This window comes from Cryptomeria japonica, chromosome 3 (genome assembly GCF_030272615.1).
Source record: "Cryptomeria japonica chromosome 3, Sugi_1.0, whole genome shotgun sequence".
Lineage (NCBI taxonomy): Eukaryota > Viridiplantae > Streptophyta > Pinopsida > Cupressales > Cupressaceae > Cryptomeria > Cryptomeria japonica.
The window spans coordinates 106314805-106603162 of NC_081407.1; the positions used below are offsets into that span (position 1 = coordinate 106314805).

At 38.5% G+C, this 288358-nt stretch overlaps 2 protein-coding genes and 1 non-coding gene across 4 annotated transcripts in view; 1 reads left to right on the forward strand and 2 right to left on the reverse strand.

The window, feature by feature from the left end:
• Window positions 1-30633: 30633 nt before the first annotated feature.
• Window positions 30634-217112, reverse strand: LOC131075803 (GTP-binding protein At3g49725, chloroplastic). Of its 2 annotated transcripts, XM_058012702.2 has the most exons (13): window positions 216412-217111; window positions 215777-215841; window positions 208988-209050; window positions 208752-208841; window positions 208528-208640; window positions 194273-194341; window positions 151513-151657; window positions 103568-103623; window positions 103377-103427; window positions 103143-103197; window positions 102973-103029; window positions 31767-31886; window positions 30634-31628 (listed from the first exon to the last, which is right to left on the reverse strand). In XM_058012702.2, exons 1-13 carry the CDS (start codon window positions 216887-216889, stop codon window positions 31218-31220), a joined length of 1773 nt encoding a protein of 590 aa, XP_057868685.2. In that variant the 5' UTR covers window positions 216890-217111; the 3' UTR covers window positions 30634-31217. The 2 variants fall into 2 exon arrangements, with proteins under 2 accessions (XP_057868685.2, XP_057868686.2); XM_058012703.2 differs by lacking the exon at window positions 215777-215841 and having other exon boundaries at window positions 208988-209058; window positions 216412-217112.
• TRNAA-AGC (transfer RNA alanine (anticodon AGC)) lies at window positions 143251-143322 on the reverse strand. Its single transcript has one exon. It is a non-coding gene; the product is annotated as a tRNA-Ala (tRNA).
• A 68849-nt stretch (window positions 217113-285961) lies between the features above and the next one.
• LOC131075802 (arabinosyltransferase RRA3) overlaps window positions 285962-288358 on the forward strand; it is a 3018-nt gene continuing 621 nt past the window's right edge. The window contains exons 1-2 of the mRNA XM_058012700.2: window positions 285962-286640; window positions 287571-288358. The exon at window positions 287571-288358 is cut by the window's right edge and continues 621 nt beyond it. Of these exons, the coding sequence (XP_057868683.1) occupies window positions 286452-286640; window positions 287571-288358 (977 nt within the window). The 5' untranslated portion in view covers window positions 285962-286451. The remainder of the gene's footprint in view (window positions 286641-287570) is intronic.

Sequence of the window (288358 nt, forward strand, 5' to 3'; positions counted from 1 at the left end):
CTTGAAAAGCTGGCAGGGAATTATGAGAGTCTCGATCCAGGTCGTAGAGATTCATTTATCAAAGCTCTAATAAAGATTGGTACTGGTATTGTGTTGGATCAGAATCATAAGCCTCCTTATGATTCTAAAATTTTTGTTCCATGGGTTGGGGATACTATTTCCTTGTTGTTGTTTTGTTTGGGATTGGAAAATGATAGGGAAGTGGGTGCAAGCCTTCTTGAAATGATTTATAATATCCATTGTGCAGGTCAGCCAGTAAGATATAATTTTATTGAGCACATTATAAAATCCATGCAAAAACAATTACTAATGATCAAAAAAGGTTCCTGTAAGACATTTAGGTTCTCATCCTACTTGTGCTATCTCCTTCTATCCAAGTATCGTGCAATATTTGAGACCAACAAGCTTCAAATTGTGAGCTACAAGATTGATGAGAAGACTGGGAAGAGAACGGAGTGTCCAATATATGATTGGACCCCAAAGATAAGGATGCATGATAATAGAAAGAACTACAACCATTTTGTAGACTTCTTTTTGGCACCAATGTATAATGAAATTACAAGCACTCCAATGCCTAGGTTGTCTGTGTCTTGTAGAGCTTGCATTCAACTCGGAAGTCAAATAGAATTGGCTGACTAGTTCTTCATGGACGGATTCACTGTGTTAAGGTTTTACGAATTGGCAGTAAAACCATACAGACTTCCAATACATGTGACAGAGAGGGTATTTGCATTAGAGTATGTACGGCAATTGGAGAGCACAGATAGGCACTTCCATTGTCAGCAAAAGAAGAGCATATTTCCTTCCTTTCCTTTCTCATGTGGAGGGTTCACAATTGAGAGAAAAGCATTCATTGTGGCACATGATTTCTTGACAGTTTTTAACTTTGGTGATGAGGGTCTCTGGCAGTATGATCCAATCAGTGTAGTTCAAGCAAGGCTTAAGAAAAATGAGAACTCTTCAGCGTTATGTCAACATGAAAGTAAACCATTGCTAGAAAAGCTTAGAAACAAGGACTCCTGGGATGAGGTTAAAAAAGAGATGGAGAAAATTGCAGCTGACAATAACATTTCAACAGAAGAAAATTCATCACAAATTATGGCATTGCAAATGCACACAGAGAGGACAACAGAGGAGGGTTAGGGCATGCAAAATAGGAGGTCCTACAATTTCTACCTAAAATCTACTAATCCATCTAAAAAATCTATTCCCAAATCAATTCTGAACGAATGTAAAGAGAATTATTTCACTCAAACCAAAATAAATGATTTTTGGACTATGAGGAGGAATCTCGGTGAACCAAAGACAAGTGCAGAATTTGAGAGCATCGACGAGGATGCAGAGTTTAGCAAATTGTGGGATATGGAGCATGGCGGGATTGAAGGTGATGATGATGAGCATGAGGTTGCCATTGAGCCCCCTCCAACAACTACTATAGTCCCAAAAATATCAAGTGGCGTTAGTGAGTACATGAAAGAAAAATATAGCAAAGGGGCAAACCTTGTGGAAAAAATGGGTTTTGAAGGTGGTGGTCTAGGTGTCAAAGGAGATGGCATTTGGTATCCACTTCAGGTACAACTTTCATCACAGTCAAAATCAAAAGGTCCTTATAAACCAGTCATTGGACTTGATTCTTCAGATTCATCATGGATAGGTACTACTCATTACCCTCAAAGTCCACCTTCATTTGTTTTAGGTTCAAATCCACAACCACCACCACCTCATGATATTCCCATTGGTGGAGAATCAAGTACCACTGCCACTAGTGGGGAATATGGGGATAGTATTCCTATTATTGTTCAGTCAAGTGCCGCTATGATTGGTGGGGTCGGCATGGGTACTACTACTAATACTAGTTGTCTTGGTGTTGGACAAGGGCAACAACAAAATATCTCTCGCAAGAGGCCACTAGAGGTAGATACTCAATCTCATACTATTGAGAATCCTATATCAAGTGCCACTGACACTACAAATCAATCATTTGCAGCTTCAAATCACACACCTCAAAAGACTATGAAAACTACACATGAAAGTGTCAATGGGAGTGTGACAGCATTAGGAACTGTTGTTGGTAATCCTGGTCAAGCATTAGTTAAAACCACAAGAATAAGTCGAACTGGAGCCTATGTTATTCCTATGTCACCTTTCAAACATTCAATTGCTTCAGCAAGCCCAAATTTTCAATTTCGTGATTACTATGAAAAATATGAACACACAACAAAAGCAAATAAAGAAAAAAGAAAGCATTTCATAGGAATTCTATGTCTGAAGTTGTAAACGAACAACCTGCAAGGAACAGGGTATTTCCAACATATGACCCACAGAAAGTGTAGACACCCAAAATTGTCATGTCTAATTAAATAAATATTTTATTTATTTAATTATCTAAGCCTAATTCTTCTATTAATTAAATAAATCCTTATTTATTTAATTAATTCATTTATCCTCTTCTAGCCTTATTTCTCATTTAAATAAATACATTTATTTATTTGAATTATCCTTTTCCTAAATTAAATAAATATTTTTATTTATTTAATTATCCCATTTCTTCTATTAATTAAATAAATCTTTATTTATTTAATTAATTCATTAGCTTTTTCTACACATGACACATGTCATTCATCTCTTAATTCCTACACTACCTACCCCTTTCATTATTTTACTATTTCTTCTACCTACCCTCTAATCCTAGCCGACCTCTCTTTTTACACCTCTCAACCTTAACCCTCCATTTCTTATTGTGTCTTCTATTTAAGGAGATGCTTCCTTCATTGTCAAACCCTAATGACTAATCTTGAAGACTTGGCTACATTACGATCCTACTTGCAACCACATTCCGTTCTTTGTTGAGCTCTTGTGCATATTAAAATCTGAGAGCAAATATATCAAGCAAGATCAATGGAGATAGGAAGAATGGAGATCAAAACCCTATTGGACATGTGATGGTATAATCTTTGTGATTTTGAGTTATTTGCATTGTCTTAGGTAATCCTCATATGTTATGGTGGATCTTTGTTGATTGTTAGGCTAGGGTTTAGTGGTTGGATTCATTTAGCCTTTCAATATTGTTATTATTGTTATCCATTTTCACCATATACATTTTGGCACGCCCGGTGGGACTCTTGTCCCTTTGCATTTAACCTTTTGTTGCAGATTTTGCATTTTTGAAGTTGCAGATCGGACATTTTTCGACGACATTTTAGGTATTTCCGCGTCTGCGAGCTTTCGGATCGCGTCTCTAAGTTTCAGGAGCGTCTGCGGAATCTGGAATCCCGTCTGTGATTTTGCTAAATTTTATTTTGCAGGTTTCTGAAAGTGGCGTCTGTGTTTCCGAACCACGTCTGCACTGTTTCTGCCCGCGTCTGTGTCCGAGAGAGGCATCTGTGTATTTTGGCCGTGTCTATGCATCACAGAACCGCGTCTGTGTCATACAGACGCGTCTGTGTCTGGTATAACAGCGTCTATGTTTTACTGTTTCGGAATTTTAAAATTTTCATAGTTTTGGTTTTCGGATTTCACACTTAAGGTTCCAGATCTGGATTATTTTTGGACTAACCCTTGCAGATCTAGCTAACTAAGTTTGTGCAGCTTGTTTTGGAAACAAAAACATTTTTGTTGAAGACCCCTTTTTCACAAAGTCTTTTGGGTTTTCTAAAATTTACCTAACTTGTGTGCTTGCAGGAAGGGGTGATTATTTGAAACAACCCAAACTACTAACAAATTTTGTTGCAGAGCCTTAGCTAGGGTTTTTGAAATTTTGTTGTGTGCCTTGTTTTCATAGATTAGCAAACACTTCCATTGGTGCACTAAAATTGAATCATTGTCTTTTGTGTCTTGAGCAATAGGCTCTTTTTGTTTAATTTTTAGAGGGCCTGTCTTCCCGTGTGGTCATTAGGACTACTAGTGAGAAGAGAACGACTCAAGTGGTAGCAAAAGAAAAGCCATCTTCTTCCAAGCCACTATAAACAAATGTATTCATGGTGAAAACTATGAATAACGTGTGCTGATTAGTTCATACCGACACTATGTCTCCCCATAAACCCGTTTGATCAAATTTATTTGATCATTTGTAGGGCGTAACCCCTACCGGCTGGGAGCCTTCTGTATTTACAGAGCTGAAAGTGCTGCATGTATGGCCACACGAGCGGATGCCCTTACTAGCACCTTTTTGTTTTAGAAGCCCAAATCCTTCTAGTTGTTGAGGTAGGAGGTCGGACCTCTGGTAGCGGCCCACACACATACGGTTCTTAGTAGAGATACAAAGTTCGCCATGGGGAGTTTTCATGGGGACTGATGCTTGGCTGACCCGAGAAGTGAGTGTCGAGGGTGGAGCCAGTGAGGTCAAGCATCTAAGTATCCGCTCTGAATAGCGTAGCCTCGGGGGTAAAACCCTATGTGGGATCAACAACTATTGTCTTGGCCAACCATAAGAATTGTGCTTGTCTTATGTTAAACACTCAAACATTCAAGACCAAACAACAAAACATTGTGTCTTTTGTGTCTTCAAGTGTATGCAAAACATTTTACATCAAACAACACACTTTTGGAGTCTAAACACTTGCAAACATTGAGTCATCATCAACATTGTGTCCTCTTGTCATGAAAAACAGTCAAACAGTCGGATTTGGTCACAACAAAACAACTTCACAGATTGGAAAAATTGCACGAAGTTTACAGAAACGCGTCTGTGTCTGTTTTAACCACGTCTGGGTCATCTAAGCGCGTCTGTGAAGGGCAGAATAGCGTCTGTGTTTTTATCAGCGTATGTGTCTAACAGAGAAGCGTCTGTGTCTGGAAATCGCGTCTGTGAAGTATACAGAAGCGTCTATGTCCAGAATTGAAAATTTTTACAGTCCAGCAAACAAAGGAAATCAGTTTCGGAATACTTGAGCTTCCTAGGTTGTCTCTTCAGGTTTCATCTAGCATTCAACCTATTCTAAGGTCTCATACAGTCCATCATTGCTTCACATCTCATTTTACATTCATACTTGTCTAAAAACTTGAGTCAAAAAGGTCGCTTGCTTGTCCTCACTATACTTTGTCAACATACTACATACAACTACACTTTGCTAAGTGGTCCCTCATCAAGGTTTCTTACCTTTGGGTCTCATTCGGTCTTACTCAGAGTCAAGGTCAGCTTACCTCATCAAGAGAAACAATCATCTCTTTGGAAGTCACACCTACTCTACTACTTACATACCTGGTCTTACACTTTGGACATTGCAAGTACACCTCAAGATTCATTTACACTCCATACAACTCTTGGTCTTCCATACTCTTTCCATTGTTCATCTAGTCTCTCACATCTTGGTCAAACACCTAGTTCATGGTTGAAACCTGCCTTCAAAAATCTAGGAGAATAGCTAAAGAAGCTCAAGAATCCGCAAACATGAGTTCTTATGAGTATGACAATGATTTATTTTTCAATCCTGAGCACACTACATTACCCGACATGGATGTTTATAGAAACAATCCAAATGTGGAAAACACAGACACTACAAACAACAATGCTACACACAATGACAATGTGGACAACTTTTCAATACAATCAGCAGATGTAGAAGAATCCATAATGAATCCTCATTTCAATAGATTGGTTGAAGAGATAATGAGAAGGGATAGACAGTACTTTCTACACATGATGGCACAAAGTGGAGCTAAAATACCCCATGATTTTGACATGTCTCAACTTATGGAAAATCGACCCTCACAACAAACTCACTCTAACATGGATCAAAGGAGACCAAATAGTGGAGGAAATAGAGGACCGAATATGGTACCTGAATCACCTTCAGCTTTGCTTCAAAAACCAAAAATCCCACATACACAAGCTCAAACATATGATACTTACCTTCGAAGACCATTATGGAAGCCTTATGCAGATAGATATGCTCAATCACATGCTCAAGCTATGGATCAATCAAAACAAGTGGATACTCAAAGGCATCCTCAAAATTTGGACATAAGGAAACCTCATGTCAAATTTGGGGGCAACACAATGGAAAATGAAATGCCTATTGAATATGGTATATATGCACAAAATAGATATGGGGTTCCTCAACATGAAGCTATGCCAAGTGCTCCCTATATGCCGCAGCAATATAGACCTCCATATGGACATGTCTACGATCAGTATCATCCATACATGCAACAAGCTCCTCCTCAAATTGGTGTTTCAAATACGGGGTATGTTACAAGAAATAGATCTCCTCCCAAGAGCAATTTGGAGCAACAAATTAGAGATCTACAAAAGAAAATGGAGGACATGAGTACACCAAAACCAACATATACTATGAGAGACATATGTCCTTATCCCTTTGATAAGAGCATTCCAATGCCTCCATTTCCTGTACACTTTGTGACGCCAAAATTTGACAAGTATAGAGGAAAGGGAGACCCCAAGGCACACATAAGACAATTTTTCACAGCTTGCATTGAGGTAGCGGCAGAAGAAACATATTTGATGAGGTTATTCCCGCAGAGCTTAGGCGATCAAGCCATGGAATGGTTCTCTCAATTACCTCCTGGTATTAAGTCATGGGGTGACTTAGCAGAGGCATTCATTCAGCATTTCTCCTACAATATAGAAACGGATATCTCAGTCACTACTTTATGCAATACTAAACAAAAGGAAGGAGAATCTTTTGCGTCATTTCTACAAAGATGGAGAAATTTAGATAGCAGATGCTCTTGCGAAATCCCACAGAAACAAATGGTAGAAATGTTCACTCAAAACGTTAACAAGGACATTGGATATGACCTAAGGAAAGCTTGTTTGTCTACCTTCAAGGATGTTATTGAAAAGGGGCTAGCAACAGAAAAGGTCTTAATTGAACAAGGAGTCATTAAGATATTCAAAGAAAACAAAGAGGACTTTAAAGGAAAAGACAAGCCAAGATTTTGGAATAAGAACAAGAATACAGTCAATGATGGTGTTGTTGATGCCAATACAGTAAGACCAAAATTCATCTTTTCTGGATCGAGTTCTACAAACAATCAAGTGAACACTCAAACAACTTCTAGACCACGAAGGAAGTATACCCCATTGGGAGAACCACTTGAATCAGTCTTCAAAAAGCTTGTGGCAAACAAAGTGATCACAGTTCCAGATTTTCCTCCATATGAACCAAAGGTCAAACCAAATTGGTGGAATGATGATGAGTATTGTGAATTTCATAAGAGCAAGGGTCACAAGACAGGTAATTGCCATCGACTGAAGAACATTGTGCAAGATCTCATTGATAGAGGTGATATTGAGATTGAGGGACATTCATCTAATCAAGAACATGAGATGTTTAAGGAACCATTCCCAAAGCATGACAAGGGAAAAGGTAAAGCCACAGATGATCAAGCCAACTATACTAGAGCACCTTACAACTATGACTCAACTATCAATCAAATCTCGATGGACAATCATATCTCTACTATTACCATCAAGAACAAAAATCCTGAGAATCCTCCTCAGAGACCCAAGATTGTTCTAAGAGGTGTGGGATCTTCGTCCGAGTCTACCTCTGAATGTCATGTTACAACCCGTCGAGGTAAGATTACGTTGCCAGGTGCCTCTACTAAAAATACCACTTCTTCATCAACCAAGCTTGAGTATGACCTTGTAGAACAGTTAGGGAAGACACCCGCGCTCATCTCCATCCTTGAGCTCTTACGCATATCCCCTGCTCATAAAGCTATTCTTGACAAAATCTTGAGAGATATTGCCGTTCCTACTGATCTGAACGTGGATCAGTTTCAAGCCATGGTGGGTTACCTTTCCATTCCACACTCCCTCACATTCACAGAAGCTGATGACACCTCCGTAAGTCAGCCACATAATGCACCTTTACACGTTGAAGCCTTTATACACAAACATCGAATAAAGCAAGTCCTGATAAATGGAGGAGTAGGTCTAAACATTTGTACATTGAACACCATTAAACAATTGGGATATTCTGATAAAGTTGTGAGTTCAACAAATCAAATCACCATCAAGGCCTATGATGATGAAGAGCACTCATCCAAAGGCACAGTCACCTTACCTCTAAGAATTGGGCCAGTCACAAAGGATGTGGTTTGTCAAGTCCTAAATCTGGATCTCACATGCAACATATTGCTAGGACGTCCTTGGATTCATGAAATGAGGGTAGTCCCATCAACATATCATCAATGCATTAAGTTTCCTCATAATGGAGTCGAGGTAACAGTTAACGGTAATCCTAATCCGTTCATATATTGCAATAACCTAAGATCACATACTGAGACCATCATTCCCAGTAATCGTGAGGCTACTCCTTCTTCGGCATACATTGATCCTGAGTCATTGAAACCTTCGACATCAAAACAAGGTGAACTTAAAGGCAAATTTCAAGACAAAGGCATGGGAGAATACACTTTGAATCAGACCATGTTTTTACGACAAGTCATGAGCTCTCCAAAAGAATATGGAAGGCCATATCCTAACAAACAAATATCCATCATGATACTCAAATGGGATCCTACTACCTTTCAAAGATGGGGCGAACTAGAAGAGGAAAATTTATACAAAATGCTTTACAAAGACATTGAAGAGGACACACAAGATCAGATTAATATACCCTGTGAGAACTATGGCAAAGGCTTCAAGATTCTACAAAAATTTGGGTATGATGGAAAAAGCCCTCTTGGGTTATGCAAAGAAGGCGTCATGGAGCCCTTACAACCTGAATTGACTGTAAGAAGAGAACGCTCAAAAGGACTTGGTTTTCTGACTTCCAAGATCCACACTAAAAGGATAGAAGAGGCATCACAAATCAAAATTGCCAAAATTCAACAAGAAGATTACTATTCCACAGATTCCAACGAATGGGAATGGGGTTCAGACAAATCCTCCAGTGACTATGAGCTCACCGAGACATTCAGAGAGCCAGATGAACCCACAGAAGAAGAGGAATTTTACAAAAAGTTCAGAGTTGGTCAAGAAACAACTCATAAGGATTCCCCACAGTCTTCGTTTCAAGGTCTTAGGTCGAAATCACATAGGATGAGGACACCTGTCTCGGAAAGCGCTACCAGTGACGATAATTTGGATTCGCTTGCGATCGAAACTGATGAGGAGAGTGCCATCGATGACCTCGACGATTGCCTCGATATACCCGAATATAACCACATCTTCACTCTTAGCCCTGCAAACTCTGAAAACATTAAAGGCCTTCCCCTTGTTCATCCCCAACTCATTGACTGGGATTATGAAGGACCGGCACAATTTGATACATTTCAAAATGATGAAGCTATTATCGACTATCTTGGCATACGAGATGATCTTCCCCCTGGGGACCACAAAGAAGGATACATCATAGAACTTAACAACATGGCATATTTCGGTGAGGGTGTCAGACCTTCCAGTCGCAAAAATGTGAAAATAAGAACAAATCAAGGGTCTTATGGTGAAAACCACACTGTGGCGCTATCTGACTCCAAAAAAGTAAAAAGAAAGGACGTATCTGAGGGCGAAAACCTCTTTGAGGCACCCGAAGATGGAAGGCTCGACATTCTCCCAGCATCATATGAGGAAAAATCATCCATGTTGGTAGAGGAGACTATTAGGACAAACATTGGTACAGAAGAGATGCCACACAACATATTCCTGGCTCAATCATTGACAGAATCCGAAAGGGCAAAATTCATAAGCTTCTTCAAAGAATGACAAATCAACTTTGCATGGTCATATGCTGATATGCCTGGGCTAGATCCGGATTTGGTAATGCATCATTTGACAGTCAAACCGGGGGCAAAGCCAGTGAAACAGAAATTAAGGAAAATGCATCCACAAGTGGCATTACTAGTCAAAGCAGAGCTGGAGAAATTATTGGATGTCGGATTCATACGTCCAATTGATTATCCCGAATGGATCTCCAATTTAGTACTTGTCAGTAAACCAGATCACAGCATCAGAATATGTACAGATTTCAGAGACATCAACAAAGCTTGTCCGAAAGATGACTTCCCATTACCAAATATCGACTTGATCGTTGATCTCACAGCAGGTCACGAAATGTTATCTTTAATGGATGGGTTCTCTAGTTATAATCAAATCAGGATTGCACCTGAGGATCAACATAAAACATCATTCACTTGTCCGTGGGGAACTTTCTGTTGGAATGTCATGCCCTTTGGGCTGAAAAATGCAGGTGCTACATATCAAAGAGCAATGACCACTATTTTTCATGATCTCATGCACATAACCGTGGAAGATTATGTTGATGATCTCTTGGGAAAATCAATAGACAGAGATACACATTTGGACATACTTTCAGTCGTCTTTGATCGGTTGGAAAAATACAAAGTAAGATTAAACCCCAAGAAATGTGTCTTTGGAGTAACCTCTGGGAAGCTCCTAGGATTCATTGTGTCTAAAAGAGGAATCAAAGCCGATCCAGCAAAAGTCAAGGCTATCTTGGACAGGCCGCCACCCAGAAATATCAGTCAACTTCGATCCTTACAAGGGAGACTCCAGTCCATACGAAGATTCATAGCACAACTTGCAGATAAGTGTAATCCTTTCCAGCACCTGCTACATAAAAATATCAAGTTCAAATGGGATGAGAACTGTCAACAAGCTTTCCAGACGCTCAAAGATTATCTTTTGAATCCGCCAGTTTTGATGCCACCAATTCCAGATTAGCCTTTGTTACTATACATATCAACTACTCCAACAGCACTGGGGGCACTCCTAGCACAACAAATAGCCGACGGCAAGGAAAAAGCAGTATACTATATCAGTCGCACATTGGTGGGATATGAGCTAAACTACACACCAATCGAGCGTGCATGTCTCGCTGTGGTCTTTGCTTCACAAAAATTATGACATTATATGCTCACTCATAAGACTAAGTTGATTGCAAGAATTGATCCATTAAAATATCTTCTCAACAAAGCTACACTTACTAGGCGACTGGCTAAGTGGGTAATGATCCTGAGTGAATTCGACATCGAGTATGTGGACAGAAAAGTGATAAAAGGACAAGCAATCGCGGATCAATTAGCAGATGCTCCCATGATAGATGATGCTCCTCTAAATTTAGAATTTCCAGATGAAGCCATTTTAACAATATCACATGCAAAGCCATGGCAACTATACTTTGACGGTTCATACACACAGCATGGGGCAGGCGCTGGTATTCTCTTTATAACACCTCAAGGCGATTCTTTACCAAAATCATACCGCTTATCATTTCCTTGCACCAACAATATAGCGGAATATGAGGCATTAACAACTGGATTACAAATTGCAGTTCAATGGAAGATCCAGGAACTTCGTGTTTTTGGGGATTCTCAACTTGTTATCCATCAAGCAACTGATGATTACCAAACAAAAGACGAAAAACTAATGCCTTACAAACAACTGGTAGATGATTTGAAACAGCACTTCATAAAGATAGATTTTGAGCAGATACCAAGAGAGCAAAATCGTGCTACAGATGCTATGGCTACAATTGCTTCACTAATTGACCTGCCTCAAAATGAAACCTGATATGAGTTCCTGGTAGACAACCTGTTGATTCCTTCATATGAGATCACTCTTATTGAAATGATATGCGTTGTTGGTCCCGAATCCCAGTTATATGGTTCCATATTCACATATCTTCGCGACAATATCTTACCTCCTGATCTATCGAATAACCAACGCCGCACTTTCATACGTCAATCCTCTCGATATGTCATTCTAGCTGATATCCTATACCGATGAGGTCTAGATGGCACTCTTCTTAGATGTTTAGAAAGCGACGAAGCTCAGATTGCGTTATGTGAAGTGCATGAAGGGATATGTGGTCCGCATACTAGTGGTCCTACCTTAGCCAAGAAACTCATCAGGACTGGATATTACTGGCCCAATATGGAAAAAGACTCATATCAGTTTGTCAAGAAATGTAAGCAATGTCAAATTCATGGAGACCTCATACATGCACCAGCACAAGAACTACAACCACTGGCGTCTCCTTGGCCCTTTTGTCAGTGGGGACTCGATCTCATAGGCAAGATTCACCCTCCTTCTTCCAATGGTCATAAATTCATTATCGCAGCCACAGAGTATTTCACAAAGTGGATTGAAGCCGTGCCTCTCACACAAGTCACTGGGAAACAAATTGCTACCTTCATCCTAAACTACATCATTTGCCGATATGGTATTCCTAAGTCCATTATTATTGATAACGGGCGTCCCTTCAAAAATCAGGATGTTCGTGAACTCTGTGACCGCTTCCATATTTCCCATCGTTTCTCCACACCATATTATCCCCAAGGTAATGGCCAAGCTGAGGCGTCTAATAAAACAATTCTTAAAATCCTCAAAAAGACAATCGACGACGCTGGCTGTAACTGGCATATCCAACTCAATCCTGCACTTTGGGCCTACCGCACAAGTGTCCGCACACCTATAGGAGCTACACCCTACTCACTTGTCTACGGCGCTGAAGCCATCTTGCCTATTGAGGTCGAGCTACCTTCTTTACGGGTCTCTTTACAAAACATCATCAATGATGAAGATTACAGGGTCTCTCGCTTACAAGAACTATAACTGCTGGATGAACGGAGACAAACTGCTTTTAATCATCTCAAGGCTTACCAACAAAGAATGAGTCGCAGCTACAATCACAAAGTCAAGCCTCACACATTTGAAGTAGGTGACTTGGTCCTCAGAGAAAATCCCAAGAATCAGCAAGACAGAGAGAAGAAGGGCAAGTTTGAACCAAACTGGCTTGGTCCTTACATCATCACAACAGTATATGGATCTGGGGCATATCAGCTCTCAACTACAGAAGGTGAACCTTTGGAGGATCCTATCAACAGCATGCGCCTTCGCAGGTTCTACACATAGCTCTTCGGAATATCCTAATTCAAAAATACAAAAAAATCAAAAATACAAAAAAAATTATAAAACAAAAAAAATCGTTACTTGGTGAAAACCTGGCAAACAGGCACCTTGTGACACCAAAAAAATTGAAAAATTGAAAAAAGTAAAGAGAAATAATTTCATCCAACGGTGAAAACCACTTCAGTGGCGCCCTGGGCAAGTACCATGGTGAAAACTGGGTCACCAGCGCCATGCGTAGAGACATTGCTCCTCCCTCCTTCAGGATTCCCTTTCATCCTTCACTTTGCATACACTCACAACTTATTCATTCACAATAAACTTACCCATGCCCATCATGGCTTGTTATTGATCTACCTAAGATTGGTTAGCCATTCATAATAAACCCCCCCTTTTTCACTCCCTTTCTATCCATAATAAATTAGATCCTATATGTGGCTAAGGCAATTCCTACGTCTAGTAATGGGTGTGGAACTCAGAACATCACATGTTTCGAGGAGCACAGTTTCTTCCAGCTTTCTTCAGTCTATTCGCGCACAATCTGTAATAAAGCAACATTTACATCACAGATCCGCAATAAAGTTTCGTCTTCTCCGCAATAAGGTATCAGTTTCATGGATTCAGTCAGTTTCAGATGAGACAGCAACAACAATGGGCTTCAACAAATCAAATCTTTCAATAGACTTAGACAACATTATGGTTCAGTGCTATCTATCCTTTCTGTGAAAGTACACATTGTGACCACAATCAAAAATTCGACTTATAGAAGTGACAAGAGACACTAAACTTGAGGACTACAGTGGATGTTGGTGTCGATTCTTGGTCTTCTTTTGATTTTATCTTTTGGTGACATGTCTTTTAGCTTTTCCAGGATGCCTCTGACTAGAGATTCTATCTCCAGGATGTCTTTGACTAGAAAGGCGAGGATAGGGTATCGTCACCTATTTGCATTTGCTGTCTGTGGATTGTCTCTTAGTAATGCTATGACTTGTCCAAGGATATGAGGACACTGTGAGTCTAGTATGAACTGGGGCATTCCTTGTTTGTGACTGTCTTATCTCCATGCAAACGGGTACAATGACTTTTTGGGTCGAACATATGCCTCGATTGTCATAACCTATTTTGCCATAATAAAGCTCAATGATGATAACGCACAAGAAGCTCTTTCACGTTCATATCTTCTATCTTTCATCCCCCTTCCTTGATTAACTTCCATCGTCCTTCTGGAGTCTGCATAGCCTGCTATCACATGACTGAGTATAATGACAAACCAAAAACATTGGCATTACATATAGTTACACCTGCATTACCACATATAAGCATTTCATACATACATATAGATATCACAATTGCATCAAATCCTGCATACAACACATGTTAGCACAATTTACATTTGTGTTATCATATTCATCTGCATTACATACATTCACATTTGCATCATGCATCACATATACAGCATAAAAGAACAAAAAATATATACTGCATTGCATCATATAAGCATCCATATCATAAGCATCACATCAAACATGCATCATAAGAACATCTCATCACATAGGTACACATGCATATAGCTGCCGCAAAAAATGAATCATCTCTCATATATAATCAAATGTGTCATGATACAATGATGTCAAAAGAATCATATGGCTACAAAATCACCCGCAAGTATCTACAATACAAAAAATGGTACAAATACTGATACAAGGGAGCCCTCTATGGCTATGATGAACTCCCTCCCTTGGAGCCGCTTGGCCTCGACGGAGTCTGAGCTCTAGAAGGACCTGCTCCAGGATCACCCTGCCTGTCTGGTGGTGGTGGAGGACCTATGACCCCACCACTCGATGCCTGTCTCCTCCGGCTCCCTCCCGTAGCCGTCGCTGTCCGCGATGGTCTATGGAAGCTCCTCGCCCGCTGATCTGCTGGCACGGCACCATAATACAGGTCCCTCCAGTAGGCGATCTCCTCTTCGGCTCGCAAGACATATGCGTAGCCTGCTCCTGCGTCCTTCGCCGCCTGTCTCCTTGCCCTCAGCGCTGTCTCAGGCTCAGTATAGTGCTGGATAGCCTGATCCCTCTCCCGCTCAGTATCCCTAAGCCTGGTCCTGAGTCGGTCCCTCTCCCTCTCCAACTCCTGGATCTCGTCTGCCTAGCCCTGGCAGATCTCCCTGAGCTCTAGCAGCTCATCCTCCTCTGGATCCCCACCCTCTGCCTCTGCCTATGGCTCTCCCTCTGTGGGTGCCTGCCCCTGTACCTGCCCCTGTACCTGTATCGGTGCCTGAACAGGTACCTGTCTATGTGCATGCCTGGGTACCTATACCTGTCTCTGTCCCTGTGCCTGTACTGGCACCTATCCCTGCACCTATCCCTGTCTCTGTCCCTGTGCTGCTGGTACCTGCAGGGGCAATCCACCGCGACCCCTCACCACCTGGGCCTGTCTCTCCTATCCACCCTCCCTCCGAGGTGCCACCCTCCTCTCCCCAACTACTCCCCTCCGCCTCCGTCGGCCCCTGCCTCCATCACCCCCACCATCATCATCATCATCTCCTCCTACATCTCCCTCCAGTAGCTCCCCTGGATCTATCAGTCGAGGGAATGGATGCTCTCCCGAGTAAGCTGTATACTCTGCATCCATACCTGCATCCTCAATCTCTGGCCACATATCCCAAGGTAGGGGCATCATCTCTGCCAGCTGTGTGACGGCCTGATCATATGACAATAATGGCCCGAACTGCGCCCGATCCCTGACTGTACGGGCATACATACCCGAGCCTCGTGGCATCCTCTGGATCCTGCCATATTGTCTGCATACCCTATCCACCAGCTGTCTCTCCAATATGTAGGGCATCCGCCCAATCAGATATCTGCTCCTGAAGGTATAAGGCAGCTCCACTGCGTCATCCTCCCACTCCTCGCACCCCAGATACGGCCTCCAAATGACGACGTCAATGTCATCTATCACTCACCTCCAGTGCTCTAGCCTGCCAATCTGAGGCTGCGAAGTGATCATATCATACAAGTGAACAAAGCTCCGCCCATGACCTCTGCCCCTGAAGTGTATCGGCCGTGTGATAGGCAGATGCTCGTATGCCCACACCTGCAACAGTGTCACTCCACAGCCCAATCCCACTAATCCATGGTAGACGAACTGGTGAAGCTCATAATACAGGTGTGCCAACACACATGGACCCCATGCATATCTGGTGTGATGTGTAACCAATGTCTCCAGTGCTCCTCCCCAGCCCACTGCCAACCCCTGTGTCGCTCTGTCCGGACACAGGAACCCACTGATGGCTCCTCCGATCATAGCTGGTAAAGCTAACCCTGTCGCGGTCATGGTGTCCCATGCCACATGCCCTGCTCTCATCTCTAGCCTGGGATCCTGGAACACCCGTCTCAAAGCCTCCCTGTCTCCATCTCGATCGTATGGAATCAGCTCTCCATCGATCGGTATCCTCAATATCCTGTAGACATCCTCAAGTGTCACTGTCATCTCCCCCATCGGCAAATGAAATGTACATGTCTCGGAGTGCCATCTCTCCGCCAGTGCAGTCAGCAAACCCATGTTTGCCCGAAACTCAGGCACATATAATACATGTCTAAGGCCCATCTCCTCGATAGCAGCTCTATCCTGAAAAGACAACTCCAGTCGCAATCTCTGTGTGGACGGGAATCTCTCCCGTGACTCTAGCATAGGCAAATACTCCTGCAGTCAAACAAATCAATCATGTCAGTCATTGTCGCATTCACTGTTCATCACAAAATGCTACTTGCTATCTAAATGCATATGGTTATCTATCCTAGTGACACTCACTGTTCATCACAAAGTGTTGCTATCTATCCTAGTAGTGCTCCCTGTTCATCACAAAGTACTACGTGCGTGACATTCCCAACATATGACCCACAGAAAGTGTAGACACCCAAAATTGTCATGTCTAATTAAATAAATATTTTATTTATTTAATTATCTAAGCCTAATTCTTCTATTAATTAAATAAATCCTTATTTATTTAATTAATTCATTTATCCTCTTCTAGCCTTATTTCTCATTTAAATAAATACATTTATTTATTTAAATTATCCTTTTCCTAAATTAAATAAATATTTTTATTTATTTAATTATCTCATTTCTTCTATTAATTAAATAAATCTTTATTTATTTAATTAATTCATTAGCTTTTTCTACACATGACACATGTCATTCATCTCTTAATTCCTACACTACCTACCCCTTTCATTATTTTACTATTTCTTCTACCTACCCTCTAATCCTAGCCGACCTCTCTTTTTACACCTCTCAATCTTAACCCTCCATTTCTTATTGTGTCTTCTATTTAAGGAGATGCTTCCTTCATTGTCAAACCCTAATGACTAATCTTGAAGACTTGGCTACATTACGATCCTACTTGCAACCACATTCCGTTCTTTGTTGAGCTCTTGTGCATATTAAAATCTTAGAGCAAATATATCAAGCAAGATCAATGGAGATAGGAAGAATGGAGATCAAAACCCTATTGGACATGTGATGGTATAATCTTTGTGATTTTGAGTTATTTGCATTGTCTTAGGTAATCTTCATATGTTATGGTGGATCTTTGTTGATTGTTAGGCTAGGGTTTAGTGGTTGGATTCATTTAGCCTTTCAAGATTGTTATTATTGTTATCCATTTTCACCATATACAGAAAGATATGATGGAGTTCATGGTTTTATGCCCCCGGACACATCTAAAGATAAAAATCTACCACACAGTTAGATAGATCCCCCTCAATTTCAAGTTAGCACCCTCCAAATGGATTTTTCCAAAGTACATAATGTGGACAAAATTAGTGTGTCAAAAAGGACTAACGAAGTGGTCTACACTTCACTGCTAAAGGTGGAGAGAGAAAAAAATAAACTAGAGAAACAAATAGAAAAGTTACAGGTAGACCTGGAAAACAAAAAATCAATGAGGAAAGCAACAGATAGCAAGTGCAATGATTTACAGAAAAGAATTAAAAATTCGGGCTCTGCAGTAGAAATTGCAGAGCAGGAGAAGAAGGATGCAAAATTGAAGGACCTGATTGAAAAACTGGCTAAAAGCAGTAAAAAGTTATGAGTCTGCTACCGCAGAAATGAGAAAGTTACAGGACCTATTGGATCATGGAAAGGAAAAAGAAAAACATTTGCAAGAGGAAGTAGAGGAAGAAAGAAAAAAATGTGCACAAATAAAAGAAGACCTGCACAATGCAAATAATAAAATAAAAACTTTGGAGGATAGATTGAAAGATAATATGAAAAATACAACGAAGTATATACAGAAAATATTTGGCGACAAATAATGCAGAGGAGTGAGAAGTTGTGTGAATGGTTTCAATTGACTGAAAGTATGAGATATTTTTTTATAAAAATCAAAGGGCACTATGAAAAGAGCACATATGTTTATTCAAAAGAGGAAATGGCAAAAAAGATTCTGAAAGTAGTCTACAGTTCAAGTGACAGCTACTTGGCATCCAAGGGAATTAAAAGTTGCATTGATGCCATAGTTAAGACATCATCTATCATTCAAAAATGCCAGAAGCTAAGGGAAACATCAGAAGTTATGGACAGTTGTGGAAAAAAGATAGTGAAGCTGCAAGAAATGAAAAATAATTTGATTAAACTTGGTTTGCCTAAGCCTGTTGACATATCAAATAAATTCATTGGAGAAGAAGCTTACAATAAAATCATGAAGATAAAAATGAAGTCTGATTTAGACTTGCTTCCAAACGACACAACTCCCAAAAGCTTTCTGGAATTCATCCAACCAGTTACAACTCTAAATACGGTATTGGATGAAACAGTGATGTCAAGTAAATCTTATAAATATGGAATGTTGACGAAGTTGGAGTTGACTTTCCATAGTTTACAGAATATTGACCTTCCAACAGACGAAGAGTGGAGCACCCTACAAAAACTGGCACAGAATTCTTAAGAATCATAGTATGTATTGTACAATTTTCTTCTTTTATTCTTAATTTCAAGGTTTTATGTTTTTTATGTTTGCTATTTTGCTAATCCAACCTATAAATCTATGATGCACTCGCTAATGCTATTTTGCTAATCCAGCCTATGAATCTATTTTATGAATAGGAAAAAAACAGCACTCGCTATTGCTATTTTTCTAATCCAGCCTATGAATCTATGATGCACAGTGCAAAACTTCAGCCAATAAATTTGTATTCTCAAATTCTCCCTTGCATTAACATTTATGCATTTCTCTATTTCTGATTAGTAGGTTTTAGGCATTGCTATTATCTATGTTTAATTTGTCATGGCGTAAATTAATATTTAATTTTGAACTCTATTTTTCGAACAGGAGACATCAAACATGTAGCAGATGTTAAATTGCTAATACGCCCTGTGATGGCCATATAAATATGTGCTGAGTTTGTGATTTTGATGTTCAGTGTTCACATGTTGCAAACTTGCAATTCGACCTGAAGCTGTTGTTGCTCCCTTGTTTCTATAAAAGGGAATTCAGGGTCATTTGCAATTTTGCAAAGGGTTCTACTTCTAAAACTTTGTATTCACTTTTGCATGGACATTGGAGAATCACACAGGAGTTGTTGTTGCTCTCTTGTATCATATGGCTATATTTTGAATGAATTAATGAAAATCTAAGTTCTCGACATGTGTATTACTATTGAATGAATTGTATCATATGGTTCTGAAATGTATCACATAGATTTGAGACTCAAACATGTATAAATAAACAATAAACATCTTTGTATCAATAAACACATTATGGTTTTTTTTTATTATGCTATTCTAAATCTGAAAATAGAAAGTTGAAAAATGTAATTACAAATCAATATTAAATTATAATTGCAAAAAGTAATATGCTTTTGTAATATGAATGATGAGATACAGTAATAAGATTAATAAATACCAATCTCTTACAGTTGCCATTCATCCTCATCAAATTCAGTGCTTTCTTGATTCCCATCTGTGGTTTCTTCACTCTAAGTCTAAGTCTGCATATCTTCGCCGAACTACATCTCAATGCTACTAGTAGGTCTAGTAGTCCCACTAGCACTTTGGTTTGAAGTGTTGCCCAAACCTCTTCTTTCACATTTGGACCTCTAGATTTGCAATGCCCTATCGTAAGGAAAAGTGAGGACATCATACCTAGATGTATAGAGCCTCGAACAATTTTTCAAATTTTTGTCTAGTTTGTTTCTTAGCTTTGATTTTAGGAACCCCAAAGCACTGAAAACTCTCTCATCTTCCACCGAACCCAATATCATGGTAAGACATAAATCAGCAAGCTTCACATATTCTGGCATTGAATCACGCAAGGATTTGTTCTCGGCTATATATTTCCAAAGCCTTGTTACTGATCCCTCTTCACAGCGGTTCTCCATTTTGGCATATTGTTCTTTCATAGTGTATGCAAAATGAGATGATTGCTCTCAAAGATGAGTTTCGTCTAATATTCCATTTATAGTTACTCCATTAAATTCTCTGGATATGCAAAATTGTTTTACCAAAGTCAGTAGCTTACTTCGAAAATCAGTTGCATTGTTGAGGCTCCAATAATGAGGAAACACAATAGACATGGCTTTGAGTAGGTTGTTAGGAGGGAATCTGCCTCTAATTTGTGAGGAAAGATCATATGCAATTTTCTTCACAGAAGTAGTTACAGTCTCAACAATCTTGTCGAAATCTTCCTTTGTAACTCTTGCTAGTTTCTTCCTGGGGCGCTTTCCTGGTTCCTCGGGGTCGACCATGGCATAGAAGTGCATTGGTATTTCAACTCCCCATACATTGGCACATACCTCCCTGTCTGCACCGATTTGTAAAAAGTTATCAGGATTGTTCAAATCTGTGAGTGTCCGCCACTTAACAAATTTTTCATCAAATAGTGTTGGTTGATTTCGATAGAGATTGTCGAGGGTCAGGCATGTCATCTTACGTAGCATAGCATATTCTGCAATATACAGAGCTCTTTTTTGGGCAGCCTTCATAATATTCCTCATTTCCTTTAGCATGGGCAGAAGAGCTGCTAAAGTTAAGAGTGTCTCTAAATTACTTAACCTGCCAAGAAGTTCAAGAAATTTCAGTTGATCTGATTCATCGCGAGTTGTGTGAAATAGTCCAATCAAGGATGGATATTATGAAAACACTCGATGCGCTGGACCATCCAAAGAGATCCATCTGGTATCATTATCCTTGAGAAACTTGTTCCCATCAGTTAATCCATCAGCAAAGTGTTGCAATTCCATAAATCGCTTGGGACTTTGACAGAAGTGTGAGTAGAGCTCTCTGATTAAAATTTCAATTTTTTTAACCGAAGCAAACTTGCTCACATTTCCAAAAGCTAGATTCATTCTGTGAGCCATGCAGTGAATTGCAGTAATGTACAATGCAAATGAAGTTTCAATCTTTGTACAAAGTCTGTTCCTGTGACCTTGCATTACTAAAGCTCCATCTGCTCCAACACAAACCAATTTTTTGGCTATCGCCAAGTCATCCATACCTCCATATTCAATTAAACTTCTCTTTACTAGTCGAAATAAATTTTTCGTTGTCGCACTCTCCTTCATTTTAGCAATAGATAGTAAATGAGATTGGCAGGTATGATTCTCTATAGTATAAACATGCATGCATACCCATGAAGTATTGTCTACTACGGTAACTTCGTGTAAAGAAAATGCAATGAAGTTTGACTCTCTTATTTTTTCCTGTACATCTTCTTTTTCAACCTCAGCAAGACAACTTGCCCATTCCCATCCACTATTTATTGACCAGTGTCTATTAGGATAGTTAGGAACTTTCAAAAAGTGTAATAAACCACTAATTAATGGGAAATCTATCATAGCACGCCCTCTGCTCAAAATATGGAAAACAACGCTTAACTGAACAGCTTTTCCTAGTTGTTCTATTTGCATTGCTTTTCCAAAAACAAATTCAATAGAACCTTTAACTTGAGCAGGCTTCGTCTGTAATTTCTCATGAAAATAATACTCTTCGGCATTCCTCACATGCTTACATTCATCCTTTGTTTTCCATCTTATCACTGATTTTTCAACCCCGTCTATCATTTGTTTTTCATAAACTTTACCCATATGCTTTTCTATGGTGTCAAATTTTAGCTGCAACCTAATTTCCTTGTTATGTTTCCAAGTGCAAATCTTACACCTGCATTCTATTGGAGGCTCGCCTTCAATTGGATTCTCCACTGGTTCAATGAATGGATACTTTGATGCCCAATTAATTTGAAAATTCCTCACTGACATATCCCTCTCCCGATCCTTTTTTATTGTGGTTCACCCTTTTTTGATATGGCTTTTCTTTTCCCCTTCCGTGCATTATCATCGATGGCATTATCACCCAAGTTGATTATATCATTCCGGCTAACTTGGGTATCTACTAGATAATCTTCTTCAAGATCATCCTGATCTGAGATATCAGGTTCGCCGTCGTCTTCAACATGCAGTGCAAGTGGCGAATTTTGTACTTGTACTTGTGATGATGTACCTTCCTATTTTTCACCAGTACCACAATATTTTCCAATGCCAAAGTACGAAGACAACGTTCTACTTTTTGTTGGCCTCTCTGGCCTTCCCCACATTCAGGTTTCCTACCCCTCTTCCTGTTTGACATCTCCAACGAAATAAAGGCTGCCAAAAAAATATCAATTTGTTGAAGAAGCAATAATAGACTATAATGTATAATATACCACTTCAAAAATATGATCGCTCACCTTTAGGCTTTACGTCACTAGCAGTCACCAATACAGTCAACGACTCAACAACAATGATTTTCCTTGGTCTGAAACTTCGCTATTGATCAGAATTCAGAGCCTAGAACCCACCAGATTGTGTTGAGATAGATCTGATCTTTGCATGTATTTATACCAATCCTCATATGGCGAATTCTGCAGGAATTTTATATGGTATACAAATATTAGGCGAATCCCGCGTAACTATAACACGACTTATGTAATTTATGAGGCAATTATAGGTCATCCAAATACGGCTTATGTAATTTTCGAGGCGATTATAGGTCGTCCAAATAATAGGCGAATACAATATAGTTGGCGAAAGTTGGGGTGAATGGAGACACACGTCGACAAGATGTCAGGCGAATTGGGTCCCCCTGGCTAACAAATTTTCACATGCCTATAGGCAAATTAAGGTCATCTATTAAGGCAACCTCGGAGAGTGTAGGCGAAACAATTAAATTAACCGTGTGTCCACCATATATTGTATTGGTGAAATCATCGCATAGAAACATTTAATTGCATAAAACATATGGTGATCGGGCCGTGACTTTGACGGAAATTGATAATGTTCTGGCGACATGGCCACCCCTAGTTGGTACAAAATATTCGCCACTTCCGACATGGTCGACGTGAAAAATTCGCCATTGGCAAATATTCGCCACTAAAGTAAACTCTGGTCATCAACATATAATGAAAACCCTTACAAGAGAAAATCATGGCAAATTATTAATTGCAAATGTCGATGCATTCCTTGCTATAATACCATTAGCTATTTGAGAACATTATTTTCTTTTGCAATAAGCTTTTCAAACCATTCCTTTGCTACCTTGGCACAAGATTTCATCTCCTCAAACTCGATGGTTGATTGTCTTGCAAGTATAGTAAGAGGAATGTAGGATTCTTTTGTTTATTGTAATGGTCTCAACAAGTGCTCTATATGCCTCTCAGCTTGTTCATCTCTAATGTTGTACCTTTCCTTTTCCCCCATTTCCTTCTTTAAACTCTTGAGTATGGTGTTTGAAGAATCATGCAATTCTTCTACCTTGTGTTCTTTTGTTGCCTTCCCCATGATGAATGACATGACCTTATAATCTATAGGAGTGACTTCTTCACTTGTCTTATCTACAAGTGGAACAACTATGTGCACAACCCGATTTTATCCTTCATCTTTGGTTATTCATGAATATGTTTTTGGCTTCTTCCTTTCTTTGGTCTTAGGTTGTCCTACCCTTATGAATAGGTCATCAAGACTCAAGGACATTGTCTCTTCTACTTCTTTAACTTTCATTATTGTTTGCAACCAACCAAGTGGGAGGTGTTGGTTGTCTGGTGATAACTTGACCTTCATTTTCATGTTCTCTTGAGACTACAACTGATTCTATAATTACATTTTCTTCTTTATTATTGGAAAGGAGTTCATTCATAGTATTACCATGATCCTTCCCCCAATCAAATATTCATTACCTTTGTCTACTAGCTTCTTACGTATTTTTTCTTCCTTGGTCAGATGAGGCTTCTCCACTAATAACTCTATATTTTGTTGTTATGCTTCTTTATTTATTTCTTCTTCTTTATCCTCTAATCGTGTGAGTGGGATTTCTCCTTCCTTGGTCTCACTAGCAAGGTCCTCTTGATCAACAATTCATACTTCATCCTCCTAGAGGTTTGACTCTTCTAAATTGGCCACCTCTATTGAAATTGTTTCATTTTTTTGTGTGGTGAGAGTGGGTATATGCTCAACATCTACTATAGTTTCCATAGTTGAAGAATCATCCTAGGATGCAGTTGTAGCTGAGGGTCTCGTTATCTTTAACTTCTTACAAATAGGATTATCAAATAGTGAAGCCTTCCTTTTCCTTGGTTTCTCAATGGGTTTTCTTTTCGCCACAACTTTCTTCATTTTCCTTTTCTTTGGGAGTTCTTTTTCTTCACTATCTTCCTCTTCTTCATCTTCTTGGACTACAACTTATGCCTCCTTATCACTCTCTAAGGAATGTGACTCAAGATCACCCATTAAGTCGTAGGTGAGTTTCACTCCCATAAGTCTTAATTTATCTATTTGTTGGTGTATCCATGCATCTGTATATTTCTTGGGCCTTTTTATTATTGTGTCTAGACTAGGTATCAAATCCTCTGACCAATCAATTGGGGATGGAGGCTTATCCTTGATGGGCTCGTACACATGATGTTGTATGCAATCTTCTTCATCCTCCACTTGGTCGAGTACCTGAGCAAACTCATACATCCTTATCAGATTAACATTTAGTTAAGAGCATTCTCTTCTTCTAACTTCAAACTCATCACTAAAGCAGGCCCAATAATCTTTTATATCAACCTTATTCCTATAATGCCTCTTGTATTCTCTTTTACCAATCTGGTAGGATCATAACATCTTCTACATGTGTGTGGCTGCAAACCATATGATATCATTTACTCTCCTGACTTTTCTTCTTGAAAGAAGGTTTGTACAAAAACATCTCTTTCTCCAATCATCATTGAGTAAGATATACTCATGATCTTTTTATCCCTTAATAGCTTACATGTTGCACCTACCTATCTAGTTACCTCTAAGAGGACCGACTTATCATAAGGGTACTTTGGTATCCTGTATGGAGAGCCCTCAAATCTAGAAATTTTCACATAAGAAAACATGGGGAATTTAATAAACTAGGCCCCATACTGCTTGACTAGTGCAATCACCGATTTGGACAATCTTTGTTGTAACCCCTCTTGCATAATCCTGACAATGCACATGGTAAAAGCATTGTTCACCCTTTCATACTCTCCTATAGAAAGGTTGCATTATTTCGCTCCCTTTGACCAATATTGTGAAAATGAAGTCAGGGATAACAATTGTGTTCCTTCGCTTGTCCTTCTCCATTTCCCACTTCACCCAAACGGATTAGCCCTTTATACATAAATTGTTGGGAAAATGTATGTATATCACATAAGATGACATGGTGAATGTCTTTCTATCAAATAAGATAAACAAGTTGCTTGTGAGTGTTATCACTGATAATTTGAGCCCAATTGATCATGCCTTTGCCTCTAAAGACCTCTTCTGCATAATAGAACATCCATTCCTCAAACATTTGCAATTGAGGTAGCCCCATGACCTTGTTGAGGAGTAACCATGTTCCTGAACTCCTCATTGAAATCGCTTCTATAAATCTTCTTTGGTATCTTGGTATAGTGAGGTAACCGGTCTTTATACCAATTATCATTCCTTTTTGTCTTACACTTGTTCGGATCTTGATTGAAAAGCTTATGTGACTCCTCCCTATGCATGGTCCTCATATACTCATAAACAAGAATGCCAAATGCCTCTGCAATTGGCTAAAGAAAAGGTTATTCCATTAACAAAAACTATCCTTGAGGAATGCATATAATGTTTAAAACATTCTACAATCAACTCATTATTCTAAATGGTCTGAGAAAATCTAGCATCTTATGCAATTCCATTCTGAACCATTATCTGTGCCCTCCATGTTGGGTTATAACTATACATTCTTTCCTTGAATTTTTGAATGTCTACATGCCCAAAGTCAGTATCTCCCACGTTGTCCCACAAGCTCTAGATCTTTGACTCTTAGAGAACTCCTTGGTACTCATACTTCATCTTACTTACTTTATGATGATCCTCCACTTTGGGTGCCTTTAAAGAACTTGTTGCCTTCATCCCCTTAGGAGGCATTTACCTTGCACAAATAAACACATATTACAATTGATTCCCTTAGAAGTAGGCATGAGTTAGTCATTAATGATGTACACATCTAAATAGTATAAACCACATATTGTATCTCAATGTTGATGCATTCTTCCTTGGACCTTCAATTGATTTTTCTTTGAGCGACGCTTTAGTTTACTAGACAATTATAATTAATATTCCCATTTTATTTGTCCCTTACATCTTTTGGGTGCTTGGATTGAATCAACAATGATGAAACTCTCTTGAACTTGGCATGAGGAAACTAATTTTGACCTTTTATCAACAAATGCAAACGTTGCAAGCTAAATACAAACTCATGGTGCCAAACTCAGAGTTGGGAACAAAGATTGGAAACCCTCTTTCAAACTCGGCATTGGAGTAGCATTAAGGATTTTCGGACCTAGGAAGCAATCTAGAAACTCACCCTAGACAACATTTGGGATTATTTGGTTTTGTTTCCCAAGTCCAAACTTTGCTGATTGAGCACAATCATTTGGCACAAAAGACTTGGACCTTGGAGTCCGTTTAGGAACTCAAACTATGAAAAAAAATTATGGTTTTTTTTATTTTTTTATCCGAACTCCAAATTTGGAATGATGGACCAATTTTGCTAGGCAAAACTTAGAGGTAGGATAGGTTTTAAGATTAAGGCTTGTTATTTATTTTAATGCAAAGTTTGAGTTTGGGGTATGATTGTGTAGTATTTTCTTATTTTGTAATACCCTTTCCGGACCAAGTTTGGATTTGCAGCTTGCTTCCAACTTCTAAAACTAGTTACTAAGCTTTGAAGAAAATTTTGGTTAGATCTCTACCCTAGGGTTTTGGTAAAAATAGAAAAAACTTCAACAAAGACACTTCAACTCTTGAGCAATATAATGAAATTTTTAGACCTCTTATTGACGAATTTGCAAAGGAAGCAAGGGGAAGGACCCATCCTTGTGATGGTGTGATATATTTCTACTTACACGTGAAAAAACCTTGGCTATGATCTGGGGTCTTCTTCTTACTTGTTGGTAGCTTCCTCATGAAGTCTCTTCTCTTCTTGAGATGGCTAGGAAAAAAAATGATAATGGCCTCATGAACATGCCCAATCCTCCCTTTACACCAATCGAGCCTCCTTGAAACATTTTTGAGAAATCACTTTAAATCACGGTTTTTTAAGTTGCATCATTTTTATAAAAACTCGGTTTTAGGAGATTTTTTTGGATTAGTACTAATCCAAATTAGTTTGGAGCAAAGTCACGAGTTATTCATTGAAAACTTGGTTTTTAAGACCCTTTTGAGAAACTCGGGCCAAAACTTGGAGGTGGAAGATTTTTAGGATTAAGACCTATTGCCAATTTTAATGCTACCATCGAGTTTGGAACAAAGGGGGCATGTTGAGTTTGAAAAATCAAGGATAGGAGGACTTTTGGGAATAAAGCTTATTCCTATTTGCTATGCAAAGTCTGAGTTTAGGAACAAAATGCATTTTAGTTGGTTTTCAACAAGGTTGAGTCTTCCAAATCCAAGTTTACATAAGATTTTGATACAAGCTCATCAAGTTGTGCTCAAAAACTCCTCCATGCTCTTCGTCACCACCATGGTTCTCCATTTGAAAGTTATTATCTCTTGTCCCATATCATTCACATCATATTCATTTGTAATGTTCACTAATTGTTTGACCTCTTTCTCACAACCCTTCATCGCACTACTCAATTAGACTTCTTCAAACACTTGACTCATCCTAGCTCAGCTTGAGACTAAGACTCTCATAATGTGCCCATGCTCTGAACAAACATATGATGACCTTCCAAGTGAGCTTCATCTAGGCAATGCAACTCAAGTCACCTCTTCTTTCATTTAACTAAAAACCTTGACGCGAGACTCTAACTCAAAACGAACAACAACAAAAAAGGAGGGGGTCCATGTCACAGACATGGTGTGTGTGCAAGGCACAACACACACCCACTAATGTTCATTGAGTGACTAACATATTGAATGTCTCAAGATGGTATGTAATTTGTCCACCCTCTTCCATTCTCAAAGAATAATTTCTTCATCAAGAAAATCTTATTCTTTAAAAATGTGGCATCATACATCTCGCCAAGTTTATTCCATAATTTTTTTGCAAAAGATTCTTCATGGACATTGATTAAAAAATAGTCTATCAAGCATAATCTAATTAGACCCTTGGGTTTGCAGTCCTTAACATCATATTGAACAACCAAAATAGGATTTGTAGGCCTAAAAACATTCTCATTAATAACATCTTACAAAACTTAAATCTATTAACAGATCCTCCATCTTTAGCTTCCACATCTTAAAATTATTTCCAAAAAAAAATTCACCTCTATTCTCCTTGATGAACTTAATCATCTAAAAATTCTTGCAACAAGATCACAAAGTATCTTCTACACAACCTCCCACTCAAATCTAAATTAGTTCAAAAAATTCCAACCCACAACTAAATTAGATCAAGGTCTGATACTTCTTGAAAGGACACTAAAGTACCAAAAAAACTTACACTAATCTTGAGAGGAGATTATAACAAACAGTATGTATACCACAACACACTAATTACATGGGGAAGACCCTTTTGGGAAAAACAAAACACCTCTTGAAGTCATCCAATATATTATTTAAAAATCAACAACATTTATAATATACTCTCAAAGCATGCTTCTCACATGAGAATCACCAACGAAAGATCTAGAGGCAATTCAACAATTACCAAACTCTTCGAATATATCACAATACTCAATCATGGTACAATGCCCTCATAAAATAGTGTTTCCTTCTAAAACAAGGAAAGCTGACATAATCTCTAGCATTATATCTATGACCTAATGATAAACAACCAATATTTACAATGATAAATTATACATAAAATTTGGCTTTTGAGAGCAACCCTCATCAAAGCATGCAACCCCCAAGATTATGTTGACGTTGGTTGACTATTGGATAACACGCAAGATTATGAGTGGGTTACAAAGCATTTTCACAATGAACAATAAAATTAAAGTGATTGATATTATTTTCATATCACAAAAAGTCATGAGTTGGGTTATCATTGAACTAATGTGTATGTCCATTTTTAAGCACTTGCAATTCCACACCCATAAATTTAAACCGAGATAACAAATGAATAGAAAGGAGAATCAAGAGCAATTTTATCAAGTTATTTGTCAATTTTTACTATATCATGTGTCACTTATACCTTAGTCATTACATAAAGGGCAACCCAATCAAAGTGATGCCAAAATGAAAGGGAATGGTGCAAGTTATGCTTTTTCCACTACAACTATATATATTTTTGCTTTACAGTGATTCTATATAATACATAATATAGATTAGCAATAATATTATACTAATATGTTGTGTGCATATTGAGGATAATCATGGCATTGGTTTACTTTTCTATAAAATGACATTGAACTTCATTTGAATTTAAATTACTTATCATTTTTCTCATGATCTATGATTACTCATTAATTATTACGTTTTAAAGTGTGTAAGGAGAAATTAGACTCTAAACCTACCATCCAATAACAATTGATATGAATTGTAGTTTTTATCATTTTTATTGAGAAATGAATGTGTGGCCTTTTCAACATTATCAAGAAAAAAAAAAGCCGATAAAGAACAATTATAGTTTTATCATTTTTATTGAGAAATGAATATTTGTGGCCTTTTCAACATTATAAAAAAATGCAGATAAATAATAATTGGTATTAATAGGCTGGAACGTACATTTAATAGTGGTCAGTTAAGCAAGACTAGTTGCTATAGTAGTTCTTTTTGCTTTTGCCTAGGCAAGTACTGATAAGATAGATCTCTCTCCCTCTCTGTTTTAACTTTCTCACCATACTTCCTTTTTGCCTAAGCAAGAACTGATTAGATCTTGGCATTCTTTATCCCTCTCTAATAAGCAAGCATCTAATAAGATCTCTCTCCCTCCACGTTATGAGAACAGATAATGCTAACTTTCTCACCAAATTTATATATCCAATCATATGTTAGAATGCTTATATTGTTGTCATGTTTAACTAATTTTTGTTTGGTCTTCTATTCAAATTTGAATTTGTTTCTCTGGTGGTATGATACTCTGGGTATTAGTTTAGATTCTGCTAATTCAATTGCCAGCTTAAGAAATCGTGTGTTGGAGATTGTCTCGATTAACTCACGGTAACATTCTCCAAGCTTTTTTTTGCCCCAGTTATGTGTTCTCATTACAAAATGCTGTCATAAAAAAAATTGCATCATATGTATTTTTACAAATCTTTCATCAAAACATTGAGCAAACTCATAAACATTATCGTCCTATTATCAAAGCATAACAATGAAAAGGAAATAACGGAATGTCCAATAATTTATCTTTTATTTGAAAATGTTCTTTTATGTGAACTGAGAATAATGTCCAATTCTCAGTTCACAGTTACCAGTTACAAACTACATTTTCTGCATTCAAAAGATTGTTGAAGATAGGATTGTCACTTGTTAATGTAAAATATCTGATATGAAATGTGCCATCTTGGATTTTGGGCAGTTAATCAACAGACTCAACACTATCAACAGTATGGTTTTGCAGTCAAATAGAAGCACAACTTGTCCATGCTTCAATTGAATAAATTGCAGTATATATTTTTAAGCTATCAAGTGTAATATATGTTCTCTATTTTAGACCCCAATTTCTCTAATTGTATCCCAAAATTTATAAAATCAGAGTACCCTGAACAATAAATGCAACATTGTTTGCTCAAAATATTCACTCTACCTTTATACAGGAGTCAGATAACTTCGCATTTTCAAGCAGGCAATTTCATGGTTTCCAAATTAGTGACTTTTGTCTCAAATGAATCCATTTTGCTTCAACAAAAACCATTTAACAGCATCAGCTGTATGCAGCTACTTTACCCCAACAAAACCATCAATGAGATGAGAGGCTACTCTACATTATGAGTGACTGCTTCAGGCAATGATGGTCTCCACTTGACAAAATATTTATCTTCTAAGTTAGCTGCAGGTTTTAGCTTCTCATCTAACTTCTCATCTAAAAGATGAAGCAACTCTTGTAAACCAATACCCGTGATAGCAGATGCTTTCACACATGAAAATCCTTTGGGTGACAAATTAGCATTTATATTTTCACTAAGAATGTTATTGGTTTCTGCATCTCCTACTTCTTCCATGCTTATGGTAGCCCCATTGGTAGATTCTTTTGTAGCATTTTCTTCATGCAATAAAAAATCTTCCGCAGAGCTACTCAGAGGAATTTCATCATTGCAGGCCTCTCTTTCATGATCAAGGTGTTCCACTGTCATAATATTTTCACAATCGCTCCCTAAAAGGTCCACCTAGCATCCAACCAAGTTTCAGCTAAATAAACTACTTAAAAAGTTCCAGTGCATTTTAGAAGGCAAAAACTAGTTTGGAATGTTCATCAAAAATAAATCAGTTCATCAAAAGTGAGGTCCTGACAAAAAAATGGCCACCTTATTCCAAACTTCAATCATATTTTCAAGTTTCTCCGATGAAACACCTATCTGTTGCAAGACATCCAGTACAGAATCCCGGTGTTCTTCTGCGTTGGGAGCACTGACATCTATAACATGCTGCCACAAACATTTAATAATCAGCAATCATAAACATTTAGCCAGATTTGCAACATAGAGATGATTTCAATATTAATTTCATGAAAACGTGGTTACTGAATCTGGAAAATAAAGTAGGATAGAATTGGATGCAGCTTGCACAGATAATAAAAAGATGGAGAATGGCTACTAAACTGAATACAGATAAATGAAAGGCAGAGAAAAGCAGCGACAGAACTAAAGTGTATTAGTAGTAGGTAGATGAAATGGGTATGCACACTGAACTGCTTCCAAATACAATGTAGTTCATGACTAATTTGCAAGACCATCCTGAATGGCCAGCCTATGTCTTGGAAAGAGCAAATTTGTGAACAAGAAAAATGGTATAGCAATTACAGCAACGAGACTGTCTGGAAGTGTTATACATTTCAACAAACTTTTTCAGGCATTCGGATTTGTCAGAGAGACTAAATATCACTTGGAAATATGCTAGGTCAAGCTCCAACGACAAGCTTGTTTGTAATGAAACGGAGTCATTGTTGACTTTGCTGACCGTGACTATATATGAATAGAGAAACAAATCCTTGTAATTGAAAATATATTAATGCACAAAATTTGAATTGGCAAAAACATTAGTAAAGTGTATATTATACTATCAAATCATGAATTGTTAAGATGCCTTTTGCTCCAATTTTTTCATTTATTTTTTATTCAAAACAGAAACTTGTGCATCATCTTCTTGCTACATCCCATGGAATGAACTTTGACGGTTGACCGATTAAATAAAGCTGAAATCCAATATATTTGGCAATACTAATATAGGATCATTTGCAAGTAATCATTCTCAAATCCCGATTTCGATTGACATACACCAAAACTCTGAGCATTAGTTACTATATATTTATAAGAACTCCTTGGTATCAGTATCATGATATCATCAGTAATTTGGGAGAAAAAGCTGCCTAGAAAATAAGCCCAATTGAAGTGAGTTATGCATCGTACGGTGTTATTCCTGTATTCACCTAGGCCATTAATCCATGTCTTTATTCTCCATATGCTAGGAATGATAGAAAACATATGGAGAATAAAAACAACATGCATTAATGCATGCCTTGCCCTGCTACTTGAGCCCAATGTTCTACTAAATGATATATTTAAGGTTGATGACATCATGGCAGCCCTTCTTTCATGCATTGATAAGATGGTGCCCAAAAATGAGATGAGAAACAAAATTCTTAATGAATTGGAGGTTGACAAAGGCGCAGAGGAGAGACTCTTTTCTTTAGCTCAACCAATTCAAAGGAAGGAAATCCTTTAATTTTAGCATAATACTAGAAACAAAAACTAAAAACTTGAAAGTTTGAACAATTCTTATATTCTTTTAAATGTTTTTTTGTAAATTTGTGGTCAAAGAATTATGATGCTAGCATGCAAAATCTTCAAAGGTTAGCTATCTATGTTTTGTCCCAACTCTAGTGTTTTTGGGTGTGAACGCAATTGGAGCCTATTTGAGAGCATTCACATGAAAAACAGAAGCAAGTTGACCCAATGGTGTCTCAATGACCTTGCCTTCATTTGTTACAACCTTCATCATCAACTTGGATGACCACAATAGTTTTGTTGATAGGACTAACAAAGAAAATAAAAAAGGTCCTACTTACTAATGAAGATCTTGCTAAATTGAATAGAGGAGCAACAAAAGCAATAAAGTTGGATGCAATGAAAGAAAATGAAGGCATTTTTGAGGAAAAAATTAATCATCATTTTTATATCAACATACCTTCTAGTTCAAGGCCTAAAAATTTTACACTAGAAGCAGGAAGAAAAAGATGTAGACTGTATTTGTCTGTTGACATATCATCATAGGAAAAATGTTAAATTGTTGTATACAATTATAATCTATAATTCTGTAGAATTACAATGTTTTGTTTCACATTGACACTTTCATTTTTTCAATTTTTAGCATTTGAGGGTTATATGATATGTAATGTTTGAATTATGACAAATTGATAATCAAATTAGACTTTTGTATTCTCTAAATACATTAAAAAAAATTGTGTAATTATGAGGGTTTTTTTTTGCCACATTTTGTTGAGCTTTTTGTTGAGTTTGTGTTAAATCTTCAATCTATGTAATGTCCCTTTTGGGCATATTACTATATTTTGCCCTAAAATCATAATTTCAATTAAAAATAAGAAACGTAACACATTTTTATGTGTAGTGGTGATGGCTAGGATTTAGTCCAACAAGGTATCTTTCTTTACTAAATGGGATGATCATATCCAATCAATTTGAGGACCCTTGAGAGCTCCGAAAAGGGTAGGTTTCAACAAAGATCATAAGACGAAAGAAGCTTGCTGGAATGTTTCTAAGAACGGATGGGTCAAGCTCAATTTCAATGGAGCTTCAAGAGGTAACCCTTGGGAGGGGGGGGTAGGGTGTATCATCCGTGATTGTTCTGGTAAATGTTTGTGGGCTCTATATGGATATATTGGAAAAGCTACAAACAAAAAGCAAAGATGGATGCTTTCATGTGGGGAATAAGATTATGTGTTTCTAAAGGCCTTTGGAATGTTGAGATAGAAGGGGACTCCCAGGATTGTATCAATGCAATTAACAAAGGACAAATTGGGAGCTGGAAGTTGAAGCAATGGATCCCAAAAGTCAAGTATTGGTTGGATCAAGTTGCAAATTACAGTATTTCTCATGTGTATAGAGAAGCCAATAGGGTGGCGGATTGTTTGGCTAACAAAGGGATTGAGTAGGAAGTAGTAGTGTGTGGTTCAGCCAACATTTGGCCCCAATTAGCAGAGCAGTTGGAGTTGGACGAGAATGGGATACCACACGCCAATAGGGAAGGTATAGGATAAGACCTTTTGTTTGAGGATTATGTGCAGTACCGAAGGAAGCAGTTGCAATTTTGGTTGGTACTGCCTTGAGGTTACACAATCGAGGAGAGGACAACATGTGAATGTTCATAGATTGCGCACAGACTGGGAGATCACAAGAAGGACTTAGGCTCAGGAATATAATCTGCCCAAGGATACCATGTAGAGGCTTTGAGTCCCTAAAAATATTGTCATGGGATTTTCTAGGTATACAAAATCTTGAGGATATGCTTTTTTCAATTCCCTCAGATTCTAGGGACGCAGGGGCAGGTTTTTAAATTCTCTGTATCTGTGTTTGTGCAGTGGATGTATTCAGAATTCAGGCGTCGATTGTGAGGGGATGACACGATTGGAAGGATCAGTGGCCTTTGATACATTCAGGTGCATGTGTGAGCCAAAGACTAGAGAGGAGCAGGCGCCTCTTCATGATAAGAGAAGACCAAAATCTGAAAGCTTTGGAGATGTTTTTGGAAGCAAGCCCGAGGGGGATCATCACCACAATGGAGAAGTTTCTAGTGCCTTCTTTTACCCAATTGTGCAAACCATGGGATCGGTAGATGTAGGATTCCAAGTAGGCAACGAATTTGTTGCCGAAGCTTTTTGGCCCAAAGTGGCAGATCAGATCTACGAAATCAGAATTGCTAACTGTTGTGCGTTGCACACGCTCCCTATCGCCGACAGGGTCCCCCTTCCCTTTTTTTGAGCCTTTAGTCTTTGCCCTGTTGAGTTTCGCGCAGAGTGTCTCACGTCCTTTCGAGCGAGTCCACGACCGGTCCTTGAAGTGATGTCAAAAGAAAAGAGCCGATGATTCCATTAGGCTAGTCTAGCCCTCGGGCACAATGGCAAGAGATTGTTCAAATTGTGAAATTGCCTTGGATAGGCGTAAGGTGGTAGAAGTTGGCAAAGCTCACCAAGCAAAGAGTAGCGCGTCTGAAGGTCGCACGACGACCCAAAATTGTCATTTTCGCGTAAGTGGGATGAGATAGATTGCATAAGGTTTGTCTTTACGGAGTTTACAAGGTTTGAAAGAGGAACGATTTTCGCCATCTAGGAAAGGAGGGGCGAATTTCATTGCAAAATGCCAAGGTTGACAAAACTTGCCCAAGTGCCCAAGCTCGCGCTTCTTGAGGAGAAAAGTTAAAATCGCCAAAATCACTCTAAGGGCGAATTTTGGACTTTTAGGCCAATTTGAGAGAAATTTGTAAAATCTGGCAAAATGGGCTTAAGGTCCGAAATTCTTTCAAGTTGCCAAAACCGCCTAGGGGGCCGAATTTCGGACCCTGGAGTTAAATTTCAAAAATTCAAAAGTTAACAAAAACATTAAAACTCCGAAATTTACAAAACTGGCAAAAGGTCCGAAAATGCCTTTAAATTTGCAAAAAGACCCCCAAGGTCCAAAATTTCACTTGAGTCGTCTAAATTCGGACCCTGGAGCCGAAATTTAAAAATTCATAAGTTTGCAAAATATGCCTTAGGGTCCGAAAATGCCTTAGTTTGCAAAAAACTCCCAGAAGTCCGAAGTTTTTTTTTAACAAAAGAAAAAATTGCAAAAGGCATCCCAAGGTCCGAAATTCACTTAAGTCATCTAAATTCGGACCCTGGGGCCGAAATTTGAAAATTGATTGATTTGCCAAAAGCGTTGAAGACTCCGAAATTTGTGAAAGGCATCCAAGGTCCGAAGTTTTTTTTTCGAAATTTGCGAGAGGCGTTTAAAGGTTCGGATTGCTCCAAGCCGCCGAAAGGCGTGAAAGCTCCAAAGTTTGCCAAAGGCGTTAAGCCTCCGAAATTCACCAAAACCGTGGAAAACTCTGAAATTGTGAAAGGCTTGGAATCTCTGAAATCCCAGAGAGCGATGAATGGTCCGAAGTTCTGTAGAAATTGCAAAATATTCCAAGCGTCTGAATTTGTCTAAAATTGCCAAAATCGCCTTATGGGCTGAATTTTGGACCCTAAGGGCTGAATTTGAAAATTTGTTAACTCGTAAAAAATGGGAAAGTCCCAAAAATCGCCAAGGTCCGAGGTTGGTGTGATAGCGCTTAAGTATTTCATCAAGGAAAACGCAGTTTAGATTGCAAACCCCTCCATTCCGCCAAAATTGGGAGCTGGAAGATAGCCGCGAAGAAGCAAAGGCAGGTCTGGCAAAAATCCCATATGCTCCGAAGTTTGCAAAACCCCTCCATACTGCCGAAGTTCATGTAAGAAAGGGATCGCATAAGGGTTAAAGAGAGGCAGAGCCAATTTCGCGCAATTCACATCCAAGGTAAAACACTGACATAAACCCTTACGAGCTTCCAGGCTCAAATTGCTAAATTGCCTAAAGTAAAATCACTTAGTCTAAACTCGACATTGAAAACTCTTTTCCAACCAAACCGCGAAAATTTGAATTGAAGGATAACCATTGAAATTCCAAAATTTGCAGAACTGTCCATTCGTCTTTGCACAAAGTCGGGCAATTTCTTGCCATCCATTTTCATCAGGTAAGTATGCTTTGTCTCTCTTGATCATCTGAAATGTTTTTTAAATTGGATGCATGCCTGTGCAAAATTGATTAAAGTGCTTAAGTCTTTAGAATTCACATCTTTTTCCGATTATTAGAGCGTCATTCAAAGCAGTCAAAAATTAGAATTTGCTCCTAAGATTTAACCAGAAATCGCATTTTCAAACTTAGGAGAACTTTTCGAGCTTTGTCCCTTTTGAAAATCAATCCAAAAAGTGCTTAAATATAAATTCGCGATCAAAAGCTTCATGAACAAATGTTTTGCTCAATCAAGCTCTCAACTAGAAATGTCACTCCGTTTCCAATCTAAAATTTGAATTAATCCCTGAATGCTGGCATATTCTCTATCTAGCCTGCCTTACTTCTTTTATATCGCCTCGTAATCCGCATCTCGCTATACAGGGTAAATGCCTAAATCGGCGATAGAATCATCAAAGACACCTGCTACAGCCGAGACATCACGAGCATCCAAATCAAATATCCCACGCAAAGTTGAAAGGATGAAGTACCAGTATCAAAGAGGGGGATTGAGGGCGTCAAAAGTTCAGAGCGTCTGGAACAATGTCAATGATACCGACCTAGGCCATATTGACATTCAGGACTTCAAGAATCGGGTCTTCTCCCCTAACGCATATGGCAAGCCTAGACATATGGTGGAAAGTGGCATCGCCCAAGCAGTGGGATTTCCTCCAGCAGTACAGAACTATGAGTTAGTGGTAGAGGTTGCCCGGCATTATCAGCCAAGTTCCAGATTGGTGCTCCTCGAGAATATGACTCTTGCCAACTTCACTCCTGAGGCCATTGGCGACGCATTCGACATTCCCTTCCCAAACAACCCCACGGCCACGACTATAGATGAAGCACAGGGGGCATATGATATGAATCCGGCCAGATGCAGAACACTGATCAACGAAGAGTGGTACAAGGAGAGAAGGCTTCCAAGTGCCAGAATTGGGAAAAAGACCCCAAGAAGTGACTTTCATAATAAGCATGGGGATATGGTCACATTACTCAACAAGGTTATGGGACTTCCCAAATCCAACTACTTTGAGGAGTGGATGTTTTATTTCACAGGGCAAGTCTTCTCTGGGAAGTCCAAGTTCGACTGGGCCCAAATTATAAGCAACAACATCCACACTGAGCTGATAGAGCTTGAAACAAAGAAATACTTCACTGTGACCTCTTACTTGGTCTACATGTTCGCCAAGAACCAGCCACTGCCAGGTTTGATAATGAAAGTGAAATCGGGAATGGGCCTGGTCAGGTAAAGGTCTATGACTATTACCCGCAATTGCATTACCAAGATATAGCTCAAAGAGAAAAGAGCAGCCCAGCTTATGCAGTTGGCCAATATGAGCGCGTCAATGATGCCTTCACAATGCACCTGGTCAGGCCAATGCAGGGAGGATTACACATAAGGCTCTCAGAGCAAGCTACTATTCTAGTACAGAGATACGGGACCTGGTTCATCTAGTTCCCAACGTTCTCCTATATCCGATAGCGGGCTTTGACGGTGCCCCTCTCCGACTTCCACGGTACCCAACCGACAAAGTAGTTCTTATGGAGGTCGCAAGGCAGTCACGTTCAGCTGGCATCTTACTCAGAGAAAGCAAGCAGGCTGGATTCGCATTCCCCATGATTATAGGCAACCAGGATGTCCATCTAAAGACCCCCACCCTAGCAGAGGAATCCCTTGCAGAGCTGGCCTCTTATGGCCTACAAGAGCATTTTCTGAGAAAATATTTCGATCACGATAATCTGGCAAAGAGAGCCTATGGCAGGCGGTACAGAGCAAAGGAATCAATTGAAGACTATTGGAAAAATTGCTCTGATGACTACGAGGTTTCGAAGACGTGAATATTCTAGGCTGAGTGTGCAGCAAATGCGGCTCTTTGAATATCACCGGGTCCCAGATCAACTCACAGATTCAAGGAATTGCCTCCAAGTCCGAGAATTTGAGGCAGTAAGGCATCTTTTGCCACGTGTTGATTGGTCCTAGGACCCGATCACTGATTTTGAGGCAGTCATGGTAGCCCCAGCAAGATATATAGACCAATGGTTACATCAACGAATTGAGAGGCAAATTCATGAGGGAGTCCAGTTCACTTACCACCTAATGGGCAGCCTCGATTCTCAGTCTTCCGAAGATGAAGGAACATCCAGTGCACCCAAAGAAGAAATTGAGAAACCTGAGAAGAGAAAAAAGGCTAAGGCTTGCAGAGGGACTCGGACGTCCAAGAGAACAAGAAGGGAAAAGATTCCTATAAGAAGACCAAAGGTCACTTCATCGTCAAAGGACCCCAGTTCATCCGACGATGTAGTGGAATTAGACTATATACCTGCTCCGCCTTCTCAAAGTGACATTGATGCGTTTGGAACTGATGATCCTCCTGCACCCGACATGCTAGAAGTTGAGCTAAGGGCCATTGAATCAACCCAACCGGGTAACCAAATAGAGGAAGGAGAGATTCCATCCATTCAAGGGATCGAAGTGCATGAACCCACCCAACAGAGCCGCCATGAACTGCTGCTCCATAATACAACCAAAGATGACTCTACCGTTGAAGGAGAGCAAAGGGCAGAGGAGACCCGCGAGCTCGGAAGGACTGAAGAGCAACCATCACACGAAGGCGCTAGACAACTGTTCAGTGAAATGGGAGAAACCTCAACTGCAAGTAAGGAACTTGGCACCTCCTCCACCCCTCTGGTAATAGAAAAGCTGCAAATCTGTGATGAGTCGGCTGAAAACCTCAAAGAACAGAATGCAAACTTAACCATATCATCAGCCCAGGCAGTACCTCAAGAATGGTTAATTACCAGAGCCCAGCGCATGGCCGCCACCAAACCACCTATCGACCTCGCGGACATATTCTCACGCATAGACCAAGCTAAAGCTAAGGGGAAGAAAAAGCCCAAGGCATATTCCAGAATGACTAAAGATGAGCAAAGGAACCGTACTCTCCACATTGCCACCCCGCCTGTAGATAAGCCAACAGATCAGATCAAACTGGCAGATTATAGCATCACAACTCTCCCCATTGGACGAGCCACTAAGGCACAGGAAAAGGAGGAATTCAAGGATTCAGTGCAGAACATACTCAGGCAACTTGAAGAGATAACAGCTGAGAAGGATATGTATCAGGCTCGTGCTGAGCAAGTCGAAGGGTACATCGATCAACTCCTGAGACCATTACACAATGCCTCTGAATCCCACATTCCCTCGACAGCATTGGCACAGAGGACCACAACAGAATTTGAAGGAGTACGGGACACCGCAAGGGCCGTCAAGGAATGGATACAAGGCATCAGAAGAAGGGGAGAACGAATCCTTGAGAAAGTGAAGGAAATGGCTCGCCACTGAGAAACCACTTTGGTTAAGTTATTAGAGGTAAAAAGAGGGAACCCCTCCACATCCAGGAAGTGGCTGCCACTACTCTTCCCCTCATGAACGCCCTTTTCTGGACCCATGCACAAATTCCTACATTACCCACCATCCTAGATCCTCATAACATCAGCACTCTTAAGGAATGGTACTGGACTATCAAAATGAAGAATGATGCAAAGGAAATCATCGATAGAGAACACAATGCATGCGAGGTAATTTTGAAAACCATGCAAGAACTTGGCAAGATAATCCTTCGATCAATGGTTTCGGGATGGGTAAATGACCAATCCGATGAAGTGATACCGCCAGACTGGGAGGAAAGATTGGGAACAAATAAGATCACTTATTCCACTAAGGACCTAGGCTTTGCCGGTCAATTCCACTCGGACATGTTGTGCTTTGAGCGTAATCGTTCCAGTTGGCAAGATGGTCTGAAGCAGGTAGACCAATACCTCAAGGGCATGCAATATAAAATTCGCCATCCTCCTATGCCTCCATTCAGTCTACTTTTCCAATTATGTATCAGATTCTAGGAGTATGTTCGTGAGGAACGTGCAGCAGGTCGAGATCTCTAGCGGGAATATTTGCATGAAGAAAGTCAATTTTTGATAAAAGGATTTGAAATTGGAAAAGAAAAAGTGCTTTCCTAAAAAATGCACTTTTTTCCTTTTTAAAATTTTGAAAAGTGCACTTTTGGCCAAAAGGGTCATATTTGACTTTCAAGTCAACTAAAATGTAAAACTTTATGAATGCACCTTTTTGGATAATTTTGGATGAGTTTTAATTATCTTTTTTGGGTAGTTATTGCTCATTTTGGGGTGGTTGTTGATATTTGCCTCCCATTTATGGGTATGGGCAGCCATGTTTTATGGATGAATCTAGGCCACTTGTTTAAATTTGATCTTGGCCATTCATCCATTTTTGAAGCCTATTTAAGGGACTGGTTTTCCCTCATTTTGTAAGAAGTTCTTGAATTGTTGCAAAAGCTCTGGCCAAATTTACAGGATTTAATGCAAAGTTAACACTGTTTCCAAATTTCCTTGTGAGTGCATGGTCTCCTTCATTAATTTAGGAATTTTTTTTCAGTTGTGTTTATTTCCTTTATATAGCATTTTCAAACAAACATCCGACAGAATCCTCGCAGTTCACATCATTGGGGAATGGCTGATTGCCTTTCTCTCTGCATGGTTAATCTGAACATTTCACGTGCTTAGTTCAGTTATTGAATACTCACTATGAATGTAAAAGTTCTAATGTTGTAGTTGATAACATGAAAATCCTATTTTCCTTTGAAGATTGCACTAGATTTATGCAAGTATTGTGCTAAAACAGTTGGTGATGCTTAGTCTAGTTATTTGGAGGTGTTTGTCTATTTACTGAATCTGCTATCTTAGTTAAAATTTATATTTCATGTATCTCTCTCTCTCTACCCTTCCCTCCTTTTCCCCCTTTTTTATCAAGAGAATCCACAGTCCCATTGAAAACAGTATCAACTCAATTGAAATCATTTGATAAGAAAGATCATAAAGATTCCAGCGAACTTATCTATCAATCGCCTATCTCACCGTAAGTCCCCCTTGTGTTTCCAGCATAAACACATCAAACCACTGAGAAATCCCGCAGTCAAGACCTGACAAACAAAACCTTGAGGTTGTCCCCTTTGATCAAACGTAGAAAATAGCATTAGGGACTTCCTTATCTCAAGAGAGGATAGGATACTCAGCTGGTTTATTCTATTCTACGTTGTCCATATGGAGTTTGCAGCAATGCGATTCTAGACACGTCAACACTAACTTGAGTCAGCCTCTCTCCCATTTCTTTGGCATTGTGATAAGTGGCATGCTTGATAAGAGTATGAAGATTACCTCCATCCACCAAGCCCAAGAGCACACATACGCATCAGTATATTAACAAGCTCACTTTTTACAATTGATTAGATACAATAGTGATACTTTATAAAGCATAATCAACCACACATGCAAGTTAGAACACAAAGGAACACAATGTTTACATGGAAACCCTAATGGGAAAAAACGCATAAAATTAATGCTTTTCAGATGATTCTTTTACAATGTTTGTATGCACCAGCCTAGTAGAGGCACCAAACCCTAAGTTTGTGAGCACCAATCCACTGGAAGCACCAACTCCCACTCCTGAATTTGTAGGCACCAACCTACTAGAAGCACCAACTCCCACAATTGAGCACCAACTCAGCAAGAGACACCAATCTCTTTTTTGATAGGCACCAACCTACAAATTCTTCAATGACTGATATGATATACTCCACCCAAATCTGATCCAATTACAACTTCTCTTCCTTCTCAAATCTCAACACACGCCATACAATATCCTTCATCAAAGTTCACACGATAAACTTCTCTCATTAATCTGATCACGACTTTCTTTCACAACTCTGCTCCATACACAAATCTGATCCACAATCAAATATCAATCTTCCTTCCAAATCTGGTCACTATCATGCACGCTTCTCTTTCATAAATCTGCTCCAATCCTTGTGAATATCTTCCTTCAATTTTATCACTAAGTATAACAATATTTTTCCTCACAAATCTGTGCATATTCTTTTCATCATTACACATACTTTCTTCTAGAATAAATCAGAATTACACTTCATGTTTCTCGTCCTCTATATCTGCTCAAAGCTCAGAGATAAATCATTGAACCTCCTATCCTCTTCTTTTATATGTCTTCAAATGAAGGTAAAGGACATATCCTTTTACAATGATCACCACCTTTTAGAATAGATATACCTCTTTGAAAGAAATCGCTGCTCTCTACAAGTAAATCACATCCTTTCATGCATCACTTCTTCAAAAATATTCTCTTATTCCACATACACTCACACTTCACACATACCAAATTCCTCAAACTCTATTTACTTATATACCTTATTGCACCTTTTCATGAATAGAGGTATCTCTTAGAAACTCATACCCTTTCATTAAAACTGGTCGTAGCCTTTGCACAAACAAATACATTGCCATCTTTCTTTAATTACTCCAAAACAAACCTTATGTTACATTTAATTATGGAATCGCACCTTTTTTCATTAACTACTAAAAATTTTACTTTTACTTTATCGCTGACTTGTCTTTTGAATAAGGCAAATGTAAGTTTGTCTTTTCTTTGAATAAGACAATAGATTTTGTCTTTTACGGGACATAAAACAAATCGCTTGCTGTCTTGTACACGACACCACTTTTAAGATATTCTTTTTGTTTATTGCTAATCATATGAAATCGCACCTCTTGATATATAACTAGTTCGTTGCATAATATAGTGAACCGCTGTAAATTATAAACTGCACGTTATTCTGTCTTCACCATCACTGACTTTAATATTCATATATTTCACTCCTTTTATAACTTAATCTTCCATCACAGCCTTACCTTTAGCAGTATATCTATTGTTGCGTTAAAAATCTCCAGTTGCTTGCTTGTGATTATAATTTCAAACTTCCATTCCATCCTATGCTCTATCGCATTATATCTTCATTGATGAATACTGAAGATCTGATCCAATGTGACATTAACACTGCATTTCTTACAATGTTGGACAAAACTTTGGCTTTGACTTCTGCAGTAACTGTAACCACAGCATTCTTGACTGCAATGGACTTCGATTATTACTGCTACTTTGACTTTGGGAATAGCTGTTTTCTTTTCATTCTCTATAGGAGTTGAATAAAACAAGTCAACATTTTTAATGCTGTAGTCACTCTTTAATCAGCAATGCCACTACTGAGCTTTCTTTCATGACAAGAATATATGTTTCTTTTTAAAGTATTTTCCCCATCAAATATAGTGTAACATATTCTATGAGAGCCCTGCACATCATCTCTATCTTACTGTTCAAACTTTTGAGACGGTTTGTCAATTATGTGCCTAGTCAACCTCTTTCAATAAACCCATGGATCAAGTAAATTACATCATATCATTCTCATAGGAGTTATGTTGACATCTATCAAAGAACCAAACAGTTGTATTTCTTTTTATAGCTGGCAGGATTTCATCATATCGGCCTTTATGATGCTCTCCTTCCATTCTATTTGTGATTACGTTTATATCTTAATAAATTAAAACAAATATATTAGTTCACAACCACATAGACTATATGCATGATTTAGCATTATGTGATTTTATTTTAAAACTTGTGCTATTACTCTTATCTTCTATATTACAATTTTAATCTCTGCACAATAGCGTTGCTCCTTCATTTATTATTGCCCCTCGTATGTCTCCCTTATCCATTCCTTGTTTGCACATAGTCAAACCATAATTAAGTGGTCTACTCTTGTCATAAAACATCTTTAATACACTTTCTATTAATGATAGTACTCTTTGAAGGGATAATAATCTTTCCTTTAACATCAGTGACGATATTTCCAACAGTCATAACCTTTCACAATTATCACCCTTTGAAAGAGCACAACCCTTCATATTTTGCCTTTTAAAGGAGTCACTTCCTTACTTCCATTAACTCTTTCTTGATTCACATGCTCCAATCTTTTATCCTTCCTCCCTATCCCCTTTCTAATAAAGTCTTCTCAATTTTATATCTCAACTTTGAGGGAGTCACAACTCTGCATTTCATGCCTTCTGACCATTCGTTAAAATTAATTAAATTTTAATTATATTATAATTTATTTTTATTATTTCATATTTTTATTTTGCTATTATTATTTATTTTTAAATCCTATTTCAAAAAGGGGACATTACAGTCTGCCCTGCCCAACATTGCTTGTCCTCAAGCAATGCCAGTTGAATTTTGTTAACTGAATTCTTTGCCAATATGAAGGCTGGTGCAGGAGCACCCTAGGGACCTAGGTTTGGCCAGTAGGGTTAAAATTTGGGTTTTTTTTGTTTATTTTGTGTTCTTTTATGAAAATTAGGCTATTTGAGGCCATTCTGATGTATTGGGACCTAATTGTGAAAGTTTGAGTTCCATTGGGCACAATTTGTAAAAGTTGCAAAAAGTTGTCATTGTTGTTATGACAATTTTTGCAACTTTGTAACAACTTTTTAAAAATATGGTTGGGAAGTTGGTTGTGGGCGGCTGGAGGTTGCAACTCACTTGGATGTGCATAAATAGGCCTCTGGCATGCCACCCAAGGGTTGCTTGTTGAATTTTGAAGAATTTTCTTAATGAAATTGATGTTTCCTATTCATCCTTGGACGTTGCAGTCTGATTCTTCATACTATTTTCTGTGAAATCTTCCTTGTTATTGGAAAACTGTTGGATATGAAAGAGGAGTGAATCCTCTCAATTTTGCTTTTGATTTCATTTAAATCCATCGAGTTTTGATCAAGTTACAAACATTTTTGTAAAAACTGCCAAAACTCTAGTTCAGGGTATCCAGTGGCATTTAAATAATATATTTTTGGCCATTCCCACACTAAAATCTCATAAAAATGAGTGGGATGACCCCTGTAAATATGTGTTCATGTTTTATTGCTGCAGGACTTCAAAATCATGTGTGGCACTTGCTTATATGGCTGTTATTCTGATGTTGCTGATGTATCAGACTTGTGTACCAGTGAGAAGTGGGTTTGAAGGTGTAAATGCAAAGTAAACCCCTTGGGGTTTGGAAGAGGGAAGTGAAGGAGTGTAGGGGATTGGTACAGACCTGTTACAAGGTATTGTGGGCCTTTGTGTATACCAAACATCAAACAAAGCATGACTGTCCCTAGACAGTGTATGATTGTCATATGACTAACCAGTGAAAATAGAAGAAATTTTGCTTTCCAAAGCCAAGCAAATGATTGGTCTGTGTATGGTGCCTGAGAAGGGAGTAAGGAGACCTGTTGACGTGTTTTTTAGGACAGCGTCTAACACAGAATAAAGTTCCCAACTGTCACTTCACTCTATCTTGATCAAAGTTTAACCATGTGCTAAGATTGCAACAAGTTCATACAGCGCACTCCAAGATTCCTTCGTGCAATAGACGTGACTCAGCTGGCTGATGTGATATACTGGTAATCCAAGGGGCCTTACGTACTCTCAAAGAAGATTTGACAACTCTGTAACTGAAAGGAATTTGACTCGCGAATGATTTAGCTTTGGATGGCTCGTTTTTGGGATTTTTGGGGTTAAAATATGCAGAAAATAAAGAAGGGTTGAGAAATGCTATTCTAATCTAATCTAAACCTAAGAACAAGGAGACAAGGATTGCTTAAGTGAAATCCAAACCACACTCCGCTTCACCACTAGGAGACAACTACATAGAGGCAGTGCAATCTTCGAAGGTTGTGTAATAGTTTTTCATATCACCAATGAAAGTCATCAATTTGAACAACATTCACCAGATGATCGAAGTTAAGTTCACACATAGAAAAGGTTCAGACTAACCTTGCAAAGTTAGCAACAATCAGCTGCTAACAAAAGGTATGAGCGGGGTTAAACACCATAAGCAGTCTCATCAATCCAGTTCTTCTAATAACTTGAAAGAAAAACTAATCTAAATGAAGAGAGAAAGACCATGCAAATTGCTAAAATAGAACAAGAATACACCATCAAATCGAACAATGTATTAAGTTTGCTACTTCAACAATCTTATCGCAACAATCTCAAAAAGCAATCTCTCCTCCTTTACAAATGAGGGGGGGTCACCCCTCTATATAGGCCTCATGCCTTGGCCACATGCAAAAACCCTAATTAAGATTTCTCCCTACAAGATTCCCCACAAATTATGCAACAAGGTGGGAATCGACAATAAATGCCCATTATGCCACATACAATAAATTCCTACATGCCCAAAATGGAGTCCACTTGAGCATTAAATGCACCATCTTCATCAAGTTTTCCCAACATGGAATAAAGATTATTCCATGCAAAACTGCTCGTGCTGCCATAAATGCCCATCATCTCCACATGTGACAGCTGCATGCAAAAAGAATCAGCCATAATGCCTTCAATGTGGCAGCTACATGCAAAGAGGTGCTCCATCAATTAAGCATGCGTTGACCAAGTTGCCACTTGGCGAGAAATCCTTGGAAGAGAAAATCGAGAGAGAGAGAGAAAACTTAATCCATGAAGAATTTTCTTGAAATTTCGAATTTGCCTTGTTCCAGGGAAGCTTTTTCACCAATTTTGCACATTTCCTATTTTTTAGGGAAATTTTCAAATTAGGGTTCCAGGATCCAGGAGAGAGACAATTCTCTTACGAATCTAAGTCTATCATCATTTTGAAATTCGGATGATTTTTGATGCTCGAAAAATGGATTTAAAAAAAAAATCTCGGGTGAAATTTCTTGTTCAATTCATCTTTGATTCCTTCCTTGCCTTAGAAATTTTATCTTCAATTCATCCTTGGGTGTGATTTCTTCCTTGCTTGGAATTCCGTCTTGAAGGTGTTGGTGTTGGAAATAAGCCACACCTGGACCGACAATGGACTAGTCCAAGAGGGGCCAGTAGCTCACTGGTAGAGCACTCCAACAGCGTATGGAAGGTCCTAGGTTCGAGTCCTAGCTGGTCCATGTCTCAACATGGTATCATAGCCAAGTCTAGGCTAGGAGCCTTGGGCACACAAGAGATGTGGATTAAGGGGGGGTGTTGGTGTTGGAAATAAGCCACACCCAGACCGACGATGGACTGGTCCAAGAGGGGCCAGTAGCTCAATGGTAGAGCACTCCAGCAGCGTATGGAAGGTCCTAGGTTCGAGTCCTAGTTGGTGCATGTCTCAATAGAAGGAAGGAACTTCCAACACTCAGTCAATTTTTTTACCTTTCCTAGAATTTTGTCTAGAAGGAAGGAATTTCCAACACTTGGCCAAATTTTCACCTTTTCCAAGAATTTTGTCGTGGAGGAAGGAATTTCCATCACTTGGCCAAATTTTCACCTTTCTGGAATTTTTGTCTTGAAGGAAGGAATTTCCAACACTTAGCCAAATTTTCACCTTTCGTGGAATTTTGTCCTGAAGGATGGAATTTCCAACACTTACCTTTCCTATTCTTTAGGAATTTTTTCATTTTTAGCGTCGCGATTTAGGTGAGAGTAAGCTTCTCACTTGATCAATTTTTCTTCTTGTCCTAAAATTTCTTTATTCTTTGGCGAATTTCCATGCCTGGGAGGGGAATTTTGAATTCTTCCCTTAGGCAATTTTCCTTCTCTCAATTTCTTCCTTGGGCATGATTTCTTCCTTGCTTGGAATTCCAATCTTTAATCTTGGGTGCTGGAATGACCATATGGAGGTATTTTTTCTTTTCTTGCTTTCCCTTCCTGCCTTTCATTCAATGCTCTGGCTTCGGCTTAGACATGGAAATCATATGGAGAAGGAATTTGACCGATCCATGGTGCATCAAGATTCAACTTTCTTTCCTTGACCTGGGCATGAATTTGATGTCTTGAAGGAATTTTTCACCATTTTTCTTGTTTTTTTCATGACCTCTTCATTTTAGTGCCCATCACTTGACTTGGGCAAAATTTCATGCTTGACGAGTGTTGGTTAACAAATTTGCCCTTTCTTTAATATATATATATATATACACATTACAATATTGACTCGTGCACACCCCTTATGAAAGGAAAGCAAATGAACCAACAGTTGGGTGAACCGAATTAAGGTTCATCCTCTGCATTAGAAGGCAGCTTCTCGCGATATTTACAATGAATTTTTATGCAATTATTTAGAAATGAATATACTTTTCACCAGAAAGCGTGAAAGGCTTTCGCATTCATTCATCAACACAAAAGAATGCTACAAAGATCTATTTTTAAGTGTAGAGCTCACAGACTTCTACTTCCACATATATTCATTCAATAAAATCAAAATAAAGTAAACTCAAAGTAGTGTAAATGCTGATCGATTCTCACTCATGCCTCACAGGACAAGGGGGATCAGTGCCATTTAAACAACAATGAAATTTCTTGTAAACAACAAAAATCAATGAATTCACAAACACAGAAAGAACTAGTAATAAAATGACATATTTCGCACATCAGCATACATCCCAGTAGAGATTGCTAATTCTTCAAACACACAGATTTTAAGATTGCACCAAAATAGCATTTCATTCAAGTACCAGAAACACCAGTTCTGAGAAATTCAAGGAAAATCAAATTTGTTCCTCCAAATCAAAGTTTTTCGGACCCTTCTTTAAACTTCCTTACTTACATATATAGCCCCCAGGCCAATAGTTTGTTTGAAAAATAACTCTAAATTTTTTAACTCTAACCTAGAGTCAAAAGAAACTGTCTATTTTGAACTTTTATGAAACTAAAATAAACAGAGGCCGCAAAATACGATGACAGCTCATCCATTAGCCGATCAGGACTCCATCATGGAAGAGGTGACCGCTGATTTGTCCTGCTTTGTCGTGGAACTGAGCACATTACACCACTCCAGATGTGCTGCAGAGAAATTCAAGATAACTTGAAAGTATGGGAGTTTGATGTGTAAGATGCGTTGCTTCCAAACCTCCTTATCCATAGGCACTTGCAATACTTTAGCTTTATGTGCCTCCAAGTGATCAGAGCAGACTGTGAGCATCGACTCTATCCTAGCCATTTTTGAAAAACCATCCATGGTTAAAGACTTTGTTTCCCTAACGAGCTGAACTCTCTCTTTGAAGATCTTGGCCATGTCTACGGCAGCTTCAATTGTCTGGGCATCGTCCTTCATGAGTTATATATCAATGCACTTTAGATCTTTCTGCATTGTGTCAATCAGATCTTTCAACCCTTTAAGTAACCTTGTAGATTCCTCATGGCCTTGTTTGATGATAGAATTTCTCCACTCGACATTTTTCCTTGACACATAAAGCACATTATCATCCAAATTTTCCACGGGTTTCTCAGCTAGGAACTTCATCACGCAAAACTTTTGCACATCATTCATTTGTGCTAATACCACCACCCACTTGGTTCTTTTCTTTTCCCACGCAACAGCTTCTAGCTCTAGCTCTTTACTCATGTTACAACATCTTCATACACTTTAACCAGGCTGGCAATGTAATCTAAACACTGTTGTACTATAGAATCGAGCCATTCATCAAATATCTCTGCTGCCATACGGCTCCTCTGAACTTAATCTAACAGCTTCTGGTTCACCGGCGATTTGGGGTCAAAGGACAAGGTCATCTGAGACAGTGGCTGAGGGCTTGGATGGTGTATGGCGTTGATGTATTCTGCCATTTGAGTGATGACCTGTTTCAGCTCCTTTTTATCTTTCTCATCCTTCTAAGACCTAGATATCATCCTCTTTGCGGAGGATTCCAGGTGTTTAGCATCTACCGCCCGTGAAGCAACTCCCAAATCAATTTTCTACACAATAAAGTCATCTTCGGTGGCCTTCTCTGAATCTCTACCTGAGATGGGTTTAGCTATTTCAGCCATCCAATGACCTGTTGCCTCATCCACTTCCACCATTGCCTACGTTTTGAGGTTCTTTGGTTTAGATACTTTCCCGAGGCACTTGCTCACCATATCGTCCATGGAAATTGTGATAGGGACAACATTACATTTCTTCCCAATTGAAGCTCTGTTGATGTGTTTTTCATGCACATGCGAACACAGAATAAAATACCAAGGTATCTTATCTTCTCTTGAACAAAAATTCCCCGAATGCTGAAGATTTTGCCTAAGGATCAATTGAGGCAACTCCAAGGTTCTGGTATGTAGGGTCTCTATGTGTGGATAAGCTCTTGTGGTATGATGTGATTTTGCTGGAATCACAAAGGGACTTACATTCGACTACCTAAGTGTTTAATTTGCTAGAACTTGAATCTTATCTATTGGCAAGAAGATAAAGAAATATCAAAAGATATAGGGTTTGAAGAATCTAATCTAAGACCTAGAATGCAAGAAGATGGATGAACGACTAGGTGGAGTCCTACTGGGTTGGATCTCACCATCAGGTTGAACAATCCAACACCAACTCGGTGCGATCTTCTAAGGGAATTTTGAAGATGTTCAAATCGTTACACCATCAGACACTGATCACCATTCAAGTTAATGCATGAACAATAGACACGTAACGACTCGAGATTAAGCTTGTTTTATGCCACTTGACCACGCAGGGCGCCCTTACAATCAACAAGAGGCTAGTGGTTTGGACTAGGCGGATTCCATGCGAGTGCATTCAGTAACTTCATTCAATCTAATTAACCATCATCTAAAATGAAGATTCAACAAGAGACCATGCATATTGCAAAGAAGCGACACATTTCACCATAACTTCAATGAAAATGGAGTTCATTTACAATCAAGGTAACAATTTCTTGCCTTCTCTTCCTAATCTACTCTAATTGCTACTCTATTCACTATTCTAGCTACTAACTCCTAGCTATTAACCTCTATTAACCAACTATTAACCTTTACAAATGAAGAGCCAGAGCTTTATATAGGGAGCTCTTTTCAATTCAATGGCTCAGATTGATTTAGAATCAATGGCTAGGATTACAAGATGAAAACCCTAATTAGGGTTTGTTACAACAAACTCCTTTTGCCAATAAGAAAATTACATTCAATGCTTGAGAACCAATAGGAAGCAAGGGTAGGTGCCTTGAAGTTTGTCATCACTGGTGAGTCAAGTACATTGAATCTGGACTTGCTGAGGTGGATCTATTTGACTGGAGGAACAGTGACTGGGATGCCACCTTGTCTAGTACTTGCTTGTATCTCTTGATATTCGATGAGAAGCTTAACTTTGATTAACTCTTCTGAAACTATCTGCCTCTTCAACGTACCCTTGCACTGGCCTAGGTTGATCTTCCTCTGTCCTTGATGTACTAGATGAATGATGTATCTCACCTTGGCTCACCTGTGTTTGATGAAGCCCCTTCATGGTCGAGTCACTCCTCTAGTAGCTTACTTCGCCTTGAAATGTTTATAAGATCTTTCTTCTGATATCATGCGGTTTCTCCATATGGCAAAATGAGGTCCTTGAGGATAGCCTAGTCTATTACGTGCAACTCCTTGAACACTTGAAGTCCTCCAACTTTGAAGCACCTTGGGTCCTCTCTCGCGCATTTGAAGTGTCCTTGATGATGATGGAACTTGAATAGGTCATCGTTGTCTGTTCTTCCTTCTAGCCCGGTCTTGTTGATCTGCAAAACAAACCAAAAGATGATTAAGTATACATAATATATTTATCCTAACAAGGCATTTCTTACCTTAAAGCATAGTTGAACTACTCGCAACTCGGCTCGACTCGCCAAGCCCCTGGGAAAAAAACTCGAGGAAAACTGGGCAACTTAAAAACACGCTTGAACTTAATAAAAATGCATTTTTTTTGCAAAATTTAATGAGAAGATGCATCCAATGAGTCAATAAATGATAGCACAAAAGAAACAAGCTGATTCTAGATATATTTAAATGCAAAGTGTCTACAAAATCGCATCCTCATGAGGAATGTTGATGGTTGGAAGCCTGGAAGCAAAATAGTAAATTACTAAATAGTTTTTGTAAAAACAAAAGTAAATACATCATTACAAATTACAATTACAACTTCCTCTTCCCAGCTCTAGCAAAAATTTGGGGAGAGGTAGAACTAGAGGGTCTAGACTGTCTAGTCGTATAAGTTTGTTGTGGGCATGACTGTGCCTCCTCGCTCAGTATGGCTGATTGAGACTCATCCTCCATCCTAGATGAAACTATGTCTCCACCTGCTTCTGGCACTGGCAATGAATCCTCATCCTCATCATCATCCTCCTCAATGTCATCCAGCCTGAAACCAAATCCACCCCCCTCCTCCATAGCCTGCCTCTCCAAATCAGTGATGTCAGTGTCAAAAAACAATGTAGGTTGCTCCTGTAATGTCCAATCACTATAAGGATCTACATCATCCAAGTCAATTGGACCACCTTCTAGTTCCTCTACCTTCCTTATGTGCAATCGAAGATTATATTGCACGTAGACAAGGTCATTGAGCCATTTCTACGCTAACTTGCTCCTCTTCTTCGTGTGGATTGCTTCACACAAGCTCCAATTGCGCTCACAATTGGATGAATTGCAAGGCTGACATAAGACTCTGAGGGCAAATTTTTTGAGATGTGGGGTGTTTCCAACCCAATTTTGCCACCAAGCATCTGCAAAATAAATAAAACAGAAAAGTTAGAAAGCAAAGAGAAAAGAGAAAACATAATTTATCAATCATTTTAGTCTTTCGATCCCAAAATCCAAATGGCAAATGTCATACCTGGGGTTTGAGTGGTTCTTCCTCTCCTAGCTAGCTCTGAAGAGAATAGCTTACCCCTTCCTCCCTCATAATTTTGGAGCTCACTCACAATGAGGTCTCTCTCCTCAACATCAGGTACTATCCTCTCAATGCATGTACTGAGGCCCTCCATGACTTCTCCATTCGAATCTGAGTAAGAACCCCTGAACCTAAAACGAGGGTTGAGAAAGTACCCTGCTGCATGAATGGGTTGGTGGAGTTGATTGTTCCACCTCCTATCAACAATTTCCCAAATGGGATCAAATTTGAGCCTATCCCCCTTGTAGTAATTTTTGATAGATTCCTTGGCCCTATACATGGCCCCATATAGATATCCCATTGGGATTTTATCCCCACCCACCAAGCGAAGAACTCGAACCAAGGGCTCTGACACCTACAATTGAAAAATACAAATTAGTAATGAGAGACTTGAATCAAGAATAACTAAAATTTAAAAATTAAAGTTTTGAAGTAACAACCTTCACAATCTCTGCAGCCCTTTGTGCAAATTGGCTGTCGAAGACTATGCATGCGACAGCCTCTCCTTCAGGCTTCTTTGAATAAGGTGAGTTAAGCCATTCCCCACTCACAAACATTTGTTTCAAACAAGTCAATGCAACGAAAAGGCTTTGCAACGTCATGAAAATCGTTGCAAACCTTGTGACACCAACTCTCACCAAATTTTTCCCTTGGGTGTGCTGTCTCATCAAATTTAGGACCCAAGGGTGATTGTAAATATATTTGGTGATCCTCCTTGCATCTTCCACAAATGGAGTCACCCACTCAAGTTTTCCTATGTCCTCCAAAACAAGGTCAAGGACATGTGCTGCACAAAATGTCCAAAAAAGAGTGGGGTGCCTCTCTTGGAGGATTCTTCCTGCAAAAGAAGAATGTATTCTTAAGAAATATGCAACCAAGTAAAACAAAGCCACAACAAATGAAAATATTGCTAATGCCTAAAGGTGATAATTTAAAAGGATTCTACCTGTTGACACATATGCTGCTACATTATCTGTGATGATTTGCACCACATTCTCTACCCCCACCTCCATGACGACATGCTCCAACATTCCAGCCAATGTTTCTGCATTTTTTACCTTGCTGGAGGCATCAACAGATTTCAAGAATACTACATTCTCCTTGCAAGCAACCAAAAAATTGATGATGGTGCGGTTCTTGCCATCTGTCCACCCATCAGAAAGAATGGTGCAGCCATAATTTGCCAATTCAATTTTTTGATCCTCCATCACTTCTCTTGCCCTAGCAACTGCATTTGTGAGCAACCTATAAGTGCAAAGTGAAATTAGGTCTTAGTACACAATTTTGATTTAATAAACAAAAAATCTAAAAAATAATTAAAAATGAAATCAAGTGGACTATGTAGTAATTTACTAACCTCCCACTCAAATCCCTACGAGAAGGGGCCTTGTACCCCTTTCCTGAAACTGTCATAGCAGTCACCAAATTCAGCCAATAAGCATTCTCCGCCACATTGAATTCAATGTTGTTGAAGTACCAAAAATCAGCTACTGGAATGTCAGTTTTCTCATGTACCTCCTTATTTCATCCAGTGGCCTCTAATGATGGTTGTGCTCCAAGTGTGTTCCTGGGCACAAAATAATCACCTATGGACCCTGATCGTGGTGATGGAAGTGGAACAGTTCCAGGTACTCTACTAGAGGAAGCAGAAGCAAAGGGTGAGGTGATGGTGGGTTTGCAGATACGTGGGCCACGCCGAGAGCCCACTATGCCCTCAAGTGCTTCTTGTTCCTCTTCAAGGTCAACAGAAACACCTTGAGATTCATCTATGGCTGATCTCATGGCTAGCTTTGCCCTCTCCCTTTGCAATTTCTTCTCTTCCCCAGCTGCAAGTAGGGCATTCATTTGTCTTTTTATTTCTTCATTGGTCCCAGGGCATGCTCTAGCATCATGCCTATCTATTCCTACAAGGTGGTATTTGAGGCGGTTGATGCCTCCATGAAGTATTTTCTAACACTTTATGCATATAACTGACCCAGGATTGGGTCCCTCATAGGCATACCTCCATGCCCCATCTCTAGCACCTCTAGGACGGGTGCCTATATATCCAGATGGGCATGGATCTAGTGGCCATTGCTCCCTTGCCATGATTAATGCTTACTTAACCTACACGTACAAAGTGAAAAAAAAAAATTAACATTTTAGTTAAACTGTTAAACAATTTAGCAAACTATCTACATTAGTTTAAATAAATTTAGACATCATTCGAAGTTTTTATTTTTTAAAAGTAGGGTTTGAATTTTTTTTTGAAAACTAGATTCTTCAAAAAAATTGTGAAAATTCAACAAAACTTGTCAAATCTAGTTTTAAATCTTGTGCAAATAACTTAGAAATGATTTAGACTACCTAGGAATCATTTCTAATCAATCTAAATGCAACAAAAAATAAACAAATTATTTTTAAAAAGCCTAGAAAAAAAATTAAAATAACTTACCTAGGAATCTGATTTTCCCTTCAAATCCCCTTCAAATCCACTTGGAATCACTCAAAAATCCCTCCAAATCACCTTCCAAGTCACTCCAAGTCAACTTCCCCTTACTCAGCCCAAAACCCAAGCGGAAAACAAAAAAAATGAATTAGTGTTTTGCCGTTTTCGGCTAAGGCAAACAGCGGGCGAGTTTTTTTGACGGACTCACCGAGTTTTTGCCAAAAACTCGGCGAGTTTTCTGGCGAGTAGAAGTCACATCTACTCGCCAGGCTCAAAAACTCGGCGATTTCTAGTTTTCGTCAAGTGTGTCATCTATGCCTTAAAGCATCAACAAGAAGCCATTTGAATCAATTTCCCTTGAAGCTAGGAGGAAAAGACACACTTTAGAAGAAATTTGCTTCTGTACCTTAGAGAGGGTCAAGAGCGAATTTGACATTTGTGTTCAAATTCATCAAGTTTACTCATTTCTACTAGCTCAAACCATGATTATAGGTCCTTAAGGCTTGGATGAGGTCATTCTTCCTTATGCAAAGTTCTTGAACCAAGGATTCTACCCAAACTGGAGGTGAGATGTAGATTTTGAAAGAATTTGCTCATGTACCTTTGGAAGGGTCAGGAGCGAATTTGATCATCTAAGCTCAATTCATACTCCTTTTCACTTAGCCTTGTCTTAGACTTGACCTTTCAATCCCTCTCTCCTGAAGAAATCATTGATTTGACCCCCAAAAAGGGCCTAAAAGAAGGATTTCTCTTTGGACCTTGGCCAAGGACAAGACCTATAATGAAATTCGCTCTGGACCCTTTGGAAGGGTCAGGAGCGAAATTGGCATTTTTGGATAAATTCTTCACATTTTGTGACCACAACTCACTCAAATGCATGCCTAAGGATGCTTCTAAGTTCAATCCACCTCAATCAACGCTAGGCTTGACACAAAATTGGGAGCAAAAGAGGTTTTGAGAAAATTCACTCTAGACCCTTTGGAAGGGTCAGGAGCGAAATTTGTGATTTAGCCTCAATTCTATCATTTCCTTTGCTCCAAATCACTTCTAAAGGCAAGACTTAACAATTCTCTCCCAACAATGCCTTAGGAATCAAGATACAAGGAGCAAAATATAGTTTTTAGGAGATTTCGCTCTGGACCCATTGGAAGGGTCAGGGGCATTTTTGGATAAATTCTTCACATTTTGTGACCACAACTCACTCAAATGCATGCCTAAGGATGCTTCTAAGTTCAATCCACCTCAATCAACGCTAGGCTTGACACAAAATTGGGAGCAAAAGAGGTTTTGAGAAAATTCACTCTAGACCCTTTGGAAGGGTCAGGAGCGAAATTTGTGATTTAGCCTCAATTCTATCATTTCCTTTGCTCCAAATCACTTCTCAAGGCAAGACTTAACAATTCTCTCCCAACAATGCCTTAGGAATCAAGATACAAGGAGCAAAATATAGTTTTTAGGAAATTTCGCTCTGGACCCATTGGAAGGGTCAGGGGCGAAATTTGCATTTGACACTATTCTTCTTCTTTTCAAATCTTCCTCTATCATCATCAAGTGAATTCGCCATCAATTTGGCCTAAAATAAGATCTTTTTGGGTGCATTAGATGAAATAAGGAGTCCTCCTAAGGATTTCGCTTTGGACCCTTTGGAAGGGTTAGGAACTTGGAAAAAATTTTGCTCTAGACCCTTTGGAAGGGTCAGGAGCGAATTTTGTCTTTTGATCTCAAATCCATCATTGCCTTTACTTCCATTCACTTCTTTAGGCAAGTATATATCCATCTTCTCTCAACTATGCCTTAGGAACTAAGATTTTGACCTCAAACAAGGAGAAAATAGGTGTTTAAGAAATTTCACTCTGGACCCTTTGGAAGGGTCAGGAGCAAAACTTGTCTTTAGGCTCAATTCACACTTTTTTCCCTCTCAACTCACCTCAAACTTGACTTATCAAATCTCCTCTTACCATAATCAAGTCAATTTGCCATCTATTTAGCTTAAAACAAGGTCCTTCTAGTGCATTAGGCAAAATAGAGAGTCTTGCTAGGAATTTCGCTCTGGACCGTTTGGAAGGGTCAGGAGCTTAAAAGGAATTTCGCTCTGGACCCTTTGGAAGGGTCAAGAGTGAAATTTACATTTTGTTTGATCCTTCACAAAACTCCATTTCTCATCCTTGATTCATTAGAAACAAGTCTTTTGCCTTCAAAATTGCTTGGGAATGAATTAGTTCGTAGGTTTGAGCAAGATATAATGTTTTATGAAGAAATTTGCTCTGGACCCTTTGGAAGGGTCAAGAGGGAATTTTCTCAATGAGGCTCAATTCTCATCCTTTTTCACTCATCTTTGCTTTAGACTTGATCCTTGATCCTTTTCTCTGCCATGCATGACCACCATTCAATGTCCCTAGTGAAGAAATAATCTATTAGGAGGATTTCGCTCTGGATCCTTTGGAAGGGTTAGGAGCTTAGAAAAATTTCGCTTTGGACCCTTTGGAAGGCTCAGGAGCAAAATTTGCAATTATGCTCAAATCCTTCACTTTTCATCACTTCACTTTGTTTCACACCTCAATACTCTCTCAACCACGCCATAGGGATAAGGTTTATGAGGCAAATTAGGACCAAGAAGGGTGATATAAGGAAATTCGCTCTAGACCCATTGGAAGGGTCAGGAACGAAAATTGACATGTTAGTCTCTCCGTTAGGATTCACATATGGAATATAACATTTAAGAATAAGAAAGAAGAAAGATATATTGTTAGTTTGACCGACTTTAAGTTATATTCCATATATATTGTCAGGATGTTTGAGAGTGGTTTCGGACCTCCAAGAGTTATAATGCAAAATCTACTTTTTAGAGGATTCTTCAATTTTCCAGATAGTCAAATTTCAGGATCAGGATGACATTCCAGACAGCCAAATTTCAGGACATTTGAGGATCAGGATGACATTCCGGACTCCTTAAGGCGACTTCACTCCGTCCTTGATGTAAAGGATGGGACCTAGGAGGACATTATGCATTCAACCAAGGTTTGATTTACCAACTTGAAGTGAGACCGGATAGTACACAAAAAACACCCTAGGAATGATCTAAATAACCCCTAATCACTCAATTGCCCTGACCTCTTGAGGAGATCCACCCAACTCAATCCCTTCAATGTGAAGGCTAAGACACTAAAACGACTAACAACAAAACCAAAAGGGCTAACCCCAGAAAGCAAAAAGTGGGGCTCCCCATTTGCAATGAGGCGATGTGTGAATACATCACAACAAGCTCCTAGCCATCGAGGAGTGCTAGAAGTTTCTTTAGACAGTCAGAGTGTTCATTGGATTTGGCTCTTCTTCAAGTTCTTTACCTGTATCCACATCCTGCGCTAGAGGGTTACTCAACATTTGTTGATCCATTGTCACTTTAGTTCCTTCACCTGGATCCAAATCCACAACGATTTGATTCACCACCGTGTTGACGTGTATTTTGTACACAATCATACACAGAATAAAATACCCAAAGGCATCTTATCCTCTCTTGAATAAAGTCTCTAACTGCTGAAGATATCGCAAGAAGGATCAGTTAGGGTGACTCCAATGTTCTTTTAAGTAGGGTCTCTACATGTGGATAAGCACCAGTGGTCGTTGTGATTGTTGTGTCATCAAGGGGCCTTACGTTTCCGAAGTAAGAATTTCCTAAACTAAACAAGTTCTTTAAAAAAGATCAAAAGAGTAGGGTTCACAAGAGATCTAGTCTAGTCTAACCCTAAGAACGACTCAATGTGGACGAGACTTGGCAAGATTCTACCAACTTCAATTTTGCCATAAAATAACAACTCAATTGAGATTGATGCGATCTTCTAAGGTAACAAATGATCTTTCAATTCATCAAGGATCATAGACACTGCCACAAAGGCACATATCCAAGATACAACAATGATTGAAGGTTTAAACGATTCAAGTTTCTCCAGTTGACCACGCAAGGCGTTCTTGCAATCAGCAAGAAGCTAGTGGTTTGGAAAGTGAATCTCACCGACAATCAAGTCCAACACTTCGTCCTTCAAATTAAAACACTACTTTGATTGAGAATGATTCAAGAAAGCGAACAACCATGAAGATAACCACAAGAATTGCAATAAAACACCATAACTTCAATATTTTATTGATCTCAAAGCCATCATGAACAACAATTGTTTGAAATTCCTTCCTCAAAGCTCAATCTTGCTACAAAATAACTTGCTCTCTAATCTCTAATCACTAACTTCTTCTTAATCTCTAGTTTCTCGTTACAAAATGAAAAGAAATGAGGGTATATATAGCATCCTCAATTACAATGAATGGTCCAGATCGAAAGAAAATCAATGGCCAAGATTATGACACCTAAACCCTAATTAGGGTTTATTACAAATAGCCCCCTTTTTACTGAACAATATTAAATGCATAGCCAAATATTAAATTTGGCACAAAAATCTAGGAGACATAGACCAATGACAATTAAGGAGCCATGTCATCTATAACAACTTCTCATCTAGAATCTTATTCCCTTTCCAATGCTCGCTTTTAGCATATGCAATGAATCTGGAGATGATTCCTTCGATTTCAGCAATTGGAATCTCGGGAAGATTCCTCATTCTTTCTTCCAAGTGGATGACCTGATCAAATGCCTTGAGAAGAGCAGCGTCCCATCCAGGTTCAAGTTCCTTGGTCTTCTCGATCAGGAGCATGGTAGCAAACATCTGGGCCCGTTGCTCATCTAAGATAACATTCGCATCTTTGCAAAAGATGACCTTGACCCTTTCTTCCAATTCCTGCAAATCCACATCTGTCTCAACTTCGATCCTCCTGCCAAGAATGGTACGTAGTACCTCAAACACTCTGTCCTGGATCGGGTGGATAACCTCCTCAACATGATTGCATCTAGTACTGATATCCTCGAAGAGAACTTCCTTCATCTGGAGTAAGGTAGACCACTAAAGCAAACTATGAGGTCCTCCATCCATTATCTTTTCCTGTACTAGGACCTTCCTTGATGTTTGTCTGATTACTTGCAAGACAAGAATGATAACATCTTTAGTATGAGAAAAGGCAGCTACCGTTATCATCAAGTTGTGGATGATGTCAAGAACTTGGATAGCTCGGTGAATGGTCTGCATCATCCTTGTTGCAAATTCCATAGCAACAGTATGAGATTTATCAATCTAAGAGCTCATAAGCTGGACCAAACTCCTGACCCTTTCTGCCTCACCAATTGATTGAAGGGGAAGTGCCTGCATGGGAGATACTGCCGGATCTTGACGTCCCAAAGGCTGATTGAGATGGCTGAAATATGTTCTCCATGCACCGACCTCTCTCTCAAGCTTTCTATTTTTCTCCATTTCTTCCCTAAGCTTGTCTTTCAATGCTTCAAATGAATCGGTGGCCTCATCTAGTGTCTGCTCGGCTATGAGTGGACCAAGCTCAAATGTCTCTACATCATATTCTTCTGCTAGGATCTCACCTTCATATTTGTCCACTGCCGATGTAGCTATCTGCAATTTTCTAGATCCGGTCTCATCTCTAATCATCTTGGACATCTCAGTAGCCTTCCTCTTCTCTGTCACCTCCTGAGATTTTCCAACAAGGCTCTCTAAATCAATCACATTGTCTTCGTCTTCGATCACAATCACCCTTGTTAGTCTTTCCTTTAACCAATCTGGGATGGCAAATCTTGTTTCTTTAACCTGTATCTCCTTAGGCAATGTTTCTTCTTCTCTGGGAGGAGATGTTACTTCGTTATCTTCTTTATCTTCATGCAACTCATTATCTTGGAGAGATCCACCTGGTGACCTTCGAGGTGCCTGTCCTTCTTTATCGTTCTGTACCATTGATTCCATAGACTCCTCTATCTCAAATGTCCTCTTCTCTGGTCGAGAAGATGTACCAGATGAACGATCTCGGTTGGCCTCTTGCTTCTTCTTGGAAGATTCTCTTTTCTCAGGTCTCTCTTTCCTCTTCGAGCCTCTTGGATGGAGATTGCCTTCACTTACGCTTCGAAGGTTGCCTTCGTTTGCATTTCTGGGATTAGGATTACCCTCACTTACACTTGCCCCACCTTCAGCTGGTCTTTCTTCTAAGGTAAAAGTCATAGTTATGCCTTGCTCTCTCAACTTCTGATGCTGCACATCAACCCATCTGCGAGTACAAGACAAAACTGGAGCCATCAAAGCATCTAGATCCACAACCTTGGGTTCATTCCAATCTAACCTTACTGCTTTGCTTTCTCGACCATAGGATGATTGGAGATGTCTACCACTGTCCTGAGCTTGGTCGGCCACTCTGTAAATCTTGCATTTCCTAATGAAATCCTAAGGCAATCTAGAATGCATCTTTCTTTTCACTTCAAGATCATATAAGAGATTCATCACAAAGTCTTCTATCTGAAACTCATGCTTATACTTTCTACCGACTGTCTCCTCTATATACCCATATGGATCAAAGCTCTCTCTCAAGGCAAAGAATGAAAAAGAATACAAAGCTAACTCCTTCTCTGCATCTTCCATGGCTAGAGCATTAGGACATACCTCAACTGAATTGCCTAATATGATAGGCACAGGAACTCCATTTCCATGTCTGTGTCTGAATGCCTTCGCATAAGCTGCCAACTGTCTTGTTACCTCAAGTAACACTATTCTGTCTGTCGGATATCTCGGCAACATGTATGGAGGTGAAGGACATCCATGAACTCTAATATATGTAAATTTCGGAAATTGGATAAACCAAGCACCGTACCTCTTTACAAGCTCTTGTGCATCCTGTGATAACCTATTGTGAATTCCTCCTTGCAACGTCCTTGTGATGTTCATCGTGAAGGTATCATTGACTAACTTGTAGTTACTTCCTGACGGATGATGCAAGTGAACATAGGAATCACAAACTCTGACCTCGCCGGGTCCCCTTCCAATCACCCCTCTGTGAGGTAGTCCTGCGTACTCAAAGCTCCTTATCAAGGCATATATGACGTATGAACTCATGTGGAAGGACTTGGTAGCCTTCAGTCTCCTTAACTGTACGTCCAAGCAATGGCTAATCATTCTAGCCCAATGAATTGTTCCTTTTCCCTGAACTATGACTTGGATGAAGTAGAACATCCACTTCTCAAAATAGAAGGCTTGAGGGGCTCCTGTGACTCGGTTGAGCAGTGTTATCAAATCTCAGTACTCCTCCTGGAAATCGATCCTATGTGGTGTGTTCGGGATCTTGCTCAAGCGAGGACGACTCTTGAGTAACCAGTTCTTATTGATGATGCTTAGGCAAGCGTCTGGATCATCCTCGTACATGGACCTGGCTCCTTCTATGCTTTTGTAGACCATATCTCTGTGCTCTGGAAGATGGAAAGTCTCACTTATAGCCTCCTCTGAAAGATAAGCCAAAGTGTTTCCCTCCTTGGACACGATCGTTCTGGACTGTGGATCATAATGGCGAGCACACTCAATCATCAACTCATGGCACTGGACTGCTGGAGGGAAGTCGGCCGCCTTAATGATGCCACTTTCAATTATCCTCCTGGCGACAGGTGATGGCTTGCCAATGTAAGGGACCTCTCAAAACTTCTTCATACTGAAGTTTCCCAAGTTGGTATCTCCAATGTTGCTCCACTTAGACACGATCTTGGTCTCCAATTCTTCGTTCTTTTGATCTTCCTTCATGAGAGCTGGACGACTGGTGGATGCTCCCGCCTTCGGGGTCGCCATTGTAACACCTACACAACATTTCATAATAAGTAATAGATTTTGCAATGTATAACTATAGATTAAAGATTGAATTTAGGAAACTTCATGATAAGTCTTTGAGTTATCATTTCCTAAATACGATTGAGCTACTGAAATTTCAAAATTTCAAAATTCAAAATTTCAAGATTAAGACTATGATGATCAAAATTCAAAATTAAGACAAGGGAGACTTCGCCATACCTTTCTTGAGAGCTAACTCTAAAAAGATGCAAAATTATGAAAATCGCTTAGGCAAAAACGAAGGTTGAAGTTTTCAACGTGGTCCTCCTCTAGCAAAGGCGTCTCCCTTGTCAATTCCACCACCCTTTGGGGTCTTCAACGTGATGATGGCAAATTCGCTCCACCTCAAACCAAGTTCGCACTTTCCTTGTCTTCTTGATGGAATTCGCACCTTGTAATTGTCTTCTCCAAATCGCATGCAAAGGATGACTGAATGATGTTTTAAAATGCCATATCACACCCCCTTTATATAAGCGCTTACCTCTTCAATCCCCCATAGGCCGACTTTTAAAAATAGGCAAATAATAAAATAAAAATGAAGGCCGACTTTGAAAATAATATGAAAATAAAACCCAAGCGCTCCAATTTTATTAAAATTAATAATTAATTAATTTAATGCCTTCGTATTTTAATAGTTTCGATTTTTTAAAGGCAAAATTAATTAATAAATGTTTCATGCGCTATTTTTTTAAATGCTAATTCAATTAAATATTTCAAATTTTATCATTTTTTAGCATTTAATGTATTTCAAATTTTATTAGCGCCAAACACGTGAGAGATGTAAAGGATACAAACCATATCGCTCTGGTCCCTGGGAGAGGGACAGGAGCGATTTAGCATTTTGCTCTTGAATTTCTCGCCTTTTACGTTCAAAACCACTTCCTCTACGTTGAAACTGGCATCTTCATTGGGAATCTCGAGCTTGATCGATTCAATTTTGTAGACGAAAGCCCCTTAGATCATTTTCGCTCTGGTCCCTGACTGAGGGACAGGAGCGAACTTGCATTTACTCCTTGGTCTTCGCCTCTTTAATCACTAATTTATATCACAAGGCAAGTAACAACTTTATTCTTTCATTCCACGCATACTTACTTGTCCTTTACAAGGCAAATTTGATATTTGAGTGTTTATCGCCCTGGTCCCTTGGTGAGGGACAGGAGCGAACTTTGAATTCTAGCTCAAATTTGTCATCTTTTAACCTTAACTCCTTGTTCATCACCTTTCAAATGACATTTCGGATCTTGTGTAACCTTGCTTTGATGTGATCTAGGAAGAAAAATGATTGATTTTATGAATATCGCCCTGGTCCTTGACTGAAGGACAGGAGCGAACTTGCCTCTTTGCTCAAGTTAGTCACTTTTGACGTTTAGTTCCTTGCTTATCATCTTCTCAAAAACATTTCCGACCCTGTGCGACCTCGCCTTGACGTGGTTTTTGAAAGAAATGACCAGTCTAGTGAATATCGCCCTGGTCCTTGACTGAAGGACAAGAGCGAACTTTAGTCTATGGTGCAAATCCTCCATCATATTGATATCAAATTGTCTTCAAGGCATAAAATGATGTCCTTTATTCCTTCTTGAACGTATGAAATGGGAGCGACATTCAAAATTTAAGCACACTTAGACATTTCGCTCTGGTCCCTAGGAGAGGGACAGGAGCGAACTTGGGTAATTTCATCACTTTTGCGGTCTTTGACACTTTAATTTCTCTTCGAGGCGTTCCAAACATCATTGCCCCCTTGTACCTTGGCTTGGAGTGATTTAAACTTGGAGGGAATATTAGATAGCCTTGATTTCGCCCTGGTCCCTGGCTGAGGGACAGCAGCGAACTTTCACTCGTAAGCTCATTCGTGTTTTGCCAACGTTTAAAACTATCTTCAATGGATCCGCTATGCTCCCCTTCACTCATCTTTGACATGGAATTTGCTTCATCTTGACGAGAAACTTGTCTAAGGAAGAAATCGCTCTGGTCCCTGGGAGAGGGACAGGAGCGCCTAGGCAAATATGGGCTTCACTTGGCGTCTTGCAATCTTCAAATTATCTTCAATGGATTTGTTACGCCTCCTTTGCTTGCCTCAAACTTAACACTCACTTGATCTTCGCCCAAAACTTGTCTTATAAGGAAAATCGCTCTGGTCCCTGAGAGAGGGACGGGAGCTACCATTAAAATTCACCCTGGTCCCTGACTGAGGGACAGGAGCGAACTTGCTTCTAGGGCCAATTTTTTTCATGATGGTACCTTCAAGTTATATTCAACTGATAAAATGTACCTCCCTTGTTCTTCTCAAATCGCAAAATCGTTAAAATCTTTCAAGGACAAGGCAATTTTGGATTTCAAGCTCCGGTCCTTCAGTGAGGGACAGGAACGATTTGTCTTCAAACTTCAAAAATTTGCCATTTTCGAATTTCAAAATCCTCAAAACTTTCAATTTACGTTCAACTGCATCTCCTGGCGACCCTGCACAAGACAAATGAAACAAATTAATAACTAAGATGCATAAAAATATCATTTTCGCCCTGGTCCCTGACTGAGGGACAGGAGCGATTTTGCTTCCATAGGTCAAAATATCATGATTTTAAGACTTCAATCACTTCACAAGGCAAAAATAAGTTGTTTCCAACGCTCTGGATCAATTATCAAAATTTTCAAAATTTGGTCAAAAATCACTCGGACAAAAGTTCACAATTCCATCATTAATACTTAGGCAAAATTTGGATTTGCATTCAAAATTCTGACTGAACCTAGACAAACTTTCTTGACCTCTGACGAATTCACCTTATTTCAAAATTGCATCTACGCGAGGATGCTCAATAGCTCTCAAAATGGACTGGATTCTGGCTTGAAAACATCAAAATGAAATCCCTAAGGCTTGACCCCAATCCAAATGACTGACTCACTAACCCAAAACCCTAAAAAGCAGAGAGAAAGACAAGCAAAACCGAGCAAAAAGAGGGGGTCCCCATTTTAATGGGGCGATGTGTGAAATGGTCACAACACACCGGTTCCCTATTCTTCTTTTTGCTCCTTGAGCGAGTAAATCGAACTGCTAAAGAACTCAGTGGACACTTCTTTGATCTTCTGGGTTGATTCTCTTTAATAATTCGCTTTGTGTCACCTGCAATATCAACAATCTTGTTAGAGGTGGAAATAGGAAGTTGAGTTGTAGCATGCGGACCAACTATTAGTTCATGGGAAGGCATGACTAATCCTTTTCTAAATTTTCGATCCCTTAAGCCATTTTTCTGTTCCCCTTATGACATTAAAGGTCTTGGCCTGAATGTTTTCTTCTTCCCTCCTGTCCAAGTCAATCTCAAGAATCGGCTGTCCTTGAATCTTCTCACTAAATTCGGGATCCAAAACATCCTCCCCTGTTTCTTCCTGTACACCTGACACATTAATAGACAGTCTCATGGCAATCACTTGCTGTAAAGTGAACCTTGACCATAATCTCCTTCTTACTTCCAACTCGTCACTACAATTTTCCCAGTAGTCTTCCAACTGGGTTTCATGGAAGAAATGGTCATCCACATTCAAATTTTCTACAGCATCCCCTGTTGTCAAACTTCCGCCCAGCAACGTAAGGCTGCAAATTTATTTTCTTAAATTCTAACTCTAAGTTCAAAGCATCAGATACAGATTTACAACTGTAATAACCAAGTTCAATTGGAAAAACAACTCCGCATTTACCCTTTGTTCCTAGCTTTTTGTCAATATGAGCCAATTGTCTGCTCACTTCAATGAGCACATAGTTGTCAAAGGCATATCTGGGTAATTTGAACGGTTCACCCTCAAAACCGCCCACTCAGAGATAGGTAAATCTGGGAAACTGAATGGAAAAGCTTCCATATATGCTAATCAGTTCCATGGCTTCAGCCGACATTCTTTTATTAATATCACCTTGCAATTCAAAGGCCAACCTTCCTGCGAAGACATCATTCCATCTAGTAAAATGCTCTGCATATTTTTGTTGTTGCAGTAAAGGGTAATAGTCGTAGACCTTCATGCCATCTACCCAAGGCTCATTATACAGTCCTTGCCAATCTCTGGTACAAGCTAATATGTAGAACAAATATGAAGACATGTAGAAGCTAGACATACCCACAAAATTGCTCAAACCCTCATGGAGCCTTTATGCGATCACTTGTGCCCAGTCAAGGTATTTTTCACCTGCTAATAACACCTGGATATAGAAATACATCCAATCCTCCCAATAAAAGGAGTGTGAGTTCCCCTTGAGTCTCTTCAGCAGTATAACAATATCTCGCACTGCTTTAATGAAGTGTTCTCTGGTAAGGGGCTTTGGTAATCGAAACCCACCCTTTTGAACCTTCAGAAGCCAATTCCTTGCAATAACGCTTCTATATATGCTTTTCTTCTTAGAGAAAAACGCATATGAGGTCATGTTGTGACCATTTCACACATCGCCCCATTAGAATGGGGACCCCCTCTTTTTTGCTTTGGTTTCGCTTGTTCTTCTCTCTGCTTTTAGGGTTTTGAGTGAGTGAATGGTTTGTCTGGGCTAGGGCTAGGCCTTAGGAGTTTCTTTTGCTGTTATTCAAGCTGAGTCCAGTCAAATTTTGAAAGTTGTTAAGCGTCCTCCCGAGGATTGAGATTGTTGAAATAAGGTAAGTCTTCCAGGGGAGTTAAATAGGTCTCAGGTTAGGCCTAATCAGGGTTTTTTTAGGGTAAAATCCAAATTTTTGACTAAGTGTTAGCATTTTGAAGGTGAAATTGTGTGTTCTTGCCTAGATGAGTTTTGATCAATTTTTTGAAGCAAGATGATGCCTGAAACACAAAATTCGCTCTTGACCCTTACTGAAGGTCCAGGGCGAAATTCATCCTAAGTGCAATTTCTTGTTTTTGATAGGCTTGCTAACTGGTTCCTGACCTTGAAAATGACTTGACTCTGCCTTGTGAAGTGATTGGAAACTTAAATTTTGAGTTGTTTAGCCAGAAAGGATGAATTCGCTCCTGACCCTTGCTAAGGGTCTAGGGCGAAAATGTTATTTAACGCATATTTGTCACTGACTTTTCTATTTTGTTTTGTGCAGGGTCTCCAGGAGGGATGATTGCCTGTGGTTTGATGCTTTTGAAGATTTGAAGGCATAAAAAATGATGAATTTTGAAGGTTAAGGGAAAAATCGCTCCTGTCCCTTGCTGAGGGCCCAGGGCGAAATTTTGATTTCCCTCATCTGGCAGTGAAAAAGGACCAAGTGTTGAGCATGAATAGAAAATGAATGACTTTCTCCACCCACCTAAAGGAGTTTTAACTTGAAATGATGAAGGATCTTGTTGGAATCATCAAAATCGCTCCTGACCCTCTCTGAAGGTCCAGGGCGGAAAAAACTTATTTGAGTCATTCCTGACCTTGTTTGGTCAAATTGAGACATCAAAGGCATGGTGAAGGATAGTATGAGCATAATGAGGTATCCAGATTTGATCAAAGATGATGAATTGAAGGTGTTGTGCCCAAAAGGTGAAAAATCGCTCCTGACCCTCACTGAAGGTCCAGAGTGATTTTCTTTATATGTACCATCTTGTGACCTTTTTGGACATGAGAATTTATTCATAGCATGAAACAAGATAACATCTTCCTTAGCCAAGGAATTTCGAGTTGAAAAGTGAAACAATTTGATCATGATGGCAAAGGGCGCTCCTGACCCTCACTGAAAGTCCGGAGCTTGATTTTCAAACTTGCACTGTTCTTGCAGGATCGAAGTGATTTTATGATTGGAAGAGATCAAGGAGAGCATGTTCTGTCCGTTGGATATAATTTGAGTGGTCAACAAAGGAGGAAATCAACCCAAAAAACAAAAGGCGCTCCTGACCCTTACTGAAGGCCCATGGCGATTTTTCAAGATTCTCCTCTTTGTTTGAAATTTTGAGGCAAAACCTAACTTGGATAAGAGGAAGAGATGATGTTTTATACCTTAGAAGCGATTGGGAGTCTTAAGAATAAGGAAATATACCAAGAAGCAAAAAAAAAGCGCTCCTGACCCTCACTGAAGGTCCAGAGCGATTCTCTTGAAAGACACAAAAAAATTTCACTTGTTGGGCTTAAAGATTTATTCATAGCATGAAAAAGGAAAGTTCTTCCTTATCGAGGTGATTTCAAAGGGAAAGGTGAGAGAAAATAGCTTAAATTTGCAAAAGCGCTCCTGACCCTCACTGAAGGTCCGAAGCTAGATTCTAAAAGTGCAATTTTCTTGCAAGGTCAAAACAAGTTTTGTGATTGAAATGAATGGAAGGAGGTGTGTTTTGCCCGTTGAAGATAATTTGGGGGGCTAACAAAAGGTGGATAAGCTTGAAATTGCAAAATCGCTCATGACCCTCTCTGAGAGACCAGGGCAAAAACCCTAATATCCAACCTTTTTCTTCAAAATTGGGTGAAGCTAAGCCTAGGCACAAGTTTGAAGCGATGTTTAAAATGCCTTGAAGTGGAATTGAGATGCTAGGAGTGCAAATTTTGATGACAATAGGGAAAATTGCTCCTGACCCTCTCCAAGGGTCCAGGGCGAAATTTCCAGGTATGCCTATTTACCTTACATTTCGAGATGATATTTTTGTTTCCAAGACTCAAAAGGGAGTAAAGTATGATGTTCTACGCCTTGAGGGTAATTTGAAGTTGAAGTGATTAAGAATTTGTGCAAAAAGACTCAAGATCGCTCCTGACCCTCATTGAAGGCCCAGGGCGAAATTTACAAAATCAACAACTTCCCCTTCAAGATTGTGCTAAGGCAAGGTTGTGCTAAGGTGGAAGAGTCCTCCGAAACGTGATGAACAAGGATTTGCCTCCAAAACTTGATGATCCCAGCCTAAATTGCTAAAGTCGCTCCTGACCTTCACTGGGGGCCCAGAGCGAAAATCTTTGGAGCACCTATTTTGCCTTACAAAAGCAAATTAAACGTGTATGGAATGGATGAAGGAGATCATCGCTTACCCCACAAGGAGAATTGGCAATTAAAAGATGAAGGATTAAGAGCAAAATTGAAGAAATCGCTCCTGACCCTCTCTAAGGGTCCAGGGCGAAAAAGTCCTAAAGGCACTTTCCTCCTAGAGATCAAATGAAATCAAACTCACAACTCCAATTAGAAATGCCATTTAAATGCCTAGATGAAGTTTTGGGCAAGAAAAATGATGAATGCAAGGCCTAAATTGAAAGTTCGCTCCTGACCCTTGCCAAGGGTCCAGGGCGAAGTTAGTAGCATTCTTTATTTTTACCATATTTGAGCGTTAATATCCTCCAAATTGCATTAGATGCCAAAACTGCTAACTTCGAAGTATTTGAAAAAATTAAATTAAATTGGCATTTAATAAAAGACATATTGGCATTTAATAAATTAATTTTGAGCCTTAAAAAAATCGAATTTTTCTTGTAAAGGCATTTAAAATTAATTTTTTTATTAAATTAAAATTAAATATGGAGTGCTTGAGGTCTTATTTTTATTTATTTTGCCAAGTCGGCCTCTCCTTTTTGCAATTTTATTTATTTTTAAGGCCTATTTTGACAAGTCGTCCTAGGGGGAGCAAGGTGGTGAGCACTCTATATATTGGAGGTGTTTTTTCATCATTCAAATCATTCACTCATTGCTTCAAGTGCGAACTTGGAGAGCAAGAAGGAAGTGCGAAATCTGGTCTATTTGGAGCGAATTTATTTCAAGTGTTGGAGGCTAGAAGGAGGTGGAATTGATTCTTGTGAAGGCTAAAGGAGGCGCATTTTATTCAAGGAGAGCTTTGATCTACATTTTGCCTAGCGAAATTCACCTATTTTTGCATCATTTCTTAGAGTTAGTACTCAAGAGAAGGTATGGCGAAATCACCTTAACACCATTGTTGAAGATTTGAATTTTGACCTTTGGTTTTGAAAATTTCAAGTATTGCATAGTTAATTAGGAAATGATAACTCAAGATTTATCATGAAGTTTCCTAATTAAAATCTTAAATCTTCCTTTCTACTTTATATTTCTACGCTTTAAGGTATATTACTAATTGTGAAATGTTATGTAGGTGTCAAGATGGCAACCCCAAAGGCAGGAGCATCTACTAGTCGTCCAGCTCTCATGAAAGAAGATCAGAAAAATGAAGAATTGGAGACCAGGATCGTGTCCAAATGGAGCAATATCGGAGATACCAACTTGGAAAACTTCATTATGAAGAAGTTTCGAGAGGTCCCCTACATTGGCAAGCCATCACCTGTCGCAAAGAGAATAATTGAAAGTGGCATCATCAAGGCGGCCGGTTTCCCTCTGGCAGTCCAGTGTCATGAGCTAATGATCGAGTGTGGCCGCCATTATGACTCACAATCAAGGTCGATCGTATCCAAGGAAAGAAACACTTTGGCTTACCTTTCAGAGGAGGCTATAAGTGAAGCTCTCCATCTTCCAGAGCATAAAGATATGATTTACAAAAGCCTAGAAGGAGCCAGGTCAATATATGAAGATGATCCCAACACTTGCCTGAATCTCATCAACAAGAATTGGTTGATCAAAAGTCGTTCTTGCCTATGCAAGATTCCCAACACACCACATAGGATCGACTTCCAGGAGGAGTACAGAGATTTGATAACTTTGCTCAATCGAGTTATAGGGGCTCCTCAAGCATTCTATTTCGAGAAGTGGATGTTCTACTTCATCCAAATGATAGTCCAAGGAAAAGGAATGATTCATTGGGCTAGAATTATTAGCCATTGCCTGGATGTGCAGTTAAGAAGACTAAAGCCTACCAAGTCGTTCCACATGAGCTCATACGTCATATATGCCTTGATCAGGAGTTTCGAATATGCAAGGCTACCTCATAGAGGAGTGATCGGAAGAGGACCCGGAGAAGTGAGACTTTGTGACTCTTATGTTCATTTGCATCATCCTCCTAGAGGTGACTACAAGTTAGTCAATGACACCTTCACGATGAACATCACTAGGATATTGCAAGGTGGGATTCACAATCGACTATCTCTAGATGCACAAGAACTTGTGAAGAAGTATGGTGCATGGTTCATCCAATTTCAAAGGTTTACATATATCAGAGTTCATGGGTGTCCTTCACCTCCCTACATGTTGCCGAGGTATCCGACAAACAGGATAGTGCTACTTGAGGTGACTAGACAGTTGGCAGCTTATGCAAAGGCATCCAGACACAAGCATGGACATGGAGTTCCCGTGCCCATCATATTGGGGAATTCAGTTGAGGTATGTCCTAATACTCAAGCCTTGGAGGATGCAGAGAAGGAATTGGCTTTATATTCATTCACATTCTTTGCCTCGAGGGAGAATTTTGATCCTCATGGTTATATGGAGGAGACAGTTAGTAAGAAGTACAAACACGAATTTCAGGTAGAGGACTTTTGGATGAATCTCTCAAGTGATTTAGAGGTTAAAAGAAAGATGCATTCCAGGCTACCCTTAGATCTCGTCAGGAAATGCAAAGTTTATAGGGTAGTTGATCAAGCACAAGATAGCGGTAGACATCTCCAGTCATCTTATGACAGAGAAGACAAAGCAGTGAAGGTAGATTGGAATGAACCTGAGGTTTTGGACTTGAGAGCTTTGATGGCTCCAGTTTTGTCATGTACTCGCAGATGGGTGGATGTACAACATCAGAAGCTAAGAGAGCAGAACATACCGATGACTTTTACTTCGGAAGAAAGACCAAAGGAAGGAGGAGCGAGCGTAAGTGAAGACAATTCTCATCCTAGAGGCGCAAAGAGGAAAGAAAGACCTGAGAAAAGAGAACCTTCGAAGAAGAAGCAAGAAGCCAATCGAGATCGCTCATCAGGCACCTCTTCTCGACATGGAAAAAAGACAAGTCAAGCTGAAGAACAAGAGAAGACGGTGCCTGAGGTTAATGAATCTATGGAGTCGATGGTACAGAATGATAAACCTGAAAAGGGGCAGGCACCTCAACATTCATCAAGTCAATCTCCCCAAGTTGATAAGCTACATGAAGAGAAGAATGATGATGAAGTGACATCCCCTCTCCGAGAAGACGAACCATTGCTTAAGGAAATACAAGTTCGAGAGACAAGATCCACCATTCTGGATTGGTTAAAAGAGAGATTGACAAAGGTGATCGTGATTGAGGATGAAGAGGATGTGATTGACTTAGAGAGTCTTATAGGAAATTCTCAAGAAGTAACGGAGAAGAGGAAGGCCACGAAGATGTCCAAGGTGATGAGAGATGAGACAGGATCTAGGAAGTTGCAGATAGCTACACCAGTAGTGGACAAGTATGAAGGTGAAATTCTTGCAGAAGAGTATGATGTAGAAACATTTGAGCTTGGTCCACTCCCTACTGAACAGGCAATGGATGAGGCAACCGATTCATTTAAAGCACTCAAGGGCAAACTCAAAGAAGAAATGGAAAAGAATAGGAAGCTTAAGAGAGAAGTCGGTGCTTGGAGAGGCTACTTTAGTCATCTCAATCAGCCCTTGGGATGTCAGGATCTAGCAGTGTCACCTGTGCAAGCACTTCCCCTTGAATCAGTTGGCGAGGCAGAGAGAGTCAAGAGCTTGGTTCAACTTATGAGCTCTTGGATTGACAAAACCCACACGGTAGCTGTTGAATTTACAACAAGAATGATGAAAACAATCCACCGAGCTATCCAGGTCCTTGAGATCGTCCACAACCAAATGATAACTATAGCTGCTTTCGCTCACACTAGAGATGTTATCATTCCTGTTCTGCAAGTAATCAGGCAAACACCAAGGAAGATCCTAGCACAAGAAAAGATAATGGATGGAGGAGCTCATAACCTACTTCAGTGGTCAACTCTACTTCAGATGAAAGAGGTTCTTTTTGAAGACGTCAGCACCAAATGCAATCAAATTGAGGGGGTCATCCATCCAATTCAGGACAAGGTGTTTGAAGTGTTGTGTACCATCCTTGGCAGGAGGATCGAAGTTGAGACGGATGTGGACCTCCAAGAGTTGGAAGAAAGAGTCAAGGTCATCTTTTGCAAAAATGAGAATGTCATCACAGATGAGCAACGGGATCTAATGTTCACTACTATGCTCCTAATTGAGAAAATCAAAGAACTCGAACCTGGATGGGAAACTGCTCTTCTCACTGCCTTTGATCAGGTTATCCACTTGGAGGAGCGCATGAAGAATCTTCCTGAGATTCCTATTGCTGAGATTGAAGGAATTGTGTCCAGATTCGTTGCATATGCTAAGAAAGAGCATTGGAAAGGGAACAAGGTACTAGAAGAACGGTTGTTATAGAATGATGTGGCATCTTAATTATCATTGGTCTATGTTTCCTCGACTTTTGTGCCAATTAAATATTTGGCTATGCATTTAATAATGTTCAACTAAAAGGGGACTTTTTGTAACAAACCCTAATTAGGGTTTAGGTGTCAAAATCTCAGTCGTTGATCTTCTTTTGATCTGGGCCATTCATTGTAATTGAGGATGTTATATATACCCTCACTCATTTTCATTTTGTCATTAGAAGATTAGAGATTAGATATTAAGGAGATAGATAGTTAGAGCTTTGGAGAGAAAAAAGTTATTTTGTAGCAAGATTGAGTAGTGAAGAAAGAATTTCAAACAATTGTTGTCTATTTTGGCTTTGAGATCAATAAAATATTGAAGTTATGGTGTTTTATTGCAATTCTTGTGGCTATCTTCATGGTTGTTTACTTTCTTGAATCATTCTCAGTCAAAGTAGTATTTAAGTTTGAAGGACTAAGTGTTGTGCTTGATCTTTGGTGAGATTCACATTCCAAACCACTAGCTCCTTACTGATTGTGAGGACGCCTTGCGTGGTCAACTGGAGATATCTAGATTGCTTGAACCTTCAGTCATTATTGAACTATTGATATGTATCTTTATGGTAGTATCTATAATTCTTGATGATTTGAAAATCACTAATCACCTTAGAAGATCGCATCAATTCCAGTAGAGTTGTAATTCCTTGGCAATACTGAAATTGGTAGAATCTTACCAAGTCTAGCCTACATTGAGTCACTCTTAGGATTAGATTAGAATTCATCTCTTGCAAACCCTATCTTTGATCTTTTTTGAGAACCTGTTAGCTTTAGGAAAATCCTGTTCCTGCAGATTGAAAACAAGGCCCCTTGAAGAAACAGCATTTACAACGACCACTGGTGCTTATCCACACGTAGAGATCCTACAACAAAGAACCTTGAAGTCACCCTGATTGATCCTTTTTTGCGATATCTTCAGCATTCAGAGGCTTTACTCAAGAGAGGATAAGGTACCCTTGGGTATTTTATTCTGTGTTTGATTGTGTACAAAATACACGTCAACAGGTCCCAATTGACCAGTCCTCGTAAGGCTCCTTATATGGGATCCCCATCGAAGCCATTACTCTCTCTGTTAATCTCCACCAACAACTCACCACTACAGGTTCTAATGCACCTGTTATCAGCATCATATCCTGTGTGAATTGAAATCATCATTCTTGCCTCTCTTTGACTTATGCATGCTATGTATGTTTTCTTACATTCATTATAAAGGCATGTTTCGTGGATTTCTCTCACATGTGTGATGTGTTAACTTATTTCTAAGTGTGACTTGTGGGAAACCTTCTTCCCTTTTGACATTCAGCAAATGCTAACCTCCATACATGCATTTGGTGTCATTCATGCAATTGAAGTTCGTGAATCTCCAAGGTATTTTGATTGATTCTTTGTGTCATTCTGTGGCAAGGAGAGAAACATCTCTTATCTTGGTGCATCACCTTTTTTATTTTGTGCATTTTCTTACCTCTTTTCTCCTATGAGCTATTATAGTAGGTTTAGGAGTAGAATTTAAAGTTGGGTTGGTTCAACACCTGCAACTAGATAAGGAGTCAACCTTCTCCGAAGATTCAACCCCATAGCACAAGGTCTCACACTTCGGGGTTGTTTTCATGTTTCACAAGGTTGTTGCGTTGATAGCTCAACAAGGGTGTACAAATTTGTCACAACAATTTCTAGCACGCCCGATGGGAAGTACTTCAAGATTATTTCATAAACCTGCTAATTAGATGGTGCTAGACAAAGAAATCCAACTCTCATGTTAAGGAATCACTGTTGCTCTTAGCATCTTGGTCTTGAAGAGGCCTTCATCAAGAACTTGGCGACTTTGAATTTAATTTGGTTTCTCGAACCAAACCTGTTGCTATTTTCATGCCCAAAATTCAAACAAAGGCATCTTCTAAAGGTAATTTCCAATTTTTAAAACTTCCATTTTCAAGTTCTAGAAGAAGTAGACCTTCACTGTCACCAAACAGGGGTGTCAAAGTTGTAAACACTCCATCAACCAGGTCTCATTCTCTCCCTCCATTCACAAGACCATTGCAATTTAGGGCTCCCACTACTCATTTCAATAGGCCATTGTTTCACATGGCAATCCCTAAAAATCGAGTTTTTGTCACTTTCAATGGGGGAAGCCCCCTTATCTTAGCCCAAAGATATGATATACCAATGGTTGCATTAAAGAGTATACCCTATTTTATTGGTGAGACAGCCACTCCCATAGAGCACATTCAAGGCATTGCAAACATTTGCTCCATCCATAATGTCATCGAGGATGATGTTGTTGTTAGGCTCTTAGCCACATCCTTGAAAGGTTGCCTTGCAGTGGTATAGAGGGTTGCAGCCTAACTCCATCACAATTGGGACTTGTGGGAGAAGTTGTGTGAACAATTTGAAGACAAAAGTGATCGCCTATCGCTTGTTGAACAACTAACTAAATCAAAAGAGCACCTCATGAATTCATGGGAGACTTCAACCTCAGATTCCAAAAGGTATGGGATAGAATCCTTGCTATAGTAAAGCCATCCCCTAATCATGCATTCTTGTATTACCTAAGAGCTCTCAATAGTGATGTAGCTGGCATAATACAATCAATGGGCAAAATGTCTCTACCAGATGCGTATGATATAGCCATAAGGGCAGAGAATTGCTTGATACAGGCTGGGAAATAGCTCCAAGGCCTCCAATCCCTCTATTCCCAAAAGCTCCAACCCAAGAGCCCACCTTGGCTCTATTCCAATTGCATCTACAAGTCAGCCATCCACATCCGCTTCACCCTCAAATGAGCTACATGGGGTCAAGACTCTATTGTAGAACTTTGGCAATGAGTTGGTGACACTAAAGAGGCAATAGGCTCAACATAGCAAGCCTTATCAAGCACAAAATCAAAATTACCAACAGAACAGGCCACCTTTTCAAGGGCAAAACCAAAGGAATTATGCAAGGCCCTCGAATAGTGCGAGCCCTACAACTACAAGTAATAAAGGCAATAGTTCTATTGCATAACAATCTCGCCCAAGAGCATGATTGGTGTCAACCATGCAGTTAGCCCCACAACCAATGTGCATGCCAAAATGGAGAGTTTGCCCAAGCTCTAGTAGTGCAAAATGAGCCAACCACCTCCACCCAACAATATGACCCAAATCAGCCAAGTGTTGACAGTCAAGCTCACATACAAGGAGATTCTACTTTTGTCAATTGGGAGGAAGCAGAATTTTGTGGTATAAACTAGACAAGTTGTGATACTATGGTACAACAAACAAGGTCAAAAAGAAGAGGAATAGAAAGTGTCACACCTTCAATGGAAGCATAGGCTCCAATGTACAAAGAAGTTGTCCAGAATACAAGTCAAAATACTGTTCAAGGCAGCAAGAGTCACCCAAATAACAAGGAGAAGCCTTGTTACAAAAGAGCCTTCAAAATCAGTTGGCATCCCTTTCAACATAGTTGACAAAATGAAGAAGGCCAACCTCAATGTTACTATGTGGGAAGCCCTTTCCATAAAGGGATTTGCTTAAGGAGGAATTGAAGGGCATCAACCAATCAAACAATGAGGCTGCAGTTAGCAAGAAGGCAGTTTCAACCAATTTTGTATTGTTGGTGTCTGTTTTATCATCTACCAAACATTAGAATAAAATACCCCAAGGATACTCTATCCTCTCCTAAAAAACCATCGCTTATGCTAAGATTGCGAGAAGGTCATATGGCGATTCCAAGGTCTATATGTTTGAACAAGCGACTTTAGTGGGATAGCTTCTTGGGTAGTGATCCTTTGAGTCGGCAAGGTGAGTGATTTTCAATCAAAATTTGGCTGTCATGTCACAGTCAATGACCCTCCAAATCCCCTGCCTAGCCTTAGCTGGCAATCAGTGACCCCCAAAAGTCTGAACTTTCTAAGCTAACAGTCAATGACCAAAAGTCCGAACTTTTCTAGTCAGAGACTCCTCCGAAATCTGATCTCTCCCTTGCTCAGTCAGTGACCCCTCCAAGGTCTGATCTAAGGTGAAGATGATTTTGCTCAACAAGATGAACACTCTTTGAAGGTTAACCCTTGATGTTTGACGAAATAGAGGCAACTGAGTAAGTGAAGTTATCTATTTTTGAGCTCAGTTAGTGCTCTAGTAAAAGTCTGAACTTTCACAATCAGTGCCTTGCCCAAACCACGACCTCACCTTGAAGCTTAGTCAGTGCCCGATGAAATCTCCCGCCAGAAGTGGAAGATGATGTTGAAGTTGATGATCAAGAGGATGATGAAAGAAGATCAATCCAAGGCATTTGAGCATGAAATGAAGACAAGTTTGAGCCTTAGTTAGTGACCCCTTGGAAGTCCAAATGCTTCCAATCAGTGGGGTATCAAAAGTCCGAACTTTTCTTATGCCCTAGTCAGTGACCTACTAAAAGTCCGATCTGCCTTGTCATTCCAATTGATGACCACTCAAAAACCTTAACTTTCTCAGTTAGTGCCTGTTGACGTGTATTTTGTACACAATCAAACACAGAATAAAATACCCAAGGGTACCTTATCCTCTCTTGAATAAAGCCTCTGATTGCTGAAGATGTCGCAAAAAAGGATCAATCAGGATGACTCCAAGGTTCTTTGATGTAGGGTCTCTACGTGTGGATAAGCACCAGTGGTCGTTGTGAATGTTGTTTCATCAAGGGGCCTTACGTTTCCGAATCGTAGGAACAGAATTTCCTAAAACTAACAATTCCAAGATTCATTAACTATGTTAATCGGGCTTGAACAGCATCAGTGTCTTCCATGTATTCCTGAATAAATCTCAAAGTCGGGATCCTGAGTTGCATGGGGAAAACTAGGTCTTGGCCATAAACCAGAAAGTAGGGTGAAATTCCTAATGCGTTCTTGGTCCTTATTCTGTCTGCCCAGAGGGCAAATCTCAATTGGGTATGCCATTCTCTCGAACTTCTTTCCAGCAGTTTCTTAATAACACTGAGTAGGTTCTTATTAGTTGACTCAGCTAACCCATTACCCTGAGGATAGTAATTTGATGAAAATTTGAGGGTTATTCCATATTCGAAAGCCCAATTTGAAAATCTCAATGATGTGATGTCAAGGCTGAGCCATTGTCGCAAACCAACGCATAAGGACATCCAAACCTTGTGATAATGTTTTCCTCCAGGAATTTAATTACGGCTTCGGTAGTGCATACCTTGAGAGCCTGAGCCTCCGACCATCTAGTACAATAATCAGTAGCAGTGATGATATATCTGTGTTGTGCCGAAGACGCGGGGTTGATGACACCAATAAAATCCATTCCCCATTTGGCAAATGGTCTTTCTTCGATCACTGGGTTCAATGGCATGGCAGGATTTCTTTCCCTAAAAGCTGCGACTTGGCATGTGTGGCAAGTCCTGATATGATTAAATGTGTCTTTGAAAAGCGTAGGCCAGTAATACCCTGCTCTCAGGATCTGATGAGCTGTAGCGAGGTTGGCCCCATGTCCGGTCCCAAACTTGGAATGAAAATGTTCAATTATTTGTTTGGCCTCTTCTTTGCCAACACATCTCAGATATATTCCTTCATGATTTATGCGATATAGAACGGACCCTTGGAGCATATAATGTTGACACTTTATTCTTAATGCTCTTTTCTGTGTGGGTGTCATGCGAGCAAGACACTTGTTGTTGAGCAGGTATGTCACAATTTCTTTGTACCATTCATCAGGGGTGACATCCTCTAATTCATAAATTTGCTGGATTAATCCGGGTCCATCAATTGCCAATGTCTGTGCCGAAGCTTGTCCTCGAACAAGTTTCATAGGCTGTATTTCAATATCAAACTCTTGGATAATGGCAACCCACTTGCCCCTTCTTTCTCCTAGTTCATTCTGCATGAGAAGAGTTTTGACTGCTGCATCTAGCACTATTGCATAAATTTTGGCCCTTAAGAGGTAATGTCTGAACTTTTTAACGGCTTTGACCAGTGCGTATGCCTGTTTTTCAATGTTGGGATATCTGAGTTCTGCATCTTTTAGTGGGGTGCTCATGAATGCAATTCGATTCTCATCCCTTTCTTCACTTCTCTGGGTAAGAATAGCGACACAAGTGTAGTCAGAAGCAAAGGAATATAGGTAGAAGGGTTTGAGGTAATCAGGACTGATTAATACTGGCGCTTCTGCGATTGCCGTCTTTATCTCCTCGAATGCCCTCTTGGCTTGTGGCGACCTTTCGATTTTTGCATCCTTTTTCAGCATTTCGTTCAAAGGTCTGACTATCTCAGCAAATCCAGTGATAAATTTTCTGAGAAAGTTGATCTTGCCGAAGAATGATTTGAGTTCTTTCTTACTAGCTGGCAAATTGATAGTAGATATAGCTTTTACTCTTTCAGGATCGATGGAGATTCCTCTTTCGGAAATGACATGTCCTAAAAGATTTCCTTCTGTTACCCCAAATATGCATTTCTTCGGGTTGAGAGATGCACCATATCTTTTGCACCTTTGGAAGACTCTTCTTAAGTCATCCACATGATCTTCTCTTTTCCTAGAGAAAACCGTAATGTCATCCATGTATATAATAATGCATTTTCCAATTAAATCTCTAAAGGCGATATCCATGGCTCTCTGGAATGTGGCCCTGGCATTGATAAGTGCAAACGGCATTCTTTTGTATGCAAATGTTCCCCACTTGGTAGTAAAAGCGGTCTTTAGTCGATCTTCAGGCTCGACCAAAACTTGATTATAACCTGAATATCCATCCAAAAGGACATCATTTGCGACCCATTGACAATCTGCAATACCTCATCTAGTGACGGTAGTGGATAATTGTCCTTTTCTGAAGCTCGGTTGAGATTTCTGAAATCAACACACAATCTGATCTCTCCACTCTTTTTTCTGACAGGGACCAGGTTGGCGACCCACATCGAATGCCTTACCGGGAAGATGATTTTGGCTGAGAGCAGCTTCTTAACTTCTTGATATATTAGGGGTTCCAATAAAGGATTAACCGGCCTCTGTCTCTGCCTAAATGGTTTGCTTCCTGGCCTCAAGGGGATGGTATGAGTGATAATTGCAGTGTCATAAGTCTTGAGATCTTCATAACTCCACACGATGACATCTAGGAAATCTCCCATATTTTTCAAGATTCCATTTCTTTCAGCTGCCATGCAGGACTTTCCAATGAACACATTCCTAACTTGTATATCATCACCTATGTTGATTGTGTCACACATGTTTCCTTCCATACTGTGGCTTTTCATCTCTTTCAATTTGTCGGGATCAAAGATTCTTTCTAACTCCACCATACCTTTTGGAATAGTGTTTGTCTTTAAATTCAAAACTCCTTCAGCATCCAATTCTGCTCCCTCGGCTTCTTCTTCATCAATGATCTGAGCTAGGAAGACATCTGTGTTGGTCAAGAAATCCAGTATGTGCTTGTCATCTTCGAAAACTTGAAAATTGGTGATGTTGTCCGGGACTGAAGATACTGAGGTTAGCTCTACTGTGAACCTCTTCAATCCTTCAATTGCTAATGGTATCAAAGAGCTGGCGGCGGCCTGTGCAAGGGAATTAGCCACTTGATTTTGATGCCTGTATATAGATTTGATGTTGAAGGCCTCGAAACTCTCGATGAGGTCCCAAACTCGATTTCGGTATCTGGTCAACCTTTTGTCATGGCAAACATACTGTCTCCTGATTTGCCTTATAGCTATTTCTGAATCTCCATACACTTGCAGTATTTTTGCTTTCTTTTTGATAACCATCAGTAACCCATGAATCAAGGATTCATATTCAACTACATTGTTGGTGCAAGGAAATTGTAATCTATGAGCGGCAAGATAAGTCTCCCCTATTGGGCTAATTAATTCGTAGCCTGCTCCAGATCCTTGTTTGGACTTAGATCCATCGAACCTTAGTGTCCATATTACATTCTCTTGGCCTTCCGTTCCTCGGTCCTCCTGGCTTTCGGTTGATGTGTCGGATAGAATTTCATCTTCCGAGGAGCTTTCATCTTCTGAATGTTCCAATTCTTCCACAATTAATGTCTGTGGGACTCTCTTGTATACTTGCTCTAATGCAGTCTGGCACAAAGCACAGGATAGTTCTGAATGGATGGCATTATGTATCCTACACCAGTTGGGAAGGAGCAGATCTCGAACGGATGCCAGGTTACCAAGTTGCATACTTTGTTGTATGTTCCTATGTACGAACTTTCTGAAATTTTCAAACATTCCGTCATCTTCTTGGTCGGATCCTTGGTCACTTTCCACAACAATTTCTGTAGATTCCATCACCTCTTGCTGACCATCTTTGTCTTGCAGGTTTTGTATCATCAGGACCTCTCCCACTTTAGGCTTGTATGTCCCTAGATCTAATTCTAAGAACAGGACCTCATTGTCTTCCCCATACTCAGTTATCATAAGTCTTAATCTTGGAGTACTGTCGATTTTGATTTGATTTGGGACTCCTCTCCATGGTAACCACATGTGTGCAAAGTCAGTCGACACATACCCATTCAATTTTCGTGACCAATCTCTACTCAGAAGCATTCCATATGAGTCAGGAATATCTACGACTGATATGTCTATGAAATTTTGAACCCTTCGGTCCGCAGCCAATTGCATGTGGATATTGTTCAATTCTCCCATGACTGGAACTTCTGTCTTGTCTAGCTGAGTGACTTTTCTTTTGGTAGGAGCAGGAGTTATTCCTAGTCTCTGATAGACAGCCAGGGGCATCACATTACTAGAAGCTCCTGAATCATAAAGGCAATTGTGTAGTAATTTCCCAAAAATTCTGACTGATAGCAGGAATGGGGCCGGTTCATCTTTTCCTTGGGAAAGAATTGAGGAATCCCCACTATGTTCTTGATGTTTTACTTCATTGACCTTCGGATTGTCATTCTTTGCTAGGCCCTCCTCTTTTGAGTGATCGGTCTTGTTTGGAGATTTCCCTTTCTTGACCACATCCTTCTTAACGGCAACCTCTTTCTCTAGAAGATTCTGACTAGCGGTGAGACCTTCTTTGATGGCGGGTTGAGTTTTCTTAGTCTCGCCTCTTTTGAGTAATACTTTGCCTTCCAACATATCTTCTTTTTTGGCTGGGAAGGCTATGGTCTAGACCATGCATTCGTCTTGTTCAGACTGCTCTTTGTTATCGGCTTCCTCTTGGGTCATATTGATGGTAGCTTGAGCTTTGTTGGCCGAGTTCTGAACATTCGACCTCACTATGTTTGACTCACTTAAGCTATTAATCACTGTATCTTTAATTTCCGAGACCTTGAGTAGCTCATAGAGTGGTAGGCTAACTTTGACTTTCTTGAGTTCTTCCAACACCAACGTGGCCAATCTCTTCATTTCATCGCCCATGGGAGGTGTAATATTCTTTTGCCTATATTCTCGCGTATGTTGAGGATACTCTGGATTATTACTAGCTTGTGGGTCCGGAGGAGTGGAGAAATTGTTCGGAGGAATCGATGTAGTCAAGGGTTCCTGATTTCTCTGATTTCTATGATATACCCTTTGATTCACACCTCCTGAGGACTGGTGGAATACCTCCTTTATCCCTTCAACTAGGACACTATTGTTCAAGGGTGGAAAGTAATACTCTAAGTCATCAACGGGTCCATTTGCGGATGCAGGTGGGAACTGAGAACCCGGAGGTACCATTGGTCCATTAGCAAATTCTGGTGGGAATCTCCCATTTTGAGTCTGATTATCTTCTTCTTGTGAATATTTGTAGCTTTCCACAATCATGGCTTGATCATACCGTGTAGTTGGGACCATTTCGTATCCAGTCATGGGTGGATTTTCAGGCGGATCGTTGCTACGCATCTCTTGCTGGAATATGTCAGCTGCAATTTTGAATTCAGAACACTGCAACTCAGAATGCTGGTTTGTATTGTGGAGTCTACACCAACTAGACAAGGCCGCTTCTGCTAGAAACACTTTACTAGTAGGATGACTTTCTTGATTTTGAGAACTTGATGGGTTATCCAGCGGCATCACTATGTTTCCATTATTAGGAGCAGTATTCCATGGTCTCCTCTGAAAGCCCTGGTTGTTATTTCCCTGATAATTGTTCCTGAAACCTTGATTATTATTTCCTTGGAAATTTTGATTATTTGTATGTTGGCCGTGGTTAACCCTCTGCATGTTTTGGAGTTGATTATTCTGGTTTCTTAGATGAGTTACTTCGGTTGACAGCTTCTTGACTTGTTCAATCAACTCTTTCATTTCATCCTTCTCTTCTTATGTTCTTGAGGAGTTTGTTGCGTTTTGCAGGTACACAGGTTGTGCTGGTGGAGCTTGTGAAAGTGGAACTCCGGGATGAAGCACCAACTGGTTTGTCGGCTGTACACTAGGATATGTTGCTTGTGGAATGGGATTCATAACTGGAGTCTGGTTGGCCAGTGCCATACTAACTGCTTGCATTTGATTTGGTGCTGCGACAAGTCCCATATGTAGTAGCGGCCCAGTAATATTCTGTCCCATGTGCTTACTGACTTCAATAGCTTTTGCATATGCTGCATTTAGATCATTTGGTATAGGATGTGTCCTTACGAACATGGCGATAAGATGATCTAGGGCTCCATAATAGATTTCCCTTGGGTCAGCAATGAGGTAGGGATGTCATAACATCGTGTATGCGCGGTGGAACCTATTGTTGAAAGAGGTGATTGGCTCATGCTCTCTCCTTTGGATTTCAACAAATTGTCTATACAGCTCGGCCGGCGTGGTTGGTATACCAAACTTAGCAATAAATGCATCCTTCATTGCGTCCCAGGTCCTGATTGACCCTATAGGCAAGTGAATGAACCAGAAGTATGCTTCTTCTCCCAATGAGTAGGGAAAAAGCCTACATGCTACATCTCCATATTCGATTTGTCTGTTATGAAGAAGATCCTCGAACATCTTGATATGATCCTCTGCTGTACAATTGAAATCACTAACATTGAATTTGGAACAAAAGTGCTCTGGATTTTTTGGCATATCATGATAGACTGCAAATTCCAATGGTGATGGGTTGTTGATTAGCCAAGTAGTGTCGTTAAGTGCATGAGCAGGAGGAGGAGGAGGAGGAGCATTGTGTGCCATCGTGCTTCTCGAAGTTTGAAAGCTTGACAAGAGACTTGATGAACTGGCTTGGCTTGTTGGTTGAGAAATCGCCTGGATACTTGCTTGAATTGCTACTTGTACCTGTTCTTGAAGAGAGGGAGCTTGTGATGACTCAAGAGATTCCTCTAATCTCAGTTCAAATTCCCTGGGAGTATCCTCTCTTTTGACTTGTTTCGACCTTGAAGTAAACTGAAGCTCACCCAAATTTTTGACGCCTGGTGTCGACCTCAATATCCTTTGATGTTTCTTGGGCGAGAAAGAACCAATGCGATCCAGCGTGAAATTTTGTGTTGCGGAGATTACTGTAGGTTCCTTTGATTGCGGAGCTCTCTAGCGGCGACTCTTCGGTGTTCTTCAGCCCTATCTTCTTCTTGTTCCAAGATGATTCTCACTCTGTTATAGTCAGCTTCACTTCTCCTTATGTCCCACGCTAGGTGATTCAATCCTGAAACGATATCTTCTTGAATGTTGCCTATCTCCAAATTAGGTTGCACTACTTGATTCAATCCTTCATGTGGCAATACCATCATGATTCATGATTACGCTTGAACTGTGTGTTGTCCCTCTAATTCTTCGGATTTTGGTGATTTTAAGAGCCCTCCTTCTAGCGCCAATTCTGTTGACATGTATTTTGTACACAATCAAACACACAATAAAATACCCAAGGGTACCTTATCCTCTCTTGAGTAAAGCCTCTGATTGCTGAAGATGTCGCAAAAAAGGATCAATCAGGATGACTCCAAGGTTCATGTATGTAGGGTCTCTACGTGTGGATAAGCACCAGTGGTCGTTGTAAATGTTGTTTCATCAAGGGGCCTTACGTCTCCGAATTGCAGGAACAGAATTTCCTAAAACTAACAAGTTCTCAAAAAGATCAAAAGGTAGAGTCTTATCGAGTCTAGCCTACATTGAATCATTCTTAGGATTAGATTAGAATTCATCTCTTGCAAACTCTACCTTTTGATCTTTTTGAGAACTTGTTAGTTTTAGGAAATTCTGTTCCTGCAATTCGGAAACGTAAGGCCCCTTGATGAAACAGCATTTACAGCGACCACTGGTGCTTATCCACACGTAGAGACCCTACATACAAGAACCTTGGAGTCATCCTGATTGATCCTTTTTGGCGACATCTTCAGCAATCAGAGGCTTTACTCAAGAGAGGATAAGGTACCCTTGGGTATTTTATTCTGTGTTTGATTGTGTACAAAATACACGTCAACAGTGCCTTGACAAAAGTCCAAAATTTTCCAAGATTGCTTAATTTCGCAATAAAGATGACATTTAAAGCGCTTACAGAGATAAACATTTTATTTGAAGGTAAGAGCAAGTTGGCCTTTTAAACTTCAATTGCAAAACATTTAATGAAAATACCAAGTCAGCCTAATTCATTTAAGGATCATGTCTTTGCATCTCTATAAAGGACGTGATTGATTATTTCATTTGATCAATCACCAATTCCATCCTTCATTTGCAGCAATCTAACATTGTTAAGGACGGCGATTTTGATCAAGGAGAGGGTGAATTCACCCAAGGCCAAGCGAATCCTTCATTTGTCATGCACACTACATTCCAAGGATAGCAAATTTGCCATTGCCGGCAGTGACATTGCATCCATCAAGCATCAGCAAACTGAATATCAGCAACTTTCATTTCCTATCATGGTATTCATCATTATACATCAGCAATCACTGAAAACATTAGCATTTGATCAAGACTGCATTGATACTAAAGGGCAATTTTGCCAAATAAGCGATCAATTTGAAGTCACCAATCCATTTAGAAGTAGTTTCCAGGTCTGAACTAAGTTTTGCTTGATCATTTTCATTAAAATCAGACCTTGATTTGATGCTGGTACAGCTTTACATGTGGTTCTAATCATAAGATGCTTTCATTCATTACATTTTGACCATCTAATATGTTCAAAGATGCAAATTATTTGATTAGAAGATAATTTCCAGATTATAGACAAGTCTAGGGTTTTACTTATGCCTAGGATTTTGTAATTCTTCAAGATATCAATGATCTTATATGCTCTTAAGGAGAAATTGCTAATCTAGTGTGTTTTAGATATCATAAGCATTGAAATTATATCATCGCCCTAACTTAGACACCTTTTTCAGGTAGAACATGGTAGCCCCAAAGGCAGGAATTGTCTCTGAGCAAACTCTCATCAAGGACTCAAGAGGAGTGGTGCCTAAAACCAAGATCACCTCATTTTGGAGTAGTGTAGGAGACACCAATCTTGGACAATTCAAAATGAAGAAGTTTCCAGGTCTCCTATACACAAGTAAGCCATCCGGATTCTCACAAAAGATGATCGAGAGTAGACCATCCAATGCAATGAATTGATAGTAGAATGCACCAAAGATTATGATGCCAGCAGTAGAAAGGGGGTGGCACCTGATGGTAGAGTACTTGCTTACCTATCTAAGATGGCCATCAACGAGGTTTTCCACATACCAAACCCAATGGCATGATTTACAAGAGCAAAGGAGTGCAAGCAATCTATGAGGATGATCCCGCCAGATGCCTTGGCATAATCAACAAGTATTAGTTATTGAAGACTAGACCCAGCATATCAAAGGTTCCTAGCCAGCTACATAGAATTAATTTCAAGGAAGAATTTGGTGATTTGATTACTCTACTCAACCAAGTTACAAGAATCCCTCATGCATATCGGTTTGAGAATTGGATGTTCTACTTCAAGGAGACAATATCAAATGGAAAGGAAACGATCAACTGGAAAGAATCATAAGCAATAACATTGACATACAGTTGAAGAAACTCCATCGCACTAAGACATTCTACATGAGTTCCTATCTCATATATTCACTTGTCAGAGCTCAAGGGTACGTTGGATTAATGTATAGAGGTCCAATTGGAATGGGAGCTGGAGAGATGAGAGCATGTGAATCATATACATAGCTTCACTACCTGTTGTGACCATTTCACACATCGCCCCATTTAAAATGGGGACCCCCTCTTTTTTCTCGCTTTGCCTGCTTTTCGCTTTGTTTTTTTTAGGGTTTTGGTAGTTTGTCAGTTGTCTGGATTTAGGGTCAAGCCTTTGGGTTCCTTTTTTTTCGATCTTTTCAGGCCAGAGTCCAGTCAGTCTTGAGAGCTTTTTGAGCTTCCTTTCGTAGGATGCAAATTTTGAATGAAATGAATTCGCCAGAATGGTTTATTCTCAATTGGAATTTTGAGTGCAAAGTCTTAATTTGTCTAAGTGTTGATGATGAAATTGTGAATTTTATTCAATTGAGTAATTTTAACCAAATTTTGAGTTTTTTGATATTTGATCCTGGGCATGGGGAATGATTTGTTTTTGCCTTGTGAAGTGATTAAAATTGTGAAATCTTGATATTTTGGCCTGTAGGAGCAAAATCGCTCCTGTCCCTCAGTGAAGGACCAGAGCTCGTTTTCAAAAATCTTACTGTCTCTGCAAGGTCAAGATGATTTTTCAAGTGGAAGTAGTAAAGAAAGGCGTGATCTTTCCGTTGAATATAAATTGAAGAATTTCACGAACACGGAAATGCCCCAGGAAGCAAAATCGCTCCTGTCCCTCAGTGAAGGACCGGAGCTCAAAATCAGACATTGCTTTGTCCTTGCGGGATTTTAACGACTTGACGATTTAAGAGATCAAAGGAGATGTGTTTTATCAAATGAATATAACTTGAGGTGCCGTCGTGAAAGAGAATGAACCAAAAGGAAAAAATCACTCCTGTCCCTCAGTCAGGGACCAGGGCAAAATCCATTGTAGCTCCCGTCCCTCTCCCAGGGACCAGAGCGAAATTCTTCATAAGGCATGTTTTAGGCAAAGATCAAGCAAATTTTAAGTTTGAGGCAAGCAAAGACAGTGTAACGGACTCGTTGAAGACAAATTGGAGATTGCAAAACATCAACAAGGGACCCAAATGCCCAAGTTCGCTCCTGTCCCTCAGTCAGGGACCAGAGCGATTTTTGCCTTAGACAAATTTCTTGCCAAGTAAGAGCAAATTCCAAGCCATGGATGAATGAAATGAGGTACAACAAGACCATTGAAGATAATTTTTGAGGTTAGCAAAGTGAGATGAAGCCTACAAGAGCAAGTTCGCTCCTGTCCCTCAGTCAGGGACCAGGGCGATATGATGGTTATATTGCCCTTCCACTCAAGTTTAGACCACTCCAAGTCCGGATACATGGTGGCAAGGACGTTTTGAAGCATCTCAATGAAGAACGAAGTTATGATGATCGCCAAGGATAAAGGATTTTGCACCAAATCTCCCAGTTCGCTCCTGTCCCTCAGGCAGGGACCAGAGCGAAATTTTCATAAAGGCCTAGATTTCAAAGGTTAAACAAGTATCAAGTGGTTAAGAAGGATCAAGGGACTTCATCTTACATTATGAAAACAATGGCAAGTTGATGAAAGCAAGCATGAGCCCAAGACATTGAAGTTCGCTCCTGTCCCTCAGGTAGGGACCAGAGCGATATCCACCATATTTGCCAATTCATGCACAAATCATGCCAAGTCAGGATTATACGAGGTTGCAAAGTATCAAAGGTGTCTTAAGAAGATGATATGCAAAAGTTTCAAACGTCAAATGGTCATCAATTTGAACAAGGAAGCTATATCGCTCCTGTCCCTCACCAAGGGACCAGGGCGATATTTGCTAAATCACTTGTTATCCTTCGAAGATCATGTCAAAACAAAGTTGCAAAAGGTTTAAAACGTCGTTTGAAAGGTAATGAACGAGGAGTTAAAATCAAGAACGAAGAATTTCAAGTAAGAACACAAGGATCGCTCCTGTCCCTCACCAAGGGACCAGGGCGATAATCCTCCAAAAATCGAATATGCCTTGTAGAAGTCAAGTGAAACAAGCGTGGAATGAAGAAACAACGTTATTTTTCGCCTTATGATGGAGATTAGTGATTAAAGAGGCTAAGATCAAGGAGAAAGCATGAAGTTCGCTCCTGTCCCTCTCCAAGGGACCAGGGCGATAATGGTCATAAGAGGCACTCGTTCACACAAACAAGTTAGTCAAGTTCGAAATTCCTAGCAAAAACGCCAGTTTCAACGTAAGGATGGAGACTTTGAACGTCAAAAGTGCAAGAATCAAGACCAAGTTGATAGATCGCTCCTGTCCCTCAGTCAGGGACCAGGGCGATGAGGTTTGTATTTTTCACCTTCAAATTTTGGCGCCAAAACAAACATTTTTGAATTTATTTTAAATGCTAAATTCGATAAATTAAAAAATTCAATTAAAAATAGCATTTAAAATTTGCGCAAGATATATTAATTATTTTTGCCTTGTAAAAAATCGAGTTTGTTAAATTAAAAAACAAAGGCATTTAATAATTAATTATTAATTAATTAAAAATCAAATGGAGTGCTTGGATTGAAAGGTCGGCCTTTATTATTTATTTAAAAATCGTTTTAATTACCTTATTTTTACCAAGTCGGCCTCAAGGTAATTGTGGTGTGAGCGCTTATAAAGGGAGGGTGAAAATTTCATTTTCACATCATCATTTAATCATCTACATTCAAGTGCGATTTGGAGTATCCAGAGGTGGTGCGAAATTATCATTCAAAAGGAGGTGCGAGTGGTGTTCAAGGTGCGAATTTCATCAAAGGAAGGCGTAAACATCATCTAAGGAGTGCGAACTTGAAGTTTGAATTAAGGCGAAAGACATTGAAGAATACGTCAAAGACTCCAAGGGTGGCGAAGTCGATAAGAAGGACGTTTGTTTGAAGATCACGTCAAGGCCATCTAGCATTAATTTTGCCTAGGCGAATTCCTCTATTTTGTATTCTAGAGTTAGCTCTCTAGTGAGGTATGGCGATATGGTTTTATTGTTTTAATTTTGAATTGTTGATCGTCATAGCCTAAATTTTGAATTTTGAATTTTGAATTCCAGTAGCTCAATTGTTTTTAGGAAATGATAACTCAAGGACTTATCATGAGGTTTCCTAAAAATTAATCTTTTATCTAATCTATGTTATGTATTGCAAAATCTAGTTTCTCATTATGAAATGTTGTGTAGGTATGGCGACCCCGAAGGTGGGAGCATCCACCAGTCGTCCAGCGCTCATGAAGGAAGATCAAAAGACCGAAGAAGTGGAGACGAAGATTGTGTCGAAGTGGAGCAACATTGGAGATACTAACTTGGGTAACTTCAGCACGAAGAAGTTTCGAGAGGTCCCCTACATTGGCAAGCCATCACCTGTCGCCCGGAGAATAATCGAGAGTGGCATCATTAAGGCGGCCGGCTTCCCTCCTGCAGTTCAGTGCCATGAGTTGATGATCGAGTGTGCTCGTCATTATGATCCTCAGTCCAGAACGATCGTGTCCAATGAAGGAAACACTTTGGCCTATCTTTCAGAGGAAGCTATAAGTGAAGCTTTCCATCTTCCAGAGCACAGGGACATGATATACAAGAGCATAGAAGGAGCCAGGTCAATGTACGAAGATGATCCAGATGGTTGTCTAAGCATCATTAACAAGAACTGGTTACTCAAGAGCCGTCCTCGCCTGAGCAAGATCCCGAACACACCACACAGGATTGATTTCCAGGAGGAGTACAGAGATTTGATCACAATGCTCAACCGAGTTACAGGAGCCCCTCACGCCTTCTATTTTGAGAAGTGGATGTTCTACTTCATCCAGGTGATTGTTCAGGGAAAGGGAACCATACATTGGGCTAGGATGATTAGCCATTGCTTGGACGTACAGTTGAGGAGACTCAAGGCTACCAAGTCCTTCCACATGAGTTCATACGTCATATATGCCTTGATTAGAAGTTTTGAGTATGCAGGACTACCTCACAGAGGAGTGATTGGAAGAGGACCCGGCGAGGTCAGAGTTTGTGATTCTTATGTCCACTTGCATCATCCGCCAGGAAGCAACTACAAGCTAGTTAATGATACCTTCACGATGAACATCACAAGGACGTTGCAAGGAGGGATTCACAACAGATTATCTCAGGATGCACAGGAATTGATAAAGAGGTATAGTGCTTGGTTTATTCAATTTCCAAAGTTTACTTATATTAGAGTGCATGGATGTCCTTCACCTCCATACATGTTGCCGAGATATCCGACAGACAGAATTGTGTTACTTGAAGTAACGAGACAGTTGGCAGCATATGCGAAGGCATTCAGACACAGACATGGGAATGGAGTTCCAGTACCTATCATTTTGGGCAATTCAGTTGAGGTATGTCCTAATGCTTTAGCTATGGATGACGCAGAGAAGGAGTTAGCCTTGTATTCTTTTTCATCCTTTGCTTTGAGAGAAAGCTTTGATCCACATGGATATTTAGAGGAGACAGTCGGTAGGAAGTTTAAGCATGAGTACCAAATAGAAGATTTTATGATGAATCTCTTAGATGATCTTGAAGTGAAACGAAAAATGCATTCTAGATTGCCTTTGGATTTCATCAGGAAATGCAGGATTTACAGAGTGGCCGACCAAGCACAGGACAGTGGCAGACATATCCAATCATCCTATGATCGAGAAAGCAAATCAATAAGGTTAGATTGGAATGAGCCCAAGGTCGTGGATTTAGATGCTTTGATGGCTCCAGTCTTGTCTTGTACTCGCAGATCGGTTGACGTACAGCATCAAAAGTTGAGAGAGCAAGGCATAGCTATGACTTTCACTTTGGAAGAGAAACTAGCCGAAGGTGGAGCTAGTGTGAGCGAAGGCAATCCTAATCCTAGAAATTCAGGTGAAGGTAACCTTCGATGTGCCAGTGAAGGCAATCTCCATCCAAGAGGTTCGAAGAGGAAAGAAAGACCAGAAAAGAGGGAATCTTCCAAGAAGAAGCAAGGGGCCAATCGAGATCGTTCATCCGGTACTTCTTCTAGACCAGAGAAGAGGACACTTCAAGTGGAAGAATCTATGGAGTCTATGGTACAGAACGATAGGCAGGAAGAAGGACAGGCACCGCAAGGGTCACCAGATGGATCTCTCCAAGATTATGAGCTAGATGAAGATAGAGAAGACAACGAAATAACATCTCCTCCCAGAGAAGAAGAAGTAGTGCATAAGGAAATATAGGTTCAGGAGACAAGATCGGCCATCCCAGATTGGTTGAAGGAAAGATTAACCAAGGTGATCGTGATAGAGGACGAGGATAATGTAATTGATTTAGAAAGCCTTGTTGGACGTTCTCACGAAGTAACAAAGAAGAGGAAGGCTACCAAGATGTCTAAGATGATTAGAGATGAGACTGGATCCAAAAAACTACAGATAGCTACACCGGCGGTAGACAAATATGAAGGTGAGATCCTAGCAGAGGAATATGATATACAGAAATTTGAGCTAGGACCATCCACAGCTGAGCAGACATTGGATGATGCCACCGATTCATTTGAGGCATTGAAAGACAAGCTTAGAGAAGAAATGGAGAAGAATAGAAAGCTTGAGAGAGAGAGAGGTGCATGGAGGACATACTTCAGTCATCTCAATGAACCTTTGGGACGTCAGGATCCAGCTAGATCACCAGTGCAAGCACTTCCCCTTCAATCAATTAATGAGGCAGAAAGATTCAGGAATATGGTCCAGCGTACAAGTACTTGGATGGATAAATCTCATACAGTTGCCGTAGAATTTGTAACAAGGATGATGAAGACTATTCATCAAGCTATCCAGGTTCTTGAGATAATCCACAATTTGATGATAACAGTAGCCGCATTTGCTCATACCAAAGGTGTTATCATTCCTGTCTTGAAAGTAATTAGACACACATCAAGGAAAGTCTTAGCGCAAGAAAAGATCATGGATGGAGGACCTCACAGTTTGCTTCAGTGGTCAACCTTACTCCATATGAAGAGTGTTTTCTTTGAGGACATCAGTACTAGATGTAGCCAAGTTGAGGAGGTGATCAATCCGATCCAGGACAGAGTATTTGAGGTACTACGTACCATTCTTGGCAGGAGGATCGAGGTCGAGACAGATGTGGATATGCAAGAATTAGAGGATAGAATCAAGGTCATCTTTTGCAAGGACACTAATATCACAAACGAGCAATATGATCAGATGTTTGCCACCATGCTCCTGATTGAAAGAACAAAGGAATTTGAATCTTCATGGGACGCAGCTCTTCTAGATGCATTCGATCAAGTCATCCACTTGGAGGAAAGTATGAAGAATCTTCCTGAGATTCCAATTGCTGAGATCGAAGGAATCGTATCAAGATTCATTGCATATGCTAAAAAAGAGAATTGGAAAGGGAATAAGATTCTAGATGAGAGGTTGTTATAGATGACATGGCACCTTAATTGTCATTGGTTTATGTCTCCTAGGTTTTTGTGCCAAATTTAATATTTGGCTATGCATTTAATATTGTTCAGTAAAAAGGAGGCCATTTGTAACAAACCCTAATTAGGGTTTAGGTGTCATGATCTTGACCGTTGATCTGCTTTCAATCTGGACCATTCTTTGTAATTGAGGATGCTATTTATACCCTCATTTTCATTTCGTTTTGTAATCAGAAAATTAGAGATTAGAGAGAGAGTTAGATGTATTAGAGAGATTAGAGTTAGAAGCAATTTTACTTTTGTAGCAAGATTGAGTTTGAGAAAAGGAATTCAAATAATTGTTGTACATGATGACTTTGAAATCAATGAAATATTGAAGTTATGGTGTTTTGTTGCAACTTTCTTGGTTATCTTCATGGTTGTTCAATTTACTTGAATCATGCTCAATCAAAGTAGTGTGTTAATTCGAAGGACAAAGTGTGAGACTTGATCTTTGGTAGGATTCGCTTTCCATACCACTAGCTTCTTGCTGATTGTAGGAACGCCTTGCGTGGTCGACTAGATATATTTGAATCACTTAACCTTCAATCATTATTGTATCTTGGATATGTACCTTCGTGGTAGTGTCTTTGATCTTTGATGCGTTGAAAATCATTTTGTTACCTTAGAAGATCGCATCAATTTCAATTGAGTTGTTATTTTATGGCAAAATTGAAGTTGGTAGAATCTTGCCAAGTCTTGTCTACATGAAGTCATTCTTAGGGTTAGATTAGATTAGACCTCTTGCAAAACCCTATCCTTTTGTTATTTTTTGAAAGCTTCTTTAGTTTAGCAAAAACAAGGACTTCGGAGTGTAAGGCCCCTTGAGGACACAGCAAATCACATCATACCACTGGAGCTTATCCACACGTAGAGACCCTACTAACCAGAACATTGGAGTCATCCTAACTGATCCTTCATGCGAATCTTCAGCAGTTAGAGACTTTATTCAAGAGAGGATAAGATGCCTTTAGGTATTTTATTCTGTGTATGATGGTGTACAAAATACACGTCAACACTACCCCGGCAGAGCACACTACCAAAGGGTAACTGATGCTTTCACCATGCATTTGACGAGAACATTGCAAGGTGGCATACATCAAAGGTTATCCCCGCAAGCAAAAGAGTTACTACAGAAATTTGGTGCTTGGTATATCCAATTTCCCAGGTTCACCTACATCATAATACAAGGATACTCGTGTCCACCTTACATACTACTATGATATCCAACCGACAAGATAGTACTGCTTGAGTTGGTAAGACAATTGACTACATATGATAAAGTGCAGAAGAACTAAACAAGACAGGGATTGCTTCTCCCATCTCAGTCAAGCAATCGTTGGAAGTGTGTCCATCCCTACAAGCAACAAAGAAATCAGAAGAAGAGTTGAAATCTCGCTTCCTCATTCTAGACTTCTCCAGAGACAAATTTGCTCCTCATGGCAATATTAGAAGATCTAATGGAAGGAAGCATAGGCATTAGCCGCATTTAGAGGATCATTGGATGAATGCTCAAGATGATTTTGACATTAGAAGAAGAATGTGCTCAAGATTATCAATTAACATCGTAAAGACATGCAAGGTCTTCAACATTCCAAACCATGCACAGGATAGTGGAAGAAGCCTTCAACCAACATACGAGCAAAAGAAAAATGAGGTGAAGGTCAATAAGATTGACGTGGAAATAAACAATTTGAAAGATTTGATGAAGACAGTCTTAGCATATACAAAACAATGGGTAGATATCCAAATCCAAAAGTTAAAGAGCCAGAATACACAGCTGACTTTCAAGCCGATGGGAGAGACAACATCCTCTGATGAAGATACAGAAAGTGCAAACATGAGTGGAAGTGTCGCCCAGTCAACTCACTCCAGAGGATCAAAGAGAAAAGAAAATCACAAGAGCCTTCAAACAAGAAGCAAAAATCAGGTTCAGTTCGCCCTTCCCCTAGTACTTCTGTCATACACGAAGTGGAGATGAATCAAGTAGCCAGTCAGGAAAGTCATCCACTTAGAGAGAGCATGGAGCATGGAATGAATGAATCCATGGAATCCATAGTCCAAAATTGTAGATACAAGAAAGCAGATAAAGGTAAACAACCACAGAACCGAAGTAACTCACTTCTGCATGTACAGGTTAATAACAAAGAAGGCAAAGATGTGTATGTGGATATTGAAAATAAAGATCAAGAAGTGACCTCTCCACCCTAAGAAGATCAGCAACCCAATGAGGTACAAGTAGGAGAAGAGAAATTTTCTATCCAGCATGGCTCAAGGAGAGACTAGCAAAGGAAGTCATGGTGATAGAAGAAGAACCTTTGGATGACTTAGACAGTTTCTTGAATAGAACTCAAGAGACTGCTGAAAAGAAGAAATCAACTAAGATGTCAAAGATGAAAAGAGATAGTACAGGATCATGAGTGATACAAATTGCCACTCCAAGAGTAGATAAGCTTGAAGGCGAGATCACAGCAAAAGAATATGATTTGGAGACTATTGACTTAGGTCCTCCCACTACTAAGCAAGCATTTGGAAGACATAAATGACATAGTGAAGATAGCTCATGACATGTTGAGATTGGAAGTAGAGAAGAACAAGAAGTTGGAAAGACAAGTGCATTGAGAAATTACTTACATCACTTCAAGGAACCACTAAGGCAGCATAATCCTTCAACTACACCACCACCATTACTTCCTCCCAACTTAGTTGATAATTTAGAAAAGATGAGAACTTCAGCAAACCTAATGGAGATTTGGATAAATAAGACTTTCAAGAAGGCGAATGCGTTTGTGAAAGAATTAGTGAGAATATTTGATAGAGCCGTAAGTGTCCTTAAGAGAACTCAAGTCCTCATGGCAGCCTATGACACCTTCATCTTTACCAGAGACTATACCATGTCGAGATTACAAGCAATGAAGAATCTACCCAAGCAAACTTTGGTGAATGGAGGAGTGTTAAATAGTGAACAATCGCCTGATTTCCAGCAGTGGTGTTACTTGCTTTGCATGAGGAAGGTCATTTTCGAAGATATCAAAAGTGGAAGCACCCAAGTTGATGGAGCTTGATACATGATAAGATTGTAGAGGTAGTTGAAATCATACTTGACAAGGAAATGAATGAAGGGATCCACATACATGCTGATCAGCTAGCTGAAAGAGTGAATATTATATTCTTTGGAGTAGACGGATCATCTTGTAAAAGACAACTGGATGACATACACGCATTCATGGTACTTGCTATCAAGACTAGAGATTATGGGCCAGGATGGGAGACAACCTTTGCCTCTACCTTGGACGAAGCCAACTTCATGGAAGAACAGTTAAAGAACTTGACTGCCACTCTAATAACTGAGATTGAATTCATGATGTCCAGATTCGTTGAATTTGCAACAAAACAAAAAGATAAGGGAAACAAGCTTCTAGAAGTAATTTGTTATAATCCTATGTGGCATCATTTTTCTTATTGGAGGATTTTTTTTCTCGATGTTTCTGCCAAATGGATGTCACATTCCCAATGGCTGATATTAAATAATTTACAATAAGATTAGGTTTTGACGTAACAAACCCTAATTAGTATTTAGGTGACATAATCTTGGCCCTTGATTCTGATTTAATCTGGGCCATTCATTGTATCTGGGAGCACTATATAAGCCCCACTCATTTCATTTGTAAATGATCGATTAGAAGAGTTTTGAAGAATTGTTGCTTGATGCTGCAGAATTAATAAAATCATCGAAGTGTTGATGACTTATTGCATTTTGGAGCATTTGCTTGTTTCTTCATCCTTTTATGAGAGAACTTAATATTTGAAAAGACAAAAAAAACAGAATAGAAATTTCTTTAAGTATTTTAGATGAATGAAAGATGCATGTGCATGATTGATAGTGAAGCGCTCATTGTCCATACTACTAGTACTCCATCGATGGTAAATATATTGCGTACTCGACTGAACTTACCATAGCTAAAGCTTAACTTCAATTACTATTTCATCATTGATAAGCTTCATCTTTAAGGCGTCTATGCTTGTGGCAGTAAATTGAAAATCATTAAGCTACCCTTAGAAGATTGCACTAGCGTTGTGGAGATGTTCATGATATGTCAAAGCAAAGCTTAGTTGAGCTCACTTGAAGTTGTCCATTGTCTTGCATTCCTAGCATTAGAATAGCATTCCTAAACCTTACTCCTTTTTCGCTTTTTTAATCAAGATCATTAGTAGTAGAAAAGAGCGACATTGCAACATCATTCGAAGAATAGATTCATTGAAGCTTGAACTAATAAATTACAATTGTGTGTCCCCTTGAAGGTACAAAAAACACTTCACATCATTGAAGCTATCCAACATGTCAAAACCTGACATCATAAACCTTAAAGTCGTCTCAAGTAATCCTTTGCCATCTTCAGCAGTTGAGAAGTATTTGTTCAAGAGAGGATAGAGTATTCAATACTTTATTCTGTTAACGCATGATAGCTTCGGTAAGATAAATGATTGAATGAGAGATAAAATGAAGTCTCTCATTCAATCATTTATCATATCGAAAACTATGATAAAACCTTCAAGCAATTAATTCCTCCTTGATAGCCATTCTACATTTGCATATAAACAACCTATTGATAATCATACTATGTATTTTGGTTATGTTCATCGATCTAATAAATCTTGTATTTAGATGTATATCGATTAACATAAATAATGATAAATAAATGATTAATGAAAACACCGATTAATATATATCGGGTTGCATATAATATATCAGGTTGCATATGATATATTGGGTGACAATATAACAAAGGTCACCGATAGTTATCTGTGTGTTAGCCTACACCGATAGTTATCGGTTGTTAAGGCTAACACACCAATAACTATCGGCTGTTAGCATTAAGCAAACACCGATAGACATCGGTTGTAATACTACTCCCACACCGATTGGCATTAACGTTGAGCATGCATTTGTTTAGTATAAACAAAAAGGCACGATCAAGTAATGTCTTGATCGGTCATGACCGATCAAGGCATTGCTTGACCGTGCCCTATTTGTTATATACTTATATCGAGTGGCATTCGTGAGATAGGACAGAGAAAATATTAAATGCTCCTCTCACCTGCCACAAAAAAAAAGAAAGATAGTCAAATATATACATTAAGGCAATAATAAATACAACAAAATTAGTTAATAAACTATAACTTGCATATTGAATGTAAATTGAACATGATTTACATATTCTGTGTTCGATAGTGCGTGAAAACACCATCAACAGGGACCAAATACCCTAGTGTAGTGTAGCTTCCTTTAAAATATTTGTGTTCAAATGTCACAACCAAAGACTAAATTCTATATGACCTAACAATACTAATCCAGAGCCTAAGTGGATTGATGTTGGTGATTTTGATATCACGACGGAGGCCAGCTTGGATCCTCATATTATTGACTATTGACTGAGCTACGACAGGCTCTCACCCAAGGTCTCCTACCCTCTAGCATGTCATCGGCTACATTTTATTTTTTGGAACTTTGTATTCAATTTATAGATTGACTTTGTGCAAAGTCACAAACTATATTGTAATTGACATTTTGACAACTCTCACCGTCTAGTTATTATTTACGTTGTTGTGGTATGTTTTGTGCAATGTAATCAGCAATATGAATATAAACAACAAAAATCCAATTTCTACAATCCATGTGTTGAAGTCTCTATTTTATTTGCTTACAATATCACTATGCTATGGAAATGCCCTTAAATATTAAAAAAAAAAGTAGTTTTTAACTATTTTTCTTCAGTTTTTTACATTTTTTTATAAAGCAATTTTTTTTTTTTAAACTTATACTTTTGCTTTGTCAATTCATTCCCCAAATGATTAATGCTGCTATGATGACAACTACAACAACAACAAAGGCCTACCAAGACCATAATGAAGGCAATTGTTTTAGATTTCTGCCTTGACTAGCTTCTCTATACCCTGAAAATGGAAATGCAACAACAATTTGTCATACTTGGACTCCACAACACTTGTCCCTTCCATACATTATATGGCCTTACTTTTCATGATTCAGGACATAACTGTCTTCATTCTTCAAAATGAGTATGGCATGGACTTCTATCCAACTATCCTCGTGTTCACTTAAAATTTGTTCATTGTACACTTGACTTGGCAATGTTTTCCTAGACCTATCATAGTCTTTTATCTTCATGACTATTTTAGTTTTCCTTACAATTTGTAAACCTTTCCTAGACCTATCATAGTCTTTTATCTTCATGACTATTTTAGTTTTCCTTACAATTTGTAAACCTTCCTTCCTCCATATGCTCTCCAATGTCTTTGCAGGTTTTTGAATTTGTTTCACTCATCCATTGTTAACTTAGGTTTGTAGGTCACTTTAAACACTTTCATAACTATTTAGAACATCCTTGTGGCTGTCCTTTAAATCTTGTTATATGTGTAACAATGTTTGCAACTCTACGATTAGTGAGAGATTGTCTTGCTGGGAAGAAGAGGTCCAGATTGCATCAAGAACCCCATGCAACAATAGTTTAGTAATGCCCAATATCTTCCCTATAGTAGATGCTTGTAATCAATGCATGATGCTTCATATAACATCAAATTCTCTATGGCATAAGCTTGCAAAGCTATGTATTTGAACTTAGGCCGGTAAGGATTCAATAAGATTGATTTTTGTGTATTAGCACTTTAAGAGATGTTTAAATTTTTTAATCATAAAATGATTTTATTTATATTTTATTTTGACCCCAAAAATCACTTTAATTTAAATAATAATTAATTAAATATCAGTTGCCATAAAATAATTTTAGACAACATAATAAATTACTTAATTAATTAATTAATTTTGCATGCCTACCAAAAATGCGGCATTTCTGAATTTGAGGAAGATGATAATGTTGGTTGGACCAAAGTGTTGTCCAAGAAAGCACTGCCTAAAAATCCAAAGAGAGGTCATATGATTATAAGGTTGCATTGGGAAAAACGATTTATAGTTAGATATTTAATGTCTTTCTGTGTGTCACCCTTGCATGGGTTTTGCACAGGATTTTAGCTTTTATTTTAAAATGTATGCCTTTCTTGTTGGGCTGGAGCCCATTGTAGATACCCAATATTTAAATTATTTTTTTTAAATATACATTACCATAAAATTAAAAGTGGTGGTGGAGCATAATAACTAGAGATAAGAAAACAACACATCCATTGGATCACTGAAGCCTGAAAAATGTCCAAGATACTAACTTCTTTTTCCATGTTAATCAAAACATTAACAGTTCAATAATATGTTTTTAACCTCATATCAAACACATCAAACAGAATTTGAAAATTTACTAGCATTAGTTTACCACAAGAAGGTCTGCTTCTGTCACTTCTTCTAAAGTTGCCTGGAATGCTTCCACTAACTGTTAAAAAACAAATTGAAACAACTTAATATGTAATCATCAACGATATCAAATATTACCAATCCACATAACATATGCAGTATCATTAAGCAATCATTTTACAAAGCATTTACCTGTACTGGCAAATCGGATATAAAACCAACTGTATCACTCAGAAGCATTTTCTGCCTACATAATTTCCAAAACATTTAAATATATGTAAATGTCTCTCTCCTAAGTTTATCTGGAAGACGAATTATTTCATTATTCACGAAAATTGGTCCTGTGCGACACATGAAAAGTGGGTTACAGAAAAAAACAAAGCATCTCAAAACTGACAAGGAAAAAAAATGTCTAATTGGATTTACCCAGATGGGAGAAAAATACTTCGAACACGTGGGTCCAGTGTTGCAAAAAGTCTGCATTAGCATTCTCCAGATGTTAAAAAGATTTGCAGTTCAAGGTAGAAAACTCACAGCAAATACCATTTGGTTACTATTAAATGCATAAACAAGAAACTACATAAGCGTTAAAAATTTAAATTTTCTAAACAACATACTTATCATCAATGTATAGGTCACTTTGTGAGAGGGCTGCTACAAGTGATGACTTTCCCTGAAATAATATCAAAAGGATACATCTTTTCAGTGAATCCCTCAACAGGAAAAGAACAAAACTAAAATTGTATCATGAAGAATAAGCACAGCATTTTATATAAAATAAACAAGGAATATTAGATTTGCAGTGGGCAGAAAATGCGACTGCAAATACTAAATATATCATCTACAGTACAAGGAATATGCATTTAGATTCTAGTCATGGAATATAAGAAAGAAAATATAGTTAATAATAATTTGTGAAGCAAGGGCGCTAACACAAAAAAAGCTTAATATTGCCTGATAGTTACCAATCACATGAACATACAGACATCATATCGATACCCAAAATCATAGTTGTAAAATCCTGCGATTACTCACATGACTCATAACTATTCACAAGCCATAAAGCCTGTTGAGTAACTCACAAGAAAAGTCAGCAGCAATTTTTTCATAAAACTCATGCAAGGCTGGTAAAAAACTCACCCAACACTAAAAGGAAAAAAAAAGTGATTTCATTATAATTCTGATCAAGAATTTTCACACACGTGGATTTAGGGAAAGGAAACTGGGGATGGACAAAAAGTTCAATAACTCCTAACGACTCTGCGTTAGGGTAAAACAAGATTTTGTCTTGATTCATTTTGGGTAAAACAAACCTTTGTGCTTGAACTAGAAGTTTAAACATTCATTATTCAATTTCATTTTCGTCAATTGGAAATCATCTCTTTTACTGCTAAATATGTTAACAAACAACAAAATCCTCACAAATTTTGCAAAAGAAAAGAGAGACTTTCATGAGCTTGTATCAGAATATTTACTTTTGATAATAATTATATTTGAAGGTTGAAATATCCCCCTTAATTTTTTCCATTTTTTTCCCACAATTACATTCAACACAACACTTGCTATGGTTAGGAAATGACAACCAAATGCTGCTGAAAGTAACCCTCCACTTTCTGATCACCGAGAGCCCAATCTAGGAGGGTGAGAGCATACAGTGTTGAGGGGATCGTTGGGTGCTTAAAACTGAAATTGATTACAAATTTGGGTGGCAAGCCAGTCCCTTCCACCTTTCAGCCGGATAGAAAATCAAAAGACTTGGCAGTAAACCAGCCAAGGAGAAACACCAACACACAAACAAATCAACTCTACCGCAATATTTCAGGGGGAGGACTTATTACAAACAAAATCAACTCGACCGCAGTATTTCAGCGGGAGAACTTATTACAACTAATCAACTCTACCACAGTATTTCAGCAGGAGGACTTATTACAACTAATCAACTCTACTACAGTATTTCAATGGGAGGACTGAACTCACTTCCTGATTACAAACATAGAAGGCGGTCAAGCCATCCTCTTCCACTTGTACAGTGGGAATTACAAAATAAGATACAAACAATGATAGCTAATGGTACTACCATTTAGCTTTACAATGAATCATTCTAAAAAATGGCAGCTAATATGAAATATAGCAATTACAAACATAGAACTAAAGGAGAAGCACGAGAACAAGGAAAAGCTTTGCAAGAAGTAAAAACCACAATACCGAACTGTTGTTACATAGAACAGCCTGCTGCAACTCCACTGATCTGCCACCATGAACCACAGCAAATATGGAAAGCCACACCAACGAAGCACACACAACCCTAAGATTTGCACACACCCAAAAACCAGAATCGCTGAACACAAAATCAACGAAATCTCACACACAAAGCACACCAAACACTGGAGATTCGCACACACCCAAAAACCAGAATCGCTGAACACAGAATCACCGAAATCTCCCACACAAAGCACACCAAACACGCCCAGCAACAAACACCAAAATGTATGGCCAGCAAAGGAAGGTACGGCCAGCAATGAAAGTACGGCCAGCAATGAAAGCCACGTGTAATGTCCCCACTTTGAAATAAAATTTAATAACAAATGATAATAATAAAATTAAAATATTTAAAATTAAATTAAAATATAAAATAATATAATTAAATATGATTAATTAAAAATTAATTTAGTTAATGAAAAGTCAAAAGACATGAAAGGAAAAGTTGTGACTCCCTCAACAATGAGATATAAAAGGGAGAAGAGAACCTCATTTGAGAGGGGGAATAATTTAGATATGAGAAGTGCAGATCTGTTTTAAATAACAAGTGCAGATCTGATTATTAGAGGTTGTCCCCCTTTCAAAGGGCAGAAATAATGAAGAGTTGCACTCTTTCAAAGGGTGCCAATGGTGAAAGGTCGTGTCTCTTGCCAAAGGTTATACATGATGAAGAGGTGGGATGAGCTGAGTTGTTCATTCACATTTTGGCATAAATTGGTTATATATACTTACGGATAGAAAGCCGGAAGAACACCACCACCATTGCCCAGTTGGGTGGTTCTACATGCACAGAGTCAATAAACCAGATCGCATGAATACGGAGACTGGTGTCAGGGATGACAGCATAAACATAGCATAGTGACAAAGAACTATAACACAAACCACGACAGTACAGTTGCCATTACAAAATCAGTCATAGACACAAATTGCATACTCATATCAATGAATGACACCTTCAGATCTGCTGGTATCATTAACTCTATCAGTCATAACATGTCCTCAATTGTCAAAATCCGAAAAGCTGATTAAGATAAGTTCTATTATTTGAATTAATCTCATGATTTTATAGTAAAATATCTAATTTTGATAAAATTCACTCAGTAACACTTACTAGAGAAATACTAAAGAAATACTTCATATCTCAAAGAGATATGGATTATCTGATATCCAGCACTCTGGGACAACAACTACTTGAAGTCTTATCAGATTACAACCTTGATTCTAGTGACAATTGTAACATTGTCATTATCACAGGTGAAATAATTTTAGTATTATGATATCCGGCACATTCCGGGACAGCAAATTAATGTAGTCAATCATGATATGATTGTTATCATAATTTCCGGCATATTTCGGAACAATCATTTAATGATAACAATTCAATAACTCATCATAGCAAATTTAGTATCAAGATTTCCAGCTTATTCTGGGACAGCAACTTAATGTAGTCAATCTTGATAACAGATCAGGCTATTGTGAAAGTCGTCGCCTTACAATAGTGATCTTTACACTTACATCACATGAAAGATTGTCACCTTCCATGACATAACACATACATGCAATATTGCATTCAAGATATTCATGAATATATCAATTAAATATGATTAAGATTAATATCAGAAATTTCCATTACAATTTAGTCATACCAAGTTTACCTCTAAAGTACTCCACTTTCAACTTTGCAAGAGGTTTGGTGAATATGTCGGCACTTTGCTCTTCAGTGCTGATGTAGGTCAATTTGATGACATCTCTATCTAACATATCTCTAATGTAATGGTATGGGATTTCTATATGCTTGGATCAATTATGAAAAACTAGATTTATAGAAAGTTTGATGTAGCTTTGATTATCACAGTGAATCACAGTGGGGTTTAGGGGCTTCCCAAATAGTCCAACTAGCAATTTCCTTAACCATATTGCCTCACGTGCTCCCATGGAGGCAACCATATATTCGGGTTCAGTGGAACTCTGAGCAACTGCTGAGTGTTTTCTGCTAAACCAGGATATCATAGCTGATCCGAGACAAAAGCAACACCCCGTTGTACTTTTACGATCAATGGAAATTCCTGCCCAGTCAGAATCAGAATACCCTTGGAGTTGTATCTCAACATTTTTATACTTCAGGCCAAGTCCAATAGTGCCACGCAAGTATCTCGGAATATGCTTAGCAAACATTAGGTGAATCTTCTTAGGTTCGCACATGAAATGACTTAACACATTGGTAGCGTAACAAATATCAGGGCGAGTGTTTACTAGGTACATAAAAGATCCAATAATTTGTCTATAGTATGTAGGATCTATAGGTTCTGAATCTACTACTTCACTTTTGAGCTTATGACGATTCGTTTCCATTGGAATGGATAGAGGCTTACAATCTATCATACCAAATCTGATCAAGATATCAGTGGTGTATTTTCCTTGAATTAGGAAAATATAATTCTCTTTTTGCCATACTTCTAGGCCCAGAAAATAGTGCAGTAGACCTAGATCCTTCATATCGAATTCAGCCACAAGATCTTGTTTGCATTTTGCAATGAGGTGATCTTCTCCTGTTATCAACAAGTCATCAACATAGAGAACAAGTATTAACATGTCCCCCTCCGATATTTTGAAGTATATGTTAGAGTCTGCTTCATTTTTGGAATATCCTAGTTTGGAGAGATAATGATCTATCCTTCTGTACCATGCCCTGAGAGCTTGCTTAAGGCCGTAGAGAGCATTTTTTAGTCTACACACAGAGATTTCTATCATGTGTAGCAAAGCCTTCTTCCTCAATAACACCATTCAAAAATGTGGTCTTCATGTCCATTTGGTGTATCTTCCACCCTTTGGAAACTGCAATGGCTAAGATGGTTCTTACAGAAGTATATCGAGCAACTGGAGCAAATGTCTCTTCGTAATCAATTCCAACCTTTTGAGAGAACCCCCTGGCAACGAATCTGGCTTTGTGCTTTTCAATACTACCATCTGGTGCATATTTGATTTTGAATAACCACTTTGATGAGACAACTGATTTGTCTTTTGGTCTAGGTACAATGTCCCAAACATCATTTTTTAAGATAGATTGCTATTCCTCAATCATTGCATCTTTCCAAGCTTGACATGTTAAAGCCTCTTCAACATTTGATGGTTCAGATTTTGTAAGTATGGTCATGAGTGCAACATAGCATGATTGACTTCTTGTTTTCTTATTTTCTTTGAAGATTTCATTGGGTTCCACATTATTTTCTTCAATCATCTTTCTTGCCCATAGTGGTCTTTTCTTGTTGTTAGGATTTTCAGCATTCTCGAAATTAGGTGATTGAAGTTCATGATTTTCTATGCTATTCTCCCTCTGATTTTCAATTGTAGGATTTTCATCTGATTCTGTGATTAGATCATCTTCTGTACTTAGAGATAGTTTATAAGCAGCATCTTCTTCAAATTTGACATCTCTACTGATTTCAATAGATCTTAGTCCTAGAATATAGACTCCATATCCTTTAGTGGTTTCACTGTAGCCAACAAATATGCCTTTCTTCCCAGAGGGTTCTAGTTTGGTTCTCTTTTCTTTAGGAACGTGAATATACACGTGGCAACCAAAGATTCTTAGATGGCTTAAATCTGGTTTATTTCTTGTAAAGGCTTCTTCAGGTGTTATATTCTCTAGGATTGAATGAGGGCATCTGTTTTGAATGTACACAACTGTATTTGAGGCTTCAACCCAAAGTGAGATATGTAGATTTTGATCATGCATCATAGCTTTAGCAGCTTCGATGATGGGTCTGTTTTTTCTTTCTGCAACTCCATTTTGTTGAGGATTATAAGGTACAGTACACTCCCTCTTAATCCCAACATAAATGCAGAATTCTTTAAAATTTTCCGAGATATATTCACCCCCATTATCTGATCTTAGAGTCTTTATTTTCTTCTCAGTCTGATTTTCCACTAGGGCCTTAAATTCTTTAAATTTCAATACACTTCACTTTATGAAATAGATCCAAGTTTTCCTAAAGTAATCATCAACAAATATCACGTAATACAAGAATCCCCCTAGTGATGGTAATGACATTGGACCACACAAATCAGTGTGGACAAGTTCTAGTACAACTTTTGATTTGTGTTCACTTCAGGGAAAGGACCCTTTTGAGTTTTGTTGATGTGTATTTTGTACACCACCAAACATAGAATAAAATACCCAAAAGGTACCTTATCCTCTCTTGATTAAAGTCTCTGAATGTTGAAGATGTCGCGAAAAGGATCAATCAGGATGACTTCAAGGTTCTTCGTTGTAGGATCTCTACGTGTGGATAAGCACCAGTGGTCATTGTATATACTATTTCTTCAAGGGGCCTTACGTACTTTCAGAGAAAGCTTGTCCGTGTTACTCTCTTTTCGACTGCAGGAACAAGATTTTCCTAACACTAACAGATTCTCAAAAAAATGTCAAAAGGATAAGGGTTTCAAGGAAGGAATGCTAATCTAATCCTAAGAATGACTCAATGAAGGCTAGACTTGGTAAGATTCTACCAATTTCAGTATCGCCAAGAAATTACAACTCCACTGGAATTGATGCGATCTTCTAAGGTGATTCAGTAACTTTCAAATCATCAAGGATATAGATACTATCATAGAGATACATATCAATACTTCCAAAAATGATTGAATTTTTAAGCAATCTCAATATTTCGAGTTGACCACACAAGGCGTCCTTACAATGAGTAAGAAGCTAGTGGTTTGGAATGTGAATCTCACCAAAAATCAAGCACAACACTTAGTCCTTCAAACTTAAACTTAGATACTACTTCAACTAAGAGTGATTCAAGAAAATAAACAATCATGAAGATAGCCACAAGTATTGCAATAAAACACCATAACTTCAATATTTTATTGATCTCAAAGCCAAATAGACAACAATTGTTCAAAATTCTTTCTTCACTACTCAAGCTTGCTACACAATTACTTTTTTCTCTCTAAGCTCTCTCTCCTTTTTTTCTAACTTCTATATATCAAAATGAAAATGAGTGAGGGTATATATAGCATCCTCAAATACAATGAATGGCCCAGATCAAAAGAAGATCAACGGCTGAGATTTTGACACCTAAACCCTAATTAGGGTTTGTTACAAAAAGGTCCCCATTTAGATAAACATCATCAAATGCATAGCCAATAATTAACTGGCACAAATATCGAGGAAACATAGACCAATAGGAATTAAGCTGCCACATCATCCTATAACAACTTTTCATCTAGAATTTTGTTCCCTTTCCTATGCTCTTTCTTAGCATATTCAATGAATCTGGACACAATTCCCTCAATCTCAACAATGGGAATCTCAGGAAGACTCTTCATTCATTCTTCCAAGTGAAGGACTTGATCAAAAGCAGTGAGAAGAGCTGTCTCCCATCTAGGTTCAAGTTCTTTGGTTTTCTCAATCAGGAACATAGTAGTGTACATCTGATCTCGTTGCTTATCTGTGATGATGTTCTCCTCTTGGCAAAAGATAACCTTGACTCTCTCCTCCAACTCTTGGATGTCCACATCTGTCTCAATCTCGATCCGCCTACCAAGAATGGTACACAACACCTCAAACACCTTATCTTGAATTGGATGAATGATACCTTCAACTTGACTGCATCTGGTGTTGATGTCTTCAAAAAGGACCTCTTTCATCTGGAGCAGAGCTGACCACTGTAGGAGATTATGTGTTCCTCCATCCATTATCTTTTCTTGTGCCAGAATCCATCTTGGTGTTTGTCTTATCACTTGTAGGACAGGAATGATAACATCTCTAGTGTGAGTGAATGCAGCTACAGTTATCATTAGATTATGGATAATCTTAAGGACCTGGATAGCTCGATGAACTGTCTTCATCATTCTTGTTGCAAATTCAACGGCTACCGTGTGGGATTTATCAATCCAAGAGCTCATAAGCTGAACCAAGCTCTTGACTCTTTCTGCCTCACCCACTGATTAAAGAGGGAGTGCTTGTAAAGGGGATATTGCTGGATCCTAACGTCTCAAGGGCTGATTGAGATGACTAAAATAGATTCTCCAAGCACTGACCTCCCTCTCAAGCTTCTTATTCTTTTCCATTTCTTCTTTAAGTTTGTCTTTAAGTACTTCAAATGAATCAGTTGCTTCTTCCATTGCTTGCTCGGAGGTAAGTGGACCAAGCTCAAATGTTTCTAAGTCATACTCATCTGCAAGAATCTCACCCTCATATTTGTCCACCACTGGTGTAGCTATTTGCAATTTCCTGGATCCTGTCTCATCTCTAATTACCTTGGACATCTTTGTGGCCTTCTTCTTTTCCATTACCTCTTGAGAGTTTCCTATAAGGCTTTCTAAATCAAATACATCTTCTTCCTCTTCAACCACAACTACCCTTGTCAGTCTCTCTTTTAACCAATCCGGAATGGCGGATCTTGTTTCCCTTACTTGTATTTCTTTAAGCAGTGGTCTATCCTCTCGAAAAGGAGATGTCGCTTCATCATCATTCTTCTCTTCATGTAGCTCATTAGCATCAACTTGGGGAGATTGACTCGACGACTGTTGAGGTGTCTGTCCCTTTTCTTGCTTGTCATTTTGTACCATGGATTCCATAGACTCGTCAATTTCATATACCATCTTCTCCTGATCTTCTCCTTGACTTGCCTTCTTTTCATGTCGAGAAGATGTGCTTGGTGGGTGATCAGGATTGGTTTTCTGCTTCTTCCTGGAGGGTTCCCTTTTCTCAGGTCTTTCTTTCCTCTTTGAGCCCTTGGGATGAGAAGTATTCTCACTCACACTTGCTTCTCCTTCCTCTGGTCTTGCCTCCAAAGTGAATGTCATTGATACATTCTGCTCTTTCAACTTCTGATGTTGTACATCCACCCATCTGCGAGTGCAGGATAAAACGGGGCCATCAAGGCTCTCAAGTCTAAAACCTCGGGCTCATTCCAATCTATTTTCACTTCCTTGTCCTCTTTCTCATAAGATGACTGGAGGTATCTACCATTATCTTGGGCTTGATCGGCTACTCTATAAACTTTGCATTTCCTGATGAGATCTAAGGGTAGCCGGGAATGCATCTTTCTCTTAACCTCTAAATCACCTGGGAGATTCATCCAAAAATCCTCCACCTGAAACTCATTCTTGTACTTCCTGCCGACTGTCTCCTCCATATAACCATGAGGATCAAAATTCTCCCGCGAGGCAAAGAATGAGAATGAGTATAAAGATAATTCCTTCTCTGCATCCTCCGAGGCTTGAGTGTTAGGACACACCTCAACTGAATTCCCTAATATGATGGGCACAGGAATTCCATTTCCATGCTTGTGTCTGGATGCCTTCGCATAAGCTGCCAACTGTCTGGTCACCTCAAGTTGTATTATTCTGTCTATTGGATACCTTGGCAACATGTAGGGAGGTGAAGGACACCCATGAACTCTGATGTATGTGAATTTTTGAAACTGGATGAACCATGCACCATACTTCTTCACAAGCTCCTACGCATCTAGAGATAGTCAATTGTGAATCCCACCTTGCAATATCCTGGTAATGTTCATCGTGAAGGTGTCATTGACTAACTTGTAGTCACCTCTAGATGGATGATGCAGATGAACATAAGAATCCAAAACCCTCATTTCTCCGGGTCCTCTTCCGATCACTTCTCTGTGAGGTAGCCCTGCATACTCGAAACTCCTGATTAAGGCATATATAACATATGAGCTCATGTGGAATGATTTGGTGGGTCTTAGGCTTCTCAACTGCACATCCAGACAATTGCAAATAATTTTGGCCCAATGAAGAATTTCTTTTCCTTGGACTATCATTTGAATGAAGAAGAACATCCACTTTTTAAAGAAGAAGGCTTGAGGAGCCCCTGTAACTCGATTGAGCAAAGTTATCAAATCTTTGTATTCCTCCTGGAAGTCGATCCTATGTGGTCTATTGGGAATCTTGTTCAAGCGAGGCCGACTCTTGAGCAACCAATTCTTATTGATGAGATTCAGACAAGTCTCAGGATCATCTTCATAGATCGACCTCACTCCTTCTAAGCTTTTGTAAATCATATCTTTATGGTCTGGAAGATGAAGAGCTTCGCTTATAGCTTCCTCTGAAAGGTAAGCTAAGATGTTCCCGTCTTTGGTTATGATCGTCCTTGATTGTGAGTCATAGTGGCGGGCACACTCGATCATCAACTCATGACACCTTACTGCGGGAGGGAAACCTGCTGCCTTGATGATGCCACTCTCGATTATCTTCCTTGCAATAGGTGATGGCTTGCCAATGTAGGGGGCCTCTCGAAACTTCTTCACATTGAAGTTTCCTAAATTGGTGTCTCCGATATTACTACACTTGGACACGATCCTGGTCTCCAATTCGTTGCTCCTCTGATCTTCCTTGATGAGAGCCTGTTGACTAGTAGATCCTCTGGCTTTGGGGGTCGCCATTTGATGCCTACACAAAAATTTCAAAATTAGTCTTTAAGCATCATACCTTAAAGCGTAGAAATTACGACCTTCCAAGGGAATAGCTCAAAACATTAATTTGAAAATGACATGATAACTCAAGAATTATGTATTTTCAAATTATGAATGAAAATCAGATTGTGCAAGACTTAGATTTTCAAAGGATTACTATGAGATCAAAACAAGTCTTGAATATAAACTTCAAAAATTTAATTCTTCATACCTCCTTCTTTGAAAGCTTAACTATCAACCTTGGAAAAATGAAGAAAGAAGATCAGACTTTGCTGGATAAGGATTGAATTGCTGGCTTTCTTGGATGAATTATGTCTTAATTAACCTTCAAAAGAGCTTCACCCTCCACTAACTTTTCAAAATCTGGAAATTATCCTTCAACACTTAGCAAATTCTGGAAATTTAGCCTCCAATCTGCTGGATTTCGCTCCTCAATCTGCTCCTTAAAATCGCACCTAGAAGGAATGAATGAATGATTTGAAATTTGAAGCAGCACTCCCCCCTTTTATAGGGCGCTCACCCTAATCCCTTCAAGGCCGACTTGGCAAATAAGGGGTAAAAATAAATAAAAATTCCTTGAAAAGGTGGCCGACTTGCCTATAAAGGCATAATAATGCTCATTTTGTATTTTTTAATTTTTAAAATTAATTTTAATGCCCCCAAGGTGAATTTTTTTAATTATTTCAAGGCCTAAAAATTAATTTATTAAATTGCCAATGCCTTTAATTAATGCGAATTTAATTTAATCCTCCCAAATGTTTCGAATTTAGCAAATTTGGTGATTTAGTACAAAGTGGAGAATATCAATGCTTGATCAAGGCCTAATGAAGTTTGCTAATGATTTCGCTCTAGACCCTCTGGGAGGGTCAGGACCGATTTTCTCAATTTAGTCCTGAATATCTCATACCTTGACTCCAAAATCTCCTGGAGGATGAATTCACACCTAATTAAAGTCTTGCATTTCAAATTTTGGTATTTCACAGGAGGAAATTAGGTGAAAATGTGGATTTCGCCCTGGGCCCTCTGGAAGGGTCAGGAGCGAATTTTTTATCCTAGGTCATAATCCACCTTGGCTTGATCATAAAACTCTTCCAAATCGATCTCCAGGATCCATTTCCTTGCACCACTGAGTTATCTCATCAAAATTTTGAAGGAAATAGTGCGTTTAGGGGGATTTCGCTCTGGACCCTCTGGAAGGGTCAGGAGCGAAATTCACAATTGGGCTCAAAATTTTCATTTTCAAAGTTCAAAAAACTCTTCAAGGCACTCCAAATAGGCTCTTTCATAGCATTCCAGACTTAGTTTTATTCAACTTAGGAGGAACCTGGACCCTCTGGAAGGGTCAGGAGCGATTTTTCCTCCTTAGGCTAATTCCTTCATCATCTTTCGTTGAATCCTTCACCCATCACTAGGCAATGTTCTTCCTTATTCATTCCACCCAAGTTTGTCTTGTTTCTACAAGGTAAAATAGGGGTTTTTCAAATTTTTCGCCCTGGACCCTCTGGAAGGGTCAGGAGCGATTTTTCAGGAGCGTTTTTTATTGCAAGATAATCGATATTCAAAATTTCGCTCAGGACCCTCTGGAAGGGTCAGGAGTGAATTTGCCTTCTTGGTCCAAAATTCATCATTCTGCATGCTTCCAAATCTTTAAATGCATCAAGTGACGTCCAATCTTCATTCCAAGAGACCCTGCACAAAAAAGTTAGCCAAAATTAGTGACAAATAAGCTCAAATAAGATTTTAGCTCTGGACCCTCTAGAAGGGTCAGGAGCGAAATCTTCATTCCAGGCTAGACTGCTCAATTTTTAAGTCTCAAACCATTTCACAGGGCAAGGTTAGATCATTTTCAAGGCCAGGAACCAGTTTGCAAGTCCATTCAAAACAAGAAATTGTGTTTAGAATGAAATTCGCTCTGGACCCTCTGGAAGGGTCAGGAGCGAATTTTAGGTTTTTTGGCCCTTAATCCATCTCATTCTCCATTTAACTTGGCCAACTGGACTCCTTTTCTTCACTGACCATGCTTAGCTGACTCAGACTCAGAAACAAATAGGACCTTACCCAGAAAAACCTTCCTTCAATCTAGACCTGACCTGAGACCTATCCTATCCTTGACCTAACCAATTTGACTCTCCTAAAAGGTATATTCCATTTTGACAATCTTGAACCTTCAAGTAGACTAACAATTTTCCAAAATTTGGTTTAGCCTTAGTCCAGCCAGCTCAATCAGACCACTCACTCACTCAAAATCCTAAAAGCAGAGAGAAAAACAAAACCAAAAGCAAAAGAGGGGGTCCCCATTCTAATGGGGCGATGTGTGAAATGGCCACAACAAGTTCTTCCCTAGAGCACATCCTTTACAAGTTCCAACATGATCAGATTTTAGATTGGGTAATCCTGTGGTAATTTTTCCTATAGAAGGTAGGGCACTAAATCGAAGATGTCCTAATCTTCTATGCCAAATTTCATTAGAGTTTGATACTTCATGATTTAGTGCTTGTTTTTTAGTATTACATAATTTGTATAAACTACCATCTCTAGATCCTATAGGAATAGCATTCTTTATGTTAAGAGTTTTTAGGCTAGATTAGAACTTTATCTTCATGGAAGGTGACATGATATCCTTGATCAGCTAGTCCCGAAATAGAGACCAAATTCCTTTTGATACCTGGTACAAAGAGAACATCTTTCAATTGTAATGTAACTCCTGTTCTCAAGTGAATTCAGCAAGTCCCAATTCCTTTCACTGGATAGGAAGAATTGTCTCCTATTGTAACTTCTTCAGTTGAGTGGCCTTCAAAGGTTTCGAATTGATCTCTAAAACCGGTTATGTGTCGAGATGCTCCACTGTTGATTATCCACATATGTTTGTTTGAGTTTAGTTCGCTTGATAAGGTTAAGAAAAATAGAGGATTCTCTACTTCCTTGACTTTAGCTATGGTTGCTTGAGCTTTCTTTCTTTCTGGGCAAAACCTGTGAGTGTGTCCAAATTTATCACACTTGTAGCATTGAATCTTCGAGAAGTCTTTGCTCTTCTGATTATTTCCTCTCTTCCGTTTGAAGTTCCTTTTCTTCCCTTTGTTGCTTGTGTTAGCATGTAGTGCTTGAATTTATCCCCCTTTGTTTGGACCCAATCCTCTTGTGATTAGTCGAGATTCTTCTTGAGTACAATCATTCTCGAGTTGATCGAATTTGGTAGTGTCGGACGAGCACTAATGCTTTGAATAAAGGATTCCCAACTGGATGGTAATCCCTTAAGTGCTATTAGAGATAGCTCCATATCATCTATATTATTCCCAATAGTTGACAATTGGTCTTTAATTCTGAAATCCTCATGACATAGGATGTGATTGTTTCTCCTTTGCTCATGTAGATATGCATTAATTGTTGTTTTAAAGTGAGCAATCTGCTTGCATTATTTATTTCATATGAGTTTTGAATGGTCTTGAACATATCATAAGCTGTAGTTAGTTTTGAGATGGTTGGGAGAATGTGATCTTTAACAGCATCAATTATGATTTTCTTAGCCTTGTTGTTGTGTCTTTTCCAGGTTGTTTTCTCTAGCTCGTCTTCGGGCATCTTAGTATCTTCTTCTATGTATGCATCTAGTTCGAGTTCTTGAAGAATTGTTGTTATTCGAATTCTCCATGAGACGACGTTGGATGCACCTTCGAATCCATCCTCCACTCTAACACTGTTCACCATGATTGTTTTTCCTTTGATTCTGAGTGCAAGTCTGAATTTTTTTAGAAAAGAGGTGTCACTATTTTATTATTTCTCTACCAATGTGGCTCTGATACCATGTTAAGGAATTTAGATCAGAGATAGAGAATACAATAGTCTGGTAATATGTAGTGAGGATAGACTTTAATAAGATCACTACAATGCATATGTTTTACCTCCGATGTGTATATATATATATAACTCTAACTATTAATCTTCTATGATAATATCAGCAACTTGCTGGTTCGTGAAACTGCCACGGTTATTGGTTTCGGTTCACAGCAAGTGTCGATGCCTATAAATAAAAGGATGAAGAGTCATGTCCACGTAGGGGCATGACTTCTACATGGCTTATGCCACGTATAGTCATGACCCTTCGTTCAATGTCGTTATATATTACTTGCTTCAATCCGAATGAAGCTATATCCTTAACACTAAGGACATTCTTAGTGAATGTAGGGGATACTGTTAGTGAGTGTCAAGAACCTAACAATATATGTTTCCATGTGTATACTTTGTGTTTGCATATGTATGCTCTGTGTTTTATGTGTATTCTCTATCTTTGTTTCATATCTGATGTATTTTCAGCATGTTTGCTCCATGTGTATTTTCAAAGCCATTTCATATTAAGAATCATTTTGAGCACTCTATGATCATTGCTTGAGGACAAGCAATCTTGAGTGGGGGAGACTGTAATGTCCCCACTTTGAAATAAAATTTAATAATAAATGATAATAATAAAATTAAATTAAAATATAAAATAATATGATTAAATATGATTAATTAAAAAATAATTAAGTTAATGAAAAGTCAAAAGACATGAAAGGAAAAGTTGTGACTCCCTCAACAATGAGATATAAAAGGGAGAAGAGAACCTCAATTGAGAGGGAATAATTTGGAAATGAGAAGTGCAGATCTGATTTAAATAATAAGTGCAAATCTGATTATGAGAGGTTGTGTCCCCTTCAAAGGGCAGAAATAAGGAAGAGTTGCACTCTTTCAAAGGGTGCTAATGGTGAAAGGGTGTGTCTCTTGCCAAAGGGTATACATGATGAAGAGGTGGGCCATCTCCCTCACATTGAGAGATATAAACGAAAGGAATCAAAGCATCCAATAACATCACCATAGATTGATAAGATCAGAACTGTTATTAAGTTACAAGCGGTAACATCTTTGTTCTTGGTGGTAAGCATGGGGATGACCTGAGTTGTTCATTCACATTTTGGCATAAATTGGTTATATATACTTATGGATAGAAAGTCGGAAGAACACCACCATCATTGCCCAGTTGGGTGGTTCTACATGCACAGAGTCAGTAAACCAGGTCGCATGAATACGTGGACTGGTGTCAGGGATGACAGTATATACATAGCATAGTGACAAAGAACTATAACACAAACCATGACAGTACAGTTGCCATAACAAAATCAGTCATAGACACAAATTGCATACTCATATCAATGAATGACACCTTAAAAACTGCCGGTATCATTAACTCTATCAGTTATAACATATCCTCAACTGTCAAAATCTGAAAAGCTGATTAAGATAAGTTCCATTATTCGAATTAATCTCATGATATTATAGTAAAATATATCTAATTCTGATAAAATTATATTTATTAATATATTACTATTCTAATTTGAGGTTAGAATGGATGTCTCAGGTTTAAATTAAGGGAAATCCCAAGAGGGGACATTACACCACGCTCTTCACCAAAAATCGCGCCCTCCAGAGGAAGAAGACGCCACACACTCAACTCTCCAACAAACACTACCCATAGGAATCAAACCAAGCAATCCAAAATCAAACCACAGCTAGGAGTGATGTCTCACACTCGAAAGTGCAAAAAAGCCCTAGGAGGTTTTCACCCTCAAAGAAGTCTGGAGTCAATCCGACAATATAATAGTATAAGTTTTCAAAAGATATCAAAATGAGAGCCCAAGCTCTTATTTATAACATTTGCTCACCGAAATTCAAATTCAACACCTCCAAATTCACCCACATTACATGACATTTCATTTCACCCAAATGATCACTGCATTTCATTTCATTACACCAGCATATGGCCACCCAAGATGTATTTTTTCCTCACCTAGACAAGTTCGAACTTGTCCAAGGTCCACAAATAATATTTCAAAATACTTTTCCCTCTTTCCTAAGTCGTCCAATTTTATAATTGAATATTAAACTTGGGACAAAGTATTAATATCTAATAAACCATTTTGCAAACCAAATGTCATAAAAATATTAACTTAAGTCATTTTAATGATAAATGACCAAGTCCATCAAACTGCATTATGAACTCAAATATGCCTGCCAAAAATAGAACTGAGTCATTGAGCCATCACATAACTGCCAAAAATAGTCGATGTTGCCAGACTAGACTGAAACCCTGAAAATTTCCACACTTACTAAACTCCCAACTCCGTTAGGGCACAAACTGGGATCAACTGTTACTTACTAAAAATAGTAAGTCCACTGAAGAGTAGTCAAATGAAGTTGCATGTCATGTTGTCGAGAAACTCTTGAAAAACCCAGAAAAATGTGCTACTCAAACCCTACTTACTAAAAATAGTAAGTATGCAAACCTCAATTGAACGCAATGAATGTACCATCACTGCGAAGCTCTCTGAAAACCCAAAAAAACTCCACAATAAGAAATCCTAGACTCCAACTAATTCCAACTCAAAATCCTCCCGGAAGATGGAAACCCTAATTCTGCCAAAAATATCCTACGGGCCTCCTAAATAGGCTATTCTCCACCAAGAGTGATCACTGGCTGGAAGGGGACATTACAAAGGTGTGAGTCTTGTTGTCATTGATGTCAAATATGTTCCAGGGCTTCTTGTACTAATGTTGTAAGTTAACCACTTCGCAGTTTGTGAAGTATGTTTGTATATGTCTCCAGAACTGAGTTTGTGATTTCAGATCTTCACTTTGTTTGTGGCCATGTGTTGTTCACTTTATGTTTGACTGATTGATGTCAGTAGTGGTTTGACAGTCGCATTTCAAGATAATTGGAGTTTTGGAATGTAGTGGATTTCGCAGAACAGTCCTTGAATGTCAGTTATCTTTGGGTATAGTTACAGATTTGTCCAGGCTGCATTTTCAGTTATTTATTCATGCCATTTCATATTTTCTGTTTGTGGGAGTATTTTCTGTCTCAAACCGTTTTATTTCAGAAGCAAACGTCTAACATGGTGATCAGACTGGAGGCAGATTTATCCACATGTATACAAAATTGATAAGTGGCGGTTTTGATTGTTAAAAATTATTTTTCTTGAATCGTGTCTTCAGGTGGAAGAATCGTTGCAAAAGCGTTTGTATCACGTCTTGAGATATCTTTTCTTTAACTGAAATTAGATGCTTAGTGATGGCCGGCTGCAAGTTTGTTTGTTTTTTTGGTGATGATGGCTGCATCTTCTTTTTGCGTCATGTTTTTTCCAAGCCTGCTTGATTTCCATCAGATGTGTTGATGTGGCAGTCGATATGAGAAACCCTTATCTGAATACAACAGTAGTCTTTTAGTGTTCTGATTTGAAATGATAAAAATTCAGTGCAAGACTTTGTGCAGAAGATAGACGTTTTTATGTATGTTCGATGCTTCATTTTCTTTAATGGAAGTGGCTTTGCAGAAGTAGTTTTTGGTGTTGTAAAGTAGATATTGTGAAGGATATTGAAGGAGATTGATCCAATGTGTGTGTGGCATCGTGTTTTTTTTAAAAAGTGATGATGTGAAAAATGACATAGCTGTTAAAAACGTATATACATAAGTATGCTAAAAAAAAATCGGTGAGCATATTTTCTTTGTTGGACATGTATTGGTTCTTCTCAGACGTATTTTTGAAAAGAGAAGTATGTATTTGGTATGACAAATTATGAGGAGTTATCTTGACTGCTGAGATTGTGGAGTTTTAATATACACAGCTGCGTGGAGTGATGATGTTGCTGATGAACTCAGAGATTTCTGTAGTTTATTGACAGGGACTGTGTTGAAGATATATACCGAAAGATTGATAAGATTAACAATTTATAAGAATCTGATGTAAACGTTGAAATCTGATATATGTGGTCTGAGCAAATATTTGTTAATCTTTTCCTTTTTATTAAGAGGTTGTAGCCGCTGTACATCTATTAGAGTTGGAGCTCTTTTTGAGGTTGGTGCCTCCTTTGTTCAGATTTGATGCTTGCTATGTGAGTTGCAGCTCACTGCTGTAAATGGGTTGGTGCCCACTTGTTTCATGAATGCTTTTGTTGCCGTGGTTTTTTTTACCCGAATGGGTTTTCCACAAGATAAACTGTGTCCTCTTTGTAATTTCTGGTTCAGCTCTGTTTTTTCTGGCTCAATTTGTATTGAAGATATTGATATACTGATTCACCTCCCCCTCTCAGCATATCTGTATTGTTTTTCAGAAGGCATATGCATAAATATTAAATGTCAAGTCTATGTATGGAAAGTCACCCAATATAAATTTCAAAGTGAGATTTCAGGCCTTTGAATTGTTCAAAACAAATAAAAGTCGTAACCTGTAAAGAAAATCAATGAAAGTGTAACGAAAGTGGTGAAGTCATTTTTAAATATTTTATACACAAATTTATTTTTTAAGTTTACGCTGCTAACTATAGTATTAATGATCCTTTTTATTGTCTCCTTTTTGCTTGGTTCACTTTAATTTTTCCAAACAAATTATAGCTTCTGCAAATAGGATAACTAGTGGCAAATCTAAAGACCATTCCTAGAAACAAATGAGAAAAGGACCAACAAAAAACAGTCGTTATTTGAAACCATAGTTAGAAAACTCAGTGAGATGCTGAGTACTTACCAAAAAAATCATGGCTGCCAAGTACTCACCAAAAAAATTGTGACGATTTTTTAAGAGTTAAGACAAAGTTTTCTAGCATGTTTTTTATGATTTTAGACGAGTATTTTAGTGAATGCTTGCCAAGACTCGAAAAGTATGGATCTTTGACTTGTGCCACATTTGAAAAACATGGATTAAACACTCCAAAAATGTTTTATTTTTATTTCAAAAGGCTTTATAAGTTTTTTTTTTTCCTTCTAAAAAATGATGAAAATGTGTGCACCATGAAGGTTTGTGTGGTTTTTGATACATTATTCTAGCTATTTTTTTAATTAAATTTATGATTTTTATAAAAAATTTAAGTAGTTTTAAGTTGTCAAGTTTTACTGAATCAGAAATTTCATTTGTGATTTTTATAAAAGTATTTTTAAGTTGTCAAGTTTTACTTATTTAAGTATTTTTAAGTTTGTGGTTGCAAGCTTTTAAATGTTCAAGCATTGAGAAAGCACTATTCCTACCAAAGTTTTGTTAGACTTTTTGTCATTCATGTCAAGTGGTTTTTGTCAAGCTTGTGTCATTCAAGCTAGAGGATTACTCAAAGTGATATTTGACTGAGTTTGAAGTGATTTTCAAGCTATTGTTTATTCATTAGATTTTCTCATTTTTGGTTGAGCTGCTTGACGTGATTGACATGTTTGAGCTTTGTCATGTCCCCTCTTTAGTATGACATGACACTTTACGTGGATTTGCCTATTCCAGACTCTCGTAGGCAGATGGTTGTGATGAGAGAGTCATTTTGGCGTTTATTTGGTGATTGGATGGCTCATTATGCTCTTGGAGACATTATATTTATTATTACTTTTTATTTGGGGCCAAAATGTTATTGAGGTGCACTTTTTATTTTATGAAGTAACTTTTTATCTAAAAAGTGCAATGAGGCTTCTAGAAGATTCTATTATGGGTACTTCTAGAAAGTTATGGATACTTCTAGAAAGACTAAGAGGCTTCTAGAAGATTCTATTATGTGTATAAATAGACCCCATGGGTCTCTCATTTGGATCGAAGTCTATTTTCTCTAGTGCATCTACTTGAGCATTTGTGGAGCTTGAAGGTCTGCAAATATCATTGATCTTTGGGAACGCTAACTCCCTTAGATTAGCATAACTGAGGAAGTGAAATATCTTCTGAAGGGTTGTGTTATTGGAGATGGTACTCAACCATTTCATGTTGGATTTCAATTGAAGGTTGATTTGGGGGCTTGTATTTGGTGAATAAGGGTTTTTGAATTCATCCCAGCTCAAAATTTGGTACTGCAGCCGCACAGTACGACCCAGGTACGGCCTGCAGCAGGGACAGTACGGTAGTGACAGCAGGGCATTCTTGGGACAGTCCAGTCCTCCTTAATCAGCATTTCATAATTGGAGTTCAAGGAGCGATTTCCAGGTTCCATTGCATGGTTTTTGTTGTCAATTTTTATGATAGAAGTGCACAGTTGTAACAGTCATATATGTATTCAGAGAACAGTCCATTGTAATCAGACATTGCTATCTTGTAGTTGGATTGATATAGTAGAGAAGGTGCATTGCAAGGTCATTGTTCATGTGTGATAGTTTATACATTCTCTTGTCATAAATTCAGTGCTCATGTGTAAGAGTTTGTAACAGCCATACATTTTTAGAAAATTAGTCTACTGAACAATGCAATCAGAATTTGGGAAATTCATGATATATTAGCATTGAAGTCCTTGCATGAATATTTAGAGTTTCATTATTGTTTATTGTGTTACATTTCAATATTGGTATTGTTATCTCAATTGTACTTGATGCTCAAAACAACTATCATATTGAAACACTACATCACAAACAAAACAATTCAGTGCATGCCAAGTGTTTGACAAATTGTCTCAGTTCAGATTTGGGGTTTATTAGTGGCCTTTATAGTAAGGGTCATTACAGTGGTATCAGAGCAGTGTTCTTGCCATCCTGTTGGGTAAGAAACATTTATGCATCCATCAGCATTGGGGCATCACAGGTACTACACACGCAGAAGAGCAGCACTAGAGGGTGAACAGGAGTACAGAAACATTCTTACCATGGGTGAGAGACAGTCACAGAGTCCACCTAGAGTTCCCAGGAATGAGGATGATGAGGCTAGGGACTTTTTCAGAACCATGGCTACTGGACAGCAAGAGATAGTCCAGTCATTGCGTGCTTTGACCACTATGATGGAGAGAGTGGTTCAGCCCAGAGTTCAAGAGCAGGATAGAGTTACACCTGATCATGACAATAGGAGTGTAGCAGGTTCACAGGGTGCTCCTAGGCACAGGTCTTGGACAGCGGATAGACCTACTCGTCCTACTTTCCTTAGAGAGGAGGCTCAGGAGGCAGGAGAGGGCGATGTACAAAATGAGTTTCAGGATGATATTAGAGCTGCTACTGCAGAGTGGCAGGCATTACCACCACATGTACGTGAGTTACTTAATTTTGATCGTTACCTGAATCAGAGGAGAGAGCACATGAGGAGTACTCAGCAGAACAGGAGACCTAGAGGCCATGACAGTGAGTAGTAGCGAGCTGCTAGCAAGCTCACTTTACCTTCCTTTGATGGTAGTGGACGGATGACAGCACAGGCATGGATACATAAGTTTGATACCTTCTTAGCATTGAGGCCCATGTCGGAGATAGATGCCATCAGATACGCCACCTTGCATTTGGAGGGCGCAGCTCATGACTGGTGGTCACATGGTATGGTTACTTTACACTACAACCAGGTGACTTCATACCAGGATTTTGTAGACAGATTGGTGGAGCGTTTTGATAGGAAGGATCCTAAGATATTCTTTCGTGATCTTGCACAGTTGAGACAGATAGGCAGCTTGGAGATGTATATCAGTGAGTTTCAACGGTTGTCAATTATGGTACAGGATGTATCAGAAAGACGGTTGGTCATACTATTCACTGAGGGATTGTCAGAACCCCTCAAGGGTTGGATCAAGGCATTTGAACCATCGACATTACAAGAGGCCATGAGGAAAGCTCGCAGTATGGAGCTTACAGCACCTTCTAGCAAATTCACCCCTAGAAGTTCTACTTCTTTCAGCGATAATAAGAAGTTTGATAAGGAGAAAGGGAGGAAGGTTGATACCAAGGGGAAATCCACCACACCCTTGGATACTGAGGCACTTAATGACCTACGCAGGAAGAAGCTATGCTTCTATTGCAAAGGTCCTTATGACAGGGATCATGACTGTCCGTTGAAGCCTAAGGGGAAGGCCAATAGAGTTATGTGGGCATACTATGAGGACTCAGATTCAGATAGCGCAGTACATGAGGATGAGCACAGTGACATAGAGCCGGAGGTAAAGGCAGAGGCTACAGAGCCTAAGGATGAGCTGGAGTTACATTTGCAGCAGGCACGCTTGTCTAGTATCCAGCAGGAGGGGTCCTTTAGATTGCGTGGAGTTCTAGCAGGACAGAAGGTGATTACCCTAGTTGACACAGATGCTACGCACAATTTCATTGATGCACGATTGGTTGAGCGTCGTGGCATTGAGACAGAGGAGTTTGAGGGTCTCCGAGTACAGGTTGTTGATGGTTACACTCTTAAGTGTAACAGGATGATTAGAAACATGCCTCTACGCTTGAACAATTATGAGTTCAAAGCGGATTACCATGTAGTTAACATGGGTGACCTAGACATTGTATTGGGGATGACTTGGTTACATTCATTGGGTGAGGTCACTCTCAAACTCAGAGACATGGAGATTAAGTTTGAGGTTAATGGGAGACAGCATGTATTGAGGGCTATCAGAAATAGTGATGTTAGAACTATTTCTTTCAAGCGCATGGAGAGGTTGGTTAGACACTATGGGATTGGATGGGCAACCATGTGCACTCTCATGCCTACACAGGAGGAGCATCAGAAGGCAGAGTATCACCCTGACATTCAGAGATTGAGAGAACGGTATGATAGGGTGTTCAGTGACATTCCACCTGGTGCACCACCTGACAGGGGAATAGAGCACATCATTGAGTTAGAGGAGGGTGCTAAACCCGTGATGATCACACCATACAGGCATCCTAAGAGACTTAAGGATGAGATTGAGAAAACCATCAAGGAGCTGCTTGAGATGGGGCATATTAGACCGAGCAAGTCTCCTTTTGCTTCTTCAGTAGTGTTGGTGAAGAAGAAGGATGGCTCGTTACGTATGTGCATTGACTATCGGGTGTTGAACAAGAGGACTATTAAGAATAGATACCCTATCCCACGGATTGATGAGCTGATAGATGAGCTTCATGGGGTATGCTACTTCAGCAAGATAGATTTGAGATCAGGATATCATCAGATCAAAGTTAAAAAGCAGGATGTGGAGAAGACGGCATTTAGATATCATTGTGGACACTTTGAGTTTGTGGTCATGCCATTTGGGTTGACCAATGCACCAGCTACTTTTCAGTCTACGATGAATAAGGTCTTCCATCATCAGTTGAGGAGATTTGTATTGGTTTTCTTCGATGACATTTTGGTATACAGCAGATCATGGCAGGAACATCTTGAGCATCTGGAGACAGTATTAAGCATATTGCAGAAGGAGTCCTTGTATGCCAAGGAGTCCAAGTGTGATTTGGGTATGACTGAGCTCTTGTATTTAGGACATATTATCAATGCAGAGGGAGTACGGATGGATCCTGATAAGATCCGTGCTATAGTAGAGTGGCCTATTCCTAAGAACTTGACACAGTTGAGAGGGTTCCTGGGCCTATGTGGCTTCTACCGCAGATTCGTTAGTGGATACTCACGACATGCAGCCCCTATGACAGATTTGCTGAAGAAGGGGGTCTTTGTTTGGACACCGGAGGCACAGACTTGCTTTGACAGGTTCAAGGAGATCATGACCTCATGCCCGGTGTTAGCCTTGCCTGATTTCTTGAAGCCATTTGAGCTTCAATGTGATGCATCCGGCGATGGTATAGGTGTTGTGTTGATGCAGGACAAGCACCCTATTGCATATGAGAGCAGGAAACTCCGTGGTCCAGAGAGATCTTTCAGCATCTATGACAAGGAGATGTTAGCCATCATGCACGCATTGGCTAAGTTTAGACAGTATCTAGTGGGTGGTAAGTTTTGTATTAAAACTGACCACAACAGTTTGAGGCATTTCCTTAGTCAGAGAGATCTCAACGATAGACAGCAGAAGTGGGTGAGTAAGCTACAAGCTTACAATTTTGACATATCATATGTGAGAGGGGCTCAGAATGTGGTAGCGGATGCATTGTCACGTAGACCACATCTCAGTGCATTGATTGAAATATCAGAGGATTGGAGACATATGATAGTGGCAGAGTATGCTAGAGACCCATGGGCGTCAGGGATAGTTGATGGGTCAATTATTGATACCCGGTATACACTTGTAGATGATTTGATTATCTACAAGAGCAGGATTTTTCTAGTCCGAGGATCGAAGGTGAAGCAATCTATATTGAGGGCTCTTCATGATTCACCTACAATTGGTCACCCCGAGTACTTCAAAACATATAGACAGGGTCGGGAGCGGTTCACTTGGAAAGGGCTTAAGTCAGATGTTTTGCAGTATGTCCGTGAGTGCCCTGTTTGTCAGCAGAACCAACAAGAGCACACCTTTCTAGCTGGGCTCCTACAGCCACTTCCCATTCCAGATCAAAAGTGGGAATGCATATCTATGGACTTCATTACGGGCTTGCCCAAGGCTCAAGGGCATGATTGCATCTACGTAGTAGTGGATAGACTGACGAAGTATGCACACTTCTTTCCCATCACTACTACTTACACAGCAGTACAGGTAGCTGAGGTCTTCTTCAAAGAGGTCTTCAGATTGCATGGGATACCCCACAGCATAGTGAGTGACAGGGACAGTAGATTTTTGAGTCACTTTTGGTAGGAGGTATTCAGACTTTATGGCACTGAGCTTACACCTAGCACTAGTTATCACCCACAGACGGATGGACAGACGGAGATAGTGAACAAGTGGGTGGAAGGTTATTTGAGGAATTACGTGGTTGGTCAGCAGAGGGCATGGGTGAGATGGATTCATTTGTGTGAGTATTGTTACAATACCACATTCCACATGTCGATTCAGATGACACCTTTCAGAGCTCTATATGGATATGATGCGCCTAACTTCATTGATTTGCTAATGTCTGATGTTAGAGTTCCACGTGCCGGGGATTTGCTTCAGGAGAGCAAGGACATTGTTGATGCTCTCAAGGATAATATGGCCAGGGCACAGAATCAGTACAAGCAGTACGCAGATCAGAAGCGGATTAAGAGGAGTTTTGAGGTTGGTGATATGGTTTACCTCATGCTTCAACCCTACAGACAGTCTACTCCTAAGAAGAGTGGGTCAGAAAAGCTTAAGCCGCGCTATTATGGGCCTTTCAGGATTATCAGGCGGGTAGGAGAGTTGGCTTATGAGCTTGAGCTTCCAACAGATAGCAGGGTGCACAATGTGTTCCATGTGTCGCGCCTCAAGAAGACATTAGGACAGCATGTTGTGCCTTCCACAGTGCTACCACCCTTGGATGATGCGGGGAAGTTGATATTGGTGCCAGAGTCTATTTTGGATAGTAGGGAGAAACAGCTCCGCAAGAGAGTTATCAAGGAGTATTTGGTGAAGTGGAGAGATCTTCCTATTGAGGATGCCACTTGGGAGACTGAAGCCATTCTGCAGCATCCTGCATTGAGATTGCTTGAGGCCAAGCAATTTCAGGAAGGGCGGACTGTCATGTCCCCTCTTTAGTATGACATGACACTTTACGTGGATTTGCCTATTCCAGACTCTCGTAGGCAGATGGTTGTGATGAGAGAGTCATTTTGGCGTTTATTTGGTGATTGGATGGCTCATTATGCTCTTGGAGACATTATATTTATTATTACTTTTTATTTGGGGCCAAAATGTTATTGAGGTGCACTTTTTATTTTATGAAGTAGCTTTTTATCTAAAAAGTGCAATGAGGCTTCTAGAAGATTCTATTATGGATACTTCTAGAAAGTCATGGATACTTCTAGATAGACTAAGAGGCTTCTAGAAGATTCTATTATGGGTACTTCTAGAAAGTTATGGATACTTCTAGAAAGACTAAGAGGCTTCTAGAAGATTCTATTATGTGTATAAATAGACCCCATGGGTCTCTCATTTGGATCGAAGTCTATTTTCTCTAGTGCATCTACTTGAGCATTTGTGGAGCTTGAAGGTCTGCAAATATCATTGATCTTTGAGAACGATAACTCCCTTAGATTAGCATAACTGAGGAAGTCAAATATCTTCTGAAGGGTTGCGTTATTGGAGATGGTACTCAGCCATTTCATGTTGGATTTCAATTGAAGGTTGATTTGGGGGCTTGTATTTGGTGAATAAGGGTTTTTGAATTCATCCCAGCTCAAAATTTGGTACTGCAGCCGCACAGTACGACCCAGGTACGGCCTGCAGCAGGGTCAGTACGGTAGTGACAGCAGGGCATTCTTGGGACAGTCCAGTCCTCCTTAATCAGCATTTCATAATTGGAGTTCAAGGAGCGATTTCCAGGTTCCATTGCATGGTTTTTGTTGTCAATTTTTATGATAGAAGTGCACAGTTGTAACAGTCATATATGTATTCAGAGAACAGTCCATTGTAATCAGACATTGCTATCTTGTAGTTGGATTGATATAGTAGAGAAGGTGCATTGCAAGGTCATTGTTCATGTGTGATAGTTTATACATTCTCTTGTCATAAATTCAGTGCTCATGTGTAAGAGTTTGTAACAGTCATACATTTTTAGAAAATTAGTCTACTGAACAATGCAATCAGAATTTGGGAAATTCATGATATATTAGCATTGAAGTCCTTGCATGAATATTTAGAGTTTCATTATTGTTTATTGAGTTACATTTCAATATTGGTATTGTTATCTCAATTGTACTTGATGCTCAAAACAACTATCATATTGAAACACTACATCACAAACAAAACAATTCAGTGCATGCCAAGTGTTTGACAAATTGTCTCAGTTCAGATTTGGGGTTTATTAGTGGCCTTTATAGTAAGGGTCATTACAAGCTTCTTGAGCTGCTTGACATGTTTGACATGCTTGAGCTGCTTGACATGCTTGACATGCTTGAGCTGCTTGATTAGTTGCTTCAGCTACTTGGTTGCCTACCTCAGCTGGCTCCTTGTCTACTTGTTTCTGCCAAATGTCAAATCATTTGACATGTTATCTATGTGTTGTTGAAGGAGCTATTGATACGACTTTTCAAGAGGCGATAAATTTTTATAAAGGGGAATCATTTTTAACCAAGTTGTGCTTAGTAATGGTGCAAAATACTTGGAAAGAGTAACCGTGGACTAAATTCCTTTTGATGATTTCTTCTGGTAGAGTTCGTGGAGAATCTTAAATGTTTTCTATTCAAAGACTCCGTTATATGCTGCCTTAATTTTTTTTGTTTTGGTTCAGAATCATTTTTTTTAACTGCAGTATAGAGCTTCTATTCACTACTGTGAATAATGCTTTTTGATCATGAATTGGTGCCATTGTGGGTTGTAATGAAAAGCGATATTTATTTCGTGGTGTGCGTTTCTTTTTTGTGTGGAATGTCAGCGTGAAATTTACGCTTTTCAGAGCGGAGCTTTTTGGCTTTTGCGTGGCTATACTTTACACCTGAAGATTTTTTTTTCAAACTGAAGATTACGGAAAAAGGGTGTGGTGTTTATGATATAATTTTTAACGGATATGTAGAGGTGATATGGGTGCAGGTTGAGCCAGTTTTCATTGTATGTGAAATAAGCTATCGACTGTGTGGGTCTTGGACTGTTTTTTTTTTTGCTAGGAACAATACGTATTAAAATCCTGGAAACGTGTTCGAAAATAGATATGATTAGCATGACTTGATGAAATGGATGAAAACTGTGTTTCTTCTCTAGTCTTGTTGTAAGAGCTTCCTTTCAGATTGTGCACATAAGCATGGTGATTGGGTCAAAATATCAGTAGTGGCTGACGTGAAATCTGATTATGCATATTCAGAAAAGAAGGGAGCTATTGTGCTTGACTATGTTTATGAAGTCTATGATCACAGTGTTCATGCTAAATTGATGTGACAAATCTCTATCTAGCAGTTACAAGTTTGTGAAACTGATAATCTCTATATCTTAACTCTATAAAAACAATGACTTAGCTTCCATTCGAGACTTTTTTTTAGGAATAATCATTTTTTAATCTGCTGTAAAAAAACACATATTCTGCTAAAAGATAAGTAATAAAATTTAATCATTTGGCTGTGCATACAGAGGAGTATTATTCAGCAACAGTAAGAAGTCATTTACCAGCAAAGGTATAAATGTTTCTTTGTAAATATTTGTTGTTCATTATATTTCAATCTTATGACTCCATACAAAACTAAGACATTGATTATGATATTATTATGTTCAAGTTGTGGAAGCTACATGTTGCTGGTATCTTTTAACAATAACTTTTATTTTATTTTTGTTTTTTATTTTCTCAAGACAGCATGTGTATTTTTTTTTTTTCCTTCTTAAGTTTCATTGCACATGGAAACACACTATACATACCAAAATTTGCATGATGAAGAAGCATATTTTCTTACTTTTATGTGAATGATCGATTGTGTGAAATATTTGTATAAGAGTGTATGGGAAGCTTAACTTCCGGGAAAGGGGTGCTGAATGTGGTAGAGAAGTGAATGCATTGTAAATATACTTTGGCCAAAGTTAATATATCTGCCTAGCATAAATCAATCTCTACCACACCCTAATTGCACTTAGCACAATCGAGTAGGATATGCATGTAGTTAGGCTTGCACCAGGAATTCCCCCCTGCCACTTATCTCCAGATTGCTAGGTGTTTCGAGCAGGGTCGGCAGTTCTTCGAGCTAGGAAGGACTCTGAGGAAGCTAAGGCTTCATGGATGGGCAGAAAAAGCGCCTCACCCATGATCTCGTCCAATGATCTGTTGAACGTTGAGGAGAGTCACGATGATCAGAGGACATATGCTTTCATCATGTTCCACTAGAGGACCATTGGATTGTAATGATCATATGATGTAATGTTTTATTACATATTGATATTAAAATTGCCAGAGTAGTTGTAATTTCTTTATTTCATAAACTCTAATGATATGATCAATATGTGGTTGAATTTGTTGGAAAAGCTAGTAAGGTATGCAGATCCTTACATCTTGGTATCAGAGCATAGTTTCAATAATTGGACCTACAAGCTCACTATTAGGAAGGGAGTTTATAAAAATGAAACAAAATTTAGCTAGCAGTTAGCAAAACATTTATGTTTTGTTATGACGGGATGAAGTTTAAGCAAACAGCACGAAAATCTGTACACTGGCCTTTGCCCAAGTTTCGAGCCAACGGAAGACGTCCCTCGAAGTATGACTATTCGCGATGTCCTCTTTTCGCAGATGACAAGACATTGGCCTCAGTCATCAAGCACCTTTGAAGGGACCGAAGAGAATGGCCCACCCCTATCAAGAAAACAGTTCTTTCTACCCAATCACAGGATTGTAGCAATAAGCCAGAAGCAGAAGCTTCTATTCCCTCTATTCAACCAGTGGATCATAGCAATGAACCAGTTTTTGTTTCTCCTATTGAACCGGTGATTAACAACAACAAGCTAGATGTTCCTGATATTGTAACCACCTCTAAGGGAAAGGGAAAGGAAGAGGAGAAGAAGCTTGAAAGTCCCTATGTTAAAATAATTTCATTTGATTCTAATGTAGAGCCATAGGCTTATGTGATGGTAGAAATAATAAACTTATTATTATTATGTACAAAGTTATTATGTAATATATAGATGAATAATAAAGGAATCCTATTTTCTACTAAAAGAATGTGTTATATCTTATCATACTGTGATAGAAATAAAAGTACGTTCATATAAAACTTCGTAAGTAATAACATTAGAATTGCAACATTGGTGCAGGACAATTAGGGTCATCATCATGTATTCTAGAAATGCAAATCGTGTTGGCCCAAGTAATGAGTTGAGTGAAAGAATGGAAAACCTTGAACTAGAGGTTCGAAGAATTCGTGATGGACAAAATCATAATGAAAATCACAGAAATGAAGCAACGAATGAGAGACTTGAGATTCCGGAAGACAATAATCGAGGAAGTGTCGGTGCGTGTTTTATGACACACCGAACATAGAATAAAGATGCCAAAAGACACTCTATTCTCTCTTGATAAAATTCACCACATATGCTAAGATTGCAAGAAAGATCATATGGCGATTCCAATGTTAATATTGCGAACTAGCGCCTTTAGTGTTGAATATAACTCTTTTGGTTATGTATGTTGGTAATCCCAGGGGCAATTGTGAATTTCAAAGACAATGAAAATTTTCTGCTTATTTTTTTGGATTTTCTCTATTTAGAATTCAAAAAGGGTAAAAAAGAAAGGCTTTTTTAGAAATTATAGATTACTTCTAAGAACTTGAGAGATGGCATTGATTGGATAGAACTACTAACTGTGCTTTGTTTCGTCACACTAGGGACAACTACACAAAGTAGGTGCAATCTTCAAAGGTCGCACTTATGATTTACCACGAACGATACCATCAAAATGAACAATATTTATCCAAAGCACAAGTTTAAACATCCACAAAGTAAGCTCAAACTACCTTTACACGATGAACAAAAATAATTTATCCATCAAAAGTATGAGCAATAATTCTACCAATCAACACTATCAAATCTCACATCCATCTAACGACTTTGTAAATCAAATTTTAATCTAAGTTGGAGAAAGTATGTAACCATGAAGCCATATGATAATAAATAAGGATTCAAAGCAAATGCACATGAACTTTTATTATCAAAAACAACTTTAAGAAAAAATCTCATAAATCTCTCAAATAGAATGAGAGAAGAGGAGTTTATATAGAGTTTCAAAAACAAATGAAAGGCCAAGATCAATCAAAGATCAACGGTCAAGATTAGGACACAACTACCCTAATTAGGGTTTCCCATAATAGCAACAAGAACAAATGTATGAAGGACAAGTGGCGCGAGGAGCTATCTTCTAAGAAGGTGCATCCTCATCCTCTTGAGTGGCAGCATGTTCGATGAATCTAGACATAATTGGGCTAACCTCTTCCACCATGACATGTGGCAGCATATTCACCCTAAATTCCATTTCGTCCAAGTCATCTGCATATATGGCAAAAGCATTCCCCCATTCCAACTCTTTCTTCTGGAAGGCATCCTGGATGGACAAGAAATTCGATGCCTTAGCCAAATTCTGTTTCAAGATAGGTCCAGTGATGGCAAAGAAATTCTCTTGAGTCCTAAGCTTTAGATTTTCCGCCTACATATCATTTTCTCGAATAGTTTCTTTCCCTAGCACATCAGCAGCTACAAGGAAAATCCTATTTTGAATTTCTCTAATCTGCTCCTCAACTTTGATACCGTCAGCCTTCACCTTTTCTAGGACTTCACTTCGTGCAGTCAATGCCCAGTACCATGTGTTGAAATCATATGCAGCCCTTGCTGCAATTCTCTTTCCATCAACTAAATCCTACTTCAAAATTCCTTTCAACACCTTTAGGCACAAGATTATTCTATCCTGAATATCATGAAGGTCCTCCCATGTTTCTGCCATGCTTGTAATTTTGGAGAGCAAAGAAAAAGTTTGTCCATACGTAAACATTAACTTTTCCACAAACATTACAACTTCGTTGTTGCTTGCCATCCATTCTTTGGCTTCTGTAGCTGTCACCTTCCCATCTTCAGAATCTCCAATTGTTTCCTACGAGAGATTCAAAAATGGAGTACCCACTGTAACACTTTGATCAAGAAGGTTGGTCAAGTTTTGAATATACTTTTTCAGGCACTCAATTTCCATCTTATATTGTCTTTTCTTCCCTATTTCTTTATCCAACCTTGCCTTGATGGAAGTGACCGAATTGTCCAGGTCTTCAACTTCTTGACCCTTGGTGGTTGGCCCTAAGTTGATAGTAGTGATTTCATGCTCCTGAGGAGTAATGTCTTCCTTTGCCTTATCAACTTGCGGCATAGCAATCTGCACTAAACGGCAACCTGCTTCATCCCTTTGAATGGTGGAAAACCTTTTGGTTGTCTTCTTTACTGCCACCTTTTCAATCTGGCCAAGAAATCGGTCATGTCATGTTCTTCCTAGACTTCCATAGGTAATTTAATTTTCAATCTTTCCTTTAACCAATCAGGAATTGTAGGTTGTTCAATACCTTATTCTTCCCAATTACTTTCCTCACATGGACTATCCTAAGCTCCTTGAAGAGTAGAAATCATTCCCTCCTGAAATTCCTCGTCCAGAATATCCATCTCATTCTCTGACAAGTATTTCCCTTTTTGTAGGAGATGGGGGTTCTTGATCTTCCTGCTGGATTGATTCCATATTCCCTTCATGAATTGGAGAAGGAATCTTCTTCTCATCCATTCATTCATCCTCAAAAATTAATACATCGTTCAAATTTCTTGATGTGGCGAAATGGGATGGTTCTGATCTCTATTTCTTTTTAGCAGTGTTACATCCCACTTGTGCCCTAGTTGATTTTGTTTAGTATTTATGCATATGTGAATGATGATAGTTATGCTTTCTATAATGATTTGATGTACTTTGATTTATTAAATTGATGAAATTGCAGTTAACAATATGATATCATGTTTCACTTTTGTCATGATTTATTAATTGTCAGAACTAGACAAGATTGGATCTAACCGATTTCCATGGGCCAAGTGTGTGCAAGAGACCGTCGTCCTCCACGAAAGGAGGGAAAGTATCATCAAGTCAGGAGATGAAAGGAAGGAAAGAACTCAATGCCGTTTGAAAAACCCTAACCTAAGCTAGGTAAACCTATGTTGATCTTGTAAGACCTTGTTAGCTAGTGCGCTAGATAACCTGGTAGGTCACTACAGAGAATTTAGGGTTATAACCCTAGGGTTTGTCACTTCTCCAGATAATTATTAATTATTAATATTAATTAATTATTTCATTAATTATTAATCAAGTTGGTTGGGACTAATGTTACTTTTATTATATAATTATATATATATATAGATATATATATATGTTACATATATATCCTTTATGAGTACCTGGGTACGGGAGTACGTATACATGGTCATATACGTACTACCGTAGTCAGGTATTTGTAGCGAGCATAGATTGCATATATATAAATATAAATAAATAGGTATTTTTAATTAATTTATAATTTGTATGGCAATGTTTATTTTTAATTAAAAAAATTATCATTTGCCAAACTTTAAATTGGCATCTCTATAATCAAGTGAGGGTTATGTGAAAGGGAGATATGAAGTTTGCCCCTCCTTAAGTTGCTAAGTGTTCACTTAAATATATTATGGCAAAATTGTGAGGGATATAGTTTTTAATTAGACCTTTATCCATCGCTCTATCTTGCCTTTTGGAATTATCGGGTATTGAAGATTTGAAAAAAAAGAATAGAGTAAGCAAGTAAAAAAAAAAAAAGAAATGGGTTTAACGCATTATCAATACTTCCAAATATATATCGATTTCATTTGCAAAGAAAAGGGAAAATAAAAGCATCAATTATAAATATTATTATGCATTCATTTTTTAAAGGAGGCATGGAAAGATATTTTTTCACAGGAAGCTTCTGCTGAAAGCGAAATATATTGAAGGCGTGAGAATGGAGCACGGGATTAATGTGACTCCTTGGGCGGTTTGAGAATTCCGCCTGGTATTAGGGCGAACCAAGGAAGAGTCACAGGTTGGTGAATACTTGAACCATTTTTGGAAGAAGAAAGCCTTATCGTGTTTTATTTGTTCTTCTTTTGGACGGCAAAAGAACTCCACTTTCGTGATTTGTCTGCTCAGCCATTACCAAGTTCAAGGGCTCTGAGTGAGAAGTGTGTTAGAGTGCAACCTCTGACGGGATTCTACTTCCTCTAGGTCCTGTGGTCTGGTTACCCTACTGATTCGACTATGTTCTTTTCCGTTTTTCATTCAATTTCTGGAAAATAGAGGAAAAAAACTAAATGCAGTTTATTCTTCAATATTCCATGAAAATTTCTGAGCTATTTTCCCTTCTGTAATGAGAATTCTGGAAATATACTTTAGTGGGAAAGGGAAAACCCTTATGCTGTCTTAAAGAAAATTTATACGTAGTATTTCTGTTTACTTTTGCATGATGCAAATTTTACCTTCTGTTTTTGGTAAATTTAAATGGAATGATATTACGTACGGGATTCTCATACCTGGTTAAATTTGGAATACATGTGTAAATAGATATACTCGTTAATGTATGTATATGTAAACATATATATATTAATGTGTATCTATATAACAATGTGTATGCATATATCATGAAAGGTCAGGAAAATCATTTTAGTGGTTGGAAGGCTGTATGCAGAAAACCAGTGAGGTGTATTTTATTCCTTCAGATGTTGTAAATCTAGAATTATAGTGGTAGACTCGTTTTATACCCTAAATCCTCCATAGTACTGTTCTATTATTTTCTACACAAATATCCTCATTTCCAGAGTGAACAGCAAGTTTACACTGTCTCTAGATCAGCATGTTTAAGGTCTGTCAGTATGAATAAATATATAATAATTGATGTGCAGGCCTGGAGGATATGTTTACTCACACCATTCAGCTACTAAAATCTGAAAATCATAAGAACATAACCAAGTATCAAGGTGCAGCAAGGCTCCTTTCGGTCAACTTAAACCGGAAAACCAATGAGTTAAAATCAGTCGGCGTGTGTCTTAGATATAATATACACCCTTAGGCAATTTCATATACCTCTAAGGTAGAAATATTTGTGTAATGACAACTGCAGGCCTATGTGTTAGATTTGTGTATATTCTTTAGTAGAACTTTAGACTGGAATAAAATCTTAACCATGGAATCCTTGCCCTTCATGAAATTTGGGATTATTGTGATACAAAGGTTGGAACAATTGATAGTTGTTAAATTTAATTATACTTTAAATCTAAGGCACCCTAGAATACCTATCGTACATGTGAGGGTACGGGTACGTATGCATACTTGTACACGTACTTTGACATATACCGTCAAGTAGATACCCGTGTGGTTATAATTGGTATTACTTGACGGATATGTGAAGGTATTTGTACTCGTGTGTATGTGTAAGCGTACCTAACATGTGCTGGTAAGAATATTCAGCATAGTGGTGCAAACTTATACCATTGAACTGAAGGGTGTTCATACCCAAGTCAACTTAATGAAGAAGTTGATCCCTTAATCAATAATATTCAGAATCTTCCTTAGCTGAAAGTCAGGATAGCTCAAAGGTAAATCTATCTAATTGAGATAACCCTCTCTAGAGTTAGGAATTAACCTATACCCTAGCCTAGGAAGGCAGTGGGTAGCAGAGCCCTTTCGTACAGGATGCAGTTAGCATCACTACTGGGAGGTCCCTCTCAAAGGGCTGAATAGCAGAGACATGCCCGACAAGTTTATTCCATATTCAGGAATTGTGCGTACAATTGGCGGCTCTTATGCCCTAACTTTCCCAAGCCAAGGACTCAATTGATCATCATAAACCAATGTAGTCTTGAATGTGAAAGAGAACTGTAATAATAGTTCAGAGTACTAAATTTGTGTCAAATGTACGCTACACATAAAGTTGGGTCTTATTTTCCCTTTGGAGTTCAATTGAACTTCGTGGACCTAAACTTATTGCCAAGAAGGGTGAGATCATTGACAGCGCGTTAATTTGTGCTTACAGTGTTAAACCTTGGCCAAGGTGGTGATGCGTAATGCATGCATTCGTCTGATCTTTAGTACCAGATACACCTCTAGTCAAAGCGTCATACTAGTAGGGAGTTACCCTTAGTGTATGACCGACTAAGCGTGTAGGTCCTAACACCAAGTCTCAGATGGCATTGAGTTTTATTTTTCCTCTACCTCCCTGCGAAGGGTCGGGCAAATCCAAAAGGATATGGCATGGGGGACTAGATAGTCCATGGTTGGGCGGAAAAGCGCCCTAATGATGCTTTCCCTCCTCACCAGTATCATGACAGAGTTTGAAGTTCAGAATTTTAGAATTAGATGAAAAGTACTCTCTTAACCCTATCTCCCTTTAATTTCATGTAAGTTATTTACTTCTTAAATCTTACGTGTATGCTTAAATTTTAGTTCAATGTACTTAATCTTTCATTCATATTCCTGTTTTAAATATATAAAAAAAAAAATCCTTCTTGCTATCAATTATGTTAACGGCTATATTTGCAACGATTAGATTATTTGAATTGATATCTCTTTTAAAAAATTTAGCTTGTTACAAGCAGCCCCCTCATTTACAATTTTCTTCCCTTTGGATCTTGCAGAACCTTCAGCAATTTCTTTTATTTTTCTTGACCCAATACTTTCAAGTGGCCCAACACTTTGAGATGCTCCTTCATTACAAGAATATGATTATATCACGTCCATTAAGTTATATGTGAGAGCCATATTCTTTCGCTTCAGCTCCTAAACCTTGTTGTGCGAATCGCACACCCATCCCCGTCTTGGACAGGGACCTCTCAGTTTGTGCCTTTCTGTCTTTGCGAAAGAGGAAGGGGATATGAAGGATCAAGTTGGTGAGTGATGGAGTCTGGAATGTCATCTTGATCTCCAAATGCCCTGAAATTTGGCTAAGTCTGGAATTTCCTGCCCTGAAATTTCGCTAAGTCTGGAATTTCCTAACCCTGAAATTTGGCTAAGTCTAGAATGTCCTGATCCTAAAATTTGACTAACTCTGAAAAACTGAGGAAACCTCCAAAAACTAGAATTTGCAATATAACTCCTGGAGGTCTGAAACCACTCTCAAACATCCTGAAAGTATATATGGAGTATAACTTAAAGTATAAGAAAGGAGAAGGATATAAGGAAATGTCACTTATATTCCATTAAATGGTCCTTCGGCGAGAACTTGACAAACTTGCCCAAGTGCCCAAGCTCGTGCTTCTTCAGAAAAACGACTAAAATCGCTAAAATGCCCAATTTTGGACCCAGAGGCAAAAACTGCAAAATGTTTAAAAGTTGCAAAAGGCCCCCAGAGGTTTGAAAATCACTTAAGTCCTCCAATTTCGGACCCTGGGGCTAAAATGCAAAAAAGTGAAAAAGTTGACAAAACTGGCTAGAGGTCCGAAATTCACTTAACTTGCTAGAAGTGCTTTTAGGTCCGAATTACACTTAAACGTCCATTTTTGGACCCTGGGGCGAAAAAAATAAATAAAAACGTGAAATCTTGCAAAAGACCTTCAAGGTCTAAAAAATCACTTAAGTGTCCATTTTCGGACCCTAGGACAAAATTAGAAAATGTGAAATAGTGCGAAATGTTTCGAAAAACTCCTCCAGCTCCGAAGTTCGCTTTATAACCCCGAATTTGGACCCCTACTCCGAAATTCGGAAGTGCATCGATTTTGCATAAAACGTCTTTTGGCCCGAACTTCGCATTGAATCCTTATTTTCGGACCCTAGAGCCGAAATTGAAAGGCGACGAAATTGGCGAAAACAACCCAAGTGCTCGGAAATTTGCAAACGCGTTTATAGATCCGAAGTTTTACAAAGGGCATTTAGGTCCAAAATTTCTACAGGTTACACCAAAAAAAAATAAACGCTAAATGCTCCGAAATTTGCAAAACAGGCCAGAAGGTCCGAAAATGATAAAGCGTTTAAATTCATTCAAAACACTCCGCAATTTGCAAAGGGTGAAATAGCTCCGAAATTTCAAAATATATATCAAATTTGCCAAAACGCATTTAGCTCCGAAAAAAACTCCCAGTTTGCCAAAAACGCTTCAAAGGGTCCGAAGTTTTCCTTAATTTGCAGAAGTGTTCAAGGTCTGAAAATTACCCTTAAGTTTGCATAAACTCTCCATGCTCCAAAAATATCTCCAATTCAAAAACGTCTAAGCTCTCCGAAATTCACCAGAAAAAGCATGAGTTAGAGTTTTTTAACAATTTGCAGAAGCTCTTCAAACCTCCAGAGTCGCGCTATAAGAAGTTTTCAAAATGCCCAAGACTCCAAAGGTAAAAACATGCAGAAGTAAATCACCCAAACACCATCAAGACCAAGGATCAGATTTCACGTTCGAAGAGAAAGGAGAAAAATTTTCAAAATACATCTCACAAAGAGCTTCTCAAGCCAGACGTCGTAATTAGATTTAATATTTGTTAAATTAATTAATTAATTTTTCAAATTGATTTAATGAAATGAAATTGGTTGATTGATCGTAGGACGTCATTAAAAAACCAGGAGAAGGCCTCAAACGCAAATCAAGGAAGGATCGCAATCCAAAGCCAAGCGCTGAAGATTGGAAAAGAAAAGATGCAGGAGCACAAGAACAACCGAGCATTGGGAACCGAGCATTGGGAACCGTGCCACTGAACAAAGATGAAGTCCACCACCGAGACCAAAGACCAAAGAACACTGAATGCTGCAAAGTTTATGCCTTCTCGAGAAAAAGCACACAGCTGGATTTAAGTCCAGAAATTCAGTTTTAAAACTGAAACTGCTTTATTGTAAATTGCCTATGGGTCCCGTGCAAGATATTTTTGTCGATAACTATTCCCAAAGAAGATTGGATAGACCTGAATTAAAGCCAAATAGTGGCAGGTAGTTGAGATAGTTGCTGGTTGGATAACTGAGAATTAATTTGGCACGAGTTAAAGCTGCCAGCTTCTGGAAGACAGATCAGGACCCTTGGATGCAGTCCATCCTGGCCTCTGATTCAAAATTGTAATATCTATAAAAGGCAAAGGCCTTTCTTTTGTTAGATTGTTAGATAGTTGAAGACTTTTGTCAGACAATTGGTTAGAATTTTGTAGTTAGATCTTAGAGGTTAGAATAGGTTAGATCTTAGCAGTAGCATAGAGATGTTGTAGAAATTGTTGTAATGGCAGCTGAAGCAAATATATGAACATTGAAATATGGTGTTTGTTGTCTTTGTTTTGGTCTGTTTGCATGGTTTCTTTCAGCTGGTTAATTTTAGAGTGCAGGGATTTTAATGGTGAAGTGTGGAGGGGTATTTGATGCATTTCTGGTTCATACCATTGGGGGTCTGCTGATTGTAAGTCACCGTGCATGGTTAGTTTGAACCCAAACTGTGCTTAGTTCAACTGCGGGTGTTCGTCTTAGGCTGCGCCAAAATTGGGTGCCTAAAACGGGTGTCTCCAGTCTGAAAATCCTTCATTCCTTGGAGCTTACACCATTTTTGTCCAGTTGTGAGGGTATCTCTGGCGAAACAAGAACTGGTTTATCGAAATCTGTCTACCCACTGCATCAGCTGTTATCATCCTTGTCCTTAGGCTTCCTGAACCCTTTCCTTTTGCTCTTTATTGCATAATTCGAGAATCACAGCAGACTAGCTTGTTGCAAATCGTAAGTCCCCTTGTGTTTCCAGCAAAACACATCAAACCACTGAGTAGTCCCGCAGTCAAGACCTGACAAAAGAAACCTTGAGGTTGTCTCCTCTAATCAAACGTAGAAAACAGCATTAGAGACTTCCTTATCTCAAGAGAGGGTAGGATAATCAGTTGGCTATTCTATTTTGCGTTGGCCGTATGGAGTTTGCAGCAATGCGATTTCAGACACGTCAACAAACCTGTTGATCAACCCACCATTGTGAATACTTGACAACAGGCCACACCAAGGTGGCTAAATCTGCAAGTTCTGGTTCTGACCATCTCACAGGAGGAAGAGGCCTATTCTCATCGAAGCGTGGCTGGGTGCACTCTCCATCATCCTCCAGCTGGTCAAGTACACGGAAAAGCTTGGTTGCTTTGATCAAACTCATAGGTAATCTAGACCATAGTCTTTTCCTGACATCAAATTGGTTCACAGCATTTGCCCAAAAGTCCTCGAGGTCCACTCCATGCATGTACTTCTCTCCATTCACCAATCCAATGTGATTGTGAGGGTCAAAATTAGCTCTGGATAGGTAGCGAACGAATGGATACCACTGCATCTCCAACCTTGCACTTTCAGCTGCCTATGCCTATGGGCACAATTTAAACATATTTCCCATTAAAAATGGAAAGGAAATGGTGTTGAGACATGGACCAGCTAGGACTCGAACCTAGGACCTTCCATATGCTACTGGAGTGCTCTACCACTGAGCTACTGGCCCCTCTTGGACCAGACCATCGTCGATCCGGGTGTGGCTTATTTCCAACACCAACACCCCCCCTTAAGCCACACCTCTCGTGTGCTTGGGGCTCCTAGCCTGAACCTGGCTCTGATACCATGTTGAGACATGGACTAGCTAGGACTCGAACCTAGGACCTTCCATATGCTGCTGGAGTGCTCTACCGCTGAGCTACTGGCCCCTCTTGGACCAGTCCAACGTCAGTCCGAGTGTGGCTTATTTCCAACACCAACAAATGGTAGTATTCTTTTTTGCTCTTTAGAAGCCCTCATATGTTTCCAATTGCCTTAGAATTTCCAGCAATATCATTCGATTGGTAGGATAAATCAGAAGCCTGTAAGGACATCCAGTAAATCCCTGGTCTTTCACATATGTGAAACTCGGATACTGGATAAACCAGGATCCATACTTGCTTATCAGTTCCTTGGCTTCCTGAGTGAGCCTCTGATGTGATGTGTTCCTCCCTACATTATCCTAGTGATGTACATAAAAAATGCATCATTCACTCTCTTGAAATGAGACTTTTCTTGGAGTTGCAGCTGTGGAAAACAATCAAAGTTTGAACTCATTCTCGCCACTACCTACTACACCTTTGTAAATTAGTCCTGTGTATCTGTAGTTTCTTGCCAGTAGGTAAACAATGTAGGAACTCATGTAAAAGGACCTTGTCCTTTCAATATTTCTCAGTTGTTCATCAAGGTTGTTGCTGATTATCTGAGACCAATTGAACATTTTGACTCTTGAGGTGATCTCGTCAATAAAATAGTACATCCAAGTTTCAAATGGCACACCCTGAGGACTACCCATTACTCTATTCAATAGCAAAATGATGTCCCCATAATCCTCCTTGAAGTCAGAGCGAAGCAATTTCTTAAGGGTGGGCCTTGGCTTCTCTAGCCACAACTTATTGACAATTGTCACGCAACGCTCAAGCTGGTCCTCATAAATCCTTGTGGTTTCTTCTTTGGTTTTGAATGAAGTCCGATTGTAACTTGGGATTCCAAATGCTTATTGGATGGCCAATTCTCTGAGATATGCCAACACTCTCTTGTCCGACGCAAAGATCTACCTCTCTTGGGTATTATAATGCATGGCACATTCAACCATTAACTCAACACATTCCACAGCTAGTGGAAATCCAACCGCCTAGACAAGGCCATTTCTCATCATTCGTCGAGCAATCGGTGTGGGTAAGAATCCATCCTCCCCGTACATTCTTCTTTTAAAATCCTTTAAGTCTATGTGGCCAAGGTTGGTGTCTCCAACCTTTTTCCACTTGGAATTGATTTTGGATCCAAGCTGCAACCCTTTGCTAGTGAACTTCATCTGGACTTTTCTTGAAAGTCCTCCCTGAGTGTATTACGCAAGTAATTGGTAAAAAATTGAATGTTGTATTTACGAATGATCATGAAGATCATTATAAAGAATTACAAAGAAAGACAAGAGGGCAAGTTTCTAAAAAGAAACTGCCAATAAGATCGAGCAAGATCTTATTAAGATATTTAAACTAAGTTTACAATATTGAGCATTAATAATAAAATAATAAAGTATTATTCTAATACCCTCCCTTAATGCTCAACCTATCAACTACACCAATAGACCCCTTGAATTTTACAAACTTATCTGGACTGAGGGGTTTGGTGAAAATATCTATTGACTACTCTGAGGTAGGACACACACAACGTAGTCATGAAGTGCATTTAAGATTTTAAATATTTCTTAGCACATTTAATAAGCTATGACAGTAATTTGTTTTCTATATTCATATTGGCATAAGTATTGTTTTTCTTTTCTTTTTCAATGTTGTTTATTTAGTCAAAAATAATAAGATATTATATTTGAATTGATTATCATTTTATTATTAACATTAAAAAAATTAAATTACATCTTTTATTTAGAAGATGTTTTTATATTTATTTTATGAAAATATTTATTTTGATTAAATTGTGGATTTATTAATAATATTAAAATTTGTGTATTTATTTGAGAGATATTTCATAAATACATTTTTTTTTTTTAATGTTATTTAATAGAGCCTAAAGACATTACGATCCACTACTTATAAACAACATTTCTCCCCTTGGGAAGAAACAGATCCATCGATGATTATATAAGTTGCCACCATAAACTTAATGAATAGGGAATCCCAATCCAAATGTGTTCTTTTGAATGCAACTCTAGTGTCCTCATGTTGGATAAAGATGTCTTCTCCAAAACAAGAACTTAACACCCAATCAAAGAAGTGAAACTAAAAGTGGGTGGAATTTGAACTACATTTGTAAACATTGAAGATGTGATGACATCACTATAATCAAAGAGGTAACGCAAGTCCTCTAATGCATTCACAGGATCTACAATGTGAGACTCCATAAACAAAGATCAACTTCAATTTATTAACATCTACATGGAAAGACTTTCTGCCTTGAAGTACTTGGTTTTGTGGCCTTACAATCCACCTTGGCTAACTGAGAATATGCCATGACTAGTTACGAGTCAAAACATATCACAATTTTCTGTGAACAGATATCACCTTATCATCTTTGCTCTCTCCAAGAGGTGGAGACAAAAAGCACCTTATTTGCAGATCTCCTATCCAATGTGAGATTTAAGGGAGGTTTTTTGATACCTTTTGTTATCCATCCAATATGTCTTTGGTCATTTACCTTCGAGAAACTATTACTTTCATAAATTGGGCTCTATGAGAGACTTCCAAGACCACCAAATTTATTACTTTCATCTTCCAGCCCATTTTAGAAGCTGGGATTGAGAAGTTCTTAATGATTGTAGCAATGAATGGCAAAGATATTAGAAGATATGTGAGATGATGCCCCCCCACCCCCCTTAGAAGACAACAAGGCACTTCAAACTTCTAATTCTTGCAAGCAACATATAAGGTCCGCTAGCCTCATCTGTTCAGTCTCAACTACAACAGCAGATTGATCCTTGTGGCAGAACACCAGAGAGCCAATTGGGTCATAAATCCACCACTGTAGCTTAAAACAACCCCATTCAAAACACATTGGAAAGCTTTGACTGAGAAGAACAAGACAAGAGGAAAACTCAGTTTATTTATGATACAGAATTGTTCTTCCTCTGGGGGTGCTTTTAAATTCTTGGTTCTCAGAATTCTTTTTTCCTCTTACTTCTCTTACTAGACTTAGCAGTTTGGCATATTATCCACCTTATTGCTCCTGAAATTCAAATAACAAATCTGCATTAACAATTTATCTTTTATAGTGGGACCATCCTTGACCTTTGGTTCAAGCCCACTTAGCCTAGGTAAGTCTCCTAAGGCTTTCATCACAATCTGCATTGGCCATTTTGAGTTGGTTGGTGAGGATATTGACCATTCAACTATTGACTCTAACACAGCCTACAACCTTGTTCAACATTGGCACATGGCTCTGATGACGTTTCTTTTCAACAATCAAACTTCCTTTCAAATGTTTGTCTCTTATCCTACGGCTTTGTATATACTGGCTTGTCTAGTATTACTTGTTTGGGTTTATCTTGCCCTCTTGGATTTATTACCTCCTAGTTTTAGCTTTATATGTTATATTGTTGTTAGTATTGATTTGTAATGTCCCCACTTGGGATTTCCCTTAATTTAAACCTAAGACATCCATTCTAGCCTCAAATTAGAATAGTAATATATTAATAAATACAATTTTATCAGAATTAGATATACTTTACTATAAAATTTTGAGATTAATTAGAATAATGGAACTTATCTTGATCAGCTTTCCGGATTTTGACAATTGAGGATATGTTATGACTGATAGAGTTAATGATACCAGCAGTTCTGAAGGTGTCATTCATTGATATGAGTATGCAATTTGTGTCTATGACTGATTTTGTAATAGCAACTGTGCTGTCGTGGTTTGTGTTGTAGTTCTTTGTAACTATGCTATGTATACACTGTCATCCCTGACACCAGTCCATGTATTCATGTGATCTGGTTTACTGACTCTGTGCATATAGAACCACCCAACTGGGCAATGATGGTGGTGTTCTTCCCGCTTTCTATCCATAAGTATATATAACCACTTTATGCCAAAATGTGAATGAACAACTCAGCTCATCCCCATGCATACCACTAAGAACAAAGATGTTACTGCTTGTAACATAATAACAGTTTTGATCTTATCAATCCATGGTGATGTTATTGGATGCTTTGATTCCTTTCCTTTATATCTCTCAATGTGAGAGAGAGGTCACACCACTTCATCATGTATACCCTTTGGCAAGAGACACGCCCTTTCACCATTAGCACCATTTGAAAGGGACACACCCTCTCATAATCAGATCTGCACTTCTCATTTTCAAATTATTCCCCCTCTCAAATGAGGTTCTCTTCTCCCTTTTATGTCTCATTGTTGAGGGAGTCACAACTTTTCCTTTCATGTCTTTTGACTTTTAATTAACTTAATTAATTTTTTAATTAATCATGTTTAATTATATTATTTTATATTTTAATTTTATTATTATCATTTATTATTAAATTTTATTTCAAAGTGGGGACATTACAGTCTCCCCCACTCAAGATTGCTTGTCCTCAAACAATGATCATGAAGTGTTCAAAATGATTCTTAATATGAGATGGCTTTGGAAATACACATGGAGCAAACATGCTGAAAATACATCAGATATGAAACAGACACAGAAAATACACATAAAACATGGAGCAAACATATGCAAACACAGAGTATACACATGGAAACATATATTGTTAGGTTCTTGACATTCACTAAGAGTATCCCGTGCATTCACTAAGAATGTCCTTAGCACTCACTAAGAATGCTCCTGGCACTTGCTAAGAGTGCCCCAAACATTCACTAAGAATGTTCCTAGCACTCACAAAGAGTGCCCCTGACATTCACTAAGAATGCCTTGTTTCCTTGCTGGATGTTTCTCCACCACAGTCTTCTTCTATCATATGTATGTGTCCTCTTTTGCATTGATTATAATGCATAATCGATTTATCCTTACCCTACAGGCTGGCAAGATCATGCTCTGATACGACTTGTAATGTCCCCACTTGGGATTTCCCTTAATTTAAACCTGAGACGTCCATTCTAACCTCAAATTAGAAAAGTAATATATTAATAAATACAATTTTATCAGAATTAGATATATTTTACTATAAAATTTTGAGATTAATTCGAATAATGGAGCTTATCTTGATCAGCTTTCCGGATTTTGACAATTGAGGATATGTTATGACTGATAGTGTTAATGATACCAGCAGTTCTGAAGGTGTCATTCATTGATATGAGTATGCAATTTGTGTCTATGACTGATTTTGTAATAGCAACTGTACTGTCGTGGTTTGTGTTGTAGTTCTTTGTAACTATGCTATGTATATACTGTCATCCCTGACACCAGTCCATGTATTCATGCGATCTGGTTTACTGACTTTGTGCATATAGAACCACCCAACTGGGCAATGATGGTGGTGTTCTTCCGACTTTCTATCCATAAGTATATATAACCACTTTATGCCAAAATGTGAATGAACAACTCAGCTCATCCCCATGCATACCACTAAGAACAAAGATGTTACTGCCTGTAACATAATAACAGTTTTGATCTTATCAATCCATGGTGATGTTATTGGATGCTTTGATTCCTTTCCTTTATATCTCTCCATGTGTGAGAGAGGTCACACCACTTCATGATGTATACCCTTTGGCAAGAGACACGCCCTTTCACCATTAGCACCCTTTGAAAGGGACACAACCTCTCATAATCAGATCTGCACTTATTATTTAAATCAGATCTGCACTTCTCATTTTCAAATTATTCCCCCTCTCAAATGAGGTTCTCTTCTCCCCTTTATGTCACATTGCTGAGGGAGTCACAACTAATCCTTTCATGTCTTTTGACTTTTCATTAACTTAATTAATTTTTTAATTAATCATATTTAATTATATTATTTTATATTTTAATTTTATTAATATTATTTATTATTAAATTTTATTTCAAAGTGGGGACATTACACGATTATAGAACTCCCAATTGGTTATTAAGTTTCTTTACTTTTGAAATCTTCACTTTGGTTATCGTTACTATCATCTATGTAAAGTCCTTTCTAGGGACCAGATATTCAAGTTTCATGTTCAACATAACTAGCGTGGCCTCTAGTTACTCTTTTGTATATCTAGACTTCACTTTCTGCCTATCTGGCTATGTCAAAGTGAAGATTTTCTAGCCTATTAAGCTCATTAGTGTATATTCTTATTTTTATCAAAACAAACTAGCATGGGAATTGCTAGGCCTGTGAGCATAAAGTGTTAGTATTTTTGGTGTCATTGATGTCACATTCGCACAGGTTTTCCATGGTGATGCTTCTACACAGAATTATATTATATTAGTAAGGTGAATATAAAATAAGCAAAGATAAGTTTCATGAATTGTATACCCATTCTTACAGGTTGCTGTTGATTATTATTCTACCATCGGCGATAATATTTGTGTTTGTTTTCTTCCTTTTAGTTTACATCGGTTGAACTAACCCTTTAATAAAATGGTTCGGTGTTTTTTGAAGAAAACAAATAACTTCAACTGTATCGACATCTGTCATTGTTTGAAAGAAGTTCGAACTGAATGATTAGTCTTTTCTTAAACAATAAACTGATAACTATCATCGTACTGAATATCTTCTTTATAAGATGGCATTTTTGGAGGCAGTGATTGAGGTTTTTTTTAATAATCTGGCGATAAGGGAGAAGAATGATATGTACTAAAAAGATTTCAGTGTGAAGATTGAAATATGGGAGAATGAAGCATATGAATTGAAAAGTATTGCTGACGTGAGGATTGAAGGTGTTATAGAAAATAACCATAATCGTTGTGTGACAAGGGTAATATTGTTTAAGCATCGTTTTGTTTCAAAAATCTGTATTTTTGAAGAATTAATAACAATATTTCTGTTTCAGAAGTTTGGTCTTTGAAAGAATAGTAATCATTTATACTTTCAGACTTATATCTTCATGGTGTTTTGAACTTATACTATTTTCAGACACAGTATACATGTTCATCACAGATTGCTGATAACAGTGCTGTGAGTTTTGCTAACAGTGATCAGAAATATCATTTGAAGTTAAGTGCAGATTTATTCTGATATGCAGGTGATATCAGAATACTATTCTTGAAGATATACAGAGGTTTTTGGGTTAAAACTTGTTCAGGTTGTTAACAGCCCATATTCCTTCTTATATAAGATTATCTACTTCAATTGTATATTTGATTCTCTGATTGAACATATGGACTTGTTAGTTTAAAACTCCAGATTGATAACCATTTCATTGTATTCCTTCTTAAAGAAGTTTAAGTTCTTGAAAGTTGATAGGGTTGGTGCCCTGAATATTGTATGAGTTGGTGCTCAAAGAAAAGACAGGGGTTTGGTGACTCCTTAGGATTGGAGGCCTTAAATTTTGTAAAGCATTTAAATTGTGAGGCTGGATTAGGATGGTAGATCCTAGCAGCATTTCTCACAGTGGTTTTCCTACATTGGGTTTCCACGTAAACATCTTGTGTTGAATGTTTCTTTGCATCTCTTTCAGTTTCAGTTTGCTATATCTTTTATCTTTCAGTTTACAAGTAAGAATAGTGTTTGAATTAAAAGAGATAAGTCTACTACTGATTCACCAACCCCACCCCCCCCGCACCCCCTCTCAGTAGTAGGTATGTGTTCTACATAAAGAACATAAAGAAAATCAACCGTATAACAAGGGATTGAAACATGACTTTTAAGGAAAAATATATCATACTGGAAAAATTTGCTTTGGCTTAGTAATGAGTGGATGCTGATACGAAACTTGTTGTAGTTAAGTGTTTTCACTTGGCTACAGTAATTAGCATTTCATGCCAAAAGTAGGCAGAGCCTCAACTCCAAGCATATACAATCTAAATAAAGAAATAACATGTTATCATTTTCTAGCCCTTGGGAATATCCCTCACTTTTTGACCCTTGAAGCATCTGACAAAAACTGCCATGCCAAATTTTTGGTGTTTATGATATAATAAGTTGAGATAGAACTAAAATAAGTTGATCAAACAAGAACTAGATATAGAATCAAGAATACTCTCTTACACATTGCTCATTCTCAGTAAACTAAATTAAAATAAAACTTAAAAGGATAGAACTGTATCTATGACCACAATACATACGGCATTGGTATAGCCGACAACTGCTACAACAGGCATGACACGACCAAATCCCTTTCGATGTCTCTGACGTGCTGCCCGCTGCAACGCCCGTGTCCGTCGGACTTCTTCAATTTCTGACAATAGTTGGTTCCTCCTCTCAAGAATCCTACAAAAGGTGGCACAGATTATTGAAAACAAATTTGTTGATTATCCCTAGATGCAGACAAAGCAAAAATGATCAAATGAATAAATAGCATTCCTGACCAAAGATGAACATCATTAAAAGTTATCTGGAATATGCTCTGCGTCCAAGTTATTTGAATTGGAATATTTGCTAAATATGAATTATTCCCCAACTGACAAAAAAAGGACTCTGTAAGAAGAAAAATTTTAGCAAAGGGTAGTAAATCAAGTCAAGGTAAGGCACAGCAGGTTCTTAAACATGAGCCATTGATCTCTGCATGTGGATCTTAAAAGACTATTCAGATATCAGTGTCATGCGTCAACATATTTCAGTGAAGTAACTCTATAGAATAGGAATTTCTTTGCCACAAAAATTCAACTATATTGTCTCCAATAAAAAATTACGGTAAAGAAAGAAATTATGTGGCTGTCCACAAATGACTAAAGTCACTTAATGGGACTGCAATATACACTAAGAATACAGAAAACAAGATAGTGGTTTGACTTCAAAAATGGTAAACACAAAAAACCCAAAAACTTGGAACTGAGAAATTACATCAAAATAGAGTCCAAGCAACAGAAACCACCAAGAAGGTACAAGAGAACCCTAGTCTTGAATATTTATAGTAGCATCAACAACTAAATAGTTCCTAATGCAGGACTAACAATGCCACCAAAGGGCTGGCTTGACATGACCTGGGAAGGGCACATGAAATAATCCTCAAATGAAGCTGATTACACTATTTTCTGCTCGCATCCAAGGCTGAAGATCTCCAAGAGGATGAACAGAACACGAATATACTATGGGGGGGGTGGGGGTGCAGGGGTGTATCAGTATAATAAAAAAACTATTACTTTTTCAACTTAATCATAAACATACAACTTATCTCATGAACATATTCATTGTATATTATAATTCACATGAGATCTAACTACCAAGCATTACAAATAGAACACAAAATATAAGTAGAAACCCTAATGGGAAAAACCATGGCAAATTAATGCTTTTATAATTCTTCTTTTACAATGCTTGTAGGCACCAACCCCAAACTTAGTTTGTGAGCACCAAAAACTGGAAGCACCAACTCCCATTTCTAAATTTGTGAGCACCAACCCACTGGAGACACCAATCACCACAATTTATAGGCACCAACCTACTAGAAGCGCCAAACCCCACTACTAAGCACCAACTTAGCAAAAGACACCAATCTCTCCTTTAGGAAGCACCAACTTCCGAAATATGCTTCCACCTTCAATATGTTGCTTCTTCAACGGATGATGGATAATCTTACACTTGCCACAAGAGTCTCTTCACAAGTCTGCTATAATGCTGCTCATATCTCCTTCAAATCTGTTTATGAAACTTCTAACAATCCCCTTGTATGATCTGCAGCCAATCCTTTCAATAAGAGATGCAATTTCTCATATATATATTGCACATATTTTTCATATAAATTTTCTCCAACTTTCTGAAATAATTTTCATATTTTCTTTACAAATCTGCTCTTATTCTTTTACATATATTTCTGCTTTATATTTTTCCAGATCTGCTCTACGTAGATTGATATCTCATTGTACACAACACACAATTCCACGTTCCTATCTTGTCTTCATACTTACACAACACACACATTTCATCTTTCAAACTAACTTGGTTTTATACCTTTATCTTCCAAGAGTCACACTCTTTGGAAGTTAAGAGTCGCATCTTCGCACTTAATCGCTGCTCTTGACTCTTTATGATTGTTGTTTGTTTATAGTACTTTTACTTTCTCAATTGCACCCTTTCATTTACTTGCACCAAATTATTATATAATCACACCTTTTAGGAATCGCTGTTAAGGTAATTTTCTGTAATGTCCCCATTCGAGATTTACCTTTATTTAGTCTTGAAACAACAATTCTAACTTAAAGTGAGAATTCTAATACATTTATAATTTCATTGATTCTAAAGATATTTTACTATAATATTTAAATCATAATGCTAAGAATAATTTTGGAAGATGGAACTTATCTTGATGGCTTTCTCTGATTTATATACTTGAGATATGTGCTTTTATATTGTAGACTTCTGCTCTACTAGATAGATCTGAATCTGAAAATAAATAGCTCATCCAAGTCCTCAAAATGTCCTTCTACTTCACCTTTTATATCTTCATATTTATTGAAGAGTCACATTCTTATGCATATAGACACCTCTCTTTATATGAGACATGTCCCTTTGCAACTAGTCTCTGAACTTCAATTTACTATTAATTGCTGTCATTTGTTAATCATGCTGCCACTTATGAATTTGTTGCTCTTTAAGACTTGTCAGCTTATCGTTCTGATGATTATTATGCTAAGGTCTATCCCCTTAATCGCATTACTTCATGATTTATATAGACTACTCAGTCCGTAATTGTCCTCATCTCTTTAATATTAATGATTCGTTTGACTTTGTATAGATCTTCAATAGTTCGCATCAGATAGTAATTGCAGTACTGATAAAAGGAAACCCAATAATATTACCATAGTTCGGTTTAGAAGAGTCTGAAGTTTTATTGCATCTTGATTGATGTCTCCATGTACATGCATTCTTCAGTTGCCAAGGGTGGATCAGTACCATTCTCTTTGGTTGTAATATGACTCCTTGAGCGCTGCAAATACGTAGTTATAAATGATTAAGATCATTGCTTATCCCGTTGGTCTGGCTGCTATCCCTTAGAAGATGTCCCTTGCAATCAATGCTGTCATCTCAGAAATCAAGTTAGGCACTTGCAACCTATTTAGCCAAACAGGCCAATGTTCACAAGAGCAGATCCAATCAAGAATAAGAGATAAATAAATTCCCCAAATCGATGATGCTGTTGGAATGATTGTGAATGCCTTCTTATATCATGTTTTTGGAATGATAAGCCACGATACCAAAAGACATGTCTTAATAGCATTCCCTTTCCTTAATGCTGATCACACCACTTCATTACTAATCGCTGTATTCTGATCCTTCAAGTTAACCGCCTCCTTTCATTATGTTATTGATTAGCCTTCTTGTTGATGAAATAGCTTCGGTCGATATCCTTTATGACTAACGATATAACCAATTTGCCTAATTGGCCTATTGGCCTTAGACAAATTAAATCGTTGAATATAAATCAAACATGATTTGTATATATTGAAATGCAATCATTCATTAATGTGTCGATTTTATAAATCCCACCAACCTTCAGGAGTTGTGATTAATGTAACCGTGTGTAATTAGTATAACCAATGCAAAATTATAACGTGTTCGACTTTTGGAGGAGTTGCGATGGTTGAAGACTTATTCAATCAGGTATATATGTGAAGGTTTGTATCCTTCTCAATATATACAGCAGACAGTTCGTGGATATCATATAGCAGATAGTCGGCAATTATCAGATTATTCACAGCAACAGTTCGTAAAAGATTGCATAGCAATAGTTCGTGGAAATTGTATATCACTGAATACACTCCGTGGAGATTGCATAGTAGATTGAAGACATATATATAACAGATCGTTGATAGTGTATGATTGAAGAAGACAATCTACAGCAGATTGAGGATCAACAAAGGAAAACCTATTCTTTATTGCAGATCAGATATTTCCCATATTGTATTTTCATATATAGCTTCAAGAGTGAAGCCAAATCCTTTGTAAAATCTCCTGACACATGTGAAATATTAAAGTCATATTTAATTGCTGGGTTTTTTCACCTTCATAAGGAAGGTTTTCCCAGGGTAACTTAGTGTTCATACTATTCATTTGTGGAGAATTTTTGTTCTTGTTATAATCTGATAATAAACTTAACATGGTATCAGAGCCACGGTGACAGAAGATCGTGATCAGATTCTAAACAATTTTCAAGTATTCTCTCCTCTCTGTCCCATGCAGTATCTCTAAGTCTCGAAAATGGTGAACGGTCTTAAAGTCGAAGATAGACTTGAAGGCGCATCTAACTTCACCTCATGGAAGTTTAGAGTGCTCATTGCACTTGAAGAGAATGATCTTCTTCAATTCATAGAGGAAAAGGATTTATTCAAACCAAAAGATCACAAGGAGAAAATGCAATTCAAGAAGAATGCAATCAAGGCAAAGAAGATCTTAATCGACTCCATGAGAGATCACTTGGTGCCTCTCATCTCTAAGATGACAACTGCAAGAGATATGTTCAACACCTTGGAAGGCTTATATGAGATTAATAACGTAAGTGGGGCTCTTGCCTTGAGACACCAACTCCACCAAGTTAAGATGGCAAAAGGAGATTCAGTCATCACCTACTTCATGAAAATTTCAGAATTGAGAGATCAACTATGTGCAATTGGGGATCAAGTGATAGATAAAGACCTTGTCATGCTAGCCTTGAATGGTCTACCTCATTCATGGGAGCCATTTATTCAAAGCATAAGTGGAAGGTAAAAATTACCTAAGTTTGATCGACTTCGAGCAGATTGTATTCAAGAAGAATCAAGATTGACTGCCAGAGGAATCATCAAGAGTTCTCAAAATGAAGATACACATGTTCTTGCCGTTCAATCTACCAAGAAGCAAAAGTATTGGAAGAAGGGCAACTTCAAAAGGAATAGAAAATTTCAAATCAGATTCTGCACCTGATTCTAGGAAGAGGAAGAAAGATCTCTCTCGCATCCAATGTTTTAGATGTGACAAGTTTGGTCACTTTGCAACGGATTGTTTAACAAGACCTAATCATCAAGGAGCAAACATCAATGAAGTCTCATCTCAGAAGGAGGTTGACGATAACTCCAATGGTTTTCTCTTCATATCAGCGTTATCAAGCAATGTTCCTACGGACAGTGATACATGGTTAATTGATAGTGGAGCCTCTCGACATATCACCGGTCATCGGGAGTACCTTTCTGATTTAGTAGAGAAAGAGTCACATCTCGAAGTCATCATTGGGGATGATGCACGCTATGTTGTAAGAGGAATTGGTGCTACATCTCTAAAACTTGAATCAGGAGTTTCTCTACACCTAAGTGATGTATTGTTCGTTCCAGGGATCAAGAGGAACCTAGTATCTATTTCAGCCTTGGAGGATAAGGGATATCAAATTGCATTTTCTGAAGGAAGAGTTCTTGCTTGGCCTAAGAACTCCAGCATCAAGACTGCTCGTGTGATTGGAAATCGACATGAGAGTTTATACAAACTCTCCACTCCCAGTTCAAGCACTTATTCATGATTCTGCAAGTTCCAGCGAACTTTGGCACAGAAGACTTGGACATCTTCACTTCAGGGCTCTTCCATCTTTGGAGAAGATGGTAAAACGTATTCCTAAACTCATTCATAAAAATGATGGTACGGTACTTGTAAAGGTTGTGCTATGGGTAAAAATGTTAAAAGTCCTTTCCATAGCAGTGAAAGTAGGTCTAAAGAAATACTAGATCTTGTACATTCAGATTTATGTGGTCCAATGTCAACTCCATCCTGTTGTGTGAATCGCACACCCATCCCCGTCTTGGACAGGGACCCCCCAGTTTGTGCCTTTATGTCCTTGTAGAAGAGGAAGGGGATATGAAGGGTCAAGTGCCGCTAAAACCAAATTCGGCCTCCAGGGCCATATTGCGAACTTAAAACTCCCCAATTCTCATAAAATCGCCTAAATGTGAAGAAAGAGTTAAAGCCTGCAATGACGTTGAAATGTCGATTTTCGCCAAGGGATACAAAGGAGATAAAGAATGCAAAGTGCCAAGGTTGACAAACTCGCACTTTTTAGTGAAAAGTTGGCAAAAATGCCCCAAATGCCCAAATTCGGACCTTTTAGCCAAAATGTTAAAAAGTGAAAGTTGGCAAAAGTGCCCAAAGGGCCTAATTTGGACCTTTAAGATCTGAAAAGTGAAAAGTTGGCAAAAATGCCCCAAATGCCCAAATTCGGACCTTTTAGCCAAAATGTTAAAAAGTGAAAGTTGGCAAAAGTGCCCAAAGGGCCGAATTTGGACCTTTAAGTGAAAATTTGAAAAGTGAAAAGTTGGCAAAAATGTCCCAAAAGCCCAAATTCGGACCTTTTAGCCAAAATGTTAAAAAGTGAAAGTTGGCAAAAGTGCCCAAAGGGCCGAATTTGGACCCTCAAGTGAAAATTTGAAAAGTGAAAAGTTGGCAAAAATGCCCCAGATACCCAAATTCGGACCTTTTAGCCAAAATGTTAAAAAGTGAAAGTTGGCAAAAGTGCCCAAAGGGCCAAATTTGGATCTTTAAGTGAAAATCTGAAAAGTGAAAAGTTGGCAAAAATGCCCCAAATGGCCAAATTCGGACCTTTTAGCCAAAATGTTAAAAAGGGAAAGTTGGCAAAAGTGCCCAAAGGGCCGAATTTGGACCTTTAAGTGAAAATTTCAAAGTTTTTAAAACTTTTCGAACACCCCTCTTGCCCGAAATTGCCAGGAACCACTAAACTCGCGGAAGGAGTAAAAGCATTAAAACTTGGGAAATTTTCAAATGACCCTCCAGGCATTAAATTTTAATATTTGTTAAATTAAATTAATTAATTTTTCAAATTGATTTATTGAAATGAAATTGATCGTTCGCAGGTCGCAGGACGTCATTAGAGAACTAGGAGAAAGACCTGAAACGCAAATCGAAGAAGGATCGCAATCAAGGCTAGGCGCTGAAGACTGGAAAAGAAAAAAGATGTGGGAACGCGCTGCAAGAGTGCGAGAGCAACCAAACATTGGGAACTGTGCCGCTGAACAAAGATGAAGTCCACTACCGGGACCAAATACCAAAGAACACTCTGAATGCTGCAAGTTTATGTCTTCTCCAGAAAAAGCACACAGCTAGATTTAATTCTAGGAATTCAATTTCTAAAAAGCTGAAATTGTTTTATTGTAAAACTGCTTGTAGGTCCCACTCAGATATTTTGAAAGAAAGGGGAAACAAGTCAGTTGTGGACTGTTATGTCCAACTACCAGATAGACTCAAATTGAAGCCAAATAGTGGCAAGTAGTTGAAATTGTGGTGGAATGGATGAGTGAGAATTTAATCGGGACCCTTGGATGTAGTCCATCCTGGCCTCTGATTCAAAATTGTAAAAACTATAAAAGGCAGAGGCCTTTCTTTTGTAAAGGGTTAGATAGTTAGAGATTTTTGTTAAATAGATAGACTCTGGTGAGAGAGTTGGATTTTAGAGTTAGAATAGGTTAGATTTTAAGCAGTAGCATAGAGATGCTGCAGAAATTGTTGTAATAGGCAACTGAAATCAATATATAGACATTGATTTGGTGTTTATTGTCTTGTTTTCATCCTGTTTGCATGGTTTCTCTCAGCATTTTAGATAGATCTTTCTATTTTGGGTGTGCAGGTATTTGATAGATTCAGGCTCATACCATTGAGGATATACTGATTGTGTAACCTTTTGTATGGTTAACCTGAGCCTTCGATTGTGCTTAGTTCAATTGCAGGTGCCCGTCTGAGCTGCGCCAAAATTGGGTGCTTAGCTGTGTGTCTCCAGTCTGAAAATCTTCCAAGTCCCTTTGAAGATTGCACCGTTCCTGCAAGGTTGTGAGCTATTATGGCCAAGCAGGAATTGGTTATGTTGAATCCGTCTACCCGCATACTCGTGTTGTTAGTTTTAGATCTCCTAACCTTTCCTTTTGCTCTTTATTACGTAATTCGAGGATCACAGCAGACCAACTTGTTGCAAATCGTAAGTCCCCTTGTGCTCCTAGCAAATCACATCGACCACTGAGTAATCCCGCAGTCAAGACCTGACAATCAAAACCTTGAAGTCGTCCCCTTTGATCAAACAAAAAACAGCATTAGGGATTTCCTTATCTCAAGAGAGGATACGATACTCAGCGAATTTATTCTATTCTACGTTGGCCGGATGAAATCGCAAGTTCAGCAATTTTAGACACGTCAACACATCCCTAAGTGGATGTTTGTATTATGTAACTTTAATAGATGACTACTCTAGGAAGACTTGGATTTATTTCTTAAGGTCTAAAGAGTCTGATGAAGTCCTAGGTAGGTTTAAAGAATTTAAAGCTCTTGTAGAAAATATCACTGGAAAGAAAATTAAAATTCTAAGGTCTGACAATGGAGGTGAATACACCTCGGGTAGCTTTCGTGATTTTTGTATTGAGGCAAGGATCAAGAGGGAGTTTTGTGTTCCTTACAACCCTCAACAAAATGGGGTTGCTGAAAGGAAGAACAGATCTATAGTTGAAGCTGTTAAAGCTATGATTCATGATCAAGATCTTCAAATTTTTCTATGGGCAGAAGCCTCTAGAACAACAGTCTATGTTCAAAATAGATGTCCTTATCGGATATTACAAAATATAACTCCTGAAGAAGCCTTCTCAGGTATCAAGCCTAATATCAGTCACCTGAGAATATTTGGTTGTCCTATGTATGTTCATGTTCCCAAGGACAAGAGAACCAAGTTGGAGCCTTCTGGCAAGCGAGGAATATTTGTAGGCTATAGTGAAACCTCCAAAGCCTATCGTGTTTACATTCCTGGTCAAAAGCACATAGAGGTTAGTAGGGATGTCACATTTGAGGAAGATGTTGCATTCAGAAAATCAAAGGGCTCATGCATGGAGATAGATGATGAGACTCCTCAAGACATGGATGTTGACCATACTCCTGAGGTTCAAAGGGAGTCTACAGTACTAGATATAAGCAATGATCCAATTGAACCCTTGGATCCCACTGATGGGCCTAGGGATATTGTTGTGTCTCGAAAGAGACCTCTTTGGGCACGATACACTATGTTGGAAGCAGAACAGTTTGCTGCTCCTAGAGGCACATTCAAGGAAAGCAAAAGACCACAAAGATTCTCTGGTTATGTTACATTAATGTGTAATCTTATTGAGTTTGAACCATCTAGTGTAGAAGAAGCCTCAAATCAACAAGTTTGGAAAGATGCTATGGACGAAGAGTATCAATCCATTCTCAAGAACAATGTGTGGGATATTGTGCCTAGACCAGAAGGGAAATCTGTTGTATCTTCCAAGTGCTTGTTCAAGATAAAGCATGCAGCTGATGGCAGCATTGAAAAGTACAAAGCTAGATTTGTGGCTCGTGGTTTCTCTCAACAAAAAGGAATAGACTACGAAGAAACATTTTCCACTGTTGCTCACTATACTTCCATTAGAACCATCATTGCTATTGCAGCAACTAAAGGATGGAAATTGCATCAGATGGATGTGAAGACTGCTTTTCTCAATGGCGTGATTGAAGAAGTCTACATCGAGCAACCTGAGGGGTTCATGATTCATGGGAAAGAATCTCATGTGTGTAAATTGAAGAAAGCCCTATATGGTCTTAAACAAGCTCCTCGGGCTTGGTATGAAAGAATTGATAGATACTTAGTGGGTTTGGGTTTCTGCAAAAATGATGTTGATCCAAACCTTTACTTCAAAGTATTCAATGGTGATATGTTGATCTTGGTACTTTATGTTGGTGATCTATTTATTGCCGGAGAAGATCATCTCATTAATAGATGTAAGGAGTTACTTCAGAATTTGAGATGAAGGACTCAAGACTTATGCACTTCTTTCTAGGGTTGGAGGTGTGGCAGAGGCCTAATGGGATTATCCTAAATCAAGGTAAATACACCATCGACATTTTGAAGAGATTTGGAATGATAGATTGTAAATCCATGTCCACACCCATGGAAACTAACTTGAAGAAATTAAGGGAAGCCGCAACTAGTTCAGATCTTGTGAACCCTACTATGTACAGACAATTGATTGGGTCCCTGATGTATCTAGTTAACACTAGACCAAATATTTGTTATGTAGTGAGTGCACTTAGTCAATTCATGAGTGAACCTAGACAGATACATCTAGTTGCAGTCAAGAATATCTTGAGATACTTGCGTGGCACAGTTGGATATGGCTTGAAATACTCTTCCAATATGGACCTGATTCTTGGAGGATATTCTAATTCTGATTGGACAGGGAGTGTTACTGACCGGAAGAGCACTTCCGGTTGTTGCTTCAATTTGGGATCTGCTATGATTTCCTGGTGTGGTAGGAAGCAGTCTTCAGTAGTTCTAAGCACTGCAGAGGTGCAAAGGCAGAATACATTGCAGCATGTGTAGCAACTCGCGAAGCAGTGTGGCTTCATAAGCTCCTTGCAGGATTGTTTGGTCAATCATTGGAGCCAACCATCATACATTGTGATAATCAAAGTTGTGTAAAGCTTTCAGTCAATCCAGTAGTTCATGACAGAATGAAGCATGTAGAGATTCAGTACCACTATATCAGAGATATGGTACAATGGAATGCTGTTCAGTCGAGATACATTTGTATTGAGGAGGAGACGGCCGACATTTTCACCAAGCCTCTTGCGAAAGTGAAATTTGTGCACTTTCGAGACAAGCTTGGAATTGTGGAAAATGAAGCTCTTGCTGAGAGGGAGTCTCAGCATCAGTAATTACTTGATATATATTATAATGCATTCTTCTTTGTGAGAGAAGTTTGAGGTGCAAGCCCTTGTCATGCATTCTTCTCTATGAGAGAAGTTTGAGGTGCAAGCCCTTGTCATGCATTCTTCTCTGCGAGAGAAGTTTGAGGTATCAGCCCTTGTTGAGCATTCTTCTCTGTGAGAGAAGTTTGAGGTATTAGCCCTTGTTATGCATTCTTCTATGAGAGAAGTTTGAGGTATCAGCCCTTGTTGTGCATTCTTCTCTGTGAGCGAAGTTTGAGGTTCCAGCCCTTGTTCCACCCTCTGCGAGTAGGCATGGTGGATCCACCCTCTGCGAGTAGGTATGGTGGATGTCATGATCTTGCATTTGTGCATATTTACTCCCTGGGAGTAGCCATGGTGAATGTCACTATGTGACTCAGTTATCAAGAAGGATTCCTCCCTAGCTAAGAGGGAGTGTTGATGAAATAGCTTCGGTCGATATCCTTCAGGACTAACGATATAACCAATTTGCCTAATTGGCCTACTGGCCTTAGACAAATTAAATCGTTGAATATAAATCAAACACGATTTGTATATATTTAAATGCAATCATTCGTTAATGTGTAGACAAATTAAATCGTTGAATATAAATCAAACACGATTTGTATATATTGAAATGCAATCATTCATTAATGTGTCGATTTTATAAATCCCACCAACCATCAGGAGTCGTGATTAATGTAACCGATGTGTAATTAGTATAACCAATGCAAAATTATAACGTGTTCGACTTTTGGAGGAGTTGCGATGGTTGAAGACTTATTCAATCAGGTATATATGTGAAGGTTTGTATCCTTCTCAATATATACAGCAGACAGTTCGTGGATATCATATAGCAGATAGTTGATGATTATCAGATTATTCACAGACACAGTTCATAAAAGATTGCATAGCAATAGTTCGTGGAAATTGTAAATCACTGAATACACTCCGTGGAGATTGCATAGTAGATTGAAGACATATATATAACAGATCGTTGATAGTGTATGATTGAAGAAGACAATCTACAGCAGATTGAGGATCAACAAAGGAAAACCTATTCTTTATTGCAGATCAGATATTTCTCATATTGTATTATCATATATAGCTTCAAGAGTGAAGCCAAATCCTTTGTAAAATCTCCTAACACGTGAAATATTAAAGTCATATTTAATTGTTGGGTTTTTTCACCTTCATAAGGAAGGTTTTCCCAGGGTAACTTAGTGTTCATACTATTCATTTGTGGAGAATTTTTGTTCTTGTTATAATCTGATCATAAACTTAACACTTCTTAGTTCTTACTAATCGTTATCCTCTTAAACAGATCGCTGGTATTCATATTGATAGCTTGTCAATTATTAGACATAATCGCTATTTAGTTAATACTGTGCTTCTTCATAAGATATCGATTAGTGGATGATTATCGTAATCATTAGTTAACTTGTTTTGACGATCTGTGTTTGCATTAGTTTAGATATCGATCCAATCATTATCAATATGATTTAGTATTATATTAGTCGATGACTTTAATTGATATATTTTTTTTCATGCCTTAGCCGATATTCAGATAATTGAATTCGATCTTCATCCCTTGATAGAGATCATAATTGACATCTAATTACAGCCAATATCGATTATTGTTAATGCATTAGTAGCTTTTGCAAGATAAAACTTTCCTACCCGTTAATCTCCTCTATTATGTTTTGGTTTACTCATCTATGCTATTAGATTATCTGATTTATGCTTTCTGAACTGAATATGTTTATCAGATTGTAACATTGATCATGATTATGATATTGACATTGGATAAAGATGGATTAGATCGACGACTTGCTTAACATAGTTAAGCGTCGATCTAAATGCTATCGGGCTAGTAACCCGATAGCATATTAATGTCAATTCATTTATGAATCGGCATTAATATACTATCGGGGTATTAACCCGATAGCATATGTAATGCTATTAGTTATCGGGCTTGTTTGCTTTGATACTGATTCATTATCGGATGTGTTTATATCGATCTGTTATCATTTACAATGGCACCGATTAGTTATCATAGAACCGAGTGGATCGGTTGACATTTGTAAGAGTCACGACCAAGTGACAACTTGGTTGGACATGTCTAAAAGACAAGTCCAATCAAGGTGCCACTTGATTGTGACTACCTTACTATATATGCATCATTCAAAAGAAAGGGGATGACATTGAAATCGATACATGTTCATCCTCCATACCTGCAGCAAAAGAAAGACAACAATATTATTGTCATAGTCATAATACCAAAATCTTAAATACACCATCTTGCATATAACTTGTTCATTAAATTGGAAATTGCAATAACATTTACAATTATTACTAATGTTCCTTATGCTATCTTCCCATCGATGTTTGACAATATTATTTATCTTTTGATTAGTCTTCCTTCATGTCAATTATCGATATAGATGGAGTTACTTCCTCCTTGCTTGCTATGTAAAATTCCTTAATTATCTATTAGATATTTATCCAGTTCATTAGCAACATCTTTTTCAACATAGCCAGTGAGTTATTGGCAGAACAATGAATAACTTCAAACAGTGATATTTTCTATTCACACAATCTCAGTTTCCCTTCCCACTTGCTGGCATTTCATTTATTGATAGAATAAGCATTCACTATTCAAGAAGTATATATAAGTATATATAATAATGCACCTGATAACTGTACTAAACTGTTGTTGCCATTCTCGTGTTGTTGGTTACCAGAGGGTCTTCATGGATTCACTGTGTAATAGAAAGTAGTCCTCCTTCACCGTGAAGTATAATAGAAAGAATAGAAACAGACCTCCTTCACCGTGAAGTACAATAGAAAGCAGACATCCTTATTCATATGCTTCCTGCGTTAGTTTCACGGAACCTCTGTTTTCGGGAAACCAGAACACGACTCCTTCAGGGAGAAATTCCACTGTCTGCTACAACCATGGTTATTAACACTTCTGCTACTCCCAGGTAATGATACGCTTGCTATTCTACCTGTTGTGCATTGCACACGCTCCTTGTCGCCGACAGGGTCCCCCTTCCCTTTTTTTGAGCCTTTCGTCTTCGCCCTGTTGAGTTTCGCGCAGAGCGTCTCGTGTCCTTTTGAGCAAGCCCGCGACCGGTCCGTGAAGTGATGATGTTAAAAGAAAAGAGCCGATGATTCCATTAGGCTGGTCGAGCCCTCGGGCATGAATGCCAAGAGATTGCTGAAAATTGCGAAATCGCCTTGGATAGGCGTAAGGTGATAGAAGTTGGCGAAGCCCACCAAGCAAAGAGCAACGCGTCTGAAGGTCGCGTGACAACCCAAAATTGTCATTTCCGCGTAAGAGTGATGAGATAGATTGCATGAGGTTTTGTTTTTGCGGAGTTTGCAAGATTTGAACGAATGACGATTTTCGACAACTGGGAAAGGAGGAGCGAATCTCGTTGCAAGATACCAAAGTTTGCGAAATCGCCTAGGGGGCCGAATTTCAGACCCTGGGGACAAAAGGAGAGAAATTTCAAAATTGACAAAATGTGCTTAAGGTCCGAATTTGTCTTAAAGTTGAAAAAGGGGCCTTAAGGTCCGAAGATTACCTTTCCGTTTGCAAAAACCACCCCCAAGGTCCGAAATTCACTTGAGTTATCTAATTTCAGACCCTAGGGCCAAAATTTCAAAATACTTTAAAATCGCAAAAAGGCGTTGAAATTTCAAAATACTTTAAGCCGCCGAAAGGCGTGAAAACTCCGAAGTTCGCAAAGGGCGTTTAAAGCTCCGAAATTTCAAAGTTTAAAAATCGCGAATGGTGCCTTAGGGTCTGAAATTTGTTAAGTCGCCAAAGAGCGTGAAAGCCCCGAAAATCGCAAAGGGCATGAAAGGTCCGAAAAAAATAAAGAGCCAAAGTCCTTCAAGGTAAAACGCAGTTTAGGCTCCGAAAACCTCCATTCCACCAAAGTTGCGAGCTAGAGGATAGCCACGAAGAAGCAAAGGCAGTTCTGGTGAAAACCCCGAATGCTCCGAAGTCTCCCATTTCTCCGAAAATCGCTGCACAGAAAGTAAAGTAGGCGATAAACGTGGAGGCACCCGAAGTTCGCATGAGGGAGGATCGCGTAGGGTTTTGAAAGGCAGAGCCAATTTCGCGAGATTTGCATCCAAGGTAAAACGTTGACATAAACCCTTCCAGGCGTCCAAGTTCAAATTGCCATTTCGCCTAAAGTGAAAATCGCTTAGTCTAAAAACTCGACATTGCAAATTCTTCTCCAATCCAAACCGCGAAAATTTGAATTAGAGAGATAACCGTTGGAATTCAAAATTTTCAGAACTGTCCATTTGTCTTTGCGCAGCAAGTCAGGCAATTTCTCGCCATCCATTTTTCATCAGGTAAGTACGCTTTGTCTCTCTTGATCATCTGAAATGTTTTTTTTAAATTGGATGCATGCCTGTGCAAAATTGATTAGAGTGCTTAAGTCTTCAAAATTCGCATCTTTTTCCGACTATTAAAGCATCATTCAAAGCAGTCGAAAATTAGAATTTGCTCCTAAGATTTGACTAGAAATTGTAACTTTTTTTAAACTTGGGAGAATTTTTCGAGCTTTGTCCCTTTTGAAAATTAATCCAGAAGTGCTTAAATATAACTTCGCGATCGAAAGCTTCATGAATAAATGTGTTGCTCGATCAAGCTCCCAGCTAGCAATATCACTCTGTTTCCAATTTAAATTTTGAATTAATCCTTGAATGCTGGAGTATCCTCTATCTAACCCGCCTTACTTCTTTTGTATCGCCTCGTAATCCGCGTCCGGCAATGCAGGATAAATGCCTAAATCGGCAGTAGAATCATCAAAGACACCCGCTACAACCGAGACATCGCGAGCATCCAAATCAGATATCCCACGCAAAGTTAAAAGGATGAAGTACCAGTATCAAAGAGGGGGATTGAGGGAGTCAAAAGTTCAGAGCGTCTGGGACAATGTCGGTGATACCGACCTAGGCCATATTGACATCGAGGACTTCAGGAATCGGGTCTTCTCCCCTAACGCATATGGCAAGCCTACACAGATGGTAGAAAGTGGCATCGCCCAAGCGGCGGGATTTCCTCCAGCAATACAAAACTATGAGTTAGTGGTAGAGGCTACCAGGCATTATCAGCCAGGTTTCAGATTGGTGCTCCTCGAGAATATGACTCTCGCCAACTTCACTCCTGAGGCCATTGGCGACACATTCGACATTCCCTTCCCAAACAATCCCACGGGCCACAACTATAGATGAAGCACAGGGGGCATATGATATGAATCTGGCCAGATGCAGAACACTGATCAACGAAGAGTGGTACAAGGAGAGAAGGCTTCCAAGCGCCAGAATTGGGAAAAAGACCCCAAGAGGTGACTTTCATAATGAACATGGGGATATGGTCACATTACTCAGCCGGGTTATGGGACTCCCTAAATCCAACTACTTCGAAGAGTGGATGTTTTATTTCACAGAGCAAGTCTTCGCTGGGAAGTCTAAGTTTGACTGGGCCCAAATTATAAGCGACAACATCCATGCTCAGCTAATTGAACTCGAGAGCAAAAGGTACTTCACTATGACCTCTTACTTGATCTACATGTTCACCAAGAACCAACCGCTGCCAGGTTTGATAATGAAAGGTGAAATCGGGAATGGGCCTGGTCAGGTAAAGGTCTATGATTGTTACCCGCAACTGCACTACCAAGATATAGCCCAAAGAGAAAAGAGCAGCCTAGCTTATACAATTGGCCAATATGAGCACATCAATGATGCCTTCACAATGCACCTGGTCAGACTAATGCAGGGAGGATTACACATAAGGCTCTCAGAGTAAGCTACTATTCTAATACAAAGATACAAAGCCTGGTTCATCCAGTTCCCAAGGTTCTCCTATATACGAATAGTGGGCTTTGATGGTGCCCCTCTCCGACTTCCACAGTACCCAACAGACAAAATAGTTCTTATGGAGGTCGCAAGGCAGTCACGTCCGGCCGGCATCTTGCTCAGAGAGAGCAAGCAGGATGGATTCGCGTTCCCCATGATTATAGGCAACCAGGATGTCCATCTGAAGACCCCCACCCTAGCAGAGGAATCCCTCGCAGAGCTGGCCTCTTATGGCCTACAAGACCATTTTCCGAGGAAATATTTCGATCACAATAATCTAGCAAAGAGAGCCTATGGCCGGCGGTACAGAGGAAAGGAATCAGTTGAAGACTATTGGAAGAATTGCTCTGATGACTATGAAATCCGGAGGCGTGAATATTCTAGGCTGAGTGTGCAGCAGATGCGACTCTATGAATATCGTCGGGTCCCAGATCAACTCACAGATTCAGGAAATTGCCTCCAGGTCCGAGAATTTGAGGCAATAAGGCATCTTTTGTCAGGCGTTGATTGGTCAAAAGACCCTATCACTGATTTTGAGGCAATCATGGCAGCCCCAGCAAGATATACCGACCAATGGTTGCATCAGCAGATTGAGAGACTAATTCACGAAGGAGTCCAGTTCACCTACCACCTAATGGGTAGCCTCGATTCTCAGTCTTCCGAAGATGAGGGAACTTCCAGTGCACCCAGGGAAGAAATTGAAAAACCCGAGAAGAAAAAGAAGGCTAAGGCTTGCAGAGGGACTCAGACGTCGAAGAGAACAAGAAGGGAGAAGATTCCTATAAAAAGACCAGAGGTTACTTCATCGTCAAAGGACCGCAGTTCGTCCGGCGATGTAGTGGAATTAGATTATATACCTGCTTCGCCTTCCCAGAGCGACATCGATGCATTTGGAGCTGATGATCCTCCCGCACCCGACATGCTAGAAGCTGAGCTAAGGGCCATTGAATCAACCCAACCAGGTAACCAAATAGAGGAAGGAGAGATTCCATCCATTCAAGGGATCGAAGTGCATGAACCCACCCAACAGAGCCGCCATGAACTGCTGCTCCATAATACAACCAAAGATGACTCTACCGTTGAAGGAGAGCAAAGGGCAGAGGAGACCCGAGAGCTCGAAAGGATTGAAGAGCAACCATCACACGAAGGCACCAGACAATTGTTCGGTGAAGTGGGAGAAAGTTCAGCTGCAAGTAAGGAACTTGGCACCTCCTCCACCCCTCCGGTAACAGAACAGCTGCAAATTTGTGATGACACGGCTGAAAACATCAAAGAACGGAGTGAAAATTTAACCATAGCGTCAGCCCAGACTGTACCTCAGGAATGGTTAATTGCAAGAGCCCAACGCAAGGCGGCCACCAAACCACCTATCGACCTCGAGGACATATTCTCATGCATAGACCAAGCTAAAGCTAAGGGGAAGAAAAAGCCCAAGGCATATTCCAGAATGACTAAAGATGAGCAAAGGAACCGTACTCTCCACATTGCCACCCCACCTGTAGATAAGCCAGCAGCTCAAATCACTCTGGCAGATTATAGCATCACAACCGTCCCCATCGGACAAGCCACTAAGGCACAGGAAAAGGAGGAATTCAAGGATTCAGTGTAGAACATACTCAGGCAACTTGAAGAGATAACAGCTGAGAAGGATATGTATCGGGCTCGTGCTGAGCAGGCCAAAGGGTACATCGATCAACTCCTGAGACCATTACACAATGCCTCCAAATCCCACATTCCCCCGACAGCATTGGCACAGAGGACCACAACAAAATTTGAAGGAGTACGGGACACCGCAAGGGCCGTCAAGGAATGGATACAAGGCATCAAAAGAAGGGGAGAACAAATCCTTGAGGAAGTGAAGGAAATGGCTCACCACCGAGAAACCACTTTGGTTAAGTTATTAGAGGTAAAGAGGGAATCCCTCCACATCCAGGAAGTGGCTGCCACTACTCTTCCCCTCATGAACGCTCTTTTTTGGACCTAGCACAAATCCCTACACTCTCCGACATCCTGCACCCTCATGGTATCGGCATTTTTAAAGAATGGTACTGGACTATCAACATGAAGAATGATGCAAAGGAAATCATCGATAGAGAACACAATGCATGCGAGGTAATTCTGAAAACCATGCAGGAACTTGGCAAGATAATCCTTCAATCAATGGTTTCAGGATGGGTAAATGACCAATCCGATGAAGTGATACCGCCAGACTGGGAGGAAAGATTGGGAACAAATAAGATCACTTATTCCACTAAGGACCTAGGATTTGCCAGTCAATTCCACTCGGACATGTGCTTTGAGCGTAATTGTTCCAGTTGGCAACATGGTCTGAAGCAGGTAGACCAATACCTCGAAGGCATGCAATATAAAATTCACCATCCTCCTATGCCTCCATTCAGTCTACTTTTCCAATTATGTATCAAGTTCCACAAGTATGTTCGTGAGGAACGTGCAGCAGGTCGAGATCTCTGGCAGGAATATTTGCATGAAGAAAGTCAATTTTTGATAAAAGGATTTGAAACTGGAAAAGAAAAAGTGTTTTCCTAAAAATGCACTTTTTTCCTTTTTAAATTTTGAAAAGTGCACTTTTGGCCAAAAGGGTCATATTTGACTTTCAAGTCAACTAAAATGTAAAACTTTATGAATGCACCTTTTTGGATAATTTTGGATGAGTTTTAATTATCCTTTTTGGATAGTTATTGCTCATTTTGGGGTGGTTGTTGATATTTGCCTCCCATTTATGGGTATGGGCAGCCATGTTTTTTGGATGAATCTGGGCCATTTGTTTAGATTAGATCTAGGCCATTCATCCAATTTTGGAGCCTATTTAAAGGAGACTGGTTTTCCCTCATTTTGTAAGAAGTTCTTGAATTGTTGCAAAAGCTCTAGCAAAATTTACAGGATTTAGTGCAAAGTTAAGACTGTTTCCAAATTTCCTTGTGAGTGCATGGTCTCCTTCATTAATTTAGAAATTTTTCAGTTATGTTTATTTTCTTTATATAGCATTTTCAAACAAACATCCGACAGAATCCTCGCAGTTCACACCATTAAGGAATGGCTGATCGCCTTTCTCTCTGCATGGTTAGTCTGAACCTTTCATATGCTTAGTTCGGTTATTGAATGCTCACTATGAATGTAAAAATTCTAATGTTGTAGTTGATAACATGAAAATCCTATTTTCCTTTGAAGATTGCACTAGATTTATGCAAGTATTGTGCTTAAATAGCTGGTGATGTGTTGATGTGTATTTTGTACACTATCAAACACATAATAAAATACCCAAGGGTACCTTATCCTCTCTTGAATAAAGCCTCTGATTGCTGAAGATATCGCAAAAAAAGGATCAATCAGGATGACTCCAATGTTCTTCGTTGTAGGGTCTCTACGTGTGGATAAGCACCAGTGGTCATTGTGAATGTTGTTTCATCAAGGGGCCTTACATTTCCGAATTGCAGGAACAAAATTTTCCTAAAATTAACAAGTTCTCAAAAAGATCAAAAGGTAGGGTTTGCAAGAGATGAATTCTAATCTAATCCTAAGAACGACTCAATGTAGGCTAGACTTGGTAAGATTCTACCAATTTTAGTATTGCCAAGCAATTACAACTCTACTGGAATTGATGCGATCTTCTAAGGTGATTAGTGATTTTTCGAATCATCAAAAATTATAGACACTACCATGAAAGTACATATCAATAGTTCAATAATGATCGAAGGTTCAAGCAATCTATATATTTCCAGTTGACCACACAAGGCGTCCTTACAATCTGTAAGAAGATAGTGGTTTGGAACGTGAATCTCACCAAAGATCAAGCTCAACACTTAGTCCTTCAAACTAAAATGCTACTTCGACTAAGAATGATTCAAGAAAGTAAACAACCATGAAGATAGCCACAAGAATTGCAATAAAACACCATAACTTCAATATTTTATTGATCTCAAAGCCAAAATAGACAACAATTGCTTGAAATTCTTTCTTCAATGCTCAATCTTGCTACAAAATAACTTTCTTCTGTCTAATATCTAATTGCTAATTATCTGACTATTTCTCTATAATATCTCCTCTAATGACAAATGAAAATGAGTGAGGGTATATATAGCATCCTCAATTACAATGAACGGCCCAGATCAAAAGAAGATCAACGGCTGAGATTTTGACACCTAAACCCTAATTAGGGTTTGTTACAAAAAGTTTCCTTTTTAGTTGAACAATATTAAATGCATAGCCAAATATTTAATTGGCACAAAAATCTAGGAAACATAGACCAATGATAATTAAGGTGCCACATAATCTACAACAACCTCTCTTCTAGAACCTTATTTCCTTTCCAATGCTCTTTCTTAGCATATGCAATGAATCTGGACACAATTCCCTCAATCTCAGCAATAGGAATCTCGGGAAGATTCCTCATTCGTTCCTCCAAGTGGATAACCTGATCAAAGGCCTTGAGAAGAGCCGCATCCCATCCAAGTTCGAGTTCTTTGATCTTCTCAATCAGGAGCATAGTAGCGAACATTAGATCTCGTTGCCCATCTGTGATGACATTCTCATCTTTGCAAAAGATGACCTTGACTCTTTCTTCCAACTCTTGAAGGTCCACATCTGTCTCAACTTCGATCCTCTTGCCAAGAATAGTGCATAACACCTCAAACACCTTGTCCTGAATTGGATGGATGACGTCCTCAACTTGATTGCATTTGGTGCTGATGTCCTCAAAAAAAACCTCCTTCATCTGAAGTAGGGTTGACCACTGAAGTAAATTATGAGCTCCTCCATCCATTATCTTTTCTTGTGCTAGGATCTTCCTTGGTGTTTGCCTGATTACTTGCAGAACAGGAATGATAACATCTCTAGTGTGAGCAAAAGCGGCTACAGTTATCATCAGGTTGTGGACGATCTCAAGGACCTGGATAGCTCGATGGATTGTCTGCATCATTCTTGTTGCAAATTCAACGGCAACTGTGTGGGATTTGTCAATCCAAGAGCTCATAAGCTAAACCAAGCTCTTGACTCTCTCTGCCTCGACAACTGATTCAAGGGGAAGTGCTTGCACAGGAGACACTACCGGATCCTGACGTCCCAAGGGCTGATTGAGATGGCTAAAGTAGCCTCTCCAAGCACCGACCTCTCTCTCAAGCTTTCTATTCTTTTCCATTTCTTCCTTAAGCTTGTCTTTAAGTACTTCAAATGAATCGGTTGCCTCATCTAGTGGCTGCTCAGCAGTGAGTGGACCAAGCTCAAATGTTTCTACATCATACTCTTCTGCGAGAATTTCACCTTCATACTTGTCCACTGCTAATGTAGCTACCTGCAACTTCCTGGACCCTGTCTCATCTCTGATCATCTTGGACATCTTGGTGGCCTTCTTCTTCTCTGTTAGTTCCTCAGAATTTCCTACAAGGCTCTCTAAGTCAATTACATTATCTTCATCCTCAATCACAATCACCCTTGTCAGTCTTTCCTTCAACCAATCTGGAATGGCAGATCTCGTCTCTCTAACTTGTATTTCTTTAGGCAATGGTTCGTCTTTCCGGAGACGAGATGTCACTTCATCATCATTCTTGTCTTCATGTAGTTCATTGATTTGGGGAGATCGATTTGACAAATGCTGAGGTGCCTTTCCTTTTTCAGGTTTATCATTCTGTACTATTAACTCCATAGATTCATCAACCTTGGGCATCGTCATCTCTTGTCCTTCAGCTTGACTTGTCCTTTTCTCATGTCGAGATGATGTACCTGATGAGCGATCTCAATTAGCCTCTTGCTTCTTTTTGGAGGGTTCCCTTTACTCGGGTCTTTCTTTCCTCTTCGTGCCTCTAGGATGAGAATTGTCTTCACTTGCGCTCGCTCCTCCTTCTTCTGGTCTTTCCTCCAAAGTATAAGTCATTGGTACGTTCTGTTCTCTTAACTTTTGATGTTGTACATCCACCCATCTGTGAGTACATGACAAAACTGGAGCCATCAAAACTCTCAAGTCTGAAATCTCAAGCTCGTTCCAATCTATCTTCACTGCCTTGTCCTCTCTGCCATAGGACGATTGGAGATGTCTGCCACTGTTCTGAGCTTGATCGGCCACTCTGTAAACTTTGCATTTCCTAATGAAATCTAAAGGTAATCTGGAATGCATCTTTCTTTTCACTTCTAAATCACTTGAGAGATTCATCCAAAAGTCTTCTACCTGAAATTCGTGCTTGTACTTCCTACCATATGTTTCTTCTATATATCCATAAGGATCAAAATTCTCTCTCAAGGCAAAGAACGTGAATGAATATGAGGCCAACTCCCTCTCTGCATCATCCAAGGCTAGAGCATTAGGACATACCTCAACTAAATTCCCCAATATGATGGGCACGGGAACTCCATTTCTATGCCTGTGTCTAAATGTCTTGGCATGGTCTGCCAACTACCTAGTCACCTCGAGTAGCACTATCCTGTCTGTCGGATACCTCGGCAACATGTAGGGAGGTGAAGGACACCCATGAACTCTGATATATGTAAACTTTGGAAACTGGATGAACCAAGCACCATACCTCTTTATAAGCTCTTGTGCATCTAGAGATAGTCGATTGTGAATCCCGCCTTGCAATATCCTAGTGATGTTCATCGTGAAAGTATCATTAACTAACTTGTAGTCACTTCCTGGTGGATGATGCAAATGAACATAAGAGTCACGAACTCTCACCTCTCTAGGTCCTCTTCCGATCACTCCTCTGTGAGGTAGTCTTGCATATTCGAAACTCCTAATCAAGGCATATATGACGTATGAGCTCATGTGGAATGACTTGGTAGGCTTTAGTCTTCTTAACTGCACGTCCAAACAATGGCTAATAATTCTAGCCCAATGAATCATTTCTTTTCCTTGAACTATCACTTGGATGAAGTAGAACATCCACTTCTCAAAATAGAAGGCTTGAGGAGCCCCTGTAACTCGATTGAGCAAAGTTATCAAATCTCTGTACTCCTCCTGGAAGTCGATCCTATGTAGTGTATTGGGAATCTTGCTCAGGCGAGGACGGCTTTTAAGTAACCAATTCTTATTGATGATGCTCAAGCAAGTGTCTAGATCATCCTCATACATCGACCTAGCTCCTTCTAGGCTTTTGTAAATCATATCTTTATGCTCTGGAAGATGGAGAGCTTCACTTATAGCCTCCTCTGAAAGGTACGCCAAAGTGTTCCCTTCCTTGGATACGATCGATCTTGATTGTGGGTCATAATGGCGAGCACACTCGATCATCAGCTCATGGCACTGGATTGCTGGAGGGAAACCGGCCACCTTGATGATGCCACTTTCAATTATTTTCTTTGCAACAGGTGATGGCTTGCCAATGTAAGGGACCTCCCAAAACTTCTTCACACTGAAGTTTCCCAAGTTGGTATCTCCAATGTTGCTCCACTTGGACACAATCTTGGTCTCCAATTCTTCATTCCTCTGATCTTCCTTCATGAGAGCTGGACGACTAGTGGATGCTCCTGCCTTTGGGGTCGCCATCTTGACACCTACACAACATTTCATAATGAGTAACATATTTCGCAACGTAGAAATATAGAAATAAAGGAAGATTTAAGATTTTAATTAGGAAACTTTATGATAAATCTTGAGTTATCATTTCCTAATTAACTACATCAAACTTAGGATTTTCAAAACAAAGCGCAAAATTCAAATCTTCAATAATGGTGTCTAGGGTGATCTCGCCATACCTCCACTTGAGAATTAATTCTAAAAAATGATGCAAAAATAAGGTGAATTTTGGCTAGGCAAAATGTAGATCAAAGTCTTCTTTTTAGCAAAAGGCGCCTCCTTCTAGACCTTACAAGCATCAACTCCACCACCTTAAGCCTCCAACACTTAGGATAATTCGCTCCAAATAGACTAGCTTTCGCACTTCCTTCCTTGTTCTCCAAGTTCGCACTTGAAATAATGAATGAATGATGGATTAAATTGCTCAAAACACCCCTATTATATAGGGCGTTCACCACTTCACCTCCCCATAGGCCGACTTGATGAAAATAGGCCAAAAAATAAATAAAATTAAAAAAAAGAAGAGGCCGACTTGATAAAATGAATAAAAATAATACCTCAAGCACTTCATCTTTTAATTTTAATTTCACAAAAATTAATTTTAAATGCCTTTATAATTAAGATTTCGATTTTCTAAGGCTCAAAATTAATTTATTAAATGCCCATGCGCCTTCATTAAATGCCAATTTAATTAATTTTTTCAAATATTTGGAAGTTGATGATTTTGGCATTTCATGCGATTTGGAGGATGTTAATGTTGGGGTATGGCAAAAAAATAATGAATGCCGATGACTTCGCTCTGGTCCCTTGGAGAGGGACAGGAGCACCTTTTGCATTTTAGGCCTTGCATTCCTCATTTTCACGTTCAAAACTTCAAATAGGCATTTTAAAATGGCATTTTTGATTGGAGTCTTGAGTTTAAATCACTTGATCTTTAGAAGGAACGTGACTTATGACATTTTTGCCCTGGACCCTGGGTGAGGGACAGGAGCGCTTTTCACTTTTGCTCTTATTTCCTCGTTCTTCATTTGTCGATTCTCGTTGTGGAGTGAGCAATGATCTCTTTCACTTGTTCCATGCATGCTTAACTCGTTTTAGCAAGGCAAAATAAGCTCTCCCAAGATTTTCGCCCTAGTCCTCCAGTGAAGGACAGGAGCGCTTTTTCATTTTTAGGCTAGGATTCTCAAATTTTGGAATCAAACCTTTGTTCATCATGCTTTAGAAGATCTTTCCTATCTCGCACAACCTTGCCTTAGCCTAATCTCGGAGGGAAATGGTTGATTTTATAAAAATCGCCCTGGTCCTTCAGTGAGGGATAGGAGCACTTTTGAGTCCTTGTGTCAATTCATGATCACATTAATCTTCAAATTACCCTCCAAGCGTAGAACATCACATTTCACCACTTCTTGAGTCTTGGAAACAAAAATAGTATTTCAAAATGTAAGGCGAATGGGCATATTTGGGAATTTCACCCTGGTCCCTTGGAGAGGGACAGGAGCACTTTTGCCAATTGTCATCAAAATTTGCAACTCTTGCATCCCAATTCCACCTCGAAGCATTTTAAACATCATTTCAAACCTGCACCTTGACCTTGATTTGTCTAAACTTGGAGAGGAGAGCTAGATAACATGTTTTTGCCCTGGTCCCTTGGAGAGGGACAGGAGCACTTTTGCAATTTCAAGCTTATCCGTCCTTTGCTAGCCTTCCAAATTATCTTCAATGGGCTAATCATGTCTTCTTCCATTCATTTCAATCACAAACTTGCCCTGGCCTTGCAAGAAATTTGCACTTTTTAGAAAATCGCTCTGGACCCTTGGAGAGGGACAGGAGCACTTTTTACATCTTGGTGTATTTCTTTGTTCTTTAAACTCTCAATCGCATCTAAGGCATAAAACATAATTTGTCCTTCCCATCCAAGTCAAGTTTTGCAATAAAATATCAAACAAAGAGGAGAAACTTGAAAAAACGCCATGGTCCTTCAGTGAAGGACCGGAGCACTTTTTGTCACTTGGGTTGATTTACTCCTTTGTAGACCACTTAAATTATATTCAATGGACAAAACATGCTTCCCTCGACCTCTTCAAATCATAAAATTGTTTTGATCCTGCAAGAACAGTGCAATTTTGAAAATCAAACTCCGGTCCTTCAGTGAGGGACAGGAGCACTTTTTACCCTCTAAGCCAAATTGTCTCACTTTTCATCTCGAAATTCCTTTGCTAGGGAAGATATCATCTTGTTACACGCCATGAATAAGAGTTAATGTCCAAAAAAAGGTCTCAAATTGTGCATATAGGGAAAATCGCTCTGGTCCTTCAGTGAGGGACAGGAGCGCTTTTACCTTTCTAGACAAAAACTCCATCATTTCATTGTTTTTAATCAAGTCTGGATGCTTTATCATGTTCATTTCGCCGTCCACCATGCCTTTGATGTTTCAATTCGACCAAACAAGGCCAGGAATGACTCAAATAAGTCTTTTCGCCCTGGTCCCTGGGTGAGGGACAGGAGCACTTTTGATGATTCAAACAAAATCCTTCACCTTTCCACGCTAAAACCTCTTCAGGCGGGTGGAGAAAATCACTTGTTTTCCATTCATGTCCAACACTTGGCCTATTTTCACTGCAAGATGAGGGAATTCAAAATTTCGCCCTGGTCCCAAAGTGAGGGACAGGAGCACTTTTCCCTTTAACCTTCAAAATTCACCATTTTCATGCCTTCAAAATCTTCAAAAAATATCAAGTCACGTCCAATTATCATTCCGGGAGACCCTGTACAAAACAAAATAGAAAAGTCAGTGACAAATATGCATTAAATAACATTTTCGCCTTGGTCCCTTGGTGAGGGACAGGAGAACTTTTGTCCTTTCTGGCTAAAATATCCAAAATTCAAGTCTCCAATCATTTCACAATGCAGAGTTAGGTCATCTTCAAGGCCAGGAACCAGTTAGCACGCCTGTCGAAAACAAGAAATTGCACTTAGAATGAAATTCGCCCTGGGCCTCTAGAGAAGGACAGGAGCACTTTTGTTGTTTCAGGCATCATCTTGCCTCCAAAATTTGATCAAAATTTACCTAGGCAAGGATACACAATTTCACCCTCAAAATGCTAACACTTAGACAAAATTTGGATTTTACCCCAAAAAATTCCCGAATCTAGACCTAACCTGGGACTTATCTGACCTTCCTAACAAACTCACCTTATTTCAAAAATCTCAATCTTCGGGAGGGTGCTTAATAACTTTCAAAATTTGACTGGACTTAGCCTGAAAAACATTCAAAAGAAACCCTTAAGGTTTAGCCCTAGCCCAGACAGACAACTCACTCACTCAAAACCCTAAAAGCAAAGAGAAGAACAAGCAAAACAAAAGCGAAAAGAGGGGGTCCCCATTTTAATGGGGCGATGTGTGAAATGGTCACAACATGATGCTTAGTCTAGTTATTTGGAGGTGTCTGTCTGTTTACTGAATCTGCTATCTTAGTTAAAATTTATATTTCATGTATCTCTCTCTCCCTATCCTTCCCTCCTTTTCCCCCTTTTTTTATCAAGAGAATCCGCAGTCCCATTGAAAACAGTATCAGCTCAACTAAAATCATTTAATAAGAAAGATCATAAAGATTCCAGGGAACTCATCTATCAATCGCCTATCTCATCGTAAGTCCCCCTTGTGTTTCCAGCAAAACACATCAAACCACCGAGTAATCCCGCAGTCAAGACCTAACAAACGAAACCTTGAGGTTGTCCCCTTTGATCAAACGTAGAAAATAGCATTAGGGATTTCCTTATCTCAAGAGAGGATAGGATACTCAGCAAGTTTATTCTATTCTGTGTTGGCCGTATGGAGTTTGCAGCAATGCGATTCTAGACACATCAACACTACCTCCGCTATACTACAGGCAATGATACTTCCGCTGCACCAGTAGGACATTACCTCTGCTACACCACGGGTGACATTGAAAACCTTCACGACTGCAGAACAAGTCAGAAATGCACCCAATGTCTGAACTCTGTCTCACGTGAAGCGGAAAGAGTTCGCATTAATGGCCACATCGGATATCGGGTTTCTGGGATACAATATAAGGAATGGAATGTGTGTGCCTTTCCGCTGAACTTACGGTAGTCTTCGTGAAGAAAGGTGTTTGTGTGCTCTCCTATTGTGTGTCTAAACACGCGTATGCTCATGCCATAGATCACTCACTGGTTTACAGTTCCAATAGGCCAGTTATGGCTGGCGAAAGGAAATCATGAATATGCTTTGATATCTCGCATATAATCAATCTTATCTTCAGGCAATGTTTTGTATAGAATTCCCCCCCCCCCCCCTCCTTATTTGCCAATCCTTATTTTAAAGACAAAAGCGGGTAAAATTCCCGTAGGAAAACCAACTCCTGCAAGATAAAATAATTAAATAATAGTTAAGCAGGGTATTTAAGCAAATTAATATTTAACTTTAATCTTTATTGAAAAATCAAAGAACTCTTATTATAATATATTAGTCAATATTAGAACTAATATAAAATAAGGAAAGTTCACTTTATTCATAATTAATACCAAATAGTATTAATTTGACGGGGACATCACATACTATTCTTCACCATTCACTAATCTCCTTACTCTTCTCTTACCTGTATCTCATACGATAAGTGATATCTTCAAGGTAATCATTATATCTTGGATATCACTATTCTCTCATTTTGGTCGATCCTTATCATTATGTTGATGCTCCTTCAATGACTAACTTTGAGATGCCATGTTGATGGTCCTCATATATGCTTCCTCTTCACCCATTGTATATTTATGTGATTGTCTCTGCAAATTTTGGCTATCTGATCTACACAAGGGTGATCCATAGAATTCATGATGATGTCTCGAATGTAGCAATCTAGTATGGGCTTTGAATACTAATATTATTTATAAAAATAATACAAGGAGCTTTCTAAATATTAACAATACTGGACGGGGTCTTGTTTGGGGACATCACATTTTCTTTAACAAGGATCACACCTTTCCTTTTATTAATCAACAATCATAAGGATCGCATCTTTTCACTTAGCACTTGTAATTCTTAATCACACTTTGATCTTTGTATTATAGACTTTTAATTGTCTAAATTAATTTTCTTGTCTTTTAAAAATGATTGCTTCTTCCTTAGTTATCAATCGCACCTTTTGCTCATCATAATGCATCGCTACTTTTTGTCAAATACTGATCACTGTTTCTTTATGCCATGTACACTATAATTAATTGTTGTTTATTCTAAACAACAAAATGCTGAATTTATCTCTCATAGAGAGTAGACCTTCTTCAAGTTGCTTAATCGCTGTCTTTTATATTAATCACTTTGTTCTTTAGAATATCATCGCTATTCATTACTTGTTATGTCTATTAATAGACATCGGAGTTGTTAAATTTATGATCAGATTATAACAGAAACAAAATTCTCCACAAATGAACAGTATGAACACTAAGTTACCTTGGGAAAACCTTCCTTATGAAGGTGAAAAACCCAGCCACAAAATTCTCAGTTATATTTAATCAGGTTTGAATATGATTTACAAAGAATGGATTCACTTCTTGAAGCTTTATGCACACAACAATATAACACATAAGATAATGTAGTGTAAAATAAATCGGACTGCAGTAGAGTAAATCGGCCTGCTGTAGAATGAATCGGCCTGCTGTAGAAGATAACGTGATTTGTCAGAGAAAATGCAATATGCTTACGGACTATATATGTCTTCAATCTGCCTCTAAGGTATGATAAAGTCTTAACTCGTTGTGTGTTTCCGATCTGAGTATATCACATATATCTATCACCACGCACCAAGAGGGGAGATGCATTAACCATATATATTAACTCTGATGTCTTTCCAATAAGGACGTGTCTCTTCATAACACTCTAAATCGGCTTTCACTAAAACATTATTGACTCTACAAAAACTGATTCATTAATAACACAATCGGTTATATAGTTTGATTGTCCAATGTTAACAAACCTGATAAACAACTTTAATGATTAATCATCAAAACCCGATAATGCAGTATGTTCGATATTTAATGCATAAGTAAATTGGTTTACTAGATATGTAAGGCCGATAGAATATCTTACTAATCAGCCCTGAAGGATTACTTCTGACACTACATCATCAACAGGAGTTTCTTTTAGACTTGTCTAAACAGAACTTTGTTTTACTTAGTGTTTTATTCACAAGCATCAATGCAAGAATAAGACCTTTGAAGCGACAGTCAACAAATATTTGTCTTCCACTAAAGTCAAACTTACCAATATCCACTTTTTGAAGACCAACTAAAATTGCACCTCTTTATTTTTGCTAGATTAACAACTACAATCACAGTTCTTAAGGTTTGTTTATTACAAACTCACCATTAATTAACTCTCTGCTGTTGCTTTGTAATTGCTGTGTAGTTTATCACTTATAGTTATTTTCTATTGCTATGCATACATCATGATCCCAACCTCTCTCAGGAACTTCTTAAGTTGTTCATACAAATCTTGATCTATGAGAATCTTCACAGCAACATCTGACCCTCACCACTCAGCACGATACACTGTACCAATAATTATTCACTGCTTTGATACTTATTCGCAGTTCTTCATAACAAAGTTTTCGATGCTCTTTCTTTTTTAATATTTGTTGCATTCCATAACATGTATCTCTGTTCTTATCTCAACCACTCTCATCTTTCACATAAACAAATTAATATTCTCATCTGTCTTGTAAAGTTCGCCAAGGAAATAAATCTACCAGCTTTGATAGAAGTCTTTCTTATACTTATTTCCTTCTTTTCTTTATTGCTTTATTAAGGTAGAGTCGGTTATGTTAATTTGACTGCCATCTTTAAATATTCTTTTAGACTATGTAGTCACTGTCAATGATACAAATCGCTGCTCTTTGAATCACATGTCTTATCGTTTCTTCACTGCTTTTTCTTTTTATTGCTACTGTTAAATTGCTGTCAATTTAATCAATATCTCTATTCTATAGATATTAATCGATGTTATTAAATGTCTGATTAAATCATCATTGCTCTTAAAAGGTAATTAATTCATTTGTGATTGCAATAGCTCCCTTCACATTATTTGGAGTGCTGCCCATTATCATCTAATCTCCGCTCTTTAAAACTTTAAATCTCCTATTGCTTCTTTGTAAAGCAATGATTGTCTCTCCCATTATTGACCAACAATTACAATGGTTGCCATCCATTTTCTCAATTGAAATTAATGGTAATTGCATTGAATTATTTACAAATGAATGAGAGTTCATATAGCAATTACAAGAACTATGTTTCCTAAACGAAACAATCGTCAAAAATAGAAACAGACTAATTGAACTAATATTACATGTAAAATACAATATTGACCATTAAATAAGATATAATAATATTATTCTAATACCCTCCCTTAATGGTCAATCTGTCAACTACACCAAGTTGCCCCCTAAATTTTACAAATTTGTTCGGGCTCAAAGACTTGGTGAGGAAGTCTGCAATTTAATCCTCACTTGGAACATACTACAACTGAACTGAAATGACAATGAAGCTCAACATGCTTTGTTCTTTCATGGAAGACCAGAATTTTGGCCAATTTGAGCACCCCTTGATTGTCACAGTAGAGGGGTGAAGGACATACTTAAGACATTTGCATGTCTGAAAGCATCCTTTGAAGCCAAGCTGCCTCACAAGTTGCTTTAACAGTTCCCCAATACTTTGCCTCGGTCGAGGAAAGAGCTACCCCCTGTTGCTTCTTGCTGGTCCATGTGATTGGATAAGTTCTCAGACTGAACACATACCTAGATGTAGACTTACTGTCATCAATAGAACCTACCCATTCCAAGTCTGTAAAACCAACAAGTCTACGATCTTTGATTCTACCATACAGAATGCCAAAGTCAGAAGTGCCCTTCACATATCTCAACACACACTCGCTGCAACCCAGTGTTCAGAGGTAGGGGCTATCATGAAACGAGAGAGGGAACTCACAGCATAGTTCAAGTCAGGTCCAATGGCGGTGAGATAGATGAGACTACCCACTAGTTGCTTGAACAAGGATTCATCCACCACGAGTGAAGCTAATTTAGCTAATAACTTCAACCCTTTCTCCATAGGTGTAAAGGCAAGTTTACAATCATGCATCTGAAACTTATCAAGCAAACTCCTAGCATACTTCGCAAACTCCTAGCATACTTCGACTAAGAGATAAAGATACTACCATCAATCTACCAAACCTCAACACCTAAAAAGTAATGGAGAAGTCCCAAGTCTATCATGTCAAAGGACTAGCACAAACTCTATTTGATCTGCTCGATCAAAAGTACTAAACTACCAATGATAATCAAATCATCAACATAGATGACAAGCAAAAGAATATCATCACCAATAGTTTTGACATTCAGATTGGAATCGGAAGGACTCCTTTGAAAGCCTTGATCACTGAGGTACTTATCAATTTTTGTGTACCAAGCTCGAGGGGCCTGTTTCAGGCCATAGAGTGCTTTCACCAATCTACATACTTGGTGTTCTTTTCCAGCAACCTTGAATCCTAGAAGCTGCATCATGTAGACCTGTTCCTGCAACTCACCATTAAGGAATGCACTCTTGACATCCATTTGATGGACTTTCCAACCAAACTAGGCTGACAAGGCAAGGGAAATCCAAATTGTACTCATTTTGGTTGTAGGAGCAAAAGTCTCCTCCTAGTCAATGCCTTCTTTCTATGTGAACCCCCAAGCAACTAATCGTGCCTTGTACTTATCAAGGGTTCCATCAGCCTTATACTTAACTTTATACACCCATTTGTAGCTAATGGGTTTCTTCCTAGGGGGGAAGATCAAAGAGAACCCGAGTGTTGTTATTCAAAAGGCTACGATGTTTAGCTTCCATAACATGTTCCCACTCAGGTATACCTTTAGCCTCTACATATGTCTAAGGCTCATAAATGCTATGAATGTTGGCCATGAGAGCAAAATTAACTATATGTTGTTTGCTCTTGTTTCTAGACGATCTACCCTCAATGAGCTCATCATCATGAAGATCACCAATAATCTTGGCCCACCACTTAGGCTGGAGAGTAGAAGTATCAACATCTAAACGATGGATCAACATCACCAGGAATGTCAATAACAAAGTCATCAAGATGCTGCTCAAGATTCTCCTAAGGAAAGTCGGGTTGTGCAACTGCGTATCTGGGAGACCTTGCAAGAGAAGTGATAGGTGTAGAGCCTAGAACAGCTGTATCCCTCCCATCAGGTGAACCTAATGAGAGACGGACACCCAAATCGCTAGCCCTCAAAGGTTGATCCTGAGGACACAAAACAGGAGAAGAGAGTTGAAAAGGCTCTCGTTCTTCATCAAAAACAACATCCGACTTAATATGAGACAATCAATGTCTACATCAATCAATCAGTAAGCTTTGTGGTTATCACTGTACCTAGTGAACATGAGTTTTAGACTATTGGAATCTAGCTTTGTGCGCTCGGAAACTCGGATCCAGACATATGTAAAAGAGCCAAAGGCTTTCAGGTGACTGATTTTGGGCTTCCTAGCAGACCAGGCTTCCTTTGGAGTCTTCTTCTTAACAGCCTTAGTGGGAGACAAGTTTAGAAGATAGACGGCAATGTAAACTGCTTCTACCCAATACTTCTTTGGAACATTCTGATGCTCCATCATGGAACGAGCCATCTCAGTTATTGTGCAATTTCTCTGCTCAACAACATTGCTCTGCTGAGGGGTGTAAGGTGTGGCAAGCTAGCGTTTGATGCCATATATTATTATTATTCATTAAATTTTGAAGGCTTTACACTTCCATGCATTCCCGAAAATGATGCTCAAACTTCTTCAATGTTTCTATCAATAAAAAGCAGCTTGTAGATGAATCGATTCTCCTAAAATCTGAGATGAAAACCTTCAAAATGGATGCCAAAGTCTTCTTCAAGGCCTAGCACCCTCTCCTTAATTTTATTCTAATTTTTAAACCCTCATCATGCAAAATCGCCCTGCACATAGAATCGCCCTCCTTGCTGCAAGTAATGGCTGCTAAAGTAGATCAATCAGCCTTTAAAAGAGTGCCAGCAATCACGGAAATGCAAACTTTTTGTTGTCGGGAATAATCATTATGTTATGTTGTCATATTATGTTATGTTGTCATCAGTAATTATGGGTTACGGCAGTCAGTTAGTCTTCTCGAAGGGCAGTTGGACGCGACGATTGGTCACACCCCTTCGAGTATTATATATTGCATACCTTTCCTTCTTAGTAGCATCATGATAGTGGTATCTGGGTGTAATGTTATAAGCACTTGATGTACATGGACTGTTGAATTGATACAGAAACTGGTTCTTTAATATATTTCCATTATGTTTTGTGCATTTACTTTCTGCGTTTAATCGTTTACCCATATGAGGCAAACACTTTTGACCTGTTGACGTGTTTTCTAGGACAGCGTCTAACACAGTCTAAAGTTCGCAACAGTCACTTCACTCTCTCTTGATCAAAGCTACATTGTATGCTAAGATTGCAATAAGATCAAACGGCTAACTCCAAGGTTCCTTCATGCAATGGACATGACTCAGTCAGCTTATGTGTTTTACTGGTAATCCAAGGGCCCTTACATATTTTCAAAGAAGATTCAAGGACAACTTTGTGAATTATTTGCAATAAAAGTTCTCTTTTTTTTTTTGGAGTCTGGATAAATATGCGGAAAGTAAAGAGGAAGGGTCGAGGGAACTACACTAAGTCTAATCTAATCCTAAGAACAAAGAGACAGGATTACTTGTGTAAAATCAAACCATGCTCTGCTTTGCCAGCATAGCACAACTACACGAAGGCATTGCAATCTTCAAGGGTTGTGAAATAATTTTTCAAATTACCAATGAATGCCATCAATTCGAACAACATCCACCCGATAGTCGAAGTTAAGTCCACACATAAAATATGCTCAAACTAACCTTACAAAGTAGGCAACAATCAGCTGCAAACAAAAGGTATGAGCTCAAATTTTACAACAAGCAATCCTATCAAATCCCGTTCACCTAATAACTTAAAAGCAAATCTATTCTAAACGATGAGAGTGAAACCATGCAAGCCTTAAGACAACACAAGAATACACCAACAATTGAACAATGTATTAAGTGATTTGCTTCAAAACTTATAGCAACAATCTCTGAAATCAATCTCTCCTCTTACAAATGAGGGGGGGTCACCCCTTTATATAGGCCCCAGATCTTGAGGACATGCAAACCTTAATTAGGGTTTTCCCCAAAAGATTCTCCACTCAAGATGCAACAAGGTGGGAATTAGCAATTAATACCCATTAAGCCCATATACAATTAATTCAAAAAAATGCCCAAAAATGACATCCATTCGTGCATTAAATGCACCACTTCATCAAGTATGTCCATCATGCAATGAATATTCCTCATGTAGAGAATGTTCCTAAATACCCACCACTTCATGCGACAGCAACATGCATAAGGAATTTGTCATAAAATCATAAATATGGCGTCTGCATACAAAAGATGCTCCATAAATTTGGCATGCATTGACCGGTCCACCACTTGGTCAAATTATTCCTGTAATAAGTGCGCCACCACTACTCGGTCAAAAGATTCTTGTCCAAGAATGGACGACCGTTGTCGCGTTCATTAATTGCATGTGATGAATTTGGAGATGACGCCTTCCAATTCACCCACGGCGACACTTGACGCATTCTCAATTTGGTACTCCATCAGGGTGATTTCTTCTTCACTCTTGGAGAAAAAGTTCTCCCACTCTACCACTGTTTCCTATGCTTTCTTCATAGTACTAGAAAGTGAAGAAACATTTTCAGAGTGTAGTTTGGAAAATGATCTGACAAAGAAGAATGCATGGAGTTGATCCCTCAAGAAGTTCACCATCACTCTGTTCTCATTCAGCTTCTTTGCAAACAATGCTTCAATCACGCTAATGATTTCCTCCTGCAACCTCCTGATTGAGTCTTTCAAAGCTAAAAACTCCATGATAAATCTTTCAAAGATAATCTTTCCAGATCAATTAGCGCAAAACCACTACGGGAAGTCATAGATTTCGTTCTCCTGGATTACTTTCCCATCAATCAATATTTGCTTCGAAATCTTCATCAAAACTTTGAGTCGCAAAATTGTGAGGTCTTGATAGATGTGAACATCCTCCCAAAGACCATCCGCTACTTCCAATATGTTCAGAAGGGCAACAAATCTGGAATGAAGATGAGCCAAGTCCTCAATGAACTTCCCAGCTGTAGCAAAGACATCTTCTACCCATTCCTTAGCGTCATGGGCAATTTTCCTGATTGTATCGGCTTCATCAACGTCCTCTTGAGGAAGAGGATGAATGAATGAAGGATCAGTTTCCTTGAGTGGCTGTTTAAAACCCTAGACATAATCGCACAGGGCCCTATTTTCAGTTTTCAACCTTCTACATTTTTCCTTTAGTTTCTATATTTTCTCTCTCATTGCCAAGGAGGACCCTTCAAATTCTTCCATAACCTATGTTGTGGAGGTGCGCCCTAAATCAATTTCTCTGATCATATAATCACTTGGCGCGATTTCATTCCTACCTTTATCTGCCACCGGTTCAGCTAAATGTAGAGTCCTGGATCCGAACTCATCCCTTGTGATTCTGGAGAATTTCTGGAAGCTTTCTTTATTGTTGGCTGATCCATTCTTTTCTAGAGTTCCTCCAATTCTCGTGCTAGATCAACTTCTTCCTCTGATTCCTTCCTCAACCTATCCCTTAGCCAATCTGGAGCAACTGTTGGTGGATTCTGAATCTCCATGTGTGCGGGCTGCTATGATGTTTCCTCCAAATCTCCAAGGATTGTTTCTATGAAACTATCATGGTGGGGTTCTTCCTGATGGGGAGGAATTTCTTGTCTTTGCATCCTCGGCTAATTTGGCCTGTGTGAAGCATTGATGCTGAGAACATCTTGTGATAGAGTGTTGTAGGGAACATTGCCTTGAGGTAGATTTAATGGATCTTCTTGCGTAAACATTTCTACCTCCTGCACGCTGGAAGAGCTAATTGGCAATTGCATCCTTTCCACCCTTGCTCTTTTCTGCGATGGTTCTTCCTGTTGCACTTCCTATTGAACTTCCTGTTGGGCTTCTTGTTGGACTTCCTTCTGGGCTTCTCTCTTCTTTGTTGTTCTAGGCCTCTTTGGAGCACTCTTTCCTTTGTCAATCTCAACTCCTTTTTGCCACACTTCTCCTTCCTCAACCTGTGCTTGTGAAGATCCTTTCGTAGCTTCACTGTGGGAATCCAAATTCCTTGTCAACTAGTAAGTCAAGTGGACATTTTTTTCTCTCAACCTCCTAATTTTTGGTGAATTTCAAATGGGTCTGGCCAAAATGTCCAAATCATCAATTTCGGGCTCTGACCAATCTGGAAGCTGGATGGGTTGATCCTTCACCTTTTCAAATTCAAGTTGCACTAAGTCCGATCCTCCTTCACTTGATCTGGCACCTGCAGTACTTCACCTATCCTAATTGTGTCAAGGGGCAGCCAGGAAAACATTTTCTTCCCAACCTCAAGGTCATCCTTGGCACCTGCCCAATAGTCTTCTAGGTGAAACTTGTGTACGAATTTCAATCTGGCAACCTTTCTGATCTTACGATATGGATTGTAGTGAGATCTAGATGTGTAGAACACCAGGCGGTAGAATGCCAATTCCTCTGCAACTTTTTGAGCTACTACCAGGTTCGGGCACACTTCAACATAGTCACCAAGGACAACTAGAAATTCAATAGACAACTTCTTTTTCTTCTTCTAAATTTGGTCATAAGTTGTCAACTGCCTCATAAGTTCTAGCAATATTAGTTTGTCGGATGGATATCGTGGTACTTTATACGGATGGAAGTTGAAACCTTGTGTCCTGATGTAGGTGAACTTTGAAAATTGCAGGAACGTGCTCCAAATTTCTGAACCAATGCCCTAGCCCGTGGTGACACTCTTGTGTGGAGCTCATTCTACATAAATCTAGTAAGTGTCATTCGCCAGCTTGAAAGAATTAGTATTGTAGAGGTGCAGTTGAGGATAACATTCATGAACTTTCAGTTGTGCGATTACAGCCAGCGATTAGATTTGATCGGTATTGATTTCAATGCCCACCATTCGATTACAGTGAATTGCTACAAAGAAGCAATGTGGGCATGAAATTATCAAATTTTCATCAAAGTCTGATAAGATGCAGCGATCAACCAAAGGTGTATTTACTCGTGAGATACACGATCTGACCCAAAGGAACAATTGAATTGATATATCGGTTAATTTGAACGATATTGCAGGTCTGAAATATACGAATTTAATCACATTTCACGGAAAATCAGACCTTAGTTGATGACGGTTCAAATTTTGCTTATCATCTTTAATGTGATCTTTATCATTAGATGTCTTTCCCATTACGTTTTGACCATCTTTCGAGCCTTTACAAGGAATTGTTAGAAAGGATTGTCATATTTCATCCTAGGGTTGAGAACCCTAGTCTAGATTACTAAGTTATTTGCAAATCAGATGTCATTCTACAAGACTAACTTGAACAATTCTTATAGGTTAAGGATGGCCAGCGCACAACAACTCTCATCAAGGAACACATAGCACTTCAATGCATTCTAGGCTAGAACGAGGTCTGTCCAAGACAAAGACAAGGTGTCCAAGGCAATAACAAGGTCCATCCAAGGCAATGACAGGGTCTGATGCAAGCAATCAGAATAAGGAATAGCGGAAAAGAAACATCAAAGCAAAGGATAGCATCAACATCAAGCACTCCAAAACGAAATTTTCACAATCTTGAATTTTCTTCGGAAATCCAAGAATCATTGTCAGTATAGCCAAATGAAAGCTCAAGGATGCAAGTGATCAAGACAAGAGATAGTTTCAGAAGAGTTAATCAAAGTTAGAAGATCGAAATGAGCAGAGTCATCATCACATCAAGAGCTTGAAATGTTGAGTATCAACAGATATGCCTCATTCAACAACTTGTGATAAGTTACAAAGATCAAACAAGCTGAGGTGGCACCTAGTCATCACTTATCCAATCATATCATTTTAGGATAAGGCGTCCAGATTCAATGAACCCGACTCATCCAACAAAGGAGATAACTAGCACACATGGGCACAAAGTTTGATGCAACTACCGCTGTTATCTATTGGTTGAATTTTCAAAGGACATGTGTCCCATCAAATGTAATTTTATCATTGGTCAAGCATTAAATGCTTTACAATAGGGTTTTATTGTTAAATCTTGGCCATTGATTGTGAATCAATTTGAGCCATTCAATTGTAATGAGAGCACTATATAAGGCTCCACTTCTTCATTTGTAAAATATATAATAACGAATAGATAGAGAATAGTTAGCAGCTTAGAAGCAGATAGCAAAAATTTAGAGTAGGAAGAGAAGACAAAGATTGTTGCCAAAACATTGTTGCAAAAGACATGTAAACAATAATGTCCCCTTCTCAAAGAGGAGAGTTTCAGTGGGTCATTAGCCTATTTCGAAGACCCATAGGCTAACTGGAAGCAGAAATTAGGGATTCCTACTTTGAGGGGGTATGACATGCATTCTGTTCCAAAGAGAATTCTAGACTTACTATTTTTAGTGACAATTTTTGCAGTTCCATTTTTAGCAGTTCAGTATTGAACCCCGGCACAGTTCAGTTTGATGGTTTGCAGCACCACAATTCATGGTTCGACTTGGCCTTGTCAGTAATTGATTTACAAGTGAATTATTAAATATTAACACTTTATATTAAAGTTTAATACTTAATTGTGGGTGTGGATCGACTTAAGGAAAATATCTTCACTTAAAATACTTATTATTTTCCTAAGTCAGTTGGCTTTAATAAGGAAGACGAATATTTCATGTTTTAATGTTTATATGCAAAAGTGTTCACCTTGGAAAAGTATGAACTTGTGCCTAGACAAGGGGACGCCAAAGTCATGTGGTGACTTGAAATGAAATTCAAATGAGAGTTTAAGAATTTGGGTGCCATTTGAAGATGACTTTGAATCTCTGAGTCTATAAATACGAGAGCTTGGCCTCTCATTTGGCAATCATGAAAAAAAATATAACGAACTGCTGTCGAAATTTACATTGAGCTTCGGGGAAAGCATACCTCCTAGCATTTGCTGGATTTCTTGCTTGAGAGCTTGCAACTAATCGAGTTTGAGACCTCTCTTCATTCAAGAGAGCGGATTGAAGGGCAAAGACGCAAATTTGTGTCATTTTCAGAAGTGTGGAGTGTTTTTTGAGTTTTAATGTTGCCAGTTCATGTGTGTTGAAGGTATTTTTTGCTCATGGCTCCCTATGTGCTTGATGTGTGGTTCTGGGTATCGGATCCATCTCTTCCTATACCTTGGGGGATAAAGTTCACCATTTTGCAGATCTTGAAAAGCTAATTTGGATTTTATGTAGCAAGTCGAACTTCCCAATAGAGTTGTCCCCTTTCCTTGGCTGCCTAAGGTTGCGTGCAGTTTGTTTGTGGTGTTCGCGATGTAGGTTTGAAATTCTATTTGTGTTGTCAATGCTATATCTCTTATTTGCTTCTGTTTTTGTGCGATTCGGAGTTGATTTGGAGAAGTTATGAGCATTTTGAGGTGTCTGTAACTTGCTAGTCTACGTGTTTTCTGTGTGTGTTATTGATTTTCAGAATTTCATAGTTGTGTGTTAGAAGAGCTTTTTGGTGTGAGTAGTCTAAGTTGGTTGGGGAGTGAATATCTATTATTGTTGTAGCTGTTGGACTTGTTATCAGCACTTGATTCCTCATTCTATATGATTTGTAATGCTGGTTAGTAATACTAACAGCAGAGTTTTGTGATTTCTTAGTCCCACTGCATAAGTGGAAGAGGCTGTCTATGCCACCTATCTTTGGGATAGTGATATTTCATGTATTGATAATCCATAATGTGCATTGTAAAGCTAGTTAGTAGTACTAATAGCTATCTTTTGGATTATTGCTTGTAGTTCCATTCAACAAGTGGAAGAGGCTAGCTTAGCCGCCTATTTTGAATATTGTAATACGGTCCTCCCACTGCATAAGCAATTGAATATAGTAGATTTCATTTATAGTCCTCTCGATGCATAAGCGGTACAGTGATTGTTCTTCAATTTCTTGTATCATCCTTGGTTGGTTTACCGACAAGTGATCTTGAATATTCTCCATATCCCGCTGAAAAGTGGAAGGGGTTGGCTTGCCGCCTAGATATTGTAAGCAGTTTTCAGTTTGCATCTAACGATCCCCTATGCATTGTATGCTCTCACCCTCCCAGATTGGGCTCTCGGTGATCAAAAGGTGTTAGGGTTACTTTCCGCAAGATTTGAGATTTAGTTCTAACCCTAAGGGGTGTTTGTATTGCTTGCAAATCTGAAAATAATTGAAAAAAAATTTAGGAGAATATTACATAAACTTCATTGAAGATATGTTGATTCAACAATTTGCATGGTCTCTACTTCTCAATTTGATTTTCATGTTGTTTAGATGAATGGAAGAACTTTGTGTATGATCAATGGTGAAATTCGTATATCGATACTACTAACACCTTGCCGATGGTAAAATGCCTTGCATAGTCAAGTGGATCCGTCTTAGCCAAAGCTTAACTTCAATTATCGCTCCTTCATTGATATGCATCAACTTGATGGTGTCTATGCTTGCGATGATGGTTTGAAAATCAAGCTATCCTTAGAAGATTGCACTAGCCTTGTGGAGATGTTCACTGAATGTCAAAGCAAGACTTTGTTAAATTCCACCAAAGATTGTCCATTGCTCTTACATTCATAGAGTTAGATTAGATCTCTCTCAACCTTATCCTTTTTCTTGTTTTTTTTCAAATCAAGTGAAATCCCACATTGCAGCATCATTTAAGCATTCAGGCATTCACCATAAGTCCACCTTGTGAAACCAGCACACGTCAAGACCTGACATTCAAGAACCTTGGTGTCCTCCCACTTGATCACGCAACTTAGCATTTGGGAGTCTTTGTTCAAGAGAGAATAGAATACTTAGTATTTTATTCTGTGTTGCATAGTGCGTAAAAACACCATCAACGGGATCCCACAAGGCTAAGACAAATAAAGTAGAATCCAAGGGTTGTCTCAAGCTTCTTATATCACCTAAGTTAAAAATGTAACCCAAAAAAATGTAAGAAATTTTGCACTTTAAACACTCTTTAGGACATTTGTATTACCTCCATGGCATTTCTAAGACATAATAGTTTTCCTTTTAATCAATTTAAAGAAACAAATGGTACGTTATATACACTTGCAGTAAAAGATATAACCAAGTATCCTATATTGCTGCTAAAAACTATGTTCTACTTTCACGGGCCATCTTCTTTACAAAATGAATATCCCACCCAATTTACAGCTTTGGCTTCTATAATTAGACTAATAGAAAGAATAAATTTTGTAAAATAACACTCTTATACTAAATACCATATATTTTTAGTATCATACCAATGGTTCTACATTTCTATCAATCAAGTCAAAAAAAACAGTAAGCCATGAATGAGGCACAATCCTGTCAAGGTAAAGCAGATGTACATACTTCAAAACAGAATCATACGGTCCTTCTGTACAAACTGCTCCTAAATTCGCAGTACACAATACAGGGAAAGCACAATATGCAACTCTGGAATCAAAACTTTTGCCTTGCCTACAAGTTAGAACTAAAATGCCATTTTGCATTTACACACGGTCTAATATTTGCTTTTCAGATACACTAAAATTATCAACAAGTATGACTACTTATAAAAGTAGCATGAACCTGCGACGCTGTAGTTGAAGTTCAGTCTCTCCTGCACCACTAATAAATCCCCTTCCTCCACTGGTTCTCCTGCAAAATCATATCCAAAATGTTTAGAAAGCCTGTACAATAGATCATCCACTTATCTATAAACATACGTCACATAAAGCATTCTCTAATCATCTTGGAAAAATACAACCTCAGTCATCATCTTAACAAAGCAATCTCAAAAGAATATATTCATCTAATCATGCCATTCCTCCTTCCAGGGTTCAGAATTGCCTAATGTACAAGGATTTTGTGTATGAGGAGAAAATATTGAATATGGGCTATTGAGAAGAAAGAGCGGAAGTAAGAAACCAGATTAATGTCTGCAAACAATTAATGCCTGATTAATGGAATACCTAATGCACTTGGCCTAGCATGTGTAAGAGCTAAATTGGAAACTAAAACTTACCAAAACCAAATAAAAAGCAAATATGCAGTACAATTATAAAATATGCATTCACAAATATGGTATCCAATTGTGACAAATATTATTTCCTGATATATCCATATGAAATTATTTGAATCATGTTAAAGAAAGGCAACCAGAAAAAGGTAGCAGCTATAGGCATTAGGAATAACTTGTATAATCATCGATGGTCACCCAGTAGCTTCAATGAAAAAGATGTGTCTTTCCTGTTATCTGTGACCAACCACATCTTCAAGAGTAAATTTTTAGTGTGAATGCAAGGTTTCTTGGAACTCTATCAAGCAGCTCTCCAACACTGGGTCTGGTATACAGAGTTCAGAGACTAGTCAAATTTTAAGGAGCAGCGTCTCACAAATATATGAGTATCACAACATTAAAGATTTGCTTCTGAATACAACAGAAGAAAAAAAATGACCCACAGTGTAAATTGAGTTAAAAGTTAAAAACATTAAATCAGCCTAGGTTTTGGCCTTTTGGGTAACCTGGTTGCATAACGTACATTGTAATACAGATAAGATTGGCAGCTGATGGGAACAACAACTAGCTAGTGTCTTAAATCAGCCAGATTAAGCAAATGGAACATCCTTTAGCACAGTGCCCAAGCTAAATTTGGATCTTGACATCTTCCTCTCAAGAGTGTATTCAAGGTCGTTTTCTGTTTTGACATACTCAAGTTCCTTAGTAATTTAGCTTAAGGTTAGGAGAGGTACATGGATTTAGCTCTAAAGACCTCAAAGTGTTTTATCTCGTCAAGCCTTAGTGGATAACAAAAACATTGGGATTCTAAGGCTGCTTTGCCTTTTTTGTATGTAGGCCTATCTATGGACCAATTTTGTCTCTTCAAATAATCCTTAGGTGTTGCCTTTCACCTTATCCCATAAAGGGGATCTTAGTGAAGCTTTCAATGAGAAAATATATTGATAATATATTCAGGTCACTTAGATCTACCCCACAACAGGCTTGATGATAGCATAGTAGCATTACTCGTGACCCACCTCATTAACTAAGTGGTTTCCTCAATTTTTCAAAAGAGGTTATCTTTTTCTTTTTACTCACATTCACACTTAGGGAAGAAAAATAGAGTACAGGCAAATAGAAAACTTTTGTTTTAGGGTAAGTGTTAAGGCATTTCTATTTATATTTTAATTTGAATAGATTTATTTTGGTTTAGCATTTGAGTGAAAGTTTCCTGCCTCTAAAAGAGTAGCCAATGGTCCATGATGGCATGTCCTACTATATTAGGACTAGCCCTTTGTTTTTTTACATAAACCATTTGAGGTAAAAGCAATGTAGTCTGGGGACACATCCCTAGGGTTTTAGGGTTTTCCCCTAGATTAAGGATGTTTTGGTGTCGCAAGACAAGGATGAAACATCCCCCAAATCCAAGTCAAGGGAGCTATTTATAGGCTGATTCCCCTTTGGGAGTGATGCTAGAGGAAATATCTATCCCTAGGATGCCAAGCATCTCCTACAATCATTAAAAAAAGAGACATTTGTGTAGATCTTTGTTAAAAGTGATAAAATTATGAATAATTGGCATGCACTATGAAGGTCCCTATGGAACATGCAAGGAAGGGTTCTACCCCTAGAGCCCCACTGACATCTCCTACAATCATTAAAAAAACAGATTTAAACATAAAAAGGTGTAGAGCTTTGTTAAAAGTGATAAAATTATGAATAATTGGCATGCGCTATAAAGGTCCCTATGGAACATGCAAGGAAAAGTTCTGCCCCTAGAGCCCCACTCTAGTTTCAAAAAGAAAAGAAAAAAAATTGCTTTGGGCTGCATTTGATAGAAAAGCAATATTTTTTCTCTATTTTTATGAATGTTTCAGCATTTTTTAGTTTCACGAGTTTGCTATAATTAAATCCTGAAAAATTGAATTCCAATTATACTTTTGGTTTACAAGTCCATACTTATTTCTCAATCCAAATGAAGATGAGGGGTGTACATCAAGGTTGACTAGGGGCTCTATGGCATTCAAGGTTTGGTACTTGGATACGTCTTTATGGGATATCGAACCTAAGGAAGGTTAGTTGGTACACATGGAATAATAGGAGGGTAGGGGAGGCAAACATCAAGAGTAGGCTTAATTGATTTCTGGTTAATTCATAATAAACATTAGTGGGAAATAAGACAAAAGATCGAGATGTTATTCTATTGCATGCAAAGTTTGCATACAACTCAGGGAACAAAAGCACAAGGATGACACCATTCAAAATTATGATTGGATTGCAACCTAGAGTACTGGAACTCAAAGACATCAATAAGGAAATTAAAAGGAGCACAAAAGAGGAAGAATTTGTAGGACATATGGAAATAGTACACAATCGAGTAAGGGAACACTTAGAAACAATCAACAACAAATACAAGGAACAAGCAAATGAAACGCAAAGGCACAACGAATTTGTTGTTGAAGATGAAGTATATCTCAAAAAAGAAAGATTCTAGTGGGCACATATAACAAGTTGAAGATGAAAAAGTATATCTCAAAAAAGAAAGATTCTAGTGGGCACATATAACAAGTTGAAGATGAAAAAGTTTGGTCCATGTAAAATTCTTAGGAAATTTGATTCAAGGAACGCCTATAAGGTTAACTTATGGGAAACACTTGGTATATCACCTATATTCAACATTGCAGATCTCAATCAATACAATGAAGGTCAATCAAGTGGCAACACTACAAAAGTTTCTTTCAAAGAACAAATACTACAGCAACCATAGGAGAAAATAGAGCAGATTTTAGATGGTAGAATTGGATGTAGTACCAAAAATAAGCAGTATGGATAATTACTAGTCAAGTGGAAAGAAAGACAAGTAGAAGACTCGTCATGGATTTCACAAGCTAAGATGGAGCATTTTCGATTTCTCTAGAACCTACAAAGTGCGAGACTTGCTTTTCAAACAACCTCAAATGTCTAATGCAAGAACATCTTATAGAAACCTACCACATTTCACTACAAGAGCTCATTATTGTAGAAAGAGTTATACAATAGTTCATGAACATCACATCCATATCTTAGTAGTTCTAGAGTGGAGTGTGAAAAGTTATTGCTGTAAGAATATCAAAATTCAAGACACGCAACACCCAATTCGTTAGAGTTCAACCCAACATATCAAAAGGTAGGGCCAGAGGGACCTTCACATACAACCACATCAAGTTTCTTCAACACCCAATACTCCATCAATAGATTTGGCTAACCCACACATTACACTAGACATCAAGATTTGAAACATCTTGTGCCTGATGTAAACCATTCCTAGACCTTGGAACTGATGCATAAACAACCTTGGAACCCATCTAGATGTAGAAATCACATAGAAGAAGCGAATAAAGAGTCAGCACCTTAGGAGGATAATAGTTAATAATGTCAAGTTTCCACAATCCATATTGTTGTTAAATTGTTTCTGGATTCGATTGTGTTATGGTTTTTGCATCAATGTTTCCAATCACATTGTGATACATCATTGGGATAATAGCAGTGTTCCGCGGGGACGCGTCTCTCTTGACAAACCAAGTTTCCGAGATGGGGACGTTTCTTGGACGAGGAGACGTGTCCAAAACGTCTCTCCACCACCCTTCCACCGCCGCCACATCTCTCAACCATGGAAGAAGTGTTTCTTTCATCCGAGTGCGCAGGAGAAACATCTCTCCTAGAAGAGATGCCACAAAGAGACGCCTAGACATCTCTTGGACGCCTAGAAATAATTTAGTATTTTGTTTTTGAAGTTTGAAGTTTGAACATTGTTGAATCTTGATAACTTGATCAATTGATTGTAATTTTGATGAACATTGGATCATGATTAAGATGATTATGAAATGAAAAAAAATTGAAAATTCTTGTTCCAATGCCTATATTTGATATTCTCGCATTTGTCATTTGAATATTAGACTCTAGTTATTATGTTGTGCATCTTTATCTTTTTAAACTAATTTTTCAAGTACTATATGTATTATGTCAGCACCGCTCCCCCGCCCCCCACCGCCGTCTCCCCAACATTCCCAAAATTAGGCCCCAAGTACCCCCGTCCCGAGACTCATCCCCCCGTCCCCCAGAGGAAACATACCCAAACCCCATGGAGCTTTGGATAACGAAGAGTTGGAGGAGAAGAAAAGGATGGATCACAAGGTGTGATCCGAAACGTAGATGCTGAAACTCCAACAAAATCAAATATAAAAACAATTTAATAGGATAGCAATTAGCAAGTCAATTCATAATAGTGATAGAATAGTAGAGTGACAATAAGAGTTGTATCTTTGCTCATAAGCTTGTATTAGCCTATGGCAACCTATGAGTCAGATTGTATCTATAATCTACATGTGACAAGCCAATGAGCCAAATGTCCAAGTTCTCAATGTGGAAATCCAAGTTCCAATCCCAATGTGACATCTAATATGGGATTCTAAGTTGTGACTCTTGGTCTTCCATAGTTGATTTCTAATGTGGAGGTGGTTTCGAAATAAGTGGATTTCTAAATTGTGATTCTTGGTCTTCCATAGGTGGTTTCTAAATAAGTGGATTTCTAAGTTGTGATTCTTGATCTTCCACAAGTGGTTTATTGTAATATTCCCACTTATTTTTTCGGTTTTCAAGCACAACAAATATTATGATGCACCCGTAAAAGTTAGGAAATATAATCCCAATGCTACTGAAAAGTGACCCTTCCACTTTCTGATCACCAAGAGCCCAATGTGGGAAGGTGAGAGCATACGGTGATAAGGGGTTCGTTAGCTCACTAATCCACTAGAAATTACAATGCAAATACAATACTGGGCGGCAAGCCAGCCCCTTCCACTTTTCAGTGGGATGAAGAACAAGAACTTGGCGGTAAACCAACCAAGGTAATAAGAGCATGACAAAACCAAATCACTCTACCGCTTATGCAACGAGAGGACTTTTACATAAAACTATCACTCAACCACATATTTCAGCGGGAGGACAATATCACTCAAACACTTGCTCAGTGGGAGGACAAAGCTGAATTACAAAACATACAGGCGGCTAAGCCATCCTCTTCCACTTGTTCAGCGGGAAATGCAGCATAGAATGAATTGGTCAGTACTACTGAAGCAATTCTTACAAAGATAGAGAGGTAAAAGAAGATAGAATGAAGTACATATCTCAAGAATTCAATAACACATTCTCACCATAAACACTACTTCTTGTTCTGAAATTAGATACAATGAAAACGCAGAACCAGCCATCCCAAACCCCACTAAAATGCTTGTAACTCTCTCAAAACTTAATGGAATCATGCCAAACCAAATGCAAATGAAGCGTATGACGTAAACAATCAAATCAATACCTTAAAGTGCGACTGGAGAGAGAAACCACGGCGATGCACGCAACCCAAGGCAATTATGGAAATGGCATTTTGGCTAAATAGTTCGATTTGCAACTGTAAATTTTAGAGTTCTCCAAATGCCACACCAATGTAGGAGTATTATTGTCTCTCCGCTACGCTTCCAACAAGCCCTCACCCAGAATGATGCACTCAACACGCAGATAGCTACGAGCAAAATACACTTCCAGCCAACACACACCAGCAACACCAAAAAAGACCAGCAACACCAAAAAAGACCAGCAGCACACAACTCTTCACCAACACACCCAAAAAATCACCAAATAGCTCACAACTTTGAACCACAGCTAGGAGTGATGTCTCACACTCGAAACCGGAAGGAAAGATCTAGGAGGTATTCACCCTCGAAGAAGTCTGGAGTCATTCAAACAACATAATGATATATTTTCTCTGGATGAACAAATGAGGATCCAAACCCCTGTTTATATAGCTTTTCAAGTCTGGAATTCAAATGAAATTGCCTCCAAATTCTCCTCATTCAAACTGCATTTCATTTCATGTGGTGGACCCAAAACGGCGCCCACTTCCCAAGTCCAAAAATCGCGCCTAGGAAGAAGACCACGATTTTGGCATGATATAACTTTGGAGTATATCGAAAATAAAGTCTCCTTATATCCATTAAATAATTCGCCTAGGCAAGACTTAGGAAAAATATCAATTTTTGCACAATTCCCCATTACATCAATCAATAATTAAATAATTAAATAATAACCTTAGGATAAGGAATAATATTTAATTAAATCGCTTATAACTCCAGTACTAATTATCAACAGAATCTGGATGAGGCTGAGCAATGAAGACCACTGAATTGTGTTGGGACAGGACCAAAACCAGGACTGCCAAAAATAGAATGCCCCAAACTGCCACTTACTAAAAATAGTAAGTCATGAAATAATGCTCTGAACATCGTTATCTTCGCAACCAGAGAAAGAGGTTGGCGAGCTTAGCAACTCTGCACCATCCTGACGGCCAAACCCTAACTTACTAAAAATAGTAAGTTCACATTCCACCCCTGACAAGTCTGGTCGAAACTCCAAGGAACATGGGAACCCTTAATTCACCTTTCCACATAGCCTACGGGTCTCCAAAATAGGCCAATGGACCACTGAATGCAACATCACAAGGAAGGGGACATTACAATCCGGCCTTCCCAAATTGCTTGTCCTCAAGCAATCGCAAGCCAGGATGCTGTAAAACCTCCTCATTCTCCCATGTAGCATCCTCCACCGGTAAGTCCTTCCACTTAACCAAATACTCTCGGATGGTCCTCCTCCTCAACAATCGTTCCCTAACATCAAGGATGGCCTCAGGAACTAGCACCAATTCTCCCTCTTCATCCAAAGGAGGCAAATCAGAAGAGACTATCACATTGTACCCAAGTGCCTTTTTGAGGCGTGACACACGGAAGACATTATGTACTCGGCTACTCGCTAGTAGCTCCAACTCATAAACCACAACTCCCACTCTCCTGATGACCCTGAATGGTCCATAAAAACGTGGCTTGAGTTTTTTCCGCTCCACTCTTCTTGAGAGTAGACTGTTTGAAGGGCTGAAGTCTTAGGTAGACCATATCATCAACCTCAAATGAGCGCTCAATACGCTGCTGATCAGCATACAACTTCTGCCGATTCTGTGCAATCTGGAGGTTGACCTTCAATGCCTTCAGAATATCCTGACACTGCTGAACCATATCCCTAGTCTGAGGTGCTCTACTATCTCCAAACACCAAATTAGCAAAACTAGGGGCCTCATAACTATGAAGTGCCATGAAAGGTGACATCCTAATGGACATGTGATAAGTGGAATTGTAGCAATATTCACCAAGATGTAGCCATCTTACCCAGGCCTTCTGCTGCTTTGAAACATAGTTCCTCAAGTAACCCTCCAACCACTTATTTACTATCTTTGTTTGTCCATTTGTTTGGGGATGGTAACTCATGCTTGGGGTGAGCACAGTACCACATAATCTGAAAATCTCTTGCCAGAAGGAGCTTAGGAACTTGTTGTCCCTATCACTCACAATATTTTTAGGCAACCCATGTAGCCTAAACACCTCACGGAAGAACAAATCAGCAACCTGAGCTGCTGTAAATGAGCTAGTGATGGCCAAAAAATGAGCAAATTTTGTCAATCTATCCACCACCACATAGATACAATCCTTCCCACTGGCCTTTGGCAACCCAGTGATGAAATCCATAGAGACACTTTCCCATTTTTGACTGGGAATTGGCAATGGTTGCAATAAACCAGTGAGTGTTGTGTGTTCATCCTTGTTCTTCTGACAAGTATGGCATTCCCTAATGTACTTCAAGACATCTCTCTTCAACCCTTTCCAAGAGAATCTCTCTCGGATCTGCTTGTAAATCTTGAAAAAACCTTGGTGGCCAGCAAGAGGAATGTCGTGAAAAGTCTGCAATACCTTCTCCTTCAACTTTTCCCTTCTTAATGGTTGGTGACTGATGTTGATTTTAGGTAATCAGATGTTAATCTAGTTACTTAAATTAGAATCAGACTGAGAATAAGCAGAAATAACAATAAAGTACACAACACAAGATACAAGTACCCTGGGAAACCTCCCTCTTGGAGGAAAAAACCCAGCATCAAAGATTCAGATCAGTTCCTTAATTTATAAGCAGATTACATGAATCAGATTACTTATCTGATTGTAGTGCCAATCTAGGGCAGACTAAACCAAGTATATGCAGCTGTAGTATTTCTTCAGAGAGCAGAATATCGACACCACTTGGAGAAGGAGATCGCTGAAGTATAGATTACATTCTTGCTCAGCAAGCTGTCCAATGGATTCGCTCAAAGATCGGATAGACTTGGAACAGCATGAAGATTTATATCGCTTTCTTCCTCTAAGTTCGCTGACTGAATTTGCATAAGGCTAATGGGACTTGATAAAGATGATACATTGTGTTTGAAGTGTAGAATGAATCTTGTTTATATACAAGATTCATGTTCAAGTTTTCCAAGTCGGCTTTAACCAAATTGCCTTTATTTTACATATTTTAGTTTGCACTTTTGGCACCCAATTTGGGGCCTACATAACTTGCAAGTTGTGACATGTTTCCTTTTGGGCCCAACCCTATTAGACATGAATTGCTTAACCACACATTTCATTTTGGGCCCAGCCCTATTAGACATGAATCGCTTAACCTTATTACAATAAGATAATAATTTAATTGCCACAAGGCAACATTAAAATTTGATCCGAACTAGCTAACCATTTCAACAGCTGAAGATAGTGGAAGGATCCTGTTGAATATTTTTGCTGCTAGGATATGTTGTTGTCATTGATGTCAACATATTTCTGTGTTTCGGTATTGCAAAGAGTTGGTTTGGTTGTTTCAGTTGGTATGTTGCAGATGTGCTAGTGCGGATTTGTGATTTCAGTAATGAAGTATCTCTAGTTGATTCAGTGTTGGTTTCATGATGATATGTGGTGATTTGATCGAGTTATGGATTCCAGTATGAGGACTGGTTTTTCAATGTTCAGTGTTGCAGTGTTCTGGTATTTGATCCGCTGTGCTCTCGAATGATTATATCTTGAGTTGCGGATTTGGGAGAGTGTTTGGGATGTTCATGTGTATCTTCAATTCAGATGGTTCATGATTTGGTGCTCTGCAAGTTATCTTTCTAGTCCCAGTTGTCGTTGTTGAGTGTTCTTGAGTGTCAGCGTGTTGATCGATGAAGATTTGATTAAGTGGTGTTGGTGCAACTATTGCGGATGGTTCTAATATGCTTGTTGGTGTTTCCTAATCGTGTACTATTTGTTTTGCTGGTCTGCATTGATTATTGTGCGCATTATTAAGGATCTTATGGGTCCAGTGATGTTTTTCGTGTTATGCGACATTTTTGATGGTGTAGCGTGTTGCAGATGATCTTGGCGAGATTTCTAGTGGTGTTGCATGTTCGTGGATTTGTTTTGGGTCCATTCTATGTCGTCATGGCATTGTATTGGTCCGGTGGTTGATCTATGTATCATGTGATGTGATTTTGTAATTAGGTCTTAGAGGTTGAGTCGACCTTGTAGTCAAGATTGATGATTTGTATAAATAGATGTCATATTCATGTAATTTGGATATCGGTGTTGTGTCTGCATTATCAGAGAATGGTGTATGTGCAAACAAGCGAATTCATCTTTCGGTGAGAAGTGTAGAGCAGAGAGTGTTGCTGAGCAGACAAATGTGCTTAACCAGAACTGTCATCAAGCATTTGGAGATGTTATTCTTTTAGTTCATGTAATCCGGATTGTTGTTCGATCTCTATAAGGCAGTGAGCCTTCCTTGGGTTATTCCCCTCCTTGTTTTTGAGCAATGTGCCTAAATGCATGTGCATACCCCATTGTAATATTTTCACATACTACTGCAGAGTATCATTTTATTGTGGGTAGGTTCCCAACATGGTTTTTCCCTTAACCGGGTTTTCCACGTCAAAATCTTGGTGTTATGTGTGTTGTTGTTGTTGTGTTTATCTTTGTTCTTACTGCAATTGATGAGATATGAAGTTGTGCTTAAATTGTTAGATCTAGTGAAAACTGATTCACCTCCCCCGCCCCCCCAGTTTTCCTTCGCTATTGTTGCCAACAGACACAAGAAAACACAAATGAAAATTTCTCAACTCACCGGTTCCTTGAGCTTGATGGTTGTTGCTATTTATAAGTATCTAACGTAACAAATGGATCTTTGTGGCAGACCAGATCTGACGCAAGAATGGTCTCCCTTGCAACAATATAAAGTCCTTCCAAACTCTTCTAAAAGTGAAATATGAACCACTCAATGAGCCACATCACCTCTTGTCTCCATTCACAGGCATATCTTTTCCTATGCTGCTAATATAGTAATCTTCAGAAATATTATTGCCCACACAAGTAGTCATTTGATGCCATAACAAATAAGTATTGAATCGTCTAGGAAGTGATTATAGAACAAACAAATTATATAGTCTATCAAGGCGTAAAAGACGAAGATGATTGTCGCTAATTGGATGATTAGTATCCCAGGATGACAATCAAATAAAGTATCGGATTGCCTCATTAATTATCATTGCATATCAAGGATCGACCAAGAACACTAAGCAACAACTTATATTAAACAACATCGATTAAGGGAAGAAAGCTATCAAACAGCGATATCTAAAGAAGCACGATATTAAGACAGCAATTTATATTATGAACAGTATTGATGACAGCAATCCATTATCCTGAAGATAGCGATAAGTAAGGAGACTAATCAGAGGTTAAGAAATGACTAATTACATACGGAAGGGTGAGATTAGTTAAGGAAACAAGGCGGTTATGAATAGACATAAGTCATGACCTTCACAACGTGACTTATCTTTCCATTTGGAAGATATATCAAGGCATTCAATTCCACTTCAACAAGCAGGGAATTGTGAACTACTATTTTATTTATTTCTAATAAAGTGCTCAGGCAGGCAAAGTGGGTGATTCCACTAATCAATGAGATCTTCCGTGCATGTTAGAAAAATCAATAGGCAGAGTCAATATCCACCATTCTCCTAAGCCACCGGCACATGCAAATAAGGAGTGAAAATGAGAAACAACCTCCACCATTCTCCCAAGGATATAAGGATCAAAATCAGACACAGTGAATAGGCGGAGGCATATCTATCCATCCAGTCATCACACGATAAAGACAGACCACTCAGACATAGCAATCTGATCATTAAAGAATCAAAGGCACGTTTTGTATCAACCTCAAAAGGAGTAAACAAGATATAGTTATATGTCAAATCATCAATAAGGGACATTACAAGATGAGGAGAAGATCATTTGCAAAGTTATGAGGAGAACGTAAGAAGTTCTACAGAAGACTTGTAAGAAGATTGTAATCAGTTTTGGGGGAGATTTATGTTCAGCATAAGTCCATTGTCAAAATCAAGATAAGTTCTATCTTTTCAATTGTTCCTAGAATTGTAAGTTAACTATTGTAATGAAATGCCTTTGCATTTGATAAAATTATATGTTAAAATTCTCACCTTAAGTTAGTTTTGTCACAAAAGCTTGCAACCTTGCTGAGCTATCAACTCAGCAACCTCGTGAAACATGGAAACAACCCCGAAGTGTGGGACCTTGCACAAGGGGGTTGAGTCTCCGGAGAAGGCCGGCTTCCTTCTCAATCCAAATGCAAGTGTTGAACCTACTCAACACTTCAAAACTTACTCCTAAGCCTATCCTAACAGCTTGCAGAAGAAAAGGGAAGAGAAAAATGCTTAAAATGAAAGGAGGTGATGCACCAAGATAGGAGATGTTTCTCTCCCCACCCGAAATGGTACAAAGAATCAACTAAAATACCCAGGGAATGCACAAACTTCAGTTGCATGAGTGACCTCAATGCATGTATGGAGGTTAGAATTTGCTAAATGTCAAAGGGGAGAAGATTCCCACAAGTCACACTCAGAAATAAATTAACACAGCATATATGAGAGAAGAGCCACAAGACACCTATGATGAAGGTAAGGAAACATACACAGCATACATAAGTTGAAGGAAGGCAAAAATGGTAATTTCAATTCATTCAAAGGCCAATGGCCAAACTTACAGTTGCAGAAATGCAAGATAAATACAAGAGAAGTGAAAGAGCATAGAATAGCTCAAGCCAGCAAGGAGAGAACCCTTTACAATGAGGGCAAACAGCCTTATATAGAAAATTGGTTGCAAGAGTTGATGGAGCATTAAAAAACCTTGAGTGTTGATCACACCATCTAGAAGTGTTGCAAGCCGAAAGGAAGTTGGGAAGACTTCGAAAGCTTGGGTTGCCGAAGTTGGGGGGACAAGGAAGGAACTTCGGAACCTCGAGGTTCCGGAGTTCCGAGGAACTGGAAAAAGGCAAGGAGGGAACTTCGGAACCACGGGGTTCTAGAGTTCCGGGAAAGAGGAAGGCGACCAAGGGAAGGAACTTCGAAACCTCGGGGTTCCGGAGTTCCGGTGAAGGGAAGCCTCGAGGTTCCGGAGTTCCGGGGAAGGGAAGAAGAGGCTAAGAGAAGAGAAAAGGAAAATTGGAAAAGGAACTTTGAAACCTCGGGGTTCCGGGGAACTGAAAAAGGGCTAAGGAAAGGAACTTTGGAACCTCGGAGTTCTGGGGAACCAAAGAGAAAAGGAAGCAAAGGAAGGAACTTCAGAACCTCCGGGCTCTGCAGTTCCAAGGAAGAGAGAAAAGGCTAAGGAAGGAACTTCGGAACCTCGGGGTTCCGGATTTCCGGGGAACAGAGAAGGAGGCTTCCTCCAGACAAGACAGCACTTCACACTTCATAATTCCACTGCTTTTCTCATTGATCAACTGGGGCAGCGCTGGTCCATGGAACATATCTCTGATCGGTTCTCACCGATGGAACAAGGGTGTCATAAAATGACAACAGTTAGGTTTGTTATCCCAGGTCTAAATTAATGGTAACCCCATGTGGGGACATTACAGACTATCAAATGTTTAAGACCATTGCAATCCTTATATATTCCCGCTAAGCATTTGGAACAAATTCCAATGGCTTTCATTGCTAATCTTAGCAATTTTGAAGACGGGGGTGTCTTATTAGTGTTCATAGACAAACTTGCTCAAGTATACGGCTCTAAATCTTTGAGGGCTGAGCTTTTCAAAGTGAAGGTCATAATACACCCCTAACCCTAATTCATCTTATGGAGCAAATGACATGTAACACGTAGCCTTAGGTCAATCTCCAATTAGATTACTAGGGGTCCTTTCTCATTTCAATTCAGCCTAATTACAGACTTATGGGTCAACACTAACCTAATAATAATAATAGTTTTGTATAGTAGTTCACTTGTAGGACATCAATGTGTAGTTTTATCAAAGTATTGTATCTGGAGGTTTGTCCATCGAAGTGGCATAGCTATTTGAATCTTTGGTTATTGTCATTATATTTTGATTTTGATTTCTCTTTTCATTGCTTTTGCACTATTATTGCACACAGTATTATAACTCAATTTTAAAATATTTACTCTCTACTCTAATATAGAAAGGTCCTATATGGCCTTCCTTTCCAATGATTGCTTCTCATTATATGGCTCTCTGTGTATCAATATGTCTAGGGCTTCGCTGTTTAGGTTCACCCCTATTATTGCAAAACTAAGGCATTGGACCATAGCAGCTACAATCCCCACCTTGCAATCTTTATTTTATTTCTCTCTTGGTCTTTATTTATATTGGTAATCGTTTACAAATATTCAGAAACCACCTCCACATTAGAAGCCAACAATAGAAGACCAAGAGTCACAACTTAGAATTCCGTATTGGATGTCATAGTGGGATTTGAACTTGAGTCTCCACATAGAGAACTCAATGCTTTAACCAATTAAACTCAATAATAATAATAAATTTCTTTCATCGAAGAATATTTAAGACATGAGAGCATAATAGTTACACTTACAAAACAAGGTAATGAAGATCTTACCCCCTACCACTAACAACCTCCGCTTCACCAGAAGTTCCAAAGGTAAGACGACCATCTAGGCCACGCACACGAACAAGCCTAGTTTTCTTATACATCAAAGCTGCCAATTCTGCCTGAGCACACAAATAAATGCATACTTCACTTCATTCATTAGCTTCACAAGATAGGAACTGCTCGAATACCAATATCAAAATAGATGACTTGTTCAACACAGAGTATCATACCTGCAATTTGGCTTCTTTGGTGTTTGCATGGGCATTAAAAATCTCAATAATGAGTCCCATACGGTCAAATACTGGCTTACCCCATGCTCTCTATATGAATAAGTCATAAAATAGTCAGTAAAACTATTATTAACATGGCATCAAAAAACTTATACCAAAGCCAACAATATAACTTCCATATGTTGTGAAAGAAAACTGAAGCATGCTCAAAAACAACACCAAACTTAAGCACTTACCTCAAGATTACGTTGTTGAATACCAGTAAGCATAGCATTCACAAAAACAGCATCCAATCCATCCTGCATGACTAATACATTTTGTTGATTCAAATAACACCAAACACAGAAAGCAGACTTTAGTTTAAAAATTACAGAATAGAATATAAATTTAATGTGTATATGCATAACAGACATGATACTTCCACATCCCATGCACATGATTGAGAACATTTCTGAAAAAAACTGTGTAGGAACTTTTTGCATCGATTTTTCATATCATACTCCATGATCCAAATAATTGACAGCTTCAGATAAGTTCACAAAATATCTTATATAAACCTCAACTGTGTTAACCACAAAACAATTAAAATGGAGTGCCAATTATAGATACGAGAATAAATACACAATTCAAGTTAGCACTGCTTCAGAATGTGAATTCCACAAAAATAAATCCACGCTGTTTCCTTTCAATTATGGGAGACAACAAAGAAAGGACAAAGTACTTCAGCACTACGTAAAAGTTGATAGAACAGTGAATTCAACAAAAACTGTCGAATATGAATCCCAAAAAAATAAATCCAAGTTTCTTCTTTATGAGAGTGAAATGATGTCTCAAGAGACACAAAGACAACACAATATGCACAATTAACTTCAGAAACCTTTTTGCACCCCATGTGTGCCAGTCTTAAGACATGTGCATGAGCTTTCCTGTAACTAGGAAAATATAGCAACGAAAATTGAGTAAAAGTTCAGAATCAGAACCAATAGTTACAAATGATGTGCATGTCATCAATCCTTCCAAGGTAGCATTGAATTTGAAGCCAAGAATCTCTGACAGGAGACAACATATTAACAGGCTTGAATACTTCTTTAAATTAAAAATGTTATCCATGGAACAAGGAACTTACATTTTGCTTACTACGCTGACTAGTGTCCAATTCAAGCTCATAAAATGCAGTAAACATCTATCCCTCAATCTCACCTAGGGATCAGCAAATAAGATTGAGGGAAGAAAGAAGATTAAGTTGGAGCTTGTGTGGTGACATCACTGAAGAGCGAATTAATGTCACAAGTATATTTGAGACCTATTTGAATGTTGATTGACCAAATTGGATAGCAGATATCACCAAGGTACAATCTGACATCAGCAAGATGTATCCTACTATCTTGACCGCTTTCATGCTAAATTTGACTGTTGTAAATGCATTGAACATAAATGAAGGTTAATGACTAGAAATCTCCAAATGTTGGCAGCCATAAGCGCTTAAAAATCTGCTCTAATTGCTACTGATTTACTTTTCTTTGGTTAAATGATGTTGTTGTACATTTTGAGGATTATCATACTCTACTTTCCCAGGAATGTTTTTGCTTCTTATTGAATTGTCAAGTCATTGGGGTATTTCTGACTATTAAACTTCAAATATTAAGTATGATTTGGTGAATCCCTCAGAACACACCATGGTGAAAAAACTTGAAAATGAAGTAGACTGCATGAAGCAAAGATTCGAAATCAACTCAAACTCCTCTTGGACTAGGTAAAAAAATCAGAAAATGGAAAAATTAAAACACATCCGATACTTCACATAAAACCACTTTAATCCTCACTCAGTACTATAATTCTGAAATGTTGATAACCAGGTCCACAACTGCAAAATCTGAAATCCCCACCAGTGAAATCCAAAGAAAAATTACGAATTTGCTCCTTTTATCAGTTTTTATCATTCAACAGCCTTCTAAATGAAGTGAATCAAAAAAGAATCCTTTTGAATTTCGACATATTGTCTTATAAAATTCCAATGAAAACTTGTGGATGTCAGAGATGATAGGCAAAAAAAGAAATTTAACACACGTCAAACATGTTGCTTCCATTCATCGATTTCTTCAATGAGGTATTACAAAAATATAGGAGTTACATCTCCTACTTTACAAGAGGAACTCTTATAGCTACTTCTCTATTTAGATGAGTTGTTTTAACAACTTGACAAACTAACAAACCTCAACAGATGATTATTCTAACATCTGTAATAGCTATGTGAGTTGTGTTAACAACTCACATTATTAACTTATGTGAACACTAAAAATACATTTCCCAACATTCCCCCCCTTAGTGTGAACATAGTAAGAACTCACACCCTTCATCTGCATTAAGCCCAACTCTTGAGGTTCATGATCTTGATTTAAACAAAAGGCACCTCTCATCAACCTTCCATGGTTTCAATACAAGTTTACCACAAACTTGGACATGAGTAGGAACATACTCATATGTTCACCTCGTATGGTTTTCTGGATCACCAGTAACCTTTTCAAGATCCATGAACTGCATTACACTAGTCCATTTGTTCATTGCACTATTTACACTAGGCAGTTACAGAAGCAAACAACACACTTATGACTAGAAATAGCCACTATTGTTGATCGTGTCACTTGATCTCCAACAACATCTAGGAAATTGTCACTAACACTAGAGATGGAATGTTGATGTCCTATCCCCCCCATATTGTGAAAAATTCCAATAATTAAAAACATAGAAAATAGAAGCACACACCACAAAACGCACCAAAGCTGATAAACGGCCCCATCGTTGGTGATTGATGAGAGGATGTTGCATGTCCTCCTTCCTCCATTGCCTCCTACATGCAAGCTTGAATTTTTTTAAAAGACATTCTTCATCACTAGGACATGATAGTTCATCATTTGCATAGTTTTTTCCAATCAGCTTCTTCAGCCAAGGAAGCATGTTGATCTAGTTTGCCATCCACTAGACCCTGTGCCCTTTTCTTACAATTAAAAATTACATGTCCAATTTCATTACAACAGAAGCATTTGATTTTTCCTTTTGAAGGAATATACTTGGATTTGTACTTGCCTTTTCTTGCTTTGTTACATACAAATAATACCTTTTCAGATTCGAAGTTTTCATTATGGTCGAGTATATATTACTCCTTCAAGACTAATGTTTACCTTGCTTAATGTAAACACCATGCCAAACATATTTATAGGTAAACTATGTTGTTGTATGTGGCTAGGTCGGAGCCCTTCTAGGGATGACCTAGCACAACTAACGTGTGTATTGGGCCTGGTGGCCTTAGAAGACATAAACATTTTTGTATTAATCATGCCCTAAGTGGGCGGTATATGTAACTTGTATAATTTGTATCTTAATTGTGACCTATTCCTCTTGGCGCCAATATTGACAACGGCATATGTAACTTGTATAATTTGTATCTTAATTGTGACCTATTCCTCTTGGCGCCAATATTGACAAGGCCGACCTAAGGCAAATTGGAAGGCTAGTGTCACATATATATGTAATGTCAACCTCATTGCAATTACACACATCAAGCAACTACATTCCTATTTCGGTATCCTACAGAAAAGTATCTCTGTGATCAGCGAATCATATTCAGAAGATAGCGAATAATATTTAGAAGACAGCGAACACCTTTGAAGCACAGCGAACACCTTTGGAAGGTCAGCGAACTCCATCCAAGGGCAGCATACCTCTCTGATACTGTTCTTTCTGACAGCAATCTTCATTTGGAAGGTCACCGAACTATACTTCAAGGCTGTGAACATCATTCTAGATCAGCGAACTTCATACTTGTGACAGCAACACCTTTATTCCAGATAAGTTCATCATTGCAGTCTGCTCTAGGTTACTGTGCATAATTTGCTGATAGCTTCAAGTGTTGAAGCTCATTGTAAAGATATATTTGATTATTGCCTAATAAAGATCTGAGATTTGTTGCTGGGGTTTTACCTCCAAGAGGGAGGTTTTTCCAGGGTATATTGGTGTTCTTTGTGCACATTGTTACCTGTATTCCAGATAAGTTCATCATTGCAGTCTGCTCTAGGTTACTGTGCATAATTTGCTGATAGCTTCAAGTGTTGAAGCTCATTGTAAAGATATATTTGATTATTGCCTAATAAAGATCTGAGATTTGTTGTTGGGGTTTTACCTCCAAGAGGGAGGTTTTTCCAGGGTATATTGGCATTCTTTGTGCACATTGTTTTGTTTTTCTGTCACTGCTATCTAATTTGCTACAGTCTGATCCAAAACTAACAAACTAATCATCATCTTTTACTTTCTCATTAACCCCAGTTGGCTGATTTAGGAGAGAATGAGGCATACCTATATGATCTACCATTTTTGCACCTTTATCCATCTTCAATCCATACAATCTGTACTTCAACGACGTCTTTTCACTTTCTGCTTCACATCCAAAGAGCTTGTTTAATGACTCCCAAATCTATTTTGCAAACTTGGTAAAATCCACATGGTTTAAGTATGTTTTTGACAAACTGAGGACAATAGTCCCCAATGCTTTTTGATTTTTGATAGTCCATTTAGCAAGTTCATTCACATCAATTGGACAGGCTGAGTTGGGTTTAACAACATCCCAAAGATCTTTTTCAATTAAGTGTAATTGCATCTATATTTGCCAAGTATGAAAGTCTCAACTTCATATTTTTCAATGAAACTTAATTTATCCATGACTACCCTTTTAATCAAAGGTGTTGAGCTCTATCAATAATGCACCTTGATTATAACATTTTTAACATGTTGACCAAATAGACATACTTTTGATGACACAAAATTACCAACTTGTAGAATGGACCCTATCCAACTTGACTTTGAATTTTAAATCAGTTCCCTATACAAGACCGAATTTCTAAGTTAAATGACTAACTTGATTCAATTATCACACAGCTAAAATGCTTTTAACAAAGCAAACAACCAATGAAAGCATTAGCAAATATCATTCAAATTTCAAACCATACAGGAACCCAAACACACGTATCCAAAGCATTATTTAATGACTACCTTATGGGTCGTCTTTATCAACCACCTTGGTGATAAAAGCAAGCAAATCATTCATCAATTTTGAGAGATAGAGTAATCTCATCTTTCGTACTCAACCAAGTCCTCATATCAAATACATTGTCCTCTATATCAGAACCTTTCTTGCTAGCAATCTAAGTACAAATTTTCGCTTTTCATATTTTTGGCAATAGAATACAAGTCAAAGACTCCACACTTACCCAATAAAGCTCTAAGTCCTCTTCCTCTTGGGTAAAACAAGGAAAGGACAGCCCATGCATTGTTAAGCTTCATGGCTTGAGTTGGGGGCAATACAAATATAAACAACAAAATCCTACTTTCTACAAATTTCATGGGTTAAACTCTATTTTATTTAATCTCTATATCTCTATGCTATGGAAATACCCTTAAATTTTACTTTTTGTCTTCCTTTCTACAATTTTTTCATGTTTTTTAAAATCCAAATTTTCCCCCATTTTTTTCAAAAAAAACTTATACTATTGGTTTGCCAGTTTTTTCCCCAAACAATTTTTGCTCCTACTGTCATACTAGTAAAAAGGGAAGTAATACATTCATTAAACATACAAATCTAATGAATGACTTTCAAATACAATTACAAACAAGACAGAGAGGAAATTTGGATCTTTTGGAATCCTCTTCTAATTTGTAATCAACAAACAAATTATATTCACTACAATAGCCTATTGACAGGAGAGATGAAATGCAACCATGAATTTGTTTATAAAGAAATTTGGTAAATATATAAGGAAATTTTTGGTTTTCTCAATCATAACACCACAAAGCATATATGATGTCTAAGTTGTAATTTTACCGTCTGAATAGTTAATAATAAAATCAAATTATTTCTGGTCAGCATCGAGGAAAGTACAGATGCCCGTGTATGCAGACTTTTTAGCGAAAACCTTCTACATTGAAAATTTTCTTTGTGAGTTCAGATAAAAAACTAATCTTTTCAATCTAGGAAATGAGAAAAATATGAAGCAGCAATGAATGATGAAGGAGACAACAACTTCCACTAAGTTAATTTCACATGAAATGTAAAACATTACCCAAATAGATATGGTTGAAACAGGGATAAAACAAGTGCACGGAGTTTCAGATATACTGCATGCATGAAAGCTACGTTACCGGGTTCGCCCTTGGACCCCCCTGGTACCGGTCCTGGTTTGAACGGGTTCCTGGTTCAGGTCCGGTTCGGACTGGGTTCGACCAGGGTTCGAAAAACCCAGAGGTAGTTCGTCCCTGGTCGAACCCAGTCGAACCTGGGTCGAACCCAGGTCGAACCCAGGCAGACCCAGGTCAAACCCAGGTGGCTGGGCGGCCCAAAAAAGCAAATTATATGCAAAATTTAATTTTTTTTTTAATTCCACTTGCTAAAAAGTGAAACTTATATCCTAAAAGTGACTTCTAAAACATTATATTCACTCATTTCACCTCATTTGTGTTGCAAACATATGTTTTATGAGAGCAGGTTGAAGAAAGGGTGAACAAAATTTGGCTTCCAAGATCAAAGAGGAGGAGTTGAAGACTGATGTTTGTTTTGTTGTTTATATGATGCTATGTGACATGCAAATTTTTAATTCATGCTTATAGGCTTCACAAATATCAAAATATATATATATAAAAAAAGAATTTACATGTTTTTGTACTAACAAACCCGAACCCCTTTTCAAAATTTTGCCACACCGGTGTACCGGGTTCTTCGAACCCGAACCAGTGCCCGAACCCGAACCCGAACCAGTAACTTAGCATGAAAGCACTAGAGAAGAAGATAAAAAGGCACAAAATACAAATATACAAATACAAATGTAATTGACATTAGAACTGGATGAATGCCATCAAAACAGCACCAAGTTGAGCCCTGATATCTATGGTATTCCAAAAATTTGTCACAGACTAACCCTAACACCTTCTCTGCTCAGTAATTAACAATAAAGAACTAACTAGCAAGAGCACAGAATTACCTCCGCATCAATTGCGTTGACATGTATCTTGACAGTCTCAACTGTTCCCGGCCCAAAGTATGTATCTACGATCACCAAATACAGTGATCAGAACACTCCATATCGATAGCAACACACTCTAAATTCTAGAACCAAATGATGGACCATTCCAAAACACATTCCGTATACAAAATTTCTAAGCCATGCAACCCAAGACCAAAACCAACTACAAAATTTCTAAGACATGCAACCCAAGAACAAAACCAACTACAAAATTTCTAAGACATGCAACCCAAGACCAAAACCATGAAGACGCCAAATATTTCTGAACTGCCTTCTATGGAACATACATATGACTCTATAGTACAATGCAATTCAAACAGAGAGTATCAGTTAGTGTCCATAAAACATGCACTCACAAGCTTCTTAAATTACTAACACAACATTTTCCAGCAACTAAAAATTCAACGAGCGAGAAAAGTCAAATTCAAAAGGCCCTGACTCATGGAGCATTAATGAATAGGATATTACTAAGCTATTATTAATTGGGATAGAACTTTCTGATTTGACTAAATCAATCATACAATATCAATGTTTTGCCAAAACCCAACAAAATACCAGAAAACAATCTTACAGAAAAGCGTGAAACACCATACCTGCGTGGGATTTCGTTGATCGTGTCCCTGGATTTTGCACTAACAAATGAGGTGTTTTCTTTCTCACATAGGTTTTGCTGCCACATCCTTCCTCCCTCTGTTCCTCCAATGAATCTGCAAGGTTGATAGCTTCAAGAAGCTTGGCCTGCAAAACACATTCAGAGCGGACACGAGGCTGCACTACAAATAGCTTAGGGGGCTCCTTCGTGTCTCTGTTGTAGAAATACTCGGATTCGTCATTATCTCTTTCGGAAGAAAAATTTCTGAATTGGGTAGTCGGGATGGAAAGTTTCGAGGGAGAATTGATAATGCCCGCATGGTTGGAGTGGTCAAGATGAGGTTTATGTGGGGCTTTTGGTAGAGTTGGACAGGTGGGCATCTGAGATTTCAGTTTTGTGTCCGTGTAAATTTTGAATCCATTGCTAGTAGGCTTTAGGAGATTTCTAATAAATGATTTTCTCAGATGGGCAGTAAACATTTGTAATTGGATTTCGTTTTGATCGTCCAAACAGGAGTTCAATGGCAATATTTTACCGTTGGTGTTCAGTGTAAAGCAGAACGTCTAGAAAGCGAGTAATGCCCAGCTTTGGCTCGAATTCGCTTTTCCCAGGAGAGCATGTTTTCGTATGGTTCCAATTTACAACATCCCGAAATATTTGCATTAATCTTTCCACCTCAGTGCGCAATTCACTGTGCTGAAGGACCTTTAGAGCCATAGCTCACCAAATTTAATTTACCTTATCTTCCATATAATTGGGTTTTATTAATTAGCAATTGGATTTGTAGTTCGATGACTATTAAATTTTGTTAAAGAGAGGTAATCCATTTATAAATAAATTTTCAATGAGCTATGCTACGTAATGTATGGCCATTAGTCAACAAACTTATGGTAATTAGAGTTTAAGTCAATTTAATCATCAAAAAATGGTCAAAGACGAATTTAATATTCCAATGGTTATATCATATCTCTCTTTAATTTTTACTTCTATTATAATTGACTTGAAACTCCCCCTCTACTAAGGGAACATACTAAGTCTAAATAGAACAAATTCGAAGCTTTTATCTAGATGAATAGAAAACCATGTAATAATTGAGCCAATAAATACATAACATAATAATGTGGATCTACAAATAGCCACAAAGATAAACAAATAGAGACAAAAGTGTTGTTATGCATTGGAGAATATGTTATGCTAAATGCAAATTTGTACATTGTAGTTGGATCAGTCAATGGCATGCTTGACAAAGTGATTGTTATTGTCTACAAAAATTAAAGTAAGCAACTCAATTTACCTCTCTTTGTCATTGTGAAATTCAAATGTTAAGTTGTCCCTAAATGGAACAAACACAAACTACAATTATCTCCACTTACTCTAGCCATGTGTGGTTGTCAAGGACAAGTCCTTATAAAAATAGCTTGAACATTGAGAACCACAAAAGACAAGGTATAAGTATAGATATAAAGCAATAATAGACATTAGAAACACATATCATCAGGGGAAATACAAACCTTTAGGATCTTATCTTCACAATAAGCCAAGAGTTTTAAGAATGTCAAAATGATGAAAATCCCTTGCATCCTCATTCCAAAAGTATGTACTCATGGAAAATATGTAATCCTACATAAGCAATAGGAGGACTATTTAAAAAAATGTTTAGAAAAAATTATTTAAAAGAAGTTTTCTTAGTTTTATCAATTCTTGTCTAGGGTGAGTAAAAAGGATTATTTCACATACTTTCAAAAAAAATTTAAAAATATGTTTTCAACCTACAAACACTCTATTTATAGCATTGAATATAATTTGTATTGTATTTCTTGTAATTGAAGATTTTGATATTGGTAAATTATCTCTTTGACTATTAGCATGGTTCTTCAACTTAAAAATTTAATTACTATATTGAATAAGTTATGGTGTGTGTTGGTTCATTTGTAACTTGTACTCGTAACAAATAAAACATGATTTGTAGATAGTTGAGCATGAAGATGTGTAACATGATTTAAGAGGGAGTGGTGGCAGCAGTAGCACACTATTTATTCCTAGAGAATCCAACTGATGAGTGTGCCCCTGATTTTGACAACCTTTAGTGTCAAAAATTAGTGCAAATATTGTCATGTAAATTTCTCATAGATGATATGATTTTTCTAGACCTTGATCATGACCCATGATTTAGAAGTAAGTATAATTACTCTTCATTACTTGAATATTTAATTAGACTTTAAATTAATAATAGAAGTATTATGGCTCGTGAATGGGCATCATCGGGTGAATCTGAGTAATGATAAGCAAATTAAGGAATGATGGTGTAAGCCAAAGGAGAGTTGGATTTAAATAAACTTTGACGGAGCTTCGAAGGGTAATCTGGGACCATTGAGTATTCGATTTGTGGCTCGAGATTGGCAAGGAAATATTATGGCATTTGGAGTGAAACGGATAGAGGATGGGACAAATAACATAGTGGAGGCAATGGCGGCTTTAACAATAGTTCAGTTTGGAAAGAGTTTGGATTTTTCAAAGCTTCATATGGAAGGTGATTCTCTAATCATCATTAATGCAATTATTGTAGCTGGATGTCATGTGTGACACTTGAGCAAGATGATCTCAGTAGTTCAGAACGAGCGGGCTCATGTTCAACCATTTTAAGTGGGTCATGTTCAGCAATCGACGAGTGACACTGCTGACACTTTGGCAAAGTGGGCGATTGGATTTGAAAGGGTTGGTGAAGTACACACTGAAGATTTGTGTATCATTCCTTTTGATGAAATTTGAGGTGTCTCTCGTTTTCATGAATGTGACATTTATGAGATCGTAAGGGAAATTATATTGTGATGGGACTTCGCATGTGTGGGTGGCATTATATTGGCTGCTGGTTGTAGTTGTGTCATTCTCAGTCTGCAATAATTTGAGGTGGTGGGATAGCATGGAGGGAAATTGTCCTCTATACTCAAACAGACCACAAGCTGCATTTTTGGGGTTAGTTTCGTTGTTGTAGATGAAGCGGTTTTCAAGATTAAGGATGATGAATTCATCCATTTAGTGGAAATGTTGTTTGGAGAGGTTTTTCTTGATGTGAGACACAGATTTCGCTCGAATATGGATGTCGTTACCATGGCGGTTGCATGGGGGCTTGAATCGGGTGACTCCATAGACAACGTTTTGTGGCTGGTGAGGTCGATTCTAGATGATGAAAGGTTAGTGGGGTTGAATTCAGTACTGGAATGGGCTATTCCAGGTGCAAGATTTGATGTTAGTGAATGCTTTGAGGACCCAAGGATGGTGGAGTTGCACGGACTTGTTCCTTTCATGCATTGGCCGATGAGGTAAAACATAAATGCGCACCAAGCTAAGGCCTTAATTGCATGGGATTCCCTAAAAAGTTCTCCTCCAACAAAGGGAAGTTGTGGGTGGTGGAGTGGTGGTTCTAGCGGGCAATATGGGTGGTGAGAATGGAGAATGACAAAGGGGGAGGCAACGAGGAAGAAGTGCTCGAGTGCAGTGTTCGGGAAATGAGCGTGGGTGACTGATTTTTGGCAACTCTGCATGATGATCCCCAATGTCTTGTTTGAATGGGTTTTGTTGGAAAAATTTTATTCTCTGGTTTCCTTTCTCTACATATGTAATGCAAATTGGTCATGACAGCCCTTTGATTAAATTTCGTAAATTATGTAATGACTTTGGCTAGAGTATACACATTTGTAAAGGTGATTAGGGTTTGGTCTGTAGAATTAAATATGTCTCTCATGATTGCAAGGTCTATGAATTTGGTTCTTTGTCCTTCATGATGGCCAAATTCATTTTTGATGTTGATACGGAGTTTTTTTGTAGTTGTAGGGCAGATGTTAATGTGGATGCTTTTATTGATGGGAGTATGGTTATGAATTGTTAATGTTGATTGTTCAAAGGCTAGGGTAGGGGTTTTTTGGCTCGACTCTGTAACTTTTCTCATATAGAATCCTTTTGCATATACCTTATTGCAAGAGAAACATTTCAAGGATAATTTTTCATCATACTTACCAGCTCCCTTAGGCAATCTCCGAGAAATCAATGCTTCAAGCTCATCAGTTCTCTTTCTTTCTCTTCCATCTCTCTCCTTTCTCTTTCATGTCTAGATATTTTGTATTCTTTAGGATCATACTTCTGCTTTCAGGATACATATGCTCTAAATATTATCTCAGACTTTCCCTGTGATTCACCAAATTCGCTCAACTCAAATGCGGCAATCTTTCCAACCAACATATATCTTGTTACTTTAGTCACACTCTAGATCTCGTCAATAACAGCTACCTTGTGTTTATAAGAAGGAGGCAAATATCTCAACACCTTAGCAACAATTTCATCTTCTTCAAGGGTTCCACCAACACATCTAATACCTAGGACAATATCATTCACCTTAGCCATAAAGGTATTTATATTCTCATCTTCTCCCATCTTTATCATCTCATATTTTTCATTCAAACTTTGCAACTTAGCAAATTTCACTTGTTTATCTCCTTCATATATGGTTTCAAGCTTCTCCCAGATCTCATGTGCGGTCTGAAGTCCCATTACATTTGTTATGTCTAAATCAGTCAGGGCACTCAATAATGCTTTCTTCGCTCTAATGTTATGTTCATCTTCCTTGATCTCATTAGCAGTAACCAGACCATTCGAAGGAGCAAAATAGGCATTCTTTGTAATCTTCTCCAAGACATCTCAAGTGCACTTCCATCCGGTTCTTCCACATAGCATAGTTACTTCCATAAAATATCGGACTCTCCTTCTTAAAGATAACACCTCCAGTTCTAGTTACCATCCCGAATCTCCTCAAGTGATTAATATTATTTTGGAGGATCTAGCTCTGGTACCAATTGTTGGCAACAATTACAAAGGAAAACTGAGAGGGGGGCCGAATTAGTTTTCACTGGATCAACAAACTTAATCACAAATATAGATCTGATAAACTGTAACAATAACAAAGATAAGCAAATTGATAGCACAACACAAAACCAATATTTTGACGTGGAAAACTAGGTTAAGGGAAACACCACAGTGGGAACCTACCCACAATAAGATGATACTATATAGTAGTATGTGTAAATATTACAATGGGGAATACACATGCATTCAGGCACACTGCCTAGAGCTCACTGCTCAAAAGATAATGACCCAAAAGGCTAAAACCCTCAAGGAAGTCTCACTTACTTACAATAAGATTCAGACTACAATCAGGAAGGAACGAAAACTGTAATAATAGCATCTCCACATGCTTGATGATAATTCTGGTTAAGCACAATTGTCTTCTTGGCAACACCAATCTCTTCTCAAAACACCACACTGCAAGATGAATCCTTTGTTCACTCATACACCTCTCTTTGATAATGTAAACACAACCTTGACACCTAAATTACATGACTAAATTACCTATTTATACAATTCATCAACCTTGACAACAAGGTAGGTTAAACCCTCAACTCATAATTATAAAATTACATACATGATACAAAGATCGACCATCAGACCAATGTAATGATATACATGACATAACATGGACCTAATTCAAATCTCCAAACATGCAACACCACCGAAAATTGTGCCAATGTCAACTACAACACGCTACACCACCAAGAAAACTACATAACATGAAGAATATCACCGGTTTAAAAAAATCACCAACAACTTGCACAATGATCAATGTGGATCATCAAGACAAATAGGACACAATTAGGAAACACCAACAATCATGTTGGAATCATAAGCAACAACTGCATCAACACCACTTACCAAATCTTTATCTATCAAAGTTTGAAGCTCAACAACACTCAAACATCAGCAACTATCACGAAGAAAGATAACTTGTAGAGCACCAAATCATGAACAATCTAAAGTGAAGATACACAAGACCATCCCAAATAGTCTCCCAAAGATACAGCTCAAGATTTGATCACACCGGAATATAGCGGAGGAAATACTGAACTCTGCAAAGCACTGATCAGAAAAATAAACTGCAAATCGGATCGTATGATGTGATCAATTAAGCTTCCCAGATCACCAAAACCAATACAAAAGAATATAACGATACTATAAATACTCTATACACAAAACTACAATCCTAATAAACCAATCTGCAAGAACTAGAGCAATAAATCATAAGAATATGTTGACATCAATGACAACAACATATCTTAGCAGCAACAATATCCAACACTGTGAACAAGAGAATATGGGGTGGCACCTGTGGGTGTGTGGATACTAGTATGATACACCCATAGAGTAGGGTTCATCTGAACATTCCAATTCTTTTCCAGCATCATTAACTATCTTCTTCAATATTTTCAAAATTGTTTTATTCGATGCTTCAACTTGATAATTCTCTTGGGGATAGTATGGTATAGAGAATCTATGCTGAATTTGGAAATTTTAACAGAGCTCATGTACATATTGATTCTTAAAAATTCACCCATTATCAGTGATGATAGTCATGGTAATGCCATAATGACATATGATATAATTCAAAACAAAAGTAGCAATCTATTTCCCTGTGACATTTGTGAGAAGTATTGCTTCAATCCATTTCGTGAAGTATTTTGTAGCTGTGAGAATAAATTTGTGATCATTAGATGAAGGTAGATGAATCTTTCCTATTAGATCAAGACACCATTAAAAAAAAGGTCGGGAGGTTGCTAAATCATGGAGCTCCTAAGATGGTGCATGTATGACATTACCATGAATTTGACAATGCTTACACTTTTTGGCGAACTGAAAAGAATCTCTCTTCATAGTTAGCCAATAATAGCCCAATTATATGAGTTTATTTGTGAGAGTAAGACCACTTAAATGAATACCACAGATAACATTATGAATTTCATTTAAGGCCTTCTCAAATTCTTCTTGCTCGAGGCATATGAGGAGAGTACCATCTAAACCTCATATATAGAGCGTATCCACGACAATAGTGTAACAAGGAGATTTTTGAATGAAATTTCATTTTTGGTTTCTTGATAGGCCAAGAGGAAGGGTACCATCTTTCAGGCAGGTATAGATTTGGCCATAGCGGGAAGAATCGAGTCCAACTAGGTGGCAGATGATTAGGGTATCAAGACAATCATAGGCAGGATAAAACAGTTCTTCCACTAGGAATTTGTTAAGATCTTGGTTTTCCTATGTTTGGAGAAAAGAGGCAATTGTAGCCATGGCATCTGCTTCTTTATTGTCATTTCTTGGAATTAATTCAAAATTGATTTCCATAAAGTACTTTTTGAAATCATCCAACATATTTTTGTAAGGCATTAGTTTGTCATCTTTTGTTTGGTAATCGTCATTGACTTGATTGATGACCAGCTAAGAATCTCTATAAACATGTAACTGTGTGATGTTTCATGTTGGATATTGTTGGTATTTGTTTATGCTAGGATTATTTGTTGTCATTGATGTCATCATATTCCTTTTATTTATTCCGGTGTGATTGAAATATTTTTTGATCCGGTTTTGCAGTATTGTTTTTGTTGATCACTATTTTGTAGAGGTTGATATTTCCTCCGGTATATTCCAGTGTGATCAAATCTGGTGCTGAAATTTTGGGATATTGTTTTGGTTGATCTTGTGTATCTTCATTTCAGATGGTTTGTGATTTGGTGCTCTGCACGTTATCTTTCTTTGTGACAGTTGTTGATTGGTTGTGTTATTGAGCTTCTAGACGTTGTCAGATGAAGATTTAAAAAGTGGTGTTGGTGAGGTTGTTCCAGATGATTCTAATGTGCTTTTTGTTGTTTCCTAGTTGTGTCCTATTTAATTTGGTGATCCACATTGATCGTTGTGCGAGTCTTTGGTGGATTTCATCAGTTAGTGATGATTTGGGTGTTATGCAGTATTTCTGGTGGTGTGGCGTGTTGCGGTTGATCTTGGCGTGATTTCCGACAAATTAGATCATTTGGGAATTTGAATTAGGACCATGTTATACTATGTAAATCATTATATTGGTTTGGTGGTCTATCTTTGTATCATGTGATGTAATTTTGTAATTAAGGGTTGAGGGTTTAGCCGACCTTGTTATCAAGGTTGATGAATTGTATATACATGTGATATAGTCATGTAGTTTGGGTGTCGATGTTATGTCTGCATTATCAGAGAGAGGTTTATGTGAGAACAATTGATTTATTTTTCGGTGTTGATTTTGAGGTGAGATTGGTGTTGCAGGGTAGACATTTGTGTTTAATCAAAATTGTAATCAGGAATTTGGAGATGTTATTCTTTTAGTTCATTTCTTCCATATTGTAGTCTAAATCTTATTGTAAGTCATTGAAATTTCCCTGAGGGTTGTAGCCTTCCAGGAAAATATCTTTTGAGCAGTGAGCTCTAGGTAGTGTACCTGAATCCATGTGCATTTCCCATTGTAATATTTTCACATACTACTATAGAGTATCATCTTAATGTGGGTAGGTTCCCACCATGGTTTTTACCTTAGCCAAATTTTCCACGTCAAAAGCTTGGTGTTGTGTTGTTAATTTACTTATATGTCTTACTGTTGTAGTTTATCAGACTTGTGTTTTGTGGTTAAGTTTGTTGCTCCGGTGAAGATTGATTCACCCCTCCCTTCTCAGTCTCCCTTCTTGCCTACTACTAAAAATTGGTATCGAATCCAGATCCTCCGGTAGAAGCTTAACCACTCGAGGAGATTTGGGATGGTAGCTCAAGGTGTAATCTTTAAGAAGGACAATCTGAGAATTGATGGAAGTAATTATGCTATATGAAAGAACCTAATGGAGGTGCACTTGAAATGTCTTGGTGAAGATTATTGGAAGATCACAAAGAATGGTCATGTCGTTCCTCAAAATGGATCATCTACTCCTAATGAGGTTAAGTAAGAAAAACATAATATCATAGCAAAGGAAGCAATGCTTAGTGCCCTAACTGATTCTAAGATGACAAAAATTATGGGTCTTCAAACCGTACATGAGATCTAGGTAAATCTTGAGGTGTTGTATGAAGGCGATAAACAAGTGAAGGTTGCTAAGTTGTAGAGCTTGAAAGGGAAATATGAGACATTGAGGATGGGAGATGATGAGAACATACACTCTTTTATGGCTAAGGTGAATAATCTTGTCCTAGGTATCAGATGTGCCAGTGTAACCATTGAGGAAGATGAAATTGTTGCTAAGGTGTTGATATCTTTGCCTCCTGCCTATAAGCATAAGGTTGTTGCTATTGATGAGATCCACAGTGTGACTACAATGACAAGAGATGTGTTGGTTGGAAATCTTGCTGCATTTGAGCTGATTGAATTTGGAGAATCACATGGAAAGTCTAAGACAACATTTAGAGCATCTGCCTCTGTATCCGGTAAGCATAAATATTATCCCAATGAGTGCAGAATATACAGATTTGAAAGAGAGAGAAGAGAGATGGAAGAGTAAGAAAGGGATCTGGATGAACTTGAAGCACTGATTGCTTGGAGATTTCCTAAAGGTGTCGATAAGTATGATGGAAATTTGCCTTTGAAATATTTTGTTATAACAAGATAGGACATTTTGCTTCTAGATGCCCGAAGAGAATGGCTAAGTATGACAAACAAGGTAAGCATGATAGGAATGATAGATATGACAAACATGAGAAGTATGATAAGCCTTACAAGTCTAACCAGAAGTTTAGAAATAAGAAGAACTGTTATTATGTTGTTGATGAAGGTATTACAAATGATGAATCTGAAGGAGATGAAATCGTATTCCTTGTCATTAAGGAAGATGGACCTGTACCAAATGATTCCACTAGCTATATTATTGAGGAGAAATCTTTACCTGCTAAAGTTGAAGAGAAAGAAGAATGAGTGATTGACAGTGGGTGTTCACATCATATGACCGGTGATAAAAGCAAATTTGTAAGCATGGAAAGATATGATGGGGGAATAGTCAGTTTTGGAGATGACAAAGCATGTGTAATCCATGGGAGAGGTTATATTTCTTTTGATGGTAAGCATAACACTAATGATGTCTTGTATGTTGAAGGTTTGAAGCATAATATTTTGAGTGTTGGTCAGATGGTTGATAGAGGTTATGATCTACAATTCAAGGATGGTAAATGCAAGATCTTAAATGCATCTGGCATAGAGATTGCATCTAGCACTAAGAATGAAGGTAACATTTTTCATTTGAATGTTGGTGAGAAAAGTTGTTTGATTGCTCAGATAGATGAGAGTTGGTTGTGGCATAGGAGAATGTGTCATATAAATTTGATTCAATGATTAAGATCCATTCTACACATGCTTTTAGAGATCTACCTAAGATTGTTAAGCCTACTAATCTGATATGTAAGGAATGTTAGTTGGGTAAGCAAACAATAATTTCTTTCAAGAGCAAACTGTATACATCTGATGGACTACTAGATTTTGTGCATACTAACCTATGTGGACCTACAAATGTTAGAAGTGTGCAGGGTGATAGATATTTTATGTTGCTAATTGATGATTATTCTAGGATGATGTGGGTTGTCTTTTTTAAGGAGAAATCAGAAGCATTTGATAAATTCAAGATATTCAAAGATAAGGTTGAGACTGAATTTGGATTAAAGGTGAAGTGTCTGAGATCTGACAGAGGTGGAGAATTATATTTCAGTGATTTCAACTCATTATGTGAGATGCATGGAATTAGAAGACAAATTATCTGCTCCTAGAACCCCTTAGCATAATGGAGTTGTTGAGAAGAAGAACATAATTATTTTGGATGCTGCAAGGAATATGTTGATTGAAGGAAATGTTCTGAAGATTTACTGGAGAGAAGCCATTAGCATTGTTGTTTATGCATTCAATAGGGTTCACATCAAAAGTGCTACTGGTAAGACCCTTATGAGCTTTGGTTTGGTCATGTTCCTACTATGAGATATTTCAGAGTATTTGGTAGCAAATGTTATATCAAAAGAGATGAGGATATAGGTAAGTTTGATGCTAGAAGTGATGAAGTTATTTTCTTGGGATATTCAACAAAGAGAAAAGCCTACCGATGCTACATTAAGAGACTGAGAAAGATAGTAGAAAGTGAAAATGTGAAGGTGGATGAGAACCTTGGGAAGGAGATCAAATCATGCGGTTATGATGATGGTCAACATGTTGTTTTGACTCTTGTTAGACCTGAAGAACCTAAGCAGAATGATCTAGTAGAGACTATTAATCCAGATGTTACTACTGTTGGTGAAGATGTGCACGATCCTGAAAATCAGGACAGACAGAAGACTTCGAGGTACGTAAGATTGAATCATTCTAAAAATCAAATTATTGGTGATAAGAGTAAAGGTGTGATGACTAGAAGAAGGTTAGTTCCTGAAGAAGTATGTTTGATTTCCAAAGTTGAACCTAAAGATGTTGTTGAAGCCCATAAAGATGAAAGCTAGATGAGAGTTATGGAAGAAGAACTGGATCAGATTGAAAAGAATAATACTTGGGAACTTATGCCTAGACCTAAGGATAAGAATGTTATTGACACTAAATGGGTATTCAAAAAAAAATTAAATGAAGTCAGTGAAGTTGTCAAAAATAAAGCTAGATTGTTTCGCAAACGGTATTCATAACAAGAAGGGATTGATTATGAGGAGTTTTTCTCCGGTTTCCAAACTTGAAGCTGTTAGACTATTGCTCGCTTGTGCTGCTTATAAAGACTTCAAGGTATATCAGATAGATGTCAAGTCTACTTTTTTGAATGGTGATCTTGAGGAAGAAGTTTACATTGAAGAACCTGATGGATTTTCACTATCAGATGATGAAGACATGGTGTTTAAATTGAAGAAATCTCTTTATGGGTTGAAACAAGCTCCTAGAGCCTGGTATGCTAGACTAGATAAATACTTGTTGAAATTGGGATTTAGTAAAGGTGTTGTTGACAACAATCTGTACTTTAAGAGAGAAAATGATAACATCCTGATTGTTGAAGTATTTGTTGATGATATTATCTTTGGTGGTAACTATAACTCAAGCATGAAGTTTGTTGATGATATGCAGAAAGAATTTGAGATCTCTATGATTGGTGAAATGAAATTTTTCTTAGGTTTGCAAATTGCACAAACTAGAAAAGGCATATTCATATCTCAAACTAAGTATGTGAAGGAATTATTGAAGAAGTTTGGATTAGATGACTCCAAACTAGTTGGAAATCCTATGGTGGCTGGTTGTTAATTGTCTAAGAATGATGAATCTCTAAAAGCTAATAAGAGATTGTACATATCTATTGTTGGTGGACTGTTATATCTTACACAGGCTAGCCCAAACATTATGCATGCTATGTAATACATGGCTGCTAGATATCAAGCTAATTCGAAAGAGAGCCATGTTACTGTTGTTAAGAGGATATTTAGATACTTGAAGGGAATTGTGGACTATAGATTATGGTATCCTAGGAATGATGATTTTATGCTTTGTGCCTACACTGATGCAGATTGGGTTGGTGATGTTGATGACCAAAAGAGCACTACTGGTGGAGCATTCTTTTTGTGTAAGAAATTGGTTTCATGGGCTAGCAAGAAACAAGATTCAGTGCCTATATCTACTACTGAAGCTGAGTACATTGTTGCTGCTAGTAATTGCACTCGGGTAGTTTGGATGAAGCAAATGTTGAAGGATATCAGAATTATTCATGATGAGCCTACTGTTATATACTATGATAATTCCATTGCTATCAACATGTCAAAGAATCTGGTGCAACATTCAGAGACTAAGAATATATCAATCAAATATCATTACTTGAGAGAGCAAGTCAGTGAGAAGAAGGTGTGTTGGCATTGTGTTGTCATTGATGTCAACTGGTATAGGATGGCAATTGGTATGGGAGATTTATGTGCAATGTTGTCATTGATGAATACTGGGAATGGTGCCATTGATGCTAACTAGAATAGTAGGTCACCGATAAGGAAGATAATGACATCTAGCATAATGGCCATTGGAATTACCGGTACATAGGTTAGTGTTGACTTGTGTTGAAGACATAAGGACTGTAGACTGGTAAGTGACATGTTGGCAGTGCATTGTTGCCAACCGACAAGAGAGAAAGATGTTGGGATGTTGATTGTGATGAAGAGACGGAATGTTACAAAAATCACATCAACACCAGAGATGAAGTATGTTCAGGCCACCGGTATGTTATTGGATGTCAATCTGCAGGACTCCCATCGGATTAAGAGAAGTCCGATAGTGAGTGTGCTTAATCGGATCATATGTGTCTGATTGAATATGTATATGATCAATGTCATCTAGGGCATGTCAGTGCAATGTCGGAAGCAGAATGAGATGACAAGGATCCTCTCCCACCGGTAAGCGGTAAGTGGCTCTTATCTCCTATTATGCATGGAATTCATAATAGGTCTTCGAGATAAAACAAATGAGTAGAAGATAGGTGATTGAAGGCTCACAAAAGATCAACCGGTAAAACGCTAAGTTGCCTTAGGTGCATGAGATCAAAGATATGCACTGGATCAGTCAAGTAGACATGATGTGTTGCTGGTACAGAGAAGGAATAATATGTTTGTCACTTTGACAAACTCGTTGATAGAAAAATCGGTCAAATAATGAAGAAGGCAAAGTTGAAGTAGTTGTAGACATAGAGTGCAATCAGATTGAAGATGGAGTTTAGTTGAAGGTTGATGACATGGTGTCATCAAGGTGGTTACCAGTAAGTATGTCTACCGGTAAAACTGACAAGGCGCAGAGGTGCAAGGCTCCCATCTGGTGAAGATGTTCATGAGGTTGGTTGGCAAGAGTGCTAACCGGTCTAAATGTTCCACCAGAAGAGAATCCGAGTGCAAGGTTGAAGACAACCGATTAGAGTATAACCGACAAGGTGTGTGAACCGATAGATGAACTCGACTGTATGCTACTGGTCAGTGACCAAGTCAGACCGACATAGTGAGCCAATGTGAATGTCAACAAAGGTGCCATGTGAAGGTGAAGTGGCATGCATGCACAGGTTGGTGTGGTGTCTTGGTAAAGTTGTTGACGGTTGGTCCAACATTAAATGGTGACTGCGAAGCTTGAGGAAGATTGGCAGAGGATTGCAGCTCGAGATCAAGGAAACAATAAAAATCCAAGACAGACTGATCTAGAAAATCGAAGTGGGTGAAGGAGACCACATCATGCACGTGATTGACCAGACACAAGGCCAAAAATCATGCTACAGGTGGCTAAGGATAGAAGACGTGAATCACAAGGTAAACATAATGGAGATGCTCACTGATGGAGTGCTAGTCATCGATCAAGGACGTGAGATATGATTAGATATGATGTGCCACGATGATCAAAGATTGGATGGGATGCAGATTCGGTGCATGGCGTAAACCCTAGCGTGCCAATATTCAAACTCGTGTTTACGCAGGAAAATAAGGTTATAAGAGTGTGAGCCAAAGAAGTAGATGGTGTTGATGCATGAGAGAGTGAGGATAGTGAAGAGAGCCAATTAGTCAAGTTCTCAACGCCAATCAGAGAAGAGACTAAGTGTGTGAGAGAACCAGTCCGAAGACTTCAACCGGCGAGAGTGAGACAACCACTACCCTACCATTAAGTCAGGAAGAGGAGTACATCGATGGTGAATGAATCAACAGAAAAGAGCTACCAAATATTGCAGAGAAGAACCGGTAAGTTGAGAATTGACAACAATGAGATAGCAGACAACTGACTGAGTGAAGAAGTTCGGTGGTGGCTAGCAGCAGTGTGACGAAGAGGAAGGAGAATGGGAGAAAATAAGAAGAGGTTGAACCAGTAAGGGTTCAACAGAGAGTGACTTGCAATAGGAGATAAGGTTGCAACAGTGAGAGGGTGAGCAGAGAACCAACAGAGAATCAGAGAGAGGAGAACCAGTGGAGACATTTGCATAAGAGTTACAAAGCTCTTTTGTAACAAGGATATTGCTTTTGTATCTGATATATGTTTATTGTAGATCACTGAGTTGGAGCTCGATGCAGGGGTTGGTGCCCTAAATATTGTAAAAAAGGTTTTCATTGTGAGGCTAGATTGGAGCAGTAGTCTCCAGTAGCATTTCTCACCGAGGTTTTTCCCATCTTGGGTTTTCCTTGTACATCTGGTGTTATGAGATTTCCCTTTTATGTGTGGTTGCATTTGTGTTATCTTTCCATCTAACTAGTATGTCATCTTTATGTTAGATCTGTTAACTGATATACACGCATAGGATAGAAAAGGGCTAAGTTTGAAAACCACTTATTCACCCCCCCTCTCAATGACATCTAGTGTTCAACAAGGTGAAGCTGGAGTATGTATCTACAACGGAACAAATAGCTGATATTTTCACTAAACCTTTGCATGCAAATACATTTTTATATTTAAGAGACAAGCTATGGGTATCCACCCCTCCTGGTGAGAACTAGATGCATTAAGCTAAATCAATCTAGTGGATTCCGGAGATTTATCCTCTTTTATCTGGATTGATGAGTTGGTGTTGCTCCTCTGCCGAAGTAGTTTGTGTTTTGGGGAGAGAGATTTATGTTTCTATTTGGTTATCTATTTTGGAGATCTTTGGCATTGTTGTCAAAGGGGGAGAGAGATCATGTGAAAAATGACTTTATCTGTTTGGATCTTAGGGGGAGTTTGCTAGTGATATCTTCTTTCTTTGCATTGAATGTTTTTCACATTCATATATTGCCCTCAATGCCAAAGGGGGAGATTGTTAGATATTGTTGGTCATTGTTGCTACTAGGATATGTTATTTTCATTGATGTCAACGTATTCCTGTGATTTATTCTGGTGTGATTGGGAAGATTTTATGATCTAGTTTTGTAGTATTGGTTTTGTTGATCATTGTTTTGCAGAGGTTGATATTTCCTCGGGTATATTCCGATGTGATTAGATCTGCTACTGAACTTTTGGGATATTGTTTTAATCTTATGTATCTTCATTTTAGATGGTTTGTGATTTGGTGCTCCACAAGTTATCTTTGTTCATGACAGTTGCTGATTGGTTGTGTTTTTGAGCTTCTAGACATTGTCGGATGAAGATTTGAAAAGTGGTGTTGGTGCAGCTATTCTGGATGATTCTAACATTCTTGTTGGTGCTTCCTAGTTGTGTCCTATTTGTTTTGGTGATCCACATTGATCATTGTGTGAGTTTTTGGTGGCTTTCATCAATCAATGACGATTTGCGTGTTATGCAGTATTTCTGGTGGTGTAGCGTGTTGCAGTTGATCTTGGCATGATTTCTGGTGGATTTGATCATTTGGGAATTTGAATTAGGACCATGTTATACTATGTAAATCATCATATTGGTCTGGTGGTAAATCTCTGTATCGTGTGATGTAATTTTTTAATTGAGGGTTGAGGGTTTAGCAGACCTTGTTATCAAGGTTGATGAATTATATATTGTAGTCACATAAATCTGTCCACTTAATTAAATGAATACTTAGTATTTATTTGATTATTTAACCATCAATTAATAATTAATTAAATTAATATTTAATTAATTCATCTTAACCCTATTCTCCTATTAATTAAATAAATTATTCAATTTATTTGATTTAATTCACTTAACCAAATTCAGACCATTAATTAAATAAATATCACTATCTACTCTTGCATAGTATTTGCTTATCATATTCAACCATCTTGAATCTCCATATGGCATCCATGGCTAGTGCTAAAAGCTGAGAGCTACACTCATTTGGGACTTGGAGAGGAGAGAAACAAGGGAGAAGCATCAAAAGGCATCATGGAAGCATCTTAGGGAGGCTCTTCTCCTTTCTTTTATTTTGTTAAACTTCTTTCATGCTTTTTGAAATCTCTCTTGATATGTTTGGAATGGTTTTTAGTTCTTTGTTTTGTTTTTATGGTTGAAACTAACTTATTAACATTGAACTTTGTGGTTGCCTTGTCCCCATTTCCATGACATCATATATATAGGTGGTTTAGTCATGTACTTTGGGTGTCGATGTTATGTATGCATTATTAAAGAGAGGTTAATGTGTGCATAAGTGATTTATCATTCGATGTTGAGTTTGAGGTGAGATTGGTGTTGCAAGGTAGACATCTCTGCTTAACTGGAACTATAATTAGGCATTTGGAGATGCTATTCTTTCAGTTCATTTCTTCTGGATTGTAGTCTGAATCTTATTGTAAGTTAGTGAGACTTCCATAAGGGTTGTATCCTTTCTGGTAAATATCTTTTGAGTAGTGAGCTCTAGGTAGTGTGCCTGAATGCATGTGCATTCCCCATTGCAATATTTTCACATACTACTGTAAAGTATCATCTTACTGTGGGTAGGTTCCCACCGTGGTTTTTCCCTTAACTAGGTTTTCCACGTCAAAATATTGGTGTTGTGTGGTGTGTTGTTAATTTTCTTATCTTTCTTATTGTTGTAGTTTATCATATTTGTGTTTTGTGGTTAAGTTTGATGTTTTGGTGAAGACTGATTCACCCCCCCCCCCCCTCTCAGTCTTCCTTCTTGGATATTGCTAACATTTCATTCTATAGCCATCTTTATTCCTATGACCAATGTCTCATATTCTACCATATTGTTGGTGTAAGGAAAGCTTTGTATGACTTTGGAATGGTATGACATTGAGGTGTGATGAATAGTATGCCTGCTCCTGATCCATGTTGTGTATAAGAACCATCAAAATACAATTTCCAAGTTATTTATGTGATTGCTAGGACATCTGCATCTAGGAAATCAATGTAATGGATTGTTATCTTGAAGTGGCGCTTCTACTAGCCGATCAACAATTACTTGACCTTTAATGGCTTTCTTGTCAATATACTCAATGTTGAATTCACATAAGATCATCACCCATTTTGCTAATTTGCTTGTTAAGGCCACCTTAATGAAAATATATTTCAATGGATCAATTTTGGCAATTAACTTGACTGAATGGGTTAGCATATAGTGTCACAAATTTTGGGATGCAAACACTACTGCTAGACATTCTTTCTCAATAGATGACTGGTTGAGCTCATATCCAACTAAGGTCATGTTAATGTAGTAAATGGCTCAGTCTTTCCCTTCATGATATTGTTGTGCTAGCAGAGCTCTTAGTGATACATCAGTGGTTGATATGTATAACAAAAATGGCTTGCCCTCGATTGGTGACATTCACACAGGTGGATTCATTAGATATTATTTTATCTCACTGAAGGATTCTTCACACCTGTCATCCAATTTGAAAGGGACATTTTTAATGCAACAAATGAGTAAAGGGATAGCACCTATCAGCTAGTTGGGCAATGAACCTCATGATGGATTGGAGTCTTCCTTGAAGCAAACGTAGCTAATTGATGTTTTTAGGTGATTCCATTGCCATGATAACTTTGACTTTAGTTGGATCTAGTTCTATCCATCGTGCTAAAACAATATATCCCATAATTTTGCCAGATGTGACTTCAAAGGCACATTTATTTGGATTTAGTCTTAGCTTGTATTTTTCCAATCTGTCAAAAATCTTGCCTAGGATTTCTAGGTGTGCTTCTCTAGTATACGAATTAGCCAATAGAACATCAACATAATCCTCCATGAAAGTGTGCATCATATCATGGAAAATTGTTGTCATCGCCCTTTGATATGTAGCACCTGAGCTTTTTAGTCAAAAAGGCATTACATTCCAACATAAAGTACCCCAAAGGCATGTGAAAGTTGTCTTGTCCTGATCTTCAGGTGCTATTTTGATTCGATTATAATCTAAGAAACCATCCATGAGAGAAAACATGATGTGTTCGGTTGTTAAATCCTCAATGATATCTATGTTTGGTAAAGGAAAAACTTTTTTTGAAAATGCTTTATTAAGATCTCTGAAGTCTATGCATACCTTGATACTCTTTTTTGGTTTTGAAACGTGAACTATATTTGACACCCATTTTGGATACGCTACATGCCTGATAAACCCCACATCTAGTAATTTCTTCAATTCTGCTTTGACCAGTAAGGCTATGTGAGGATGAATATTTGCCAACTTTTGTTTTATAGGTTTAGAAGTTGGTGATACATTCAAATGATACATTATGATATTAGGATCTAACCCTTGAATGTCTGCCTATGACTAGGCAAAATTTCTTTGTCTCTCTTTGAAAAATTCAATGTAGTTTTGCTTCTCTTGCTCTAATAATGATGTGGTTGGATGTAGAATTTTTGGATTGTCTGATGTACCAATATTGACTACTTGTATTGGCTCAATCAATATAGAAGATCTTTCTTGATAGCACTCAGGTAGAGTATCAAATCTCCCATCCTTTGGCACCTCAAAGAGGTTTTCACCATCAAATATGTCCTTTATTTTTACTTTTCCTTGATCTAATGTTGCCATTAAATGGTTTTTAGCATTAGACCTGATATTTATTTTTTATTTTTCACTTTTGCGACTGAGAGATTTGGCACCCCCTCGAGTAGAAGATGTGTTACCAGATTCACTTGTGGAAGTTGTTTTAGGTTCTATTGCATTGAGATATAAAGCAATATTGTGATTTTTAGGGAAGGTATCTATCTCAATGGTTCCATTATTTTCCCAATCAATAAGTTCAGGATGCACCAAAGGTAAAGGATTATCAAATGGTTATGTGTTGAGGGAATTAAAGGTCATGATGGAGATATCAAAATCTTCAATATTTTTTTCTCAGTCCAAGATGTTACGCTCCTCAGATTGACCTCTCGTGAGTAGTTCCTAATTGTCCTCAATGGAGTCAAAATTGATATATTGTGACTCTAATTCAAGTGGTATGTACTTTGAAATTTGTCCTTCATACCAGTGGACTACATCAATGACAACATCTTTTACATGACATGAGTCTTTAGAGGATAGTTCAGAGTGATAGGAATCCCATTCCTACTCATTGGAATTTGTTTATGTAGTCACATAAATCTGTCCATTTTAATTAAATGAATATTTGCTATTTATTTGATTAAAAATCCACTAGCCATCAGTTAATTAAATTAACATTTAATTAATTCATCCTCAAACATTCTCCTATTAATTAAATAAATTATTCAATTTATTTTAATAAATTCATTAAACCAAATTCACAATGAATTAAATGAATAAATTTTATTTATTTAATTTAATCCCCTTTCCTCTTTTAAATCCCCCCTACTTGCATTCTCCTAAAAATGCAAGTTGCACATATTTGTTGAAATAAATGAATTTTATTTTAATAAAAATCCTATTTTCCCTCACCCACCAAACCCACTTGCAATCCTAAACCCCTTCTAGACTCTTCTAACCCCTTCCTAATTAGCCTAATCCATCCCCTAATTATTGTCACATTCTTAAGCAACTTGAAGTCACTTCTCAAAGACTCCAAAGTCTTTGAAAAATATTTAATGCTTTATGTGCTCAACAATTTAACCTCTAAAGTCTTCCTAATGGCTCTTACATGACCATTAATGGCTCTTACATAGCCATTTATGGTTAGGGACTTTGACCTCTAACTCAACCCTCATGTAACCCATGTGTCTCCTCAATCATTTATTGCTTTGACCATGATTATCCTCACTAACTCTTGCACAAGAGTTTATCCATTGGATAAAAGCATTATTCTTTGAATAATGAATTTATTCACTCAACTCAACATTAACCCTACCTCCCAAGTTAACCCCGAGGTCATGTCAATCATTTAATGCTTCTTCCCTCTCCCCTCAACCCCTCTCATCTTGACACTTGTCATCCTAGGATTGGGTTGAAAGTCCTCACATGGATCTTAAACCATCCAATCCTAAACCTTGTTGATATTACTCAATCTCAACCATCCATTGCTCCATTTTACCTATAAATAGAGCTCATTTCTTCAATATCTAGATCCTGAAAATTTGTATGCATTTAACTTATAGTCAATTTTAGAGAAGAGCATTTTAGCATAAATCACTAATATATTGTCATTTTGGACTAAAATAAATCTTAGTTCATTTCATAGCATCTCATATTAGTTTGTTTTACACTTGCATAGCATAGTTTAAAACATTTCAATCTTAAATCTCCATAAAACATTCATAGTGCAAAAAGTTGTTGAGAGCTACATTCATTTAGAAACTTGGAGAGGAGAGGAACAAGGGAGGAAGAGCTACAAGCATGGTGGAAGGCATTTGGAGATGCTTTGTTGCATTTGCTTTTATTGTTAAATGTTTTATTGTGCTTATAGTGTCTCTCTTGATATGCCTTCTTAGAATAATCTTTGGTTGATTAACACTAACTCTTTGTTTCTTGTGTTTTTTGTGCGTGTGTTGCCTCACCAAAAGTTTTTCTAACATCCCTCATTTGCAGAGCATCATTTGGTGAACCTGACATGAATCCAACACAAAGATTTCAACACAAACTACTAACTTTTTTTGTTTAAATTGCCACACAGGTTGTGCTTTAGCGCTTTTGAACACATTTTAGCGCTTGTGAAACTTCTTGATTTATTCACCAGAATAACACTATTGTCTGGGAAATAGCGCTATTGCCCATCATTTAGCGCTTTTGCATTTATAGTAGCGCTTTTGTTCTTAGTTTAGCGCATTCGCACGCTCTGTTTGACAGAATTATATTTTGTCCAACAGAGTATTTTAGAGCTTTTGTTTTTAGTATAGTGCATTTGTCATTGTTTTAGCACATCTATCGGTTAAGTAGCGCTTTCATGTTAATTAGTGCTTCTGTGTTTACATAGAGTGGCGCTATTGTAACAGAGGGTTGTAATTTTTTTTATTTGTAACCAAAAATCAAAACTTAGGCTTGTAGAAGCCCACCCATACCTCATTTTATTTTTATTTTTGACTAATTGTTTTATTGTTTGTGCAGGATTGGAGGAGTTAGATTAGAAAGCATTGAATAATTTCTTTCACTTTGTTTTTCAAAGCTGGATTAAAATAAATTCACTGTTTCTCTTGGCTTAAAAATTGAACCTCACATTTTCCTTTTGGGTTATAAAAATAATCACATATTTAGTTGTGGTGTATAAAAAGAACCCCACTTGCAAGTTAAAAAGAACCACAAAATTCACATCAAAGTTTTATTTGCAAGTTAGGGACAAATCCTTATTTTGGTGCTTAAAATCAACAACACAAACTTTCATTTCTTGCATCAACTTAAGGAAACTTACAATCAACATTTCATTTTGGGCAATCTAAAAAGAACAAGCCACTTTTCCTTCAAGCTCGTAAATGATTTTACTTCAAGCAAAACATATTTTTAATTCAGTTGACCAGTATTTCAAATTCCTAGTTTACCAAACATTTTGCCTTTGAAGTTAAAAAGAACACCATGATTGTTGGAGCAACATCTCCAAATAGTAAGATCGCATTCCAATGAAAAACGGTTAAAAAGAACAAGTTTTTTTTGTGATTAGCACACTTGTGCAAAGTTTGCTGAGTGGTTCTACTTCTAACACACACTATCCTCTCCCTTGGCTTTCGTGGTCCTAGGTGCAAGAGAAAAATGTTAGTAACACTCAAAGTTTATATTTTTAAGAGAAGCCTGCCAAGAGACACATCACTCTTGGGAACGACCTCGTGCGGTAAATCCTTCGAGCCGCTATAGAAATCAGGTGTGAGTGAAAGTTGTAGCCTTGGGTATAGTTGTTCCTACAGTGTAACTTGCCAAAAGGACAAATGGGCCCCACCACAAGTTATAAGGCTCTTAAGTGAGTCACTGCAGAATGAACTTATGTCCAAAAACATCAAAAATTACTAAACACCTTTTTATGTAGAAGCCCACCCGTTCTATTGATTGAGGATATTTGTGAGAAGTTCAATGCAAGAGCATAGATGGTTTTGCTCCCAAGATACTCACCATACATATTTCCTTGAGTAGAAACTTAGCTTTTTGAAAGGCTACTTATAGCTTGATAAAAGTGGTGACTCCCCCATCATAGGGATCATCTATTTGTTATGCTCACACAAGACTTAGTATATCACATCCTTACCTGCCACGATGGGATTCATAAGGTATGTAGTACCAAAGCTGAAGAAATATCAAGATGTGGGCTGAAATTATCGCAACTAGCCATTTGACCTTAGGGATAAAGTGTGTTTGAAGTGTCTTCGTTTTGTGTCAAGACCAGTGACAAACTGAGCCGACTTCGGGCTTTTTGGAAAAACATACTAAAAAACATTTGGAAAAAAGGGTCATAAAAGTCCAAAGATTGGGTTGATTTAGACTCACACTTATTTGTGCCTTTTGAGGCAACATTCTTTTGTTTATGTGCTTGCTTTGTTTTCTTGTCAAAGAAAAATAAAAAACCAATTCCAAAACAAGTATTCATCCAAACACAAAATTTTCAAAACATCAACATTTGGCAAAGATCAAAACCAAATTTCAAAAACAAAGTATCAAACTATATGACCATTTTTCACATTTTGAGAAGGAAGAATCTTCATCAACATATCAATTTGAAGAAAAGACCATTGAGCTCAAAGACTTTCATCAAAAGAAGGAAATTCTTCTATCTTAATAGACAAATCTTTGTGTCACATAGAACCTTCTTACGTCACATGCGTCTATATCTTCAAGGAAAATCCAACGAGTTTGATCAAGAGTCTTTAAACCAAACAGATTTTACTCAATATAGAGCTTTGAGTTATCATAAAAACAAAGGAGGCAAAATCAATCCTGCCTTCTTTCCAGACATTTGCATTACATAACTTAGCTCAGGAAGAACCACCAACCCCCGAAAGGGAAGAGGAAGAATTTGTCCCATTTGTAACACAGTTTTTATTGAAGTTAACATTTCATCCATTCTCACATTAACACATCATCAATCCATTCCAACTCTCGAAACATAAAGAGGTCTTGTCTTAAGTTCTTTTTTTTGATATTGCTTGAATCCAACACAACACATCACTTTTTAGAGTGTCTCTACATCTAGGATAAACTCATCCTAAGAGGCATTTCTATGTAGGTTAAAACTAGTCTATGAGTGAATCCTCTCATTACTACGTAGTTGGGTCTGTAACACATCTTAGGACTCTCTAAACCTTATCATATCAAACATTGTCAACCAAACACAACAAGCAATTCACAGAAGGACTTTGGTAACATCTACCTTTAGTGTTAGAGATCCACATGCAAAACACTTCACCAAACATTTATCTCTCATTTCATCACCAACTCATAATCATCTTCACCAAACTTCAACAGCAAATTTTAAACAAAATGGCTCAAACTAGAGCCAGGTCTAGACAACTACAAATAGAAGAGGAAGAGGAGGAAAATCTCAATGAATTCCAAGAAGCCCATAGAGGAAACACAAATGATGAAAATCCAAGTACTCCTACTCCTGCAGCAATAGAAAGGGCACAACACAACCCTCTCTTCAATTGACTTTTTGACGAAATCCTCAGGAACAACGCTGATGCTCACTTTTTAAGACTTGCCCAAGAGGGAGCCAAACTACCCTCTGATTTTGATATTGCACAACTAAGGCAAGCATCGGAACACCAGAGTCATAATGAGGATGGAAGAGGTCGAGATCACATCAGATACAACCTTCATCAAGGAAATCCCCCACCTCCTCCTCCTCCTCCAAATGACATTGACATGTTGAGGCAACAAGTCGATAATCTCGCCCAACAACTCCACAGTGGTGTGAAAACAAACCAGTTTTCATTTAATGATATTTGTCCCTATCCCTTTGATAGAAATTTACATATGCCACCTTTTCCACGAGGGTTTGAAACACCTAAAATCAAAAAGTATCGAGGAAAAGAAGACCCTCGAGATCATGTTAGAGAATTTCATTCAGCTTGCCTAGAAGTGGCATATGAAGATACATACCTAATGCGACTTTTTCCTCAAAGTTTGGGAGGGACAACCACACCATGGTTTTCCCGACTAGCAGGCGGCATTAGGACATTCGAAGAATTGGTCCAAAAATTCATTGCACATTATTCGCACAACATAGAACGCGATGTCACCATGGTCGATCTATGTAACACCAACCAAAAACCAGGGGAGTTGTTTTCAGCTTTCCTGCAACGATGGTGACAAATGTCTAGCAGACATTCTCTTCAGTTACTTGAACAAGAACTAGTGGAAATATTTATTTCCAACTTGAACGAAGAAATGGAATTACATCTAGACATGAAAGGCACATAATCCTTTAATGACATGATCACCTAGGGTTTAAAATGTGAACGAGCTCTCATAAAAAAGGGGCTTATCAAGATATACAATGAACCAAAAGATGACCCTCGCCCGTGCTTCAACAATGATAAACCTAACTTCTGGAATAAAAACAAAAACATTGTTAATGACGGGGTTGTAGATGCAAGGACTATCAAAAGTGCATGACCTGTGGTCCGATTTGCGGGGCAAAACCCCCACCCAAGAATAACACGGTTGCTCCCCAAAATCAAGGATGCAATGTACTGCAAGAAGAACCAAGACAACGCCAGCAAAATTATAAACCAAAATGTACATACACTCCCTTAGGGGAACCTATTGAAACAGTGTTACATCAATTGGTTTCTTCAAATCCGGTGACCTTACCAAAGACATCTAATTATGAACCTCAGGTCAAACCTTCATGGTGGAGGGATAATGAACATTGCGAATTCCATCAAGGGAAAGGGCATAAAACAAGTAATTGTCATAGATTGAAAGATCTTGTTCGAGGTCTTATTGACCGAGGAGAGATTGAAATTGAAGGACACGACCCAAAAACCACAAATAATGATCATCTTATGTTTAAAAACCCACTTCCATCACAAGATCAAGGGGGTCCTTCCACTTCAGGATGAAACATAGATACAACTGATTATACGTGAGCTGCCTATAATTACACTGTGAATCACCTATATGATGCCAATGAACAAATTGCAATCATTACCATCAAAGATCCAAGCTCTACCTGCAATGTCATTACACATCGTGGCAAGATCACCATTAAAGCAGCTCCACAAGGCACAACTTCCATCCCAAAGCAATATAACCTTGTGGAACAGTTAGATAAGACACTCACACTTATATCCATCTTAGAGCTTTTGCGCCTATCCCCATCTCATAAAACAATCTTGGATCAAGCTCTCCAAGAGGCGTCGGTCCTTGCCAATCTAAATACAGATTAGTTTCAAACTATGGTTGGTAGTCTAAGGTCATCACCATGTCTCACTTTCTCTGAAAGTGACAATACATCCTTCCAGCAACCTCATAACACCTCACTCCATATTGAAGGATTTATCAACCAACATAGAATCAAGCGAGTCTTGATCGACAATGGAGAAGGCCTAAATATCTGTACATTGCAATTAGTCACAACATTGGGATATGTAGTTGAATCAGTGGATCCCCGCAAAAAGATAACTATAAAAGCCTATGATGATGCAAAGAATTATTCAAAAGGAGCAGCTATGTTACCAATCTGAGTGGGCCTAGTGGTGAAGCACATCATATGTCAAGTTCTGGACCTTCTTCTACTGTATAATTTGTTGTTAGGAAGACCTTGGATACACACCATGCAAACCGTTCCATCCACCTACCACCAATGTATCAAGTTTCCTCATAATGGTGTAGAAATTACAATCCTGGGCGATGCAAATCCATTTGCATATTGTCACAATATCAACCATCAACCAAAGATTACCGTTCCCAACAATAGAGAAGCTATCTCATCTACATCATATGTTAGTCCAACCTCTCTTTCCAGTTCAAACACCACTATACCCAAGCAAGAGAAGCTAAAAATGAAAATGGTAGAGGAAGGTCCTGAGGAGTACAATCTCAGTCAACTCTTTTATGTTGGGCAACTACCCACTTCCCTAGAACTCATGGTAAGCCTCAAAGGTTACTTCAAGCATCACTGGTCAAGTCAGCATGCACTTTAACGCCTTTTATCCTTGGAAAGAGTCAAGAAGAAGAGACCAGAGATGAGGACTTAGTAGAATGGATCTATAAAGATCCTATCACCACGAACATCCCACAAGCTAAACTTCCCACAAATCAATATGGAAAAGGCCTTCTCATTATGCAAAGAATGGGTTATGATGGTCAGAGTGCTTTGGGACCTTGCAAGCAAGGAAGACATGAGTCGCTGCAGCCGAAATTAAAGCCTAAAGATAACACTGGATTAGGCTTTCAAAAGGAGATTCTTCCTAAACTCAAATTCAAAGGAAAACCCAACAAACCTCTATATCAGCCTAATACTCTAAAGAGGCCACCCTTGATTATATCAGTAGCACAAAAAACCACACCAATTGCCCCAATACGATTGAAGATCCCAACAATCACATCCACAGCGCCAATCATCCCACCAATCAAACCAACAACCCTATCAGCAGCAACAACTGTATCAATAGCACCATTAGCAGTATCCAAACCCCCAACACTATCGACAACACTGGCAATTCCATCAGAAGTAGTAGATTCAACAACACTGATACTCCCTGTATCAGATTCACTAATCCCCATAATCCTTCTTGCAACACCAATCATTCCATCTACCAAGGTACATCAACCGATCACACCTGCAATATTTAACTCAAAGGATATCTTGGTATGGTATAGTGATCGGATATTGGAAAGAGACTCAGAGACCGACTCACATGAGTGGGAATTTGATTCAGTATATCGCAATACTTCATATGAGGAAGACGCATCACCCCTCCACCTCACAAACAAATCCCTGTTTATGGAGAAGTACTGATTAAAACCTCTTGGGTTCCTGAACTGGAAACACCTTCCACAGACCCTACGTCACATCCTATGCCTAATTCTGACAGAGAGAGTACCATCAATGACTTTCACCACAACGTCTTAACCCTCACCGATACATCTTATGAACTTAACCTAATCGATGAGGTAATTCCCATTATCCATCTTGAACTCATCGAAAGGAACCAACCTAATCTCCCATGTCTTGACCATTTCTAAAACGATGAGGCAATCATTGACTTTTTGGAACTACGGGATAACATATGAAGCAGGGATCACAAAGCTAGATTCACCATCGAACTTAATAACGCAACATACTTTGGGGCAGATGCCAAACCTTTCAGCTGCAAAAATATAACAATAAAAAATGGATCCTCTAGTGAAAACCACACTGTGGCACTATTTGATCCCACAAAAGTAAAAAGAAAGAGCGTATCCACCGGTGAAAACCTCTCTAAGGTGCCTGAGGATAAAAGGTTTGACATCCTCCCTTCTAGTACACAACATGAATGATCAACAATCCTTATTGAAGAAACAAAAGAATTCAACGTAGGGACTCGTAAAACTCCTCACCACATACATCTGGCATCTCTTTTAACTCCAGAGGAACAACCTAAGTTTGTAAAAATTATTTCAGAAGAGTCAAATTCGCATGGTTATATGCAGATATGCTTGGTCTTGATCCCGATTTAGTCATGCATCACCTCACCATAGCAGAAGGAGCTAAACCAGTAAAATAGAAGCTTCACAAGATGCACCCCCAGATATGCGGTACTAGTCAAAGCATAACTTAAGAAACTCCTGGATGTTGGTCTTATTAGACCAATTGATTATGCAGATTGGATCTCCAATATTGTACCTGCTGGCAAACCAAATGGGAGCATCCGTATCTTTACTGACTTCAGAGATCTAAACAAGGCATGTCCTAAAGATGATTTCCCCCTACCAAACATTGACATGATCGTGGACCTAACAATAGGACATGCCATGCTTTCTCTCATGGATGGATTTTCCGGGTACAACTAGATAAAGATCACACCAAAGGATCAACATAAGATGACCTTCACATGTCCATGGGGAACATACTGCTAGAATGTAATGCCTTTTGGTCTAAAGAATGCAGGAGCGACCTATCAAAGAGCAATGACCACCATCTTTCATGATATGATGCATACCATAATGGAAGATTATGTTGATGACTTAGTGGCAAAATCATTAACAAGAGAAGGTCATCTAGAAATATTACAAAACATATTTGACAGACTGGAACAATATCATGTTTGACTCAACCCAAATAAAAGTGTCTTTGGAGTAACTTCAGGGAAACTTCTAGGATACATTGTCTCAAGCAAAGGCATTGAGGTTGATCCTACAAAGGTCAAAGCAATCATGGACATGCCACCTCTGAAGAACATCAGTCAACTAAGGACATTACAAGGGCGGCTACAATCCATTCGAAGATTCATTGCACAACTGGCAGATAAGTGTCACCCCTTTACACACCTGTTACACAAAAACATTCGCTTTCAATGGGATACCAGATGCCAACAAGCATTCCAAATGCTTAAAAACTATCTCATGAATACACCATTGTTGATCCCACCAGATCCGAGTAAACCTCTATTACTCTATATTTCAGCAACAAATACAACATTAGGAGTGCTACTAGCTCAACATAATGCAGAAGGGAAAGAGTGTGTTGTTTACTACATCTCTCGCACACTGGTTGGCTATGAACTCAATTACACACCCATTGAGCGAGCTTCCCTAGCAGTAATCTTGGCAGCCACTAAATTGAGACACTGCCTATTAACACATAAAGTACAGCTCATTGCTAAAATTGATCCACTAAAGTAGTTACTCAGCAAAGCAACATTGACTGGCCACTTGGCCAAATGGGTGATGATTCTAAGTGAATTTGACATCAAGTATGTGGACCGTAAGGCTATCAAGGGGCAAGTTATTGCAGATCAGTTGGTCGATGCACCCCTCATAGGTGATCATCCTCTTATTTCCAATTTTTCGGATGAATAGATATTCATGATCACAGTGGCACAACCATGGAAACTATACTTTGATGGTTCATACACTAGGCATGGCTCGGGGGCAGGCATTATGTTCATACACTAGGCATGCCCAAGTCTTATAGGCTAACTTTTCCATGCACCAACAACATAGCAGAATATGAGGCCTTGATCACAAGACTCCTACTAGCCATACAATGGAAACTAAAAGAGCTACAGATATATGGCAACTCCCAATTGGTCATCTGACAATTCATCGATGAATATCAGACCAAGGATGATAAACTCATGTCGTACAAGCAAATGGTGGATAGTTTAAAAGCATCAATTACGACTATCACCTTTGAGCAGATACCCAGAGATCATAATCAAGCTGTTGACGCTATGGCTACCATTGCATCTCTCCTAGATCTTCCACATAATTCAACACACTATGAGTTCTTGGTAGAACAACTTTGGATTCCCGCTTATGATACCCTCGAATCCGAGATGATATGTCACCTTGTTGGTTATGAATCCCCATGGTACGGTGAGTTCTACACCTACCTACGCGATCACACACTTCCTCCTAACCAATCGAATAACCAACGTAAAACCTTCATCCGTCAAACTGCTCGATATACCATTATTGCTGAAACCCTATACCGACGTAGTCTTGGTGGTACTCTCCTTCGATGTTTGGAAAAAGATGAGACAACAAAGGCCTTGGAAGAGGTACATGAAGGAATTTGTGGGACTCACTCAAGTGGTCCTTCACTAGCCAAGAAAATCATGCGAGTTGGATACTACTGGCCATCCATAGAAAAGACTCCTACTATTTTGTCAAAAAATGCAAGAAATGCCAAGTTCATGGAGACCTGATACATGCACCAGCACAAGAATTACAACCAATCACCACACCATGGCCTTTTTGTCAGTGGCGCCTTGACCTTGTGGGTAAGATCCATCCATCCTCATCCAACGACCATAAGTTCATCATTACCGCTACTGAATATTTCACAAAGTGGATCAAAGTTGTTTCACTTACCCAAGTCACCGGCTAGCAGATCACCTCATTCATCCTTAATTACATCATTTGTCGGTATGGTGTACCCATATCCATCATCATAGATAATGGACTCCCATTCAAGAATCAGGACGTCTGTGAGCTCTGTGAGAAGTTTCACATCCAACGCCACTTTTCCACTCCCTATTACCCACAAGGAAATGGTCAGGCTGAAGCATCGAATAAGAACATATTGAGAATCCTCAAGAAGACAGCCAATGATGTTGGTCGTGATTGGCACGTTCAATTAAATCCAGCACTATGGGCATATCGAACTAGCATTCGAACCCCTACGGGCGCAACTCCCTACTCACTGGTCTATGGTGCAGAAGCCATCCTTCCTATCGAGGTCGAGATACCATCTCTACAGGTTTCCTTGCACAATCTCATAGATGATGAAGCATACAAAGTATCACGTCTTCAAGACTTGGAGCTACTTGACGAAAGGCGACAAGTTGCATACAATCACCTCAAAGCCTATCAGCAACACATGAGTAGAAGCTATAATCATCGAGTTAGACCTCGTGCATTTAAGGTAGGTGATCTTGTTCTTAGGGAGAATCCTCGTAACCAACCAAACAAAGAACATCAGGGAAAGTTTGAATCAAACTGGCTGGGTCCATATGTTATCACTGTTGTATTTGGGTCTAGGGCATATCAGTTGGCTACTTCAGAAGGAGAACTGCTAGTAGATCCAATCAACAACATGCACCTCAAACAGTTTCATACATAAGATGTACAAAGCATTAAGCTCCAATACATACTAGAAAAACACCAAAAACATTCAGATAAATGTCCTAAAGAAAATACAAAAAAATCTAAATAGTAAAGAAAAATCATGCATCCAACTGGTGAACAACCACTTCGGTGGCACCTTGGGTAAGTGCGAATGGTAAAAACCTGGCAAACAGGTGCCACTCGTAAAGGCTATGGTTCCATTGTCTTTCAGGATTGTTGCGATCACAGTCATTGCATCCACACATCCATGAGTCAAAACCATGGCTTATTGTTGATCAACAACCAAGGATAGTTCTTCACATGTCTTGCTTCCGGCTTTTTCATAGTCATGTCTAAACTGGGGGCAATGCTCTTAACCTATTGATGGAAGTGGATTCTGCATTACTTATGATTCATGGAGTTTGTCGTTCAAAACGGTCTCATAAAATACCAAAACATTCAAAAAACACTCACAAAAATCCAAAAACATCAAAAAATCAATCAAAAACATGACAACACCTTGTACATACGCATCCAAGCAGATACCAAACAAACATTTTGAAATACTCAAACAAAGACCACTTATCACATGAACCCAACAATCAACATCGACACGCCAACTGTCTTAATAAGGATAAATCTTTCCTCACCAAAACAAAGACATGATAACTGTTCATGGTGAAAATGGATACAATAATAACAAGATTGAAAGGCTAAATGAATCCAACCACAAAAACCCTAGCCTAACAACAACAAAGATCCACCATAACATATGAAGATTACCTAAGACAATGTAAATAAAACAAAATCACAAAAATGATACCATCACATGTCCAATAGGGTTTTGATCTCCATTCTTCCTATCTCCATTGATCTTGCTTGATATATTTGCTCTCGGATTTTATGTGCACAAGAGCTCAACAAAGAACGAAATGTGGTTGCAAGTAGGATCGTAGTGTAGCCAAAATGATCATTAGGGTGAATGATTAGGGTTTGATAATGAAGGAAGCATCTCCTTAAATAGAAGACACAATATGAAATGGAGGGATAAGATTGAGAGGTGTAAAAAGGAGGTCGGCTAGGATTAGATGGTAGGTAGAGGAAATAATAAAATAATGAAAGAGGTAGGTAGTGTAAGAATTAAGAGATGAATGACATGTGTCGTGTAGAAAAAGATAATGAATTAATTAAATAAATAAAGATTTATTTAATTAATAGAAGAAATGGGATAATTAAATAAATAAGATATTTATTTAATTCAGGAAAATGATAATTTAAATAAATAAATGTATTTATTTAAATGAGAAATAAGGCTAGAAGAGGATAAATGAATTAATTAAATAAATAAAGATTTATTTAATTAATAGAAGAATTAGGCTTAAATAATTAAATAAATAAAATATTTATTTAATTAAACATGACAATTTTGAGTGTCTACATTTTGCCCCTCTTTGAGACAATGCGGCTTGTCGCGTTGTTTCAAAGAAGATAAGATGAACTGATATAGAGTTGCCCTGGTATGGGAATGATATGCCCCCTCGAGAGATTGGATGAAAATATCTGAAAAGATTGCAGACAATCTCTCGATAAGAAAGACGGGATAGAATGGACTGACCAGATAAAGTGACAAAGTCACGGGATGAAGAAAACTGACTCGGGAAATGAAGGCTAAGGCTAGGGTAGGCTATAAGATAGACCACGGGCAAAATACATCCTCATTGTCATCTACACCTTCACGAGATCAAAGTGCAGAGCAAGAAAAGACCAACAACAGTCAACAACGATGGCCTTCGTGCACAGATTCGACTGCATTCGTCGATTCCAGAGGCCAGCAGAGGCAGGAGAGCCGACAAGTACCACAAAACCTCCTCGTACTTTGACGCATTTAATTTTGTCATTAATGCATGCTAGTTAGAGCAATTAATGTGCTTAGAAGTAGGGCTAAAAAATGTCAAAAACCGCTAAAACGCGTCTGTGTCGGTGCTAGGCGCGTCTGTGTCCGCCAGGCGTGTCTGTGCGGGTGCCAGGCACGTCTACATTTTTAACCGCGTCTGCGTCGAATGCGGATGAGTTTACGCCATGCAGAGGCGTTTATGTCACCAAGTCGCGTTTATGAATAATATAGGCACGTTTATGTCATACAGGCGCATCTGTGTTGTTAAGGCGCGCTTGTGCAGTCTGTAGGCACGTTTGTGAGTTAAAAGCGCGTTTATGTCCAAAAAATGCAAGTTTTGTCTTCTAGGTCAAATCGACAGTTCTGTGATGAACATACGCTGTCGATTAGATAAGCTGCTGAGAGGATACACTCAAGCAGGTCCTCTGGGGAAGACTAGAATAGATCAAGGCACTTTGTGATGAACAGTGAGTACCAGGATAGAGTACTTTGTGATGAACAAGGAGTACCCAAGTATGAGCAGCACTTTGTGATGAACAGGGAGTGCAAATGTGAGTAACATTTTGTGATGAACAGTGAGTGTCACGCACGTAGTACTTTGTGACAAACAGGGAGTACTACTAGGATAAATAGTAACACTTTGTGATGAACAGTGAGTGTCACTAGGAGTGGATAGCCATATGCATTTAAATGGTGAGTAGCATTTTGTGATAAATGGTGAATGCCACCATGACTGACATGATTGATTTGTTTGACTGTAGGAGTATTTGCCTATGTTGGAGTCATGGGAGAGATTCTCATCGACTCAGAGATTGTGACCTGAGCTGACAGCTGAGGAGTGAGCTGCCATCGAGGAGATGGGCTTGAGACATGTATTATATGTGCCTGAGTTTTGGGCAAACATGGGTTTGCTGACTGTGCTTGCCGAGAGATGGCACTCTGAGACGTGCACTTTTCATTTGCCGATGGGTGAGAAGACAGTCACCCTAGAGGATGTCTACAGGATATTGTGGATACCGATTGATGGAGATTTGATTCCATATGATCGTGATGGAGACAAGGAGGCATTGAGACGGGTGTTCCAGGATCCCAGATTAGAGATGAGGGTAGGGCATGTGGCATGGGACACCATGACCGCCATAGGGTTAGCATTGCCAGCCGTGATCGGAGGAGCTATCAGTGGGTTCCTGTATCCAGACAGGGCGACACGGGGATTGGCTGTGGGCTGGGGAGGAGCACTGGAGACATTGGTGACGCAGCACACCAGATATGCCTGGGGACCATGTGTGCTGGCCCATTTATATTACGAGCTTCACCAGTTTGTATACCATGGGTCAGTGGGATTGGGCTGTGGAGTGACACTATTGCAGGTTTGGTCCTATGAGCATCTGCCTATTACCCAACTGATACACTTCAGGGGTAGAGGTCATGGATGCAGCTTTGTTCATTTGTACGACATGATTACATCGCAGCCGTGGATTGGCAGGTTGGAGCATTGGCGGCGAGTGATAGATGACATTGATGTGGTCATCTAGAGACCATATCTGGGATGCGAGGAGTGGGAGGATGATGCAGTGGAGCTGCCCTACACCTTCCAGAGCAGGTACCTGATTGGGCGGACGCCCTATGTATTAGAGAGACAGTTGGTGGAAAGGGTGTGCAGGCAATATGGTAGGATCCAAAGGATGCCACGAGGCTCGGGCATGTATGCCCGCATAGTTAGGGATCAGGTGCAGTTTGGACCGCTATTATCATATGATTAGGTGCTTACACAGCTAGCCGAGATGGTGCCCCTACCCTGGGATATGTGGCTGGAGATCGAAGACGCCGGGATGGATGCAGAGTATACAGCATATTGGGCAGAGCATCCATTCCCCCGATTGACAGATCTAGGAGAGCTACTGGAGGGAGATGGAGGTGGGGACGATGATGATGATGGTGGAGGTGATGGGGGTAGAGGCCGACGGAGGCAGAGGGGAGTAGTTGGGGCGAGGAGAGTTGCACCTCGGAGAGAGGGTGGGTAGGAGGGACAGGCTTAGGTGGTGAGGGGTCGCGGTGGATTGCCCCTACAGGTACCAGTAGCACAGGGTCCCAGAGCACAGGGACAGGTACAGGGACAGGTACTCGCAGAGGGAGAGCCACAGGCAGAGGCAGGGGGGTCCAGAGGAGGATGAGCTGATTGAGCTCAGGGAGATCTGCCAGGGCCAGGCAGATGAGATACAGGATTTGGAGAGGGAGAGAGACCGGCTCAGGACGAGGCTCAGGGATACTGAGCGGGAGAGAGATCAGGCGATCCAGCACTATACAGAGGCTGAGACAGCACTGAGGGCAGGGAGACAGGCGGAGGAGGACACAGGGGCAGGCTATGCATATGTCCTGCGGGCAGGAGAGGAGATTACCTACTGGCGGAACCTCCATTATGGTGTCGTGCCAGCAGATCAGCGGGCGAGGAGCTTCCATAGACCATCGCGGACAGCGACAGCTACGAGAGGGAGCCGGAGGAGACAGGCATCGAGTGGTGGGGTTATGGGTCCTCCACCACCACCAGATAGAGGGGACAGGAGGGATGATCCTGGGGCAAGTCTTTCGGGGGCTCAAATTCCATCGAGGTCAGGCGGCTCCGAGGGAGGGAGTTCATCATAGCCTTAGAGGGCTCCCTATGTATCAGTATTGTACCATTTTTGTATGATGATGTAGACACCTGCGGGTGATTTTGTAGCCATATGTATTTTTTTGACATCATTGTATCATGACACTTTTGATTATATATATGAGATGATTCATTTTTGCGGCAGCTATATGCATGTGTACCTATGTGATGAGATATTTTATGATGTATGTTTATGATATGGATGCAAATATGTATATGATGCAATGTAATATTTTTGTTCTTTTATGTTGTATATGTGATGCATGATGCAAATGTGAATGTATGTGATGCAGATGAATATAACAATGTAAATGTAAATTGTGCTAACAGGTGTTGTGTGCAGGATGTGATGCAGTATGTATGAAATGCTTATATGTGGTAACGTAGGTGCAAACTACATGAAATGCAAATGTTTTTGGTGTGTCATTATACTCAGTCATGTGATAGCAGGCTACGCGGACTCAAGAAGGACGATGGAAGTCAATCAAGAAAGGGGAATGAAAGACAGAAGAAATGAAAGTGAAAGAGCTTCTTGTGTGTTATCATCATTGAGCTTTATTATGGCAAGTAGGTTATGATAATCGAGGCATATGTTTGACCCAGAAAGTCATTGTACCTATTTGCATGGAGATAAGACAGTCACAAACAAGGAATGCCCCAGTTCACACTAGACTCTTAGTGTCCTCATATCCTTGGACAAGTCATAGTATTACTTAAAAGACAATCCACAGACAACAAATGCAAATAGGTGATGATACCCCATCCTCGCCTTTCTAGTTAAAGACATCCTGGAGATAGAATCTCTAGTCAGAGACATCCTGGAAAAGCTAAAAGAAATGTCACCAAAAGATAAAATCAAAAGAAAACCAAGACTCGACACCAACATCTACTGTAGTCCTCAAGTTTAGTGTCTCTTGTCACTTGTATAAGTCTTATTTGATTGTGGTCACAATGTGTACTTTCACAGAAAGGATAGATAACACTGAACCATATGTTGTCTGAGTCTATTGAAAGATTTAATTTGTTGAAGCTCATTATTGCTGTTGTCTTATCTAAAACTGATTGAATCCATGAAACTGATACTTTATTGCGGAGAAGATGAAACTTTATTGCGGATCTGTGATGCAAAACGTTGCTTTATTGCTGATTGTGCGCAAATAGACTAAAGGAAGTTGGAAGAAACTGTACTCCTCGAAACATGTGATGTTCTCAGTTCCACACCCATCACTAGACGTAGGATTTGCCTTAGCCACAGATAGGATCTGATTTATTATGGATGGAAAGGAAGTTTATTATGAATGGCTAACCAATCTTGGGTAGATCAATAACAAGCCATGATGGGAATGGGTAAGTTTACTATGGATGAATTGGTTGTGAGTGTGTGCAAAGTGAAAGGATGAAAGTGGATCCTGAAGGAGGGAGGAGCAATGTCTCTACGCATGGTGCTGGTGACCCAGTTTTCACCATGGTACTTGCCCAGGGCGCCACCGAAGTGGTTTTCATCGTTGGACGAAATTATTTCTCTTTACTTTTTTTATTTTTCAATGTTTTTTTTTTTTTTTTGTGTCACAAGGCGCCTGTTTGCCAAGTTTTCACCAAGTAACGATTTTTTTGTTTTTATAATTTTTTTGTATTTTTGAATTTTTTTTTTGAAATTTTTTTTGTATTTTTGAATTAGGATATTCCAATGAGCTATGTGTAGAACCTGCGAAGGTGCATGCTGTTGATAGGATCCTCCAAAGGTTCACCTTCTGTAGTTGAGAGCTGATATGCCCCAGATCCATATGCTGCTGTAACGATGTAAGGACCAAGCCAATTTGGTTCGAACTTGCCCTTCTTCTCTCTGTCTTGCTGATTCTTGGGGTTTTCTCTGAGAACCAAGTCACCTACCTCAAATGTGCGAGGCTTGACCTTGTAATTGTAGTTGCGACTCATTCGTTGTTGGTAAGCCTTGAGATGATTAAAAGTAGTTTGTCTCCGTTCATCCAGCAGTTCTAGTTCTTGTAAGCGAGAGACCCTGTAATCTTCATCAGTGATGATGTTTTGCAAAGAGACCCGTAAAGAGGGTAACTCGACCTCGATAGGCAAGATGGCTTCAGCGCCATAGACAAGTGAGTAGGGTGTAGCTCCTGTAGGTGTACGGACACTTGTGCGGTAGGCCCAAAGTGCAGGATTGAGTTGGATATGCCAATTACGGCCAGCGTCATCGACTGTCTTCTTAAGGATTATAAGGATTGTTTTATTAGACGCCTCAGCTTGGCCATTACCTTGGGGGTAATATGGTGTGGAGAAATGATGAGAAGTATGGAAACGGTCACAGAGTTCACGAACATCCTGATTTTTGAAGGGACGCTCGTTATCAGTAACAATGGAATCAGGAATACCATATCGACATATGATATAGTTAAGGATGAAGGTAGCAATTTGTTTTCCAATGACTTGTGTGAGAGGCATGGCTTCAATCCATTCTGTGAAATACTCTGTGGCTGTGATAATGAATTTATGACTATTAGAAGAAGGAGGGTGAATCTTGCCTATGAGATCGAGTCCCCACTGACAAAAGGGCCAAGGAGATGCAAGTGGTTGTAGTTCTTGTGCTGGCGCATGTATGAGGTCTCCATGAATTTGACATTGCTTACATTTCTTGACAAACTGATATGAGTCTTTTTCCATATTGGGCCAGTAATATCCAATCCTGATGAGTTTCTTGGCCAAGGTAGGACCACTAGCATGCGGACCACATATCCCTTCATGCACTTCACGTAACGCAATCTGAGCTTCGTCGCTTTCTAAACATCTAAGAAGAGTACCATCTAGACCTCGCCGATATAGGATATCAGCTAAAATGACATATCGAGAGGATTGGCGAATGAAAGTGCGACGTTGGTTATTTGATAGATCAGGAGGTAGAGTATTGTCGCAAAGGTATGTGAAGATGGAACCATATAACTGGGATTCGGGACCAACAACACATTTCAGTAGGAGTGATCTCATATGAAGGAACCAACAGGTTGTCCACCAAGAACTCATAGCAGGTCTCATTTTGAGGGAGATCAATCAATGAAGCAATTGTAGCCATGGCATCTACAGCACGATTCTGCTCTCTTGGTATCTGCTCAAAATCTATCTTTGTGAAGTGTTGTTTCAGCTCATCCACCATTTGCTTGTAAGGCATTAATTTTTCATCTTTTGTTTGGTAATCATCAGTTGCTTGACGGATGACAAGTTGGGAATCCCCAAAAACACGAAGTTCCTGGATCTTCCACTGAACTGCAATTTGTAATCCAGTTGTTAATGCCTCGTATTCCGCTATATTGTTAGTGCAAGGAAATGATAAGCGGTATGATTTTGGCATAGAATCGCCTTGAGGAGTTATAAAGAGAATACCAGCTCCTGCCCCATGCTATGTGTATGAGCCGTCAAAGTATAGTTGCCATGGCTTTGCATGTGATATTGTTAAAATGGATTCGTCTAGAAATTTTGAATTTAGAGGAACATCATCAATCATGGGGGCATCTGCTAATTGATCCGCGATTGCTTGTTCTTTTATTGCTTTTCTGTCCACATAATCGATGTCAAATTCACTCAGGATCATTACCCATTTGGCCAGTCGCCCAGTAAGTGTTGCTTTATTGAGGAGGTATTTCAACGGATCTATCCGTGCAATCAACTTAGTCTTATGAGTGAGCATGTAATGTCGTAATTTTTGTGAAGCAAAGACCACAGCGAGACATGCACGCTCGATTGGTGTGTAGTTTAGCTCATATCCCACCAATGTGCGACTGATATAGTATACTGCTTTTTCCTTGCCGTCAGCAATTTGTTGCGCTAAGAGTGCCCCCAGTGCTGTTGGAGTCGCTGATATGTATAGTAGCAAAGGCTGATCTGGAATTGGTGGCATCAAAACTGGCGGATTCAAGAGATAATCTTCGAGCATCTGAAAAACTTGTTGACAGTTATCATCCCATTTGAACTTGATATTTTTATGTAGCAGGTGCTGGAAAGGATTACACTTATCTGCAAGTTGTGCTATGAATCTTCGTATAGACTGGAGTCTCCCTTGCAAGGATCGAAGTTGACTGATATTTCTAGGTGGTGGCATGTCCAAGATAGCCTTGACTTTTGCTGGATCGGCTTTGATTCCTCTTTTGGACATAATAAATCCTAGGAGCTTCTCGGAGGTTACTCCAAAGACACATTTCTTGGGGTTTAATCTTACTTTGTATTTTTCCAACTGATCAAAGATGACTGAAAGTATGTCCAAATGTGTATCTCTATCTATTGATTTACCCAAGAGATCATCAACATAGTCTTCCACAGTTATGTGCATGAGATCATGAAAGATAGTGGTCATTGCTCTTTGATATGTAGCACCTGCATTTTTTAGCCCAAAAGGTATGACATTCCAATAGAAAGTTCCCCAAGGACAAGTGAATGATGTTTTGTGTTGATCATCGGGTGCAATCCTGATTTGATTATAACTAGAAAATCCATCCATTAAAGATAACATTTCATGACCTACTATGAGATCAATGATTAAGTCAATATTTGGTAATGGGAAGTCATCTTTCGGACAAGCTTTGTTGATGTCTCTGAAATCTGTACATATTCTGATGCTGCGATCCAGTTTACTGACAGGTACTAAATTGGAGATCCATTCGGGATAATCAATTGGGCGTATGAATCCGACATCCAATAATTTCTCCAGCTCTGCTTTGAGTAGTAATGCCACTTGTGGATGCATTTTTCTTAATTTCTGTTTCACTGGCTTTGCCCCCGGTTTGACTATCAAATGATGCATTACCAAATCCGGATCTAGTCCAGGCATATCAGCGTATGACCATGCGAAATTGATTTGTCATTTTTTGAAGAAGCTTATGAATTTTGACCTTTCGGACTCTGTCAATGATTGAGCCAGGAATATATTGTGTGGAACCTCTTCTGTACCAATGTTTGTCTTGATAGTCTCCTCTACCAACATAGATGACTTTTCCTCATACGAGGCTGGGAGAATGTCGAGCCTTCCATCTTCGGGTGCCTCAGAGAGGTTTTCGCCCTCAAATACGTCCTTTCTTTTTACTTTTTTGGGATTAGATAGTGCCACAGTGTGGTTTTCGCCATAAGACCCTTGATTTGTTCTTATTTTCACATTTTTGCGACTGGAAGGTCCGACACCCTCACCAAAATATGCTATGTTGTTGAGTTCTATAGTGTATCCTGCTTTGTGGTCCCCAGGGGGAAGATCATCTCGTATGCCCAGATAGTCAATAATAGCTTCGTCATTTTGGAATGTGTCAAACTGTGCTGGTCCCTCATAATCCTAGTCAATGAGTTGGTGGTGAACAAGGTGAAGGCCTTTAATGTTTTCGGAGTTTGCAGGGCTAAGAGTGAAGATGTGGTTATATTCGGGTATATCAAGGCAATCGTCAAGGTCATCGATGGCACTCTCCTCATTAGTTTCGATCGTGAACGAATCCAAATTGTCATCATTAGTAGCGCATTCCGAGACAGGTGTTCTCATCCTATGTGATTTCAACCTAGAACCACGAGACAAAGACTGTGTGCAATCCTTATGGGTTGTTTCTTGACCAACTCTGAACTTTTTATAAAATTCCTCTTCTTCTGTGGGTTCATCTGGCTCTCTGAATGTCTCGGTGAGCTCATAGTCACTGGAGGATTTGTCTGAACCCCATTCCCATTCATTGGAGTCTGTGGAATAGCGATCCTCTTGTTGAACTTTGGCAATTTTGATTCGTGATGCCTTGTCTGTCCTTTTAGTATGGATCTTGGAAGTCAGAAAACCAAGTCCCTTCGAGCGTTCCCTTTTTACAGTCAATTCAGGTTGTAAGGGCTCCATAACGCCTTCTTTGTGTAACCCAAGAGGGCTTTTTCCATCATACCCGAATTTTTGTAGAATCTTGAAGCCTTTGCCATATTTCTCACAGGGTATATTGATCTGATCTTGTGTGTCATCTTCAATGTCTTTGTAGAGCATTTTGTATAAACCTTCCTCTTCCAGTTCGCCCCATCTTTGAAAGGTAGTAGGATCCCATTTGAATACCCTGATGGATATTTGCTTGTTAGGATGTGGCCTTCCATATTCTTTTGGAGAGCTCATGACTTGTCATAAATACATGGTCTGATTTAAAGTGTATTCTCCCATGCCTTTGTCCTGAAATTTGCCTTTAAGTTCACCTTGTTTTGATGTCGAAGGTTTCAATGACTCAGGGTCAATGTATGCCGAAGAAGGAACAGCTTCACGATTACTGGGAATGATGGTCTCAGTATGTGATATCAAGTTATTGCAATATATGAACGGATTAGGATCACCATTAACTGTTACCTCGACTCCGTTGTGAGGAAACTTAATGCATACAATAATAACAAGATTGAAAGGCTAAATGAATCCAACCACAAAAACCCTAGCCTAACAACAACAAAGATCCACCATAACATATGAAGATTACCTAAGACAATGTAAATAAAACAAAATCACAAAAATGATACCATCACATGTCCAATAGGGTTTTGATCTCCATTCTTCCTATCTCCATTGATCTTGCTTGATATATTTGCTCTCGGATTTTATGTGCACAAGAGCTCAACAAAGAACAGAATGTGGTTGCAAGTAGGATCGTAGTGTAGCCAAAATGATCATTAGGGTGAATGATTAGGGTTTGATAATGAAGGAAGCATCTCCTTAAATAGAAGACACAATATGAAATGGAGGGATAAGATTGAGAGGTGTAAAAAGGAGGTCGGCTAGGATTAGAGGGTAGGTAGAGGAAATAATAAAATAATGAAAGAGGTAGGTAGTGTAAGAATTAAGAGATGAATGACATGTGTCATGTGTAGAAAAAGATAATGAATTAATTAAATAAATAAAGATTTATTTAATTAATAGAAGAAATGGGATAATTAAATAAATAAGATATTTATTTAATTTAGGAAAATGATAATTTAAATAAATAAATGTATTTATTTAAATGAGAAATAAGGCTAGAAGAGGATAAATGAATTAATTAAATAAATAAAGATTTATTTAATTAATAGAAGAATTAGGTTTAGATAATTAAATAAATAAAAGACTGGACAATTTTGAGTGTCTACAATAACATTTTATTTGACAAGAAAATTATGTTTAAATCTATCAAATACTTGCTCGGTTTGTAGGTTATTTATTCATTTATATTAGGTTCCTACACTACTCTTGGATATCCACAAGTGATTAGAGTGGTCGGGATGGTTCCTAAGTATTGTTTTGTTTTCTTATCTTTTACAAATTATTCCAATGAAGTTCTGGGGCATGTACTAATGGTGTCTACATGGGAAGTTCACTAAGTTACGTGATCTTATGCAAAATAGAGTCATGGATCACTATGGCTTGCTGACTACAACATATACCTTGACCATATGAGCATGAACCATTATGGAGGGTCCATATTCTTTATTTATTTATTTATGCTGCTTGTTTGCAGGTACAATGCTCCAAACTTGGTTCCTACTGCCTCATCCAAGATTGATACTACCCTTGTTCAATGATGAAAATAAAGCACTATGGATCGTCATTTCATCTCATCTGTTTACATTGCATATCACCCATCCATTTGATCATTCATTATTCATATTTATGGTTTTCTATTCAAGTGTGCACAAGTTTAAATATGAGAGATTATTTGGTCTTAGATATAATCACGACAGAGCTCTTTGATACATGATCAATGCATCATGCAAAGTCTAACCAACCTTGCATTCATCTCTCATGAACACATAGCATCATCATTTCATTACATTTAGTTGCATTTTTTAATACATCTAGTTCATTATCATGTACTTGCATATAGGTTTTATTAAATTCAATTTTAAATCTTCATTTAAATACATTTAATATCATTTAGTTTCATTTACAATGCATCTTTTCCATTATCATTTTACTTGCATTAGTATCATTACATCATTTCATCATTGCAAAATCAAGACATTTATATTTATTTGTATAAATTTCTCATCATTGCATTTACTACCATTATTAGCCATTATTGTACATTCATTAAGTCATCTAGATACAGTTAGATGTCTTGTTAAAATCATCATTCACCATCATTTGAGCTTATTTACCATACATTTGTCTAGATTCCTTAAGTTGCATACATTTATTTCTCTATCCATTAGTTAAGTGCATTCATCTATCTATTCACGTATATTCTTATTCTCATTCATTTCATCTTACAAAGATTTCCTTTAGGATTCATTGAAATGCATTCATTATTCTTCTTATTGCATTAAGGTGTAGTTGTTCATCACCCCTTCCTTGCATTATCATCATATTATCATATGCATTTACATTCATTGCATTCATTTTAACCATCTATATGCATTTACATAAGTCATTTCGATTCATTGCATTTCATCATAATCAAACACAATTGCATATCATCATCTCATCAAACACAAGTGTTATCTATATCATCGTTAGCATCATTTCATTATGCATACATCATCATTATGACATTACATACATAAAGAATTACACCAACGCATCATGCATATAAATTAACCCGCATCCACATGTTAGTATCACATTCATAAAACATGCATATAGACATCATATAAGTCAATATAAAACATGCATATAGGAATCATCTCATAAACACATGCATATAGCACGTGCAAATATCCATCTAAGCATAAATCATAGATCATCATCCTGGATAAATCCATACATATCATCAACATGCATATCATCACAATATATAGGATCTCCTCATATATCACATCATATCATCTTGCAGAAACATACATGTATCAGAGTACAATGATGTCAAAAATATCGTCTACCAAGAGCCATCCAAGTCACAATCCAAAATGACAATGTAATAAAATACATAATGCTCTCTCAAATGCCACTCTAGCCAGATGTTGCACCACCATCACCACCTACTCCCCCACTACCCCCTGCACCACCTGCACTACCTCGCTGTGGAGGATCCATCACGCCACCACTGCTCTGCATCCTCTGAGACCGCTCTGATCTCTCCCGACGCATCTATGAATAGCTCAGTTCCTGTTGACTAGATAGTACCGCCTGCTCATATAAACCCCACCAATAATCAACCTCTCCACCTGCCCTCCGTAACTCTCTCACCAGTGAATCAGTCGATGGCCCATGTCCTTGTACTCCCTCCAAGGCCCGAACTCTCTCGTGTAGCTGGATCACCCTATCAACTGCCTAATCTCTCTCTCGCAGCACTACAATCAACTCTGACTCCCGTGCAAACAACTGAACATCTCTAGTTGCAACTTATGCCTCCATATCCTCCAATCGACTCTACAAAAATAATATCATCTAATCACGCAGATCTCCTCCTCCCATCCCTATTGGATCCTCTCCTCCACCTATAGCTCCATCTCCTCCTCTAGTGGCTTCCTCTCCCGTATCCATAGGTGCCTCTCTGTCCCCCATATCCCTGCCACCTAAACTAACTCCTCCCTGTATCAAAGGCCCCTGTGACAGTCGCAATGGCTTCCTGCCTCTCCCTCTCTGCTGTAACCGTCCACCATCCCCACCTCCACCTCCAAATCCACCACCCCCACCTCCTCCTCCTCCATCACCTCCTCCTCCATCCCCTCTTCCTCCATCACCTCTCCCTCGTCCCCCTACTCCAAATCCTCGACCCCCTCTCCTCCTCCGTCTTTGTCTCCTATCCTCCTCAAAAGCTAGAATCGGTTCTACCGGATCCAATATGCGTGGAATAGGATGTGTTGTAATGTACTGGGTGTACTCATCTATCACCCCAGCATCTACAATCCCTGGCCTCATCTGCCATGGTCTCGCCTGTAAATTCTGAAACTCTGCTAAAGCCTGATCATATGGTAATATTATCCCCCACTGGAACCTCTCGTACCACTCGTGCATACTCTCCTGACCCACTCAACAATCCCTGCCTTCGTCCGAACTGTCTCAGCACTCTACCCGATACCTGTCTCTCCACATTGTAGGTTGTCCTACCAATCAAGTACTGTGTCATAAATACATAAGGCAAGGCCTCTACATCATCATCTCAGGGCTCACACTCAATATAGGGCCTCCAGATCACTGCATCCAAATCATCTAATGCCCGCCGCCACCACTCTAACTTCCCCAGGTGGGGCCAACTCATCATACCGCTATACATATGCACATAGGGCTGATCCACTGCCCTAAATCTCAGACTAACCGGTCGGGTCACCGATAGGTGCTCCCAGGCCCAAATATGCAATAGAGTGATCCCAACTCCCAGTGAGCTCGTCTCTCGGTATACCACCTCATGCAACTCCCGATATAGGTGCGACAAAACGCACGGTCCCCATGCAAAGCGGGTCCCCTCAGTCATCATCTCCTCTATAACCTGGCCCCAACCCATGGCCAGTCCATGAGATCATTGATCTGGGCATAGCAAGCCCCCAACAATACTTGATAATACAACTGGTAGTGGCTCATATAATGCAGCTATATCCTCCCACGCTATCGAGCCATCGCAAATAAACACATCCTCATCAAAAAACCACTGCACCGTTGTTGTCCCCCAGGCTCGGTCATATGTCACAAGCTCCCCTTAGATAGGAATGTGTAAGATCTGTCACACATCCTCCAGAGTCATAGTCATCTCCCCCATAGCTAGGTGAAACGTGCAAGTCTCACTATGCCACCACTCTACCAATGCTATCATCAAACCGCGTTTCGTCCGAATCACGGGCATATGCATCACATCGTACAAGCTTGTCGCTGCAATGTAATCAATCTCGGCCTCTGTCAGCCGATCTCTCAATTGCTGTGTGGTTGGATGCCTCTCCCGCATCTGTAAGATGGGAAGATCCTCCTACACACGCACATCAACCATCATCATCAGTTGTTTTGTTTCAAACTTTCTTAAGTTTAAACCTAGACTATCAATAGATACTTTGATCAAGTATCTTCGGGTCTCAATAGGTAAACAATCATGACAAACCCAGACTACAACAGACATTTATCAAAATGACCTAGTCTCATCGGGGCTGCTATGATTCAAAACAACTAATCCATCCATCCACCCAACATCGACATTAGGAGATTCTTTTTTTTAAACACTAGGGCATCTATTTTTCAGACAATAGTGCTACAACAACTACACACTAGCGTTAAAACACAATAGCACTATAACAACTATGCAATAGCGCCATTTCAAAGCACTAGCACTACAAGAAGGACTCGATAGCACTCAAACTACATTAGCGCTAAAACAACTCAACTGCGCCACAACTTGCAAAAGCGCTAAAACCACTATGCGATAGCGCTATAGCGGTACAATAGCGCTAGTTTAATTGACAACAATGCCAAAACACAGTTTTAGCGCTATTGTTTTGACTCAACTTGGACAGTTCAAAAAAGACATAAAAAATGCATGAAAAACAAAATTTCAAATTTACATGCCACTGGTCCGTAGTCATTTGGCCACTGGAATCGACGAACCCGCTTTAGCCGATGATTTTCTATCGATACCGACATCTTGACTGCTGCTCACTCTTTCAAAGAAGTCGCTATCAGAGCTCTAAATCACTATGGAGATGAATGCAAATGACCCTGTTTTTAACCCTTCACCCCCATATATACCCTTCAACGTAAACCTAATTTTACCTCGCTCACCGTCGTGGTCCCTGGGAACTTCCAGCACCTCCCATTTCTCCGTTTTATCTCTGATTTATTCTATTCTTTCGTCGGTATTGCTAAATTCTTCTCTTCTACCTCCCCGCCAATTCTCGTTCTTTTTCGAGAGATCGCCTAATTTTTGAAAATTTTCGGCCCATCTCTCAAGGGGGCATACCACCCATTAAATCAACATTTTATGGGGCATATTTCTTCACATCTATTTTTCTTTCTTTGAAACGACGCGATAAACCGCACCGTCTCAAAGAGGGGCAAATGTAGTCACATAAATCTGTCCATTTTAATCAATGAATATTTGCTATTTATTTGATTAAAAACCCACTAGCCATCAATTAATTAAATTAAAATTTAATTAATTCAACCTCAAACATTCTCCTATTAATTAAATAAATTATTCAATTTATTTTAATTAATTCATTAAACCAAATTCACAATCAATTAAATGAATAAATCCTATTTATTTAATTTAATCCCCTTTCCTCTTTTAAATAAATAATTAAAACATTTATTTAAATCATTAAATCAAATGCAAATTGCACCTATTTGTTGAAATAAATGAATTTTATTTTAATAAAAATCTTATTTTTCCTCACCCACCAAACCCACTTGCAATCCTAAACCCCTTCTAGACTCTTCTAACCCCTTCCTAATTAGCCCAATCCATCCCTTAATTATTGTCACATTCCTAAGCAACTTGAAGTCACTTCTCAAAACTCCAAAGTCTTTGAAAAACATTTAATGCTTTATGTATTCAACAATTTAACCTCTAAATTCTACCAAACCACTAATGGCTCTTACATGACCATTAATGGCTCTTACATGACCATTTATGGTTAGATCCACTTGCACCCATGGTTAGGGACTTTGACCTCTAACTCAACCCTCATGTAACTCATGTGTCTCCTCAAGCATTTATTGTTTTGACCATGGTTATCCTCACTAACTCTTGCACAAGAGTTTATCCATTGGATAAAAGTATTATTCTTTGAATAATGAATTTATTCACTCAACTTAACATTAACCCTACCTCCCAAGTTAACCCTTAGGTCATGTCAAGCATTTAATGCTTCTTCCATCTCCCCTCAACCCCTCTCATCTTGACACTTGTCATCCTGGGATTGGGTTGAAAGTCTTCACATAGATCTTAAACCATTCAATCTTGACCCTTGTTGAGATTACTCAATCTCAACCATCCATTGCTCCATTTTACCTATAAATAGAGCTCATTTATTCAATATCCAGATCCTGAAAACTTGTATGCAATTTAGCTTATAGCCAATTTTAGAGAAGAGCATTTTAACATAAATCACTAATATATTGTCATTTTGGACTAAAATAAATCTTAGTTCATTTCATAGCATCTCATATTAGTTTGTTTTACACTTGCATAGCATAGTTTAAAACATTTCAATCTTAAATCTCTATAAGACATCCATAGTGCAAAAAACTACTGAGAGCTACACTCATTTGAAAACTTGGAGAGGAGAGGAACAAGGGAGGGAGAGTTACAAGCATGGTGGAAGGCATTTGGAGAGGCCTTGTTGCATTTGCTTTTATTGTTAAATGTTTTATTGTGCTTATAGTGTCTCTCTTGATATGCTTGTTTAGAATAATCTTTGGTTGATTAACACTAACTCTTTGTTTCTTGTGTTTTCGTGTGTGTGTTGCCTCAGCGCAGGTTTTTCTAACATCCTTCATTTGCAGAGCATCAGTTTCACTAAAAGATTGTAATTTGAAAATTTTCTCATAAAGATTGTGAGTAGATTCTTCTCACTTTTTAGCAAGTTATTCTTGTCTTCTTTCCTCTGCTTCTTCCTATTGCTTGCGAGCTGCTTCTTCTTCCTGTTGTTTGCGAACTGTTTTATCTTTTTTTTTGTGTGCAACTTCTTCTACTCTACTAATGGAAAGTTCTTCTTGTTCTCGTTCATATTCCTCTTCTTATTACCTGCGACTTGATTCTTCTTGTTGTGGATCTACATTGCTTTGCCCAAACCCTAGTCTTGATTTATCCTTAGTGCATTGAGAAGGACTATATGGGTTCTAAGGTAGCTCCTTTCCTTTTGCAAATGGGACCACTTCTGCCATATCCCATTTCCCTCATGATAGCACACCCTTTTCCATATTGCTCTATTGGGATGCTGACATTGTTAACTTCTAGTTGAGCTTATGCTTCACCCTTGTACAACCATTGTAAAACATCTTTATCCTTAATTTATTCAGCTAGAGTGCCTGCTTTGAGAAATGATTCATCAATTATTTTAAGTGGTTGTGAGATAGGTTGTTGTTTTGATGCCAATGGCTTTCCATATAATTTTGGAGAGAGTGGTAAGTCTGGTAAAGAATATTCTCCTACCCCTTTGTCCTTCAGTTGCACCTTCTTCTGAAAAATTAACAATATTGAGGCAAATGCTTTATCTTTGGGTGGTGTACTAGAATAAGATGCTTCTTTGTTGTGTGGAACAATAACCTCTTGCAATGGTTTCAAATTACTGCAATATTGGAACAGATTTGAGTCTATTGAAATCGTGATCTCTTGTCCATTGTAGGGGAACTTGAGGCACTGGTGGTAAGTTGAAGTAATAGCCTACATGTCATGGATCCATGGTATTCATAAGAGTATATTGTAAGATAAATTCAAGTCCAACACTTAGCACACTGCATCTTTTTGCACAGGTCCTACTCTGATTGGCAACACTACGATTCCTTTGGAGGACCACTCTTCTTCATCATAAGATTTTATTGTGATCTTTTTGCGAGGGTCAACTACATCTTCATAATAGCCTAATGTACGAACAAGACTTAATGAGCAAATATTTAGGCCAACTCCTCCATCTATTAGGACATGTTTAACACATGTTTTGTGGATGAGAACTTCAATATGCAAGGGAGAATTATATGGATGTTGTAAAGACATGTCATCACTTTCAGTGAAGGATAAGAAATGAGGTGTTGTTAGGTGTCCCACCAAGGTTTGGAATTGATCAACACCTAAATATTTAGGGATTGTGATATCTACTAGAGCTCTTTCTAAAATCTCTTTATGTGTGGGTGATATTTTAAAAATCTCTAGTATTGATATTTGTGCAAGGGTCTTCTACAATTGGTCCACTATGTTGTATTATTTAGAAATGGATGGTGCATTGGTTGTGGGACTCGATAAAGTGACCTTAGCTTTACTTCTCATGATAGCATGTGCAGGTTCCGGTTGTTGCTTTTCTTTGACTACAATAACGTTGACCATATTATCATATGTGTGAGCATAGTTCACTTTTTCTTTGCCTTTGTTATTTAGTGGTGTTGAAATTTCTCCCTTTTCATAATTTGGTAACAGAGTTTTGAACGCTATGGGTGATTTGTTTGTTGTGTGCCCATCTATAGTTATAACCTTGTTATCTATCAAGTCTTGAATGACATGTTTTAATCATTGATAATCATTTGTTTGGTGTCCTTTACTTCAATGATAATTACAATAATGATTGTCATTTCACCAAGGAGGTTTAACCTTTGGTTCAAAATCACTTACTTTTGGTAAGGTAATCAATTTGTTTGCAAGAAGTTTTATTAGTGCCGATTCACGTGGTTCTTGATAGGTGTGAATTTTCTGTGAAAGTTGGTGGAAGGTAATTTTGGTTTGTTATTATCTTGATTAACTATCGAGGTATGACTTGGTAGATTAAATATGGGCTGCTTTGGTTTCACATTATTAAAATCCACTATTCCATCATTGACAATGCTTCTATTCTTGTTCCAAAACTTGAGCTTGTTAGTGTTATTATTTTAGGAGAAATTAGTCCCTTCTTTATGAAGTTTCAATACTCCTTTCTTGACCAACACTTATTCAATCTTGATCCCATTTTCAACCATCTTATCAAAACTTGGTGGGCATTGCAGTTTGAGCACATAACTCATCTCGTCATTTAAGTTATCAATGAAAATATCCATATTTTCGTTATCAGGCACATGATGAGGATATCTTGCAAACAATCGTCTCCACCTTTGTAAAAATGTCATGAATAGTTATCTGTTCTTTTGTTTTGTGTTACACAAATCCAAAATGGTGATCTCGTGTTGAATGTTATATGAGTATTGAGATATGAACTTGTTAGTGAACGGATTTTGCCTTTCTTAAAAATGATCAATTTCAAACTTTGTCGCCTTCTTTTAAAGACAAGTGTTCAACTGAACAGTTGGGTAAGTGTTATATAAACCACCTCCCTCTGAATTTTCCATAGGTTCAGCTCCCTATCTTAGTTATTCGGGGAATAATCTAATTAATTTTTGATTGGTATGCTTTTAACTTGAAAGCATGTAAGGCTGCCTACTTCATTCTTGGATGAGAGACCAATATTTCACACATATTTCGGAGAAAAAGAATTAATTTTCCAACTGATTCAACACAAGGGATGGAAGTAATTGAAACAAAATTCAGAAAACCATTCCAACAATTCAGAAAGAACAGATAAGAGAAACCAAATATATCTTCAAGCATAAATCTTTTTAAACAAAACAAAACTCATAGGAAGGAGTCCCAGAAAAATAATAATTTTCTGCAGTAGAAAGGTGATTACTGTTGTTTGATTAGATCAACATATGCAAAGATATGCGACTACACAGATTCAAAACCCACAGATTTTCTTTCTCCCAAAAATAGTATGATATATATACATATATACATATATATATATATATATATATATATATATATATATATATATATATATATATATATATATATATATATATATATATATATATATATATATATATATATATATATAAATGCGACAAAGGCACGATAATACATCTATAAATCCTTTCCAATTCCAGATTTCAAAAATCCGATCCTTCCTTCCCACAGGATTTTTACAAAACAGAAGAATATCAAACCAAAAATTAACTAAAATTTTTTACATAATCCAACCCCTATTTTATCTATCTTCTTTTAATTTATAGTTTTTAGAACGGGGGAGGTCTCCCTGAAAACTTGACCTCCCCCAAAATAGTTATGAAACTAACAAGATATATTTGGAACAGATGTTCCGAAGTCTTTGCATAAACATGAAAATTACATAAACAAAAACGGAGCTTGGATCAACATGTTATGCCGCTTTCCCATCATTATCTTCTTCTCCGCTTTCCTGGGCGTCGTGGGCGGTCATGAGTTCCTGGATTATAGATTGTTTCAGAACTTTAATCGCATTGAGCTTTGCCTTCACTGCCTCCTTCTTCCACCGGTGCTTCACCATCTTTTCGACATGTTTTGGTAACTGATCATTACCAATAAAGGTCATAGACTCAATCCGAGCAACCCATGTTATATCCTCAGGAGTGAAATTACCCTTGGCTTTGATTTTCTCCATGTATATTCGGAAAATTTTTATCGCATCCTGCATGTTCAGCTCGCAAATTCCCAACTGCCAATCGTGGTTAGGGTTAACCACCTTGTTGTCATTAACAATACTACATTGGAGATCTTGGAGTTCATACATAGAAGTCTTAGCCTCGGAGATCACAGATTTGAAGGTAAGCACCCACCACATTATGGTTTTCTTCAGCATGAAGAGCTAGCATTCATCTGTCACCAATTTGATTGAATGCTCTATCAGGAATCGGGTAACTCCATACTCTTCTATTTTCATGAACAATGACAACACACTCTGTTCCTCTTTCGCCCATGGTGAAATTTGATTTTGAACTTTTGCGATGAGGCTCTATATTTCATCACATAACTTCCGGGAGTCAGTGATATCCTTCTCTCCGTCCTTGACTATTCCTTCAACCCATTTCTCCACAGCCTCTGCAATACTTTTGGCCCGTTGAACCTGGCTCATTAACTTTTTATTTTCTGGTGAAGTCGGGTCAAAGTTCTCTGTAGCATGAGATATAGGGAGTGCCCCAAAACAACCAATGCTATCAATGAATTGGGCAAGAATATTTATGTGTCATTTTAGCTCTTTTTTCCCGATCGTCTTTCTCCGATCTGGTGAGCATTTTCTTTGCCGATACCTAGAAGAAATGATTGTCTGAGTCCCTACTCATGTTTCCCAGCTCCACCTTAGTGATCTCAAAATCATCTGCACTAGCCTCCTTGTTTTCATCCTTGGGCTTGTATGAGGCAATTTCATCGACCCATTTTCCGGTTCTTTCATCATTATCCAGACAAGCAGCTGTTTTGAACTTTTTTGGCTTGGACCCCTTCTCAGTATATTTCATGACCATCTCCTGAATTGGAATAGTCACATGAAGGAAATTCTGCTTTTTGTTTACTGAAGTGGTTAACCACTTGGGAGTTGCACTGGAACTGGTTGTTCCTTCGATGGCTTTGGAAGGTGGTGTCATAGCTATGGTTACCGTATGGGAGTCCAAGGCATTAACAACATCGCTATCCAGGTCTTCAAATTCAAATATTTGGGTATCAAGAATCATATCCTTCACCTCTGCATCCTTAGCGTAATCCATCCTTCTCTGAGCAGCACTTCATGACCGGGTATGTCGAGGAGTACATAAATCCAAAGCTGAGTTAGACTTGTATCTAACCTGAGGCGACTTTTTATCTTTACTTGCATGAACAGGCATAGAAGTATTATTAGAAAAATGCTTTGGTGAACGCAGAGGAACCTCATTACTTCTCGCAAAATTAGACTTGACGCCTAATTTCACTGCTTTCTTCCTAGCAACCCACGCCATGGTTCTCTCCAGAACTCCTTTAGTTCTTAGTTGTATATCATCTTCTTCTTCCTTGTCCCAATTAATTGAAGGCACCTCAGTTTCTGCTCGGGCTAAGTATCTGGGTTCAAAAAGTTCTAGATAGTCCTCTTCGAGCCCCTTAATGTCTAGCTTTACTTGCAGTGAAATAACCCACTCTAACACCATCCTCATGTTTCCCCTTTTGAAAACCTCGAGTTCATCTGTACAATCTTCCCAGAAGTCCTCTAATTGTGTCATTGGGAGATACGGCATTAGACCAAGACTTCGGGAAAAACCCTTATTATAAAAACCTTTCCTTTCAGGATACAGGGAAAAATTGAAGTTCTTGAGATTCGCTCCAATACTCAAGGTATCGGACATTGAACTGCAAGACAACACACCTAATTGGATGGGAAAATGACCCTCCCATTTATCCCTGGGTTGCGCCTTTTTAATCACAGAGGTCAGCTGCCTACATATCTCTGCTAAAACAAAGCAATCTAAACAAAAATATGGGAGCTTGAAGGGTTCCTTTTCAAAACTGCCTATTCTTATATAGCAAAAACGGGGAAACTGGATAAAGAAACTGCCAAACCTCCTTATCAATGTCTGTGCATCCTCGAAGATTCTTTTGGTTTTCATACATTTCAATTCATAGCACAAATCACCTAGAAAAGCATTGTGTACCCTTCTGAAATCCTGCAAGGCATTATCCTTTTGCAGCATGGGGTAGAAATCATACACGGGAACATCCTCCTCAGTGAGCTATCGTGGTATTCCAACTAAATCCTTAACATACGCCAAATAGTGTACAAGATACGAAGACATGAAGAAATTCTGCTTAAATTGTTTAGCCATACTCAGTTGCTCCCTCATTGAATCGACAATTAGTTCCGCCCAATCAAGGTATTGCTTCCCCTCTAGCACTAGCTGCACATAGCAATAAATCCAGTCATCAAAACTGTAGGCTTCTGTAGAGCCTTAGACTCGATGCAACAAAAGCATGACATCATGAATGTGAGGCAGCATGTGATTCTTATTAGGATTCTTGGGCAACCTAGAACCACCCCTTTGAGGAACCTTCAACCAGTATTTTGCTACATTATTTCGGTGTCCGGTCCTGTCCGTGTTGAACTTGGTGATTGACTAAGCAGGGGAAAAATTGGAGAACAGGTAATCAGATATCTTGAAAATAGAGGAAATTACTTCATGGTTTACAACAAGAAGGGTTTCACCATCGTCTTTTCTAATGGTCTCAGAGACTGGATCATACCTAGCGATACATTCCCTAACCAATTCTAGGCACGAGATAGCTGGGGAAAAGCTGCTGCCTCTATGAGACCGCTACTCAAAATCGCCACACCAAAAGAACCATCAATCCCCTTGAATACCCTCTCTTTTAGAACTTCAAGATTTTCCCCTTTAAGGTTGCTATCGCTAACTATGGGCTCTATACATGCAAGGCTAAAAACATTCCCGAACAAGTGCAGTGTGGACTTCATAATGCAAAGTGATAAGCCTTATTTTGTTGCAGCAACCCTACTACGAGAGAAGAAATATAGGCAAAAATTACTGGAGAGAACGAGAAAGGGACTCACCTTCACAGTTGAGCAACTAGACAACTACCGGCGATTAATACTTCTATCCAGGAAAAATAACACCGCAGCAGCAAGGAACAAATTTTCAGAGAATTAATCCTTCATACCTTATAGTGAAGGCAATGATACGAAACTATTAAGTGCAATAATTCCAATTGTTAGTTTGAGTGTGTTAAATTTGAGGATTGAACATCACACGCATGCATTAAATGCATGGCGACATTTTTGAAGTAACCACCAGTTCCCGAAATGATTACTTACTTCGAAAAGCCAAGGATTGACGTCACTCAAGATATGGTTCACCTTCCTCATATTTGACAATTAATGCACCATCAAACCATTTAACCTGCAGGACCCACCATCTTCGAACACATATGAACATCCTAAACAGACTTCATTGGGGTTCAAGTAGTTCAAGGTATATGCCGCGCTCAGGGGAAACCTTTACTGAGAATATTAATTATGCCAAGCTGCTGACCATTTGTGTTGTGTTGAACATGTTGAACACGTTTGAACCTTTTGAACTTGGTTCAATGAGTTCAACGCCTGGAGAGATGACATAAAATGTCATCGAACAAAAACCCTTAAAGAGCCGCTGCAACACACTTAAGAAAATGTTAGTATGAAAAGTCCCCTAAACACCTAGGAACTTGCGAAACCTAAATGAATCTATTGAACCCAGTTCAGGATGGTTCAAAGTGTTCACAGAGTTCAACCTATTACTACAACTCGACATTTTTTTTAATATTGAAAGACGATTTACAAACGGACTAAGGGCTTGAACGGAGGTATTACAAGAAAGATTAGGACTCCGAAAGGAATTTTAAAAAGGAATTTGTCCCCATTACGAAGGAAAAATGACACGGTAACAGAACTTACTCACCAATTCTTCAAAAGTTTTGATACCAGGTTGGAATTTAGAGAACCATTCCATGGCCCGTCCACTTAAACTCTTAGGGAATAGTCTCATTAGATAAGTTTCTTCATGTGAAAACTCCATACTCATTGTGCGAAATTCCCTTACATGGTCTTGTGGGTAAGTTCTACCATTATATTTGTCATATTTAGGGATTTCACAATTTGGAGGGAATGGTATCATGTTTAGATTTTTGTTAAACGGATATGGGCAAATATCTTTCAGTGAGTACCTCTTTGTGGTTCCCCTTTGCATGTCTTGAAGTTGTATCTGAAGTACTTGTATTTGTTGAGTAAGAGCCAAAAGGGGATTATCCACGTTATTCCTTACTTCACTGTCTAAGTTGTTTTGATTTCTTTCGTTATGAGTTTCATTGGTATCATTTCGAGTCTTGCTTGTTCTTTCACTTTGTCTCAATTGTGTAACATAAAATTCATGAGGTAACTTGGCACCTTGGTGAGCTAACAAAAGGAAATGTTTCTCTTTGTTTATTTCCAAGACTTTTTCCATGAATTTACCAAATTTTGGATCTTGTTGCGCTTCTTTGATGGTTTCTTTTGTTATTTCTTCATCATCATCTTGATTATGATATCTATAGAAAGGATTTTCCTCAGCCATCGTAGATTTTTATTTTTGCTTATGTTGTTTTAATTTCTTTCTCTGATTTCTAGTCAAAACTGGCATACAAGTGACTGAAGATGATTAAGCTTTGTTCTTTGTTTGAAGTACTAGTTTAATAGGATTCAACTAAGTTGAATAGGAAAGATCCCTTTGATATGACTAAATTGGTCTGATTTTAAAGCCTTTGTTTCTTGATTGAGGATGATAAATCTTGGTGATGAAACTGTGCTAAGAAATCATATATTAGAGATTAAAACTATGCACTTAGGACATCTTGATCCATGCTTTCGAAAAGAATTCACTTGTGAAACTAGTTTTTACTAGTTTCGAATTGACTTAATAGTGATGAAGGAAGAATATACTCTGAAATGGGTATCCAAATTTGTGATCAAGTTTTTGAAAAAAGTCCTATTTTTCTCTTTGTCTAAGGTCTCAAATGACCAAAGCACTAAATTAGAGACTGAGTGTGCTAAACTGCTCAACCAAAACACTACTCTGCAACGTGGAAACGCTAAGCTGCCGCTATGATACACTACACTGAATCCTTGATACGCTAGATTGAGTTATAGTGTTTTCAGTGTTATGTTTGATGTTACAATGATACACTATTTTGACTTATGGATATGCTAATCTGGAGCACCAAAATACTAGATTGGACTATTAATACGCTATAGTACTCTTCCAATATGCCAAAATTAACTATCAAAACACTATAATGCTTCTCCAATGCGCTAAAGTTAGTTATCAATGAGCTGCAATAGTTTATCAGAGCGCTAATGTTTGAACCTGATATGCTGCACTGTGACAACAATACGCTATTCCACTCTGTCTATACGCTAATGTCTGAAACCAAAACACTATTCTGCGACAGTAAAATGCTATTCTAAAATAGTAAAACATTATTTTTCTTTGTGAAGTTTGATTTTGACAGTTTGACAGTTTTGATGTTTAGTTTTGGTCAAATTTGAGTGAGTTCCAATGGATGATATTTTTGACTTGTGATTTGAAAATAAAAAAGAGGGAATTTCAAACAGTTGTCTTTGCCATAAGATCTAAACATCAAGTGTATGTTTAGGGCTCAAACAAAGCCCAAATTTCCATGGGTTTGCACAAGGAAAACACTTCAAGTGATTATAACCTAAGGATTTGGATATAATGCGATAACTCAGCCTACAACCTGGAATCTCCATAGCGCAAGTGTAAACACCCAAAGAGGGGATGCCCACTTTTGTCATTGTCAAGAGGTGGCAAATAGGGGCCTCCAGGACTAGAAGGATAACCTGATCACCCTCTCCTCGAAAGACTATAAATAGTCTATACAAAGCCAAACATTTCTACCTCTCCTCCAAGGAGCCAAATGGTGAGTGTCTTGGGGGGCAAAACCTGCTATCCCCTTGCACTGACATTATGGAACCAAGGCTAATAAAAGGTGGCTTCTAACTTAATGGAACTAGTAAGGGCATTCTTTCGACGTGTCAGGGTATAAAATCAATTAAGAGGTCTCACAGCTTTGAAAACCAAGGTTTGATATACCCAAAGATATGAAGGAGAGCTATTCCCAAGCACTATCGTCGATTTTGATTTTCATCAAAATCACTTTTATTTTATAGTGGGTTAGATGAACTTGGCTTTAACTGTTCCTACTTGCATCATTCCCCTCTCACCCAGCCTTATGGGCTACTCGGGAAGGCAGGCTGGCTAAAGTGATTACACTACTTGAAATGAAAAATTGATGGGTCTGGTTTTTTGATCACCCAATGAAGGGGAGAGCATACTCACCTACCATATCAGACACATAAGACATGATGTTTGTTGATCCCCTACTTAAACTATATGCCTAAATTAAACAAAATGAAGTGCAATACTCCAGTGGCTGTAAACAACATTAGTAGTTTCAACTAGATGTCTCTGACAACGTAAAAGTACTTGCAAAACAGAATGACAAAAATTCGTTTGTGGAAATTAAAATTCTGTAAGAAGAACTGAAAACGCTAAAGTAACTCATCAAAATGCTAATCTGAGCTATTAAAATGCTATTATGTGAAACAAAAATACTAATTCATGAAACTAGAATGCTAATATGGGAACTCAAAATGCTAATTTGGGAGACAAATGCGCTAGAAAATGATCTTTATGTAGTAATTTGTAAGCCGAAAATGCAAAAGTTGTTCCCTGAAATGCTAAACTGGTTCTCCATGTTCACCTGTAAAAGAAAAATCTGCAAGAAACTGTTAAAACTTGGAGCAGGGTCCCCACGATGGTTGCCAAAAATTAATGTAGTGTAAAATTTGTGTCAATTCATTAATAATCAATTACACAACATTCAATGAAGCATTACATGAAAGGATAAAAATAAATAAACAAATTTAAATAACTTCTTCAAATCGCTCCATTGTTCTCTATTCTTGAGGACCTTGCGTATTTGTAGGTTGGCTCTTAGATGGATGATCACAAGATGACAACTTTAGAAACAAAAGTGATAATGATGATTCTATTCCAAGATCTAAATGATATACAACTCCTAAATTATCATAAAAAATACATGAAATCCAGTATACTAAATGCTCAAATTGATATGCTAATTATGATGATAAAGCTAATGAGAATGTTGCTAATAATGAAGATGAGATTGCCTAAAATGGTCGGAAAATTCTAAGAATGCTAAGGGGGAGTTCTCATGGATGGAAGGAGAGCTATTTATAGATTTTTCAAGATAAAGGCTGAGGTGGCATGAATAACCATTCGGGATTCGATTTGGAGATATCAACAATCAAAATTGAAGAAGTTAGGAAGGAGGTTGAAGGGGAGGACACTTGTCATCCTAGAGAGGACAAGTGGCATAGAAGAATCTTAAGAAGGCCACACTTGTCCTTCAAGAGGGCAAGTGGTATGCCGGAAATGGACATGTGGCAAAACTGCCATGTGTCCTCAAGAGAGGCTAAACAACCCATAGGAAGTTAGGATAAGGAGGTTGGAGAAGATAGGGTTGGTTAACCCATGGTCGGATTAGGGGTAGGAGTTAGAAAGAGGTTCGAAGGTGGTTAGGAGTAGGAGACATGTTCTTTAATTCAAATTAAATGAGAGACACATGTGAGATTAATTTGAATTAAAAATTTAAATTAAAGAGGGAAGAATAATTAAATGAAACAAATAAATTAAACTTGTCCATTTAATTAGGAAAATAGAAGAAATAGATAAATCATGTCACATCCGTAAGGACTGCAAAGAAGAAAAAGAAGAAGAAAAAGAAGTTTGATTCTGACTTTGAGTTCGAGAAGGAATATTCATTCTAGCTTTGGCTACTCATGTAGGTAATGATGCATGGATAATTGATTCAGGTGCATCTTTTCATATGACTTCCAATAGAGATTGGTTTTTTGAATATGAAGAATTTAATAGAGGTAAGGTGTACTTGGGTGAGGATTCACATTTAGATATTATTGATCATGGCAAAGTTAGAATCAGGTTTCCTAATGGTAGAATAAAAAGGATTAGCAGTGTGTTGCATATCCCTGGGTTAAAACGAAGTTTATTATCTGTGAGCAAATTGATAGATACAGGTGTGCATGTAGTCTTTTCTGATGCAAGATGATTAAGGGTATTATGGTGATTGCTAGAGGTGTTAGGTTCGACACTTTCTATAAGGTAGAGGCATACAATGTTGAGTGTAATAGAACTTCTATAAAAAGTAGATTTTTGGATACTTCGTTAAAATATTTGAGGGTTTCACCTTCAACGGATGGACATGGCTTTTCGGTACCTAAGGGTTCTCTTTCTTCTGAAGCAAAGTTACCTACAAATAAGACTATGTTACGACACCATCAACTTGGCCAAATTGGAGAAAAGGGTCTAAGGACTTTGAAAAATAAAAACCTTGTTGAAGGTTTGAATGATTGTAATATTGACATTGATTTATGTGAGCATTGCATTTATGAAAAAACAAAACCACTTTCAATTTTACTCGAGTTCTCATAAATCTTGTGGTGTTTTGGATCTTATTCATTCTGATGTGTTTGGTCCTCTAGATATTCCTTCCATTGGAAAATCCACATATTATGTTTCATTTATTGATGGTTTTAGTAGGACATAGGTATATTTTTTAAAGAGTAAATCTGAAGTTTTCAGTTGATTTAAAGAATTTGAAGCAATGTTTGAGTTGTAGACTGGAAAGAAAATAAAATGTTTGAGGATTAATAATGGTGGTGATTTTTTCTCTAATGAACAAGGCACTGATGGAGAAGGCTAGGAGTATGTTTAGTGGTGCTGGTCTAGAACAAATTTTTTGGGTTGAAGTTGTTGCCACTACTCGCTACATGATTAACAGGTCTCCTACATCAACTCTTGTTGATAAAACGCCTATGCAAGCATGGTTGAATCACAAGCCTTCATTGAGACATCTAAGTGTTTTTGGTTGCAAGGGATATCCACATTTGCCAAAGGAGAAGTGAATGAAGTTGGAGAACAAGGCTATGAATTGTATCTTCATCGGATACAATTATGATGTGAAATGATACAAGCTTTGGATTCTGTTGCACAGAAGGTAATACATAGTAGGAGTGTTATTTTTAGAGAAATTAAATCTTCTTCTATTACATTCTAGCCAAAACAAACTAAATAGGCAGATGTGATTCAATTCCCTTCTATGCTTGTAAGAGTTGAATCGAAGGCTCTAGATAGGAAAAAAGTTAAGGAGAGCTCATCTAGCTCCAAATATTTAAAAGAGGAGGAACAACCTCCAACTCAACTTGTTTGAAGGTCTACAAGACATAGACAACCACCTAAAAGTTGTTCACTTGATGATTAGAGATGCATTTTTTCTTTGAATACTAATGTGGATGAACCTAGATCTATAAAAGAGACATTAGGTATGAATGATGCAGAATCTTGGAAGATTTTTATAAAAGAAGAAATGACAACTTTGAAAAAGAATGATGCATGGGATCTTTTACCATTTCCTGAAGGACGGAAAATTGTTGGTTGTAAATGAGTGTTCAAGAAAAAGATTGGTTTAGATGGAGACATTAAGAACTATAAAGCAAGGCTGGTTGCAAAAGGGCCACTCTCAAGTTGAGGGTGTTGATTATGGCTAGATATTTTCTCTTGTTGCAAAAAATACATTCATTAGATTTTTGATTTCTATTTCTATTGCTTATGATATAGAGGTTGAGCAAATTAATGTAAAAATTGCTTTCCTTCATGGTGATTTGGAGGAGGATATTTATATGACACAACCAGTGCATTATGTGGTGAAAGGTAAAAGTAATTTGGTCTGTACATTGAATAAATCTTTGTATGGCCTCAAACAAAGCCCTAATATGTACCAAAAATTTGATACATATATGTTGAGTTTGGGATTTGAGCGTTCTAAATCTGATCACTATGTTTATTATAAATCTAATGATGATTATTTCTTGTACATTTCTTTATATTTTGATGATATGTTATTCATTGGTAAAGAGAAAGGTATGATTTCAGAACTAAAGTCTCAGTTTGATGCTAAATTTGAAATGAAAGATCTTGGTGCATCGAAACACATTCTTGGCATGTAAATTAGAAGAGATGGAGTAAACAAAAAGTTATGGCTAGGCCAAAGTATGTGAATTTAGTTTTACGGAGGTTCAACATGCAGGATTGTAAACCATTATGTGTTCCTTTTACAGTTGCAACAAAACTATATGTCTTAGATATCCCTACATCTATATCAGAGATGGAAGACATGACCAAACTACCCTACTAGAGTGCAGTTGGAAGTTTGATGCATGCTATGGTCTGTACTAGACCAGACATTGCCCAAGTAGTGGGAGTTCTTTATAAATATATGTCTAATCCTGGTAGAGTTTATTAAGATGCAGTCAAAAGAGTCTTCATATACTTGAAGGATACCTCAAAGTATTCTTTCTGTTATCATGATAATTTGGTAGGAGACGTGATTTCCCATGATATTCATGGTTATGTGGATTAAGATTAGGTAGGTGATATTGATAACGGAAGATCCACTAGTGCTTATGTGTTTACTTTATTTGGTGATGCAATTAGTTGGATGAGTAAGCAACATGTTGTGGTTGCTTTGTCCCAATGGAAGCAGAGTATATGGCAGTTACTCATGCTTGTAAAGAAGCCATTTGGCTTAAAAGATTATGTTCAGTTATTGGAATAAAACAAGGTGTAGTGACAATATATTGTGATAGTCAGAGTTAGCTGAGAACTCGACATTCCATGTCTAGACCAAACACATTGATGTTCAATATCATTTTGTCAGAGATATGGTTGAAGATGGTAGGGTGAAGTTGGTTAAGGTAGAAACTTTGATGATGTTGGCATTTGCATGAAGATTGCATTAATAATTTCTTATGTTGTCATTGATGTCAATAAAGTGGTAATGTTATTGTTATAATGTTGTTTTGTAACCGGTAGGAAGAGCTAAGTGAAAGGAACTGTAACTGGTAGGTAAGTTTGGGGAGTGAATCGATAAACCCTACATGTTGTTTTGATAAACCCTAACCGATTAAGTCTGGTGAATTGGTTATATTGGTTTATGATTTGATGATGAGTGGTAATGATTTTGACATGTATGCATATTGTATGAGGAGAGTTTCATAGAGTTTTTGGTGTGTTGAGTTAAATTTTTTCTATCTTGGGAATGAGCAAGTATATTGCATGTAATGCAAAGTGCGTGATGAGTTACTGAGTTCGATGAAGTGGTGATCAAGGGGTGGTCGAGACTTTCTTGAATGATGTGCAAAGATTGTTATGTAATCCAACAATCATACCTGAACTGACTTGTTTGTAATCTCTATGTGAGAATTAGGTTTTTGTTGTGTTACCGACTTAATAGATTTCTTTATAAGGTCCATGAGTTGTTTTTGTTTAGTGTGTTGGAAAAGTTGAACTGAGTGTGAAGTTGCCAAACCAGATGATGTATTTGCAGTTTGAGTAAAAGAAGATAAGAGCATGAAAAGATTTTGAACAATCAAGTGAAGTGATATTTTAACAGATCAACAAACCCTTGTTGTTTTCTAACAATTACAATAGTAAAATCCCCTAACCGGGTAAGCTCTAACAAGATTTCTGTTATTCAAATCCTCTAACCAGGTGATCCATTAGCTTGGATTCTAAATCCTTTACAAAGGTTACTCCTCACAGGGTATTGCTTCTAACAAGGCATTATAGTCAATCTCTTAACCGGGTGGTCCCTAACATAATCTGTTAAGAACATAACTTTTTTGTAAAAGCTTTAACACGCTTGGCTCCTAACAGGGCAAACTTCAGAAGAGTTCAGATAGTTATCTTGTGAGTCTCATCTCACCACGGTTTTTTCCATTTGGGTTTCCACGTCAAAAATATTATGTCAAGTGGTGAATGTTTTTGTAGTTATGTTTCTATGACTGAATTGCTTAACTACTTAAATCACTTTGATAAGTTATGATAATCGGCAACAATCTGAAATAGGGTTTTACTTATGTCAAGTAAAAAGTATTTGGATGTTTGACAAGTTTCAAGTTGTTTACTGTTAACTGTTGTAACAGTCAACTAGTTTATCTTGACAATTTTATTCTGATAGAGATATTGCATTTAAGCTCAGTAGTTAACTTGTCAGTTTCAAAGTTTACTTGAGAGTTTGTTTCTGAGTAAGGTGAAAGTTTTTCAGTTTTTCTATCTACTAATTCACCCCCCCTCTCTCAGTAGTTGACCGAATCCTTATTCTTTTTATCATACCATCAGATGAATGTTGCAAATTCTTTAACTAAGGTTGTGAGCACAAAAAAGTTTAGATGGTGTTCGGAGTCTATGGGCCTCACGACCCCTAAAAATTAATGTATTGTGTAGATACTCCCTTTACTCTTGCAAGGTGTTCGAAAAGTGGGAGAATATTGGGAAAATGGTGTCTCAACCTTGCGTTTACACGAGGTTACTATTTATAGTAAGTTTTCATTTGAGCACAAAATGGTGCGAATTTTTTCCCAAAGCTTCGAATTGGCTAGATAAGCATGCCAATAAATTTTCATCGCAAGATCATAGCTAGTTTTGAAGATATTAAAGTTTCCATTTTTGGAAGGTACGATGAAAGGTTTAAATTTAATTTTGAGGAAATTAATTCCTCTGAAATGCCTTGAAAAGTGGGTGTAACTGACATAACAATTACAAGGTGATAAAGCACTTTGTGAGCTTTTCGGTGCTTTAAACGATTCGTCAATCAAACACCTAGTTGACAAGTTATGGCCTCTAGAAGTTTGGATTCCTCAAATAGGAAATATAAAATGCAACAAACACATAAGTTGTAAAAGGGAGGTACATGTGTTGATGTGTGTTTTGACACCTCACAAGGCATTTAGATTGGAGATAAGGTTGATTCCACATTATTGGGTGGTTTTAGCCCATGGTTTTGTAATATTGTTTGACATTTTCTTATATTATATCTCCTATATATGAGGTGCATGAGATAGAGTTGTGTGTGAGAGTTTAATAGTTATTGAGTTACCTCTGAATCTTTGATTGGTGGTACTCCTATGAAGAGCTTGCTTTGCAAGTATATTGTAATATGTTATTGAGTTTTGAATAATATATTAGGTGGCTTTTGGAGTGTGGGGGTTTTTCTCTCTAAAGGGCTTTCCCCATGTAAATCACTGTGTTGTGATATGCATGTTGTTATGTCTATTTTTGCAAAGTTTCTGTAACTCTTGTAATGATCTGTAAAATTTTTTGTATTACCCTCCTCTCAAGGTTATTGTAGGAATTTGTTCTACTACTTAACTCCCTTACAACATCCAACAACTTTCAATTCCAACATATTCTCACAAGATTGCCAAGCTAAGAAATCAAAATGGAGGAATATCCAAAACCATGATAACCTTAAGTTTTGATACCAAATGTTGAAAAGTTTCAATCTTTATCCAAATTATCTATACATGACTTTAGTGGGTGAGATACAAATCTTGGACCATTTAAATATGAAAATCTAAAAATTATATGAGAATTTGAAGATTAGTTTGCCTTAACTATGGAATTATCATGATTAAATCCATCTTCTTTATGGTGCTAAAAATCAACCAACACATCATACTTAATAACACTACCTTATGTGTACTTATAACTGTAGTGACATAAAATTGCGACCCTAGCAATTTTCGACTGCATTAGGGTCCTCACGCATACAAACTCAAATCCTCTAGCTTGATCGGAGATCAAAGAGTGCTTGGCTTGTGAAAACAACTTCTTCCTTGGCCTCTGCATCACCCTGACCACATTTGACCCTGGAGAAAGGGGTAGGACAGGAGCGTGGTGCCACTATCCCCCCTTGGAAAGAGGCATGACACCCTTGTCCTCTCAAGATAGGGGTATGGCGCCCCTGTCCCTGCCCTATTTTGGGATAGGACCCTTCCTAGAGCATGCATTATGGGTTGTGCCTCGGGCGGGAAACTCTGTCGATGTCGACCCGTGATGAAATTCAAATCCACCAACATGTATTTAAGGGGGCATTTGCTCTCTCATTTGGACAAGTTGGATGAGTGGGAAATTCACAAGCGATCAATCATTCAAGAGCATTCAAGCATTCTTTTCCAACATTGAGCATTCTCAAGTCTCCATTCAAGGCTAGGTGTTGCATTCAAGTCAAAGATTCAACCATTGAAGATGAGATTGATTCCAATATTCAATTCCACACAAGCATTTCTATCAACATTGCTACTAAAACCTCCCTTGAGGTGATTTACAATTCAGTCTTTCATTTACATCTACTTGCAAGTAATTTCTTTCATTACTTGGTTAATTCCAAAACTGGGGTTTGACCTAAAGGCAAATCCCCAATCCCAACCCATTTTCCTCTTTTTTTTGTATGTGGTTGCAGGTGCGCAACTGTACTTTCAGATTCGGGCTTCATTTTGCAGAGGCAGAAAAATCCTTTTCGTTTCATGGATTTTTCGGAGGACTGTGTACATTCTCACCACGGTCTGGGCAACTTTTCCTCAAATTCTCAAGGCGACTTCGTCTCAACATATTATTGTTAGATCTAGGTGCACAACTTCATCCCATACTCTGATCTCAAGTTATAATCAATTCTTTGTCACTTTGCACTACATAATTCAATCTATTCCTTTCTAAATCAAACAAGGAAGAGGGAACCAACTTAACATTCCCAATTCATTCAGAATTCAATCTACCATCTTTGTGTGGAGAGATTTAATCTAGTGAATTGTCTTCTCCCCCTTCTTAATGTAATGGTGAAAATTGCTTGAAGGATAATCAATAGTGAAACTCCCATCTCTCTTTGAGGGAAAGGGTAGTTTTCCTCTTGATCTATCATTCACCATTTTCCCACCATTACATTTTGGTGAACTCGACATCTTGCGTGCTTTCCTTTAACAAAATTGCATATTTTCATTTACAAGTTTCAACTTTTGCAAGTGGTTAAATCATTAAAAACCCTAGTTTTTAAAATTAAAATTGAACTGGTGATTTGTAAAAATTGCTTATGGTTATCTTAGATTTGAAAATTGTTTGATTGTCAAATTCAATTTCCTCATTGTCTTGTTCAATTTGCAATTAAAATTTACAAAATTAAGAGGTTACTTGTTAAAACCCTAATTTTAAAAAATCATCTTGAACTTGTGCAAAAATTGGATTTCCATTTAATTTTTAAATTTTTTATTGCTCTCAGATTTGTCTTCAATTCTATAATTCAAGTTTTCAATTTCCCCCATTTTTTCCAAAATTAAGTGGTTAGGTCATCAAACCCTAATTTTTAAAATTAATTGGATTTTCAAATCAATTTCATTTATATTCAGATTTATAAACATTTTCCAAGATGTCCCTATCCATTAGGTTTGACCCTTTTCAAAATTCCAATTCAATTCCTCTTTTTCTTCAAAACCCTAATTAGGTCCTATTTTCACATTTGCACCTTCACTTCGCCCATCTAGAGATCGTAAAATTTGCCAATTTTTTGGGGTTAGCTTTAAAATCATCGTAATATCCATCCTTGAAATTTTTTGCTATTATTCTCCTCACTATCATTTCCAACACCATATTAGCAATGTTTTTTGTCACTTTACATAAAATAATCTACATTTATGAAAATAATTTGGTAAATTTTAACTTAAAATCAAATTAACACTATATTTAGACACTTCAAAAGAAAAAAATAGGAGATAAAGAGGTTGGAGTTGAGGCTCTTTGGGTTGAAGAAAATAGCATTAACAACAAGAAAAAATAGTATATTCAACTTCAACATTACATTTAAGAGTAAGAAAGAATAACTTAGCTAACTTTAACATTAAATTTAAAACTTGAAAGTTTTGGTATATATATGAGTTTAACTGTTGTTGCTACTTCAGGATGAGATTGTGTGAATTTTTTTACATCAATAATTTGGATCACACTTTGTGATCCATCATCAAGATGTTAGAGAGATTAAAGAGAATGAAAATGAGCTAGTTGTAGACCTCAAGGAACTAAAAAGATGGATCATGGAGTGTGATCCAAATGTTGATGTAAAACATTTTACGCAATCTAATCCTAAAGCAACAACAATAGTTAAATTTCATGGATTGTGGAAATCTACCAACATTAATGTACAAGTTTTCCATAAAACACGACAAATATGTATGATTGCTTTTGGTTTACTATGTATGTTTTTCAATTGATATTTCTATTACGCTCAATAATCCATCAAAAAAAGAAGAAGAGTAGACTTGAAAATTATACATTTCAAATTTTATGCCCCATAACCAAAATAATACAAGTGCTAAAAAAATATTCTCAAATATTAGTCAACCCATACAAAAATATTTAACAAAACTTTATTTTTCATATTTTATATTGAGAACCATTCAACTTCACCAATAAACTAACAAATTACTAAAATAATTCAAAATATTCATCTCTTCCTTAAAATAATGTATATACAATCTCCTTTCACTTCCTCAACCAATCTTTCCCGTCGTCAACACGCCACTAAATTGTATCCCGCACTAATCAGAGCTTGTTAGTAATCATCATTTAATGTTTTTTCCACGGTTGACTTCGTTTGGGACATTTTTCTGTATTCTTTATTCATCAATTTATTGTATTTCATTTTATTTTATTGATTTCTATCACGTTCTGAACATGCCTAAGCGGAACGCTAGCTGAATGGCTTATCTTATTAAACATAAAAATAAAAATAAAATTAACCTACTGCTCTTGAATTCCTTGAAAGCCAACATCATGTTGTTCGCTTTTGGACAAGTCCATACAAAACATCTCCGCTGCCCAAACCGGTCGCTTATGAGTAGATGCTGAGGTGCCTTATGCTTTGTTTCTGCTTCCAAACAAAGCATCAGATTTTCCCCCTTTTCAGCATTTCACACGATCCAAATGTAGATTTGGTCTCCCTTCTTCTTAAATAATGGCACCCATCTATTCACGGACCTATTTTCAATTCAAAACCCTGCTGAATGTCCGGCTTATATCTGAGTTTGCACCTTATCACGCAAGTTCTGTAACTAAACATCTTACCCATCATCTGCAGATCTGAGGATTGCAATGACTTTTATCCTCCCAGAAGCTCAGTGCCCTGTAACGTCTCTGTCCTCGAAGCCTTCATTTTAACGACACCCATTTGAGGACTAATAGTTGTTTGATTCGAGGTTTTTTGGATACCCCAAATCCAAAAAAATGAGTAGTAGAAGAGATGGGCCCCTGTTGAGAGGGACTGGATCAGCTTTTCGGGGATCGAGATTAGCAGTCGCAGTTGGAGCAGGAATTTTATTTGGGCTTATCTGGGCTTATCTTTACCCCCATGGCTTTCTGCGGTCTTCAGCGCCAAATTATGTTTCAAATGCCATATCCCAAGTGTCATCGCAGGTATCCCTCACTGACCAGGAAGGCCCTGTTTTTCTTTTTCTGTTTTGGAAAACAAAATTTTACAGAATATCAATGTTATTCGACCCCTAGGTGCTTATATTGTATGTATTCTTAGTTCAAAATTAGTCTGATTGAATTGCCCGAGTACCTCTTTTATTTATGAAAAAGGCATTGTTTTGTGCAGAGATGTAACGTTCCCTATATAAATAGTTTCTGCAGGATTTTAGTTCAAAAGAAAGCTATAAAATTCCCAGAATTACCTTTTTGTAGAAAAAATATACAGAGAACCAAGATTCTGCAATTCTCTAATGCATATTTTTTTTTCCAATTCAAAAGAAATCTGATCGAATTTTTAAAAGCCCCTTTTTATTGAAAATACTATCTGGGAAAAATGCAAAGAAATGCAAATATCTACAATTTCCAAATACGTAGTTTTTACAGAGTTTTGCTTAAATCACGTCCAGCTCTTTTCTTTGAAAAAGCATGATTTAGTCATTTATGGAAAATAGGTCAAGAAAACCATGTTTCTAACTTTCTGCAATCCCCAAATTCATAGCTTTAAAGTTCTAGAAACAATCCCGAAATGCACAGCTTTAAGTCCTAGAAATAATTTGGTTGAAAACAAATCTGAAAGGCTATCTGTTTTGAGTTGACAAAATCTGTTGTCTTGACGTTGTTGTAATAAAAACAAAGAAGATAAAGTGTGAAAGCCCAATTTTGACCACTCAATAAATTTTGTTTTGTAAGATCGTTAGATTAGAAAACCATTTTTTAAACTTTTTATTTTTATTTTTTAATAACCTTTTGGCATATTAACTTGTGTGAATGATGCAAAATCATTTCTTTAGATTTATGTGGTGGTTATGACAAAAACAATCAAAATTTTGTGTTCATTATGTAAAAATTTATTAAGTTTTTGTTGTTTTTTAGGTGCATTTATCACGTGAATCTGCAGAACAAGTGAAGCATTTAAATACAGAGTTGCATACACTTGGGGAAATGAATGCCAAGCTAAGAAAACAAGTAAGAGAGCTGAGCTTGAAGGTCCAGCAAGCAGAACAAATCAAAGACAATGCCCAAAAACAGTTTTTGACCTTGGGGCTCCAAGTGAAGGCAGGGCCCATGGGGACTGTAAAAAGCTTAAGAACAAATCCTACAGTCCTCCCGGATGAATCGGTGAATCCCAAACTTGCTAAACAACTTAAGAAAATTGCAGTAAATCAGGAGCTCATTGTTGCTCTTGCCAATTCAAATGTTAAGGATATGTTGCAAGTATGGTTTGAGGGCATTAAGCGAGCTGGCATTACAAATTATCTTGTAGTTGCATTGGATGACCCCATAGTAGACTTCTGCCAAGCAAATGATGTACCGGTGTATCGAAGAGATCCAAATGAAAGAATATTAAAGAACTTGCAGAAAACAGGAGACAACCATGCTGTTTCAGCATTGAAATTTGCAATGTTAAGGGAGTTTTTGCAGCTAGGATATAGTGTTTTGCTATCTGATGTAGATATTGTCTATCTGCAGAATCCATTTGATTTTCTTCACAGGGACTGTGATGTGGAATCCATGACTGATGGGCACACAAATATGACAGCTTATGGGTACAATGATGTCTTTGATGATCCTCCGATGGGCTGGGCTCGTTATGCTCACACAATGAGGATTTGGGTTTATAATTCTGGTTTTTTCTACATTAGGCCTACCATTCCTTCAAT

Bases quoted from the DNA above. Each gene is read 5' to 3' on its own strand.
- LOC131075803 (XM_058012702.2), bottom strand. From the start codon at position 216,889: ATGTTTACTGCCCATCTGAGAAAATCATTTATTAGAAATCTCCTAAAG. The intron at 215,842-216,411 runs GTATGGTGTTTC...TGGTGATCGTAG, and splicing joins ATCAACGAAATCCCACGCAG to ATACATACTTTGGGCCGGGA. The intron at 103,030-103,142 runs GTAAATGCTTTG...GTTTTTTAACAG, and splicing joins TATCCGATTTGCCAGTACAG to TTAGTGGAAGCATTCCAGGC.